Source organism: Manis pentadactyla, chromosome 4, assembly GCF_030020395.1.
Source record: "Manis pentadactyla isolate mManPen7 chromosome 4, mManPen7.hap1, whole genome shotgun sequence".
Classification (NCBI taxonomy): Eukaryota; Metazoa; Chordata; class Mammalia; order Pholidota; family Manidae; genus Manis; species Manis pentadactyla.
Window position 1 is genome coordinate 133,412,705 of NC_080022.1, and position 243,793 is coordinate 133,656,497.

Below are 243,793 nucleotides of genomic sequence, written 5' to 3' on the forward strand. Positions count from 1 at the left end.
ACTGGGGAGGATGGGTGGGTAGGGAGGGATAAGGGGGGGAGGAGTATGGGGGTATTAAGATTAACATGCATGGGAGGGTAGGAGAAAAGGGAGGGCTGTACAACACAGAGAAGGCAAGTAGTGATTCTACAACATTTTGCTATGCTGATGGACAGTGACTGTAAAGGCGTTTATAGGGGGGACCTGGTATAGGGGAGAGCCTAGTAAACATAATATTCATCATGTAAGTGTAGATTAGTGATACCAAAAACAAAACAAAACAAAACAAAACAAAAAAAGGGCAGTTCCCATGTGGTAACCTCCAATGAGTTCTACACAAGGGTATAAAGGGCATATAAAAGTGTAGGCAAAGGGTCTGTTTGCATTTATACAGAAGATCAAAGCCTAATTGGGCTACCCCGAAAATGAACTAAGATACGATATGAAAGAGAACTTCCAACATCAGCACTCTCTGGAAGACTCATGCCAGAAGATGATCATCAAAAAACCCCAACAAAGATCCACGCACTGCTACAGCTGTAGATGCACTCATCCCACCAGTTCCTGGACTTGCCATGGGAATGAAGAAGGAGATATCTAAGCTGGCCTGTGCATACAGTAAAACAACAAATTTGACTGGATCTATACTGTTGGAACTCAATCAAGAATTAGGAGAAGTGCAAATTATAGCGCTCCAAAATCTTACAACTACAGACTATTTACTGTTAAAAGAACATAAGGGATGTGAACATTCCCCAGGAATGGGTTGTTTTAATTTGTCTGATTTCTCTCAGACTGTTCAAGTTCAGTTGGACAATATCCACCATGTCATAGATAAGTTTTCACAAATGCCTAAGGTGCCTTAATGGTTTTCTTGGTTTCACTGGAGATGGCTGGTAATTACAGATATGCTTTGGTTATGTAACTATACTCCTATTATGTTAAGGTGTGTGCACAATTTAAGTAGTAGCTTAAAACCTATACATGCTGAAGTTACTCTACAAGAAGATATGTCAAAGAAATAATCAATCTTCCCATGTTTTCTGATGCCTGCTACTTCTATAGCTTCTCTTCTTCTTTCCTAATTACAACCCTTAAATAGAATTCGTGCCTCATATCAAATTTACCGAGTATCATAATTCTTCCAAGTGGTAAAGATACCTCAAGACAAATGCTGGGCATAGAAGCTACAGGGCATAAATATGCAAAGAAATAAAAAGCTAACCATTTCAAACAATAAGGCTTCTCTCTCACTTACCAACTTTACATTTCCCTGTATGGCTCCGGAAGATGACTGGTTAGCCAGAGACGGGTAAGATTCCTCAAGGGAGGAACAACCTAAGACAGGCACAGTCGCATGGGGGTCATCAGGTGAGAAATTTGGGATCAACAGAGGTGAGGCTTAGAACCTCACCCCCCCTGTTCTGAGAGAAATCTTCTGCATACGTGGATGTTTTATTGCCCTTGTCTAGCTTGGATTAACACATAGTCTACAGGCACACACCTGATCATCTACATGTGCTCTCTTACAACACTAAACTATGTTTTCTACCTTTATCTTGTATCTACCTACCACTTCAGCATTTTATTAAAAATAATAATAATAAAGAGAGAAATGTGGTATCCACATATAAATCAAGTATAAAAGCCAAATGAGTATTCATATTTGAACTGATTGTTTATAGTTCATAATGCATGAGCAAAACCGAAAGTTTCTGTGATGACTGCCCTTGTACTGTTCACCATGTAAGAACTTATTCACTATGTAAGAATTTGTTCTCCATGTAAGAACTTGTTTGTTATGTCTCAGAAGATTGGAGACTGACAAAAATTAGGCTTGGGGTGGATTAATGATTGTGCATTGAGCATTGACTCCCCTATACAGAATTTTATTGTAGTTAACAACCATTTGATCAATAAATATGAGAGATGCCCTCAAAAAAAAAAAAAAAAAAAAAAAAAGGACAGACTTCCAATGGTAAAATAAATAAGTAACCGGGATGTAATGTATAGCAGAAGGAATATAGTCAAGATATTGTAACAGCTTGGTAGGGTGATAGCTGGAACCTAGAATTATGTATATAAATGTTTTATCACTGTGTTGTACACTTGAAACTAATGTAATGTAATACTGTGCATCAACTACCCTTCAATAAAAAATAATTATCTAAAAAAAAAAAAAAATTGCAATGGCACACTAGCCAACATCAGTCAGAATAGCTAAAACCGAAAAGATAATTCCAGATTTTAGCAAGAGTGTAGAGCTTCTGGGTTGTGAGTGACCAAGAAATTTCACTCCTACATATGTGTGTAAGAAATGAGTGCAGCTGTCCACCACGTACAAATTTTTATTAAAATGTATACATAATATCCACATCCTAGAAATGATCAAAATGTCCAACAATAGGAAAAGTGATAATATTTAGTATAATTAGCATGAACTACTGCACAGCAATAAAAAAAGAACAAACTCTCCAAACATACAACAACATGAATGAATGTCACAGGTTTTAGATCAAGCCAAAGAACCCAGTAGTTCCCATCTTTTGGCTGGACCCTATGGATATAAGTACATACTGTATGATCCCATTCATAGATTTTCAAGAACAGACCAAAGTAATCTATGGTGATAGAAGTCAGAACAAAAGTTACCTCTGGGGTGAAGATATTGACTAGGAAAAGGTAGGAAGGAATCTTCTGAGGTGTTGATGGTCTCCTATAGTTTAATCAGTATGGCAGCTATACACTTGTATACATATGTAAATATTCATTGAATTTTTCACTGTATGTAAGGCAGACTTCAATAAGAGAGAAAAGTATTGAACTGCCCTTTCAAAGCCATTTTCCTATTATATTATCTTTTTTCTTTTCAAATTGTAAGCAAATTTTTGTTTTATAGATATCACATCTTGATCTATTAGCAATATTAAATGTTTCAGATTTCTTATTTATTGATTCTGTCCATTGATTTTATTTATGGTATCTTTTATCATACTGAGTTTAAAATTTTTATATAGACAAATGTGTCTACGTTTTAAGGCTTCTGGGTCTATCACTATGGTTAGCAAGTTCTCAAGGTCTCATATTGTACATGCAGTTTCCTGGACATTTTGTATGGCTTTTATTCATTTTTTATACATATATTTAAATCTTTTATCTATGTGGAATTTATTTGTCCACACAGTATGTTCTGCGGTCTGAACTGTGTCCTTTCCAAATTCATATGCTGAAGCCCCAATACCCGATATGATTATATTTGAAAACAGGGCCTATATGGAAGTAGTTAAGGTTATATAAGATCATAAGAGTGGGGCCCTGACTCCATAGGATTGGTGCCCTTATAAGAAGTGACACAAGAGACATGATCACTCTCTCTCCACCATGCGGGGTTACAGTGAGAAAGTGGTCATCTATAAGCCAGAAAGAGAATCCCCAGCAGAAACCAAACCTTCCCAGAACCTTGGTCTTAAACTTTTTTGGACTCCAGAACTTTAGAAAACAAATTTCTGTCATTTAAGCCTCCTAGGACATGGTGTTTTGTTATGGTGGCCCAGGGAAACTAAGATAGTCTGTTATGGTCATCCATTATTTTCTTCCCAGGTACATAACCAATCCCATTTAAATAACCTTTCTTTATTCCACTGATTGAACTCAAATATTTTGGGATTGATGTCTGGATTCTTTATTCTATTACCTTGATAAGTTTGCCATCTCTACAAATTTCAATACTGTATGAAAGAATAAATGCCCAGAAAAAGCCATAAAAAGAAGAGGAAGAAAAGGGAGGAGGAGGAGGCAACTAAATATTGGACTGTACTATAAGGTTCCTGACATCAAATTAATGTAGTATTGCCAGTGGGGATAAACTGAGAAGTATATTTTCATGTATCGCTGGTGGAAATGTGAAGGCTGTAGTGTTTGTGTAAAATAATATCCAACATCAACTAAATTTAATAATACATATCCTTCAACCCAGCCATTTCAATTCAGGGCATGAACCTACAGACATAAAATCATAAGTACATAGAACATGAAACGAGGGCATTTGTTTACTTCAGTATTGTTCTAAGTACAATGTACTGGAAATAAAAGTAAATATCCATCAGTAGAGAAATGGCTGAGTAAACTGTGGTGCATTCACACCATGGAATACTATGTAGTCCATTATAGAAATAAGTTAAAGCTGTCTGAGGACTTGAAAAGATTTCAAAAATGCATCATTGAATAAGAACAGCAAGAAAATGTAGCATTCAGCTACCCAACTAAATGACGACCTTTCTTAACTTTCCATTTTCCTGCCTGGCCACGTGACTAAGTTCTATCTGGTGAACATGTAAGAGGTCAGTTGGCAACTACATCTTGAAAGTAAGAGGATATGTCTGTCTTTTATCTCCTTTTCCTCCACCCTACTTCCTGAAACATGGATGTGAGGGCTGAAATTCAATCAACCATCCTAAATTGAGGATTAGCCCCAAGCATTGTGTCCTAAGACTGGCAGTCACAAAGCTGATGTAATGACCAGCAGCAGGGGTCCCAGACATGGCTGCACATTAGAATCACCTGGCAGCATTAAACTCCCCATGCCCCAAATAATTAAATTAGAACCTCTGTGGGCATCTGTATTTTTTAAAGCCAGGGTTACACTGCATGGCCACGTTTTAAGTTCTCTTCAATGCTTCCCAACAATGTCCAGTACATGACGAGAGTCACTACACCCGTCCGTGCCCACCCAGTGGGATTTCTAATTCAGTAGGTTCAGGTTGGAGGTTAGGAATCTGTTCTGGTTTTGGTTTTGTGTTCACCAAACGCTCCAGATGAGGCCTATCTACAGACAGGCTTGGGAAACACGTTTAGGTCTGTGCATCGAAGTCACTGCATCTAAGTTATAGTGAGAATCAGAATCACCGGGAGAGCTTGTTTGAGGTTTTTTTTTAAACAGCCTTATTGAGGTATATTTTACATATTATAAACATTCACCCACTTCAAGCATACAATTCAATGATTTTTAGTAACTTTACTGAATGGCAGCATGAAACAGTTTTAGAATATTTTCATCCCCTTAGTAAGCATCCTCATGCCTATTGACAATTAATTCCCATTCCCACCCCAGCCCCACTTAACCACAAATCTACTTTCTGTCTATAAATTTGCCTTTTCTGGACATTGCATATAAATGGAATCACACAACATGTGGTGTCTTGAGTTTGGCTTCTCTCACTTAGAGCCATGGTTTTGCACTTCATCCATGACACAGCATTTGCCAGGAGTTTATTTCTTTCTTTTCTTTTCTGCTCAGTTTCCGGGAGATTCTTATTCTACCGGGTTTGTGTTTTTAATATGCTCTCAGGTGGTGCTGAGACCCCCATCTGAGTAGCTATGGTCCAGAAAACACTAAGCTATGACTGCCTCCATTAACACCCATGTCTAGTGAACTATTCCCCAGCAAGTGACAGAATATCATTATGAAGGTGCTCTGGGCACCTGGGTTCATCCTGAGGGCACTGTCACCAGAAATTGCCTTCTATGTCTACTTTGTCATCTACTGACATCCACTGCATCACCACACACAGGTCCCTGCCAAAAGCTCAGAAGCAATTGAGAAAAACAAAGAAAAGTCAGGTCACTGATGGGCACTACATTTGCCCAATGACTGGGAAGAAAATGTTTAACTTCACTAATAATTCAATGGGCAAAACTTCAGATCATATTAACCTATTAAATTGTGGATGACATGTTTAAATATCAGGTACTCAATACTGATGAGGGCATAATAAAATAAGTGGTGCCATTTATGGCTGGTAGAAGAGTGGTAAAACCATTTTGGAGGGTAACAAAGCAATCCGTCTACATAAGATCTTTAAAGGTTCATGCTCCTTTCTTGTCTTAATTTTATTTTTCTAACTTAATCCTCATAAAACAAATAGAAACACACACCCATCTACAATGCTGTTTGAGACCATGTTATTCTTCATGTTGAAATGCTAATTTCATGCTCATCATAGGAGGAAGGGGCTAACACATATTTTAATGCATTCAGCATGGTACAGAGGCCAACAGCAGGAAATGCTGGTCTAACTTAGATGAGTTCAAATCCCAGCTGTGCCAATTTCTGGCCACATGACCGTGCGTATACCACTTAAATGTTCTCCCTCAGTTTCCTCAGGGGTACAATGGATAGAATATTACCTTCCTCAAAACATGATGGGTAATTTTATATTGTCAACTTGATTGGGCCACAGGGTGCACCAACATTTGGTCCAACATCATTCTAGGTCTTTCTGTGAGGGTGCTTTTGGGTGAGGTTAGACTCCCTAATGTGCACCTCATCCAATCAACAGAAGGCATGACTAGAACAAAAAAGGTTGACGCTGTTACTTACAGATGAGAGAATTCCTCTTACCTGACTGCCTGGGTATTAGGTTTTTCCTGCCCTCAGATTAAACCAAAATACTGGATCTCCTAAGTCTCCAGCTTGCTGACTGTATCTCTGGGGACTTGTCAGCCTCTGTAATTGTGTGAGCCAGTTCCTTATAATAAATCACTTTCTTTCTGTCTCCTGGGAGATAGATACACACATAGATAGACAGGAAGGTAAGGTAGGGGGAAGTGGGTAGGTAAGTAAGTAGGCAAATAGATCCATCCCCTATGGAGTCTGTTTCTCTGGAGAACTCTAATTAATACAAAATGACAATATGCCCAATAACTGGGAAGAATGGATTAAAAAGAAATTTTAAAATTATTTTAAAAATCAAAAATAAAATTACCGTATGATCCTGCAACCCCACAACTGGGTAGACAGCAAAAAAATTGAAAGCAGGCGCAGATACCTGCATATCCATGTCTATGGTGGCATCATGAACCACAGCCAAAAGGCAGAAGCAACTGAAGTGCCCATTGATGGGTGAACTGATAAACAAAATGTTATATGTACATAAATGGAATTTTATTCAGTCTTCAAAAGGAAGGAAATTCTGACACATGCTACAGCATGGATGAACCTTGAGTACATTCTGCTAAGGGAAATAGGCCTGTTACAAAAGGGCAGATACTGAATGATTCCCCCTCTATGAGGCACCTAGAAGGAGTCAAATTCATAGAGACAGAAAGTAGAAGGGTGGGTGCCAGGGCCACAGGGAGAGGAAAACAGAGAGTCAGTGTTCAATAAGTACAGAGCCTTATTCTGGAGAGATGAGATGTCTGGAGGATTGTGGCAAGGACATTGTGAATGTCCTTCACGTCACTGAACTGCATGCTTACAGATGTTTACAACGGTAAATAGTATGTTATGCAGATTCCACGTAATAAAAAAATGGGGCGAGTACCTACTTCAGAGTACCTGTGAGAAAGAAATCCATTAATATATGTAAAACACCACCAATAAGCATGCTTTGGTATTTGTTTTGCAAATAAAGATTCCACGTATTTTCAAAGTATATTAACATGTAAAAGGACTCATGAGAGAAGGTAAAATGACAATGCAGAATACAAAGCCATGCATTACCAGTATAATTCCAATTTTGCTTGAAATGTTTTTAAGATCTATTATATCTATGCATAGAAAAGAAGGAATGTGATCAAGAGCAATAAAAAGTTAGCCTGGTTCGTTCTGGGGGATGATATTACACATGATGTTTGTCTGGGTGTTTTCTGATTTCCCCAATTTTGACAAAGGATGTGTATTACTTTTTATAAGCTTCACCCTTAATTGGTGACTTGAGGTGTTTAAGGTGAGCTTAGCTGTAGCCAGTACCCTGTTTGCACTTCCTGCTTAACTTGAAGGGGCCTTTTCTGTTCCAGGAGGAGGCCCATCGGCACGCAATCTCTGTGCATTGTTTATTTGTGCCAGAAACTTCATCTGTGTTTCCAAGACAGGTCAAGGGTCCCCCTAGTAAGGACATTCCTTAGAGTGCTTTTTCATATCATACATTCAGTCGAGCCCTGGAGGCTGGAAGTTCAAGGAAATAGGTGTCAGGCAAGAAAATTGGCTCCTCTCAGATCAGGACACACTCAGCACTCCTGTGCAGGAACAATCAGTTTCAGCAGCGTCAGGGAACCCCCCTCCCCCACATCCTGGGCATTCAGGGCTCAGTTAGACATCTCTGAGACTAGACTCATCTCTGGGCGCTTTGCTATCAGTCACACCCTCTCTTACCTTCAGTGTAATTAAAGGGTTTCAGAAGAAAAAAAAAACACCCGAGAATGTCACCCCAGGTCTTTCAAAATTCTACCTCGTCTCACTAGCCTGCTCCAGGTATCCTCTATCTATACCATATCAGGTCACAGCTTTCCCCAGCCCTCGCGATGAACGTTCACATCATGCCTGTGCCCTTATCTCTGCCTAGACATATTCTTCCTGGCCTTCTGCCCTTGTTAAAATACCCCACTTTTCAAGGCCCAAGGGTTTGGTTTGTCATCCTTGTGCAGACTTCCCCGGTTCTCTGCAGAGTGGAGCCCCCATCCTCTGAGTCACCAGGGCAGTTGGCAGCTACCTACTTGATAATCTCATGATGTATCTCCCTAGACAACTAGAATGTGAGCTTCCCAAGGGCAAGGAGGGTACTAACTCAGCTCTGCAGCAGGGGCTCAATTAATATGGACCAGATATTAAAATATTTTGTTCAGTTTCACCTTGGCGGTGATATCCCTAATGGAATCCATGACCTCAGATGTTAAATGCAGAAACGAGACCATTCTTGTCCACATTGCAAGGCTGGCCAGAGAATGTGAAGATCCAATCGGCTATTTTGGTGCCTGGAGAGGGTGAGGGACTGGGGGAGACAACAAAATCTCTTATTCAGAAAGTTTCAAAATCATCCTAAGGGATTGATAATAATCATGAACTTGCCTGACTCTAAATAAGCAAGTTGGACCCAAAACATTGCCCTGATCACAGCTCTGCTTTTATTGCCAGAAATGGAACTTTTCAGCTGCATTCACCTGAATAATTGAATGGCTCGTTGCATGGGAGAGGAACAATTGAGTATTCAACTGTTGGGAGAGGAACAATTGAGTGCACGCCATTGTTTGGGAGAGGGCTGATTGAATGGTTCACTGCCTGAGAGGATCAATTGCACATGAAACTATTTGAAAGAGAAATAATTAGGCATTCCATTGTTTAAGAGAGGAACAATTTAATACCTTGGGAAAAGAACATGTAAGGACAGACTTTCACTATTTTAGGACCCTGTTCTACCCAAAAGTTAGTTTCTAAGTCATTTATTTATTTGGAACAGAGACATGATATTTATAATGATTTGTAAATTTGTAGGTTTCCAGAGTAGTCCCTTCACCCAATCAGCATCTATCAACTTTCCATTATATTTGAAGTAGAGTACTGGCTTCGATTTCATTTATACCATACCACCACTTTGGATACTGCATCGATAAGAAAATGCATGTCCTAATCCAGCTCTGTGTGCCAAGAGGTTGCATTTCTTGCCTTCACTGCAAACACGTGACCTCTTCCTCCACTGTCCCTGTCACCTGCAGTCCTTCCCAGGTAGACAGGATGAACACTCCAGCCAGGTCACTGTAACTCTCAATCCCTCTGCTTAAACTGAAATCAGCTCTGTGTCTTTGCATAAGAGAAAATAATTCTCTAGGCCAGTCACTCCCAGAGTGTCCTGAATGGAGCACTGACTCAAATATGCGGCAGCCAAAGGCTGGTGTTAAGTCTCAGGTTTTCCAATGGCTTTATATATCTAGTTTTCCAAGTGACAGTGAATGGTACCATCAGCTAAGCCATGGGGACAAGATTTCAAAGCATTCAACTCTCTTAAACTGGTTGCTCCCATACAGGTACTGAGATAAATCTCTGACAGTGACAATACCCTTTAGGTAGGATTTTAAACAAGTCCTTTCTTCTTTCCTCCTCTCCATTTTTATATTTATATCAGAGTTTTGCAAAACTGGCTGCCATAGTTACCTTCCCAGAAACCATACCCTTGGGTAGTCCTCTCCAGTGCCAACGAGGGCTTGGCCATATAACTTGGCTGGTTGATCAGCAGGACAACATCAAATGCAATGCAAGCAGACAACTTATGTATTGGAGCTTGCTGTTTTCTTAAAACTTTACTATCATGCGAGGAAGCCTGGTCTGGTTTGTCGGATGATGAACGAAACATGACCAAATCACCCCCATTGCCCCACCTGACAGTCTGCCAACTTCCAAGTGTATGAGTGAGGTCACAGACTACTCACTCAGCCACCAGTCTGCCAGTTGATGAGAGGCTCAAGGGCAAGCCCAGCAGAGATCAGCCAGGCTGGCTCAAACCGGAACTGGCTGATCCTTAGAATCAGAAGCTGATCAAATGGTTGTTTTAAGTCAGTAAATTTTACAGTGGAGTATTACACCACAAAAGGTAGTACAAAAATGGATAACTAAAACCTGGGTGCTGCTGTATCTAAAATCTAATACATGTGGCATTGGCTTTGGGACCAACACATGGAGCTTAGAGAAGAAGAAAGGAAAATGTTAATGAGGAGTAGGGCAATGGCGAGCAAGCTGTTAGTGGAGTCTGGAAAATTAGTGAGGAAACTGCAATAGAAGTATGAAAAAATGTTGACCTTGGATAGATAGTGGTGGAACAATTAGCGACTCTGTCATTTGTGTAACATGATAGCAAATGCACTTCAACTTTTGGATCTTGGCAAAATTATTTCCAGGCATAATGTTAGAATCAGCTGGCTTATTTAGTTGCCTGGGATAAGATACAGGAAAACAGAGGGTAGTTAAAAGAAAAATTCTTCAGATTACAAGCAGAATTTAGAAGGCCTAGCAGGGTCATGATTTGCTGGATTACCACATAAACCTATTTCTCAGTCTTAGTCTCTTGAGCCACCAGAAGATTCTCAAAGTAAGTAATTGTCTCAAGGTAAAGATAAACAAAGGAAATGGTTCTAAGAAACTTTGTAAAGACCTCTGAAAGATTTAATGAACTGCGAGTCAGACATTCACAGCTAGAGAAATGGCTTTTAAGGATCTTAAAACAATTGTCCCAGAGTAGAGACAGGCTTTTATTAAATAGAGTGAATTTACAATTTGATACATAGACAACCCACAAAATGTTAAGGGGCTTGTATCAGTAAAAGGACCATTAGCTTTAACTGATGATGCTCAAATTGCAAAAAGATCTCTAGACATCCAACTTTAAGTAGACATTAAACAAATGGAAAAACCTAATAAGCTACCAACACAGGTCATTTCTTATGGAAAAAGAAGTATGTCTCAAAAGGTAGGGTTGAAAGCCAAAATAATGGTCCCTGGAAAAACAACATACGTGGTGTTCCTCTCAAGGAGTTAAACTGGGTCCTGACCAAGGAGCATTTCCTGTCTTCACAGGAGGTGGATAGGGCAACATCTACCTGGAGGAAATTCAGATTGCTCTGGATCATGATTGTTATGTTCCTCCCATTATTTTCACTTTTATGGTTGTACTTCCCTGTATTGCTATGGTATTTTAGAGGTGTAGGGGTCAGATATCTCTTTTCTAATTCAGGGTCTCTAGATCAAGAGGACCCACATTCAAAGAACCATACTCAAAGAAGTCTCATGTTTATCTGGACCTGATATAGATCGGGAGATTCTATATTTTAATCCTGAAAGAAGTGGAAGATATTTTAGAGGATCCAGAGATGGGACTAGCATATTTTGCATGTGGGTGGAATGTAAGCAATCTTGTAGAGGTCAGACTAGTACACTGGAAAGTAGTCACAAATCCTTAAAAGGCTTGCACGGTGGGATTTTCCCTCTCTGGTTTCTCTTAAAACCTGCCATCATTTGAATAAGACTGGGCTAGTGTGCCATGTGAAAATTCCTGAGCTAGCCTGCTGGATGAAGATGGATATGTGGAGCAGTTGCTACTGCTATTCCTAGCCAGCAAACCACCAAATAACTGAGTGAAACCAACTGGAGCCAGCTAACTTCCAGCTAACCTGTTAGTACCAAACAACCATCCAAATGAATAACCATACATGAGCAAGTTCTGCTGGGATTCACTGAGTCCAGCCAATTCACAAGATGCCACACACCAGAAATGTGAGCAAAAGATGACACACCCTAAATACTCATGATTAATTATTAACCACACTGTCAGAATGGTACCATAATAACTACTGGAATAAATTATACATATTTGAATTTGGAAACCTTAAGACTAGTTAGTTACATACTCCATTCATACTATATACTTACCACTCCCACTCCTCCATTCAAAATAATGTTTGCTCAAATATTTATACACAATGGATAAAAGTCTCCCTTCTCCCCTAAATGGACTGTGAAGAACTTTAAGAGGGATAGCGTTTAATACCATAGACTTTGGTGTCAGACTACCTGGGTTCAACTCCCAACTTCACAACTACTTTGAGTCAGTCACATAACCTCACTGTACTCAGTTTCCTTAGTCCTAAAATAGGGATAATAATGGCACTCACTCCAGAGATGTGGGAGAATTACATGAATCAACATGGGTTTTCTGCTTACAACAGTGCCTGACATATACTAATACCAAATGACATATGTTTCCATTATCTGAGGTCCAAGATGAGTCTTAAGCAATGCTGGATATTCCTCACTTCCTGGTGCTTTGAGTGGTAAATCTATAAATAAGCAATCATTTATCAAATATGGGGGGGAATTCCAGGGCATGAATTAGCCTATGAGGCAATGAAGCAGATGTAATATATTCATTATATTACCAGTCTAAAGTATTTGGGCAACACTTCTGAGGATCTGGTAGTGTTCCTCAGCCATTACTTCAAATAGCCCACCACCTGCACAGCTAAGTTCTAAGTTTAAACACTGGCAGATGATTTGTGCACATTGGCTTTTTGCTTTATTATTAGAATCTACCTTTCTGTGCAAAGAAAACAAGGGAACATCTGTTGCACCACCTCAATGGCTGGCCAAGGCTCAGAAGAGCAGCTCCCAGATTCCCACATCCCACTGTCTTGATAGAATCTGCCTTGTTCTGTGGGCTCTGCTTTTCATGAGACATTTATACCTTTGATGCATAATATCTTTGAAGGCAGAACTACAACACTGATGCATGAGACAAAACCTGAGAATAAGTCCTCTATAAGCCAGCACCAGTGGAATTTCCCTAAAGGAGGAGGAGGAAATGATGAACTAATAATTCCCAATGAGAGGAAGTGGTCTCGAGGAAAGGAGTCTCCCTCATCTCTTCACACATGAGGTTTGTCAGCCTCGAGTCTCTCGCTGTCCCACTGAACAAGTCGGGCATGGTTCATTAGCATCAACAAACACCTACATTGATTTCACCTTTCCCTCTTGCATCCTAGGTATTTGCACACTATGGTCTTGACTCTGCATCAGCATTTCCAGGAAGTCAGCTAAAAGTTCTACAACCGAGTGTCAACCCAGACCTATCAGGTCAGTGCTGCTCAGGTGGGTGGGGCCTGGGAAGCACCACTCTGCAATCCCCCAAAGGCACTTTGTGTGCACCAGTGTGGAGGTCAGGTGCTGACCTGCACTGTAATAACAGCAAGCACCATTAAGAGAGTTAAAAAGGGAGGTATCAGATATCCATTCTTAGCAGGTTCCTCCAGTGATTCAGGAGAGAGAAAGAAAAAGAAAGAGAGAGAAAGGATGAAGGAGGAGGAAGGAGAGAAGAGAATAAATGTACAAAACATTTCCTACATCAAGACCTGACACACATATAACCATAAATTCACATGCCTAAGTGAAACAGAAATTTCAGGGAACAATGTTTACTGAAACTTCCTGACACAATTGAAATGTCTTCTATCCTTTTTATTATGTCTTTTAAGAATGATGGTCATATTTTGCTACCCACTGGTGGGCTGCAAAAGGCATTGGTATAAAGGAACTGAGGGCGGGGGTGGCAGTGGAAATGAACGTAGACAAGAATTTTTGAAACTTGGGCATTTCCTCTTTGCAATGACAGCCAGTGACCTTTATAGATCAGAAAGAAGACATAATGAGACCCCTTTCCTCCTCCCGTCCCAGCAATGACCATCCTGTCCTTTTCATGAAATGGAAGTCATAAATCCCCTAAGATAACTACAAATCATGGGGAAAGTGATAGAGAACAAGAATGGTAGTTAGGCAGGAACCAAGCACACTGACCTGGGAGAAGAGTGTAGAATAAAATGATTTTTTTTTTTTTTTGTGGAGTCTCTTAGCTTTATGCCAAATAAAGTTGTTTCTCATATAGGAAAAACTGGGATTAGGTTAATATGAATCTGCAAAGAGTCAGGAGGAATTAAGATGTGCAACCATAAGCAAAACACCTAACTTTCCACAACATTCTTTTGTTTATTCAGCATACATTTATTGAGTCCCTAGTAGAACTGGGGAAGGAGCAGTGAACAAAAGAGACAAAATTCCCTGTCTTCACGGAGCTCACATTCCAGTAGAAGAGAGCAGGAAAACTGTATTGTTAGATGGAGTGATAGATTGCCAAGAATTGCCAACAACCATGAGAAGCTAGGAAGAGGCAAGGAAGAGTCCTCCCCTAGAGCCTGTGGCTAGAGAACAGCCCTTCTGATAATTGCCTTTCAGATTTCTAGGCTGCAGAACTGTAAAAGGACAAATTTCTGTCATTGAAGGCCACCCAGTTTGTTAGACTTTGTTAAAACAGCCCTAGGAAATGAATACGAAGACATTTGGGGATATTTCTGAACGCAGTGAGAGAGTGTCCCATGTGGATCCCTGGAGTGAAGAGCAGGGAACAGCCAGTGCAAAGTGTCTGGGGATGGGAGTGTACCTGGGATGCTCAGGGATGAGCAATGAGACCAGTGTGGCTGGAACAGAGTGAGCAAGGCACATGGCAGAAGATGAGTTCAGAGAATCAATGGGGGCCAGGCCACACAGCACCTTGTTGTTTTATAAAACATTTGGCTTTTACTTTGAGTGAAAAGGAAAGCCACTGCAGAGTTTCAAAAGAAGAGTTATTCTGACCTCCATTTAATAGGCTCTCTGTATCTTCTGCAGAGAATAAGGTAAAGTAGAGTCAGGGTAGAAAGAGTGAAACAGTTAGAAAGCTATGCAATCAATCCAGAAGGGAGATAATGGTGACTTGGATCAGAATGTAGCAGGGCTGGTTGTGGGAAGGGTTTAGGTCCTGAATATATTTTAAGGTATTGCCAACAGGATTTATAGTCAACTGACCCCAATGTCTGTCCTCAACCATCACGAGCATGCTTTCTATCTCCATAAAGTTTGCATCTAATTCCATTTAATATAAATGGAATCATATATAGCATGAGCTCTTTCATGTCTGGTGTCTTTTGCTCAGCATAAGGTTTTTGAAATTCATCCATGTTGGTGCATGTGTCAGTAGCTATATTATTGCTTAGTAGCACCACTGTATGGATATAGGATAATTTATATATCTAGTCATCAGTTGATGAACAGTTGGGTTGTTTCTGGTGTTGAGCTATTATGAAAAAGCTTCCAGGGAAATTCATTTATAAGTCTTTGAGTGGGCATATGTTTTCATTTCTCTTGGAAAAATGTCTAGGAATGCTTATGGCTGGGTGAGGTATGTAAATGTATCCTTAATTTTTTTAAGGAACCACCAAATGATTTTCCAAAATGATTGTACCATTTTATAGTCTCACCATCAGTGTATGGTTTCCAGTTGATTCACATCCCTGCCAACACATGGTATGGTCAATGTCTCTGACTTCATGCATTCTGCTAGGTATGTGGTAGTGTGTCATTATGATTTTAATTTTCCCATTCCTCATCACTAATATTGTTGAATGTCTTTTCATGTGACTATTGTCCATTCAATCATCTTCCTTTGATAAGTATGTGTTTTATTTATAATTTTATAAGCAAAAATCTATGGTTTTATTTAGGTATAAATATATAATAAATGGCACATGCTAACGTGTGTAATTTGATAACATTTAACATATCTATACTTGTGAAATCATCTGTGACCTTCCTTCAAAAAGTGTTGGGATTTTTCCAGCAAGCATTTAAGTTGCTGGATGGTCACTCATCCTTTTGAGGTTTGTTTTGAAACTTTGCTATGTTGCTTTTACAGTAGCTTTTCATCTGGGCTAATTTATCCTTATTATAAAGGAAGACTCATCTGGGGTCTCTTCCGAATGCCCAGTGTTCAACAAGACTCCCCACTCAAAGCTGTTCAGAACTCTAATGTCTTCTGCTCTGTGTGGGATCTGGGAATTATTGAATTTACAGCTCCTGAGTATTCTTCACCCAATGTTGCAGTTGCAACCTGTGCCTTTGTGTAAGGTATCAGGGCTTTAGTATTCATCAACAGACTCAAGAAAACCTGTGTGTTCAGATGTCTAGGGCTTTCTTCCTCCATCTTAAATTCATTCCTGAGTTCTTGAATATTTTTCTGTACCTCTATGAGCATGTTTATGATTTTTATTTTGAACTCTCCTTCAGGAAGATTGGTGAGTTGTTTCATTTGGCCCTTTCTCTGGAGTTTATGAGATTTTGGTTTCAACCAGGCTCCTTTGATGTTTCATAATTCTATGTGGTGCCCTCTAGTGCCCAGAAGCTCTAGTCTCTGGAGCTGCTCAGCCCCTAGAGTGAGGTTGGGTGTCATAGAGGAGTGGCGTTGGTGCCTTGGCAGGAGGAAAGATCTGTTTCCTGATTCCCGTCTGCAGTGTCTGTGTCCAGTATCAGAGCCAGTGGGCCAAACACACAGGTGTAAGCCTCTGTGATTTGTGTCTCTAGCTCTTGTAGGCAGGGCCTCCCTCTGCTAGCCTGATGCCAGTGCACTGACTGCCGGGTTGCAAGCCAGTGCCTGCAGGCCAGGAGGAAGGCGCAGCAGGCTGCCTGTCACAGTGGGGGGGTCTTGGAACTGAGTAGCCAGCCTGGGGGATGGAGCACCTGAAGCTCCTCAGAGTTCCCAGCCTGCTGGGCAGAACACTCCCAGACAACCTTGTTCACCTATCCCTTCTCCCACACAGCAAGCTCCATGCAAACCCTGTCCTTTCAGCAACACTCTCACTGCTAGAAAGCCTCTCAGACCGCCTGCCTTTCCTTTGTCCCAGTCCAGCCAGATGTGGACCCTCCTCCTTCACAAATGGCCAGAATCTGTCTCTCAATCACTCCACCTGTCCCAGCTCCCCAACCCCACCAACCTCCAGAGCACCACACAATGTAGGTTTGTTCTCCAAAGCAGACCTCCAGGGATGGGTGTTCAGCAGTTTTAGGCTTTCACTCCCTCCCTGCTCTGTTTCTCTTCCTCCCGCCAGTAAGCTGGGGTGGGGGAAGGGCTTGGGTCCTGCCGGATCAAGGCTTTGGTACATTACCCTGTTTCGTGAGGTCTGCTCTGTTCATGAGGTCTGCATGCAGTCTGGTGCAGCCTTCCCTCCTGTTGCTGTTCCAGGGTTAGTTGTATTAATTATATTTTCGTTCTGTATGTGGTTTTGGGAGCAGTTCTCTGTCTCACCTCTCATGCCGCCATCTTGAATCTCCACTCTTTGAGACTTTAAGCATGAGAAACCACTTTGATAAAACAATTAGAAAACCTTTGCAATCTTTTAACATTAACAGCAGACTAACAGTTTAAGAAAACTGTCCTTTTAACAAACAGAAAAAAGAATTCTAGTTTTGTTTGTGTACTGGATATCAAGACTCATGTGCTTTAATTTCACAATGCATGACTATATTAAATTCTTCTACAAACTGTCTACAACTTTCTTTTTACATTCAGAGTTCTCTCTTAAAATAAACAGCTGTACTTTAGAATAAATTTATCTTTCACTCTCAATAAAATACATTTCTCTTTATTATACCTTCTCTTATCAAAACACACATTCTTTAGCATTCATTAATGTTTTCTTTATTATTTTAAATGGTTTTAAGTAGAACTTAAAACCATTAGGTACCTTGATTATCAGTGAACACTGAGAAGTAGACTGTTGTAAACTGTTACACCAGCATTCTTTTGATAAATTTATGAACACATTTTATAATTTCTGGAAATGTGTCTTGCAGCTGTGGATAAAATTAAAGTTCCTGTGGCCACTGGCCCTGGTTGGCTAGCTCACTACACATGTGTGTGCAATATGTTGCTACTGACTCTACATAAAGAGGGCTCCTCCCAGTGCTCTGGGTGACACGGTGGCAGGGCTGCAAGGCTGCAGGAGAGCAGAGCAGAGGCTGGAGTGGTGGCAGTGCCAAGTATAGAGGCCCAGAGGACAGCTGTGCAGGCAGAGAGACCTAGAAGATGGCTGTGTGGGACAACTGTGCAGGCAGAGAGGCCCAGAGGATGGCTATGCAGACAGAGTGGCCCAGAGGCAGAGACTGGCTTGCTGCATACAGACTTGCTCTGAGTGAATGGGATTCTAGTGACTGACCTGCCACCTGGAAATAAAGTTGGGTATAACCCTTTCACCCCAAAGAGCATTCTGCTGTCAATTTTCTTTGGTCACATTGAATCTATAGTGAACCTGCCCGAGGCTGAAACCCATTGGCAAGACAATTGGCATAGTCAGCAGGATTCATTGTTGACCAAGGGAAAAGACAGGCTGCCCTTATGGGAGGGGTGCTTCAGCAGGCTGCCCCTGAGAATGGGGAGACAGTGGATTGCCCCCAGTGGGTATGTGGTCTGAGGTGGCTTGCCTCCTAGAGGGCTGGGCCCCACCCCAGGACTGGAGGCAAGTGGAGGTGACACCTGAGGCAGTAGGGGTGGCCCTTGGTATAATAAGCAGATCCTTTGAGAAGCAGAGTGCCCGGGAGGCAGCAGGGACTGTGGGTTGGCTGCTTCTCACAGTCTTAAAAAGGTCTACAGAGGACACCCAAGAAATGGCATGAGAACGCAAGCTGCAAACTTCTGTGGATTCCTGAGGAAGGAGATGGCCTTGATGCAGGAGGCAGCATGAGAGCACTGGCAGCAAGGTGCCATTGGAGACAAGATGGCAGCATTGCCAGGTGTTCTGAAGGAGGAAGAGGCCATCAAGGAAAAACACAAACTCCTGAGGGAAGCACAGGCAGAGGTGGCACGAGACTGTCAGCTGTGAAGCATTGAGCTGAAGGTAAGAGAGATTGTGAAGATTGAGCTGGCATTGTTGCGAGGCACTATAGCAGAGGAGGCATGTGGGGGAGGGGAGAGAAAGGTGCCATCAGCCCCAGAAATGGAGGAGCTGGGGAAGGATGAAGGGGTGGTGCTGGAGGCACTGGCCCCTCCTGTATTGAAAGCATGCCCAGTGGTTGTAAAGAAAATAAAGACCCAGCAGCTGAAAGTTCCCCAAGGAGAGGAGCAGCCCCCTCCCCAGGTCATGGAGCACTCTGTGGTCCACCCCTATACTCAGGCTGAGCTAGTGGCTGTGGGACTTAGGGGTGGATGGAATTGTTCTGTCAGGATCAGAGATGGGAAAGTTGTCTTCCCTGACAGTGCAGCCCACCTTGAGGCAGCAATTACAAAATGCAAGGTGACATGTACAGTAGCTGAAGCAATGAGAACCCGGAAAGAAATAAGACCTGTTACTCACAGGAGGAATTTGAGGGGCCTCGTGAGGGTTACGAGGACCCAAATGTGGGTTGATTTGATATAGGCAGGAGTAGATGGAAGGAAATTAGACGGGAAGCCAAATAGGATCTTACTAGAGCTATGGCAACAACTGAAACCAGAGCAGCAGTTCCAGCCATTAAGACAAAAGAGGCAGAGGTCAGAGACAGAGCCACAAGTCTGGCCTGTGTGTCTGCAAGGCTTTTTGCTGGAGAGGCTGGAGAACAATGTTTGAGCTTCCTTGCACAGGGACCACTGCAGAGGACTAGGGGCACATAGATCGAGAGGAGAGAATCCTGGAGGGGTGGAGTGTGGGTAAAATGAGAGTTCCTGTCGCCAGGATTCTCACCTGGCCGTGGTTGACTAGCCAACTGCACACCTGTGGGCAATACATGGCTGTTGACTCTATATAAAGAGCTCTGCCCAGTGCTCTGGGCGCGACATTGTGGCAAGGCTGCAAGGCTGCAGGAGAGGAGAGCAGAAGCTGAAGTGGTGGCAGTGCCAAGTACAGAGGCCCAGAGGATGGCTGTGCAGGACAACTGTGCAGAGAGACCCAGCAGATGGGTGTACGGGAGACTGTGCCGAGAGGCCCAGAAGACGGCTGTGTGGACAGAGGGGCCCAGAGGATTTTGCAGAGGGGCCCAGAGGCAGAGACTGACTTGCTGCATGCAGACTCGCTCTGAGTGAATGGGATTCTAGTGACTGACCTGCCACCTGGAAATAAAGTTGTGTATAACCCTTTCACCCCAAGAATGTTTTGCTGTCAATTGCTTTGGTCATGTTGTTGAATCCATAGCGAACTTGCCTGAGGCTGAAACCCACTGGCAAGACAATCAGTTTTCTTTAAAAACATGGCTCTTCAAAACAATGTTAAGAGAATATAAGAAGACAAGTTCCAGACTTGGAGAATACATTCCGAAGACATATGTGATAAATGATTTGTATCTAGAATATATAAAGAACTCTTAAAACTCTTAAAGAATTTATAAGAAATAAATTCAAGGATTTCATAGGCTGCAGGATTACACCACCAGCTGAACTGGCAATTTTACCAGGTCTCTTGCATTCAAGTTAAAGAATTGCTTCATAAGGAGTGGTACCTGACCATTGGAATTGGAATATCTGGGATGATTCAAAAGACTTGGATTCTATGAATTCCTGGATTCCTCTAAAATTATCCCCATTGTGCTTCTTTTCTGATTAAATGGTAGCCTCACTGTGGGAAAGTACTGATCATTCCCCTTGTATTGTTGCCCCCCTAGTGACCAGAGTCAGAAATCAACACAGCCCTTAGAATGAAATGAGAGGGTCAAGGTGCAATGAGAGGTACCTAGAAGTATTAGAAATTCTTTAAAATGGGGAATTTTTTGGGGTGTGGGGAGGGATGAATATTGTGAGTAGTCAGCCAAGACAGATGAAATGTAATTTGAGATATGGCTCAGTTAATTGATATGGACACATTTACAAATGAATCTAGCTTGAAAATCATCCTGTGTGGTTCTAAGAGCTTGCTGATGTGGCTAACACAACCCAGATCTAACTGTGGTCATAAAGTAAAGAAGTAATCCACATGTTAGGAGACAGGAAGAGTGAAGCTCTTTTGTATGTGTTCTGCCCACACAGCAAGTCCCCCAGCAGAGCCCAGACCTTTCCACTTTGCCATGAGTGCCAGGGATAGTATGACTTGAAAAACATGTTGGCTATGGTTGGGCTCTCCAGTCCTCAAATCAACAGGCAGGCAAACCAGGTCTTAATTACTTCAAATACCTGAAAATTCTCCAGCTATGGAAAACTGGAAACGATTTGCATTGAGGAATGTTAACCTTTTACCCAATCCCTGAGTCAGTCACCAGACTTCCTTAAATATTAGGATGGTCGGGTCCCACCGTGGAAAATCTCTGCTATCAGGTCACACTGCCCCATGAGCCTCTCTCACAGCCATTCCCCAGAGAAACTGCAGCTGCGTGCCTGGGCTGCCACTAGTCCCCAGGAGATCTGACCGCTGCTGGCCTTTGTCAGTCTGCACGGGGCACATGGTGACTCCATGATAAATGGAGTTCTGACCCTAGTTCTCATCTTGGCAGGCCCAGTGGAAACAGAGCCCTATCTGAGGATATTTAAACATTCAGTGTTTAATGGACTATTTGGCCTCAGCGTGTAGCAGAATACCCCTTGGTTCTCCCTGAGATCAGTGTGACCCTGTTTGCTTACCTCATAGTACTTAAGTCCGCCTGACCTCACCTTAGGTTTACTGGCTCTTTGTCTCTTCCAACTAGAACGTAAGTTGCTTGAAAACAAGGAGCTACATCGATCTTATACACTGTTACACTCCCAGAGCCTGAAGCAGTGTTTGTTATGTAACAGACCCTCCAACGTTTATAGGGTAAATTATGGTAGGATTAGTCATACATCACTGGAATAGTCCTTCCCAATAGTAATCAGAGCAAAGCTGCATCCCTGGAACAATCACAAATTAGACAACAAAGATTAAAATCTCCAAATGCTAACGCCTGTCATATTACCCAGCTCCCCATTCTGAATGGTGCAAAAGTTTAAAGGGACTTGGAGAATAATTGTATTTATCAAAGACTTAATCAGCCATGGGCCCAATTACAAGGGTTTTTCTAGATGTGGTCTCCTTTCTGGTATAAGTAAAAATGGCTCCTGACATTTTTAAGCTATTAATTTGGCAAGTGCATCTTTCTCCATTTTGATGAACAGAATACCAGAAACAATGTGGTTTCAACTGACAGGGTTAGTAGTAGAAATTCAGAGGGGCAGCCTTGCTATTTCTAGTGATTCAGAACATGAACCCCAGAGGTTTCTAGGTTCAAATCCTGGCTCTGCTCCTTACCAGCTGTGTGACCTTGGGCAAATTACTTAACCTCTCTGTGCCTTAGTTTCCTCATCTGGGAAGAAGAGATAGAGATACCTACCTCAGGGGATTATTATGATAAATGAGTTAATATTGTGAAGTGCTTAGAAGAGTTTCTTGCACTATAGCAAGTACATATTACATGCTACAGAAATGTTAGCTGTAACTATTACATGTTTTATCTTGGCAGCTCCAAGATGTAATCAAGTCAGCAGGTGCTTGATTAACTCACCATCCCGCAGCACATCATACTGATGCCAGTTCACTACAGGTAATGTCCTGCTGATCTGATCCGGAAAGCAGGATGTAGTTAGCGTATACCTTTCCGTTTCCTCCCAGACCTGTATGTACATAACTCCTGTAGATGGTCTCCTCTCCTCTGTCTTTCCATCTTTCTCCTCTGACCCAGTGGGCCCTTGGAGCTCCTTTGACCTCCCAGCCCCAGATTCTGGATTTGCAAACCCCTCCTTCTACTGGTGAAAGAGAGCAGGAGTGGTTGATCAAGGAAAGGGGCTGCAGAGCCGGGAGACAGCCTAGGAGTCGGGGTGGGCCATTACCATCAGACACGTGACCGTGTCTAAGCAGCAGGGATAGGCCCAGGCACTGGGCTTCCAGAAGAAGAATGGGAGGCCCTTTCTGCCATACTGAGCTAGTTCAATCACTGGCTAAGCTCATATCTGGCTCAGTGGCTCTCCACCTTCCTCCAACTTCAATTAACAGATTTCCAAGGACATTTTTGTGATTGGGAAAAAGCATCCAAGTATTTCTACCATGCTTCCTCCTTAAGCATCACTTGACCACTTGACTACGTGACCACATGCCCACAGCTTACTCGGATGCATTTGCACGGCCAAAATCAAAATCATGCCCCAGTCCAGACAGAAACCTGACCAGTCCTTTCCCAGGCTCTATTCTCATAGCCTTCCCTACCCGCTCCCTCTAGACAGAAGGCAACCTCAGGGATGGGCATGTCAAGGGGCCTCAGGCATGGCTTTGGAAGACCCAGTGATGGCAGATATCCACCAGTGTCCATGTGTAATGGCCTCTTTCTAAACCTCCAGGTTGGGAGCCCAGGGCAAATGCTCCAATTTGTGGTGCATTATGGTAAACACTGCTAACACCTGGGACCCACTCATGATATCCAAGGGTGTTCCAAAGATTGACGACTTACAGAGAAGAAGCCTGGGTGTGCACGTCTGAGTCACAGCCCAATCCCTCAGAGGACAAAGGAAGCGAGGCTGAGCTTAGGAAGAGGCTGGGAGCTAAATATGGCCAATGAACATCAGCACAGGAGAGAGAATGAGGTAAGAAGGAAGCCTAGATGCCCATAACCCAAGAAGGAATAGACAAGCTTGTCTTCCATATCTCCTGAGATTACATCAACTAAGGCGTGAAGAGAATCTGGACTTCCTTTGAAACGCACACACTCAGGACTACCAGCACACAGATTGCCCTCTGCGGGGCAGGGGGCAGGGTCCGCCTTCTTTTTCCTTCTATTGCCTCAGTTCTTTCTATCTTGGAACTGTTGCTCAAAAGTAAATCGTCTTTCTCACAGGGCAAAAAAAGGACTTCATTTTTCCTTCTTAAGAAAAGTCACGGAGACATACCAGTGAGTCATGCAGTATGTATGAGGGAAAGAATTTTGGAGTGAGGTGACTTGAACAAACGGTTCTCATCAGAAAGGAAGGATTTCCAGAGCATGGCCTGTTTAAACACAGACCCACCAGTAACCTCAACTGTCGAGCTGCAGGCCGAGGGTCAGGCATGGCTGCCTCCCAGTAAGAGGTGACAGGGTATCTGTTAGAACAGCTACTGAAGCCAGTGCAATCTAGGAAACGGGACAGTCCACCAGCAGTCCACTGAGACAGGCTCAGACTCCCAGGTCCTCGAAAGCACAGGCCCTCTGCAGAGAGACTGGAGAAGCCCTCTCCTTCTTTAGAAACAGCAAGTCATCTTAATTAAGAGCACCTTAAACATTTGCATAAACAACTCAAGGGACTCCTTTCCAATATCAACAACAATGAGCCAAATTTACAGGCAGCAGCAAAGCAAGATCATTTGTCCCATGTGAGCAATTCAGTCACTTGCTTGTTTCACTGGCAGGCTTTTATTAAAATCGTACATAGATCTCATATTTACATGTTTTTAAAAAAGACCCTCCTTTGACCCTAGTATCAAAATAGTTCTTCTTTAAATACCTCAAAAATCTTTAATACAATTATTCTGTTATATATTAAATATTCTCCTAAAATCTCAATTGTTTCTCCCCATTTCCCCCCAAGAATCCTGACTTATTGTCACTCCCACATTTTGGGGATCTTTAATGCTTTATTCCAGAGAAGCATTAAAAGGAAAAGATTTTTCTGTTAAGTCCACTACTAAAAAAAAAAAAAAATTTTTTTTAAGGAGAAACCAATGACAACACTTGATTTGATATTGAAGATTCTTATTAATTAGGCTTCTCTATAGTTATGTCCTAAGGTTTGCCCACATCCAAATCGCCCTTTAGTACTGGTACTTAGGGCCTGGAATTAGTTAAAGGCAACATCAGTTCTTGCCTTAAAGTGGTAACATTGCTCCAACAGCACCCTCTTGTGGCCTAGACGTATAAGAGCATCCAACAATACAGGAAGGTAATTTGGATACAAGATATTAGAAATCTAGATGCAGAGATTAAAATGTTCACTTTCAGGGGTCACGGGACAACTGGCTTCCAGAAATCCCGCTCTCAACACAGGTACCCAGAGTGCTGTCAGCGCGGTCGTGAGAATGTCAGTTTCACACAATACTGGAAATACACTCTCAAAAGCTAGACTCCGGTAATGATTTCTTTCGACCTAAGGAGAGAGTGTGGTATTTCACCTTTTGCAAGGTGCCAAAAGAAGCCTGCTCCCCCAGAACACTCCTGGGTGATGTACCAAGGGCACTGGCCCTCAAGGGATGGCTGGCCTTGCGAGGGAGGTGCAGAGAGCTGGGGGCTGACCGGACACCCCCATCCAGGTGGTGGGCTGGGGTCCGCGTCAGGCTCTCCTGAATCCTGAGGCCTGCAGCTGGGCTCACCCTGCCACTCACCAGGGAGGCTGGGGGCATCTGGGGAGCCACCACCCTGTCATTCTTCTTCTCCTTCTTCCAAAACACAGACCTCAGAAGGGTGAGGGTCCCCTGCGGGGATCTGTCTGCCCTGGCGTCCCTTCCCTCTGAGTTGGCCCTGATCTTGTCCAAGGAATCTTGGTGATTGTCTGTGTGGTTTCCAGAGGCCGCAATGCTCAGGGCCTCCTTGGGGGACAGCGCTGTACCACTGCCTCCTGCCTGGTCACTGCCCGTACAGTTCGTGGTCCTCAGGCCTTCCAGCCGGGCGCGTATCTCATTCTCCACTGAGGGCATCACAACGAGGGGCAAGTCGAACTGTTTGGGAATCCGGATATCCTGACTTGTGTTTTGTTTGAGTTTCTTTGCTGTGCTTAGACCATCAGGGACTCCAGGGACTGCACAGTGCTTGGGGTAGCCCGAGTGGTAGGGCCCTCCAGCCAGTACCATATCGCCGTCCCACGCACTATCTTCACCCCCAGCAGAGGGGGCGGCGTTTGACTGTGGCACTGATGCCATTATGTCCTTGCCAGCAGCGCCTGTCAACAGTGGTACGATGGACTGGCTTGTGGATCGAGGTCTCCGTCTGGACTCCAAATACTCCACCAACTCAACAGATGCACCAAGTGGTTTCTCCCTGGGCCCAAAAGACCACCGGAGAGGCATGGTCTTAAAGGGCCCATGCTTGGCTTGAGAAGGGGTGGGCGCCTTCATGCTGATGCTTCGGCCTCGTATACCCCGTACCAAAGGCCTGGACTCCAACACTCCTGGAAAAGACACCAAGAGCATCAGTGCCCAAATAACCATCCAGCTGCAACAGTAATAGCAGTGTCAGCCATCTAACAAGCACTGACTGAGCACCTTGGATGTGGTGGGCACTGTGCTAGGCACTGGAGATATGGCAGAGAGCAAGACACATATGGTTCCTGCCCTGGGAAGCATCAGTGTTTTCACCCAGCATGCCATGGAATTGATTGATGTATTTGAAGCCACAGTGCGAGCCAGTGTCCAAAAAGGTAGCTACGTGCCCAGGCAGTGCAGCCCTGAGAAAGCCCAGTCTCTGAGGCATTTAGCTCCCAGATATAAGATTATTTTTATTTGCCTTTAAATATTCCCATGAAACAGAATGCTCTGCCAAAGTTTCTGCTTTTCCAGGTCAGATTAGATGCTTGTACTTTTTTTCAAATTCAAGAATCTCAGATACCTTAACGTGAGCTAAAAAAGAAACAAACTATGTGCTTAATTTTATCAGAGCTGCCACATGTCTTCATTGTATGTTTGCAACACCTGTATTACAGTTGAAAAGAGATTTTTTATATAAACTGTTAAGTGAGAAAGAGAGTCTAGAAAATCACAGTGTAAGGCAACTTGCAAAAATATATACACATATATGTGTGCATATGTGTGTGCAGGTGGATGATGTATGCATATGAAAACAAACAGGTGGCAAAATAAATCCTAAAACAACAAGGCATAGAGGAGGCCATGGGGGTGCTGCGTACAACTGATTTTCTTCCTAATTCTTCCTAAATCTCAACATTTCTGAGGGGAACATACATATAACTAAGGTTGCATATTTTTTCTTAAACAGCCAGTTACAAAAACAATTCCATTTGCAAGAGCATCAAAAATAATAAAACATTTAGGTATTAACTGAGGAGGTGAAAGATTTGTACAATGAAAAATATAACATATTCCTGAAAGAAATTAAAAGACATAAATAAATGGAAACAAATCCCATGTTCTTCATGGATTGGAAGACTTAATGTTGTTAAATATCAAGATGGCCCAAAGCATTCAACAGAGTCAGTGCCATCCCTATGTAATATTTTTTGTAGAACCAAAAACCCATCCTAAAATGCATGTGGAATCTCAAGGGACCCTGAATAAGCCAGTCACAAAAAGTCAAATACTGTACGACTCCACTCATACGAGATAGAGTAGTCAAAATATAAAGACAAATCGTAATGGTGGTTTCCAGGGGCTGGGTGGAGGGGAGAAGGTGGAGTTATTGTTTAATGGGTATAGAGGTTCAGTTTTACAAGATGGAAAGAGTTACGGGGATGGATGGTGGTGAAGGCAACACAACAATGTAAAATGTACTTAATATCACTGAACTGTACGCTTTAAAATGGTTAAGACGGTAAACTTTGTTGCGTGCATTTTAACACAATAAAAATAAGTTAAAAGGAAAAGGAACACTCAGTTACCAGTTACTGAACCACCAAGACGCCTTGATTGACAGGATGCCTGCACCCTGAGGTCAGCTGAAGCACACGACCGCGTGGGACAAGGGCAGCAGTCCCTGTGTTTACTGAGAGACCCAGGGCCATCTGCCAGCCCCTCCCCTCACCTGTCCAGTCTCATCAGCGAGTGTGAGCAAGGGCTGCGGCCGCAAAGGCCCCTGTAAGTGGAGGCTCAGCCAGCTTGGACGGGCGCTTTGGAGGGGGCCAGGGATTCTCAGGGCCATAGGCGCAGGGCCTCAGGGCTCAGGGCAGCTGAGGGATGAGGCCCGGAGTCACGGGGCATGTTGGCTGGGGGGTGGGCGGGCACAGCACAGGCCAGCCAGGCTCCCCAGGAGAAGCGGCCGGAAGGCGAAGGGGAACAGCACCCACGGCTATGGGAGCAGTTGGTCGGAACCTGAGAGGCTCCTTGAGATTTTACCTTCATGTTTTCACATGCAATTTTGGGTATCTTTTCCTTTAAAGCATTTCTTTAGATGAGCCAGGAACAGACACAATTTCACCCAAAATGCTTCACAATTTAGGTTTCAGCTGCCCTTGCTGCTCCACCATTAAATTCCCATGCCTCGGAGGAAAAAACGCTCTGGGGGCTGGGATGTGTACACAGGTTTTATCCTCTCCCACAGCCCTGGGCAGGGCAGAGGGAGCAGCTTTGTGTTAGGACAAAGCTGTGACTTTTATTTGGCCTTTCAAAATGACAGAAGCAGCCTGTAGCTTCGGCAGGTGGTGAGAGCTTGGCAGTGGCCCTGTAGGGGCCCTCCCCGGTGGGAGGGCCGGGCCACCTCTGCCGCTCCACACCCGGAACCACAGGCACTGACGCGGCTCGGGTCTCCTCTTGCTCAGGAGTCCAGGGAAAGGATCCACTACTATCTTTGGTTTCTCTCATTCTACATGCTGGGCTCCAACAGGACCTGAGGGTGAGCGTGAGAGCCTTCGGTAAATGGAGAGAGAGGTGACATAGGGGCAGGAGGCAATGGCAGGACCCAGGCTGATGCACTGCTTACCGTCCAGCCAGTGTCTCATGTGCCTCCCCTGGGGAGGCCTTCTGGGAGGCCGGGAGCTCGAGGCAGAGGCGGAGCCGGAACACTGGTTCCTTCCCGTGGAATCTGCCCTTGCTCACGCCCAATCTGGCCTGAGAACAGAAAGGCCTGGAGCCTTAAGTGACATCAAGTACATGAATAGTTAGGTTCTTCCTGAAGGTCAGGTAAGCCCAGAACACACACAAGGAGCTTCCCAGGCGCTCCTCACACAGGTGGTGGCTATACAGCAGTGGGCATGCCCACAGCAGCTCTGCAGCTGCCAGATGCTGCCCTGAGAAATGCCACCTCTGTGATTTTTAATTCTCGGCTGATGAAATCAGGCATCAATGTGACCGTACAATGTGTGCCGGGAGCTGGGGGGGCCTCTCCTCACTGTCCTCAGCCACCTGCCACAGGACAAGCCTCTTCCTGGCCCAGCACTTCTGGTCTCTCTGAGGGCTTCCACTGTGCCTCATATATCCACCCACTTATGTGTTCGATAAATAGCTAAGGAGCACCTACTGTGTGCCAAGGACTTTCAGTGCTGGGGATACAGCTGTAGAAACATACAAAGCGCCTGTCCCTTATGGGGTTTGAGATGTAGTGCTAAGAGCTATGCTGAAGAATGAGGCAGGAGAAGGGGGAAAGAGGCGGTGGGTGGTGAGTGAGAAGCGGGGAGAGACCTGAGTGAAGGGAAGGAAGACACCCAGGGGAGATCTGGGGGAAGAGCCCCCAAGCAGAGGAAGCAGCAAGTGCAAAGGCCCTGAGGCACTGGTGAGATTTGAGGGCTAGGGCAGAAGCAAAGAGACTTCCATGGCTGTAACCAAGAGAGAAAAGGGTCCCCCGTTACAGTCTTCATCTTCTGAACCCCAATCTGTATTTGGAGACATCCTGGGGCAAGCCTAACCCCCAAACTTCTCCTGCTCCCTGAGAAAGTAAGAAGCTACACAGGTGACCAAGACTTGGTCATCTCTGAGACCGAGCCAGCAGCACGAGGCTGGTGAGGGTAAAGGCCATCTCGGGGGCCTAGGCCACCACTGCTTCCATCACTCTGAGAATCACCTCTGTTCAAGAGGGTGTGGAGGGGAGCCCCAGGGGGCAGAAACAGAAAAATAACAACATTCAGCATTCAGAGAATAAGAACAAACAGAACCATCCAAAGAGGCCCCTAATGAAATAGAGCTACCGGAAGAAACAGAAATCTCTCAAGGAGATTGAGGTCTGAACAGGGGACTGACAAATGCGGCTTTCAAGTTTTAAAATTCACTGAACAAACTGAAGCCTTGCAGGGCTGCCGCTGAGACTCGAGTGAGTGGCCTGAAAGCGGTGTGGACGCAGTATCTCACACCCAGAGCCCAACGACAGGGAGGCAGCAATCCCAGGGAAAGGCCCGGGGACTCGGACAACCATCCAGGAGACGCAGCGGGCAAATAATAGGCACTTGAAAAGTAGGAGAGGCAATAATTAAACAAAGGAGCAAACAGAAAGAACACTTCCCTACAGCAATGTTCTTCTACAGCCTGCAGCGAAGGAGGGCCTCTCCAAGCTCTAGGTAAGGCTGATGAAGAAAAACAAGACCTAGGCATATTCTGGTAGAATTTCTTAACTCCAAGGTCAAAGACACTCTTACCAACTTCCAGCCAGGAAGAACAAATGACTCTCACATGAAAACAATGGGTTTCTCACCTGCAGCCCTGGGCCTGGCAGACCGTGGGAACACACCCGCAGACGCCCGAGAGCACCTGAGGACTGCAGTCCAGGAGTCCTCCACCCAGACACGCCGCCATCCACTTCCCAGGGAAAGGAAATACCTGTGGCTACACAGGGTTAGAGGACACACCACGCTCACTTGGGAAGAACTCTGACCAGAATCAGAACTGCGACCTCAAGATAAAGGGTGACAGACAGCAGTGTTTGGTGGATCCCCACCCACATGGGGACACGTGGTCTTAGAATGTGTAACACAAAGCTAAGTTTGTGTGTCAGGGACAGGAAAGGTACTGCAGGAGGAATTCTAATTACACTACTGGAACAGAGTATCACCCCATCTCAGCAAAATGTAAGAGTTGGGGATTGAGGTGGGCTCGTTCCTAAAACAGACCAGAGGGAGCCTATGGAAGCAGCTCAGAGGCCTTGTGGGGGGAATGACATGGAAGCATTCTGCAGGTGTGATCTTATAAACGGGAAGGAGAGAAGGCAGCTATGAAACAGGGTGACTCGCAGGGACCAGCTGGCTTCTCATATCCATGTAAAAGGACAATGTATTTGGTTATAAATACTGGGAAGGATTCGGTAACAACAGATGGAAAACGAAAGCAGAGCTTCCACATGAACAAGGGGGAAAGGAAACAAATGGCAACATGATCAAATCAGTCTATATAAGGAAAAAGAGTGATAGAAAATGTTGAAATGACATGAAATCACGTTTCATTGCTCTTACATTAATATGAATGGACTGAACCCTCCCACGATCAGATAGGCTCTGAATTTTTGATAGATAGGTTCAGAATTTTGAACTGGAGATAAAAAATGTTAGCAGGATAAAAGCAACATTATACTGAGAAAAGACACAACTTATAACAACTTACAAAGAAGATATAACAGTCATCCACTTCCACCCAGAAACAAGACATACTAACACCTACATACAACATACAGTAAAAATTATTAAAGCTCCTGGAGTACTTAATAAAAAAAAACTGGGCTATACAGGAAGGTTTCAATATACCTTCTTCTACCCAGGCAGTCCTAAATAAGGTCAGTTTAAAGGCATGACCTGCATAACGGCAATCAACTCACTTAATTTGATAGTTATAAAGCTCGCATCCCTCAAATAAACATAATATACATTATTTTATGTACACACAGAGCACTGACAAAATAATAATTATCTACTTACTTGATCACATAAAGGGAATAACTTTTGAAAATGTAAGAATGAGAATAAGTTAGCATAAGAGTAGCCATCTTAAGGGCCTAGAAGCAGTTTTCTGAAGTTGTGACTTAAAAGAAAAAAAACTGGAACTGGGTAAGGCCTTGGAAAACAAGTTAATCATGAACACCGGGATGGGGGCAGCTGTGGCCTTCAGTCAGCTAACCTTGGTCAGTTAATCCTACATACCAAGCTTATCGTGCAGAACCTCCCTAAATTGAGGAGTGGTCTTACCTTGCTCTCGCTTAACCCCAGGATGTATGTCTTGCAAAGATAATGTGCAGCTGTGGAAAATTACTAAGAGTTAAGTGTTTTGAAAATGCTATATAAACCCTTGGTTTTGAGTGCTCGAGGTCCTTGTTGAAACCCGCTGTGTAGGGCAGACACTTGGACCCCAGCTAGCTGGAATAACAATAAACCTCTTGCTTGTTGCATCGATCTGCCGTGGCCTTCGTCTCCTCACTGGGGGGGAAGCGCAGACCGGAATAAGGCCGTTGGGTCTTACAAAAACTACATTCTTGGATCATAAGCCACAAAATTAGAAACAAAGGCTGTAAGGGTAAACAAAAAAAATCTTAAACACTAAAGCTCCCAGATATCCTTCAGAGCAAAGAGGAAATCAAAACAAATAAATACTATCTGGAAAGCACTGAAAATGTAAAAAACAAAACCTTTGAGGCCCCCAAAAAAAGCCACAGAGGACATTTATCATCAGGAGCATACAAACTGACTCAAATTGACTGAAAAGCTGAAGTCCTGGGGCCCCTTACTGACAGGGGGGCCTCTGGGAAGGACCCTAGCCATTTTTCACATGGTCACATTTTTATAAAAATTGCACAAGTAAGGTGTTTATATCCTTTTTCTTGCAGAGTCTCTCTCAACACCTGTCCTCAAGTATGTAAGCTGCAGTTCTGACAAAACTCGTATCCAAGGTTTTGGTTTAAAATGCCTTCACAATTCTGATGCCCTGTAACTAGAGCTGCTGGAATGATGATGTTCCCAAGCTATCAGGGTTCCTCTACAGAGGACTCCCGGCACTTGGGAGGGACAGTTCTGTACTGAACAGCACCATCCCTGGGCACCACAGCACACTGAGCATCCCTGCCCCCTGGGGACTACATGCCAGTAGTCCCCTCTGCTCACTGTGACAGCAGAAAAATTTCTCCCGCATACCCATGGGGAGAGGAGGTAACAGTAACCATGACTAAGAACCTATCTGCTGGATTTAGGTCTTGCTCAGGCTTAGTACTACAAGAAAATAAGGTTGGATTTCCAGCCACCTAAGAACTTCTCAAACAAGTTTCTAAATCCATCAGTATTTCATTCAAACCCCAGGTCTGAACACTCCCTCTGGAAGTAGGGCTCTTGCAGTGTCCAAATGGAAGAAACTCGAATTTACATCTTAGAGGCACAGCGCCAGGACGCCACAGCCAGGGGAGCCAGTGGATTTGCTCCTCAGCCACTTTCCAGGCGTGAGCTCGGGACCGGTCACTCCTGGGGCTTGGCTTTCTCCTTTGTGAAAGGGCTATAATTTCACCTCTGGATCATGATGACTAGAGAAGAAAAATGCCTGCAAGCATCTGGAGGGCAGTTCTGCTGCTTTCTCCCACCCCAGCCCAGTCTGTCTCTCTGGGAGTTTTCTGGAGTTGCATCTGACTCCTGTCTGAGTGCCACGTTGAAAACCTGGGTCAGCTTTTGAAGGTGCCTCATTTGGAGTCTGAAACACTATTTTCCTTGGGAGACCTGAGAAATGGCTCGGGGTCCTAGGCCACTGGACAGAGCTGGGATGAATTTATGAGCTCGTCTGAGGCTAGTGCTGATGGGGATGGACAAACTCAGGGAAGAACTTTTCTTTGCTAGATGCCACCCTATATGTACGGTCATGAAAACGTGAGGGGCAAAGAAAAGCTGAGATGGGTTAAGTCAGAACATAATGCATAAAATAGTATGCCCACATAGAAACAGATGCTAAAGAAATAAAACAAATGCAAACGGCATGTAGAGCTGCACCTTCTCTGTCACTGACAGCCTCTCTGCCCTTGCTCAATCTCTAGATGCTGGAGACTCCAGGGTTTGGTCCCAGGTCTTCACTCATTTCCATCTTCATGGTTTCCTTAGGAGAGCTTAGCCAGCCCTGTGGCTTAAAATTCCATCCATGCACTGATGACTCTCAAGTATCTATTTCCACTCCTTAGCTATCAGCTGGATTTGGATGTCTTACAGGAGTCTCAACATTACCATGTCCAATTGTTTTTATTTCCAAAACCAACCCTGCTTCCTACTCACCCTTCCCACTCATGACCTGCACTGCTAACCACCTAGTTATTTAGATGCTAAGCAGAGTTCCCCCTGACTAATCTGCCCCTCACACCCCATACGAGCGAATCCCGTCAGCTCTATCCTCAGATACATGCAGTCTGACTATCTCTCACCTAACACGCTGGTCCACGCCACGACTCTCTCACCTGGATAACCACAAAGAGCCTCCTTCCAACTGGCCCTCTGCTTCCACTCTGGCCCCCTATCCCCAGGATGTATTCATATAGCAGAAAGTAGACTTCATAAAAATATAAATCAGATGAAGTATTCCCCTACTCAAAACTGCACTTGGGATGAAATGAAACTTTGTACTCTGGGCCCAAAGGTCCCTCATGGCTGGGTCCCAGCTGCCCTCCTGTCACCCTCCTCCTCCTTCACTCTGCTCCCCCTTGCCTCTCACGTGCATGCCATGCCCACTCACCCTCAGAGCTTTCTGCCTGACAGCTCCTCGGCCCAGAATGCAGTCCCAGGCTTCACAGCTCCCTCTCTTGCTCACTAAGTCTCTGCTCCGAAGTCACCCCTTCCCCACCTGCCCCATCTCCCGGGGCCTCCACGTCCTTCCCCTCCCACCCCCAGCCTAGGTATCTTCTTCCTCTGATGATATACTTCTTGGCACTTACCCCTGCCTAACATCATGGCATTATACTCATTGGCTTGTTTAAGTGTTGTCTTCCCCGTCAGATGGCACCCAGGGAGCAGAGAAAGATTGGAGGGTGATGGATGGGTTGGGGGAGGTAGGTGAGGGCTAGGTCACGGCAGACCCAGTCTTTGAATAAATCTCTCCTAAGGACTGACACTTTACACTCAAGGTCATATACAGTGCCAGCACATTCATAACAATGAGGAACGAAGGTCATTACAGAAATGAAAATAAAATCAATAAATTTAACCCACATGATGAAACATACCCTTTTCCTGCCTGGAGAGGCTGTTTGTGAAGACAGGGGTGTCAGGCACCTGGGGCCAGGAGGGGCCGGGGGCAGAGCTCCAGGACAACAGGCTTCCCCGCATGCTGCTGTTATTGCTCCCGAGCCGGAGCAGCCAGTGGTCAGATAAGGAGGAGCTGGTGGAACCTGGGGAGGAAGCACAGAGGGAAGGCTGGACCCCACTCCAGCCCTCGGGACCCAGAGGAGCCTCTCATGGCCAGATGCCCAGCCCTGCGCCCTGGGCCAGAGCAGGATTAGATCATATCAACTTGGTAATGACCAGGAGAAACCTGCAATTCATAACCACAGGACCAAGTGGAAAAAATCAAGGCAAGGAATTTGGGCACAGAAAAGGGGGTGTGTTGGTGAGCACTGAATGAGCTGTCACCAGTTTTCTAAATATGGTTATGTTTCTCATTCTTCTTTCTACATCTCTCTTCTGTAAATGGAAAGCAGATTAAGGTTGATTTAGGCCTCCTAAATCATCTTAGTTTTATCTGGGCATTTTACAATAACTGTTGAGAAGAAACTCTTGAGTAATAAAAAAAAAAAAAGTTTTGTCATCCCAGAAATATGGATGGCTAGTTTGTGGAGTGAAATCAGTAATGTAAAAAGGTTCACTTTGACCCTCTGTTCTCCTCAAATCAACTTTGAGGTTGTCTAAAAAAGGTATTGCTGGGGTGTGGTTAAGTAGCCATACTTCCTATTAAAGCCCCATGTCCCTTATAACTGCCCCTCTCTTCTAATAGGACGGATGCAGGTTTATATTCCACAAGCTTAATTAAAACCTGCCTTGATATGAGTGAGCTGGAAATACAAAACCCCGATCAGCCAAGAGTCACACACATCAGATACAAAACATTATATGTATTATTCTCTTCCCCTCTCTTGGATTTCCATATGTCCATCCCACTTCCTTACAAATGGGATCCTAGCCTGTAGTGCCCAAAGCTCTGAGCAGCAGCCAGAGCTTCCTCTTGCAGATCCTTGCCGACCTCTCCTGGACCTCGATGTCTGATGGAGCATCTTCCCAGTTCCTAAAGTGAATCCCAGTCCCCTTGCCCTACAGGGAGCACCTACCTCTCATGGAGCTGCTGGCTGACCAGGCAGGGATGCTGTTCCTCTTCTGATAGAACAGGATGTAAGCCCCTCGGGTATTGACCTCATCTTCTAGAAGTGGCTCTACTGTGCTATCATCGAAACTGTACCACTGGCCATTCAGAGAGTTCCGGCAGTAGGCTGCAAAGGTCCAAATCCCAAACCCCATTACTGGAGCCCCAAAATGCAGGACACATTTCCCATTGGCATAGTTAAAAAATGGGCCTGTTTGTAACAGAATGAGAAAAATTGGTCCATTTGGGGCCGGAAATGAATTTTATGGAACTAGAAAAGATTAATCAGTTACACTTCCAGCTGATGATTGATAAAGTGTGCCGCTACTTTAAGTTGAATCCTTCTGCTCCGCCCCTGCTCAGGCAAAACCTCCAGTACCAGGGAGTTTCAAGCTGTTTAGCCTGACAGTAATGGTAACACTCACCTGTTTCTTCTGAGAAGCTTCAAAATGCACATCTCGGATTGAGTATGCAGTGAAAGCGCACACTTGGAATTACGATATAGTTTTCTATTTATGAACTGAAGTCAAACATTTAAGAAGATGTTCATAAATAAGATTCCCACTACTTTGCAAGCAATTACAACAGAATACTCTTCTCCTTTCCCTCCATCTCAGTGAATGGTACCAAAACCCACCAGTCTGGAGTCAGCTAGCTTTTTCTGTAATGGGCCAGACACCAGATATTTTAGGCTTGGTAGGTCACATGTGGCCACATACAGTCTATGCCATCTACTCCTCTTTTCAAACATTTTTCAAAATGTAAAAACCATTTTTTAAGTCATGGGCTGTACAAAAACAGGGGCTGGACTGGATTTGGCCAATGGCCATGGTTTGCTAACCCCTGCAGTTTTCCAAGCCAGGCACCAGGCGCTCATCTCCGCCCCACACCTGCTCCAAAAGCCAGTCTTACTGATCCTACTTCCAAAATGTGTCTTGAGTGTCTTGGTTGTCATCGCCTGCATCCCAGCCGATACTGCCTCTCACTTGAAACCACAAACATCCTCTTAACTGGGATTCCGACTTCCATTCTTGCTCTCTTCTACCCCTTGCCTATAGGGCAGAGATACTACCTCACTTTGTAAACTAGACTATGTCTTTACTCCTCTGCCCACGACCATTGAATGACTTCCCATCGCCCTTTGGAAAACATGTAAACTCTTGTGTATGGCCTCCAGTGTCTTCTTCTCAGCCCCACCTTGTTACTCACCCTCGCATGACTACATTTCAGCCACAACAGGCTGTCATGGGTTCTTAATCACACCAAGCTCTGCCCCAGGGTCTTTGCACATGCTAGTGACTCCGCCCATAATGCCTTCCTCCCATTATTCACATAACTAGTTCCACCTCATCCTTCAGCTCTTGACAGAAAGGTGATGTCCTCAGAGAAGCCTTACCTCTGTCACAGACACAATTAGTAAATCACGTTTTCGTGATACCAGGTGGTGAAAGGCTAGCACGACAAGCACTGTGTTACTGTGTCTGAAATTAGATTCAAGTCCCATAGGGCAGGACCCATATCTGTCTTGTTCATCTCTGAAGCCCCAGCACCTAGCACAGGGTCTGGCATGGAGCAGGTACTTATATTTGCTCAATGAGTGATGATCCTCGATTTCTATACAGTCCAGTGCTATCCAAATTGCAGCTACGTCAGAACACTGGAAACATGCACTTTTCAAAACCTGAAATATTTTAAAGCAATCTTTAAATGAAATGATTCACGTTATTCTAGAATAGAACAGACCAAGGTATATGATGATGGACAACTGAACATGCCACCCAGCCGATGTTTCTGTCCTTCCATTTATTTACTTCTCTCAAGTTCCTCTAAGGGATAAAAATTAAATGTATTCAGTGAAATAATTTTTAAAAATCTGTTAAGAGTCCTTGTGTTGAATCACAGACAAGGGTAAACATCACTCCCTCGGTTCTCACAGTTATCCTACTTTTCATATGGTTGAATATACTCAGACTGTAACTAACTGCATATTCCAACCACCAACCTAACTCAACTCTGGCTTGGACCCCGAGCCCCCCACCCTCTGGCAGGTGCCTGGGGTGAGGGGTCAGCCCATGCCAAGTGCCCGAGTGAGGTGGCATTCCAGGAGTGCCTCTTCCCGGGACATCTTCTGGCCCAGGCCACAGCCACAAACATGGCCCTGGCAGCCCTGAGCCAGAAGGCAAGGCTCACCTGTGTAATGCCCACCTTGCAGACTACCGTGGTGGTTGCAGACCGCGTACAAGTCGTACAGGAAGTCCAGCGGGTAGCTGGTGGGCACACAGGCTGGCTGCTTCCAGGAAGGCCAGGGGCCTGGCCCAGGCCTGGGGCCAGCGCTTCTCTGGGCCACGTGGGGAGCCATGTTGAGGCCAGAGAGTGGAAACGTCACCAGCGTGGAGAGCTTGTTTCTCTTCTCGCCCACTTGACAGAACCTCTTGAGGTGGATGATGAGGATGTCCGGCAGCGTCCACAGGCTCAGCTGCACCATGCCCTGCTGGAGGGCTTTGCAGTGCGGGCACTTCCAGGCGTCGCCCTGGGCCAGCTGGCAAGGAAGCCACCAGGACTGTGAGGCCCCCAGGGCCCACAGCTGACCACCGAAAGGTGACCAGCCCCCTTCCCGGCCCAGGAGTGGACCCCCGGGGAGGCACCTGCTCCTCTTTGGTGTAGGACCGAAAACATTCGTCCAGGGTACAGCTGTGCTGCTGATGAGCCTGCTGCTGCCTCCACACACTGTCTGCATCTGGCACCCGCTCCTCCTGCAGGCTCCCGAACAGGCTGCAGAAGACCAATGGCGTTAGCGCTTCTCACCTCCAACAGAGGCTTCACCGGAGCCAGGGAGGCGAGGGTGCTCCACCTGGTGCCTCGTGCACACCCTGCCTCAGTGCTCGCTCAGTGCTCCTGGGATTCTCAGGCTCCCCCACCAGCTCCAAGAGGGACCACATACTTGGCTTATGGGTCTTTGTTTCCTCGTCTTAGTGCAGGGCCCAGCACCTAGTAGATTAATAAATCCTTGCTGGACTGAACAGTGCCCTTTTTCAAGGTAGGGCAGATGCACTCGGTGTTACACAAGCAGCCAAGTTACTGTTTAAGAGTGTGGACTTGAGCCAGAAGACCTGGGTTCAAATCCCAGCTCTGCCATGCATTGGCTGTGTGACAGCATGTGACATTGTCTAACCTCTTTGGCCTCGGTTTCTACATCTGACATCTGAAAATGTGGATTACAGTAGTACCTACCACATAGGGTGTGAGAAAGATGAGATAAATTGCACTATGTATAACGTGCTCAGAGCAGTGACTGGCACGGGCTGGGTAGGTAAGCATCACATACCATTTACTACTGTCACTGTTCCCAGTGCTGGTGACATCCACCACTATCATTCTTACTATTACTATCGCTGTTTATATAACAGACAGTTATCATTGGGTTTTGTACAGGCATGGGCCACATGGCATGCAGGAGGGGTGCATACTGCCTTATGGTCACATGGGGGGAAACTGGGCCCAGGAAGATTCATTTGCCCGGCTGGCCCCGTCTTTCCCCAGCAGAGACAAATTCTGTTGACCTCACCGCTCCTTGGCACAGCTATCCCACTCCACGGCCAGTTTGATGTGTGGGGGGCCTCCTGGCCTCCTGAGATGCAAAGCCCTGGGGAGAGAACAAGGAGCCATCAGAAAGCAGCAAGCCGCCTCCCCACATCTCTCAGGGTGCAGCGGCTGCCTCAGCCCCAGGCCTGATGCTCTAGACGTGCCCAAAACCCGGTGTAAAGCAAGGGAGGTATCTGGAGAGTCGCTCTCCGCTGAAGGCTTCATCCTCAGATACCCAGAAATTCTCAGTGTGAGTCAACCCACGGCTCTTTGCAGCGGCTTGGGCCCAGCCCATTTCCAAAAAGGTTGGTTGACCTTCATACAGAAGAGACAAGTTAGGAAGAGAGTGGAGAATGTGAGGTCTTGTCCTGAAGTCAGACAGACAAGTGATGGGAAAGGCAACACTTAACAGCATTCAGAATGTATCGTGGGAAAAAACTGGGCCTGTCATGAGTCCCTGTCTTCTAGATGATTCAAAAACAGGTTTTGAGCTCAAACCAAATCCTGTGGGTGAGCAGTGACAGGTCTGGGGTGGGGTCGTGGTGTCATCCTGACGAGCAAGCGCCAGGAGGGGGCAGGGAGCCAGGTGGGTCTGGGAGAAGCCCTCCCCGCTAGGCGAGCCCTGCTGATTCAGGGCAAACAGTGCCGGTCCGTCCTCACCCTTCTGTAGACTGGGGGTAACTAAGCTACGGGCATCTGTCTGTCTTCCTCCTCGCCATCTTCACTCCCTCAGAGGAGGAGAAGCACCTTATCAGGCGGTGGGACTGTGGGTAGGGATCGGCTCAGTCCCTCCCGGTTACTCCTTCCTCTGACTCAAATGGGAGCAGGCTGGCATTCTTCCTCATCCGTGTCCCTGCAGGTGGAATGCTGGCAGACTGACACATATTCAATTCTGAGAGAAGACATACTGGGGAGCCTGTCTGAATCCCTACATCTCTTTCTTTAGGACGCCCAAATTCGCCATCCCCACAATGCAGAAGGCCCACAGCTGGGGAGCTGGGGAACTTCATTCCGAGGAACATATTGGATTCATATCTAAGCCACATCCTTTTATCACCCTTACCAATAAACCTAACATGTTGATCTCTTTCTGCCTCATTCCTCATTCTACTTTTCAACTGGAGTCTAAACATGGGAGTGGAAAAGGAGAATCGGTATCTTCAGGCTCTGTTACACAAAACCGCTTAGGGCACAAAGAGGGGAGAAGTGTGTGTATAACTGAAGTTCACTTCTTATATGGGAACAAACATGCAAGAGACACCGTGATCTTCTCTCCTGATCACAGCCCTGGCTCAAACAGGAAAGAGGCCATTATTTGATATTTATGGCAGGATGTGATCCTAAGCAACATACGGACATAATCTCTACCCTGAGGGAGCTCAGAGTCTGATAATAGGAGAGACATGCAGAGAGGCTACTGCAGTGTGCCCAGGGTGTTTATGGGGACTTGGAGGAACTGCACCCAGCTGCTTCAGAGACCAGACTTTCTGCACAGGAAGAGTGGGAGTTGGCCAGGTGAAGGGCGAGTAGGAAGGGGAAAGGGCTGTACAGGCGGAGGTTCAGCAGGAGCAAAGTGTAGGGTGTGTGCTGGACCGACAAGCAGAGGTTCAGTGGGCCGGCCACACGGTGAGAGGGCAGGGCTGTGACCACTCTGCAAGGTGTGGACTTTACCCTGTGGGCCACCCAAGGGTTTTAAACAGACAGGTATGGAAGCAGATGGATGAGAGAGCCACTGGCCTAGCGGCAGTTACAGCAGAGCGGAGGCTCTCGGGGTGTCCGGCTGAGGTGATAAGGGCCTGGACTTATGCAATGGTGGTAAATGTGGAGAGGAGGGAACAGGTCTGAGGAACCACCAGGATTTGGAACAAGAGGACTTGATGATGGACTGAATGTAAGGAGAAAGCAGGAAGCAGGAATGAAGGGTGATTCCCGGTCACTAGCTTGGGATCCTGAGTAGATAATGGTTGTCACCATCTAAACACAGGAGGCAGAAGAGGAAAGTTTTAAGCAAGAAGATTTGCATTGACAAACATTTAGCTTGCATGTCTATGAGACATGTAGGAAGGTCTGCATCTCAGAGAAAAATCTGGACTGGATCTAAATCCGAGAGACCTGGACCTAAAGGTGGTAGACAGAACCGAGGTCATCCAGGGATGGAACACTAGGGAAGCATGCCGCGGCGGAGTGCCGAAGCCCGACCACATGTGAGGGCCCCTGAGCAGGAGAACAACAAAGGAGCAAAGAAACTTCTAGGAGGTAAACACAGTGGGATAGAGCCATACAGTGGAGTACTGTTCAGACGTAAAAGGGAAGGAGATTCTGACACATGCTACAGCATGGTTGAACCTTGAAGATTCTCTGCTAAATGAAATAAGAAAGATACAAACTGCAAATACCATCCCATTCCACTCTTACGAGACGCCGAGAGTGTCATGTTCAGAAACAGAAAGTAGAGCAGTGTTGTCAGGGGCTGAGGGAAGGGGAAAGGGGAGTTAATGTTTAATGGGGACAGAGTGTTAGTTTGGGAAGATGAAAACATTCTGGAGATGGATGGTGGTGATGGTCGTACAACAATGTGTGTGGACTTAATGCCACCAAACTGTATACTTAAAAATGGTTAAGATGGTAAATTTTATGTTGTGCATATTTTTCCACAATTTTTAAAAAACAGAGACATTTCTAGAGCAAGGTGGTGCTAGGCTAGGGAGGCCCCGGGGCTGAATGTGGGCTCTGTGAAGGAGGCAAGGGATCAATGGTATCAGATTCTGGGGAGCGCTGTCCTCGTGAGGTGGGGGTGGAGGCAGGGGCCATTAACTGCTAGGGGACATGGGGAGGACAGAAGGTGTGACAGGGGACTGTGGTCACAGGCAGGACTATGTTCAGCATGATCAGCCTGCTGTGCAACCAGACTCTGTTCCTGTGCTTCTCAAACTAGCTATGATGAAAGGCCCATTGGCTGGTTTCTTTCTAAACCATTACAGATACTTTTATAAAGTACAATAAAAATATAACTCATGGGGGGATGACAAAATACATGTTCAATTTTCAAAAAAACTACGTGTTTTATAAAATTGTTATATATTCACTGTGTTTTTTTATTAAGGTATCATTGCTGCACAATCTTCTGAAGGTTTCACATGAGCAACATTGTGGTTACTACATTCACCCCTATTATCAAGTGCACCCCATACACCCCATTACAGTCACTGTCCATCAGCGTAGTAAGTTGCTGTAGAGTTATTACTTCTCCTCTCTTTGCTGCGCTGCCTTCCCCGTGACCTACTTTTGTTGTGTTGCGAATCACAGTGCCCCTGAATCCCCTTCATCCTCCCGACCCCTTACCTTGGGTAACTGCTGGTCCCTTCTCGGTGTCTGTGAGTCGGCTGCTGCTTGTTCCTTCAGGTTTGCTTTCTTTGTGTACTCTGGGGCACGCACTCTGAGTAGCATGGTTCTCTCTTCCAAGACAGAAGGCCGTGAGGGGCCCCTTTGTGCTCTAAGCAGGCCCTTCTCCGAACCTCCCCACCACCTTGTCTCCCTTTTCCTGTCAAGCCCAAGCAGGTCCTGGCCAACACTTTCTGCGTCCCTAATTCTGTAAAGCAGCAGCTCATCAGGGAGGGTGCAGGTGGGGCACAGGGTGTAGAACCTTCTGCCCTGCTTCCTACTCTGGTTCCTGGTCTCCTTGTCACAGGAGGGGTCCGTCTCTACCATGATTCTGACACCATTCCAATGTGTGCTTTTTCCCCACCATCAAGCTATTAACTCAGTCTGGCACTATCTCCAGGAAGACAGCATCAGATCCCATGGGCCTGCCCCTGCCTCCCCACTTTGAAGCCAGTCCTTAGGTCCAGGTTGTCTTCTGGGCTTTCGACCAACCAGCTATAGATCAAAGGTTCCAATAACCCTCCTTGGGTTTGATTAATTTGCTATAAGGGCTCACAGAACTCAGATGAACATTTTACTTACTAGATCGCCAGTTTATCATAAAAGGGCATAACTCAGGAACAGCTGGGTCTCTCAGATTTATTATCAAAGGACATAAGTCAGAAACAGCCGGATGGAAAAGACATAAATCAGGAACAGCCCCAGGGCATGTGTGGGAGATGGTGCAGCCCACCATGCCCACCACCCTCCCAGCACCTCCATGTGTTCACCAACCCGGAAGCTCTCCAAACCCTGAGCCAAAAGGCTTCTTATGGAGGCTTCATTCCCTAGGCATGATTGATTAAATCACTGGCCACAGGTGATCAGGCCCACTCTCCAGTCCCTCTCCCTTCCTCCAAGGTCTGAAAGTTCCAAACCAGGAACTACAAAGTTGGTCCCCCTGGGAACCAGCCCCCATCCTTAGGTACTTCCCCAAAGTCACCTCATTAACATAAACACAGGTGCATTTGAGACAGGCTTCTTACGAATAACAGGACAGCTTTAATTGCTGTTATCACTACGGAAATTCCAAGGGGTTTATGAGCTCTGTGCCAGAATACCAAATATGTATCCTTATCATAAACCACAATATCACACCTACATCATAGATTCAGTCAACTTTGGTTAACCAAGCCAAGAAATCAGAAATGTTTATTGAGAACTTTGTGTCTGTGGGAAAATGAGCAGAAGAGCCGGACAGGGAAACTGCCTCTCAGACGCTGAGCTGGTCCTGTGGATTGCTTCGCAAGACCAGGTGCAGTGGAAGGCCTTGCAGGTGGGCACCTGGAGAATCAGGAAGCCAGACCCACAGACACATGGCCACACTGGCTTTATCCCCTGGCCATAGCCCACCATCTAGAGTTTGGAGCCAGTGGTGGAGGGGTAGAAGGCTCCCCTACCCTACAGGGGACATACAGGCTGAATTCAGTAGCATGACTTAACTGAATGGGTTTTTCAGTCAGACCAATCTGGGTTCAAATTTGGGCTTGGCCATAACTAGCTGTGCAAGTGTGAGCGAGTTAACTTATTTCTGGGAACAGCGGTGTTCCCTCACCTCTGAGGTGGCCGCGTCTCCGTCCGCTCTAGACATAAGGATTGAAAGCACAGGAAGTGTACAAACCTGGCATAGTGGCTGCTGCCAGGGAGTCAGGAGACCAAGAGTAGCTGAGATTGCAACCAATTTGACTGACACATATGGACACTTATCTAGTCGAATGAGATCGCACTCATTCTCTTACCAAATCTGGAACATGCCCTTACCTGTCCACTGCCCAGTGACAGAGGGGCTGGCTGTCCTGTGGGGATAAGTAGCTGCAGGCCAGAGAAAGCCCCACAACCCGGATGGCGAACAGAGATCCTGGGTTCTGCCAAGACAGAGACGGAGGAGGTGGGTCATCAGGCCTGTTTAAATTAGACTCCTACAGGCAAATAAATTACTCAAAATTGTAATTCTTTTTGTCTAGTCTATTTTGAATATTCTCTTAATAATTAGTATTCAAAACCTAGAGCTATAAAGGCTTCATTTTTTAAGAAGAGACACACTGTACCTTCCAACATAGTGACCTAACACTGCTGAACTCATTAAATTTTCCAAAATGATGATCATGCTGTTTTTCAGTCACACACGTGTAACTGGAGCAGGTGCTGGCATAGTCAATGGAAAGATCAGTCAACTATGTTAATTATTAATAGGTAACTTAACTTATTTTAAGACGATTTATCATCATCACCAAATTGCCAAAAGAAGGCAATTATCTAAAAGCAAGTTAGTGTATATTTTACATACCAAATGCTTAATAAGTGTTTATACACTATAAAATAGGCCATATAAGAAATTCCACCTATGCTTTCATTCTAAGATGTATACTTTTTTTAATACTCTAACATTTTTGAAATTGAAGTGTTTTAAATAGCATTATTCACAATAGTCAAAAGGTAGACACAACCCGTGTCCATTAAAAGATGAATGGATAAACAAAATGTGGGCTATACACCCAAGGGAATGCTATTCAACCTTGAAAAGGAAGCAAATTCTGACACATGCTCCAATATGTATGGATCTTGAAAATATTTGGCTTAGTGAAAAAAAAAAACCAAGACACAGAGGACAAATATTGCATGAATCATCCACTTATGTGAGATACCTAGAGTAGGCACATCCACGGGGACAGAAAAGCCGGATGGAGGTTAACAGGAGCTAAGGGCTGGGGGATGGGGAGCTTGTTTAATGGGTATAGAGATTTTGTAGGGGTGATGAAGATTCGGGTACAGAAAATGGTGATGGTTAATGCAACACTGTTGAATACAGTTAATGTGCACTTGTGAATGATCAAAATAAATACGTATAATTTATCAAAGTTAAAAAAAATCCATGGAGAGGAGGGGCAGAAGATGGCGGCGTGAGTAGAGCAGCGGAAATCTCCTCCCAAAACAACATATATCTATGAAAATATAACAAAGACAACCCTTCCTAGAATAAAGACCAGAGGACACAGGACAATATCCAGACCACATCCGCACCTGAGAGAACCCAGCGCCTCGCGAAGGGGGTAAAATACAAGCCCCGGCCCCGCGGGAGCCGAGCGCCCCTCCCCCCCAGCTCCCGGCGGGAGAAGAGCAGGCAGAGCCGGAGGGAGACGGAGCCCAGGACTGCCGAACACCCAGCCCCAGTGATCCGGGCCAGAGTGAAGGGCACTCGATACTAGGAAAACAGGGCAGCAAGAACAGTGAGCGGGCACTGGAGGCTGGGCGACAGAGGACATAAGAAAAGCGCGCGACCATTTTTTTTTTGCTTTTTTGCTGTTTTGTTTGGGCGAGCGCTTTTTGGAAGTCTTAAAGGGATAGGGACCCCAATACTAGGGAAACAGGGCAGAAAGACCGGTGAGCAGAGGCCTGAGGCTGGCACCGGAGAATAAAGAAAAACGAACGACCACCTTTTTTTTTTTTTTTTTTTTTAATTAAAAACTTTTTTTTTTTTTTTAATTAAAAAATTTTTTTTTCTTTTTTTTTTTTGGTGGGCGTTGTTTTGTTTTGGCGGGTGCTTTTTGAAAGTCTTAAAGGGGCAGGGTGGGTCACTTAATCCAGAGGTAGGGAATCTGGGATCTCTGGGCACCCTAACCCCTGGGCTGCAGGGAGCAGGGAGGCCCCTTACGGAGATAAATAGCCTCCCAGCAGCTCCTGCTCCAACGCGACTCCACCATTTTGGAGTAGCTGCCCGAGCCAGGCCACGCCCACAGCAACAGCGGAGATAAACTCCATAGCAGCCGGGCAGGAAGCAGAAAACCTGTCTGCGCGCAGCTGCGCAGCACAAGCCACTAGAGGCCGCTGTTCTCCCAGGAGAGGAGGGCCACAAACCAACAAGAAGGGAAGTCCTTCCAGCCGTCACTCGTCCGAGTTCTGCAGACTATTCCTATCACCATGAAAAGGCAAAGCTACAGGCAGACAAAGATCACAGAGACAACACCAGAGAAGGAGACAGACCTAACCAGTCTCCCTGAAAAAGAATTCAAAATAAGAATCATAAACATGCTGACAGAGATGCAGAGAAATACGCAGGAGAAATGGGATGAAGTCCGGAGGGAGATCACAGATGCCAGAAAGGAGATCGCAGAAATGAAACAAACTCTGGAAGGGTTTATAAGCAGAATGGATAGAATGCAAGAGGCCATTGATGGAATTGAAATCAGAGAACAGGAACGCATAGAAGCTGACATAGAGAGAGACAAAAGGATCTCCAGGAATGAAACAATATTAAGAGAACTGTGTGACCAATCCAAAAGGAGCAATATCCGTATTATAGGGGTCCCAGAAGAAGAAGAGAGAGGAAAAGAGATGGAAAGTATCTTGGAAGAAATAATTGCTGAAAACTTCCCCACACTGGGGGAGGAAGTAATCGAACAGACCACGGAAATACACAGAACCCCCAACAGAAAGGATCCAAGAAGGGCAACACCAAGACACATAATAATTAAAATGGCAAAGATCAAGGACAAGGAAAGAGTGTTAAAGGCAGCTAGAGAGAAAAAGCTCACCTATAAAGGGAAACCCATCAGGCTAACGTCAGATTTCTCAACAGAAACCCTACAGGCCAGAAGAGAATGGCATGATATATTTAATACAATGAAACAGAAGGGCCTTGAACCAAGGATACTGTATCCAGCATGACTATCATTCAAATATGACGGTGGGATTAAACAATTCCCAGACAAACAAAAGCTGAGGGAATTTGCTTTCCACAAACCACCTCTACAGAACATCTTACAGGGACTGCTCTAGATGGGAGCACTCCTAGAAAGAGCACAGCACAAAACACCCAACATATGAAGAATCGAGGAGGAGGAACAAGAAGGGAGAGAAGAAAAGAATCTCCAGACAGTGTATATAACAGCTCAATAAGTGAGCTAAGTTAGGCAGTAAGATACTAAAGAGGCTAACCTTGAACCTTTGGTAACCACGAATTTAAAGCCTGCAATGGCAATAAGTACATATCTTTCAATAGTCACCCTAAATGTTAATGGGTTGAATGCACCAATCAAAAGACACAGAGTAACAGAATGGATAAAAAAGCAAGACCCATCTATATGCTGCTTACAAGAAACTCACCTCAAACCCAAAGACATGTACAGACTAAAAGTCAAGGGATGGAAAAACATATTTCAAGCAAACAACAGTGAGAAGAAAGCAGGGGTTGCAGTACTAATATCAGACAAAATAGACTTCAAAATAAAGAAAGTAACAAGAGATAAAGAAGGACACTACATAATGATAAAGGGCTCAGTCAAACAAGAGGATATAACCATTCTAAATATATATGCACCCAACACAGGAGCACCAGCATATGTGAAACAAATACTAACAGAACTAAAGGGGGATATAGACTGCAATGCATTCATTCTAGGAGACTTCAACACACCACTCACCCCAAAGGATAGATCCACTGGGCAGAAAATAAGTAAGGACACGGAAGCACTGAACAACACAGTAGAGCAGATGGACCTAATAGACATCTATAGAACTCTACATCCAAAAGCAGCGGGATATACATTCTTCTCAAGTGCACATGGAACATTCTCCAGAATAGACCACATTCTAGGCCACAAAAAGAGCCTCAGAAAATTCCAAAAGATTGAAATCCTACCAACCAACTTTTCAGACCACAAAGGCATAAAACTAGAAATAAACTGTACAAAGAAAGCAAAGAGGCTCACAAACACATGGAGGCTTAACAACACGTTCCTAAATAATCAATGGATCAATGACCAAATCAAAATGGAGATCCAGCAATATATGGAAACAAATGACAACAACAACACTAACCCCCAACTTCTGTGGGACACAGCAAAAGCAGTCTTAAGAGGAAAGTATATAGCAATCCAAGCATATTTAAAAAAGGAAGAGCAATCCCAAATGAATGGTCTAATGTCACAATTATCGAAATTGGAAAAAGAAGAACAGATGAGGCCTAAGGTCAGCAGAAGGAGGGACATAATAAAGATCAGAGAAGAAATAAATAAAATTGAGAAGAATAAAACAATAGCAAAAATCAATGAAACCAAGAGCTGGTTCTTTGAGAAAATAAACAAAATAGATAAGCCTCTAGCCAGACTTATTAAGAAGAAAAGAGAGTCAACACAAATCAACAGTATCAGAAACGAGAAAGGAAAAATCACGACGGACCCCACGGAAATGCAAAGAATTATTGGAGAATACTATGAAAACCTATATGCTAACAAGCTGGGAAACCTAGGAGAAATGGACAACTTCCTAGAAAAATACAACCTTCCAAGACTGACCCAAAAAGAAACAGAAAATCTAAACAGACCAATTACCAGCAACGAAATTGAAGCGGTAATCAAAAAACTACCAAAGAACAAAACCCCCGGGCCAGATGGATTTACCTCGGAATTTTATCAGACATACAGGGAAGACATAATACCCATTCTCCTTAAAGTTTTCCAAAAAATAGAGGAGGAGGGGATACTCCCAAACTCATTCTATGAAGCTAACATCACCCTAATACCAAAACCAGGCAAAGACCCCACCGAAAAAGAAAACTACAGACCAATATCCCTGATGAACGTAGATGCAAAAATACTCAACAAAATATTAGCAAACCAAATTCAAAAATACATCAAAAGGATCATACACCATGACCAAGTGGGATTCATCCCAGGGATGCAAGGATGGTACAACATTCGAAAGTCCATCAACATCATCCACCACATCAACAAAAAGAAAGACAAAAACCACATGATCATCTCCATAGATGCTGAAAAAGCATTTGACAAAGTTCAACATCCATTCATGTTAAAAACTCTCAGCAAAATGGGAATAGAGGGCAAGTACCTCAACATAATAAAGGCCATCTATGATAAACCCACAGCCAACATTATATTGAACAGTGAGAAGCTGAAAGCATTTCCTCTGAGATCAGGAACTAGACAGGGATGCCCACTCTCCCCACTGTTATTTAACATTGTACTAGAGGTCCTAGCCACGGCAATCAGACAAAACAAAGAAATACAAGGAATCCAGATTGGTAAAGAAGAAGTTAAACTGTCACTATTTGCAGATGACATGATACTGTACATAAAAAACCCTAAAGACTCCACCCCAAAACTACTAGAACTGATATCGGAATACAGCAAAGTTGCAGGATACAAAATCAACACACAGAAATCTGTGGCTTTCCTATATACTAACAATGAACCAACAGAAAGAGAAATCAGGAAAACAACTCCATTCACAATTGCATCCAAAAAAATAAAATACCTAGGAATAAACCTAACCAAAGAAGTGAAAGACTTATACTCTGAAAACTACAAGTCACTCTTAAGAGAAATTAAAGGGGACACTAACAGATGGAAACTCATCCCATGCTCGTGGCTAGGAAGAATTAATATCGTTAAAATGGCCATCCTGCCCAAAGCAATATACAGATTTGATGCAATCCCTATGAAACTACCAGCAACATTCTTCAATGAACTGGAACAAATAATTCAATAATTCATATGGAAACACCAAAGACCCCGAATAGCCAAAGCAATCCTGAGAAAGAAGAATAAAGTAGGGGGGTATCTCACTCCCCAACTTCAAGCTCTACTATAAAGCCATAGTAATCAAGACAATTTGGTACTGGCACAAGAGCAGAGCCACAGACCAATGGAACAGACTAGAGAATCCAGACATTAACCCAGACATATATGGTCAATTAATATTTGATAAAGGAGCCATGGACATACAATGGCGAAACGACAGTCTCTTCAACAGGTGGTGCTGGCAAAACTGGACAGCTACATGTAGGAGAATGAAACTGGACCATTGTATAACCCCATATACAAAAGTAAACTCAAAATGGATCAAAGACCTGAATGTAAGCCATGAAACCATTAAACTCTTGGAAGAAAACATAGGCGAAAACCTCTTAGACATAAACATGAGTGACCTCTTCTTGAACATATCTCCCCGGGCAAGGAAAACAACAGCAAAAATGAGTAAGTGGGACTATATTAAGCTGAAAAGCTTCTGTACAGCAAAAGACACCATCAATAGAACAAGAAGGATCCCTACAGTATGGGAGAATATATTTGAAAATGACACATCCGATAAAGGCTTGACGTCCAGAATATATAAGGAGCTCACACGCCTCAACAAACAAAAAACAAATAACCCAATTAAAAAATGGGCAGAGGAACTGAACAGACAGTTCTCCAAAAAAGAAATACAGATGGCCAACCGACACATGAAAAGATGCTCCACATCGCTAATTATCAGAGAAATGCAAATTAAAACTACAATGAGGTATCACCTCACACCAGTAAGGATGGCTGCCATCCAAAAGACAAACAACAACAAATGTTGGCGAGGCTGTGGAGAAAGGGGAACCCTCCTACACTGCTGGTGGGAATGTAAGTTAGTTCAACCATTGTGGAAGGCAGTATGGAGGTACATCAAAATGCTCAAAACAGACTTACCATTTGACCCAGGAAGTGCACTCCTAGGAATTTACCCTAAGAACGCAGCAATCAAGTTTGAGAAAGACAGATGCACCCCTATGTTTATTGCAGCACTATTTACAATAGCCAAGAATTGGAAGCAACCTAAATGTCCATCAATAGATGAATGGATAAAGAAGATGTGGTACATATACACAATGGAATACTACTCAGCCATAAGAAAAGGGCAAATCCAATCATTTGCAGCAACATGGATGGAGCTGGAGGGTATTATGCTCAGTGAAACAAGCCAAGCGGAGAAAGAGAAATACCAAATGATTTCACTTATCTGTGGAATATAAGAACAAAGGAAAAACTGAAGGAACAAAACAGCACCAGAATCACAGAACTCAAGAATGGACTAACAGGTACCAAAGGGAAAGGGACTGGGGAGGATGGGTGGGTAGGGAGGGATAAGGGGGGGAGAAGTAGGGGGGTATTAAGATTAACATGCATGGGGGGGTAGGAGAAAAGGGAGGGCTGTACAACACAGAGAAGGCAAGTAATGATTCTACAACATTTTGCTATGCTGATGGACAGTGACTGTGAAGGGGTTTATAGGGGAGACCTGGTATAGGGGAGAGCCTAGTAAACGTAATATTCGTCATGTAAGTGTAGATTAGTGATACCAAAAACAAAGCAAAAAAAAAAAAAAGGGCAGTTCCTGTGTGGTAACCTCCAACGAGTTCTACACAAGGGTATAAAGGGCATATAAAAGTGTGGGCAAGGGGTCTCTTTGTGTTTATACAGAGGATCAAGGCCTAATTGGGCTACCCCGAAAATGAACTAAGATACGATATGAAAAAGAACTTCCAACATCTGCACTCTCTGGAAGACTCATGCCAGAAGATGATCATCAAAAAACCCCAACAAAGATCCACGCACTGCTACAGCTGTAGATGCACTCATCCCACCAGCTCCTGGACTTGCCATGGGAATGAAGAAGGAGATATCTAAGCTGGCCTGTGCATACAGTAAAACAACAAATTTGACTGGATCTGTACTGTTGGAACTCAACCAAGAATTTGGAGAAGTGCAAATTGTAGCGCTCCAAAGTCTTACAACTACAGACTATTTACTGTTAAAAGAACATAAGGGATGTGAACATTCCCCAGGAATGGGTTGTTTTAATTTGTCTGATTTCTCTCAGACTGTTCAAGTTCAGTTGGACAATATCCACCATATCATAGATAAGTTTTCACAAATGCCTAAGGTGCCTAACTGGTTTTCTTGGTTTCACTGGAGATGGCTGGTAATTACAGATATGCTTTGGTTATGTAACTATACTCCTATTATGTTAATGTGTGTGCACAATTTAAGTAGTAGCTTAAAACCTATATATGCTGAAGTTACTCTACAAGAAGATATGTCAAAGAAATAATCAATCTTCCCAGGTTTTCTTCCGCCTGCTACTTCTATAGCTTTTCTTCTTCCTTCCTAATTACAACCCTTAAATAGAATTCGTGCCTCATATCAAATTTACCGAGTATCATAATTCTTTCAAGTGGTAAAGATACCTCAAGACAAATGCTGGGCATAGAAGCCACAGGGCATAAATCTGCAAAGAAGTAAAAAGCTAACCTTTTCAAACAATAAGGCTTCCCTCTCACTTACCAACTTCACATTTCCCTGTATGGCCCCGGAAGATGACTGGTTAGCCAGAGACGGGTAAGATTCCTCAAGGGAGGAACAACCTAAGACAGGCACAGTCGCAGGGGGGCCATCAGGTGAGAAATTGGGGATCAACAGAGGTGAGGCTTAGAACCTCACCCCCCCTGTTCTGAGAGAAATCTTCTGCATACGTGGATGTTTTATTGCCCTTGTCTAGCTTGGATTAACACATAGTCTACAGGCACACACCTGATCATCTACATTTGCTCTCTTAAAACACTAAACTATGTTTTCTACCTTTATCTTGTATCTACCTACCACTTCAGCATTTTATTAAAAATAATAATAATAAAGAGAGAAATGTGGTATCCACATATAAATCAAGTATAAAAACCAAATGAGTATTCATATTTGAACTGACTGTTTATAGTTCATAATGCATGAGCAAAACCAAAAGTTTCTGTGATGACTGCCCTTGTACTGTTCACTATGTAACTTATTCATTATGTAAGAATTTGTTCTCCATGTAAGAACTTGTTTGTTATGCCTCAGAAGATTGGAGACTGACAAAAATTAGGCTTGGGGTGGATTAATGATTGTTCATTGAGCATTGACTCCCCTATACAAAATTTTATTGTCGTTAACAACCATTTGATCAATAAATATGAGAGATGCCCTCACAAAAAAAAAAAAAAAGGACAGACTTCCAATGGTAAAATAAATAAGTAACCGGGATGTAATGTATAGCATAAGGAATATAGTCAAGATATTGTAACAGCTTGGTAGGGTGATAGCTGGAACCTAGAATTATGTATATGAATGTTCTACCACTGTGTTGTACACTTGAAACTAATGTAATGTAATACTGTGCGTCAACTACCCTTCAATAAAAAATAATTATTTAAAAAATAATAATAATAAATAAATAAATAAATAAATGCTGTAAAAAAAAAAAAATCCATGGCTTCTTCAAGTGAACGAAACACAGTTCTCAAAATTGCCACTGTTGACCTTAGCTATAACAGGAAGAAAAATAAGAATTTCTTCCAAACTCTGACAAAGATAAATGGCAGACATCTCTACTTAAAAGACACTGATGAAATACAGGTTGAAATTCACCATTCACTGATGAAATGCAGACAGGGGAGGGCTGGGAGCGTCATAATTCCAGGAAAGAGGGATTGTACATGGAAAAAAGCATGACTCCAACACACTCGGGCTGTGGGTGAGCTCCTGCGGGTGTCACAGCTCACGCATGCAGGGAGCAACGGGACATGAGGCCGGTGCGGTGAACTGGAACCCGGTTGCAAAGAGCCAAATGTGAAGTGCAGAGAGTGTATGTGCCAAACTGGACCATAACCACCCTCTGGTTGACCTGCAGCTTCAACAGTGACAAAATCAATGGCTAGAAGCAAGCTGACTTCAGGCTCTTTGATTCAGGGCTGGTCACAGAAGGGTGTGCTTCCTAAGGAAATTGTTACATCAATACGGACCTGAAACTCTCTCCTGGCACCCCTAATTGCTTGCTGTGTGATGGCAACATAATCAAGTCACCTCTCCCACAGGGGCAGCTTACTCTGCCTGTACACCAAGAAAATTTACAAAGTGACCATAAAAATGTCTTGGCAATGATAAATCTCTTTTTTCACAATTTACATGAATTCATTCTGACCAGAAAATCGGTTATTTCTGTGAGACATTTTCCTCTATTCTTGGCTAGGGAAATTCATTGAATATTCATGCAATATATGTTCACTATTTGTTAATCTCTTCAGCTCAGTGTTGAGAACTGCAAATGGATTCTTTTCAAATTTTTACCATATTGAAGAACAAAAAGGTACCCTACAATATGGGAGAATATATTTGTAAATGACAAATCCGATAAAGGCTTGATGTCCAAAATACATAAAGAGCTCACACATCTCCACAAACAAAAAACAAATAATCCAATTAAAAAATGGGCAGAGGAACTGAACAGACAGTTCTCCAAAAAAGAAATACAGATGGCCAACCGACACATGAAAAGATGCTCCACATCGCTAATTATCAGAGAAATGCAAATTAAAACCACAATGAGGTATCACCTCACACCAGTAAGGATGGCTACCATCCAAAAGACAAACAACAACAAATGTTGGCGAGATTGTGGAGAAAGGGGAACCCTCCTACAATGCTGGTGGGAATGTAAATTAGTTCAACCATTGTGGAAAGCAGTATGGAGGTTCCTCAAAATGCTCAAAATAGACTTAAATTTTGACCCAGATATTCCACTTCTGGGAATTTACCCTAAGAATGCAGCACTCAAGTTTGAAAAAGACAGATGCACCCCTATGTTTATCGCAGCACTATTTACAATAGCCAATAATTGGAAGCAACCTAAGTGTCCATCAGTAGATGAATGGATAAAGAAGAGGTGGTACATATACACAATGGAATATTACTCAGCCATAAGAAGAAAACAAATCCTACCATCTGCAACAACATGGATGGAGCTAGAGGGTATTATGCTCAGTGAAATAAGCCAAGCGGAGAAAGAGAAATACCAAATGATTTCACCCATCTGTGGAGTATAAGAACAAAGGAAAAACTGAAGGAACAAAACAGCAGCAGAATCACAGAACCTAAGAATGGACTAACAGGTACCAAAGGGAAAGGGACTGGGGAGGATGGGTGGGTAGGGAGGGATAAGGGGGGGAAGAAGAAAGGGGGTATTATGATTAGCATGCATAATGGGAGTGGGTGGGAGAAAGGGAAGGCTGTACAACACAGAGAAGACAAGTAGTGATTCTACAACATTTTGCTATGCTGATGGACAGTGACTGTAAAGGGGTTTGCAGGGGGGACCTGGTATAGGGGAGAGCCTAGTGAACGTAATATTCTTCATGTAATTGTAGATTAATGATAACAAAAAAAAAAAAAAGAAAGAAAGAAAAGGGGGATTACTCCCTGATAGGATAAAACTAACTGTAAATCAACGATTAATGCATGCTTTAAATATCCTTAATTTTGATCATTTAAAGGGTGTCAGATGTTCAGCTATGGAAATACATCTTTCTGATAATATTCCTTTCTCTTAAAAAAAAAAAAAAGCAGTTCCTGTGTGGTGATCTCCAATAAGTTCTTCACAATGGTATAAAGGGCATATCAAAGTGTGGGCAAAGGGTTTGTTTGTGTTTATACAGAGGACCAAAGCCTAATTTGGCTACCCAGAAAATGAATTAAGATACGATATGAAGAACTTCCAACATCAACATTCTCTGGAAGAGTCATTCCAGAAGATGATCATCAAAAAACTTAACAAAGATCCTGGTGCTGTTGCAGTTGTAGCTGCATTCATCCCACCGGTTCCTGGACTTGCCATTGGAATGAAGAAGGAGATATCTAAGCTGGCCTGTGCATACAGTAAAACAACAAATTTGGCTGGATCTATACTGTCAGAACTCAACCAAGAATTAGGAGAAGTGCAAGTTGCAGCACTCCAAAATCTTGCGACTATAGACTACCTACTGTTAAAAGGACATATGGGATGTGAACAGTTCCCAGGAATGTGTTGTTTTAATTTGTCTGATTTTTCTCAAACTATTCAAATTCACTTAGACAATATCCATCATATCATTGATAAGTTTTCACAAATGCCTAGGGTACCTAACTGGTTTTTTTGATTTCACTGGAGATGGTTGGTAATTGTAGGTCTGCTTTGGTTATGTAGCTGTATTCCTATTATGTTAATGTGTACATAATTTAATTAGTAGTTTAAAACCTATAATGCTTATGTTACTCTACAAGAAGATATGTCAAAGAAATAATCAATCTTCCCATGTTTTCTTCCGTCTGCTACTTCTATAGCTTTTCTTCTTCCTTCCTAATGACAACCCTTAAGTAGAATTCGTGCCTCATATCGAAATTACCGAGTATCATAATTCCTCCAAGTGCTAAAGATACCTCAAGACAAATGCTGGGCATAGAAGCCACAGGGCATAAATCTGCAAAGAAGTAAAAAGCTAACCTTTTCAAACAATAAGGCTTCTCTCTCACTTACCAACTTTACATTTCCCTGTATGGCCCCGGAAGATGACTGGTTAGCCAGAGACGGGTAAGATTCCTCAAGGGAGGAACAACCTAAGACAGGCACAGTCGCAGGGGGGTCATCAGGTGAGAAATTGGGGATCAACAGAGGTGAGGCTTAGAACCTCACCCCCCCTGTTTTGAGAGAAATCTTCTGCATCCGTGGATGTTTTGTTGCCCTTGTCTAGCTTGGATTAATACTTAGTTTATAGGCACACACGTGATCATCTACATGTGCTCTCTTACAACACTAAACTATGTTTTCTACCTTTATCTTGCATCTACCTACCACTTCAGCATTTTATTAATAATAATAATAATAATAATAATAAGGGAGAAATGTGGGATTCACATATAAATCAAGTATAAAAATCAAATGAATATTCAAAAAAAAATTTTTTTTACCATATTGAGCCATTATTTAATGCAGTACTAAGAGCATGATGGGTTAAATGGATGGGCGAGCCTGGGCACCTCACAGCCATTTAGAACCACTATTCCTACAGAAAATCAAGCCAGCCTAGACATTTACCAATGAATCTGTGGAAAAGCATCCACAGCTGAGTTGCAGGATGTCTGTATTAGAATTCTGCTGGCCTCACTGATTGCTTTGATCAATTTCTAAAATCAAAATGACTGTAGAGGTGCTGAGGCCCAAGTACACGTGTGACCCAGTGGAGAGCAAGGACAGTTGAGTACAATGGTCACATGAACGTAGTTTTATTCACTTTCAAGAATCAGGAGCACAGGTTTGGAGAAAAGCTAAAACTATTATAAAATATTCTGACCTATTTAGAGAGAACTTAGGGTTTCTAATTTGGGAGCTGTAGTAGATCTCCTGGGCAGCACACAGAGCAAAATCTTTTAGAGATAAAGTTTGGAAACGAAGGTAGAGAAGGCCTTTAACAAAGTGATACTTGGTATAAATCCTGAATCAAATGTATGGTTTTCCCTGAGCAGGAAGAAACATGAATTATCAAGAATCGCCTCTGAAGTAAGCTGGGTACATCCCCCGAATGAGAAGTTCTCACCAAGAATAGTTGGGGGGAAATAAATGCCAAGGCACCATCCCACAGAATTTCAACATCTTCTTGGCCAGGCAGCCACCAGAATATTTCTGAAACTCTATGGGCCAAAGGAATGGTTTTAGAATATGTAGTTTTCATTTGGAAACTACCAATCTGAGAATAAATAAATGAGCAAGACTAAAAAGGTATTTTCTTTTGAGTCTTTAATCTCAGTTTTTAAAACTGGACAAAATTATCTTTAGTATCTAGATTTTCATGTTTAGACATAAACATCGATTCTAATTTTCCGTGGAAGTTACATCTGAAGTCCCTTGAAATTTTTGATTCAAATATATAAATTTCAATTTATTGCAATAAGCTCTCCTCTGGGAAGAACTATGGTGAACTGTTAAGAACACAAAATTGAGAAGAATAATGTAAATCCCACTCTTTATTCCAATGGTGTTTGGGAAGATTTAACAAGGAGAAAGCTCTGCCTGTGAAACGTATTTTTTAACACCGCAGAGGGAGAGAGGACAGGCCATAAAATGGTTTCTTCCTTGCAGATAAATCAAAGTTGTTTTATACAACAATATAAACCCTCATTGACAGCAAGTTCTCATCTCCCCTGAGCCACTTCTACATTCCTCCCCTGTCCCTACCCCTCAACACACACACATACACACACACACGTACGCGTGCACACTGACCTGTACTGGGGCCTCACTCTTCATGAGATAGCGGACCTTGCTGAGAATGCACTGCTGGAGCTGAGCCCAGGAAATGGCTCTGTCTTCCTTTATTAGGAAAGGTGGCCCAAACCTGAAATATCCAAGGACATCAGGTTATTTCACCAAAGGGAAGAGCAACAAACCCCAACAGTCATGAGACCACGAGCCTCTTCATGGGCTTCTCTCCATCAGATGAGTTTGGCACAAAGCACAGCACAAAACTGCCCATCAGAGAACCTCACTGCAAATGGAGACACTGCACTGTAAAGAGATGGCTCCAAATGATCGGCCATCCGAGAAACATTCTTCCCTGGTGTTCTCCCCATCGTTGAGAGAAGGGTAAGAGAATATTGCAGGCAGAGATAAACCCAGAGGAAACCCCATGCAGCTGACACGCTGATGGTTTTATGTGTCAGGAATATTCTCATAACTGGGAATGCTTCCCATTTCCCAACCCAGGCAACACACAGCAGGGAGATTGTACAGCTGAGAACCCAGATGTGGCTGTGGCTGTCAGTTCCAGCTTGGACATGGGTACCACTGGACAGATCACTGACCACCCGTTGTTCCATGGCCACACCACACAAGGTTGTGGCAAGATTCAGCGTGACAAGAATGTGAAACTGTTGAGGAAACTGCTGAGGCACAAATCTGAGGTGGCGTGTCTAGGCGGGCAATGGCATTACATGCTGTCCACGGTTGTAATGGACAGATCAGTTTATTTACCTTACCTTCTATTGTTGGGCATTCAGGTTGCTTCCAATTCTTTATTTAAACAATGCCTGCATGTCGCAGGAACTACATACATTCTTGTATACACACCTACACCTCTGGGTGCATGTGAGTAACTGTTTCTTTGGGATAAAGTTCCAGAAGTGGAAATGAAAGACCAAAGCTATTTATTTCCAACCTGCTGCCAGAAAATCCCCACCAATTTACCAGTGAGGCATGTACCCCATTCCTTGACCCTTGCCCAGAATGAGTATTATCAATTTTTAAAGTTCTTTGCCAATCTAAAAGGTTAACAATAGCATCTTGCGACTGAATTTCTTCTACTGCTAATGAAGCTGAATAGTTTAAACTAGGCTTGAATTTTTTCTATGACCTAATGCTAACTTCTGTGCCTCATTTCACTAGAGATTTCTCTCACTAATTTGAGAGCCAGGTTTTTTTATATGATGCATAAACATCCTTCACTTGTCACCTGATATAACTATTTTTCCTCATTTGTGCTTTGCCTTTCAAATTTGCTTTTAGTTTAAAATTTTAAATGTATTTAAAACCTTATCTTTTTCCTTTACAGTTTCCTGCCTTAGGTGTTCAAACAGACCCCCTGACCCAAAGACAAAATATTCCTCTACATTATCTTCAAGTTATTTTTGGGCCTTTTACATAATCACCTCTTTAATCAAATCTGGGACTTACACATGTGAATTTATGGCAGGAGTAAAAAGATAGATTAAATAAAATAAAAAGAAACAAACCATTACCCAGCTTGACATACTGAACAATTTGCTCACTTTCTAGTAATGTGAAATATACTGTCTTTATCATATAATAAATACTTAAATATACTTTGGTCTAGTCTGTTTATTGATTTAAGTGACTATTCTTCTGCCTCTGTAACAGTATTTCAAAACTTAAAGCTTTATTCTGTTTTAATACAGCCATCCTTCCTTCCTCCTTTCCCCAGTATTTTCTCGCTATTCTTATGAGTTTATTACTCTAGACTCATTTTATAAACATTCTATCAACCCAAAATTTTTTATTGGTGTTATATCTTTTAAACATTTTAATTGGATTCTACAAGGAAACTACCTGCTTTTGTGTATTTGTTACGTAACCACTTCTCCAACTCTTTGATTAGTTCTAATCACTTTCCAGTTCTCCCTGGCCCTTAGAGCAGATGACAGTACCATGTGCCAATAGTGGTAATTACATCCCCTCTTCCCCTCTTTTGTGACAGCCAGTTTCCTTTTGCTCATCTTATTGCAACACTGCCTCGGACTTATGACACAGCACCAAATAGCAGAGAAAGCAATTAATAATTGTTTCTGAAATTAACAGAAAAGCCTCTGATGCTTAATTGTTAAGGGCAATGCTTGCCATCTGCTTGAGTCGGCTTTTTCCAATCCTCCTGATCAGAAACTGCCTACTCCTAGTTGATTAGCCTTGATAATGGATGTTTCATTTTATCAAATTAGAATTATTCTAGACAGAATTCCAAGTACATGTGTATAAATCCCGACATTATGTTAAAAGAAGATGACGTTCAACATACCTGCTGGCCTGTTGCCCTGACCCCACTAAGTTACAGAAGAGGATCAGCACCGCATTCTCACTACGGACGGGCAGGCATGACCGCTGACCACCACGGACTGCAAAGCGCGGGGACACTGCCAGGCCAGCTGGACATGCTGAAGACAGAGAATTGAGTTTGTATTCTTAAAGGAGCTGCTTTGCTGGGTCAGAACCCCAGCTTCTCCGGCCCCTCTTCTCTTTGAGCACTTCTCTGTTAACCACTGTTGGGAGACACTTAGCAATGTGTTAGGGGAAGAGATAGTAAGGTTTGTGGCACTTGTGCCATCTGGCATGGCATATGAAGATCACACACGTGGTGGTTTGCACCATTGTGTTCAGCCAGCAATTTTAAAACGTGGGCAGGGATTTTAACATGTTTGAAACCCAGTCTAAAAAGTACTCAAAAAATGAGTTTGGTTGCTTTTATGCCTTGATCAGGGAACCACAGAGGAACCATGGTCTCAGAAAATCAGCATAAGTAGCACACAGGGAAGGTAAGAATCTTTACCCTTGAGGAAGAAGAATTAGACTATCCTCAATTTCCAATCACTTCTGAAAATTTGGCTTTTAAAGCACAGATGTATCACCTGTGATTGAATGTGAAATGAGGGCTTGTCTCGCTGAGTTACATTCAGGGCCAGTCAATGTCGCGTCCCATGCCCAGAGGCTCCCTGTTGACTCAGGGCAACTGCAGACACCTAGTTCCCACAGCCGGCCACCTAGGCTGACTGACAGTCCAGGCTGGGACACAGGACTCATCTGGGCTATCTGGTGACACTGGCCAGAGCCCTCTATAGATATGCGCCTTCTTGACTGGCTTAATTGGGCCACAATGTACACTCACCTGCAATGAAAGACTGTCAGGAACTGGCCATCTTGGCCATCCCTAAGTTTAGGAAAAGCAAGCACTGGGAAGTGGGACTGTTAACAGAAACCATTGAACTTCTTTGGCCACCTACTGCTCCAATTTGTAAAAATTTTACTTCAAGCATAGACCTTGAACACCAGAGTCCTGAAGACAAAGGTTACCCAAGCACCTGTTCTGAATAGTGATTCTCAAAGTGTGACGCCAGGACCAGCATCACCTGGGAACCTGTTAGACATACAAATCCTCAGGCCCCACCCCAGACCTACTAATCAGAAATGCTGGGCCCAGAAATCTGCTTTCACAAGCTTTCCAGGTAACTCTGATACTCATTAAGGTTTTGAGAACCTCTGCTGCATTAGTTGAATAATTTCTAGTAATCAACCATCTGTACACCAAATATCTGAGAAAATAAGCCTGATGGGTCCAAGTATTAAAACTAAATGTCTTATGAGCAACCAGTGAGAACCCTCTCAAGCCTGTAACTCATTATAACAAAATGAGATTATGAAAAGCACCATAGTACCTGAGAGCATCTCCTGGCCACATGGTGGAGGGGCTTGGAAGGCGTGCACATTATCGCCCTCTGCAATAGTATTAAGATCTTCTTCATCAGAGAAAGACCGCTGGAGTCCACTGGGATACAGTTCAACCAAGATCATCTGGAATGAGGAGGATCATTTTCCCTCTTTATTTCTCAAAGGGAACTTAATAAGTAAGAAATATAAAAGTGTCTGGTAGTCTTAAATCTCTCTTTTACCCTCTTGACCTATCTAAGTGAGAAATACTACTTATCTTTAGTAACAAAACACAGTAGTTATAACTAGACTGACCACAGAGATCTCAACTGCAATAACAGAAGGCCAGCCTGCTGAGGGATGGGGTGGGGAGGGAAACTGAGAAGCTAAAGTTTTATACCAGCTAAACTATCATGTAAGAGGCTGAGGCTGAAATAAAGCCCTCTCCAGATTAAAAGTGAGAGTGTTTACTACTAATAGATCTCCACTGAAAAAACTTCTAAATAGTGTTATATCAACTCTTTTCACATTATGTCACATGTGGAACATATTTTTATGGAACACTGAGGCAAGCAGAGGAAGCTGGTCTTGTACTGGAGGAGAGGGGTGACTGCCTTTAGGGTCCTGGCTGCCCCAGACCCAACTCTGTCACCTCATGGGCTGAAGGCATCAACATCTCAGCATATATAACTCATTCAAGGCACACTAGATGGACCTCCTCTTTTATAAAAGACACATCTCAGGGTTAAAAAGCAAACAAACTGAATCCAGAAAGAAAACCTGAATTGTAAGAAGATACAATGAACCAAAGAAAATGATAAACATTGGTAATTGGAGACATATATTGACTATATAAATCTATAAGAATAACAACTATTGCTACTACTACAACTGGGGAGACAGAGGAAGAAGAATAAAAAGACTGGACAACCATATCCACCTATAGTAACATCAAATCAAAAAGGTATATGGGAAGTGGATGCATACCAAGATCCTTGAGTTGTTTGGGAAGATTAACTAAGATTTATTGGCATTTTAATAACCCCTAAAAACATAGAGCTATCTATGTCCCAAACCAGAAGAGACAGAATAAAGAAAAATGGTTCAATCCAAAAGAAACAGTAAAGGAGAGAAAAAAGAAGCAAAGGAAAAGCAGAGTAAATAGGAAATACAAAATAAGATGACATAAATAAATCCAAATATATCCATGATCACAGATAATAAATGTGGGACAAACCTACAAGTTAAAGTACCAAAATAGATTTTCAGATCCAATCAAAATGCTTACCTTACCTGCACTTAAGAATCCCAAGTGATCCCTGTCCCTGAACAAACTTACATCACACCTCTCGAATTCCTGGCAGTGAACTACCTCCCTCACACTTCCCCCTTTTGATCTTTCATGCCTGCTATGTCTTCCCAAGACTCTCACCACTTTCCTATTTTCTCTAGATCTTTCTCAATTGAGTTCCACTGAGGGAACTTCTAAATAATAAAATAGCCAAAAAAAAATGTTGTCATATCATGTCATAGAGTACTTTGAGGTTACAAAGTGAGATACACTTTTTTCCCCACCTGAGATTTTCATAAAAATTGTGATAGAGGTCAGAGGGATTGATTGGGTGGGCGCAGGAAGGGGCCCCCAGGGTGATGGAAAGAGCCATAAGGTGGCTATGAATATGAAGTTTATAAAATGGTTCCCAGCACTTAGTGAGCACTACTAGGGTTAGCTACTGTTGGGATTATTATGATCATAATCATCACCATCTTCTTGGATGACAAGTAATCATGGTGGTTACGTGGATGGATGCACATGTAAAAATTCAGCAAACTATAACCTTAAGATATGTACACTTTATTGTATGGGTGTCATACCTTAATAAAAAGGTTAAAAATATATTTTTAATTTGCAAAAGTTCCATGTGGTCATCAGGGAAGTATAAAATTTCCATTTTACAATCAAGAAATAGAAGACCAAGGGAGGGAGAAGGGGAATAAGGGGCATTACGATAAGCACACATAACGTGGGAAAGGGGCATGGGGAAGGCAGAGAAGACAAGCAGTGACTCTGTAGCATCTTACTACGCTGACGGACAGTGACTGTAATGGAGTGTGTGGCAGGGACTTGATAATGGGGGGAATCTACTAACTACAATGCTGCCCATGTGACTTTATATTAATGATACCAAAATAAAAGAAAAAAAGAGAAAAAAGAAATAGAGGACCAATTACTTACTTTGTCCAAAGTCAGAAAACTAGAAAGGGACTGAATCACTAACCAAACCCTATTCTAAGCCCTTCCCATCACTCCACAAAGTTCACCACCATCACCTCTACCCCCCCTCTCACGGGGATCCCTGTTAGGAGTGCTGCCCTTAGAGTCACAGTGAATCCTATCTCTTAAAAATAAAAAAAGAGCATAGCTATACCACTCTCTGCCAAATCTCTTCACTCATGTTACACATTCTCAGTCACCCCAGTAGCTCCTCATATTTCAGGTAGTGTCCCTTCAGTATCCTGGTTTATATTCTCAGGAGTGAAAACATACAACAGTGGCTCAGGACCTTAAAGACAAACCGTCTGCTTTCAAATCCTGGCTTAGCCACTTAACAGCTGTGTGACCTTGTGCAAGTCACCTAACCTCTTAGTGCCTCTTCTTTGTTTACTGGTAAAATGAGGGCGATTGTAATATCTATTTCACAAAATGGTTATGGATTAAACCAGCTTTGAATATTAAGTTCATAAAATGGTGCCCAGCATTTAGGAAGCATTACTGAAAGAAATACTATGATCATAACAATCATCACCTCCTTTAAAGACAAAGTGGTGTCCTTTTCTGGTTATTCTGTGTAAATGCAGGGAGAAGTCAAGGCCCAGCCATCACAGACACCGGGAACTACTAATCAAACAGAAACTCATGAGTCACACTGGAGTCACCTGGGAACCAGAAATTAGCCTAAACAGCCTAGACAGCTGGCCCAGATAGCATTCTGTCATCCAGTGACCGGGCCCCAGTGCAATTCCACCACACCTCATCCACAGGGAAGCCGCCTTCTTCTGCAACCATCCTCCTCAGGGCTGCCACTGTGCTGAGGATCGGCACGGCCAGGCCAACCCGCAGGAACCGCTGGCTCTTAGACAGGAAGACCAACGTGATGCTCAAGAATCTGGAAAATAGGAAGTTATCCACACACTGACACTGGGTCAAGTTCAGCACTTATGCTAATCTCTGCTTCTGGGATGGGTCACTGTACTTTAGGTACACTGTCACCAGGTGGCGGTGGAAAGCAAATCTCCAAGGGTCTCATGTGAGAGAACTTTCCCAGCAAGTTAAAGATAAAAGGTATTCGATTAAGAATCACAATACAGATCTATGATGTCAAGGTTCTGTTTGTTAAATTGATCATCTTAAGCAAAAATATAATTTGAGATTCGAACTGGAGAAGTAAAAGCAGTCAAGCTTCTTCTTCCAGTATGATTCAACACATCAATGATGCACTCCTGTCCTTACAGGAATTCTCCCCTGGTGACAGGACACAGCCCTCCAGCCCCCAACCTCTCTGGAACACTTCCTTAGTTCTACTTCCTACCACCCCCACCAGCACACCAGCGCTCACTCCTCCACCTCCTGTCTCTCCTGTTCTACACTGCAGTGACTGTCCAATTCATACAGCTAGGTGATACAGCTGGATTTAAACCCTGGGCAGTCCAGCCCCAGAGCTAGTGGTCCTAACCACTGTGCTGTGCTGCATCAGGTCAGGAACCATAGCTCACACCGAGCAGCAGACATCATCTGATGGTGCCACTGATGATAGGGTAAGCACATGTTATAGTTGTGGCACAGGTGATCCACAGCATAGGAATTCAGAGCAGAGAAAGGGATTAAACTGCCGGGAAAGGCATTATGAAGACGTCCTATCTTCAACTGCATCCCAAAGATGGGAGATATCAAGAGGCAGAGAGCACGTGAAAGGGTATTTATGGAGGCAGTGAACACAAGGAAGCAATGCCACTGTCTCAGTGCCAGCGAAGGCACCCCACGTGGGAGTTCACCAACCTTCCATGACACCGACAGTGGCCAGTTGCCTTAACAGTCACTGCGAAGACCTGGGCTTTTGGGACACCTGCGCTTTGTATTTTACAAAGCCAAGTCCCACCACACCTCTGACCCAACCTGACCTCCTTTTCCTTTTTTCTCATCTCCCCTAACAATCTTTTTCCTTTTCCTTTGCTCTTTGAAGAAACCTTTTCCCTACACCTTCACAGAGAGGAAAAAGGACTTGGAAATGAGGCAGGGAAAAGCAGGTGGCGACAGATTATCTCAGGCTTGCCCCCAGTCTGGCCAAATGGTACTGACTGGCCCACGCCAGCTTGTGAGTGGGCCAAAGATGTAAGCCTGGCAATGTTGCTGATAAACAAAAGCATTGTTTGTAATTCCTTCTACAACTAAACGGACACAACGACCTTCCACTTTAATTGTCACATTGTCACATTCAATAACTGAACATCACCCAGCTATTAGGCTGGTTTCTAGAGAAATGCTGGCTGAGAAGCAAAGGACAGGAAACTGCAGACGCAAAGCCAGAAGGTTCCCAATAAGGAGTAAGGATGGAGTCAAGTTCCCTAGGCATGATGCTTACCTACCTTGTCTGGCGCAAGGGGATAGGCAGTGACACGCACAGGAACGGGTCGAAGGTGTTGCTCTGTTTCAGGCAGTGCGGACAGGTCAAGGAAGATCTGTGAGGGCCAAATATAGATTAAAGTTTAATCACACAAACAGTTTGATGATTCAAAAAGTTAGAGTTTTTCCAATTCTGTGCTCATTAATTCCACTCCTAGGTATATACCTCTACAATAAAATAAATCATAAATACATTTTTGGTCATATGAATAAATATTTCCCAGGTATATTTCATCTTCATCCACAGTTCCTGAAAACACTGCAGAGTCTTAAAGATGAATCGGGTGTACTGTCATGTTAATGAGAGACTTCTGGACCCCCACCAAGGTCAGGGGCTGGAGGCTGAATCAGCCAATAGCCAATGATTTAGTCAGTCATGACTATGCAATGAAGCCCTCACAAAACCCTTGAGAAGAGCTTGTGCTCTCTGCTCTGCTGGGTTGGATCGTGCTTCTTGGTTGGAGAGGGCTTCTATGCTTGGGGAGCCAGCACGCCTCCATGTGCCACAGAGCCAGGCCCCAAACTCCACGAGGATAGAAGCTCCTTTACTTGGGACCCTGCCCTATGTATCTCCTCATCTGGCTGTCAACCTGTATCATTTACAGCATCCTTTATTAAACTGGTAAACTTAAGTGTTTTCCTGAGTTCTGTGAGCCACTCTAGCAAATTAATCAAACCTGAGGGGGAGGTCGTGGAAACCTCTGATCTGTAGCCGGTAGGTCAGAAGCACAGGTAACTGCCTCGGGCTTTTGACAGGGTCTGGAGTAGGGGGTGGAGGGCAGTCCTGTAGGACGGAGCCCTCACCCTGGGGAATCTAGTGCTGTCTCCAGGCGAGTAGCATCAGGATGGAGTTGAGTTCTCTGACACCCTGCTGGTGTTGGAGAATCACTTGGTGTTGTGCGTGTGGGAAGACCCCCTCTCCAACAAACAGGTTGGAATCAGGGCCAGGATACTGAAAGGAGTTAAGCTCACGTCATCACAACCCCTAAGAATTGCAAACAGGTAACCAGAGAAGTAACTACACAAATGTGTATAGCAGCATATTCACAATAGTTAGATGGTGGAAGCAACCCAGGTGCCCATCAAGGCATAAATGGGTAAACAGATGTGCTATACACACCCAGAGTATTATTCAGCCATAAAGGGGAATGAAGTGTTGACGTTCCATAGCATGGATGAACCTCAAAAATGTGCTAAGTGAAAGAAGCCAAACACTTAAAGGCCACATATTTGTATTCCATTTATACAAAATATCCAAAACAGGTAAAGCCAGAGAGACGAGAAAGCAAACTGGTGGTGCCAGGTCCCGGAAGGAGGGAGGAACGGGGACTGGCTGCTTACTGGGTCCCAGGCTTTCTTTTGGGGTGATGAGAATGTTTAGGAACTAGAAAGAGGCAGTGGTTGCCAACACTGTGAAAGTACATGCCACTGATGTGTGCTTCAAAATCTTTAATTTTACACTATATGCCATCACCTCACTTTTTTTAAAATAGGAAAAAAAAAGTAATCCCATGTAGTTTAGTGCACTGAGTATGGGAAGGGAAGCTATAACCCCTCCAAACAGAAACACAGCTTGCTGACTTTTAGGCTGGAGGGGTCTCAGGACCACCTGTTACCCTGGTTCTCAGCCTCACTGTGCTGAGAATCACACAGTAAATTCGTTGAAAGTGTCCAGGCCCTCCTCCCAAAGGTTTTGTTTCAGGCAGAACAGGGAAAGGTGCAGGCATCGGAATTTCAAAAGCTCCCCACTAGTTTGACAAGTGTCTCTATACCAGGGAGAACCGCTGGTATAGTCACCCTCCTTATTGTACCAACGAAGAAACAGAGTTCAGGAACTAGCAGCAAATAGCTAACATTGAAACAGCATTTACTAAATAACTGGGCAGTGTGCCTATATTAACCCATTTACTAGCCATAACCACCAGTATTATCCTCATTTCACAGAGCAGCCGACTGAAGCACAGAGAGGTCAAGTAATTTGCCCAACAACACACAGCTCTTAAGTGGTGGAGGTAGGCTCAGGTTCCAGAGCCCACTGTTATCATCATTCCTGCAGCGTCTTTGGTATAAGCAGGTGAGGCATCAATTGTTTCAGAGCAGATGCACCTATAGTTTTACCAATTTCTTTAAACTCTTTGAAATTGAATACTCCCTTAGTCCCAAATATTTTGTTTCAGGCAGAGCAGGGAAAGGTTCAGGCATTGGAATTTCAAAAGCTTCCCACTAGTTTGATGCTAGTGTTCAGCCAGCAGGGGGAACCGCTGGTATAATCTACCCTCCTTATTGTACCAATGAAGAAACAGAATTCAGGAACTAGCATGAAATAGCTAACAGTGAAACAGCATTTCAATGAGACAGCACGCAACTGAAAGCCAAGTGCAACTTTTGTATTCCACATGGGTTCCCTCATAGTATAATGTACCATATTCTTCCAAAATATAAGGGATTTCTGGACACTACATTCCTATCCTAAAATCTACACTAACTTCCTTGGGACTATGGGACAATACCTGGCTGGCAGCCCATGCTTTAGGGTAAGAAAACCAGAGCTGGTATCACAACCAGGTTTCCTGAGTTTCTATGGAAAGCGCCAGGCCTGCTTGGTTGGTTTTCCATTGAGCAGACAAAACAGGAAAAACCAAGGACAAGCAAGAAACCCTGAGATTTTCAGGGTGCTGGCCAAGGTGACCCTAAGTGATCTGGTCACAGCAATTTGGCTCTCCTGGGTACGAGTTTTCAGAACGCCAACCATGACTTTAAAAAACAGACCCAAGTATTCAATGTTCAATCACACTCACCGCCTCTGGGACATTTCCCTTTGGGAAACCCATGGAAATGTTTGGGTAAAAATGGTGTGTCGGCCATTGGACTCCAGCCAGTGGGGGACCTGACATGTATGGGGTCTCCTCTGCCCCCACTTCCCTTCCAGCCTTCTCGCATCTCCACCCCCACCTCACTAAGTATTAGACCAACCGGAGGTGTTTTGTCACTGAGGAATTTCCAAATCCCGGTTTTCCATTAAGCAAACAAATGAAAAGGAGTATTTCTCTTGGACTTAATCATTTTTTTTTAAGCCTGCTAGCCCTAGGCGAGGCCGCATTTTTCTTGTCGAGATGCACCTTTTAGACTGGTTCAGGGACACGGCTCTAACAGTGAGGCACAGACCTCTGCCAGGGAGCAAGAGATAGGTAGTTTGGAAAAAAACAGAAAGGTCTAATTTTATATTTAAAGACTAAAGAAAATACAATTTTCATCATAAACTGCAGAAAGGATGTGAAATATACCTGTTTTTTAAATATGAGAAATAAGGACAGAGTGAGTGGGACCAGTAAGGTCAGAAAGAGAAAAAGGCAGCTATACTTGTACTCTGGGTGTTACCAGGCTTCAGCGATACCCCGAACATGCCTGAGGAGCGCCCGTCCTCACCAGCCCCTCCGAGTACACACAGGCCTGTCCTCATATCCCTCATGTGCCCATGGGGGAAAAGGGCAGAAAATCATCCCCTTGACCTTCAGTGTTCACTCGCTTTCTCCCTAAGGTGTTCATTCTCATCAAACCGCCCTTTACAAAGCCAACCTGGCCACTGCTACCAAAGCTCAGAACTGCTTTGGTTTCCACTGTACAAAGGCCCAGAAACGAGCCCCAGGTTTTGACGATGCATGTTTCACCACTCAGACCTTTTGCTGCTGCCGCATACACATCTTGCACCTCAAACCTGGCCAACTCCACCTGCTCCCTGAGTGGTGGAACTGATGTCTTTGCAACATATAAGGCAGGTGTCACCTCCCCAAGATCTGTTCTGAAAAAGCCTTCAAAAACATACTCTGTCTAGAAGGGAATGCTGCTTGGAGCAGGGATCAGATTAGACTTTCTGTGAATAAAAGCTACGAATGGCATGAAGAAATGAACGACTATATGTGCATACACAATACACACACACACACACACACATGCACACAATCCCTCCTCTAGCCAAAACTCTTAACATAGGCAAAAATCCTTGGTCAGTAAACTTACAGATGTTTTCAGGTTGTAGTCATAACCATATGGAAAAACTATTTTTCCTCTGGTATACCCACCACCCTGATACTATTCCTCCTTCTCTCCTCCAGCCAAAGTCAAAATCCCAGCCGCCTAAAAAGCGGGGGGAAGGGCGATGGAGGAGGGAGAAGCGCGGTGAACAGGAACCTCTGAATTAACTATAATAACACCTCCAGCTTTTAATTTCATGAGGAAGGCTGCCACCGGGTGACTGCATGCCAGGCAAGCCCACCCCGGTGGAGAGAAGTCCGGAGAGGGTCAGAGCAGTAGGAGGCACTACTCAGGGGGCACCTTGGAGCAGTGCCCACCGCCCACTGCAGACGCCCTGCTCACACCTCAAAAGCCCCCACCTAGACGGATGTCCCTAAGTACACTCTTTCTTTGCTAAAGTCTATCAGACATAAAGCAGTATTTAGCTGCCACCAGTCCTTTTTTTCAGCATGAACACCTCCCTTCTCACACATTATCCTACAGTAATCTCCCCAAAGAACCCTCGCAGTCCTTAATATCGAATCAGCTCCAATGTCACCTCTTCGGGAATCTTCCCAGCTTACCCATACCCACCAGGCACCTTGTAATGCTGCGATTTATAATAAGAAATACAGCTGACCCTTGAACAACACGGGTTTAAATTGCACAGGTACACTTATATGCGGATTTCTCTGAGGAAAAAATTTTTGAAGGTTTGCAGCAATTCAAAAAAATTTTTCTCTAGCTTACTTAATTGTAAGAAAATGGTATATAATATGTGTGACATGCTGAATTATGAGTTAATCGACTATGGTATTGTTAAGCCTTCTGGTCAATAACAGACTATTCATTGTTAAGTTTTAAATAGTCATATGTGGATTTTTTTTCATTTTTTCATTGATAGACAGTATTACATTGGTTTCAAGTATACAATACAGTGGTTCAACAGTTACACATTACTAAATCCTCACCCCAACTGGTGCAGATACTATCTGTCAACACAGAAGACGTTACAGAATCATTGGCTGCATTCTCCATGCTGTACTACCATCCCTATGACCAACTTATGACTGAGATTTTTTTTTTTTTTTATTGAAGGGTAGTTGACACACAGTATTACATTACATAAGTTTCAGGTGTACAACACAGTGATTCAACATTTATATACATGATAATTCTAGGTACCAGCTATCACCATACCAAGTTGTTACAATATTTTGACTATATTCCTTATGCTATACATTACATCCCGGTTACTTATTTATTTTGCAATTGGAAGTGTGTATTTTTTTTTTTTTGTGAGGGCATCTCTCATATTTATTGATCAAATGGTTGTTAACAACAATAAAATTCTGTATAGAGGAGTCAATGCTCAATGCACAATCATTAATCCACCCCAAGCCTAATTTTCGTCAGTCTCCAATCTTCTGAAGCATAATGAACAAGTTCTTACATGGAGAACAAATTCTTACATAATGAATAAGTTACATGGTGAACAGTACAAGGGCAGTCATCACAGAAACTTTTGGTTTTGCTCATGCATTATGAACTATAAACAGTCAGTTCAAATATGAATACTCATTTGGTTTTTATACTTGATTTATATGTGGATACCACATTTCTCTCTTTATTATTATTATTTTTAATAAAATGCTGAAGTGGTAGGTAGATACAAGATAAAGGTAGAAAACATAGTTTAGTGTTGTAAGAGAGCAAATGTAGATGATCAGGTGTGTGCCTGTAGACTATGTGTTAATCCAAGCTAGACATGGGCAATAAAACATCCATGTATGCAGATGACTGAGATTTTTATGCCCCTTTACCCCCCTCACCTTCCCCCACTCACCTACTCAACCCCCCTCCCTGACGGTAACCACAAGTCACTGCTCTGTTTAAGCCTACTGCTAGTTTTGTTCATTTTGTTTTGTTTTTAAATTCTACAACTAAATGAAGTCATGTGGTATTTGTTTTTCTCCACCGGGCTTATTTCACTTAGCATAATACCCTCTAGGTCCATCCATGTTGTTCCAAATGCCAAGATTTCTTTCTTTTTTATGGCTGAGTAATATTCTACTATGTAAACATAACCACATCTTCTTTATCCACTCATCTGTTGCTGGACACGTAGGTTGCTTCCATATCTTGGCTATTATAAATCATGTGGCAATAAACATAAGGGTGCTTATGTTTTGAAACACAGATTTTGTTTTCCTCAGATAAATTCCTAGGAGTGGAATTACTGGGTCAAATGGTATTTCTATTTTTAGTTTTTTGAGGAACTTCTATACTGCTTTCCACAGTGGCTGCCCCAATTCACATTCCCACCAACAGTGCAGGAGAGTTCCCCTTTCTCCACATCCTCACCAACACTTTTTATTTCTTGTTTTTTGGTTAGCAGCCAGTCTCACTGGTATGAGGTGATATCTTATTGTAGTTTTGATTTGAATTTCCCTGACAATTAATGATGTGGAGCATCTTTTCATGTGCCTGTTGGCCATCTGTATTTCTTCTTTGGAAAAATGTTCAGGTCCTCTGCCCATTTTTTAATTGGGTTATTTGGGGATTTTTGATGTTGATTCATTTGAGTTTATATATTTTGGATATTAACCCCTTTTTGGATAAATCATTTAGGAATACATTCTCCCATACTGTAGAATGACTTTTTGTTCTGTTGATGGTGTCCTTTGCATACAGAGCTTTTTAGTTTGTTTTATTTCCACTTATTCATTTTTTTACTTTGTTTTACTTACCCAGGAAGATGTCCAAAAAAAATTGCTCATGGTTATGTTCAATAGATTTTTGCCTATGTTTTCTTCTAAGCGTTTTATGGTTTCATGTCTTATATTTATGTCTTTAGTCCATTTCAAGTTTACTTTTGTGTATGGGGTTAGACGGTAATCCAATTTCATTCTCTTGCACACAGCTGATTTTCCAACACAACTTATTGAAAAGACTGTCCTTTCCTCATTGTATATTCATGGCCTCTTAATCTTATTTTAATTGACCCTATATCTGGGCTATCTATTCTGTTCCACTGATCTATGGGTCTGTTTTTATGCCAGTACCACACTGTTTTGATTACTGTAGCTTTGTAGTATAGCTTGAAGTCAGGGAGCATAATACCCCCAGCTTGGATCTTTCTCAAGATTGCTTTAGCTATTCAGGATCTTTTGTGGTTCCATATGAATTTTAGGATTATTTCCTCTAAAAAATGTCACTGGTATTTTGAAAGGGATTGCACTGAATCTGTAAATACATACATGGATTTTTGACTTCATGGGGTAGGTGGGGTCAGTGCCCCTAACCCCGCATTGCTCAAGGGTCAACTGTATATATCTGAGATCCTATAACCCTTGGAATTTCCTAAGTGATGAAAGTCATAAAGGTGAAAGGAGCATCTTTTGTTATTCATAACAAACCCCTTACAACCACACCTGAGGTATGTTAATGAGGTGCATTTTGGAGAGCCCCTAAAAAACACAGGATGGAGCCTGGAAGGCAGGGGACCCAACAATATGATTGGAGGATCGGGACTTGCAGTCCTCTGCCACCAACCGGACCTCCTCAAGGGAGGGGGACCAGAGTTGAGCTAATCACTAATAGCCAATGATTTAATCAATTATGCCCAGGATTGAGGCCTCCATAAAAACCCTAACACAAGGGGTTTGGAGAACTTCCCTGCTGGTGACCATGTGGAGACATGGGAGGGTGGTACACCCAGAGAGGCCGTGGAAGCTCTGAGCCCCCTTCTCACACATCCTGCTGTGCATCTCTTCCACCTGGCAGTTCCTGAGTTGTATCCTTTTATAATAAACCAGTAATGTGGTGAGTAAACTGAGCCACTCTAGCAAATTATCAAACCTGATGATTCGATCAGAGGGTCATTGGAACCTGATCTGTAGCCACTTGGTCAGGAGCACAGGTGACAGCCTGGGGCTGTGAGTAGTGTCCAGTGAGGAGGTGGGGCGGTCTTACGGGACTGAGCTCTTCAGCTGTGGGATCTGACGTGCTCTCCAGGTAAACATGTCAGAATGGAGTTGAACTGTAGGACACTCAGTTGGTGTCTACAAGGAACTGCAGAACTGCTTGGCATGGGGAACACCCTCACCACACACACCTGGTGTCAGAAGTACTGTAAGTACTGTAGCAGTAAAGAGCACTGCAAAGGAAAAGAGGTTTTCCTTTCACCCCATACATGCCCTTCAAAGCACCCTCAATTTGTCCTTCAAAGCACTTGCCAACTATATGACTATATACAACCCAGGAGTCTCCCTACAGTCTCGTCCTCCCCTAAGTCCATCCATGCCACACCCTTAAACTCATTCGCAAGTCCTGCTGACTACATCCAAAAGATGTTCCTCTCACTTCTGTCCATCTCTACCCCTACCTCCAGAGCCCCAGCTGCCACCATCACCCAGCCACAGGGAGGCTGCACGACATGGGCTGCGGCTCTGTGCGTCACCCAAAATAACCAGCATGACCTCTTAAATCAATAACTAGACCACAACCTGCTTTAAATTTTGCAGTTGTTTCCTGTGCCCTTTAGACTAAAACCCACTCTTGGGCCAGATACCTGCACTACCGGATCTCCGTCCGCCTCTTCACCTCAGCCTCACCTCCCTCCCTACACCACTCGGCAGCAGCTACCCTGGCCCTTTGCCCCTTGAACTTGCCAAGATATTCCCATCCCTTTGCCTTTGCAGTTTCCTCGACCTGGGATACCCTGTCCCCAAACAGTTGAATAGCTGAGAACTGAGAGACAGCTTAGTTCTCAGCTCGAATGTCCCTTCTGCCAAGAAGCCTCCCCTGACCATCTTATCCAATGCTGGCTGCCTCCTCCCGCACCTCCCAAGTTGTGCCTTTTCATTCCACCGGCCACTACCACAGCGGTTTGCTGACGTGTGTATTATGTAACACCCCCCCAGCAGAAGATGAGCTCCATGAGAACAGGGGCTGGGCCCAACTCCTGGCACCTAGGAGAGAACCTGGCATGTCATAGGCATGATTAAATATCTAGAGAAAAAATGGGCATATCTGGTTAGATTTTCTCTCTTGTGGGCAAGGTATTAGGCTCCTTGCTGTAGCCAGTGGATCATGCACGTTATCAGACACTCAAATACTTGAAAGAAGGAAAGAAAGAGAGTACATGGGGACAGAGGGGAAGAGGGTAGAGAGACGAGAGAGCAGAGAAGTAAGTGAATGTGTTGTGCAAGGACCCCAGTGGGTGGTACCTGGTGGCGATTATTCACAACCCTTCCCCACGGTCTAACACACCCTTGCCTTGTCCTCCCCTTTCCTTTCTGTATTTTCTTTTCTCTCCTTCTCCTGTCTCATTTTTCTTTCAAGCAGCCTCTGCTTTGAGCAGAGAAAAGATGGAAGCCCTACAAGTAGCTTTCATGGCCAGAAAAGGTCAGTAGTCATGAAATCCAGGTCTCCCCTACACGTACCACATCTCTCAGGAAATAAGTGGGCCTCCCTTCATGTATAACAATGAGGCTTGGCTCGCTTAGAAGAGAGTTTATTTTCCCAATGTGCTAAGTAACCAAGCGCAGGAACATGTGCCCAGGGGTCATTCTGGCTGTCACACTTGGTCCTCCTTCCCAGTGGGGCACAGAGTAAGTGAACTGCTCAAGTGCTGTGGATTTTCCGCTCCATAAGAACAGCGCTGGCCTTCTTCCAAAGCATTTCAGAGACTATCTGGTCTCCTAAATAAACAATCGCCTCAAAGAGAGCCATCATTTCCAAGTCTTTTTTAAGGATGTGTTTTTTTTAAGGATCCTTTTTAAGGATGAGTACTTGCTGATTAATGGACACAAGGCAATGTAATTTATTTTCAAGTGTTTTCTTGAAAGTCTGTGCTCATAAAATTCACAAGAAGTTGGAAAGACTGTTAAATCACTGAAACTTTATATCTTACACAATTTTGTTTGTACAAAAATGCAAGTTAAATATAAACAAAGCAATGATAATTTTATGCAAATCTGTTTTATGTGATCTTCAGTTATGTATAAAAGTTTCTTGGTTTGGTTATTTGTGAAAATACCAATACCAGATTGAATTACTATCTATTGGCAAAGGATCCAAAGAGCTTACTTCAGCATTAATCTTATACACAGTTAAGTGCATTTCCTATTTTGAGATCACCTAAACACTGGAAAAAAGAAAAAATGAAAGGGCAGGATATCCATAAACGAACAAATCATTTGGCTGTCATGTATCATAAAACACAACCCCCACACACCTGTACAATAAACATTATGTATTACACACACACATGGGTGTACATGTGTGCATGCATGTAAACACATACGCAAGCATGTACCCACAGCCAGTCATAAAACAAAGCTTAATGACAGGCTACTTCCAGTTCAATACTCAGCTTTGCATTTTTTCTTACTTCATCAAATGAATAATTTTTGTCACCTTCCCATTCTGTGGGAAGATCCCAGAATGGAAAAGATCTGGACCATAGTCCTCTAGGTCTCCTTTCCCTTCTTCAAGTGTAACAGAATTCTCTGCTGGTGTCCTATGTGAAGATAATCGGCCTTTTTTTGGACCTTTTGTTGAGATCAGCAACTAGGTCCTTAAAGACATTAATCCCAAGGCCACTGGTTACAACATAACTACATTTGAAGGAACAATTCAAGAGATCTCTTGTGAGCATCTGAAGCACGCCACCACCAGAACCAAAGGCAGTATTTTCAAGACTCCATTTGTTTGGCTTCATGCCTTCTACAATCTCTTGTAAGGTATTAATATCTACTCCATCTCCTTGAATAATTTTAAGAGAAGCAGACAGCAACTTGTAGCTCTTTGAGTGCTCAGTAACAGGGAACTTCTTACCTAAAATATCCAAAACCTTTAATACAGTGCCAAGAGGATTTCCAGAATTGGGTCTGATTATCGGTGGTGCCGCTGTACTTCCTGATAATATTAAATGTCTTAGATCTTCACCCCATATTTTCTCACAGGCATTAAAAATGTCATAGCTATCGCTGACCACAGATGCAGGCACTGATGAAAACTGTGTTACTACATGTTCAAAAGCGTCTTTTTCACTGTCTTTCCCCCAAACTGTTACGGTACTGTGCTCTGCCGCTGCAACAGAATAAACTGCAATAGGATCTTTTGTTCCATAGTATTTTTTAATTAAGGCAATTCCCACTACCGTGTCTGTGCTTTTGAAGTTTACCAAGTGAGCAGGCCCTCCTATGCCACCAGTCTCTTGAGAAGAGACTCCTCTGTAGCCAAAGTCATTGTATTCCAATAGCCAAAGTAACTTGTATTCCAGACCATCTAAGTTACCAGAGGTTTCTAACGAATATTTGGCCAATATTTTTTTCTGCTCTGTAGAATTTGTAGCCACTCTGATTGAATACCAGGACTGAACAAGAACAGTCCCAATCCAATCTGTAAGCCAGTAGCACTCTGGATCTGTGTTTTCCACTGTGAAGAGAACATTTCCTTGGGCAATGACAGAGCCTTCTCATATCCAACTATTTTTACTGGCAATCACTGAATATCATATAAATCCTAAGTCAGGTCACTTTCTGGGCAATTTTAAGTCTTCTCCTCCTTTTCAAATACAAAGAATACAAATCCCCAAAATGCATGGAAGTAAATGGCCATTAAGTAAGTGAATGCCAGAAGACTGAATAACTGTTATTTTATTTGATATAAATAAGAGAAAAAAAACAACAGGAGACTTAGGAAAGACACAGCAGAGCAAAGGAAAAGTGAGAGTACATGAAACACTCAGAGAAAAGCGTGCCTTTGAAAATGATCTAATGCAACATCCAGAAGAAAAATATAGAAAGTGTTTTGGTGTCCATAATGAAGAATGAGAGGGCAGAGTTTCTGAGCAACTAAAGTAACAACAGAAAAGTCACAGGAAAAGAACAAGGCAAGATGGAACAGCAAAGGAAGAGGAATTCCAAAGAAAGCAGAAGCAGGCCTCGTGCTTCACAGATCTATTAAAGGTCTAACCCTGGTTTGCCCTCGCTATGCGTCCTCTGGAAAAGACCAATCTGAGATTGTAACTCACCTCCTGGGGTTCTTGTAAGTATTAAAAAAAAAATGTAGGGGTGAGCATGTCACCTAACTGATGCTCTGTAACCAGTGGCTCCCTAAATCCTGATTATTGTGCTCATTTCCACCTCTAAGCAGGGTTCATTCTTGTTGAGTATGTTCTAACCCATTCAATCCTACTCATCCTTCAGAGTCCGTCAAAAGGCACACCTCCTCCAAGAAGCTCAGGGACGTTTCTCCCCTTTCTGATTGCTCACTGCAATTAGTACTCTCAATAAAACATTATTACTTGACAATAAGTCTACCTTCTTTGAATCTCTCAAATGCTGATATATAAAAGCCCAAAGGGAACTTTTCTGAAGTCAGAGTGTGTAATTATATATTTTTTTATATCTTCCATAATGCTGGGAAATCTTGAGCTCGAGATAACATGTAAAACTGGACTCTCTGGCTATAAAGAACAAACAGGAAGGGTCTGGCCAACTTTTCAGTGATTGTCTGCTGATAGATCCCAGCCTCCACATTTATATTCTGTAGAACCACCCTTGCATTGAACCTCCTTGCAAGCCCAGAAGCCAGCAAGAAAGTTAAAAGAAATACTAAAGGTCAGAGATGACAGAAGTGACTGGTTGACTGGGACCTGTAATGGGAAAGAGAGGGTGTCTGTGGTTTTTGCTGTTTTGTGATCTCAGGGTAACTGTGGCAATGGTAGGCTAGTTGCCAGCATACAAATTTGGTGAATCTTCGGGAGATACCTTCTAAACACAGTCCATTCTTACCTATATTCTTACCTATATTGGGCTTGAAAGTGGCTTTGCACAAAACTCTGACCTAGAGAAAGCTGAGCCGATGGCGACGGGAGGTTTTCAGAGGTTTTACTGGCTTCAGGCTGAATCTGCAAAGAAATGAGGAAAGGAAGCACAATTAGATAAATTTCCTATCACTCCAGCACGTCCAGGCCAGTGAGCCTCTGGCCTACTCCTGGGCCCACATCGCCCCTCACTGGGCCTGGGTTCGGCAGAAACTGGACCTTCAGTGTTGCCTTTACCATAATTCACTGCTCCTCCACTCACTTGACCTCCTTAAGAGAGAATGTGTTGAAAGAGCTGAAGCATGAACCTTGGGGAATGCGCACACACACTCACCCAGCCTAAACTACCGCCTCTGGACTCATTATCCCATCCTTCATCTCCATCCTGCTGGGGCTCGTGTTTCTGGACACCTCCTGTACATGTCATGTGGGCGTGCTACCATCACTTCAAAGACGTTACACCAAATCTTCCCATCTTCCCCATCCACATCTTCCCGTGAGCCAGTCTTCACATGAGGGCTGTTTTTCCCAGACAAACCAGGCTTTGCCCCTTAGCGCACTGCACACACCTCCTTCACTTCACTTATGGGTCCTACTGACCCTTCTTCATGTTCTCTTCTGCATCGGTTCCCTTTGCTGCGTGGCAAACTACCCCAGACTAGTGGCTTAAAACAACAGAAGACTGTTCTCTCTCGCATCTTGATCAGCGCCCCAGGCCAAATCAGTGCCCCAGGCCAAAATCAAGGTGTCAGCAAGGCCAAGCTCCTTCCTGACAGTCTTGAGAATATACTCCATGCCTCTTCCAGTTTCTGGCGGCTGTGGGAATTCTGCGGCTTGTGGCCACACTGCTCCAGTCTTCAAGGCCAGCATCTTCAAAGAGCCGGGAAAAGGAATGCGTGTGAAGTGTTTGGGGCGAAGTATACCAATATTTGCAATGTAATTTAAAGTGCATCATTTTTTAAAAAGGTGATGAAAAAAATAGATGGAGTGATGAGTAGATAGAGGGATGGAGAGATGGATAAATGTGGTAAAGCAATTTTATTAAAATGTAAACCATAGAATCTAGGTTCACTGTATGATTAATTCAACTTTTCCATATGCTTGCAATTTTCCGTGATAAAACAGTGGGATAAACAAGAGGGACAAATACTCAGAAAGGTAGCTCTTACTCATCCTTCTATTTGATGAAGCACAATTTGACCAGAGTACAGGATGTGCAGAGGGAAGTAGAAAACAGGGCTGGAGAGCAAGTCCAGTGCCATGCTGGGTGCAGCCCTCAGTGTCCTAAGGATGACCACCTGGGTCAGGACACAGCCTAGTACCAGGGCTAAGAATAACACCCTGGAATCAGATGGTCAGGGTTCAAATCCCTGCACTGCCGCTTATCTGAGGGAGTTATTCAGCCTCTGATTCAGCTAAATAAATTACTTTATCTCTTTGTTTAATGTTTCCCAACTGTAATAAAAGGATCATAAATGAAAGTATTTATCTGATAGGGATTTTTCAAAATTTCAACAGTGAATATACACGAAACACTTGGAAGAGTGGCCGGCACACAGTGAGCACTACATAAATGTTTGTTCTGGTTACACAGTGGGGAGTATCTGATGTATGGGACCTAGGCGGTAGCTACATGCACAGAGGGATGCTTTAGCTTGATAGCCAGGCACAGGATGAAGGAGGTAAGTCTGGAATGAGCACACAGGGTAGGAGGCTTGAAGGTCAGGCCAAAACAAGGTAGACTAGACCAGGAGCCATGAAAATGAAAAGGAGGGATTGGCCCAAGACGTAACCGTGTATGCAGCTCATAACAGCACCTGCTGGGGAGCAGGGGCAGAGTGAGGGAGGAGAGAAACAGGGCCAACGCCAGGCTTCCAATCTGGTGCCTGGAGAACGTTCCATTAGCAGAAGAGGAAATTATCAAAAGGAGAAGTGGGTCAGGAAAGGGCCTGTGGAGTTGGAGGCAATCAACACCCAGAGACATCTCACAGCAAACAGACAAGGGCTCAGCGGAGAAAGGACTCGTCCCCCTTGGACACAGGGGAAGGCTGGCATTTGTGGCTGCCCAGGATTCACTCCTCCTCTTTGGCAGCAGCACCCCTTTCGAACACTGAATTCAGCCCATGGGGAGGCGGGCAAGGCTCTTTAACAGGGGTCCTACCCTCCCTTACCAAGAGTCAGGCCCAAGACCCCTGATGGACTGGTGAGACATGCCTGCCCTGCACTTGAATCCTGAACAAAGCGACCACAAGGCCAAGACATGGATTCTAGCAGCAGTGTCCAGGCCAGAGAGCAGAGCAGTTCCTGCCACTGCCAACCACAGCCTGGAGCTGATTCTCAACCGTTCCAGGCCTGGTGCTTCAGCCTTCCCTTGGACCCTGTGTGCCGGCCTTAGCCTTTTGATAAACTCCCTTCTTCTCCGAGTCAGCGGAAGTTGACTGCTGTTACTTGCAACCCGAGACTTCACAATGACTGCAGGCTGCTAGGACATCACGGTGATGATGCAGCACGCTGGGAGTGGCAGGGGAAGGGGTCCCCAGGTTTGGGGAATGGAAAGAAAATCCAGAACGAGGCTGCAGTGAGAGGCAGCAGAGGGTCATTCCCAAAGCATGGACTGTGAGGTCAGACCAGGCTGGCTCTGCTCTGCTGGCCAAGTGACCCTGAATCTCTCTGAGCTTCATTCCACATCGAAAAGGAAAAGCAGGGCATCTACCTCATGGAGCCATCATTAAAATAAAAAATGGTGATGTGTATGTCCTACCTGGCACACAGTAGGTGCTTAATGTTAGCATCCTGGTCCTCTCCCCAACCTCATCCCTTTCTTAATTCTGCCCAAGTAGCACTCTCTGTAAGATAAACTGGTAACAAGATCATTTGTGTGATGGTGTCTATAGGGCAGTAAAAATACGCCCTTTTGGCCAGATGAAAACATTACAACAACTGAGAAGAAAGTGGTTCTTCCCGTTTCAAATAAATCTAGCTATATGGCTTTCACACATTTGAAACAGAAATAACCTCAAAGAGAAAAATCACCCAGAGTTACACAGAGGGATAGTCCCCTTCCCTTCTTGGAGGGGGAAAATGAAGTTTTCTACCAAATAATCCCAATGATTCTGCTCTTTACCTTCAAGTGTTCACAGCCGGGTCTCCACAGGCAGCCCAGTTGCCTGAGAGCAAATGTCAGAAGGGGCTTTGACCCCAGAGAGAGTAAAAGATCTTTTTTGGCTTCAATCAGGTCAAAAATTAAGAGCCAGGCAAACTCCTCACTCTGGCCCACAGCCACCCCCGTTCTTGCCTGGCTCGTGGCCACTGTGGCTCCCTGGCAGTTCCCAGGCCCACTAAAGGAACAGGAAGCAGCTGGCGTGGCCAGGGACAATGAGCGAGGGGCAGAGAGGGGCCTGAAATGAGGCTGAGGGGTTGGCAGGCCCAGTCAGGTAGGGCCCAGTCAACCACGTAGCAGCCCGGATTTTGTTCTAGGTACAACAGGAAGCCACCGGAGAAATTTCAGCAGGAGAGTGACATGATGTTACTCCCTTTCTGAAGAGGTCACTCTGGCTGCAGTGGGAACATACATATAGTAAAGGGGCACAGTGGAAATTGGAAGACCAATTATGGGTGCTTTTATATGGGTCTTGAAGTTGTGAGAGAATTACTAGCAAGCCCTCTTGGCTTAAACAGACACAGTGCCATCTTAAAGGAAGCTTGGGGTGGAGGGGGGATGTACCATAGTTGGGAGCAAAGGCTACAGAGCAGTGGCTCTCAACCGAGGATGCTTCTGACCCCCTTGGGGTGCTTGGCAATGGCTGGAGACACTCTGCTTATCAGTCACAGCTGCAGGGGCCACTGGCATTCAGTGGACAGGGGGATGCTGCAAATGTTCTAATGCACAAGACAAAGAACTCTCCATCCCCAAACTTCGAAAGTGCTGAGGCTGACACCCTGTTCTACAGCCATAGTTCCCAGCTTTGGATCCTGGCTGTCCCACTGCTTTCCTGTGTGACTCAGAGCAAGTTACTTACACTCTCTGAGGCCCTCCCCACCCTTATGGCTGATGCCTTTCCTGCCACCAAGGGACAGAAGAAGAAGACTGAAAAGCAGTTTAGAAGGCTGTCTATCCCTCTCACTCTCCAGATGGGAAGAGCTGCCTGGCACAGCCAGGGAGGGTGGGGGGGGAACCAGGACAAGATGCCTGCCCTGTGCAGCCAGCAGAAGACAGTCACGACAGGAAAGGGACCCACACACTGCTGTGGAAACAGACAGACTCAGGTTCAATTCTTCCTCCGAGTAGAAGTTGAGTAACATAGGACAACTCACTTAACTTAAATGTTCATGAACTATAAAATATGAGCTGTCCTTGCAAATATAAAGGCATGATAACTCCTTAATTTATTAGCCCCATTCGAGAGTTTATGCGTCACTAGTGAAATTAAGTTATGAAAAGCATCCAGTTATGACACATAACATTCAATGAAGAGTATCTTTACAAAAAAAATACATTATTATGACTTCAAAATGTGTTCACTTGAAGATCATGGAATATACAGTGTGGTGGACATGCTTATCTGCTCAGCATTCCTTTCTTTGAAGAAGCAATGAGGCCCAAATCTATAAAACCCTCTTTGGTCGTATGATTTGGGTGGAGTTCCCCACTCTACACACATGCAACCCAGCTGTGCTCAATCGGAATATTCCATTCTGCTGGCCACCTGCCCGGCAAGGGACAGGGGAACTGCACTGGGACATTCACTGTGGACTTTGTCGGGAACCCCAAGCTCTGGAGACTGTCTGAGCACTGCAGGGACCCCTCCTGCCACCATGTGGGCAGAGGCAGCCTGAGAACGAAGCCAGAGACGAGAGCTAGAGAGCTGAAGACTTGGTGACATCATCTAGGCCCTTGGTACGGCCGAAACTAATGCGGGATCAGCCCTTGGATTTACAAGTTATAAAAGCCAAGAAATGTCCTTTCCTTTGTTGGATCAAGTTATATTTCTGTCACTTGCAACTAAAAGGGTCTGAATAAGATAAACAGAAAATCGCTATACATACCAGAAAAATCCCCCATTATCCCACAACGCAGAGAAACCACTGTAACCTTTGAAGGTATGGTCCTCCCAGGTTCTGTTGTGCTGTTGTTTTTCTTTGTTTCATTTGTGTGTTTTTGGGGTGCCTGGGGTGGTTTTTTTTTAAATAAAGAAAATAGGCTTTAAAGCCAGACCCTCTTGGGCTTGAATCCTGACTTGGTCCCTTTAGCTCTGTTGCTTTGAGAAGGTTACCCAACCTCTCTGATTCTTGGATTACCCATATATAACCTGGGAATAATAACCCTAGCAGCACTCTGTAAATGACAATAGATACTCATACTGTATGTAACAGCCCACACGGTGATCTAAGGAGTGCAGAGTCTGTATAATCATTACTTCCCTTGTTCCCTGCACCTCACCTCCTGCTGTGTTGGGTGTGAGGACCGCTTGTGTGGCTGCCATACTCTGAGCTTTTAATCACATTATATTATTTAAAATAGGTCTGTGCTCATTTGACACACATACGGTTATGTTCTTCTTTTCTTAAAATTACAACTTGTCACCTTAAGAGACAAAGAAATAAAGACAATAGCAGGCTATGTGGTCAAGTTTTAAAAAAAACTTCCTGAGACATTCATTTAAAAAAAAAATAAAAATTGCATATATTTAAGGTATGCAACATGGTAATTTGATATACATACAGAGTGAGGTGATTCCTGCAATCAAACGAGTATGTCATCTCCTCTCATAGTTACCTTTTCGTGCGTGTGGCGAGAGTGCCTCAAATCTACTCTCTTAGCAGATCCCCAGTACTCGGTACAGCACTATTAACCGTAGTGATCAGGCTGCATGTTACATCCCACCCACGTGCAGCTGCCATTCATTCGTCGTTACTCTAGAGTCACGGGCTCTAAGCTAATAATGAACGGACGGAAAGTGACAGCTGAAGGACTTCCACACTTTCAAAGCATTTTTTAGTTGATTCACAACAGGGGTGGGAAAAACTGTGTCCAGATTTAAAACAAACAAAAGAAAAGCCTGGTAAAGCTGTTCTTGGAGCTGCACCTGGATTAATTTTGAGACACATCAGATTATTTATGAAAGCTTGTGAAACACACCTAAATTACAGCAGGGTATTCATGGATATTGTTTCAAGAACTTTGCTCGCTTGTGGTATAATAACCTCACTCACTCGTACTTTCTTAAGTGAGAGATTAAAGGATAGCAGTAGAGCAGGACCCAGGACTGATCTTTATTTGGCAAAGCCCATAAAGAATATACATCACTGATAAATCAATTAACTGTGGCTACTCCAAATGATGGTGGTGTTTTCTTACTCCCAAACGTTTTCGGTTTCACCAAAATCTGGGAATACTAAGTGCACACACGTAAAGGTCACCCATCACCTGTGTCCTGAGAGAAAATACTGGAGATTTTGTAGGATATGTACCGGAGAACACAATGGTAGCATTAAAATGGTAACATCAGAAAATGATGGAATGGTACTCAATGGCCTCAGAGGACCATTCTAATGCACAGAATATAGACAATTAGGTGATTTTCGAACTTGAAGCCAAAAAGAAACCCTATTCACTCTATTACTGGGAATAGAGAGGGAGAGAAATACCGCCATGCTGTGTGTACAACAGAGCTAAGAAAAAGGAGTATGGAACAGCGCTGGGCATGCAGCAGCCAGGACACACGGGAATCTGAGAATCTGAATTTCAAGATTCAGTTTTGAGTAGCTGAGTATACATTCAAGTGAAAACAAGAAAATCAAATACAATGTGCTGCCTGCAGAGGGACTGACCTTCTCGGGCGCTGGCCCTCGGCAGGAGCTCTCCAGGTCCTCGTGCACGCGATCCAGCAACCAGAGCAGGAACTCCAGGGCATCATGCTGGGAATGGCCTTGGAACTGAGAGCCATACCTGGAAACAGCATTCTGAAAGGGAGGAAATAATGCCAGAGGGTCAGTGTGACCCTTCCAACAACCAAATAAGGGCCTGTAAGCACCAAGTCTACCAGTGGTCACCATTCAGCCCCAACCTGGAATGACTGCATAGAGCAGCATGCAATGAGAAATTTCCTGCTGAAGCCAGCTCTTTTTGGGTAGCGTCCCCAAATGCTATATGGGCCTTCTGTATAGGACAGGGCACCTTCCCCCACCCCAAGAAAGACTGTTAATGTATGTACTGCTTTTGAAAACCCACACGGTTGTCTCTGTTGAATGTGGGGATGCTGTTGACCTCTGCCCTCCCAACAGCTCTTGTCCCTTGATTGATCACTGGGGGGTGAGCTTCCCAGGCTTGCCTCCACCAGTCTCTGTCTATGCTGTCTCTCTCTGTCTGCCCCACAGGGGTGCAGCCCCTTGCCCGAGTCTCTCCCTCAGTGGTTTCATTCACCCTCTCATAGTGAAGTGGACATTCTTAAATACCAAGCATGTACCCCCCTTCCTGCCTCTTCCCAATATGCATGAAATCAAAGAAGTACAAACTTCTCTTTCTGTGATTGATCACAAGATGGTTGAGCTGGTCCTTCATTCCTACTAAGTGCCTACCAGGTTGCCGGATACTATTCTAGGGATGAGGACACAACAAACAAGACGGACAAGAATCCCTGCTCTCACGGCACTTACATGCTCTCCGCCTATTAAACTGTGGAACAGTTTTGTCATTTTCTCTGTAAATGCTTATTCCCATTTTTTAAAGTTTATTTCAAAGGGTAATATAGGTACATACTTATGAAAAATTCAAAATATAAAGAAGGATGACAATGAAGAGTCTGCCTTCTACCCAGCCCTCCCTGCCTGGATGCCCCTCCCCAGGGGGAGGCTTACTAGTTGCTCAAGCAACTGTCCCATGCACCTGAGCTTCTGGGAGTAAGCGAACATGATCTGCACACAGTACGTGACAGTGGCTTGTCCCATCCTTACACTGAAGAGCCAGTCTTCAAGCCTCGTTCCACACAGATGTGTTCTCTGCTCACGCCCACAGGGAACAGTGTAAGCCAGGCTATGGCCCCCAGACAATCCTCAGCACCACCAATCAAATCAAATAGCTTCGGCTGTTTTTCTTTCTTTTAACCTTCTCTTGGGATTTAAAGGAAACTTTCAGATGAGATGAAACAAAAGTCAAGATTTAATTAACTGAAATACTAGCTCTGAGTCTATTCCAATTACACTAGCATGGGTTCACTAGGGAATCTAGTTTGGATTTTCCTTCCAAGCTTCTCTGCACTTTGATGTGCAGAGTAGGGTCTTGTGTTTTTTCTTGGCCAGATTTAGCAAATAAAAACACAAGATGCCCAGTGAAATTTGAAGTTCAGATAGACAATGAATGTTTTTAGTAAAGATATGTCCCGTGCAATATTTGGGATATCATTATTCTAAGAAGTTGCTCATTGTTGATCTGAACTTCAAATTTAACTGAACATTGTCTATTTTACCAGCAACCCAACTCCTAGTCCTCCTCAAACCTATATCCTTAGTACCAACATTCTTTCCTTGGGGAGCAGCCAGCCCCTCCAACTTAAAATCTCTAAAATCAGCGCTTGCTTCCTCCTAACATCAGTCCTCTTTTACATTTTCTCTCCACCCACATCAGTCAGCTGTCAAGCCATCTGGATTTGGGTTCCCGATTTGTCTCTGCCTTGCCCCCTTCAGTAAAGCCCCTTCCCACCATGGAGTATAACAACTGTTCACCCAGATGACAATACACACCTTCAAAGGTGCCCAGCCCCAAGACTGTCCCCTTGTCAATGCACTGTCTGCATGGTAAAGCAGACCCATTTCCCTCCAGCCCAGCTGGATAATGGCATGCCCTCCTCCAAACCCTGACTCCTGCCACCTAACAATCCAGGCTTCCTCTCTGCTCCGGCCCCATCCGTGTCACTCACCACTCTCTGTGTTTCAAAGACCCAGGCCATCAAACCACTCAGGTGCTCCACATGTATGTTCTCACATGTAGAGTCCACACCTTTACTTTTTCTTTCTTTCATGAAAAATCCAACCCCCTCCTGCCAATCAGGCTGATCCTTGAAGACTGCCACTCTCTTCATCTGAGCCTGACTATAAAGAAAGAATTTGACAACTTCAAAAAGATAGACAAGATAGGGCATTAAAAATATCCTTTTACATAAACATAGTAATTCTACTTTGGGGGCTTTAGCCTAAGGAAATGAAAAATACAAGCAAAGATCTCTCTATGTATCAAAGTTACCTGAGGGACACTTATGGCACACTCAGATGGCCTTAAAAGTTATGCCTGAGGAAATGAGGGGAAAAAAAAAAATGATCCTGTCATTTTTTTAAAAGTGTGTAAAACTATATATTTGATATTTTAAAAATACATTTATAGACAGGAAGATAAAAGACTGAAAATATAGGGCAAAATATTAACCAATAGTTGTCATAGAAGGATAGGACCATAGATGATTTTTTTTCATTTTCATTTGTACATTGCAAAAATCTTTTTTTATTTAAATATAGTTGACATACAATGTTATGTTAGTTTCAGATGTACAACAAATTGATTCAACAGTCATACACATTATGAAATGATCACAATAATAAATGTACTTACCATCTGTCACCATACAAAGTTTTTATAGTATTATTGGCTATATTTCCCTATGCTGTGTTTTTCAACCCCGTGGCTTATTTATTTTGTAATTGGAAGTTTGCACACTTCAATTCCTTTCACCTACATTGCCCTTGCCCCAACCACACCATGGCAACCACCAATTTGTTCTGTATTTATGGGTCTATTTCTGTTTTGCTTGTTCATTTCTTTTATTTTCTTAAGATTCCACATTTAAGTAAAATCACATGGTATTTCTCTTTCTGTGACTTGTTTCTCTTGGACCTCTGGGTCCATCCAACTTGTCATGAATGGCAAGACTGCATTCTTTTTTATGGCTGAGTAATATTCCACTGCATATATGTACCACCTTTTCTTTATCCATTCATCTATTGAAGTATACTGCCAATTTTTTTACAGTGAATATTGTTCTTTATTAACTTTTTCCAATTATAACAGTACCTGATGTTTTAGCATTTAAAAAAAAATAACTTTACGTACTGATACCTGCAAAAGACATACCCACAGAAAGTCTACTAGAATGTTACAATTGCCTTAAAGCTAAATCTCACTTGGGAGGGATGAATGGAAATATATTTGGTATTTCTACCCTGCCACAAGGCACAGTTCTATCCAAGTGTGTGTTTTTTTTCCTCCTTGACAACACTGATAATTTTTAAAATATTTCATACTAAAACTATTCCTGGTTATTTCATATTTCTGGTTGTTTCTGTGAATGAAATCAAATTTTTATATATTCCAGGTGGTTATTGCTTTTGACTTTCTATCTTGTATCTGACCTCATCAGTGACACCAAGAATTTTAAAATAAGAATTTCTGGAACCATTTAGTAATTTTCTTTCCTTTCAGTATTTTTTATTTCACTTCCATTTCATGTCTTCCTGTTTTGTCCAGAATTTCTAAAACCTAAGAGTGATGAAGAAGGCATCCTTATTTTTAAAAAGCAATGCCTCTAAATCTATCACTTGAGCATTCTGTATGCCTAAAATTGTAGGGCTAAAACCGATCCTTATTTACATAAGCTAAGATAAATTCCAGATGGTTGAAATCCTTAATATAACCACAGGAAAACTATAAATGCATGACAGAATATTATTAAAAGGTATAATATAAATAAACCTAAAACTTCCAGTATCTGTGTAGGGAGAAGAAAAAGAAACCTTGGTGAAAATATCTGCAGCAAATATGACAAGGGTGGAGGAATGTATAGAAGTAAGTAAAGAGAACACCAAGACCAAAGCAGAATGAACAGACAATTCCAAGAGCAATCTTAGACCCAGGGAGGAGACATGGAAAAATCCTATACCTCACTCCTAATCAAAGAAATAAAAATGATGTTTTCTTTCTGTTCAATAACTTTAAAAAAGGATACCAAACACCCAGGAAAATATACATTACTGGTGTGTCTGAAACTTGATGTAATTATTTGGAAAGGAATTTGTCAAGGCAGGTGCTAAAAATAATCAAGCCAAATAAAGTTGATTTTAAAAGTAAAAAATGGTAAACATTTTAAATTAGGATGTTATTAGGTACACACACATCAAAACTCATCAAATTCTACACTTCAAATCAGTGCATTTTTATTTAGCTATGAGAAAAAAGGAAATTCTGCCACTTGCAACAACATGGATAGCCCTTGAGGTCATGATGCTAAGTGAGAGAAGTCAGAGTAAGACAAATACTATAGAATATCTACTATATGTGGAATCTAAGAAAACCAAAATCGAAAAGCAGAGAGTAAAATTGTGGTTTTCAGGGGCTGAAGGGTTGGGGAAAGGAGATGTTTAAGGGTCCAAATGTGCAACTAATAAGTAACTAGACATGGAGACCTAACATAATATAGTGATTACAGACAACAAAACTGTATTATAAACATTAAACTTGCTCAGAGACTAGGTTTTAATGGTTCCCAACACCAGAAGAAAGGATAATTATGTGAGACAATAACATGTTAGCTAATGCTAACTATGGCAATCATATTACAATAAAAATGCATCCAGTGAATACTGTTGTACAGCTTGAACTTACACAGTGTTGTATGTCAGATATAACTCATTTTCACTGTACATAATTTATACCTCAATAAAGTTGGTTTAAAAAGCAAAAAACATAAAAAATAATAAAAGGGTCATATCTTTGCTTTCACCATGCAATTTCACTTCAAGGCATTAAAAATTATATTTTACAGAATACTTAATGCTAAGAAAAAGTCTTATGATAATATTTAAGTAAAAAAAGCAGGATAGAAAACCAGAATTTCCAATTGTTTGTACATGCTTTGAAACACATCAGTATGTTTATGATGGTTATCTCTAGAAGGTGGAGTTCCAGATCAATTTTTTACATTTTAGCACTTTCCAATTTTGTATACTATATGCATATTTAGTTACATCATTAGAAAAGCAAAGTATTATAGACAATCCCACAGACAGGACTTCTTAAAATGTATTCATTCACTTGCTGTTAAAACAGACAGTGAACCTACCACATTTGGGAGACTGGGTGGCACCAGGCTCAGGAAGGGGAGACACCACAAACCCACTCCATTTGCCTGGTTGGGATCAGGGGTAACTCACTCCAGCATGGAGATCCCTTCTCAGTTTCCTGTCTTTCTCTGTCTGAAGCCAGTAATCCCTCCTGAAGACCAAACTCCTTAAGAAAACCTTATGTGGCATGTCCCCAGTCAATTCTTCAGCCCCTCCCACAGCCACATGGGCTTCCATTAATTCATTTCATCAGTCATTTATTCTGCACCACCAGCAGGGGGCCCCCTCAGCCCCACCTCCTCACCCTCCCGCTTAGTTGACCCTTCATCCTCCAGAACTCAACTCCATGGTCACCTCTTCTGGGACACCTTGGGTGAGGGGGCACCTGCCCCAATCAATCACACCTTCCTACCAGCCTTGCTAGAGCGCCCTGACTTCTTATTCCCTTGCGCTTGTCACCAGCTCTTATCCCGTGCCTGTGTGATTCTCTCATTAATGTCCATCCATCCCTCCGGCTGGACTATAAACTCAAGACAGTGGCCCCAGGTTCCAGTTTTGTATTTCTCGTGTATTGCATGCTCCCAGGACAGTGTCTGGACACTCAAGAAGTATGTGTTGGATGAATGAATGTTTCCTCATCTGTAAAATAAGAAGAGCCCACCTAGATTTCAATCAGCAGGGTTTAAAAGCCCAGATTCTGGAATCCTCCACTCCCTCCAAGGCTGGCTACCCCAAAAGTCCAGGAAACCCCAGATAATATCACCCTTGTTAACATATTCACAACTAGATCATCCTTCAATTCCCCAAGGCTCGCAGGCCCTAGAGACTTAAGAGCAGGAGTGAGGTAGGAAATCTTGGTGAGTCACCAAAGGTGATTACTGATTGGGAAGATTTTTTAAAACTACTGTTGCCTCTCCTAACGATGCAGTAATCAGATGAGCATGTACCTGGCATGGGAAGAAGCACACAGAGGTGACCTCTCTCCCTGCTCTGGGTCTCTGCAGGTGAGCAGGTATAATGGGAAAAACAAATACCTCTTAAGGACCAGGCCCATTCTAAGTGCTGTACCTGTAAGTCATTTAATCCTCACCTCAACCTTATAATAAGGTAGGTACCACTATGGTCCCATTTTATAGATGAGGAAAGTTGGGCACAGAGAGATTTGAGAACTTGCTCAAGGTCACAAATCTCCAGAGACCTTGCAGTTAACCACTGTGCTATGCACCAGAGCTCCATCCTCCACCCCTCCCCATTCCACCTGAGGTTTCACTTTCCAGGGTTTAGGTCTGGAAGCAGATGATTCTCCTTCCAACAAATTGTCAGGTCAGTGGTAGCCTAAGGCTAAGTCAGAATGCTTTCATGATCCACCTCACCTGACCTCACCAAGTAGGCATTTCATTATATCACATCCGTAAAAGAAGGGTGCGTACAGTACAATAAGATACTTTGAGATAGACCTTCTTCACATAACTCTTTTTATAGTATATTGTTATAGTTGTACTATTATTAGTTATTGTTATTAATCTCTGACCATGCCTAGTTTATAAATCAAACTTTACCATAGGTACATGTAGGTATAGGAAAAAAGGGTGTGAATACGGTTTGGTATTATCTTCGGTTTCAGGCATCCACTGGGGGTCTTGGAACGTATGCCCCTTGGATAAGCAGGGACTAGTGTACTGCCTTTCACATTTAAAAAGCAAATGTTGCCAAAAAGAGATACTAATGACACCCATTTGAGCCACTGAGTCTTGCTGAACAGTGTTTCCCTAGTGGAAACAGGAGGAAAATAGAGGTTGTCACCCTTGTGGGTCACGTGGCAAGGACTGGCTTCTCAGGCAGAAACTAGAGAGTGGTGGTGGTTATGGAATGAACACTGACAGGTTCCCCCTTGCCCAAGAACATCACTCACTAGTCTGCAGGGAGCTTCAGCTCTCTGTCCAGAGCTGTGGTCTTCTTAGCAGGAAGCCAGCCCAGCGCATCAATTATCAGGAACTCTTTAACTGGGACCCCAAACACACTGATTTAATCCTGGATGAAGTGATACACATAACGTCCAAATCTTCATGACCCTGCAGCAAGCCAGTAAGTGGTCAGCGACCCTGGGGACTGTGGCGGCACCACCAGGCCAAAGCATCGCAGGGGATTTCATGCACACTAAACAAAAAGATTGCCATCTCCGATGGAGCTCACCCACTGCCTCTCCTGGGCAATCAGCACAGTACCTGGGCAACCGGTCCTTTTTCCACTGGGCTTAAAATAAAATCTAAACTCCTTACCATTGCTTCCAAGCCATTGTGCAATCTGACCAACCACCTCCACGCCCCACTCTACCCTCCTGAGCTCCGGCCACGCTAGTTTTCTTTCCGTGCTTTCTGTTCACAGCTACTGCAGGCCTATGGCCTTCGTACTCGCTGTTCCCTTTACCTGGATTATTCCTAGATCTCAACCTGGCTGCGACCTTCTCATCGTTCGGATCTCAATGCAAGCATCACCTCCTTTCTCCCAGGACTTGGCCTTCAAAGTCAGACTTCCCACACCGCATCCCTCCAAACTGCAAAGAAATTATGCCTGGCGTTAGAACTCTGCCTGCCGCAGAGTCCATTCAACAAAATGTTTGCTGAATGCAAAAATGCTGAAGCCACTCAAATCTACTCACCCCCCTCAAAATACCTGGGAAAGAGTCATAAGGAAATCATGGACTAGCGACTGCACAAGTCAACTCAAGACAAAGGCAGTAACCCGAGGATGAACTGGCAAATGCCACCTAAAGGAGGCCCCAAGAAAACCCCTTTCCTGATGGAGCACTCTTTCCGAGAAGCGAAACCAGAAGGACCGGAACAAGACCGCCGCCTAGCGGCGAGGGCGGCCGTCTGCAGCGAGCCGCCTACCTTGAACTCCGCGGAAAGTTGGGGCGTGTATTCGCGGGTCCAGAGCGCGCGCACCAGCGCCGCCAGCTGCTCGGTGACCTCGGCGCGGCCCGGCGCCGCCCGGTAGCGGCCCAGCGCCAGGAACTCCGCCAGGAGGTCGGTGTTGCTGAGACACTGCACCACGGCGTTCATGAAACAGGTGTTGCCGTGGTTCTTTAAGCCCTGTGCGCCAGGAGGCCGCTCGCCATCGCCGGCGGGGGGCTGGGGCTGGTGTCCAGGCGGGCTCTCCTCCCCGGGGCTCCCGGGCGCTGCTAAAGCCGGGCCCGAGACGCAGTCAAAGCCCCCCTCACCGTCGCCGTCGCAGCGGCCCGGCTGGGGCTGGGGCTGCGGCCCGGGCGGCGAGTCCCCGGGGCGGGAGCGGCTGCCCAGCGCCAGCAGGAAGCGGCTGAACAGGCGACGCAGGGAGCGGCGGGGCCGGGGCGCGGGCGGCCCCTCGGCTGTCGCAGGGGCCCCCAGGCCGGGGTCCATGGCTTCTGCCGCCGCGCTTCCCTTAGGCGGACGGGCCGAGCCGCTCGCAGACACCGACAGCCTCAGAACCGCGCCCGGGCGCCAGCTACCTGCCGGCCAGGTGTGCCAGGACCGGGCGGAGGCGGGGCCACGGGCGGGGTCGCTCCGCCCCGCGCGGGAATCGGGCCGCAGGACCCGCCCCAGGGCAGCGCCCCTCGCCCGCCGGGGACCCAGCCGCACCGACTGGGGTGCGGGCGCTGGGAACCGCCGGATTCACGTTCCCCACCCTTTCTGACCTCCGTAAGCCCAACGACCTGAATTTAACCTCTGCTCCTATTCTCCTCCCAGCCTTCAAGCTGTGGAAACAATAGATGAAAGCGCCTAGTAAATGGCAAAGCCCTGGCTATTTCTAAGTTTCTTGTAATTACCGAGTTCGAAGTGACTGTGAAGACAAAGGACAGGAAGACTCTCCAAAGGGCAGCCTCCGACGTGGTGAGAGGCGCGCGCTGGGAGCAGGGGAGGGGTGGGGAGCGATTTTGCGCCGCGTTGGGTCCTCCGCAGGCTCAGGTGTGGGCGGACAGGTGGCGCCACCTCCTTCCAAGCCCTTCTTGCCTAGTAGGGGAGGCAGCCTGTGCCCGGACCCAGCATCCTGAGTGTAGACCTGGGAGCCGTGTGTCGCCCTGTGAAGAAACACCCGGGATGGCTGCGATTTGCTTGGTTAACCGACAGGCGAGGTTAAAGTCGTTTTCTCAAAACTTGCAAGTGAGACCGGTCATCCTCGCTTTCACTGGCGGGAAGGCGGGCTCAGAGAGGTAAACGCACCGTGTCCGAGGCCACAGTCCCGACAGCAGAGAAACCGGAACTCGACCCAGGTCAGTGGACTATCAGCCTTAGAGGCTAGCACTTTCCAACCTCAGTCCTTGCTTACCAGGAAGGTTCCCGGCTCTCAGGCATGCCCCCTGCGAGGTCTCTCAGGTCTCTCATCACTACTTAAAGCACAATCTTTGCGGAACTGCTGCCCAATCAGAATTGGCTTGGCCCGGCCCCGCCCCTGATTCCCTGGGTTAACTCTGGGGGCCTCCACTCTATCCCTTTCAAGCTGTCAGGTTTATTGTGAATCTGGTAAAGTCTTGCAAAACGAATTAATCATCAATTTCTAGCAAAAAAAAAGATCAGCGGGCTGCATTATTACATCAATGTTCTGAAATGTTACTTATTACTTGATAAATAAGTGATCATCATTTTAAATACCTGCCTTGATATGTCAAATAGGGCAGCAGCAGGTTACCTAATGCAAACAAGAAGCATGAGTTAAAGGCTACAGATGCTTAGAACGAAAGACTGCCCTGTGAATTGGAGACTTTAAGTGTTTCTAGAAAAAGCCAAAATTTTCCCTCTCTGGAAAAGGATACCTGTTTGAATGCACAAGGTCCTTTCATGACCTTCTGATGGTAAGCACTGGAAATTTTATGGCGGACTTCAGAAAAGCATCTGTGAAATTTCATCTTTGATAATCATGCCAAGCTCCCCAACAGCACACCTTTTCTTTGAGAAAACACTAATTCATGTTTAACTCTCTGCTGTGTCAGGAATTCTGCTGATGCTTTAATACATTATTCAAACCCAAGTCTTGCCCCATGCAGCTTGATCAGTGAAATGCTAGAAAGAAGGTAAGCTCACCATTCTTATTTTAAGAGAGTGACAGCAATGATATCTGTGGACAAATACTGAGAAAGGGCTGTGGGATTTGCAGTCATAGAAGAGAGATGTAACAGGAAACCAACAACTGGGGATTTATTCATAATAAACTTTTAATTACAATCTGGACAAATTATCCTTGAACACATTTGAATTTTAATATACAATTCAAGAGTGCAATGCATTCCATAAAGGAGAAACTCACAGATAAAATATTTTCACTAAAGAACAAAAACAGAGGTAAGAAATCAAAGAGCATTCTTGGTTATCGAAATTCAGCCTTCAACAGAACTGTGGGCAGCACCCGGCACCCAGGATGTGCCTGCAGCTTATGAGGCAAAGGGGCACTTCCATCTCAGAATGGCTCCGTCGGCACTTACACTAACAATGTACTGGTTTCCTGGACTTATCCGGATGCGGGTAATGTTACCGCTGTGTCCCACCCCGACGTGAGTCACTTCAGCTTCATTATAATCCCAAACTTTGACCAGATGGTCATTTCCACCTGAAAAAGTCAAACAGTTCTGTGGCACTGCAGCAATAGAATAAATAGCCCTGACCTCAAATCACTGGATTATTTTCAGTACATTCCCTGTGTGCCTGCTTAAAGGAAGAAAAACCTGTCTTTATAATAACTCTTTTCCTCGATTATAAAATTCTAGGTCTATTATATACAAAACTGGGGGGAAAAAATACAGAGAGGTGACATCACCCTTGATCCCACCACACAGAAGTAACCACCAGTAACATCTCGGTTTAGTTCCTTCCAGTCTAAGTATACAGGTATACATCTGTAGATGTGACTGGGATCGCATCGTGTCCGGTTTTGTATCGTGCTTTAGGTAAATGTGACTGTGAGCCTTGAATTCATTTGGAGCATTTATTTGTTAACAGCCTGAAGAATCAAAGAGGCCGGCAGGAAATAATATTGGTGGTATTGCTACAGGCATGTTGTGTGGAAAGTGCCCCCTGGAAATGACTTACAGGCCTAGCATTTAAGGCTTCAGTAGGAAATAACAAAGCAAGGCACGCTGGACAGCCCAAACCGTTTAAAGCCCCACTTCTGTCATTACACCCACAACAAAAAAACAAGCAATGTAGGGCTTGGCTTTTATTTGTCCTCCTGAGGCTCATGGGAAAACATTCCCTCTCACTGAAATGGGATTTCTGCATTCTGCTTTGGCGGCCACACCTAGGGCAGCGTTTCAGGCCTGAATCTGACCTCGTTGCCCTTCGGATCCCTTTGTGGTCTGGTCCCTTCCAGCTGCCTCCTGCCTGGCAGGTTCCTAGTGCCCGTTTAATTCAGCTGGGTTTGACTCTGTCCCTATGCCGGGGACTAACCTGTGACAAAGTGCACTCCTTCCAGTGTGATATCCATGCCATTGATTGACCCAGACAAGGAACCTTCCAGCTCTCTGATCACTGACCCATCAAATACTTCCCAGTAGGCAACCTGGAATTCAGGAAAGAAGTATTCAGCAGGCATCAGCTCAGTGGAATCATCCACACCCAGGCTAACAAAAGATGGTTCTTCTTTAAATAGAAGGTAGCAAAAATATACTCTGGGGTGATATATCTGCTGAAATTATAAACAGATTAAAGGAGGGGGTGGAGAAACCATTTTAATATTTTTAGTATTGGGTTTTAAATTTGCATCTACTTACAGAGATGCTGATGGGCTGCTAAAACCAGATTGTGACAGAAAGTGCCTTTGCTTAGACTAAGCAGATTGAATCTGAGGCAGGCGGTAAAAGGAGGAAGAAAACCACCACAGAATCCAGTTTCCTGTGTGTGTTCCTAGGAGAGGGAGGCCTCAGGCCTGCAGGAAGGGGAAGCGGTTCCTTCCTTCAGCTTGGGGAACGAGCCTGCAGAGAGTTCTGGAGTCCAAGCCTTCCAAAGTCCCCTTCCCACTGCGGCTGGTCCCCCCACCTCTTCCTCAGCCCACCCTTATTCCCACCTTTCTCTTCAGCCTCAAAGCAATAAAATATTCCACAGGGTGGATTTAAAGGCAAACTGATAGTAAGGTCCCCTCCTGGGGGAGGGAAGGAGGTTAGGGGTGGGGGGGAGACAGGCTCAAGGGAGGAAGATTTTGCTCTGAATATATTGCTTTTATACTTTTTGAACTTTGAACTCTATAAATGTACAACCTATTCAAAAATAAAATTGCTTTCCAAACAAAGAGCTCTTGAGCAGGAATCATAAGTGTGAACTCACATCTCACCCCCTTGTTTGTGAAATGCGATGTTTGTTTGACGCTGATGGAAACTTTCTATGGTCCACTAATTATGTCAGGAATCAGTATTCAGAATCTAGCTAAAAATGTGTATTTTTTTTTTGGCTTTATAATTTTGACTGGCACTTGATTACTTCAAGAAAATGTTCTATTTTCATAGTAAAAGCATAAAAGAGTATAAAAGCTCACCAAAATCCTTGTTTCTCAGGAACCATATCTACGTTAGTAGCTGGTGCTTGACCACCTGCTTTCTTGGCAAAAAGATCAAAGTGACCCTCTTCTGGGCAGCCTTATGGCACCTCAGGCTTTCCCAGGTATCCTCCAGCTGGGCTGGTCTTCCCTGAGGTCTAAGTATGGCTCGGTCCTCCTGTCACTCAGGCCTCAGCTCAAATTGACCTCCTTAGGGAGGCCATCGCTGACCATCGTCACTAAAGCAGTTTCCTTCCACCCAGACAGTACAACCTAGTCTATTTTCTTTTTAGCCCTTTCAGCAACTTTATCATTCTGTTCATTTCTTACTCATAGTCCATTTATGTATTCATCTACATGTGTACTGAACAACCCGTTCCCTCCCACCCAAAATAACTCCCCACAGGATGTAAGCTCCGTGACAGCAGGGACAGTGTCCTGTCCCCAACCCTCAGAATAGGTTGACAGATTTATGACGTATGGTTTGAGTATTCTGGTGAAAATGCCAATAAGAAGGAAGCAGGCTGTTTCAAGTCTCATAAACTGAAACCTAGAATATGGCAGAAGCTTTTTGAACCATAGAGCAAAGCATTTATAGAGGTGCTGTGATGAACTCCCTAATATCCATTCCACGCCAGTTGGAAGAGGAAGCCTATTTAGACCACAGGGGCGCCATGGGGTTGGCGGGTGGGCAGGCTTTTAATCCTGTTTGGGCCAGTGAGACACAAACTGAGAAGGCCAACCTGCAGAGACTAGAAGGGAAGCCAATCTCCGTGCCCTCCCACAACATTCCATCTGGGTCAGCAAATCCTGGCTTGGAGCAGGATTTCTTGCGTTTTTATGACAGTGTCTTTGAGCAGTAGTTCTCAATCACATGGAAAGTTCAGGCAGAAAAAAGCCCCACTCCTAAATTCTAATTCTGTAGGGGGTGGCAGGTGGAGAGGCACATTTAGTATTTTTCCTACTATATTTTTATACTTTTCACTTATCAAACTTTTCTGTAACTAGTGAAAAGATAAATATGCACCTTCTTCAATGATCTCAAAGTCATCTCAAATCCAAATCAGGGGAGTCCAAATCCATCAATTAGACCAAGATCTGGCTCATCTGTACAGCTGGATGACACCCTGGCATCCTCGTGCCCCTCCATGTGACTCTCTCCTGAAGCCTTTTGTTTGTCCCAAGAGGAAATATTTCCCCCAAGAGAGGGACCAATCTTTACCCAAAGACATGGACTCCCCAACTAAAGAAACTGTTGATATACTGATGAAGTAGAGCAATGAGAAATGAGGAGCTCTACTGTCATTCGATTTGAATTTAGTAAAAGTGACAGCTGGCTTGGGCACAGCAATTCTGTTCCAGCCTCAGAAATTTCCTAATAATAAAAACTGATATTTATTGAGCACCTACTCTGTTCCAGGCCCCCTGCTATTAGCAGTACGTGAGCATGGCTGTAATCATCATGGCAATTCTATGAGGTTGACAGTATCATCATTTCCATTTTACAGACGAGGAAGCAAAGGCACTGAAAGGTTATGTAGCATTTCCAAAGCCACATGGCGGATCTACGGCAAAGCCTCCCTCTCTGAACTGGAATGGCTTGTTTCTGGAGCCTGCACTCTCGGCCACCGCACTTCGCTTTTCCACTGTACCAGAAAGATCTTGACTCTTGCTGACAGTACTTACCTTTCTGTCTGTCCCACTGGTGATGATCTGAAACTCTTCAGGGTGGTAACAAACACACTGGAATAAGGTGTTGGCCAGGATCATCTGATTCCTCCTAAAACGCCTGAAAAATAAACTCAAGAGCTGTGAAACTCAGCTTTCTCTTTCCTAGAAGACATTTACTATTCAAACTAGATTTGGTAGAAGCTTGGATTTGGGTTGATTTATCTATCCCAAATAGATTTCCTGTTAACTCTGTCCACTCCACTTCTGTGTCCTCGCAATGCACCTTACCAGGGGCAGTCAGAGCATGCTGGGTGGGGTCCTTTTTTAAAGATAAAGCACAGAACTCCATGGGAAGCCTCAAGTTCCTGTGAGAAGGAAGTAGCGAGGCTGACCTCGGGTCAATCTGCCGTCTCCATACCAGGTACTTTATTCCGGAGGCCGCCATTTTGAAGTGAATGCCTTTACAAGCTGAGCATCAAAGGGTGGGGAAGGGCTTTTTAAAGGTGGATGTTATTGGGCTTTACCTCTAGGGATTTGGTTTAGGAGGCTGGGGGAGGCCCATACATTTACATGGTAATCAGTACCACGTGATTCCACGTGCACAATAGTTTGAGAAACATTGCTTTAGCTATTGTACTGAGAAATATGTAAATCAAGCTTCTCCTTCCATAGGAGATAGGTGACCATCTCAGGCCAGGCTCTGCTGGCTGCAAAAAGGCACCTTCTGCAGTTCCTTCTCCTTAGGGAAGTTTTTGCACAGGGTATCTGAGCTGAGCATTTTTAAAAGATTTTGGTACAAATTAACCAAATATGTCTGCTACATAAAAGGGAGGCTTTAAAGATTTGAGGTGGTCACAAGCATCCACAGAAATAAGTTCAGACATGCCCTTCTTGTTATGCATTTTCCCAATGGGAAGTTCAGGAGTAATGTGAACATGACCCGTAAGTGCAGCCCTTGGACCAGCTCCGGGAACATCACTTGGAAGCTTGTTACAAATGCAGAATCTCAGGCACCACTCTAGACCTACTGAATCAAAATCTACATTTTAACAAGCTCCCCAGGTGATTACTGTGCACATCAAGGTTAGAGACACAGGGAAGTAGAAGACAGAGGTTTGCTTAGTTTGGGTTTTTTTTTAAATGTATTAAATAAAAAGTATTCTGTCTTTGCCTTTAGTTCCATTCTCCTCTCTTCAATCAAGACCATCTCATATTTTTATGCAATATCTGTATCTATAACTATATATCCCTATCTCTTTTCTCCCAGCTCCGTACTTATCCAAGTCTCTAATGCAGTTATCACGGTGGGGAGGCATCTTAGGAATGGTAGAGCGGTGCTAGGCAGGGAGAGGGGTTGGAGGAATAGGGTCTAATTCTAAGTAAAAACAAGCAACAAACATGCTTATAGAAAATAAAATAAAATAAAACACTGTCATTGAAAATCCTTTGAGTTACTCCAAAACTAAAGTTCACATTTTGGTCCAGTGACCTTGGAGTCAGCCCCTCTATGGGGATAGCGGTGCGCTTACAGCATGAGAGCTCCCCGAGAATGAAGGAAGGGCAAATTCACACCCCTCACCCCCACTCCTACCCTGTCCCCCATGGCAAGCTCATTCTGGGCTTGACTGGACTGGGCAGAATGCCAAGAGGAACTGCCTACATTATTTAAGTTATTTTCCTTCTCCCTTTTTGGGGGGATTCTCAGAGTTGCATTAGTATAAGTTCAATCATGCTTCACTGTGTGTATCTGTAAAGCTACTTTCCATCCATCCAGAAATTTCTAATGTCCTGCTCTTCCTGGAAACGACACCCTTTCTGCCAGCATCTGTAAACCCTGCGCAGTCATGCAGATGAATAGCTTCCGGTGAGCACCCCTTTACTGTCGCCTTAAATAAGATTCCCACCTTGTGTGTGAACCTTCTGTCAAGTTCAATAATGCATTTTGTGTCACTTTGCCCTCGCCATCATAGGTAACCTACACAAGGTCCCAAATGATGCAGGTCCCATCCGTGCTGGCGGTGACACACTGCTCGTTGTCCTTCTTCACCCGAATGCAGGACACAGACGACTTGTGCTCCTTCAGAGCCTCCTCCAGCTTCTGGGTCTGGCAGCCTATCTGCCACACCCTCACCTGAGAACCACACATCCAGGCTCAGTACAGACGGGCACTTTTGAAGGGATAAAAAGATTACAAGAGCTTTTTAACCCCCGCTGTGCTGGACTTGTTTTCTTTAGCTCCCTGTTCTCATCACAGTTGAGCGGGGTAGGAATGCTAAGTTGTGGGGCAGGAGCATTCATCCGTGGAGCCAGGAAAATGCTACCACTGGTCCTGCCCCTGCTTCTACTTTGAGGGCTGAGAAATCTATCAGATACCCGCTACTAAAACCCATACTGCCAGGGCTGCTGCTAAACCAAGGGAAGTAATGTGTCTACTCATTTCTGCTGAGCGTTGCTCTCAAATTTCTGGTGCCATCAGGAAATCTCTTGGGTACCCATAGCCATATTTAACTTGCACATCAGCTGCTTAATTTTAATCATTTAGAATCATCAGTTCTCAACCTTGTCACAATCAATAACCACTTTCTATAATGTGTATTTTCCAACACCCCTCTACTATTCTGAAAGGAAACCCATAGGTAATACAACTACTCCCACACAAAATTCCACAACAACCCATACAATGCCCTAGTTGGCAATAAAAAGGATACGTAAAAGGGAAGTTATTTATCTATGTCTTATAATAAACACTGTCACAACTATAACAGAAAACATAATAATTTAGTCAGATGCATATACTATCTTATAGCGAATATGTTGGACTTATGAAAAATAAGAGGAGGAATGGCTTTTTGTGAAATGAAATTATTTCATGTAAAAGAACCGTAGTCGAGGTGAACACTAGAATAAAAACTAGTGTTAGGATAAGTAATAACAGACTAACGTATTTATGCCTGGTAACAGCAAAATAAGCTTCAATGAAGGAAGGAAAACATTCTAAGATACTTTCTTAGTAAAGAAGATGAGGAAACATGAGGTTATCTCAAATGAGCTGGGCCAGATTCATTTCTATAGTGTCCAAATGATTCCCTGTTTCTGACCTGGGATGGGATAATGACTATTGCCAAAGAAAACATATCTCCCATCTTAAATGCCCACTGCATTTGGAAGCATACATTCACTCTTTAGCAAGAGTGATATTCTAATTTTCTTACTACTATGCTGTGGGCACCAGCCAGACAGCCCAAGACTGGAACTTTAGATGTGCTGGGTGTTAGCCCTTTAGAAGTGGGATTGCAGGGAGGTGTGGGCATGCATGGAGGGAAGAGGACAAGGTGGTGGGACCGGGGTCTTCAAACTCTGGCAATGGCCATGTGCTAGTGAAAATGAAGGTAGTTGAGTATTTCAGCAACTACTGCATTTATACCAGTGCACACCTGCTGCAAATCTAGTCTCTAGCACTTACAAAGACCTTCTAGACTATGTCTTTTGGAAAGACAAGTCTGTAATAGCTGCATGGAGAATGGGAAGAGGAGCTGACATTGTTCTGTGAAAAGATAGCTGTGCGGGGCCAAGGGCAGTGAATTGGTAACGTGTGATTTCCTCAGCAGCTCTCATTAGCCTGGGCTCAGGCACCTAGAACGCCAGTGGTCTGGTTCAAACCCAGGTGAGGCATCAGCAAGGCAGATGTCCCAGAAGACTGGAAGAGCAAGCAAGGGCACGGCCGAAGGGATAAGGGAAGGGAGTAAAGCAGAGACGGTGGTGGTAGGTGGAGAGCAGGCAGATGGTCTGAGGCTGAGGATGTCTATGGAGCACCTGGAATGTGCCTAGTCCAGATGACCATGGGCTCTGAAGGTAAAATGGGCATCAGATTTTGAAGAATTAATATAAGATAAAGAGTGTAAAATATCTCATTAATAAGAGTGTTGTTATCTTCACTTTACACACAGGAAATGGAGCAGAGAGAGACCACACAGCAGGTAAATGGCAGAAGCAAAATTTGGGACCAGGCAGCATGACTCTGGATCCCAAACACTCAGCCACACATCAGATTGGCCCAAAGTCTTCTGAAGGCTACATCAAGATGCTGTATCTTTCTTTCCCTGGTAAGTTATTCCCGTGATAGCATGCAGAAAAGAAAATACCCTATGTTGAGAAAGGGAAGGCTTTTAAATAGCAAAAAAGCTGGGGAGGAGGGCAGGAGAAACCCTGAGATGACTGTGTGAGTGAAAGATGTTTTAGAAGCCTTGAAATGATTAAAGAAAAGGTCAAGTGTAATAATTTTAAATGAATAATGAAAATGTCTGCGTAGATTGAAGAATTTATTCTAAAAATAGCATCTTCTTTAAAAGATAAGATAAAGACAATTTATGTAACTGTGGTCTTTGAAGGCAAAGAGCAAATAGTCTAAAACTCTGGCAGAATGCCAACCTTGATTCCACGGAGAACGCTTTTATGTTTGTATCTGAAATGTCCTTTCTGTGAACAGATACATTTATATGCATATTTATATTATCAGAACTTCAGTTTATCATGTATTTTAGGGTTTCATCCAAATCTGAATTTGGTCCTGCTTGACTCCTAGTACAGGTTAAAAAAATCAAATAAGTGGCCTCCTATAAGGCCGTTACTCTAAGTCAAGGGCTATTTGGAAAACATTCTGCATTTAAGAACAGTACCTCCCCTTCCCCACCGCCGCTGATGACCCTTTTACAGTCGCTGGTGGTGGCGATGGCCGTCACTCCAATCCTGTGGGCATTGTTAATGACATATATCAACCGGCCTGTCTCTGGGGCGAAAGCTCGGATTTTCCCGTCGTCCCATCCTGGCATGAAGGAGAAACAAAAGGCGAAGTTCAGTGTATTCATGCTCTTTCCATAGGCTGTTACATCATAAATGAGATTCAGGATTGGGAGGCAGTCATGCTGATGGAGGAAAGAGGCTGGTCTCCCAATTGCCAGGAAATCACACCCCCTTTCCTCTGACTCCTCGAACTGGTCACACCTAACTGAGCGAAACGAGTTGCCTTAGTTGAACCTGCCTCTAGGTGCACCCCAGTCCAGGAGAGAGAAGTTGGGGTGGGGAGGAAGGAGTGAGGCCAGCTCACCTTTCTCACAGGCTGCAAAACTTGTGAATTCAACTAGCTAGTTGATATTGCACCTGGGACATAGAATTTAACACCTTCAAATAAATGGTGGCTTCCCATCCCTCCCCCTCCCCTTGAACCTGATGCTCCTTCCCCCACTCCCACCATCTTCCCCATCTCAATGAAATGATGGTGCCATCCATCCAGTTGTTCAACCCAAGAACTTCAGATTCATCCTTGAATCTTCTCTATTCCATTGTCCAACCCAAGCCAATACCCCGTGCATCAGCAAGTCCCGTCAACTCTACAGTTGAAAGACCCTGACTCCGACCACTTCCCAACCCTTCCCCTGGGACCACCCTTGTCCATGCCACCAGCATCTCTCTCCTGGATTATCATAACAGCTTCCCTGGCCCTAGACTCTTGCTCCCCTCAACCAATTATCTACGCAGGGACCAGGGTGAACTTCTTAAAATCATGCTACCTCCTTGATCAAACTTTCAGAAGCCTTTCCCATCTACAGTGAAAATCCAACACCTTATCCTCCACAGATATTAGTCTCTCTCTACCCACCTCAACTTCCTCTGTACCACTCTCCTCCAGTTCTGACCCCAGCTTTACCACTAAGCTGCAGATACACTACTGGTCCTCTTTCTTTTCTTCAAATCTGCTAATCAGTTTTCCCACCTCAGGGCCTTTGTAGTTACTGTTCCCTCTGCCTGGAATGCCCATTCCCAACACCTTAGGTGACTCGCTCCTTCTCTGTGCTTTAGTGTCACCTCTTGACCTTAGCATTTTAAAATAAGGTGCTCAAGGTAGATCCTATTCCAGCAAAGACTTGAGGAAATGAGGGGGTGAGGGAGGGAGTTATGAGGCTAACTGGGGAAAGAACATTCCAAGCAGACAAAATACCTAGAGCAAAGGCCCTATGCACAATGTGTTTGAGGAACAGCAGAAGAAAAGGAAATATGACTAGAGAGGGGTGAGTGGTAGGAGGCAAAGTCTGAGGTGAGAAGGTGGAGGTGGGAAGGAGAGAAGGTCATGTAGGCAACTGTGGAAATTTAGAAATGAGTCCCCAAAATGGTTTGATCAGACTTATGTTTTAAAAAGAGATCCCTGGCTTCTGTGTTGATAACAGACTGGAGAGAAGGGTGGTAGACAAGGGTAGAAGCAGGGAGAACTGGTGCAAAGCTACAAAAATAGTCTAGGAGAGAGATGGTCGTGGCTGACACAGGTTGGAGATGATGAGAAGCGACAGAATCTTGGGTATGCTCTGAGGGGAGAGCCACTGGGGCAAATGGATATGGGGTATAAAAGAAAAGGAGGTGAAGACTCCAAGATTCTGACCTGCAGGTTTATTAGCTCTAAGTATAATATAAGCCAAGAGCTCCTGGGGCCACTATGTGGAGACGACATGCCCAAGGGTGTAGCCAACACAGAGGAAACAAAGCCAATAAAAATGGGGATGAAATGGGTTCCTGGTATCACCATTTAATAGCTGTACTGAAAGATCCACTTGACTTTGCATGGATGTGAACAAGTGAGTTTACTTTTTGAGCCCTGAGGAAATCTGCATGTGGATTGAACATAATGATGTTTAAAGTTAAAATATTTTGGCATAAAATAAATTCCCTTTGAGGCATAACATAGATTAAGTCAGGTTTTTTAATCTCTTGAACAACAAAAGGGGTTCTAACACAAGTGCCCTGTACTAAGGCCTCCAGTCCATTTTGTAATTGAATTAGTAAATTTCCCTACTAGAGTGGAAGCTACATGTTATATGCAACAATGTGGGAGAAGGGAAATTGTGACTTGGTAATTCCTAGCTCAGAAAGTCTCCCAGCTGGAAGGGAACTCCAAAGTGGGGCTAGATGGGAAGTAAGGAGGAGGTGGACAGTGGAAGGCCATTCCAGGTTATCCACGTGTAGAGACTAGCGTACGGGGAGAATGACAAGATCCAAAGCCACAAGCCAGAGCCCAAACCCAAACTTTGGTATGTCAACGTTACCCGAAATGATGCTCTTGCCGTCTCTCATGAAATCAATGCCGTGGCAGGTCATGTTGGGTACAGTGATCCTCAGAAGCTCCCTGTTGGACAGCGTGTGCCACACCCTGATGTCTTTCTTGGCACAGGTGGCAAACAGCTCAGCAGTGCCACTGTGAAGAAGCAAGCCACTGGGAGAATAAGAGATGCAGCCATAAAATACAGTGTTTCTTAGATGCATATTTGACACATTTGAGTTCCATAAGGATGTAGGGAAGGAAGCCTTTTAGACATAAATTATCTTGAGGCTTAATGGCCTTATAGATTTCTTGTATAAAATGGCATTTGATGCCCATGAATCACGTATGGACCATCTTTTGTAGTCCTTTCCCTTTGGGAACAGTTGGAACAAAGTTGCTCAAAAAGGAAATGTCAATTTGAAAGTCTTTCAATGCCTTGGTGGATTGGAGGATAGTAACATTTTTGAGGTAAAATACACTTTGTGGAATATTTACATTAAAAGAGCCTAAACAAAACTTTTCCTAAAGTAGATAACTTAAAATTTCAAAGTCGAAAATGAATTCATGTTTGCAGATAATCCAAAATATGACTTTGCTTAGTTATGAGAAAATATGAGATTGTGGACAAAAAAAAGAGAATCCCAGAATAATTAGTCTATCAGGTTTTTTTTTTAAAGGACAACTTCTGAATAGAATGAAAAATCCCAATATGTAAAAAAATTACAGATTATTCCAATTTGCACTTCCCTTTGAGGGAAAAAGGGTTAATACTGGAATACAAGAAATACTATCTGCTTTGTAAGTATACATTTCCAGTTATAGTTTATGTGAAGACAGAATTAACTAGCGTTCTATCGCTTATGTAGTGGTTACACAGGTATATAAAATTGTCAGAAGCATTGAACTGAACACCTAAGAATATATTATTGTATGTTACTTATACTTCAATTTTTTTAAATGTTAAGGAGTCATAATTAATCCAATAGTTAAGGGATCCAGCATAAAGAAAAAATGGACAAGTTTTTAAATTTATCTCAATTTTTAACCCATATGGAGGACTGCATGATGAACAATCATGTAACTCAGCTTTTGTCATCTGAACATTCTGTCGCATTTGTTCAGTTTTGATCCCTAACGACAAGCCCTCATAAGCCTCTCCCAGACTCCATTCATCTTTCTGGTGCTCTAGCAGTAATCATATCCTGACTTTGGTGTATAACAAATTTGTTATTTTTCTTATATTTCAATTCTGTGGGCCTAAAAAGTAAACTGCATTGCAAGAAAAAAAAAAGAGTGTATGTTTATTCACTATCTCTTATTTTAAAATCTACTCACATTGGAAAATAAGTAGATAATAGGGAACTAAGTGGATCTTTTTTATATATGTATCTTTGGGGCTCAGGGATAAAATTATAATTCTGGTTACTTAGAAAGAGTAAATGCTGGGACAGACAACAGATGAGATGGGGTTCCTTGCCAGAAAGTCCTGATTAACAGAGGTCAAATCAAACCATAGAAGATAGTAATTTAAAAGGAGAGATGTTTTATATCAGATATTGCCTTCAGTGAATGAGCTCCTTCTTTGAGAAAAGTAAGGTCTTAAAGCCATGTATGGATTCATCATAAAAGTCAAATGTCATGGAATGAATGTACCTAATGAACTTTTCAAACTCTCCCTAACCTAATGGTTAGTCCAAATCCTCAGGAATTTAGTCCAAAAAATGAGCCATCTGAGTAGAACACTGTCCTTAGTTTAGAATCTGAAAAGCTAAGTTCCAGAAAAAAATAGATTGGATCATGATGGTACACTAGGCCCACATGTTTCCTCCCTCCCACCTAAAATCCCATGAAATGAAGATCTAGAGGTAAGGGTAGAGATAAATTATGTAGCATATATATATATATATATATATATATATATATATATATATATATATACACACACACACACATACACACACACATACACACACACATACACACACACATACACACACACATACACACATTATATATATATACATATACATTTTTCCCTTAATAATACAGGAAAGCAAGAAAGATTATCATAATATAGGCCAGAAACATTGAGAATAAACAGAAATCAGCCAGATTAAAATATATGGGGAAACAGAACTGGAGAAAAACACAGCACAAAAGGACAAGAAAGAGGGTACTTTTTACAATGTAGGAGCAGTTAAGTGGTCATATTACCTTTCCACAGATGACAAGTACAATAACTGGGTAAAATTACCGGAACCAAAAATCCTAAAGACATTGAAAACATTTAAAAGAAGAAATCAAGAAGAGTTTGCCCTTGTAAAAGTGCAACCGGAAAGGGTTAACAATTATTACTGTGCTTTCTACCCTGAAGGTGCCCAGAACTCCCATAGCTATGGTGTCTGTAGAAAAAGGTGGCAGGAAAACCATAGCCTTACCAGCTAAACAGGCCAGAAATTAGACTTAAGGGCTGGAAATCAGCTGGAATTTTAAGGGCAAATCCTGGCAGCATGACAACAACAGGAGTAGAACCTAAATTCAGATTCCAAACACTGCCCAGATTCCTGTCTGCTGAATTTCTTCCAGGAGGAAGAAAAACCAGGCAGAGACCAGAAATGACTCTAATTTTCTTTTATTCCATTAATTTTATGTATTTATTTTTAGGATTCTGTTTTTGCAAGTAGACCCACATGCGATCAATCTCAGTCTTTCTTGCCGTTTTAACTTAATACATTCATCAACTGTGCTCAGCTTGGCACAGTGGCAGGAAGCTGAAGCTTATAGGCTTAAAGTGTCAGAAGCCAGAGCCTAAGGTTGTAACAACACCTGGAATTAGGGAGAAATCCCTAGAAGCAAGGAAACCAGGGAGAGGATGAGCTTCATCTCTACATAAATCCTTGGGTGACTAATTACGCAAGCCCACAGGAAAACCCAAAACCAGTGTAAAATAGTAGCAATGGAAAGCCATGAAAACATGAGCTTCTGTATACTATGAGGAAGACAAGCTGGCAGTTTGTGTTCAGGCCAAAAATCCTCAGAGAATACCATGGAATTCAAAGTTACTATAACATAGTATTTATAATACTGAGTTTTCAACAAAAAATAATTGAGCATGCAAAGAAATAGGAAAGTATGGTTCAGGAAAAAGGCAATCAAAAGACACTAACTCTAAGTAGACTGAGGTATTGGATTGCCGAAGACTTCAAAGCAACTATCAAAAATATATTCAAAGTATTAAAGGAAACTGATATTAATGAATGGAAGAACTAGAAACTAAAAATGTATATATATGTGATATATATATAAGTTCTATAGGTGAAAAGGACAGTAACTGAAATAAAAAATTTACTAGATGGGCTCAACAGACTGGAGATAGCAAAAGAATCTGTGAACTTAAAGGTAGATTTCATAGAAATTACATGATGAAAAAAACAGAAAAACACTGAAGAGAAATGAACAGCCTAGAAATCTGTGGGACAGTATCAAATTTCCAACATGTGTAACTTGAATCTCAAGACAGGAGAGAGAAAATGTGAAAAATCTTGAAGAAATAATACCTGAAAACTTTCCAATTTGGTGAAAACATCAGTTTACAGATTAAAAGCTCCTAACAAACCCTAAGCAGGATAAACACAAAAAAAACTACCTCAAGACTTATCATACTCAACCCAATGAAAACAAAACAAAACAAAGAAAAAATCTTGAAAATAGATGTGGTAATGAGAAAAACCACATGGTACAAAGAGGAGAATGATAAGAATATACATCATGAGTGCTTATTAGAAACTATGGAAGCCAAAGGCATTGTAATGATGTATTCAAATTAATGAATAAAAGGTATCAGTGAAGAATTCCATAACCAGTAAAACAATTATTCTTCAAAAGTGAAAGCTTTCAAAAGGTATTTACAGATAGACAAAAACTGGGAGAATTTTTCATTAGAGACAATGCTAAATAAAGTTCTTTAGGCTGAAAGGAAAATGATACCAGGTGGCAACTTAGATATTTAAGAAAGAATGAAGAGCATCAGAAATGCTCAAGTATGTGGGTAAGCACAAAAGGCATATCTTTTTATTTCCTTTTCTTCTCTTAAATTCTTGAGAAGTTTATTACTGTTAAATCAAAAATTATAATATTGCATTGATAGACTTATAATATAAATCAGTATACATGGAAACAGTAGCACTATAGATCACAGTGGTGTTAAAGGAAATATATTGTTGCAAAGTTCCTATATTGTATCTTACTTCAACTAGTTTCAACATTAACTCTAAGCAGACTGTGAAAGGTTAAAGATATATGTTGTCATCCTTAGAGCAACCATTAAAAAAATTTATGCAAAGATGTATAGCTAGAAAGACAAGATAGCAATTAAGTCAGTAGAACACTTTAAATGGAATGCTAAAATAATTTTTCTGATTAAAACAAAAGTGGCAGGAAAGAAGTAATAAAAGAACAAAGAACAGATGAGACAAAAGTTGGCAAATAACAAAATGGAAGATTTAATACAACCATATCAAAAATTACATTAAATATAAATGGACTAAACATTTCAAATAAAAAGTAGAGATTATTAGACTGGATAGAAAAAGTAAGACTAATTATGTGATATTTCAAGGGATGTACTTGAAATATAATGATCCAAATATTAAAACTATATATTGAAAATGAAAAGATATTTTTAAAGTAATATAATTCAAAGAGTAAGAAAGCTAGAATGAATATATTACTAGCATACAAGAGAAATTTCAAATCAGAGAGAATTACTAGAGACAAAGAGGAATACTTAACAGAGATAAAAAATGTCAATACCATCTGGAAGATATAAAAACCACCATATATGTATACATATCTATGTACCTACACCTAATAACAGAGCTTTATGAATGTAGGTAGCAAAAACTGACAGAAATAAAGGGAGAAATCTACATTCATTACTTGAGACTTAAACACATTTCTCTCAGCAACTAATAAAACAAGTAAACAAAAAATCACTAAGTATAGGAACATCTGTATGACATTAGCAACATTAAAACCTTCCATAGAGAAAAAGAAATTACCTCCAAAGTACATCTGAATTATTCCATTTACATAAAGTTCTAAAGCAGGTAAAATTAATCCATAGGGCTAGAAGTCTGGATAATGATTATCTTTAAGAAAGAGGATGAGGGTAGTGATTGGGAGGGGTGTTTTTGGGTGATGGAAATATTCTATTGCTTGACCAGGGTGATAGTCATATAAGTGTGATAGTTCATTGAGGTGGTTTCCTTGTGATTTATGTACTTTTGGCATGTACACTATATTTCAGTACAAAGTTCATTAAAATTCTAACTTAGCCAAATTATCACTCAAGTCTGAGAGGAAAACAAAGATACATTCAAGTAAGTTAAGGACTACATTTCCTATACAGAGATTCTGAAAGAATTACCAAACAAATGAAAAAAAAAAAAAGAAGAGGGAGATGTGTGAGAAAAAAAAACAGTGAGAAAAGCAAAACACAAAAGTCATAGTAATTAATTGTAAAAAAACAATAATAATATAATCTGGATCTATAATGTTAGCATGGGAGATGATGAGAGAAAGTAAAGAGGGAAGTGAAATATACTGAGACTCTTGCTTCTTTGGAAAATCTGATACAAATGTTGGTTAACTGTAGTCTTTGCCAGAAAAATGTTTAAGTATGATATTAAAATTCAGGGGCAATCACCAAACGAATAAAAATAAAGTGAAAAGATTCCAAACCATGGGCATTAGAGAAAGGAAAGACTGGATCAAAAAAAAAAGATGATCACTGCATTAAAAGATAAGAAAAGGAAAAATGAAAAAAAGAAACATATTAAATAGGAAACATCTATAAGCTTATTAGATAGTAATAAGTATGAATGGGTTAGATTCTATTAAAAGACCAAGACTTATCTAAAACTAAGCAATGCTAATAGGTTGAAAATAGCATGAAAAAAGATGTTCAGTTTCTTTTGCTACGGTGGATGTTCTGTAATAAATATTAGCTTTATATGCAATTGGTAAATAGGCAAATGATAGCAGAATATTGCAGAAGTTGCATCTGTTCATACATATTTTTTCCAATATATGAATGCTTTGGTACACAATGTAATAGCAGTTGAAAACAAAGTACATTAACACAGCTAAATTAGAAGTAAAGGAAGGATACAGTTTTGTACATCATTCTCATTTACTCCATGTTTTTCCTCTTAGCCCAGGGGTCTCCACAACTCAGTAGTATAGAAGGAGGAGAATACAAGGGGGGAAGGAGTAGTGACTGTTCGTAGGTTTCATTTAGGGTAATAAGATGCCCTAAAATTAGACTGTGCTGATTAGATTACACAACTCTGTAAATATGCCAAGAAACAGTGGATTGTATACTCTAAATGGGTGAACTTTATGGTATCTAGATTATATTACAATAAAGCTGTTTTCAAAAAAGAAAAGGAAAGAAAAAGAAGAGTTACAAAACCTGAATAGCTCAATGACTATTTAAGAATTGAAAAGATAGTTAAAAGTCTACTCATAACAGGCACCAGGATCGAATAATTTTACAGATTGATTCCACCAAGCTCCTTAGAAAAAGAGGAAAAAAATAAGACAGAAAGGAAATGACCGATCAATTTTCAAAAAAGATTCACCACCAGCCATTTTCACTATTAGAAATATTTACAAGAATCTAATCATGACTCAGGGAACCAAAAATACATTTCATGATCTTAAAGATGGAGTTTTCAAAGGAGTCTTCCTACCTATAGAACAATGATTTTGAGTTTTATAATGAGTTTCAGTATCAGAGAGTGGCAAACCATGACTGAAGCTCTTTTTGATATCAAAACTGCTGGTGGTTGTGTGTTTCAGTTGTTTGCTGTGGGACTGACTAAGAAATACAGCAACTAGATCCAGAAGACCTCTTTTACCCACTACCATTAAGAATCCCATACCTGAAAGACCCAAGAGACATAAATAAAGGGTTTGAAATAAGTTTGAAAAAAGGTGCCAGTAAGCTTTTTCCAGACAGCAGTGGGACAACAGAAATGTTTTGCCATCTATTTAAATTTTCCGTGATGGATTTGTTAGAAAACCCAACATTCCAAAGAAGCCCAAATTTGAATTGTGAAAACTAATGTATCTGCATGGTGAAGGCAATGGAAATAATCTTTGTTAATAAAAATTAAATAACAATGATAATCAAATATAAGTGTTACATATTATGATGATATTAAATAACAAACATTAAAATAATTGACCCTAATAGAAAATTTAAGGAGAAAAACCATAATTATCCTAATAGATATTGAAAATACATTAATAAAATGAAGTTTTCTTGCACACTGCATCAGATGTTCATTTTTTATTGTTTTTAGGGGCAAAAATATTTTCCTCTTCTACTTACAATGGAAAGACAATGTCCCAGACAGGTTCAAAGTGACAAGTTGCAATGAGAGTCTCTCTGAAATCTGTGAAGTTGACACAATAAATCTGTGATTCTTCTGTTCCTATGAAAAACTGGTGTCCTTCCCCTCGAAGAGTGATAGAAGTGATGGCACCTTGTAACTGGATTTTCCTTTGAAGAAAAGCAAAGAGGTGAAGTAGACTCATTAAGTCGATGAATATTTATTAGCCATCTAAAGTATGATGGAGGACATAAATCAGGCATGTGACCTGGGACATCCTTCAAGGAGGTGACACAATTGGAAAGGCAGGAGTTTATACACAATTTTGGGTACACATGGTCAGTAGAGGGAGAGGCCAGCAGTTTACACTGCTTCATCTGTGAGATATAGTATGAAATAGGTTATGCAGCACAGGTGGGATTTGCATAGAAAAAACATTCATGGACACGAATGACCATGCAATTAAATACTTGATTAATTCCATTTCTGGGAAATAATACAGAACTTGGGGGGAAAACCTTTATTTTAAAGGATGTTATTATAATTGTATATTAAAAGACTAAAAAGTTGGAAACAACCTAAACATACAGTTTGTAATGAAACAGTTAAATGTTCTTTAAAACCATGATTAAGGGATTATGGGTAAATGCATATTTTACCACAATAACAAAAAAAGGTTATGTAGTGATATAGAAAATGTTTATGATGTTTACATCAAGTAAAAAAAGTAGAATATAAAGTTTTATATACAAAATAAGTACAATTATTTTCACATTTATATGAATAACACAGTTAAGAAGAAACAACAAAGTGCTAATAGTGGCTAGACTCATTGAAGTTTTCAAAGATTATTTTATCTTCCACATTCCAGATCCCTCTGCTCACCAAATGTTTAATGAATATGAACTTTTTAAAATAAGAATGTATAAATGAATGTGACCCTAGAGACCCATCCTTGCTCTGCAACTAAGTTAGTTCGACAATAAGAATTCAGTGGGGATTCTAGTTCAAGGAGCCAGCAATGGAAATGCAGTATTTCACAAAGACTAATTTGTTGGTGGGACACAGAACAGTTAATGAAGAAAGGATGGACCCCCAAGTCATATCCCAGCTTCCTCACTAACTAGAGCTCTGTGACTCTAGAAAAGCTGCCAAAAATCTCTGGACCTCAGTTTATTCAACTACAGAATAATTCCTCCTCTACAGAGTCGTAGTGAAGATTGGAGATAATGGAGGTAATGTACATGTGGCCATAGAGGGCTGTCAGGAAATACTGGCTATTGGCATCTGGGCTCTCTAGAAGACAAGATAAAGCCCAGGACTCTAGGGGTAAAGTCAGGGATCTGGTGGTCTGTTTTCTCTTTCTACTTCCCTTTCTCTTCTCCATGACCTCATGTGAGCTGCATCCTCAATCTATTAAAACCCAAAGAGGCAGAAATCTCTCCATCCAATTTGAGCCTATGCTGTCACAGAAGGTTAGTTTGGAACATATATTAGAAATCTTGTAATAACTGCTTTGAATCTAATTATCTTCATTCCAGGGGGAATTTTTGTGTATTAGAAACAAGGAATTAAAAAATTAGGGGGTTAGTTTTTTTATTTTTGGGGGGTAGTGGTTAATTTTTTATACTTACCTCACCTATTCACAGACTACCTAACATTGTTCTTAAGTTGCCTCTCTCTCCTATTCCCTTCATACAAACAAAAAACTGGTCCAAATATATTCTCAGTAAGGCCTATCCTGAGCTCTGAATTTAAAATTGCAGCCTGTCCCCTGCCCCCCACTTCAAACCTGGACCTGTCTCCCTACATCCTGCTCCACTTGTCTCCACTGTACTCGTCACCCTTTAATACTATGCACTACTTGTTTATTTGATTTATTCTACTGTCTTTTCCCTCTTGCTCGAATGTAAGCTCCATGAGGGCAGGGGTTTTTTTCTTCATTTTTGTTTGCTTTAGCCATTGGCATACCCCACACATTCCCAGAAGATCCCCCCATACCTAGTGAGTGCTCCATACAGATCTGAAGGAAAACAGCCCATACACTACATCCGCTTTTTTCTGCAAGGTATCCACAGGTCCCGGGCCTCCTTCGAGCTGGCAGAGGTCACATGGAGCATATCTAGGGGAATCTGACTTTGTTGAAGCTAAGTTCAACTTTTGCCTCTGCACCTCTGTGAAATATATTTCCTGACCTCGCTATCCAACAAGATCACTCCCTTCTCTGATCTTCTCTACAACATCCATGATATATTTTACTTTATCTGGATCATGAGATTTGTGTTTCTATATTATCCTGTATTATAGTGACTTTTTCATGTGACTTTTATCTCCAAACCAGACCAGGTTCTGGGAGGGCAAAGACCATATCTTATTTTACGTTTTAATAGCATTAGTACATTTGGATGGAGGTACTCAATAAATACTTGTTAATGACAATGTATAAAGCTTTATTTCATTTTATTTGAATTAGATAAGCCAGGAAAAGTACATAGCATAGTAGCTCGTACATAGAAATAGCTGGGATTGTTGGTTGTTTGTATTAAAACTTGTATTCCAATGTATTGGCTACTAGCATAGTGCCGGCTATCTACCTATGTAATAGGTACCCATTACAGAATAAATTTCATTGAATAAAAAAATTTTGAAAGTCTGAAATTTCAGGTTATTTGTTGGATACATTTATAACAGCATATTTTCTCTGTCACTGCTCAATGTATTAGCTAAATAATAATTTACATACTTATTAGAAGGGCAGTGTCTGCCTGGGCAATAGTGAGCTACTTTGGCTGGATTCAGCATAAGCCATTGTCTTCTCATCGGTAAAGAAACCACCATCTGTTGTAATTCCAACTACTAATTTTAACAGTAAGAGGAATTCTTTAACCAAATACCACTTTGCCAGTATAGCTTAGTTGCTGACTTTAAGCAAACCTCCCTCTGCTGAGTCTCTCCCCATCCCACCACCTGTGAAGCCTGGAACTTACTTGATGGGTTTGTAGGTGGGACTTTTACAGAAGACCAGCAGTCCGGCTCCAGAACCCACTAACAAACCCCCCATCTTCAGGCACTTGATAGCTGACACTCCCTGTGGGGAGAAACAGCATTGAGAAAAAGCACAGAGGGTTTCCTCCTTAGGAATCAATGCAAACTTGACACAATGGGCCTGGCGGGGACATGTAATGAAGCCACACATTGCTTGGGTGAAGCTCCTGGTGGTACTGCCTGGGGTGCACCGTGGGGCCGGCCAAAAGGGCTCGGTACCAACTGGAAGTAGCCCTCCTGGGCCTGCAGGGAGCAAACAGGCTTCCCAAACTTCCTCCCTTTGGAACCACCTGTGTGCTTTGAATGTATTAAGAATTAGCACTTTGTACCCACTCAAAGTTAGAGCAAAAGGCATAAGTAAGCACAGCCACACCATTAGTTCCTTAGCTGCCACTGTTTGCACCAGAACTTAATTCTTCTGGAGCAAAGAGACTGTATTCGACATCCAAAGAAAGCATGACACACTCCATATTGCTGGTGACTCTATTTCCTGAACTGAAGCATGCAGTACATAATCTCACCATAACAGGAAATGTTCAAATTCAAAGTCATCTTCAAAGTTTGCAGATGTACGATGGCCTTTTTATAGCACCTACTCTGGAGCTCTAATTTTAAACTGTGCATGACCAACATTTTCTTTTAAAACTTTCAATAATAATATAGCTAATGACTTTATAGGTTTGTGTCTTAATGACACTTGATATTATGAAACAAGTATTACATCCTTTCGAGATACATTAAATTGTATTTTACCTGTTCTGGTTCAAAGGGCATTTCATGATGTTTGAAAAGAGAAGCCAAGGCTCAAGAATATGAAGGTATGAATCAGAATTATGTGCTTCACCCAATTCTAAAAGTGCTGCAGCAAGACGAGGGGATGAATGCCTGGCCAGCGAGGAATCATCTCTGGACTGAATATTCTTATTAGCATTTGTTCGGAAGTTTGGGGAAGCAGGGATAAAGAGTTCAATGGAGCCTCAAAGTCACCTGTGTGTAATTCCCAAATACACCATTTTGGAACTATAGACGATATTGGTCAGAGTAGAAGTCCTGGAACCAGTCGGCCTGAGTTCACATCTCAGCTCTACTACTTGCTGGCCATGAAATCTCAAATGGTATGTGGTTCACTTTCTTCATCCGTAAAGCAGGTTTGAAATGGTACCTATCTCATCAGATTGTGGTGAGGATCGAATGAGATAATGGTGCTTCATTCCATGTCTGGACATTTATTGGCCATGTACTGTTTTTAATATTATTATTATTATTATTAGCATCATCATCATCTTCATTCTAGTGCTGTATGCCTAATAGGTCCATTGGACACCATTCCAATTATTTACCTCTCTAACCATAGAGCAAACATTAAAGTAGAGTTTCAAAATGGGTAACTGCCCAAAAGGACATGATATTCCAACCAAATGTCTTCAATGATGCCTCCTATCTATTCATCCATAAGAATTATTTTCTTTCCACGTGAAGAAAATGCATCTTGGAACCACTGCTTTGTAGAATTTACCATCAGACCGGAATGGTTAGGAATTAAATCATCCATAGTGCCACCAAGGATGGCATTTAAGTACCAAAGTTGGAGGAACACTGAGAGAGCTGGCTTCTTCTTTGGAAAGGCACTTAGATACCAAGTGCTGGGGAGGCAAAAAGAGCTGGATCAGTATTTTCCACGAAGTGTTTTACGGAGCCCTTTGGAGGTGCCTCAGGAGTGGGAAGTGGCTGGGCTCTAAGCCTTGCCCTCCTGTAAACTGATCTGTTTAATGTATTAGAATCTCTTTCCTAAAAATAATTTGAAAAACAGTGAACTAGTCCATACCTTGATGTCCTGTAGGATTATTTCTAAACTCTTCTCTACCTCTACTATAGTTTTCTCCCACTCTTAGGCATCTCCATAAATCTTGACTATTAAATGGTTGTGTGATTAAGAAAACTCTGATATCTTCCCAGGAACACGGTGCAATATTTCAGTTTCCTGGGAATATCTTCTAAGTAGGAAAGTATCTAAGCTTAGTTGGAACCATCTGTTCTATTACCGTACCTGAGAGAGGCAGGTGCAGACCCTAGCACAGCTTTCAGATTCAAAGTTTAGTAGAACCAACCCTTGTAATTCTCTGGAGGTACTAAAAATAGAAGCACTTATTCAGGAAACTCACCCTTTGATCATAGGCTTTTAATTTTGGTTTAAATGTCAGTCTTTTATTGAACTTTTAACTAGAATCATTAGGAATTCTGCAAATAGAAACAATTGAAAATGTTTAGGTCTTATTCATGATATAACAGTGGTTGAGGCTAAAACATAAGATATAGTTATTTCTAATCTAAGATTAGAAAAAAATTTATATATACATATATATACATATAGACAGTCTTGCAGATCAAAGATCACAGTCCTCATACATGTGGCAACAAGCCTGCCCAAATGCTGGACCCAATGTAGGTACAAATCTCAAAGCCACAGGCCTATGCTTTGCAGATGTGGGAAAAGGTGTAGTTCTGATTCCCTAACTGAGGACACCTTACGAATACCTCTGCCCTGAATATAACCAGAGACAAGGGCTTAGGGAACCAGTCAATGCCCCTGGTGGTTTTGGGCTTTGGATACACCATGAACTTTTTCTTGATGTAAGTCTGTGCTACCAACGGAGGCAAGAAATCACTAGATAACAACAAGCCAGAGCAGAATTTTATGTGATGTTGTCTACTCACCAGACTGAATTTGTCCTTCGCAGGCCCAGTGTCTACTAGCAGTTTAGTCCTTGGGTTCATTTTCAGAATATCTCCAGTTGTGGTGCCAATGTAGAAAAAACTGTCATCACTGGCCATCTGGGGATCAGAGAGAATAAAGCAACCTGAAGACTGGGTTTCCCCAGTGATGCCATGAGCCCCTGATCAGGGATGGGAAGAACTTTCTCTGAAACCCCATGAAGACCTACAAAGGTGCTCACAGCTACTTTCACTTCCTCAGACTCAAAGATTGGTAAGAAGAACTCTGAGGGAGCAGAATCAGGGTTAGACTCAGACCTGGAGGAAATATTAGACTCGTACTAGCCTGTGCATTTCACTGGACGCCTATTTGTGTCTCATGTGTATGCATACCCTGCCAGTTCGATTCCTGAGACACCTCCAAAGGGTTCCTCGGATGAAGGTGTGCTCTTCCAGAGAGATTACACATTCACTTTATCTCATTTTCCAAAGTCTATATTCATAAAATGATTATGCATTAAACAGAAGGAACAAGTCAATGGAAAATGGAGTTATATTTATGAATGTATGAGTCCACATTAAAAACACATGACTAATTCCTCTTTTCACAAGAGGCTGCATTTCAACAAAGAGTTTTATTTTAGACACTTCATTTCCAGTGGCAGAAATAACCTAAGTGGCATAGGGATGTGCTGTGGCCTCTGAGTACCCACTGGCTACACTGCTTCCCTCTAGGTGAGGCAGGTTCCCAGTGTCTAATGACAGTCCAGTTCCAGTAAAAGAAGACAGTCCCAGGGCTGTGTCTGGGCAGCTCCTTTCTAACTTCTGAAGGGAGTCCTGGAAGTAAGGCTCTCCCTCACCTGTGCCTCTCAATTAACATCCCACGTGTCCAGACCTCACCTCTCTACTCCCCCGCCCAAGGCACATGCACACGTGTATGTACACACATACACACACACGCCTTGGTCAGTTATGTTAGGACCTTGTACTAATATAGTTACTTACAATAACACTTAAAGTAATACTTACTGTAATACTCATGACAATTCTTTTCATCTGTCCTGTTTGGCACTCAGTTGGCCAGATTTTCCTATTTGGGAGATCCAGTTCCCATACTCGAATTGTTCCACTGCAGAAAAACTCACAATCAAATGAATATCCATTGAATAGCTGCTTCCTCTCTTCTCTGTTTTCTGTATTCTCTTGAAGAACAAGCTGAACAGAACTAGGTATTTTTGAGGGTTTGTGATGGCCTAGGGCTCTGCCTACAATCTTCCACTCAGTCCTCACAACCACTGGATGGGACAGATTTTATGGATCCCCAGTCTCCAAATGAGAAAACACAGAGCCCAAACACAGCACGGCAGGGATTCACACCTACCTTTCTCTCACTTTAAAGTGAATACTCTCTACTGTAATATGAACCAACATAAATATAAACAAATAAACAAATGAAAAACAAACCCCGGTTCATGAAGTATGTTGCTTTCAAGGTATTGAGTTGTGAGGACATTTTTAAAAGGGAAGCACTTCATTCAAGGAAGGATAAATGAGACTAAGCAACTAAGAGTCAAAATCAGCACCTAACACAAGACTTGGTATATAATTGGTACTTAATCATGGCATGTAGAGTTAATCTGAATTAATAATTGTATAAAAATGTCACAGTCAATATCACAAAGACTTCAGCTAATATCCTAAGGCAGAAAAGGCTAATTAAACAATGTATCAATTAAGTTGTTTTCCTTTTTTTTTTTAGCCTCCAGAGTTAGGCTCAAAGTAAGTGCTCAATAAGTATTTTGAATTCTTTATCTGAATGCACACATATATCTTATATACATACTTATTTTGAGTACTTTCCCAAAAAATTAGCTTTTCCATGTCCTTCCTGGCAGACGTCATTTGGCTGCTAAGATATTGGAGTTTGCAGGTTATCTCATGGGGGACACAAAATAATGGGATCCCTGAAATTGGGGCCATATGGTCAACCAGGGCATGTGGGCACCATACCAGAAATGTTATGTAATGGTGTTTACATTTTCTCAGTTATCAGTGTCACATGAAATTAAAGCAGATGCAGTATAGAAATTGTCCTAAAATGATTTTTTTAACTTAAATTCAAGTTTTGACGCCTGGAGAAATCTTGTCCATGGCATGGCTATCAGAATGAGCTGATGCCTGCTGCTAAAGCAGCCGCTGAGGAGTGGATAGACCCCCATAAAACAAAGGCCTGGTGAAACTGCTCCGCAGCTGAAGGGGGCTGAACCTTGAAAGAGCTTAAGAGTTTCCTGGTCACCAGTGGCCTCCCAACAGGGCAGGACATGGTCAGCTGCTTTAGGATCAGAGTACTGGCCTAATAGCATCTGCTCCCTAACTGGCTTTCCTGATAGCCAGGTAGTTTCATGGCCTCTGGAGAAATCCTTCCTCAATTAGCCACAGAACGAATGTATGCTGCATATCATAAGGTGGGGACAGGAAACAGTACAGATATAAAGTAGCACAAATTCTTCATTCTGGCTGGAAAAGTGGCCACCAATGCATGCCTTTCACAGACAGGACACACAGATGGGGTGAAAAGGCCAGTCCCACCAGCATATATCTCAACTCTACATGCACAGATTTTTTACTTTTGAACTGGTATATGATACAAAAGAGGATGATTTTGTACAGGCTTGGTTTTCCCTTCAAACTCCAAACAGGGCTCTGATTGGTGAATCTGTAAATTAATTTCTTCTGTTAGACAGATGCTGGCCTCTGTTCAGACCTTCAGCTTGGGCCCCATTAGCTGGTTAAAGCTGACTCTACTGGAAATTATCTCATAAGGCTAATAGTCAAACATCTGAAACTTCCTGTCACAGTTCATCTCTGACCTATCATTTCATGAGACCTAAATCAAGAACAGGTGGTAAGAAACATCATCCAGTAAGTGAATCTGTGCAGCTGTGCAAATTCCTTGATGAGCATGGATTGCACGCTATGTGTTATCAGTAATAAACAGATAAGAACCTGAAATGAATTTAGCAAATAAACAGAACCTTTTCAGCAGGAAGCATAGAATTTTCAAATAACCATATTTAAGAGACTTGCAGTTGAAAGGATCTGTAAAGACTACAAAATCATGAAAATTATAATGTAAGATATATACTTCTCTAGGACTAAAAACACGTGCCCCCAAATTGGAATGACCGTGGTTTCTGCACAAGCAAATATAGTGACTTGTGAGTTCTGAAAACCCTGACTGCAGACACATACTTGCCAGCAGTAACAAACATCTCGTCCCGGCACCTCGAGAAGATCACTGTTGTGGCGTTCCCCACATTGAGGCCCGCGGCAGCACTGCCGCAGATGGCTTCTCTCTTGGCTATGCTCCACACCACCACACTGCCGAAACGAGGCGGACAGAAAAGTCAGGGCAAGGAAGGCTTTCAAAATAAGAAGCAGCTCCTTTAGTGGTTCTATAAAGAAAAAACAGGTGACTTACAAAGAAATGAAAGAATTACATTGACACCCACCCCCCAGACATCTCCTCAACCACACTGGATATTAGACGATAAAAAGGGGTGAGACTTAAAAAGTTTTGAAGGAACTTTGGTCATGAGGCTAGAAACCAGTGAGCCCATCAATCAAGTCAGATATGAAAATAAAAGCATTTTCAGATATTTGAGGCATAAAATTTTACCACCTACTCATCTTGTGTAAAAATTACCTTGGGGAATACTCCAGAAAAAAATGAAATAAAGAGGATACATAAGACAGTGTTCTCAAATTTGAGTGTGTATCGGAATCACTTGGAGGGCATGTTGAACAGACAGCTAGGACCTGTTCCCAGAGCTTCTGACTCAGCAGCTCTGGGGTAGGGCCTGAGAATTTGCTTTTCTAAAAAGTCCCAAGTATGCTGCTGCTGCTGGTCTGGGAACCACACATTGAGAAGCACTGCTTTAGGTTCCACTTCCTTCTGTCTGGGTGCAGACATACACTAAGTCCTAAGGTGAATGGTGTTTGGATAATAACACCAAAAATGCTGGGGAGAGGGTGTTGTGTTAACATCTGAATAAAAATATTAAAGATAAAGAATGCAAATATTACAAACCTTGTTAATGTAAAAACATGCCACATTTATATTTCCCAAATTTTCTACATGTGGAATATAATACACAGGTGGTCTAAAATCAAGGTATAACCAAGATCAGTAGAAATGGGGGGCACAGTAGGTAGTGTAAGAGCCATAAATTCTTTTTCTTAGTAGGAAATTGATAGATACCATCTAAAGTGGAAAAAAGGGGGAGGCATATCACTTAAAAAGTTATGAAAACTAGGTGAACTGAAAAAAGGCTCTTAAAACCAAGCACTTTATACCTAAGAAAAATGAAAACATTCATCTGCACAAAATCTAGTACATGAATGTACTAGAGTTTCAGCTTCGGACAAGTTCACTGTGGATTCAGTGAGATCAGGAAATGACAATGGAACATTCTTGGGTTAAAAGGGTTTATCCAGCTTTATTCTCATGGTGGTAAGTCAAGCAGTAGAATCATGTCTGTATCCAGCAGTCTGCAGGTCTGTAATCCACTTCCGTCTCTGCCTCTGTCTGGAGCACTGGGCGGAGCTCTTTATATAGTGACTTAGTGGATAATAGCTCCTTGCCTACGGGTGTGGGAGCATTAGCCTAGCAGTAGGCCAATTACATCATCAAGTAGTTTAGGGCCAGGTGAGGATCCTGGACATAGGAACATCCACTTAGTCCACAGCAGCATCACTAAAAATAATCAACAAGTAGAAAAGACTCCAAAATCCAACAACTCATAGATAAAGAAAATGTGGTATATTCATACAGTAGAATATTATTTGACAATAAAAAAGTATGAACTACTGATAAATGCCACAATATGGATGAACTTTGAAAACATTACGCTAAATGAAAGAAGCCACAAAAGGCCACATATTGTGTGATTCCATTAAGGTGAAATGTCAAGAGCAGGCAAATCTACAGAGACATAAAGTAGATTAGGGTTGCCTGGGGCTGGGATGTGTAGTGATGGAACAGGAATGGGGAGTGACTGCTAATGGGCATGACAGTTCTTTCTGGGGTGTTGAATATGTTCTAAAATTGATTGTAGTGATGGTGGCACAACACATTTCCTTAGGGAAGGATTCTGGGGAAAAAAAGCCCAAAACCCCAGTCAACTAATCACTATACTAAAAACCACTTAACTGTACACCTTAAGGGTATTGCATGGTATGTGAAATATATCTCAATAAAGCTATAAAAAAGGATTCCAAGTACCTCCCAAGAGTAGAACGCTTCATAGCTCTTTATTAACCATGGAAAGGTAGGTATAGCTTTAATTTTTCAAAAACAAGTTTAAAATTTAAAGATAAATAAAAGGCACTGACATAGAGTTAGCTAAACAAATTGTAGCTCAGCCATGTGATGGAATACCTTGCAGCCATTGCAAAGAGTGAGATATATGTTTCTATGTATACATAATGTATAGACAATGTCCTTGGTATAAAGTTAATCAAAAAGCAGATTGTGTTACATTAGTAGTGTGATAACATTAAGCAAAAAACTTTCATACACAGATTACAATATATTTAAAAATATATGGGAAGATAGGCTTAAAGATGGCAGTGTAAGTGGTGAGACAGAAACCTCCTCCAAAACCACATATAATATGAAAATACACCAAACAACTAATCCTGAAAGAACAACAAAAAAGAAGGCTGTAGTGGACTGTCTACACCTGGGGAGCAGAGCAGACCTCACCAGAAAATGGTAAAGTACCAAAGCCCTGATCCGGTGGGACCCAAGCCCTTCCCCCACACCAGCTCACTGGTGGGAGGAAGATAAATGGAGTGGGGAGAGTCCTAGGACTGCTGAACACCCATCCATGGAGATCTGCTCTGGAGCACAAACCTACATCACATGGTGCTCTGGAGATTAGCGGGATTGGAAAACTAAGACAGGTGGAATACTTGGAGAGACTGTGATTCCAGCCACTTGTGGAGAACAGGCACCCAGAACCAGCCACTCTGGGACAAAAGAAAGGCGGGCAGTCTGAGAGACTTCCTAACAGTGAGAGGGCTGCAAAAGGGGCAAGGATTGCACAGAGCTTGCTGCTCAGGATACAGGAGAGGAGGACAAAATCATCCTGGCACACTCAGCCCAGGAGTTTGGGAACTTTCAGGAGCTTCAGGCGCTCCATGCCCATGGCTGGAAATTCAGCTATGAGGACTCCCACCATGATAGGCAGCCTGCTTGCTGCTCTTTCCTCCTGGCTGGCATCGGCTTACAAACCAGCTGCCCCTGCCATTGCACCAGGCCAGCCAGAGGGTGGCCCTGCCTATGGCAGCTACAAGTGCCTAGCATAGAGGCTCCTCCCTGCACACTCGGCCCACTGGCCCTGACAGTGGAGGCAGCACTACAGCGGGGGAGCAGGAAAGAGGTCTTTTCTCTGGCAGGCACCAGCACTGCTCGCCTGCAACCACCACCATCGCTCCAGGGGCTGGGCATCTCCAGAGAGTAGAGCTTCTGGGCACTAGAGGGTGCCACGTACCAATATGAAACGTCAAAGACCCTGGTACAAACCAAAATCCCACAAACACCAGAAACAGGGCCAAGTGAAACTGAACTCACCAATCTTCCTGAAAGAGACTTCAAAATAAAAATCATAAACATGCTCATGGAGCTATAGAAAAATATTAAAGAACTCAGTGAGGAATTCAAGAATGAGATAGAAATTTTGAAAAATATAGTATCCAAAGTGAAACATACAATGGAAGGATTTTAAAGCAGATTAGATGATGTAGAGGAGTCAGTAAATGAAACAGAAATTAGAAAACAGGTACACAAAGAAGCTGAGGCACAGAGATAAAAAAGGATCTCTAAGAATGAAAGAATATTGAGAGAACTGTGCGAACAATCCAAAAGGAACAATATTCACATTACAGGAGTACCAGAAGAGAAATAGAGAGAAAAAGGGATAGAAAGTGTCTTTGAGGAGGTAATTGCTGAAAACTTCCCAAATCTGGGGAAGGAGATAGTCTCTCAGGCCATAGCAGTGCACAGATATCCTAACACAAGGGACCCAAGGAAAACAACACCAAGACAAATAATAATTAAAATGGCAAAGATCAAGGATAAGGACAGAGGATTAAAAGCAGCCAGAGAGAGAAAAAAGATAACATACAAAGGAAAACCCATCAGGCTATCATCAGACTTCTCAAAAGAAACCTTACAGGCCAGAAGGGAGTGGCATAAAATATTGAATGCAGTGAAACAGAAGGGCGTTCAACCAAGAATACTCTACCAAGCAACATTATCATTTAAATGTGAAGGAGGGATTAAACAATTTCTACATAAGCAAAAGTTGAGAGAATTTCCTTCCCACAATCTGTCTCTACAGTGTATTTTGGAGAGACTGTTCTAGATGGAAAGTTCCTAAGGCTAAGTATCTGTCACCAGGGAAAATAAAACCACAGTAAGGAAAGTAGAACAATTAACTAATAAAAAAATGCAAAATTAAATCAACTACCCCCAAAGTCAGTCAAGGGATAGATGAAGGTACAGAATATGATACCTAATATATAAAGAATGGAGGAGGAAGAAAAAGTAGGAAATAAAAAAAGAATGTTTAGACTGTGCTTGTAATAGCATACTAAGTGAGTTAAGTTAGAATGTTAGATAGGAAGGAAGTTACCCTTGAACCTTTGGTAACCATGAATCGAAAACCTGCAATGGCAGTAAATACAAATCTATCAATAATCACCCTAAATGTAAATGGTCTGAATGAACCATCAAAAGATATAGAGTCACTGAATGGATAAAAAAACAAGACCCATTTATATGCTGCCTACAAGAGACTCACTTCAAACCCAAAGACATACACAGACTAAAAGTGAAGGGATGGAAAAAGATATTTAATGCAACTAATCTTGAGAAAAACGCAGGAGTTGCAGTACTTGTATCAGACAAAATAGACTTCAAAACAAAGAAAGTCACAAGAGACAAAGAAGGACATTATATAATGATAAAGGGGTCAGTCCAACAAGAGGATATAACCATTATAAATATGCACCTAACATAGGAGCACCTACATAGGTGAAACAAACACTAACAGAATTAAAGGGGGAAACAGAATGCAATGCATTCATTTTAGGAGACTTCAACACATCACTCACTCCAAAGGACAGATCAACCAGACAGAAAATAAGTAAGGACACAGAGGCACTGAACAACACATTAGAATAGATGGTTCTAATAGACATCTACAGAACACTCCACCCAAAAGCAGCAGGATACACATTCTTCTCAAGTGCACATGGAACATTTTCAAGAATAGATCATATACTAGGTCACAAAAAGAGCCTCAGTAAATTAAAAAAGATTGAAGGGGTATTACAATTAGCACACATAATGTAGGGGGGTGGCACAGGGAAGGCAGTATAACACAGAGAAGACAAGTAGTGATTCTATAGCATCTTACTATGCTGATGGACAGTGACTGTAATGGGGTATGTGGTGGAGACTTGATAATGGAGGGAATCTAGTAACCACAATGTTGCTCATGTAAGTGTATATTAATGATACCAAAATAATTTTAAAAATTTTTTAAAGATTGAAATTATACTAATCAGCTTTTTAGACCACAAAGGTATGAAACTAGAAATAAATTATGCAAAGAAAACAAAAAGCCCACAAACAAATTGAGACTTAACAACATGCTCCTAAACAATCAATGGATCAATGACCAAATAAAAACTCAAGCAATATATGGAGACAAATGACAATAATAATTAAACATTGCAAAAATCTGTGGGATGCAGTGAAGGCCATGCTTAGAGGGAAATATATTGTAATACAGGCCTACCTCAGGAAATTACAGACCAATATCCCTGATGAACATAGATGTAAAAATACTCAACAAAATATTAGCAAACCAAATTCAAAAATACATCAAAAAGATCATCCATCATGATCAAGTAGGATTTATTCCAGGGATGCAAGAATGGTACAATATTCGAAAATCCATCAACATCATCCACTACAACAGTGAAAATAAGGAGAAAAACCACATGATCATCTCCATAGATGATCCATTCGACAAAATTCAACATCCATTCATGATAAAAATTCTCAGCAAAATGGTCATGGGGAAGGCAGTATAGCAGAGAGAAGACATGTAGTGACTCTAATGGCATCTAACTATGCTGATGGACAGTGACTGCAAAGGGGTGCGTGAGGGGATTTCATAATATGGGTGAAAGTAGTAACTATAATGTTTTTCATGTGAAACCTTCATAAAAGTGTATATCAGTGATACCTTAATAAAAAAATATATAAATATATATACACATGCAAACTGTAGAATATCCACTGCATCCCTTCTGTTTCTCTCTCTCTGTGTAGAAGCCAGGTGGTTTGCATAGAATGTACTTGCCCACAGATTCAGGGTTGATTTCTAATTGTCCAAAACCAATCCGCAGAACCCCATCTTCCTGTCCATCGTGACTACTCAGGGATGACTATATTGCATTTTTCTAATACAGGAAAGTTTCAGAAAGGAAACTTTCTTTAGAATGTTTTTCTCAACATCCCCCAATTTTCTTTAAGCAGACTATGTTCCTTTAGCATTTACATAGGAATATATGCTGCATTGATTGTTCTCCCTAATAAAACACTTTTGAAAACTCCCCTCTACTCCTCCAGTTTCATTTGTATGTATTCTCTGCCTACTAAACATGACTATGAGTTCCTTGAGAGCAAAGGTCATGTCTTGGCAAGGCAAGGTAAAAGTGCTACCGCTGGATCACAGTGCCAGGGTTTGTCTCCCAGCTCTGCTACTTACCAGCTGGTGACATAAGTTCCTCACCTGTCATGGCCACCACAGCTCACGGAGTCAGGAAGCTTAAATGAGATAGTGCAGTTAAAGTGCTCAACACACACCCATCACATGGTAAGCGCTCCCCCAAAATTAGCTGTTGTCTTTGATGATGATGATGATGATGATGATGTCATCTTTTGTTTACAGCAAAGGTTCTAAAATTTAGCTGCATATTAGAATCACTGGGGAAGCTTTTAAACTCCTAAAGCCCAGGCCGATCAAATCAAACTCTCTGAAGGTGCAATCAGGTATCAGTCATTTCCTGGAGCTCCACAGTGGAGTGCACAGCCAGATTGCAAAACTGCTATTCTATGGTATTTTCTGCATTGGCTTTTCACACAACACCCACTCAAATATAGATGGGCCAAGAGGGAATGTTCGAGGTGAGGAGGGTACTTGATACATCTAGAAATATGCCTGGTCGAAAACACGTAAGTTTTGCTCATTACCTTCCGTCGTCTGGGCCTCCTAGTGATACCAAGTACAAATCATTGGGTGAAAAGGTCAGATCTTCAACTTTGCCCTTGTGAAGTGACAGCCGAGCAATCAGCTCCCTTTTCTTATAATCCCACAAAATGATATCTGCCTGGAGGCAAGAACACACGGTCAGATCATAAACAGGCTTTGAGGAGATCGCTACCTCTCTCAGTGAAAAGGAACCAGTAACATAACTTTTCTAGAAATTAGAACATGGCTTACAAATATGACAAGAACAAAACAGAAAGAGTTTTAAGAAGGGACCGGGCATTATCAGCCACAAGCTGCAGTATCGGGTGTACGAACACCAGATTCCTTCATTCTCAGCCTGAGAAAGAAATCAGATCAAGGAGAAGCCGAGCAGAAGAGGAGGAGGAAGAGTCAAAACAGGAGGCAGCACAGAGCCAGCCGGAAGCAGGTGGCTTTTCTAGGGAGGCACCTCTAAATCCCTTCACTAAGAGCTATTTTCAATGTTTTCACCTTGAAGCCCATGAATGTGACTTGTCCAGAGGCAATGTACATCCCACTCTTGGAGATGGTAACACAGGAGATGTTGTTGCCATGTCCATGCAGGAAATTCTGTTCTTGAGTATTTATTGCCTGAATGAGGACTGTGCAGCCCAGAGGGTAAACCAGATGTTCTTGGTCAGGATGGCATTTCAGACCAGTGGGCACATGTCCTAAAAGAGAGAAATTAAAATAATAATACTTGGGTGCAGAAGTGGCTGGTAAATTTTACAAAAACTGAGTACAGAAGAGAAAACTTTTGAAAAAAATACTTAATTCAACTAAAATAAGTGCTTAAGTTTGGGGTTAACAGGTAATTTTAGTCTCCCGACAGGAAGTTTAGTCTTGTAGGTCACTTCACAAACTTTAATGGGCATAAACCCCCCAGTGTATCCAGTTAAAATGTAGATTCTGATTTTAGGTCTGCAACAGGACTGTGATTCTGCATTTCTGACACACTTCCAAGTGATGCTGACAGTGGAGTGGGAGGGCAAGGCCCTAGGGCCAATTCTTGTAATCCTAAGAAACACAGGAGGCTTGATCCCAAGCGTCCTGACGAGGTGAGTGCATGGCATCAGGAGAACGTGAATTTACTATCTCAGGCAAAAGTTTGGTTAAGATAAAAACTTGGTTTCAGTTCTCAGTCACCACCTGGCACTCTGAAGAAACTCAGGACCTCTTCCAGTGGGGTCTTCCAGGACCCCATCCTTCAGCTGTTTGCCAAGAATCATCGCCAGAATTACAAACCTTTGTAATGTGTAATTATTTTGTAATAATTTGTAATAAAATAAAGTAATATTTTAATATGCAATAGACATAAGTTCCCCCTTATCACTCATCTTAGGTCAGAAATCTTTTGGTTATTCCTATTTATTTTACAATATAAACGTTAAAGTCAGTTTGTTTGGTTAAAAATCATTTTTAGTGGAATAGTATTAAATGTATAGACTAATTTCAGGTAAAATAATTTTTATATACTACATTATATCTCCTTTCTAAACCAGGGTATGTTTCTCCATGAAGTTTTCTTTTATGTTTCCCAGTAACATTTTCAATTTTTCTTCATAAAGAGCTCCTACATGTATTATTATATTTATTCCTGGGTATTTTTAAATCCCTTTTATTGCTATTTCCTATTCCATCACATCAAAAGAGTCATAAATGTGTATTAATATAGTCTCCTGGTCTTTTAATGAATTCATCTTCTGTATTTAACTCCCTCTGGAATTTATTTTGGTGCATAATGTGATTCTAGTAGCTAAACATTTCTTTTTTTGCTCAAAAGGCCAATGTATTTAGTGAATAAATGATTTCTTTCATTTTAATTGTGATCATTCCCTTTTTATATACTAAGTTCTCATAATACTAAGGTTTGTGTTTGGGTGGAGGTGATCTTTTCCTACTTAAAAAAATATATGTATATATATATATATTTTTAATTGCAGTCTCCTTATAAACAATCACATGGCTATCCATATGGAAAAAGTAAAGTTAGATCCCTATTTCACACCATCCACAAACAATATACTCCAGGTAGACCAAGGATATCAATGAGAAAAACAAGACATGATGTATACACATGTTGTAGTAAGTAATTACTTCCTAAACATGACATGAAAGAGCAAATCCTAACAGAAAGGGTAATATATTCAAGCACTTATGTTAAAAATTAAAGACTTCTAATGACAAAAGAGAAAATGAAAAGAAAAATCCAAAACCAAAGATACTGGCAATATAACAGACAAAGGATTATATTCAGGGTACACAAAGCAGTATTGCAAAGAAATATGAAACACACAAACTGCCCAACAGAAAAATGAGCAAAGGATACGAACAGGCAATTTATGATGGAGGAAATTCAAAAGCTAATAAACATAAGAAAGATATGCAAGTTCACAAGTATGCAAATTATATCCAAAATGAGACAACCCTTCAACTCCATCATAGTGACTAAATTTAAAAAGGCTGGCAACACCCAGCACTGGTGGTGATGTGAAGTAAATGGAACATACTCTGATTCATGGGAGTGTAAATTGGTAAAATTGCTCTGGAAAACAACGTGTTCATATTGAGTATGGTTGAATATTCACATACACTAGGATCCAGCCATTCCACTCTTTGGTATATAACCTAGGGAAATACTTGTAATTGCACTCGTGGGCCTCTACTCAGGTGTGCACTGTGGCATTGTTTGTATTAGCAAAAAGTTAGAAATAAACTAAAAGGCATCAAGAGGGAAATAGATAACTAATATTGGCATGTATACACAAGGGAATAGTGGGGTTAGCATGAATTAATCAACATGAATCTACATTGATACATTGCACAAATAATGTCAGGTGAAAAAAGCAGGTTTCAAAATGTGCACAATATGCTGCTATTTATGTAAGATAAAACATGCAAATTGTTTTACATATAATGTTTATATAGTATAGTATATATTATAAGTTGTTTATTTATAGTATAGTATATATAGTATGTTTATTACTTTGTTAATGTACACATTTTTTATATATAGTTATTGTTGCTGTTTTCAGTTTAGGGACTCTGCATAATAGGAAAATCATGGGCTTATTAAATCCAGTTAATTGATTAATGTGGCTATTCTTGTGTCATTACAAACTCTTAGGAACTACAGTTTTATAATGTTTTCATAGGCAACACAACTATATTTGGTTTGATTAAATAAAAAATTCCTGTCAAAAGACAATACCTAGAAGAATAAAGTACAGTTATATATTTATACTCTCAAGTTAAAATTCATAAACTATTACATAACTACAATGAGTGTTCTAGTGTCACAATGATAAAAGGGGCTTTGTTTTTGCTCCTCATTTGTTTTCACATGAAAAATAAACACGATTACCTTGTACTGATCCAGGAGGAGGACATTCCCCACCCAGGGCAAGTTCCCTATAAATCTGGTGAGACAGAATAAAGGCGATGGCAAGAAGCTGGGGCATCAGGAGGGGTTCATGCCACGTTCATTGGCTCGGGCACTGCTCCTTCCCGCTCTCCAGCACAGGCTTACTCCTCTCCTAGCTCCGGGGTTCCACGGCTTCCCTCTGCCAGCCGCCATTCTCTCCTAGTTCTCCCTCCAGACTTTCCTTTTTGGCTCTCTCCCATTCTCACGGCTCCTGTTCAGACCACTCTCTCCCCGCTCTCAGGGCCCTCTACTTCCCCGCCCCTAGCACTGGGAGGAGCTCTGTGAGTGGGCCTCTGAGGACTGGCAGATGCCTGACCAATTATGTACAAGGAACTGAGGAAATGAGAAAATGGGTGTTTCTTTTCCGCCTCTCCCCTAGGCCAATACTCCCAAGACTGACGAGCCTCTCTGTCCCCAGTAAGGGCCCCATAGATGTGTGAACAGACTCTTATATATATGTATATACAATAGGTGCTATTAAGGCCAGGGGAATCCTGGTCAGAAACTTCCATTTTCTCCACACCTGGTTTTAAGGCCTCTAAAATCAAATTTCAGGCCCTCTTTCCTATGTAATCCTGCTGGTTTCTGAAACCGAAGCCATTTTTGCCGTTCCCCAATCAGGCCCCACATTCTCCACCTTCTTCCTGTGTTCACACTATTCTTGCTACTCGGAATATTCTGCTCCTCAGTCTTTACCCACTGATTTCTACCCAGCTTTAAAGATTACTTGAATTGACCCTTCCTTGACCTCACTCAAGCCTAGAATAGAATCTTTCTCCCAAACTTTCATAACGTTTTCTTATTCTCTTTAATGAGCAGTATAGCATTTTTAAGTAAACATTTTTCACTGAAGACAAAAATACAGAAAACTTGTTAATTTTTTACCAACACACCAATTTAATGATAGCCCAGACCAAGAAGTAGATTACTACCACAACCCAGCCATTTCCCATGTGCCTTCTCCCAGTCTACATCTCCCAAAGGGTGATTGCTGTTTTGACTTCTATTCCCATAAATTAATTTTCCTCATTTTAGAACTTCATATGAATGGGATTATATGGTAGGTATTCTTTTGTGTCTGGATCTTTTCATTCAATGTTATGTCGGGGAGCTCCATTCATGCTGTTGCATGTAGCAGTAGGTCATTTTTTTTGTCATTGCTGCAGAGTACTCTATTGTATGAATATAACACAATTTATCTGTCCTTTCTACTTTTGATGGAAATTTTGGTTGTAGATTTTAGCTATGTGAAATAATGCTACTATAAGTATTTCCACATTGCTACACATTTCTGTTGCATATATTAAGCATTTGGAGGCTTATTAAAAGTCTTTAAGAGGTATTCAGACTTTATCCTAAAGGAGACAGTTAGAGTTAAGGTTTGGCTATGCAGATGTTCTTTGTATCATCTAAAAATAAATGCAAAACAATGGAAATTATGCTAAATTCTTAAGAACAAGGCATTGTTTAAATAAATGGTCACATATCTATGCAACAGAATATTATATTAAAGTATTATGTTCAAAATTATGGCATAGAGTATATGTACCACTAAAAAAGATTTATAAGGCATATTGTTAAGTGGAAAAAAGTCTGATTATGAGAGCATACATACAGCACTGGGAAAAAGTCTGATTGTAAGAGAATATATATACAGCATGAGTCCACTTATATTTTTAAAATATTTATATGGAATGTTGGGGAACAAAGATGGAGGTATAGGAAGGCGAGGCAAAAACCTCCTACAAAAATCACATAGAACACAAAAATAAAGCAAATACAACTAGGCCTGAAATCAAACTGAAGACTGAAGCACTGATCACCTACATCTGGGAAAGAAGAGAAGACCCTACAAAAAAGGATAATATGACAAAGCCATGATCCAGTGGGACCCAATATCTCCCCCAACCCCAGACCATAGGTGCGAGGAAGAGGAATGGAGCAGAGAGGGAGTAGATGCCCAGGACCCTGAACACCTGGCCCTGGAGATCAACTCCAGGAACATAAGCCCACACTGCACAGTGCCCTGGTGATTGGTGAGGCTGGACAACAGAGACAGGTGGAACACTCAGGGAGGCTGAGAACCCAGCCACCTGTGGAGAAAAGTCACTCTACAGGCCCCCCTGAGAAAGAAAGCAGAGCAGGAAGTTTGAAAGACTTCCCAGCAGTGAGAGGGGTGCCAGAGGGGCAAGGATTGCACAGTGCTCTCTGTTTAGGAGAAAGTCAGGTGAACAATACCTCCCCAGCTTGCCCTCCTCAGCCCAACAGGTTAGGAGCCATCAGGAGCTTCAGTTGCTCCATCCTCCTCTCTAGCAATTCAGCCCAGAGACTCCTTGAAGTGGCACATGGCCTGCTGGCTGGCAGTGAAATCACACTTTATTTCCAGATAGGCAGGGTGAGAACCCCCAGCCTTCTCAGCCTTATTTTGGGCCAGCTGGGAGATGTATGCAAGAGCCAGCCCTGGGAGCTCTTTCTTCCTGGCAGGCACTGGTCCTGTTCACCAGCCACCACCATCATAGCAGGCTGCCTGGAGGGAAGCTCAGCCCACAACAGCTCCAGCCCTGCAGCCCATTGGGCATGAGCAGCCCAGCTCCAGGAACAATTTCCTCCCCAAAGGCAGAGGTCCCACTCACTGCGTCCGCCTGGCCATTGCTGAAGGACAGAGTGAGGGCAGCTCTGCCCACAGCAGCTCCAGAGAGTATTCTCCCTGCTCCTGTGATCAGCTGATGGCCCACACAACCCACCTGAAATCAGAACACTATGAGCAAGGCAGACAGGTGCCATACTCACTGCATACCAACAGCTGGGGTTCCCACACAGAAAATTGAGCTTCTGAGTACTAGAAGCCTCCTACACAAATCTATTACCCCATTAGAAACACTAAAAAAAAAAAAAAAAATGAAGAGACAGAGGAATTTGGTCCAAACAAAAAATTCAAGAAAGACACCAGAAAGAGGGCTCAGTGAAACTGAAATCACCAATCTTCATGATAATGACTTCAAAATAAAAGTCATAAACAGATTTACAGAAAAGTATTCAAGATCTCAGGGAGGACTTCAACAAAGAGATAGACATCCTCAAAAAAAGCCAACCAAAGCTGAAGAATACAGTATCTCAAGTGAAACATACACTGGGGGGACTGAAAAGTAGATTAGATGAGGAGCAGGAGACTGTAAATGAAATAGAAATTAGAGAACAAGGAAACAAAGAAGCTGAGGAACGGAGAGAAACCGTATCTCTGGGAATGAAAGAATAATAAGAGAGCTGTGTGACCAATACAAATGGAACAACATTCACATTGTAAGGGTACTGGAAGAAGAAGAGAGAGACAATGGGAGAGAAACTGTATTTGAGGAAATAATTGTTGAAAACTTCCCCAATCAAAGGAAATAGACACTCAGGTCATGAAAGCACAAAGATCATGCAACAAAAGGAACCCTAGAAAGACAACACCAAGACATATCATAATTAAAATGGCAAAGATCAAGGACAAGGAGAGAGTACTGAAAGCAGTCAGAGAGAAAAAAGATCACTTAAAAAGGAAACCCCACCAGGCTATGAGCAGAAACTCTACAAGCCAGAAGGGAGTGGCATGATATATTTAATTTAATGAAACAGAAGGGCCTTCAACCAACAATACTCTACCAGGCAAAATTATCATTTAAATTTGAAGGAGGGATTAAACAATTTCCATATAAGCAAGCATTGATGGAATTCATCACCACCAAGCCATTTCTATAAGATCTCTAAAAGGGACTGCTCTAGATGGAAATGATCCTAAGGCTAAATAGTTGTCACCAGAGAAAATGAACCCACAGTAAAGGTAGCAGACCAATTTGTTACTAAGCAAATGCAAAATTAAATAAACTACTCACAAAGTTAGTCAAGGGATACACAAACAGTACAGAGTATGACACCTAATAAATAAAGAGTGGAGGAGGAAGAAGAAGAAGGGGAGAAAAAAAAACTTTCAATTGTGTTTAAAATAGACTAATAAAGTAATTTAAGAGACAGTACAATAGTAAGGAAGCTATTTTTGAACCTTTGGTAACCACAAATCTAAAGCTTGCAATGGCAATAAGTACATATCTATGGATAATCACCCTAAATGTAAATGGACTGAATGCACCAATCAAAAGACAGAGCTGCAGAATGGGTAAAAAACCAAGACCTGTCTATATGCTACTTACAAAAGACTCACTTCAGATCCAAAGACATACACAAACTAAAAGTGAAGGGGTGGAAAAAGATATTTCATGCAATAGGGAGAAAAAAGCAGGAGTAGCAGTATTTATATGAGACAAAATAGATTTCAAAACAAAGAAAGTAACAAGAGACAAAGAAGGACATTATTTAATGATAAAGGTGTCAGTCTAAAAAGAGGATATAACCATTATAAATATCTATGCAACCAATATAGGAGCACCTAAATATGTAAAACAAATATTAATGGGATTAAAGGGGGAAACAGAATGCAACACATTCATTTTAGGAGACTAACACACCAGTTACACCTCTAGACAGATCAACCAAACAGAAAACAGGTAAGGAGACAGAGCACTGAACAATACATTAGAAAAAGATGGACCTAACATACATCTACAGACTATTCCTCCCAAAAGCAGCAGGATATACATTCTCCTCAAGTGTACATGGAATGTTTTCAAGAGTACATCACATACTAGGCCACAAAAAGAGCCTCAGTAATTTCAAAAAGATTGAAATTGTGCCAACCAGCTTCTCAGACCACAAAGGTATAAAACTGGAAATAAATTATTCAAAGACAACAAAAAAAGCCTACAAACACATGGAGGCTTAACAACATGCTCTTAAATAATCAATGGATCAATAACCAAATTAAAACAGAGATCAATTAATATATGAAGAGAAATTAAAACAGTTTAACAGCCCAAAACCTGTGGGATACAGCAAAGGAAGTTTGAAGAGGAAAGTATATATCAATACAGGCTTTCCTCAAAAAAGAAGAACAATTCCAAATGAACAGTCTAAACTCACAATTAAACTAGAAAAAGAAGAACAAATGAGGTCCAAAGTCAGTAGAAGGAGGGATATAATAAAGATCAAAGGATAAATAAATAAAATTGGGAAGAATAAAAACAGAAAGAATCAACGAAAGCAGGAGCTGGTTCTTTGAGCAAATAAACAAAATAGATAAATCCCTGGCCAGACTTATCAAGAAAAAAAGAGAGTGTACACACATAAACAGAATCAGAAATGAAAAAGGAAAAATCACAATAGACACCATAGAAATATAAAGAATTATTACAGAATACTATGAAAAATTATATGCCAAAAAGTTGGACAATGTAGAAGAAATGAACAACTTTCTAGAAAAGTACAACCTTCCAAGACTGATCGAGGAAGAAACAGAAAATGAGAACAGACAATTACCAGCAATGAAATTGAATTGGTTATCAGAAAACTACCTAAGAACAAAATTCCTGGACCAGATGGCTTCACTGCTGAATTTTGTCAAACATTTTGAGAAGACCTTATACCCATCCTCCTTAAAGTATTCCAAAAAGTAGAAAAGGAGGAAATACTTCAAAACTCATTCTATGAGGTCAGCATCACTCTAATACCAAAATCAGACAAAGCCACCACAAAAAAAAGAAAATTATAGACCAATATACCTGTTGAACATAGATGCAAAAAATACTCAACAAAATATTATCAAAATGAAATTCAAAAATACATCAAAATATCATCCATCATGACCAAGTGGGATTTATTCCAGGGATGCAAGGATGGTACAATATTAAAAAATCAATCAACATAATATACCACACCAACAAAAAGAAGGACAAAAACCACATGATCATCTCAATAAACGCTGAAAAAGTATTTGACAAAATTCACCATCCATTCATGATAAAAATGCTCAACAAAATGGGTATAGAGGGTGTGTACCTGAGCATAATAAAGGCCACATATGACAAACAAAACAGCCAATATCATACTGAACAGCAAAAAGCTGAAAGGTTTTCCTCTAAGATAGGGAATAAGACAAAGATGCCCACTCTCACCACTGTCATTCAACATAGTACTGGAGGTCCTAGTCACAGCAATCAGACAACACAAAGAAATAAAAGGCATCCAAATTAGTAAGGAAGAAGTTAAACTGTCACTGCTTGCAGACTACTTGGTATTATACATAGAAAACCCTAAACACTCCACCAAAAAACTATTAGAATAACTGAATTCAGAAAAGTTGCAGGATACAAAATTAATACACAGACATCTGTTGCCTTCCTATATACTAACAACAAATTAGCAGAAAGAGAAATCATGCAAACAACTCCATTTATAATTGCATCAAAAAGAGTAAAATACCTAGGAATAAACCTAACCAAGGAGGTGAAAGACTTATACCATGAAACCTACAAGACACTCATGAGAGAAATTAGACACCAATAAGTGGAAATACATTCCGTCCTCATGGATAGGAAGAATTAATATTGTCAAATGGTCATCCTACCTAGCAATCTACAGATTCAATGCAATCCCTATCAAAATACCAACAGCATTCTTCAACAAACTAGAACAAATAGTTCTAAAATTCATATGGAACCACAAAAGACCCCGAATAGTGAAAGCAATCCTGAGAAGAAAGAATGAAGCTGGAGAGATTACCCTCCCTAACTTCAAGCTCTACTACAAAGCTACAGTAATCAAAACCATTTGTACTGGCAAGAGAACCGACCCATAGATCAATGGAACAGAATAGAGAGCCCAGATATAAACCCAAGCATATATGGCCAATTAACATATGATAAAGGAGCCATGGATATACAATGGGGAAATGACAGCCTCTTCAACAACTGGTGTTGGCAAAACTGGACAACTACATATAAGAGAATGAAACTGGATTACTGTGTAACTCCATACACAAAAGTAAACTCGAAATGGATCAAAGACCTGAATGTACGTCATGAAATCATAAAGCTCTTAGAAGAGAACATAGGCAAAAATCTATTGAATATAAACATTTTCCTGAACACATCTTCTCAGGCAAGGGAAACAAAATAAAAAATGAGGAAGTGGGACTACATTAAACTAAAAAGCTTCTGTACAGCAAAGGACACCATCAGCAGAACAAAAAGGCATCCTACAGAATGAGAGAATATATTCATAAATGACTTATCCAATAAGGGGTTAACATCCAAATTATATAAAGAATTCACATGCCTCAATATCCCAAAACCAAATAATCTGATTAAAAAATGGGCAGAGGATATGAACAGACACTTCTCCAAAGAAGAAATTTGGGTGGCCAACAGGTACATGAAAAGATGCTGCACATCGCTAATCAACAGGGAAATGCAAATTAAAAAGACAATGAGATATCACCTCACATCAGTTAGGACAGCCAACATCCAAAAGACAACAACAAATGCTGGCGAGGATGCGTAGAAGGTGGAACCCTTCCTACATTGTTCGTGGGAATGTAAATTCATTCAACCATTGTGGAAAGCAATATGGAGGTTCCTCAAAAAACTAAAAATAGAAACACCATTTGACCCAGGAATTCCATTCCTAGGAATTTATCTGAAGAAAACAAGATCCCTGATTCAAAAAGACATATGCACCCCTATATTTATGGCTGCACTATTTACAATGGCCAAGATATGGAAACGACCAAAGTTTGTATCAACAGATGAATAAAGAAGATGTGGTACATACACACAATGGAATATTTTTCAGCCATAAAAAGAAATCCTACCATTTGCAACAACATGGATGGATCTAGAGGGTATTATGCTTAGTGAAATAAGCCAGGCGGATAAACACAAGTACCCAATGAACTTCACTCATTTGTGGAGTATAAAAACAAAGCAAAACTGAAGTAACAAATATAGCAGCAGACTCACAGACTCTGAGAAGGAACTAGCAATTACCATAGGAAAGGTGTTGGGGAGGGATTAATGGGCAATATAATTGGTAATCACAATATGGGTAGGTCTTGGGAAGGCAGTACAGCACAGAGAAGTAATAACTCTATAGCATCTTAGTACACTGATAGACAGTGACTGCAATGGGGGGGGATTTGATAATATGGGTGAATGTTGAAACCACAATGTTGTTCATGTGAAACCTTTGTAAGACTGTATCTCAATGATACTTTAATAAGAAATATTTATATGTAAGTACATAGTTGAAACAATCACACCAAAAGTTTAACAGTGATATATTTGGGAAATGTAACAATGGCTGATTTTTCTTTTGGTTTTACTGTATTTTTCCAATTTTCTATACTCCCCTTCTTATGTTTGTAGTTACCCCTGTATTCTCAGTGCATAGTTAAGTATTGAGCATGTACATATAACTGTATATTTGACTATATGAAAGAATATCAATTGTCGCAAAACCAACAAAGTATAAACAGTTCAATTAATTTGGAACATTTTAAAAGATCAAGATCATTAGTAATTGCCATGGAAGACATCACGATACAGTATACCATATATTTACTCTAGGAGCTCTACAAAACAGCACGAGTGCAGTTGCAGAGCTGTTTGAGGTTCCACCCTGGTAACCAGTGTGCCCCCTTTGCACTCACTATCAGTCACTCACTTCCTTGACCAATGGTCTGGTAAACAGCTCTACAGATGGCTAATATCTCAGTTGTACTAAGTGCCCACTTTCTATTAGAGACTACTAAAGTAAACAGTCAAGAGCTAAGTCCCAGAATGTGCTTAAAGCCTTTTTAGTCATTGATTAATCGACATATACATTATTAAAATTCTATAGCTTTCAGGAATCACAATGAACTTTTTAAAAACTTTGCTCTTTCTAAAATACCGAAATGCTTGTTTTCATTCTTCTCAAAAAAAACCACAAAAAAACCAAACAGCCTTTTTCCCCCTTGATGTTCAAATGGGCAGCATACCAACCAGATTTGAGCAGACCAACCAGACCTCCTCTGACCAAAGCATCTTTCCCCTCCAGCTACCCCTGGCGTCCCCTTCGCCTCCTATCGTCGCCTGAAATCGACGGTTAGAATCCTTTCTTGGCGTTAGAGGACAAGATCTTCTGAAACGGTTGCTCAAATACATGTTCCCTCCTCCGCCCTTTCTCAGTAATACGTCAGCTGGTATTTTGGAAGTTAGTTGGTCCCAGCGGCAGATACAGACTCCATAACCTAGTGGTTTCGAAGGGGCGGGAAGGTTTGCGAGCTGCGTAGGAAATAGAGCTACGGGAGAGCTGAAACCTAGTAGGATAAGGGCCACAACCATCCGTATTCATTCTTCCAGCCCTGAGAGGAGGCATTTGGCTCCTTTTAGGTGCTGGCAAAAACCATCCCACTCCTTGAGGCTCGGAGCGAGGAGGTGACTCTGAGACTTTGTCCTGGAGAGGCTGTCTGCGCCCCCTGTGCTTGGCCCTAGCCCGTGCTCATGTCAGTGTCCCACAATGCCTTCCAGGTGGCACCCGGTGTCTCACTGCCCCTGATTGTGTCACAAGATCCCGGGGTTCTGTTCGAAGCCTCACCATTGAAGCCGATGACGGCCTCTAGCTCCAGATCGGCCACGTCTGCATCTGGCGAAATTCGTTTCTCCATCACCCGGAGACTCAGTTCACTTTCCTCAGCCTCCCGTGCAGCGTCTTTAGGTCGTTATGGTAACGGTTTTGCGCATGCGCGCCAGCTCCACGCCTGCGCTCCTGTGGAGTTCAGAGTTACGTTCACCAAAAACAGGGTTCTTTCCTTCCTTTCTCTCTGGAAATTTAACAGGCGCTAAATGCACAGAATAAATTCCCTCCTTCTGTATTTAAAGAGTCCGTCACCTTTTTGGTAACCATATAATCAAGCACCATTTAATGGCACTTAAGGGAAGGCTGCTGGAAAATAATATATAGCATACTTCTTTGGGTCTCCGTTTGAAGCCGAAGTTTTTTAAAGCTTTATTGAGGTATAATCTACACATCAAAATTCATTTAAGTGAGTTTTGGTAGATCTTTACAGTTGTGTATCGCTACAGTCCAGTTTTTTTTTTTCTCTTTTAAGCAGGATAAAACTTTAACTGCTAGAGTAACAAGTAAAATTTCGTAAATTTTAAGCATCTTGAGATGCTCCCACTTTCCCAGGAAAATGCTTAGGTTTTGTTCAACACGCGTTTTCTTTTCATTGTGCCGAGCTGTTCATATCTCTTAGTGGGAGCAGTCTGCTCCAACTTAATGTTCCATGGGGGTCCGGTTTCCTTTCTTTATCACAGTTTTGAGGCCTTAGTGTATATTTACTTTGCAAACTCCAGGTTCAGGTCGCTCACGGGCCTAATCGCGGAGTGTGAGCCGCGCGGGCCGCCGTAGTCAGCTGCTGCGAGCAGGAAGTGTCCGAGGAGCGGGCGGAGACTGCACGATGGCCTCGGACCCCTGGTGAGCCCCGGGTGAGGGCCGCCGCGCTCGGAGAGCGTTTTGGGGAGGCCAGGCTTCCTGGGACTGGGCGAACGCTAGGTTTTGGGGCTAGAGGACTTTCGGGATGAAGGGAAGAACGGCGAGGACCCTTTCCCTGCTGAGGGGGACCTTGCCGCATCCCGCCACCCTTGGGTCCTTGCAGGTGTGGCCTGGGAAGGACAGTGTGTTCCCGGGAAGCTGAGGCTAAGTGGCGAATCTCTGAACATTTCTCTAGCCCATATCGGCTGCATCTCGCCGCGGTGATTTCCCGCCCATCCTGCTTGTGGAGCTGGCTGGGGCAGGCTTCCCTGGACTCCTGTGAAAACAAGTAACCTTTTTGTGGAATGCCAGCCTATCTGGTGAACCCGTGATTTCACTGGTGGAGAAAACAAAGTTCAGAATTCATGGTCAAGCAAGCCCGTTAGTAACCAGTTGCCGCTAGGACCTAGATCTTGTTGACCCTTCAAAAAAGCTGTAGGACTTTGGCAGAGAAATTACGCATTTTTTAATAAGGCTTTTTATCGTTAACTGAGTCAGTATCATGAAGATTATTTCTAGGGCAGCAACTTATGCAGTAAAACAATAACTGCCAGAAGGGTCATTTATTCAAAAATTAAGTGCCAAGGAGTAATGATGAAATACACAAGTTCTGATCCCGGGGAACCTATTGTTATCCCATATCAGTCTTGAGATTTTTGTTTAATAATTGGAAACATATAACAGTTTTATAAAGTTCTTGTTGGAGTGTATGTCTTATGTTGGTGTTTGTAATATATAATTTATAATTTTTTAAGTTGCAGACAATATGTGTATGAGAATGGATTGCAAGGTCGAAGTTAGCACTGTCCTGGGATCTAGGTTAACCTAGGTCAATGGCTTAATTGGTTTAACACGAATTTTTTCCTACATAATTTTAACAATCTATAACATGGATAGAAAATTTAGAAAATACTGAATATTTGGAGAGGGAAGAAAAACCCATCTTTAATGCTATCATTTGGAATAATTACCACTACTGGTTTTTAATGAATTTATTGCTTTATATAATATGTCTGTATATATGCATGTATATGCTTTACAAAACAGTAAACCTTCCAAATCATTTCCTGACAACATGATTTTTTATGGTGCATAATAGTGCATCATACAAATGGCCGTCATTTATTAAAATTATTCCCCTCTTTATACCTCTTGTAATATTAGGGTATTTTTGTTTGTTTTTTAACTGTTGCAAAGACTGCCCCTTTGTTTCATACCTTATTTCTTTGGCTCACTTCCTAGAAGTGGAATTTGGGGTCCAAGCTTATGAACATTTTTAAGGCCCTTGCGAAGTTGCCCTTCACCTCCTGGAAGCGAACTCCCTCCCTTTAGACAGGAGGTAGGAAAGAAAGCTCAGAGGTAAGGGAGAGGTACCAGGCTATTCATTTAGACTGGTGGAAGCTACCACTGGACCCCAAGCCTCGTCCAAAGTTAATGCTGAAAAAGCATTTATAATTTTTCCTGTTAACTCTCAAGTAGTTTGACTCACTGTTTTTCTTTTTGACTGTTGAAAGTGAAACAGTGTGCACATCTGCTACGCTAGCATCTACAAACTTGCCTAGTCAGTTGGTGGTCAGGAAGGTAAAAAAAAGAGTATGGACTGAGACTTTGGGAAACCTATAAAAAACACACTGGACTACAGCTTTGCCTTCATTCTATTGAAAATCATAAGTCAATGATGCTTGTTAGTGTTCTGATGTTTAGAAATGTAATGTAGCTGTTACTGTTTTAATAGCTTATCAAAGTAAGTGGTCAGCTCACTTTTTATAGAAATAGCAAGTGCTTACTGTCTGATTCTTTGCTAAAGTTAATTAGCTTTACTGCTAGGACAACTTGTTGATGGACAATTTCTGGAAAAATTTAATAAGTTAAACCTTAACAGTTTTCTATTCCAGTTGGGCTTTTTGGGGGGGAAGGTCTATTTATTTTAGAAAGTATATATCATGGAATGTAAAAAAATACCAAGTGGAATAGTATAGTAGGCCCTTTTATACTCATCACCCAATTTCCATAATGATCAATATTCTGCCATTCTTGTTTCCACTCTGCCTTCTACATCTTTTTAAGTGTATTTTTAAGGTAAATCTTACATATACATATATGTCAATTTAATGTACAGCCAGTGTTTTTGTGATCAAACAGAGACCCAGTTCATAGTCTGGACGCTTATTTTCTGCTCCCCTTTCTAGTTTCTGGGTTTCTGTCATGTCATCACCATCCAGGTCTTACAGGCCTGAAAACTCTAATAATCCACTCTTTCTTCACTCCTCACATCAGATTATTCACTGATTTTGTTTGTTTTTTTCTTTTAAATGTTCCTAATGTCTCTTTTACGCTGTTTTTTTTCTGCTATAGTCCCATCCTTTTTGCCTTCTGACTTGCAGATAGTAAATACTGGTGACTAGTTATGGAATTGAACAGCTGTACAAGTCTTCTACTAGTTTCCTGCCACTCTACTCTCATTCCCAACTATTTAGGTAAATGGAATTCACGTTAATTTTCCTGAACTAGTACTTTAGGCGCTTGTGTGCTTGATACTATGATGAGGTTGCCCATTACCACTAGGCTAGTGGTTGTCAGACTTTGCTACAGACTGAAATCACCTGGGGAGCTCACACAACTCACGTCCAAGGCAAACCCCATACCAGTTTAGTCAAGAGTGCTTGGGGGTGGGAGCCAAGAATTGTTTTATGTTTTATTTTGTTTTTTAAAGATTCTCCACTGATTCCAATGTATAGCATAGTTTCAGAACCACTGTTCTTTAGGGCTAAAGTGAGAACATGAGGATCAGGTAAGACATCTGGGATTTTGGCCTTCAGTACTTCATATAAACTCTCCAAGGCCTCACTTTGTATACAAAAGTATCCCATACAGCTCTAAAATTCTCTTTTAAAAGCCTAACGTTATTCTCGTGTTGAAGGCTCTGCCGAACCAGCTTCCGTTCATCCCTATTGTCTTTTACCTTATGCTTCTGCTCTGGGCACCAGTCAGATGTGCAAGGCACCTTCCTTTCAGCTTTGCTGGCTCCCTGTGCCTCTGCGGAGTATAGAATTTGCTCCTCCTTCCTGTGGGAATGAGAGGTCTGCTTTAACCTCGTGGTTCAGCCCAAGATGTAACTAACCCCTGGATGCAGCCTTGTCAGGTCTGAGTGCCTCAGCCAATGGTAATTTCCCTCACGTCCAAACTCCGAAAGTATTCACCATTTATACTCCACACTTGGCAGGAAGTGTATTGTACCTTATTGATTTGCATAGGTATGGTCTGGAGCCACAGAGCCAGACTTGAGCATCTCCTTTCATAGATGACAGTATGGAAGGAAGAGAGGGGAAATGTGGCAAAGCTGGTACCAGGATCCAGTTTTCCTTGTCAGCTTACCTCCTGTTCATTTAATTATGTATTGTATACCTGCTCTTGTTTTATATATGTGTGTGATACAGACATACATACACACACAAATATATACATACATGCGAATGATGTTATTTTTGAGTGTAGTGGTGAGTTGTTGAAGATCCTACCTCACAGGATCCTTGTGAAGTTCAAAATGTAAAGCTCTTAGTGTAGAACTTGGCCCAGATCAGGTACTCAGTTGTCAGCCATTGCTATAATGACTATAGTGAGATTCCTAAAGGAAGCAGTTGAGGATTGTTTTTCCTTCATTCAAAAAATACATTTGCTAAGTTTCCTCAATGTACACATGATATGTGGAAATAAGAAGATTTTTTTTTATTCATTTGATTTTTATACTTGATTTATATGTGAATCCCACATTTCTCCCTTATTATTATTATTTTTTAAATAAAATGCTGAAGTGGTAGGTAGATGCAAGATAAAGGTAGAAAACATAATTTAGTGCTGTAAGAGGGCAAATGTAGATGATCAGGTCTGTGCCTATAGACTAAGTATTAATCCAAGCTAGACAAGGGCAACAAAACATCCACGGAAGCAGAAGATTTCTCTCAAAACGGGAGGTGAGGTTCTAAGCCTCACCTCTGTTGATCCCCAATTTCTCACCTGATGGTCCCCCTGCAACTGTGCCTGTCTTAGGTTGTTCCTCCCTTGAGGAATCTTACCCGTGTCTGGCTAACCAGTCATCTTCCAGGGCCATACAGGGAAATGTAAAGTTGGTAAGTGAGAGAGAAGCAATATTCTTTGAAAAGGTTAGCTTTTTACTTCTTTGCAGATTTATGCCCTGTGGCTCTTCTATGTCCAGCATTTGTCTTGAGGTATCTTTACCACTTGGAAGAATTATGATACTCGGTAATTTTTTATATGAGGCACGAATTCAACTAAAGGGTTGTAATTAGGAAGGAAGAAGAAAAGCTATAGAAGTAGCAGATGGAAGAAAACATGGGGAGACTGATTATTTCTTTGACATATCTTCTTGTAGAGTAACATAAGCATGTATAGGTTTTAACAAACTACTAACTAAATTGCGTACATACATAAACATAATGGGAATACAGCTATATAACAAAAGGAGACCTACAATTACCAGCCATATCCAGTGAAGCCAAGAAAACCAGTTAGGTACCCTAGGCATTTGTGAAAACTTATCAATGATATGATGGGTATTGTCTAACTGAATTTGAATAGTCTGAGAAAAATCAGACAAAACAACACATTCCTGGGAACTGTTCACATCCCATATGTTCTTTTAACAGTAGATAGTCTATAGTCACAAGATTTTGGAGCGCTGCAACTTGCACTTCTCCTAATTCTTGGTTGAGTTCCGACAATATAGATCCAGTCAAATTTGTTGTTTTACTGTATGCACAGGCCAGCTTAGATACCTCCTTCTTCATTCCAATGGCAAGTCCAGGAACCGGTGGGATGAATGCAGCTACAACTGCAACAGTGCCAGGATCTTTGTTGAAGTTTTTTGACAATCATCTTCTGGAATGACTCTTCCAGAGGATGTTGATGTTGGAAGTTCTTCTTCATATCGTATCTTAATTCGTTTTCTGGGTAGCCAAATTAGGCTTTGATCCTCTGTATAAACACAAACAAACCCTTTGCACACACTTTGATATGACCTTTATACCACTGTGAAGAACCTATTGGAGGTCACCACACAGGAACTGCTTTTTTTTTAAGAGAAAGGAATATTATCAGAAAAATGTACTTCCATAGCTGATCATCTGACACCCTTTAAATGATCAAAATTAAGGATATGTAAAGCATGCATTAATCGTTGATTGGCAGTTAGTTTTATCCTATCAGGGAGTAATCCCCCTTTTCTTTCTCTTTTTTTTTTTCGTCATCATTAATTTACATTACATGAAGAATATTATGTTTCCTAGACTCTCCCCTACACCAAGTCCCCCTCACATACCGCATTTCAGTCACTGTCCATCAACATAGCAAAATGTTGTAGAATCTTCTCTGTGTTGCACAGCCCTCCCCTTTCTCCCACCCCCCACATTATGCATGCTAATCATAAAACTCCCTTTCTTCTTCCCCCCCTTATCCCTCCCTACCCACCCATCCTCCCCAGTCCCTTTCCCTTTGGTACCTGTTAGTCCATTCTTGGGTTCTGTGATTCTGCTGCTGTTTTGTTCCTTCAGTTTTTCCTTTGTTCTTATACTCCACAGATGAGTGAAATCATTTGGTATTTGTCTTTCTCTGCTTGGCTTATTTCACTGACCATAATACCCTCTAGCTCCATCCATATTGTTGCAAATGGTAGAATTTGTTTTCTTCTTATGGCTGAATAATATTCCATTGTGTATATGTAGCACATCTTCTTTATCCATTCATCTACTGATGGACACTTAGGTTGCTTCCAATTATTGGCTATTGTAAATAGTGCTGCGATAAACATAGGGGTGCATCTGTCATTTTCAAACTGGACTCCTGCATTCTTAGGGTAAATTCCTAGGAGTGGAGTTCCTGGGTCAAATGGTAAGTCTATTTTGAGCATTTTCAGGAACGTCCATACTGCTTTCCACAATGGTTGAACTAATTTACATTCACACCAGCAGTGTAGGAGGGTTCCCCTTTCTCCACAACCTCACCAACATTTGTTGTTGTTTGTCTTTTGGATGGTAGCCATCCTTACTGCTGTGAGGTGATAGGTCATTGTGGTTTTAATTTGCATTTCTCTGATGATTAGCGATGTGGAGCATCTTTTCATGTGTCTGTTGGCCGTCTGAATTTCTTTTTTGGAGAACTGTCTGTTCAGTTCCTCTGCCCATTTTTTAATTGGATTATTTGTTTTTTGTGTGTTGAGGTGGGTGAGCTCTTTATATATTTTGGATGTCAAGCCTTTATCGAATCTGTCATTTACGAATATATTCTCCCATACTGTAGGATACCTTTTTGTTCTATTGATGGTATCCTTTGCTGTACAGAAGCTTTTCAGCTTGATATAGTCCCTTTTGTTCATTTTTATGTTTGTTTCCCTTGCCCGGGGAGATATGTTCAAGAAGAGGTCACTCATGTTTATGTCTAAGAGATTTTTGCCTATGTTTTTTTCTAAGAGTTTTATGGTTTCATGACTTACATTCAGGTCTTTGATCCATTTTGAATTTACTTTTGTGTATGGGGTTAGACAATGGTCCAGTTTCATTCTCTTACATGTAGCTGTCCAGTTTTGCCACCACAATCTGTTGAAGAGACTGTCATTTCCCCATTGTATGTCCATGGCTCCTTTATCAAATATTAATTGACCATTTATGTTTGGGTTAATGTCTGGAGTCTCTAATCTGTTCCACAGGTCTGTGGCTCTGTTCTTATGGCAGTACCAAATTGTCTTGATTACTATGGCTTTGTAGTAGAGCTTGAAGTTGGGGAGTGGGATCCCCCCCACTTTATTCTTCTTTCTCAGGATTGCTTAGGCTATTTGGGGTCTTTGGTATTTCCATATGAATTTTTGAACTATTTGTTCCAGTTTGTTGAAGAATGTTGCTGGTAATTTGATAGGGATTGCATCAAATCTGTATATTGCTTTGGGCAGGATGGCCATTTTGACAATATTAATTCTTCCTAGCCATGAGCATGGGATGAGTTTCCATTTGTTAGTGTCCCCTTTAATTTCTCTTAAGAGTGTCTTGTAGTTTTCAGGGTATAGGTCTTTCACTTCTTTGGTTAGGTTTCCTCCTAGGTACTTTATTCTTTTTGATGCAATTGTGAATGGAGTTGTTTTCCTGATTTCTCTTTCTATTGGTTCATTGTTAGTGTATAGGAAAGCCACAGATTTCTGTGTGTTAATTTTGTATCCTGCAACTTTGCTGTATTCCAATATCAGTTCTAGTAGTTTTGGAGTGGAGTCTTTAGGGTTTTTTATGTACAATATCATGTCATCTGCAAATAGTGACAGTTTAACTTCTTCTTTACCAATCTGGATTCCTTGTATTTCTTTGTTTTGTCTAATTGCCATGGCTAGGACCTCCAGTACTATGTTAAATAACAGTGGGGAGAGTGGGCATCCCTGTATTCTTCCCGATCTCAGAGGAAAAGCTTTCAGCTTCTCACTGTTCAGTATGATGTTGGCTGTGGGTTTATCATATATGGCCTTTATTATGTTGAGGTACTTGCCCTCTATACCCATTTTGCTGGGAGTTTTTATCATGTATGGATGTTGAATTTTGTCAAATGCTTTTTCAGCGTCTATGGAGATGATCAGGTGTTTTTAGTCCTTTTTGTTGATGTGGTGGATGATGTTGATGGATTTTCAAATGTTGTGCCATCCTTGCATCCCTGGGATGAATCCCACTTGGTCATGGTGTATGATCCTCTTGATATATTTTTGGATTCAGTTTGCTAATATTTTATTGAGTATTTTTGCATCTACATTCATCAGGGATATTGGTCTGTAATTTTCTTTTTTGGTGATGTCTTTGCCTGGTTTTCGTATTAGGGTGGTGTTGGCTTCATAGCATGAGTTTGGGAGTATTTCCTCCTCTTCTATTTTTTGGAAAACTTTAAGGAGAATGGGTATTATGTCTTCTCTGTATGTCTGATAAAATTCCAAGGTAAATCTGTCTGGTCTGGGGGTTTTGTTCTTGGGTAGTTTTTTGGTTACCATTTCAATTTCTTTGCTCGTAATTGGTTTGTTTAATTTTTGTGTTTCTTCCTTGGTCAGTCTTGGAAGGTTGTATTTTTCTAGGAAGTTGTCCATTTCTGCTAGGTTTTCCACCTTGTTAGCATATAGGTTTTCATAGTTGTCTTTAATAATTCTTTGTATTTCTGTGGAGTCTGTCGTGATTTTTCCATTCTCATTTCTGATTCTGTTGACGTGTGTTGATTCTCTTTTTCTCTTAATAAGTTTGGCTAGAGGGTTATCTATTTTGTTTATTTTCTCAAAGAACCAGCTCTTGGTTTCATTGATTTTTTTCTATTGTTTTATTCTTCTCAATTTTATTTCGTCTCTGATCTTTATTATGTCCCTCCTTCTGCTGATTTTAGGCCTCATTTGTTCTTCTTTTTCCAATTCCGATAATTGTGATGTTAAACTATTCATTTGGGATTGTTCTTCCTTCTTTATGTGTGCCTGTATTGCTATATACTTTCCTCTTAAGACTGCTTTCCCTGCGTCCCACAGAAGTTGGGGCTTTGTGTTGTTGTTGTCATTTGTTTCCATATATTCCTTGATCTCTATTTTAATTTGTTTGTTGATCCATTGATTATTTAGGATCATGTTGTTAAGCCTCCATGTGTTTGTGAGCCTTTTTGTTTTCTTTGTAGAGTTTATTTCTAGTTTTATACCTTTGTGGTCTGAAAAGTTGGTTGGTAGAATTTCAATCTTTTGGAATTTACTGAGGCTCTTTTTGTGACCTAGTATGTGGTCTATACTGGAGAATGTTCCATGTGCACTTGAGAAGAATGTGTATCCTGTTGCTTTTGGATGTAAAGTTCTATAGATGTCTATTAGGTCCATCTGTTCTAGTTTGTTGTTCAGTGCCTCCGTGTCCTTACTTATTTTCTGTCCAGTGGATCTATCCTTTGGGGTGAGTGGCATGTTGAAGTCTCCTAAAAATGAATGCATTGCATTCTATTCCCCCCTTTACTTCTGTTAGTATTTGTTTCACATATGCTGGTGCTCCTGTGTTGGGTGCATATATATTTAGAATGGTTATATCCTCTTGTTGGACTGAGCCCTTTATCATTATGTAATGCCCTTCTTTATCTCTTGTTACTTTCTTTGTTTTGAAGTCTATTTTGTCTCATACTATTACTGCAACCCCTGCTTTCTTCTCTCTGTTGTTTGCCTGAAATATGTTTTTCCATCCCTTGACTTTTAGTCTGTGCATGTCTTTGGGTTTGAGGTGAGTTTCTTGTAAGCAGTATATAGATGGGTCTTGCTTTTTTATCCATTCTATTACTCTGTGTCTTTTGATTGGTGCATTCAGTCCATTTAAATTTAGGGTGACTATTGAAAGATATGTACTTATTGCCATTGCAGGCTTTAGATTCGTGGTTACCAAAGGTTCAAGGGTAGCTTCTTTAGTATCTTACTGCCTAACTTAGCTTACTTATTGAGCTGTTACATACACTGTCTGGAGATTTTTTTCTTCTCTCCCTTCTTATTCCTCCTCCTCCATTCTATATATGTTGGTTGTTTTATTCTGTGCTCTTTTGTGTTTCCTTTAACTGCTTTTAGTGGGTAATTGATTTTATTTTTTGCCTTTAGTTAGTATTTGGTTGGTCTGCTTTCTTTGCTGTGATTTTATTTTCTCTGGAGACACCTGTTTACTCTTAGGAGTGCTCCCATGTAGAATAGTCCCTCTAGAATACCCTGTAGAGGTGGTTTGTGGGAGGAAAATTCCCTCAACTTTTGCTTGTCTGGGAATTGTTTAATCCCTCCTGCATATTAAATGATAATTGTGCTGGATACAGTATCCTTGGTTCAAGGCCCTTCTGTTTCATTGCATTAAATATATCATGCCATTCTCTTCTGGCCTGTAGGGTTTCTGTTGAGAATTCTGATGATAGCCTCATGGGGTTTCCTTTATAGGTGACCTTTTTCTCTCTAGCTGCCTTTAAAACTCTGTCCTTGTCCTTGATCTTTGCCATTTTAATTATTATGTGTCTTGGTGTAGTCCTCCTTGGGTCCTTTCTGTTGGGAGTTCTGTGTATTTCCGTGGTCTGTTCGATTATTTCCTCCCCCAGTTTGGGGAAGTTTTCAGCAATTATTTCTTCAAAGACACTTTCTATCCCTTCTTCTCTCTCTTCTTCTTCTGCTAGCCCTATAATATGGATATTATTCCTTTTGGATTGGTCACACAGTTCTCTTAATATTGTTTCATTCCTGGAGATCCTTTTATCTCTCTCTATTTCAGCTTCTATGCGTTCCTGTTCTCTGGTTTCTATTCCATCAATGGCCTCTTGCATCTTATCCATTCTGCTTATAAATCCTTCCAGAGTTTGTTTCACTTCTGTAATCTCCTTCCGGACGTCTGTTATCACCCTTTGGACGTCTGTAATCTCCCTCCAGACTTCATCCCTTAGCTCTTGTATATTTCTCTGCATCTCTGTCAGCATGTTTATTTTTATTTTGAATTCTTTGTCGGGAAGACTGGTTAGGTCTGTCTCCTTCTCAGGTGTTGTTTCTGTAATCTTTGTCTGCCTCAAATTTTGCCTTTTTATGGCAATAGAGATAGTTTGCAGAGCTGACATGAGTGACAGCTGGAAGAACTTCCCTTCTTGTTGGTTTGTGGCCCTCCTCTCCTGGGAGAACAGCGGCCTCTAGTGGCTTGTGTTGGGCAGCTGTGCACAGACGGGGCTTCTGATTCTTGCCCGGCTGCTATGGAGTTTATCTCCGCTGTTGCTGTGGGCGTGGCCTGCCTTGGGCCGCTAGTCCAATATGGTGGAGTCTCGTTGGAGGGGGAATGGCCGGGAGGCTGTTTATCTCCATGAGGGGCCTCTGAGCTGCCCTGCTATCCAGGGTTTTAGGGTGTCCATGGTTCCCTGCTGCTGGACTAAGTGTCCCAGGATGCTTCCGTCCAGCTGTGGGGTCCCTGTCCCTTTAAGTGCTTCCAAAAAGCACTCGCTTTTCTTTGTCCCCAGGGCGCCGGCTGCAGGAACCCCTCACAGGTCTTACTGACCTGTTTCCCTAGTATCCAGGATCCCACGCATGCACTGTGTCTGCGCTCTGTTGCGGATGGGTAGGGCTGGGTGGTTAGCAGTCCTGGGCTCTCTCTCCCTCCCCGCTCCGACTCCTCTCCTCCCGCCCGGAGCTGGGGTGTGCGGTGCTAGGGTCCCACCGGGCTGCAGCTTGTATCTTACCCCCTTCGCGAGGCGCTGGGTTTGCACAGGTGTGGATGTGGTCTGGATGTTGTCCTGTGTCTTCTGGTCTCTCTTTTAGGAAGAGTTGTCTTTGTTGTATTTTCAAAAATATATTTGGTTTTGGGAGATTTCCGCTGCTCTACTCCCGCTGTCATCTTGGCTCCGCCTCTCACTTTATTTTTTAATGTCAAAAATTCAGAGCCTATCTGATCGTGGGAGGGTTCAGTCCATTCATATTAATATAAGAGCAATAAAGCGTGATTTCATGTCATTTTAACATTTTCTGTTACTCTTTCTTTTACCTTATGTGGACTGATTTGATCATGTTGCCATTTGTTTCCTTTCCCCCTTGTTCATGTGGAAGCTTTGCTTTCATTTTCCATCTGTTGTTACCGAACCCTTCCCAGTATTTATAACCAAATGCATTTTCCTATTACATGGGCATGAGAAGCCAGCTGGTCCCTGCGAGTCACCCTGTTTCATAGCTGCCTTCTCTCCTTCCCATTTATAAGATCACACCTGCAGAATGCTTCCATGTCATTCCCCCCACAAGGCCTCTGAGCTGCTTCCATAGGCTCCCTCTGGTCTGTTTTAGGAACGAGCCCACCTCAATCCCCAACTCTTACATTTTTCTGAGATGGGGTGATACTCTGTTCCAGTAGTGTAATTAGAATTCCTCCTGCAGTACCTTTCCCGTCCCTGACACACAAACTTAGCTTTGTGTTACACATTCTAAGACCACGTGTCCCTATGTGGGTGGGGATCCACCAAACACTGCTGTCTGTCACCCTTTATCTTGAGGTCGCAGTTCTGATTCTGGTCAGAGTTCTTCCCAAGTGAGCGTGGTGTGTCCTCTAACCCTGTGTAGCCACAGGTATTTCCTTTCCCTGGGAAGTGGATGGCGGCGTGTCTGGGTGGAGGACTCCTGGACTGCAGTCCTCAGGTGCTCTCGGGCGTCTGCGGGTGTGTTCCCACGGTCTGCCAGGCCCAGGGCTGCAGGTGAGAAACCCATTGTTTTCATGTGAGAGTCATTTTTTCTTCCTGGCTGGAAGCTTGTAAGAGTGTCTTTGACCTTGGAGTTAAGAAATTCTACCAGAATATGCCTAGGTCTTGTTTTTCTTCAACAACCTTACCTAGAGCTTGGAGAGGCCCTCCTTCGCTGCAGGCTGTAGAAGAACATTGCTGTAGGGAAGTGTTCTTTCTGTTTGCTCCTTTGTTTAATTATTGCCTCTCCTACTTTTCAAGTGCCTATTATTTGCCCACTGGGTCTCCTGGATCCTTGTCGGAGTCCCCAGGCCTTTCCCTGGGATTGCTGCCTCCCTGTCGTTGGGCTCTGGGTGTGAGATACTGCGTCCACACCGCTTTCAGGCCACTCACTCGAGTCTCAGTGGCAGCCCTGCAAGGCTTCAGTTCATTTAATGAATTTTAAAACTTGAAAGCCACATTTGTCAGTCCCCTGTTCAGACTTCAATCTCCTTGAGAGATTTCTGTTTCTTCCGGCAGCTCTATTTCATTAGGGGCCTCTTTGGATGGTTCTGTTTGTTCTCATTCTCTGAATGCTGAATGTTGTTATTTTTCTGTTTCTGCCCCCTGGGGCTCCCCTCCACACCCTCTTGAACAGAGGTGATTCTCAGAGTGATGGAAGCAGCAGTGGCCTAGGCCCGAGACAGCCTTTCTCACCAGCCTCGTGCTGCTGGCTCGGTCTCAGAGATGACCAAGTCTTACTCACCTGTGTAGCTTCTTATTTTCTCAGGGAGCAGGAGAAGTTTGGGGGTTAGGCTTGCCCCAGGATGTCTCCAATACAGATTGGGGTTCAGAAGATGAAGACTGTAACAGGGGACCCTTTTCTCTCTTGGTTACAGCCATGGAAGTCTCTTTGCTTCTGCCCTAGCCCTCAAATCTCACCAGTGCCTCAGGGCCTTTGCACTTGCTGCTTCCTCTGCTTGGGGGCTCTTCCCCCAGATCTCCCCTGGGTGTCCTCCTTCCCTTCACTCAGGTCTCTCCCCGATTCTCACTCACTGCCCACCGCCTCTTTCCCCCTACCCCTGCTTCATTCTTCAGCATAGCTCTTAGCACTATGTCTCAAACCCCATAAGGGACAGGCGCTTTGTATGTTTCCACAGCTGTATCCCCAGCACTGAAAGTCCTTGGGACACAGTAGGTGCTCCTTAGCTATTTATCGAACACAGAAGTGGGTGGATGTATGAGGCACAATGGAAGCCCTCAGAGAGACCAGAACTGCTGGACCAGGAAGAGATTCGTACTGTGGCAGGTGGCTGAGGACAGTGAGGAGAGGCCCCCACAGCTCCCGGCACACATTGTACGGTCACACTGATGCCTGATTTCATCAGCCAAGAAAAATCACAGAGGTGGCATTTCTCAGGGCAGCATCTGCCAGTTGCAGAGCCGCTGTGGGCATGGGGCCATGCCCACTGCTGTATAGCCGCCACCTGTGTGAGGAGTGCCTGGGAAGCTCCTTGTGTGTGTTCTGGGCTTACCTGACCTTCAGGAAGAACCTAACTATTCATGTACTTGATGTCACTTAAGGCTCCAGGCCTTCCTGTTCTCAGGCCAGACTGGGCGTGAGCAAGGGCAGATTCCATGGGAAGGAACCGGGGTTCCGGCTCCGCCTCTGCCTCCACCTCCCAGCCTCCCAGAAGGCCTCCCCAGGGGAGGCACATGAGACACTGGCTGGACGGTAAGCAGTGCATCAGCCTGGGTCCTGCCATTGTCTCCTGCCCCTATGTCACCTCTCTCTCCATTTACCGAAGGCTCTCACGCTCTCCCTCAGGTCCTGTTGGAGCCCAGCATGTAGAATGAGAGAAACCAAAGATAGTAGTGGATCCTTTCCCTGGACTCCTGAGCAAGAGGAGACCCGAGCCGCATCAGCGCCTGTGGTCCCAGCGTGTGCAGCGGCAGAGGTGGCCCGGCCCTCCCACCGGGGAGGGCCCCTACAGGGCCACTGCCAAGCTCTCACCACCTGCCGCGGCTACAGGCTGCCTTCTGTCATTTTGAAAGGCCAAATAAAAGTCACAACTTTGTCCTAACACAAAGCTGCTCCCTCTGCCCTGCCCAGGGCTGTGGGAGAGGATAAAATGTGTGTACATATCCCAGCCCCCAGAGCATTTTTTCCTCTGAGGCATGGGAATTTAATGGTAGAGCAGCTGAAACCGAAATTGTGAAGTATTTTGGGTGAAATTGTGTCTGTTCCTGGCTCATCTAAAGAAATGCTTTAAAGGAAAAGATACCCAAAATTGCATGTGAAAACATGAAGGTAAAATCTCAAGGAGCCTCTCAGGTTCCGACCAACTGCCCATAGCCGTGGGTGCTGTTCCCCTTCGCCTTCCGGCCGCTTCTCCTGGGGAGCCTGGCTGGCCTGTGCTGTGCCCGCCCACCCCCCAGCCAACATGCCCCGTGACTCCGGGCCTCATCCCTCAGCTGCCCTGAGCCCTGAGGCCCTGCGCCTATGGCCCTGAGAATCCCTGGCCCCCTCCAAAGGGCCCGTCCAAGCTGGCTGAGCCTCCACTTACAGGGGCCTTTGTGGCCGCAGCCCTTGCTCACACTCGCTGATGAGACTGGACAGGTGAGGGGAGGGGCTGGCAGATGGCCCTGGGTCTCTCAGTAAACACAGGGACTGCTGCCCTTGTCCCACGCGGTCGTGTGCTTCAGCTGACCTCAGGGTGCAGGCATCCTGTCAATCAAGGCGTCTTGGTGGTTCAGTAGCTGGTAACTGAGTGTTCCTTTTCCTTTTAACTTATTTTTATTGTGTTAAAATGCACGCAACAAAGTTTACCATCTTAACCATTTTAAAGCGTACAGTTCAGTGGTATTAAGTACATTTTACATTGTTGTGTTGCCTTCACCACCATCCATCCCCGTAACTCTTTCCATCTTGTAAAACTGAACCTCTATACCCATTAAACAATAACTCCACCTTCTCCCCTCCGCCCAGCCCCTGGAAACCACCATTACGATTTGTCTTTATATTTTGACTACTCTATCTCGTATGAGTGGAGTCGTACAGTATTTGACTTTTTGTGACTGGCTTATTCAGGGTCCCTTGAGATTCCACGTGAATTTTAGGATGGGTTTTTGGTTCTACAAAAAATATTACATAGGGATGGCACTGACTCTGTTGAATGCTTTGGGCCATCTTGATATTTAACAACATTAAGTCTTCCAATCCATGAAGAACATGGGATGTGTTTCCATTTATTTATGTCTTTTAATTTCTTTCAGGAATATGTTATATTTTTCATTGTACAAGCCTTTCACCTCCTCAGTTAAGTTAATACCTAAATGTTTTATTATTTTTGATGCTCTTGCAAATGGAATTGTTTTTGTAACTGGCTGTTTAAGGAAAAAATATACAACCTTAGTTATATGTAAGTTCCCCTCAGAAATGTTGAGATTTAGAAAGAATTAGGAAGAAAATCAGTTGTACGCAGCACCTCCATGGCCTCCTCTATGCCATGTTGTTTTAAGATTTATTTTGCCACCTATTTGTTTTCATATGCATACATCATCCACCTGCACACACATATGCACACATATATGTGTATATATTTTTGCAAGTTGCCTTACACTGTGATTTTCTAGACTCTCTTTCTCACTTAACAGTTTATATAAAAAATCTCTTTCCAACTGTAATACAGGTGTTGCAAACATACAATAAAGATATGTGGCAGCTCTGATAAAATTAAGCACATAGTTCGTTTCTTTTTTAACGCATGGTAAGGTATCTGAGATTCTTAAATTTGAAAAAAAGTACAAGCATCTAATCTGACCTGGAAGAGCAGAAACTTTGGCAGAGCATTCTGTTTCATGGGAATATTTAAAGGCAAATAAAAATAATCTTATATCTGGGAGCTAAATGCCTCAGAGACTGGGCTTTCTCAGGGCTGCACTGCCTGGGCACGTAGCTACCTTTTTGGACACTGGCTCGCACTGTGGCTTCAAATACATCAATCAATTCCATGGCACGGTGGGGAAAACACTAATGCTTCCCTGGGCAGGAACCGTATGTGTCTTGCTCTCTGCCATATCTCCAGTGCCTAGCACAGTGCCCACCACATCCGAGGTGCTCAGTCAGTGATTGTTAGATGGCTGACGCTGCTATTACTGTTGCAGCTGGATGGTTATTTGGGCACTGATGCTCTTGGTGTCTTTTCCAGGAGTGCTGGAGTCCAGGCCCTTGGTACGGGGTATACGAGGCCGAAGCGTCAGCATGAAGGCGCCCACCCCTTCTCAAGCCAAGCATGGGCCCTTTAAGACCATGCCTCTCCGGTGGTCTTTTGGGCCCAGGGAGAAACCACTTGGTGCATCTGTTGAGTTGGTGGAGTATTTGGAGTCCAGATGGAGACCTCGATCCACAAGCCAGTCCATCGTACCACTGTTGACGGGCGCTGCTGGCAAGGACAGGATGGTGCCACAGTCAAACACCGCCCCCTCTGCTGGGGGTGAAGATAGTGCGTGGGACGGCGATATGGTACTGGCTGGAGGGCCCTGCACCTCGGGCTACCCCAAGCACTGTGCAGTCCCTGGAGTCCCTGATGGTCTAAGCACAGCAAAGAAACTCAAACAAAACACAAGTCAGGATATCCGGATTCCCAACAGTTCGACTTGCCCCTCGTTGTGATGCCCTCAGTGGAGAATGAGAAACGCACCTGGCTGGAAGGCCTGAGGACCACGAACTGTACGGGCAGTGGCCAGGCAGGAGGCAGTGGTACAGCGCTGTCCCCCAAAGAGGCCCTGAGCATTGCGGCCTCTAGAAACCACACAGACAATCACCAAGATTCCTTGGGCAAGATCAGGGCCAACGCAGAGGGAAGGGACGCCGGGGCAGACAGATCCCCACAGAGGACCCTCACCCTTCTGAGGTCTGTGTTTTGGAAGAAGGAGAAGAAGAATGACAGGGCGGTGGGTCCCCAGATGCCCCCAGCCTCCCTGGTGAGTGGCAGGCTGAGCCCAGCTGCAGGCCTCAGGATTCAGGAGAGCCTGACGCGGACCCCAGCCCACCACCTGGATGGGGGTGTCCGGTCAGCCCCCAGCTCTCTGCACCTCCCTCGCAAGGCCAGCCATCCCTTGAGGGCCAGTGCCCTTGGTACATCACCCAGGAGTGTTCGGGGGAGCAGGCTTCTTTTGGCACCTTGCAAAAGGTGAAATACCACACTCTCTCCTTAGGTCGAAAGAAATCATTACCAGAGTCTAGCTTTTGAGAGTGTATTTCCAGTATTGTGTGAAACTGACATTCTCACGACCGCGCTGACAGCACTCTGGGTACCTGTGTTGAGAGCGGGATTTCTGGAAGCCAGTTGTCCCGTGACCCCTGAAAGTGAACATTTTAATCTCTGCATCTAGATTTCTAATATCTTGTATCCAAATTACCTTCCTGTATTGTTGGATGCTCTTATACGTCTAGGCCACAAGAGGGTGCTGTTGGAGCAATGTTACCACTTTAAGGCAAGAACTGATGTTGCCTTTAACTAATTCCAGGCCCTAAGTACCAGTACTAAAGGGCGATTTGGATGTGGGCAAACCTTAGGACATAACTATAGAGAAGCCTAATTAATAAGAATCTTCAATATCAAATCAAGTGTTGTCATTGGTTTCTCCTTAAAAAAAATTTTTTTTTTTTATTAGTAGTGGACTTAACAGAAAAATCTTTTCCTTTTAATGCTTCTCTGGAATAAAGCATTAAAGATCCCCAAAATGTGGGAGTGACAATAAGTCAGGATTCTTGGGGGGAAATGGGGAGAAACAATTGAGATTTTAGGAGAATATTTAATATATAACAGAATAATTGTATTAAAGATTTTTGAGGTATTTAAAGAAGAACTATTTTGATACTAGGGTCAAAGGAGGGTCTTTTTTAAAAACATGTAAATATGAGATCTATGTACGATTTTAATAAAAGCCTGCCAGTGAAACAAGCAAGTGACTGAATTGCTCACATGGGACAAATGATCTTGCTTTGCTGCTGCCTGTAAATTTGGCTCATTGTTGTTGATATTGGAAAGGAGTCCCTTGAGTTGTTTATGCAAATGTTTAAGGTGCTCTTAATTAAGATGACTTCCTGTTTCTAAAGAAGGAGGCTTCTCCGGTCTCTCTGCAGAGGGCCTGTGCTTTCGAGGACCTGGGAGTCTGAGCCTGTCTCAGTGGACTGTTGGTGGACTGTCCCGTTTCCTAGATTGCACTGGCTTCAGTAGCTGTTCTAACAGATACCCTGTCTCCTCTTACTGGGAGGCAGCCATGCCTGACCCTTGGCCTGCAGCTCGACAGTTGAGGTTACTGGCGAGTCTGTGTTTAAACAGGCCATGCTCTGGAAATCCTTCCTTTCTGATGAGAACCGTTTGTTCAAGTCACCTCGCTCCAAAATTCTTTCCCTCATACATACTGCATGACTCACTGGTATGTCTCCATGACTTTTCTTAAGAAGGAAAAATGAAGTCCTTTTTTTGACCCTGTGAGAAAGACGATTTACTTTTGAGCAACGGTTCCAAGATAGAAAGAACTGAGGCAATAGAAGGAAAAAGAAGGCGGACCCTGCCCCCTGCCCCGCAGAGAGCAATCTGTGTGCTGGTAGTCCTGAGTGTGTGCGTTTCAAAGGAAGTCCATGTTCTCTTCATGCCTTAGTTGGTGTAATCTCAGGAGATATGGAAGACAATCTTGTCTATTCCTTCTTGGGTTATGGGCATCTAGGCTTCCTTCTTACCTCATTCTCTCTCCTGTGCTGATGTTCATTGGCCATATTTAGCTCCCAGCCTCTTTCTAAGCTCAGCCTCGCTTCCTTTGTCCTCTGAGGGATTGGGCTGTGACTCAGACGTGCACACCCAGGCTTCTTCTCTGTAAGTCGTCAATCTTTGGAACACCCTTGGATATCATGAGTGGGTCCCAGGTGTTAGCAGTGTTTACCATAATGCACCACAAATTGGAGCATTTGCCCTGGGCTCCCAACCTGGATGTTTGGAAAGAGGCCATTACACATGGACACTGGTGGATTTCTGCCATCACTGGGTCTTCCACAGCCATGCCTGAGGCCCCTTGGCATGCCCATCCCTGAGGTTGCTTTCTGTCTAGAGGGAGCGGGTAGGGAAGGCTATGAGAATAGAGCCTGGGAAAGGACTGGTCAGGTTTCTGTCTGGACTGGGGCATGATTTTGATTTTGGCCGTACAAATGCATCCGAGTAAGCTGTGGGCATGTGGTCACATAGTCAAGTGGTCAAGTGATGCTTAAGGAGGAAGCATGGTAGAAATACTTGGATGCTTTTTCCCAATCACAAAAATGTCCTTGGAAATCTGTTAATTGAAGTTGGAGGAAGGTGGAGAGCCACTGAGCCAGATGTGAGCTTAGCCAGTGATTGAACTAGCTCAGTATGGCAGAAAGGGCCTCCCATTCCTCCTCTGGAAGCCCATTGCCTGGGCCTATCCCTGCTGCTTAGACACGGTCACGTGTCTGATGGTAATGGCCCACCCCGACTCCTAGGATGTCTCCCGGCTCTGCAGCCCCTTTCCTTGATCAATCACCCCTGCTCTCTTTCACCAGTAGAAGGAGGGGTTTGCAAATCCAGAATCTGGGGCTGGGAGGTCAAAGGAGCTCCAAGGGCCCACAGGGTCAGAGGAGAAAGATGGAAAGACAGAGGAGAGGAGACCATCTACAGGAGTTATGTACTTACAGGTCTGGGAGGAAACGGAAAGGTATACGCTAACTACATCCTGCTTTCCGGATCAGATCAGCAGGACATTACCTGTAGTGAACTGGCATCAGTATGATGTGCTGCGGGATGGTGAGTTAATCAAGCACCTGCTGACTTGATTACATCTTGGAGCTGCCAAGATAAAACATGTAATAGTTACAGCTAACATTTCTGTAGCATGTAATATGTACTTGCTATAGTGCAAGATACTCTTCTAAACATTTCACAATATTAACTCATTTATCTCATAATAATCCCCTGAAGTAGGTATCTTTATCTCTGCTTTCCAGATGAGGAAACTAAGGCACAGAGAGGTTTAGTAATTTGCCCAAAGTCACACAGCTGGTAAGGAGCAGAGCCAGGATTTGAACCTAGAAACCTCTGGGGTTCATGTTCTGAATCACTAGAAATAGCAAGGCTGCCCCTCTGAATTTCTACTACTAACCCTGTCAGTTGAAACCACATTGTTTCTGGTATTCTGTTCATCAAAATGGAGAAAGATGCACTTGCCAAATTAATAGCTTAAAAATGTCAGGAGCCATTTTTACTTATACCAGAAAGGAGACCACATCTAGAAAAACCCTTGTAATTGGGCTCATGGCTGATTAAGTCTTTGATAAATACAATTATTCTCCAAGTCCCTTTAAACTTTTGCACCATTCAGAATGGGGAGCTGGGTGATATGACAGGCGTTAGCATTTGGAGATTTTAATCTTTGTTGTCTAATTTGTGATTGTTCCAGGGATGCAGCTTTGCTCTGATTACTTATTGGGAAGGACTATTCCAGTGATGTATGACTAATCCTACCATAATTTACCCTATAAACGTTGGAGGGTCTGTTACATAACAAACACTGCTTCAGGCTCTGGGAGTGTAGCAGTGTATAAGATCGATGTAGCTCCTTGTTTTCAAGCAACTTACATTCTAGTTGGAAGAGAGAGAGCCAGTAAACCTAACTAAAGTGAGGTCAGGCGGACTTAAGTACTATGAGGTAAGCAAACAGGGTCACATTGATCCCAGGGAGAACCAAGGGGTATTCTGCTACATGCTGAGGCCAAATAGTCCATTAAACACTGAATGTTTAAATATCCTCAGATAGGGCTCTGTTTCCACTGGGCCTGCCAAGATGAGAACTAGGGTCAGAACTCCATTTATCATGGAGTCACCATGTGCCCCGTGCAGACTGACAAAGGCCAGCAGCGGTCAGATCTCCTGGGGACTAGTGGCAGCCCAGGCACGCAGCTGCAGTTTCTCTGGGGAATGGCTGGGAGAGAGGCTCATGGGGCAGTGTGACCTGATAGCAGAGTTTTTCCACGGTGGGACCCGACCATCCTAATATTTAAGGAAGTCTGGTGACTGACTCAGGGAATTGGGTAAAAGGTTAACATTCCTCATTGGAAATCGTTTCCAGTTTTCCATAGCTGGAGAATTTTCAGGTATTTGAAGTAATTAAGACCTGGTTTGCCTGCCTGTTGATTTGAGGACTGGAGAGCCTAACCATAGCCAAGATGTTTTTCAAGTCATACTATCCCTGGCACTCATGGCAAAGTGGAAAGGTCTGGGCTCTGCTGGGGGACTTGCTGTGTGGGCAGAACACATACAAAAGAGCTTCACTCTTCCTGTCTCCTAACATGTGGATTACTTCTTTACTTTATGACCACAGTTAGATCTGGGTTGTGTTAGCCACATCAGCAAGCTCTTAGAACCACACAGGATGATTTTCAAGCTAGATTCATTTGTAAATGTGTCCATATCAATTAACTGAGCCATATCTCAAATTACATTTCATCTGTCTTGGCTGACTACTCACAATATATATCCCTCCCTGCACCCCAAAAAATTCCCCATTTTAAAGAATTTCTAATACTTCTAGGTACCTCTCATTGCACCTTGACCCTCTCATTTCATTCTAAGGGCTGTGTTGATTTCTGACTCTGGTCACTAGGGGAGCAACACTACAAGGGGAATGATCAGTACTTTCCTAAAATGAGGCTACTTTAATCAGAAAAGCAGCACAATGGGGATAATTTTAGAGGAATCCAGGAATTCAGTAGAATCCAAGTCTTTTGAATCATCCCAGATATCCCAATTCCAATGGTCAGGTACCACTCCTTATGAAGCAATTCCTTAACTTGAATGCAAGAGACCTGGTAATACTGCCAGTTCAGCTGGCGGTGTAATCCTGCAGCCTTTGAAATCCATGAATTTATTTCTTATAAATTCTTTAAGAGTTTTAAGAGTTCTTTATATATTCTAGATACAAATCATTTATCATATGTCTTTGGAATGTATTCTCCAAGCCTGGAACTTGTCTTTTTATATTCTCTTAACATTGTTTTGAAGAGCAATGTTTTTAAAGGAAACTGATTGTCTTGGCAATGGGTTTCAGCCTCAGACAAGTTTGCTATGGATTCAACGTGACCAAAGAAATTGACAGCAAAACGTTCTGGGGTTAAAGGGTTATACCCAACTTTATTTCCAGGTGGCAGGTCAGTCACTAGAATCCCATTCACTCAGAGCAAGTCTGCATGCAGCAAGCCGGTCTCTGCCTCTGGGCCCCTCTGTCTGCACAGCTGTCTTCTGGGCCCCTCTGCACAGTCATCCAGCACAGCTATCCTCTGGGCCCTTTTGTCCTCACAGCCATCCTGCACAGCTGTCTTCTGGGCTTCTCTGCGCAGTCGTCCTGTACAGTCATCCTCTGGGCCTCTGTCCTTGGCACTGCCACCACTCCAGCCTCTGCTCTGCTCTCCTGCAGCCTTGCAGCCCTGCCACCATGTTGCGCCCAGAGCACTGGGCAGAGCCCTTTATATAGAGTCAACAGCCATGTATTGCCCACAGGTGTGCAGTGAGCTAGTCAGCCAGGGATAGATGAGAATCCAGGCCACAGGAACTCTCATTTTATCCACACTCCACCCCTCCAGGATTCTCTCATCAATCAATCTATGTGCCCTCAGTCCTCTGCAATGGTCCCTCTGCAAGGACGCTCAAACATTGTTCCCCAGCTCGCCAGCAAAAAGTCTTGCAGACACACAGGCCAGACTTGTGGCTCTGTCTCTGACCTCTGCCTCTATGGTTTTAATGGCTGGAACTGCTGCTCTGGTTTCAGTTGTTGCCATAGCTCTAGTAAGATCCTATTTGGCTTCCCATCTAATTTCCTTCCATCTACGCCTGCCCATATCAAATCAACCCACATCTGGGTCCTTATAACCCTGACAGGGCCCCTCAAATTCATCCTGTAGGGAGCCAACATGGCAGCGTGAGTAGGACAGTGGGAATCTCCTCCCAAAAACATATATACTTTTGAAAATACAACAAACACAACTAGCCCTAAAAGAGAGACCAGAAGACGCAGGACAGTGGCCAGACTGCAGCTACACCAGCGAGAACCCAGCGACTGGTGAAAGGGGTAAGATACAAGCCCCGGCCCGGCGGGAGCCGAGCGCCCCTCCCCCCAGCTCCCGGCGGGAGAAGAATAGGCAGAGCGGGAGGGAGACGGAGCCCAGGACTGCCGAACACCCAGCCCCAGCCATCCGGGCCAGAGCGCAGACACAGTATATGCCCAGGGGGCCCTGGATACTGGGAGAACAGGGAGTAAGACCTCTGAGCGGGTGCTGAAGCTGATGCCCCTGTGACAAAGAAAAGCGGGGGCTTTTTGAAAGTCTTAAAGGGACAGGGACTTAACAGCTTGACGGAAAAAACCCAGGTCACAGTACAGCAGCTGGAAATTACAGGGAAAACCGGGTGCACTAACCCCCTGGGCAACAGCTCTGAGACCCCTCACGGAGGCAAACAGTCAAGCAGCCCCCCCATCCATCACCCCACCGGGCGCTGCGAAAGCAGAGAAGCAGCCTGAGACAAATTCCGCCCACAGAAAGGGAAATTTCTCCCTCCCGGCCAGGCAAGACACAAAGACCCACTCTACACGCAATTACCCAACACAAGCCACTAGGGGTCGCAGTTGCCCCAGTAAAGAAAGGCCAGTAGTAAGTGAAAATTTTGGCCCTCCCAGCTGACAGTCAATAGCACCTGTCAACATGAAAAGGCAAAAAAATATGATCCAGACAAGACTAACCCAGACAGCTTCGGCATCTGCTACATCTTCCCGTGAGAAGGAATCTGGGGAGATAGATTTAGCCAGTCTACCTGAAAAAGAATTCAAAACAAAAGTCATAACCATGCTGATGGACTTGCAGAGAAATATGCAAGAACTAAGGAAGGAGAATTCAGAAATAAAACAAGCTCTGGAAGGACTTCAAAACAGAATGGACGAGATGCAAGAGACCATTAATGGACTAGAAAACAGAGAACAGAAACGCAGAGAAGCTGATGCAGAGAGAGATAAAAGGATCTCCAGGAATGAAAGAATTTTAAGAGAGCTGAGTGATCAATATAAAAGAAATAATATAAGAATCATAGGCATTCCAGAAGAAGTAGAGAGAGAAAAGGGGATAGAAAATGTCTTTGAAGAAATAATTGCTGAAAATTTCCCCAAACTAGGGGAAGAAATGGCCTCTCAGACCACAGAGGTACACAGAACTCCCATGACAAGGGATCCAAGGAGGGCAACACCAAGACACATAATAATTAAAATGGCAAAGATCAAAGACAAGGACAAAGTATTACAAGCAGCCAGAGAGAAAAAAAAGGTTACCTACAAAGGAAAACCCATCAGGCTATCATCAGACTTCTCAACAGAAACCCTACAGGCCAGAAGAGAATGGCATGATATACTTAATGCAATGAAACAGAAGGGCCTCGAACCAAGACTACTGTATCCAGCACGAATATCATTTAAATATGAAGGAGGGATTAAACAATTCCCAGACAAGCAAAAGTTGAGGGAATTTGCCTCCCACAAACCACCTCTACAGGGCATCCTACAGGGACTGCTCTAGAGGGGAGCACTCCTAAAAAGAGCACACAACAAAACACCCAACATATGAAGAAGGGAGGAGGAGGAATAAGAAGGGAGAGAAATAAAGAATCATCAGATTGTGTTTATAATAGCTCAACAAGCGAGTTAAGTTAGACAGTAAGACAGTAAAGAAGCTAACCCTAAACCTTTGGTAACCACAAACTTAAAGCCTGCAATGGCAATAAATTCATACCTTTCAATAATCACCCTAAATGTAAATGGACTGAATGCACCAATCAAAAGACACAGAGTAATAGAATGGATAAAAAAGCAAGATCCATCCATATGCTGCTTACAAGAGACTCACCTCAAACCCAAAGACGCGCACAGACTTAAAGTCAAGGGATGGAAAAAGATATTTCAAGCAAACAACAGAGAGAAGAAAGCAGGTGTTGCAATTCTGGTATCAGACAAAACAGACTTCAAAATAAAGAGAGTAACAAAAGACAAAGAAGGACATTACATAATGATAAAGGGCTCAGTCCATCAAGAGGATATAACCATTATAAATATATATGCACCCAATACAGGAGCACCAACATACCTGAAACAAATATTAACAGAACTAAAGGAGGAAATAGAATGCAATGCATTCATTCTAGGAGACTTCAACACACCACTCACTCCAAAGGACAGATCCACCAGACAGAAAATAAGTAAGGACACAGAGGCACTGAACAACACACTAGAACAGATGGACCTAATAGACATCTACAGAACTCTACATCCAAAAGCAACAGGATACACGTTCTTCTCAAGTGCACATGGAACATTCTCCAGAATAGACCACATACTAGGACACAAAAAGAGCCTCAGTAAATTCCAAAAGATTGAAATCCTACCAACCAACTTTTCAGACCACAAAGGCATTAAACTAGAAATAAACTGTTCAAAGAAAGCAAAAAGGCTCACAAACACATGGAGGCTAAACAACACGCTCCTAAATAATCAATGGATCAATGACCAAATCAAAATGGAGATCCAGCAATATATGGAAACAAATGACAACAACAACACTAAGCCCCAACTTCTGTGGGACGCAGCAAAAGCAGTCTTAAGAGGAAAGTATATAGCACTCCAAGCATATTTAAAAAAGGAAGAGCAATCCCAAATGAACGGTCTAATGTCACAAATATCAAAATTGGAAAAAGAAGAACAAATGAGGCCTAAGGTCAGCAGAAGGAGGGACATAATAAAGATCAGAGAAGAAATAAATAAAATTGAGAAGAATAAAACAATAGCAAAAATCAATGAAACCAAGAGCTGGTTCTTCGAGAAAATAAACAAAATAGATAAGCCTCTAGCCAGACTTATTAAGAGGAAAAGAGAGTCAACACAAATCAACAGTATCAGAAATGAGAAAGGAAAAATCACAACAGATCCCGCAGAAATACAAAGAATTATTAGAGACTACTATGAAAACCTATATGCTAACAAGCTGGGAAACCTAGGAGAAATGGACAACTTCCTAGAAAAATACAACCTTCCAAGACTGACCCAAAAAGAAACAGAAAATCTAAACAGACCAATTACCAGCAACGAAATTGAAGCGGTAATCAAAAAACTACCAAAGAACAAAACCCCCGGGCCAGATGGATTTACCTCGGAATTTTATCAGACATACAGGGAAGACATAATACCCATTCTCCTTAAAGTTTTCCAAGAAATAGAAGAGGAGGGGATACTCCCAAACTCATTCTATGAAGCTAACATCACCCTAATACCAAAACCAGGCAAAGACAAAACCAAAAAAGAAAACTATAGACCAATATCCCTGATGAACGTAGACGCAAAAATACTCAACAAAATTTTAGCAAACCGAATTCAAAAATACATCAAAACCATCGTACACCATGACCAAGTGGGATTCATCCCAGGGATGCAAGGATGGCACAACATACGAAAGACCATCAATATCATCCACCACATCAACAAAAAGAAAGACAAAAACCACATGATCATCTCCATAGATGCTGAAAAAGCATTTGACAAAGTTCAACATCCATTCATGATAAAAACTCTCAGCAAAATGGGAATAGAGGGCAAGTACCTCAACATAATAAAGGCCATCTATGAAAAACCCACAGCCAACATTATATTGAATAGCGAGAAGCTGAAAGCATTTCCGCTGAGATCGGGAACTAGACAGGGATGCCCACTCTCCCCACTGTTATTTAACATAGTACTGGAGGTCCTAGCCACGGCAATCAGACAAAACAAAAAAATACAAGGAATCCAGATTGGCAAAGAAGAAGTCAAACTGTCACTATTTGCAGATGACATGATACTGTACATAAAAAACCCTAAAGACTCCACCCCAGAACTACTAGAACTGATATCGGAATACAGCAAAGTTGCAGGATACAAAATCAACACACAGAAATCTGTGGCTTTCCTATATACCAACAATGAACCAACAGAAAGAGAAATCAGGAAAACAACTCCATTCACAATTGCATCAAAAAAAATAAAATACCTAGGAATAAACCTAACCAAAGAAGTGAAAGACTTATATTCTGAAAATTACAAGTCACTCTTAAAAGAAATTAAAGGGGACACTAACAGATGGAAACTCATCCCATGCTCGTGGCTAGGAAGAATTAATATCGTTAAAATGGCCATCCTGCCCAAAGCAATATACAGATTTGATGCAATCCCTATGAAACTACCAGCAACATTCTTCAATGAACTGGAACAAATAATTCAAAAATTCATATGGAAACACCAAAGACTCCGAATAGCCAAAGCAATCCTGAGAAAGAAGAATAAAGTAGGGGGGATCTCACTCCCCAACTTCAAGCTCTATTATAAAGCCATAGTAATCAAGACAATTCGGTACTGGCACAAGAACAGAGCCACAGACCAATGGAACAGACTAGAGAATCCAGACATTAACCCAGACATATATGGTCAATTAATATTTGATAAAGGAGCCATGGACATACAATGGCGAAATGACAGTCTCTTCAACAGATGGTGCTGGCAAAACTGGACAGCTACATGTAGGAGAATGAAACTGGACCATCGTCTAACCCCATATACAAAAGTAAACTCAAAATGGATCAAAGACCTGAATGTAAGTCATGAAACCATTAAACTCTTGGAAGAAAACATAGGCACAAACCTCTTAGACATAAACATGAGTGACCTCTTCTTGAACATATCTCCCCGGGCAAGGAAAACAACAGCAAAAATGAACAAGTGGGACTATATTAAGCTGAGAAGCTTCTGTACAGCAAAAGACACCATCAATAGAACAAAAAGAAACCCTACAGTATGGGAGAATATCTTTGAAAATGACACATCCGATAAAGGCTTGACATCCAGAATATATAAAGAGCTCACACGCCACAACAAACAAAAAACAAATAACCCAATTAAAAAATGGGCAAAGGAACTGAACAGACGGTTCTCCAAAAAAGAAATACAGATGGCCAACAGACACATGAAAAGATGCTCCACATCGCTAATTATCAGAGAAATGCAAATTAAAACTACAATGAGGTATCACCTCACACCAGTAAGGATGGCTGCCATCCAAAAGACAAACAACAACAAATGTTGGCGAGGCTGTGGAGAAAGGGGAACCCTCCTACACTGCTGGTGGGAATGTAAACTTGTTCAACCATTGTGGAAAGCAGTATGGAGGTACATCAAAATGCTCAAAACAGACTTACCATTTGACCCAGGAATTCCACTCCTAGGAATTTACCCTAAGAATGCAGCAATCAAGTATGAGAAAGATCAGTGCACCCCTATGTTTATCGCAGCACTATTTACAATAGCCAAGAATTGGAAGCAACCTAAATGTCCATCGATAGATGAATGGATAAAGAAGATGTGGTACATATACACAATGGAATACTACTCAGCCATAAGAAAAGGGCAAATCCAACCATTTGCAGCAACATGGATGGAGCTGGAGGGTATTTTGCTCAGTGAAACAAGCCAAGCAGAGAAAGAGAAATACCAAATGATTTCACTCATCTGTGGAATATAAGAACAAAGGAAAAACTGAAGGAACAAAACAGCAGCAGAATCACAGAACTCAAGAATGGACTAACAGGTACCAAAGGGAAAGGGACTGGGGAGGATGGGTGGGTAGGGAGGGATAAGGGGGGGAGAAGTAGGGGGATATTAAGATTAGCATCCATAGCGGGGTGGGAGAAAGGGGAGGGCTGTACAACACAGAGAAGACAAGTAGTGATTCTACAACAGGTTGCTACGCTGATGGACAGTGACTGTGAAGGAGTATATAGGGGGGACCTGGTATAGGGGAGAGCCTAGTAAACAAAGTATTCGTCATGTAAGTGTAGATTAATGATTTAAAAAAAAAATGCAGTTCCTATGTGGTGACCTCTAATGAGTTCTACACAATGATATAAAGGACATATAAAAGTGTAGGCAAAGGGTCTGTTTGTGTTTATACAGAGGATCAAAGCCTAATTTGGCTACCCCGAAAATGAACTAAGAAACGATATGAAAGAGAACTTCCAACATCAGCACTCTCGGGAAGACTCATGCCAGAAGATGATCATCAAAAAACCCCAACAAAGATCCACGCACTGCTACAGCTGTAGATGCACTCATCCCACCAGCTCCTGGACTTGCCATGGGAATGAAGGAGATATCTAAGCTGGCCTGTGCATACAGTAAAACAACAAATTTGACTGGATCTATACTGTTGGAACTCAACCAAGAATTAGGAGAAGTGCAAATTGTAGCGCTCCAAAATCTTACAACTACAGACTATTTACTGTTAAAAGAACATATGGGATGTGAACAATGCCCAGGAATGGGTTGTTTTAATTTGTCTGATTTTTCTCAAACTACTCAAATTCAGTTAGATAATAACCAAGATATCATTGATAAGTTTTCACAAATGCCTAGGGTGCCTAACTGGTTTTCTTGGTTTCACTGGAGATGGCTGGTAATTACAGGTATGCTTTGGTTATGTAACTATACTCCTATTATGTTAATGTGTGTGCGCAATTTAAGTAGTAGCTTAAAATCTATACATGCTGAAGTTACTCTACAAGAAGATATGTCAAAGAAATAATCAATCTTCCCAGGTTTTCTCCCGCCTGCTACTTCTATAGCTTTTCTTCTTTCTTCCTAATTACAACGAATTCTTAAATAGAATTCGTGCCTCATATCAAATTTACCGAGTATCATAACTCCTCCAAGTGGTAAAGATACCTCAAGACAAATGCTGGGCATAGAAGCCACAGGGCATAAATATGCAAAGAAATAAAAAGCTAACCATTTCAAACAATAAGGCTTCCCTCTCACTTACCAACTTCACATTTCCCTGTATGGCCCCGGAAGATGACTGGTTAGCCAGAGACGGGTAAGATTCCTCAAGGGAGGAACAACCTAAGACAGGCACAGTCGCAGGGGGGTCATCAGGTGAGAAATTGGGGATCAACAGAGGTGAGGCTTAGAACCTCATCCCCCCTGTTCTGAGAGAAATCTTCTGCATATGTGGATGTTTTATTGCCCTTGTCTAGCTTGGATTAACACATAGTCTACAGGCACACACCTGATCATCTACATTTGCTCTCTTACAACACTAAACTATGTTTTCTACCTTTATGTTGTATCTACCTACCACTTCAGCATCTTATTAAAAATAATAAAGAGAGAAATGTGGTATCCACATATAAATCAAGTATAAAAATCAAATGGGTATTCATATTTGAACTGACTGTTTATAGTTCATAATGCATGAGCAAAACCAAAAGTTTCTGTGATGACTGCCCTTGTACTGTTCACCATGTAACTTATTCACTATGTAAGAATTTGTTCTCCATGTAAGAACTTGTTCGTTATGCTTCAGAAGATTGGAGACTGACGAAAATTAGGCTTGGGGTGGATTAATGATTGTGCATTGAGCATTGACTCCCCTATACAGAATTTTATTGTTGTTAACAACCATTTGATCAATAAATATGAGAGATGCCCTAACAACAACAACCAAGAAAAAGTACACACTTCCAATTGTAAAATAAATAAGCAACCGGGATGTAATGTATAGCATAAGGAATATAGTCAAAATATTGTAACAACTTGGTATGGTGATAGCTGGTACTTAGAATTATCATGTATATAAATGTTGAATCATTGTGTTGTACACCTGAAACTAATGTAATGTAATACTGTGTGTCAACTACCCTTCAATAAAAAATAATTATCTAAAAAAATTAAAAAATTAAAAAATTAAAAAAAAATTAAAAAAAAAAAAATTCATCCTGTAACAGGTCTTATTTCTTTCCAGATTCTCATTGCTTCAGCTACTGTACATGTTACCTCGCATTTTGTAATCACTGCCTCAATGCAGGCTGCACTGTCAGGAAAGACAGCTTTCCCATCTCTGATCCTGACAGAACAATTCCATCCACCCCTAAGTCCCACAGCCACGGGCTCAGCCTGAGTATAGGGGCGGACCACAGAGTGCTCCATGACCTGGGGAGGGGGCTGCTCCTCTCCTTGGGGAACTTTCAGCTGCTGGGTCTTTATTTTCTTTACAACCACTGGGCATGCTTTCAATACAGGAGGGACCAGCACCACCCCTTCATCCTTCCCCAGCTCTTCCATTTCTGGGCTGATGGCACCTTTCTCTCCACCCCACCCCCAGCTCTGAGTGCCTCCTCTGCTATAGTGCCTCGCAACAATGCCAGCTCAGTGTTCAGAAGCTCTCTTACCTACAGCTCAATGCTTCACAGCTGATGTTCTCATACCACCTCTGCCTGCGCTTCCCTCAGGAGTTTGTGTTTTTCCTTGATGGCCTCTTCCTCCTTCAGAACACCTGGCAGCACTGCCATCTCGTCTCCAATGGCACCTTGCTGCCGGCACTCTCGTGCTGCCTCCTCCTGCATCAAGGCCATCTCCTTCCTCAGGGAATCCACAGAAGTTTGCAGCTCGCGTTCTCATGCCATTTCTTGGGTGTCCTCTGTAGACCTTTTTAAGACTGTGAGAAGCAGCCAACCCACAGTCCCTGCTGCCTCCCGGGCACTCTGCTTCTCAAAGGATCTGCTTACTATACCAAGGGCCACCCCTACTGCCTCAGGTGTCACCTCCACTTGCCTCCAGTCCTGGGGTGGGGCCTAGCCCTCTAGGAGGCAAGCCACCTCAGACCACATACCCACTGGGGGCAATCCACTGTCTCCCCATTCTCAGGGGCAGCCCGCTGAAGCACCCCTCCCATAAGGGCAGCCTGTCTTTTCCCTTGGTCAACAATGAATCCTGCTGACTACACCAATTGTCTTGCCAATGGGTTTCAGCCTCGGGCAGGTTCACTATAGATTCAATGTGACCAAAGAAAATTGACAGCAGAATGCTCTTTGGGGTGAAAGGGTTATACCCAACTTTATTTCCAGGTGGCAGGTCAGTCACTAGAATCCCATTCACTCAGAGCAAGTCTGTATGCAGCAAGCCAGTCTCTGCCTCTGGGCTGCTCTGTCTGCACAGCCGTCCTCTCGGCGTCTCTGCCTGCACAGTCATCCCACACAGCCATCCTCTAGGTCTCTCTGCCTGCACAGCTGTCCTCTGGGCCTCTGTACTTGGTACTGCCACCACTCTAGCATCTGCTCTGCTCTGCTGCAGCCTTGCAGCCATGCCACCATGTTGCCGAGAGCACTGGGAGGAGCCCTCTTTATGTAGAGTCAGTAGCAACATATTGCACACACGTGTGTAGTGAGCTAGCCAACCAGGGCCAGGTGAGAATCCTGGCCACAGGAACTTTAATTTTATCCACAGCTGTAAGACACATTTCCAGAAATTATAAAATGTGTTCATAAATTTATCAAAAGAATGCTGATGTAAGTTCACAATAGTCTACTTCTCAGTGTTCACTGATAATCAAGGTACCTAATGGTTTTAAGTTCTACTTAAAACCATTTAAAATAATAAAGAAAACATTACTGCATGCTAAAGAATGTGTGTTTTGATAAGAGAAGGTATAATAAAGAGAAATGTATTTTATTGAGAGTGAAAGAAGATAAATTTATTCTAAAGTACAGCTGTTTATTTTGAGAGAACTCTGAATGTAAAAAGAAAGTTGTAGACAGTTTGTAGAAGAATTTAATATAGTTATGCATTGTTAAATTAAAGCACATGAGTCTTGATATCCAGTACACAAACAAAACTAGAATTTTTTTTCTGTTTGTTAAAAGGACAAAGCTTTCTTAAACTGTTAGTCTGCTGTTAATGTTAAAAGATTGCAAAGGTTTTCTAATTGTTCTATCAAAGTGGTTTCTCATGCTTAAAGTCTCAAAGAGTGGAGATTCAAGGTGGCGGCATGAGAGGTGAGACAGAGAACTGTTCCCAAAACCACATATAGTACGAAAATATAATTAATACAACTAACCCTGGAACAGCAACAGGAGGGAAGGCTGCACCAGACTGCATGCAGACCTCATGAACAGAGCAGACCTCACGAAACAGGGTAACGTACCAAAGCCTTGATCTGGCAGGACCCAAGCCCTTTCCCCACCCCAGCTTACTGGCGGGAGGAAGAGAAACAGAGCAGGGAGGGGTGGAAGCCTATGACTGCTGAACACCCATCCCTGGAGGTCTGCTTTGGACCACAGACCTACATTGTGTGGTGCTCTGGAGGTTGGTGGGGTTGGGGAGCTGGGACAGGCGGAGTGCTTGAGACACAGACTCCGGCCATTTGTGAAGGAAGGGGATCCACATCTGGCTGGACTGGGACAAAGGAAAGGTAGGCGGTCTGAGAGGCTTCCTAGGAGTGAGAGGGTTGCTGAAAGGACAGGGTTTGCACGGAGCTTGCAGTGTGGGAGAAGGGATAGGTGAACAAGTTTGTCTGGGTGTGTTCTGCCCAGCAGGCTGGGAACTCTGAGGAGCTTCAGGTGCTTCATCCCCCGGGCTGGCTACTCAGTTCCAAGGCCCCCCCACTGTGACAGGCAGCCTGCTGCACCTTCCTCCTGGCCTGCAGGCACTGGCTTGCAACCCGGCAGTCAGTGCACTGGCATCAGGCTAGCAGAGGGAGGCCCTGCCTACAAGAGCTAGAGACACAAAGCACAGAGGCTTACACCTGTGTGCTCTGTGCTCGGCCCACTGGCTCTTTTACTGGACGCAGGCACTGCAGCTACGAATCAGGAAACAGCTCTGTCCTCCTGCCAAGGCACTAGCACCGCTCCTCTATGACGCCCAACCTCACTCTAGGGGCTCAGCAGCTTCAGAGACTAGAGCTTATGGGCACTAGAGGGCACCACATAGAATTATGAAACATCAAAGGAGCCTGGTTCAGACCAAAATCTCACAGACTCCAGAGAAAGGGCCAAATGAAACTGAACTCACCAGTCTTCCTGAAAGAGAGTTCAAAATAAAAATCATAAGCATGCTCATAGAGGTACAGAGAAATATTCAAGAACTCAGGAATGAATTTAAGATGAAGGTTCAATCATTAAGAAATTCCATATCTGAAATGAAACATGCAATGGAGGGATTTAAGAGCAGATTGGATGTAGTAGAAGAGATGGTAAATGGAACAGAAATTAGAGAAGAGGAATACAAAGCTGAGGGACAGAGAAACAAAGGATTTCTAAGAATGAAAGAATATTGAGAGAATTGTGTGACCAATCCAAATGGAGTAATTAATATTCACATTATAGGGGTACCAGAAGAAGAAGAGAGAGAAAAAGAGATAGAAAGTGTCTTTGAGGAGGTAATTGGTGAAAACTTCCCCAATATGGGGAAGAAGACAGTCTCTCAAGCCATGGAGGTGCACAGATCTCCCAACACAAGGGACTCAAGGAAGACAACATCAAGACACATATAATTAAAATGGCAAAGATCAAGGATAAAGGCAGACTTTTCTTAAATTATTTTTTTATTTTTTGGTATAATTAATTTACCGTTACATGAAGAACATTATGTTTACTAGACTCCCCCCATCACCAAGTCTCCCCTACGAACATCATTACAGTCACTGTCCATCAGTGTAGTAAGATGCTATAGAATCACTACTTGTCTTCTCTGCGTTGCACAGCCCTCCCCATGTCCCCCCTGACATTATACATGCTATACATGCTATTCATAATGCCCCCTTTCTTCCCCCTTCTTGTCCCTCCCTTCCCACCCATCCTCCCCAGTCCCTTTCTTTTGGTAACTGTTAGTCCATTCTTGGGTTCTGTGTTTCTGCTGTTGTTTTGTTCCTTCAGTTTTTGCTTTGTTCTTATACTCCACAGATGAGTGAAATCATTTGGTATTTGTCTTTCTCTACCTGGCTTATTTCACGGAGCATAATACCCTCTAGCTCCATCCATGTTGTTGCAAATGGTAGGATTTGTTTTCTTCTTATGGCTGAATAATATTCCATTGTGTATATGTACCACATCTTCTTTATCCATTCATCTACTGATGGACACTTACGTTGCTTCCATTTCTTGGCTATTGTAAATAGTGCTGTGATAAACATAGGGGTGCATCTGTCTTTTTCAAACTGGGCTGCTGCATTCTTAGGGTAAATTTCTAGAAGTGGAATTCCTGGATCAAATGGTATTTTCTATTTTGAGCTTTTTGAGGAACCTCCATACTGCTTTCCACAGTGGTTGAACTAGTTTACATTCTCACCAGCAGTGTAGGAGGGTTTCCTTTTCTCCACAACCTTGCCAACATTTGTTATTGTTTGTCTTTTGGATGGTGGCAATCCTTACTGGTGTGAGGTGATATCTCATTGTGGTTTTAATTTGCATTTCTCTGATGACTAGCGATGTGGAGCATTTTTTCAGGTGTTTGTTGACCATCTGAATTTCTTCTTTGGAGAACTGTCTGTTCAGCTCCTCTGCCCATTTTTTAATTGGCTTATTTGCTTTTTGTTTGTTGAGGTGTGTGAGCTCTTTATATATTTTGGATGACAACCCTTTATTGGATCTGTCAGTTATGAGTATATTCTCCCATACTGTAGGATGCCTTTTTGTATGATGGTGTCCTTTGCTGTACAGAAGCTTTTCAGCTTGATATAGTCCCACTTGTTCATTTTTGCTTTTGTTTCCCTTGCCTGGGGAGATATGTTCATGAAAAAGTTGCTCATGTTTATGTACAAAAGATTTTTGCCTATGTTTTTTTCCAAGAGTTTTATGGTTTCATGACTTACATTCAGGTCTTTGATCCATTTCGAGTTTCCTTTTGTGTTTGGGGTTAGACAATGATCCAGTTTCATTCTCTTACATGTAGCTGTCCAATTTTGCCAACACCAACTGTTGAAGAGGCTGTCATTTCTCCATTGTATGTCCATGGCTCCTTTATCATATATTAATTGACCATATATGTTTGATTTAATGTCTGGAGTCTCTCTTCTGTTCCACTGGTCTGTGGGTCTGTTCTTGTGCCAGCACCAAACTGTCTTGATTACTGGGGCTTTGTAGTAGAGCTTGAAGTTGGAGAGCGAGATCCCCTCCACTTTATTCTTCCTTCTCAGGACTGCTTTGGCTATTTGGGGTATTTGGTGGTTCCATATGAATTTTTGAACTATTTGCTCCAGTTCTTTGAAGAATGCTGTTGGTAATTTGATAGGGATTGCATTGAATATGTATATTGCTTTAGGCAGGATGGCCATTTTGATTATATTAATTCTTCCTAGCCAAGAGCATGGAAGGCAGACTTTTAAAAGCAGCTAGAGAGAGAACAAATCACATACAAAGAAAAATCCTTCAGGCTATCATCAGATTTCCCAACAGAAACCTTACAGGCCAGAAGGGAGTGGCATGATGTATTTAATACAGTGAAGCAGAAGGGCCTCAAACCAAAAATACTCTACGCGGCAGGGTTATCACTTAAATTTGAAACAGGGATCAAACAATTTTCAGATAAGCAAAAGCTGAGAGAATGTACCTCCAACAAACTACCTCTACAGTGTATTTTGGAGGGACTGCTATAGATGGAAGTGTTCCTAAGGCTAAATAGCTGTCACCAGGGGAAATAAAACCACAGCAAAGTAGAATAGTTAATTACTAAGCAGATGCAAATCAAATCAACTACACCCAAAATCAGTCAAGGGATAGACAAAGAGTACAGAATATGACACATAACATACAAAGAATGGAGGAGGAAGAAAATGGAGGGAACAAAAAAGAACCTTTAGATTGTGTTTGTAACAGCATATGAAGTAAGTTAAATTAGAATGTTAGATAGTAAGGGAATTACCCTTGAACCGTTGGTACCACAAATCTAAACCCTGCAATGGCAATAAGTACATACCTATCAATAATCACCCTAAACGTAAATGGTCTGAATGCACCAATCAAAAGACATAGAGTCACTGAATGGATAAAAAAAGAAGATCCGTCTATATGCTGCCTAAAAGAGACTCACTTTAAATCCAAAGACATACACAGATTGAAAGTAAAGGGATGGGAAAAGATATTTCATGCAACTAATAGGGAGAAAAAAGCAGAAGTTGCAGCACTTGTATCAGACAAAATAGACTTCAAAACAAAGAAAGTCACAAGAGACAAAGATGGACATTATATAATGATAAAGGGGTCATTCCAACAAGAGGATATAACTATTATAAATATCTATGCACCCAACACAGGAGCACCTACATATGTGAAACAAATACTAACAGAATTAAAGGGGAAAATAAAATGCAATGCATTCATTTTAGGAGACTTCAACACACCACTCAGTCCAAAGGACAGATCAACCAGACGGAAAATAAGCAAAGAGACAGAGGCACTGAACAATGTACTAGAACAGATGGACCTAACAGACATCTACAGAACACTCCATCCAAAAGCAACAGGATACACATTCTTCTCAAGTGCACGTGGAATACTTTCAAGAATAGATCATATACTAGGCCACAAAGAGAGTCTCAGTAAATTCAAAAAGATTGAAATTGTACCCACCAGCTTCTCAGATCACAAAGGTATGAAACTAGAAATAAATTACACAAAGAAAATGAAAAAGCCCACAAACATGTGGAGGCTTAATAACATGCTCCTAAATAGTCAATGGATCAATGACCAAATAAAAACAGAGATCAAGCAATATATGGAGACAAATGACAACAATAGTTCAACAGCACAAAATCTGTACGATGCAGCAAAGGCCGTGCTAAGAGGGAAGTATATTACAATACAGGCCTACCTCAGGAAAGGAGAACTATCCCAAATGAACACTCTATACTCACAATTAACAAAACTAGAAAAAGAAGAACAAATGAGGCCCAAAGTCAGTAGGAGGGACATAATAAAGATTAGAGCATAAATACATAAACTCGAGAAGAATAAAACAATAGAAAGAATCAATGAAAGCAGGAGCTGGTTCTTTGAGAAAATAAACAAAATAGGTAAACCCCAAGCCAGACTTACAAGAAAAAAATAGAGTCTACACACATAAACAGAATCAAAAATGAGAAAGGAAAAATCACTACAGACACCACAGAAATACAAAGAATTATGAGAGAATACTATGAAAAATTATATGGTAACAAACTGGATAACCTAGAAGAAGTGGATAGCATTCTAGAAAAATACAACCTTCCAAGGCTGACCCAGAAAGAAACAAAAAATCTGAATAGACCAACTACCAGCAATGAAATCAACTGGTAATCAAAAAACTACCTAAGAACAAAATCTCTCGACCAGATGGTTTCACTGCTGAATTTTATCAAACATTTAGTGAAGACCTAATACCCATCCTCCTTAAAGTTTTCCAAAAAGTAGAAGAGAAGGGAATACTCCCAAACTCATTCTCCAAGACCAACATCACTCTCATACCAAAAACAGGCAAAGACACCACAAATAAAAAAATTACAGACCAATATCCCTGATGAACATAGATGCAAAAATGCTCAACAAAATATTAGCAAACTGAATTCAAAAATACATCAAAAGGATCATCCATCATGATCAAGTGGGATTCATCCCAGGAATGCAAGGATGGTACAACATTTGAAAATCCATCAATATCATCCACCGCATCAACAAAAAGAAAGACTAAAACCACATAATCATTTCCATAGATGCTGAAAAAACATTTGACAAAATGCAACATCCATTCATGATAAAAACTCTCAACAAAATGGGTACAGAGGGCATGTACCTCAACATAATAAAGGCTATATATGACAAACCCACAGCCAACATTATACATAACAGCAAGAAGCTGAAAGCTTTTCACCTAAGATTGGGAACAAGACAAGGATGCCCACTCTCCTTGCTTTTATTCAACATAATACTGGATGTCCTAGAAATGGCAATCAGACAACACAAATAAATAAAAGGCATCCAAATTTGTAAGGAAGAAGTCAAATTGTCATCAGATGACATGATATGGTACATAAAAAACCCTAAAGACTCCACTCCAAAACCACTAGATCTAATATCTGAATTCAGCAAAGTTGCAGGATACAAAATTAATACACAGAAATCTGTTGCTTTCCTATACACTAACGATGAACTATCAGAAAGAGAAATCAGGAAAACAATTCCATTCACAATTGCATCAGAAAGAATAAAATACCTAGGAATAAACCAAACCAAGGAAGTGAGAGACCTATATTCTCAAAACTACAAGACACTCGAGAGAAATTAAAGAAAATAACAATAAATGGAAACACATCCCATGCTCATGGATAAGATGAATTAATATTGTTAAAATGGCCATCCTGCCTAAAGCAATATAGATATCCAATGCAATCCCTATCAAAATACCAACAGCATTCTTCAAGGAATTAGAGAAAATAGTTCTAAAATTCATATGGAACCACCAAAGACCCCAAATAGCCAAAGCAATCCTGAGAAGGAAGAATAAAGTGGGAGGAATTGTGCTCCCTGACTTCAAGCTCTACTAAAAAGCCACAGTAATCAAGACAATTTGGTACTGGCACAAGAACAGACCCATAAATGGGTGGAACAGAATAGAGAGCCCAGATATAAACCCAAGCATATATGGTGAATTAATATATGATAAAGGAGCCATGGATAGACAGTGGGGGAAATGACAACCTCTTCAACAGCTGGTGTTGGCAAAACTGGACAGCTACATATAAGTGAATGAAACTGGATTACTGTCTAACTCCACACACAAAACTAAACTCGAAATGGATCAAAGACCTGAATGTAAGTCATGAAACCATAAAACTCTTAGGAGAAAATATAGGCAAAACTCTCTTGAATATAAACATGAACACCTTCTTTATGAACATATCTCCACGGGCAAGGGAAACAAAAGGAAAAATGAACAAGCGGGAATATATCAAACTACAAAGCTTCTGTACAGCAAAGGACACCATCAGTAGAACAAAAAGGCATCCCACAGTATGGGAGAATATATTCATAAATGACATATCCAATAAGGATTGACATCCAAATTATATGAAGAGCTCATGCACCTCAAAAAACAAAAAGCAAATAAGCCAATTAAAAAATGGGCAGAGGATCTGAACAGATACTTCCCCAAAGAAGAAATTCAGATGGCCAACAGGCACATGAAAAGATGCTCCACATCACTAATCATCAGAGAAATGCAAATTAAACCACAATTAGATTTCACCTCACACCATATAGGATGGCCAGCATCCAAAAGACAAACAACAAGTGTTGGTGAGGATGTGGAGAAAGGGGAACCCTCCTACACTGCTGGTGGAAATGTAAATTAGTTCAACCATTGTGGAAAGCAGTATGGAGGTTCCTCCAAAAACTCAAAATAGAAATACCATTTGACCCAGGAATTCCACTCCTAGGAATTTACCCTAAGAATACAGGAGCCCAGTTTGAAAAAGATATATGCACTCCCATGTTTAGCTCAGCACTGTTTACAATAGCCAAGAAATGGAAGCAACCTAAGTGTCCATCAGTAGATGAATGGATAAAGAAGATGTGGTACATATACACAATGGAATATTATTCATCCATAAGAAAAAAAAAATCCTACCATTTGCAACTACATGGATGGAGCTAGAGGGCATTATGCTCAGTGAAATAAGCCAGGCAGAGAAAAACAAGTATCAAATGATTTCACTCATCTGTAGATTATAAGAACAAAGCAAAAACTGAAGGAACAAAACAGCAGCAGACTCACAGAATCCATTTGGCGATGTCCGGGGATATTTTTGGTCAACACAACTTGGGGATGTGGAAACGGTGCTGTTGGCTTCTAGTAGGTGGAGGCCCAGGGTGGTGCTAATGATCCCACAATGCACAGCACAGCCTCCACCCCCGCAGCCAAGAAGTTTCTGGTCCCAATGTCCAGTACCAAGTTGAGAAACCCTGATGTTTGCTCTTCTTAGTTTCTTTCTTAATCTACTATTTTTTTAAGCCATGGGTTAGAATTAGCATTTTTATTTCCAAAAGCCCTATTTTTAAACTGGTAGGATAGTTATACTTCTTTAAAGGTTTGTGAACTATTTTAAAGAAAAGGAGCTTATTCTTAATAGGCATAAAATCACCTGTAAACAGTACCATAAATTTGCTTCCCATCTGTCATCTGTAGGTTTTGTGTAATTGTGACCCACATATTATTTTCTACTGTAAGCCCAAGGAACTGGTGAAATCTAAGGGCTAACAAGAATGGTTTGCCACTCTCTTCTCTGGCAGGATAAGTTTTTCAGCACAGAGCGTGAGTTGGGATAGAAGAGGACACTGTAGGTCAGTGGGTCTCAAACTTCACCAGCATCACCTGGAGGGCTTGTTACATACACTACGGGTCCCTGGGCCTCACCCCAGCTTCTGATGCAGTAGGTCTGAGGGTGTGGCCCAAGGATTTGTATTTCTAACAAAGTCTCAGGTGGTGCTGCTGTTCTGGGGTGTCTCTTTGAGAACTACTTCCAGAAATTTAATTTCCTTGAAAAGCTCCCAGAGAAATAGCCATTCCAATGTCAGGTCTAAAGGCCAAGCTACTCAAGGGGTTCCTGGGGTCCCCTGAGTCCAGCGTGCCATGATCCCAAGAGAGGACAGGAGCTAGACAGTGTTGCTCATCCTCAGAGAATAGGAGACACACACGCGTGAGCCTTTTGTGTGTGTGTGAGTGTGTGTGCACGTGTATGTGTACACATGTCTGCTTGTCTGGGGATAGTGAATATGACACTTGAAGCAAATATCCATCTTTTGTGGTCCAGTTTTACTCTATTAATGATCAAATTTAGTGTCTCAGGGCAATAGACAGACAGGTTGCAGCTCTGAGACAAGGCCTGGACCAGGAACTCATGTCAGCTGAAGCACACTCATGAAAATAATTCTCGAGGCTCTGGTTTCATTAAAAAAAAATCTCTCCTCCCAAAAGCACTGTATGTGCATTTTAGTAATCGTTAAATATAGATAAGCAAAAATAAGAGAAAAAAGTCCTACCACCCCAAAACTGCTATTAATGCCAAAGTTCTACCTTTCCCTATATAGACATCCAAAGTAAGATCATCTCCTACATGTTTTGTGCCCTGCTTTTTATGGTTAATGATCTCTACCTTCCCATGTCAATGCCTCCCAGCTCCTCTGATACTCAATCTATAGACTTTATCACTGGGCCCCTGATGCTCTTTACAGAAAATTTCTACAAACCAAGATCCCATCCAAGTCCATATTTTGTAGGTAGCTGTTAGGGTCTTTAAGACCCAGTCCCTTTTTCTCACAACACTGACTCCCTGATGGGACTAGGCCAGTTAAACACAACGTGCCCCAAATTCTGGATGGTGTTTTAGAGTGTCGCTTGACTTGTTCCTTTATCCCTTGTATTGTTTGTTTCTGAAAAGCAAGTGTTTGCCGTCATTGGGTTCAGCATTCCTGACTAGTACCCTTCAGTGCGGTGTCGGGCACTCTGTGTTGTGTGTGGCGTAAGATACATAAAGTCTGTTTGACCTGCCTAAGCGTAGCTTCACTGACCACTCAACGAAGGAGATGGCTGCCTGATGACTCCATTTGATCCCGAGCCCTAGGAAGCAAGCTCTGTGGATTATTTTGATGATACGAATTTCTAGTTACCCATGAAGCATTCACCTAAAAAAAATCTGTTTATAAATGAAGTTATAATTGTTATGAAATAAACTTCATACATTAAAAATATACCATTTGAACATATATCCAGTCGGGTATTTCTCAGCCATAAAAGAGAATGAGATCTTGTCATTTGTGACAACATGATGGAGCTAAAGGGTATCATGCTAAGTGAATATTTCAAACAGAAAGACAAACACCATATGATTTCACGTGTACGTGGAATCTAAAAAACAAACGAACAAACAGAACAGAAATAGACTCAAAGTCACCAAGAACAGACTGGTGATTGCCATAGGGAGGGAGGTTGGGGGTTGGGTAAAATAGGTGAAGGGGAAAAATGTTAGAATATTTTATATCCTGATCTAGGCTATGATTACATGAGTGCATACACATGTCAAAATTCATCAAGCTGTGCATTTATGCATTTCATAGTATATCTCAATATGAAAAATGTAAAAAATAAATACATAGAAGGGAGGAAAATAATAAGTTTATAGGTAAAAACACAAAAAATTCTTTAGAAGTATCTTTTGATGTTTTGACACATCTGTCTATCTCCATGAAACTATCACCACCATCATGATAATGTGTTATCATCTCCCAGACTTTCCTTATGTCTCCGTGTAAGTTCTTCCTCCCCACTCCCTGCACTCCCGCTGCTCCTCTCCACCTGCTTTCTGTCACTAGGTCACTATAGATCAGATTGCATTTTCTAGAATTTCATATAAATGGAATCACACAGTGTGTACTTCTGATCTGGCTTCTTTCATTCAGCACAATTTTTTGAGATTCACCCATGCTGTTGCAAGTATCAATAATAGTTCATTCCTTTGTGTTCCTGGGTGGCATGCCCTGGATGTGCATACCACAATTTGTTTATCAATTCATCGTCATTTGGGTTGTGTCCACTTTTGGGCTCTTACAAAAAAAGTTGCTATGCACATTTGTGTACAAGTCTTTGTGTGGACATATGCTCTCATTTCTCTTGGATATATGTACATAGGAGTGGAATGACGAGGTCATAATGGCAGATGTATGTTTTAACTTTAAGAAACCGCCAAACTGCTTTCCAGAGCATGTGTAGCATTTTTCTTTCCCCCCAGCGGTGACTGAGAGTCCCAGTTGCTGTGTGTCCTCCCTGACTTTAGTGTGGTCATCTGTGGGACTTTAGCTACTCTGATAGGCAGGGCGGTGTCTCCCTTTGGTTTCATTTAATTTCCCTATTGCCTAGTGATGTTAAAAATCTTTTCATGTGCTTACTTAACATCCTTGTATCTTCTTCGGTTAAAGTGTTTGTTCAAATCTTTTACCCGTTTTGAATTAGTTTGTTTGTATTAATATTGGGTTTTGAGAGTTCTTTATACATTTTGCATGAAATTCTTCCCACATGTGTGATTCGCAAGTATTTTCTGCCCATTTGTGGCTTGTCTTTTCATTCTGTTAATGGTGAGGCTGTGGGTCACATAGTAAGCTGCCTCTTTGAGCTTCATCCATAAAGTAGTTTAAATTCTCCTCACTCTAACTGGGGTTATTGAGAAGTGAAATATTTATTCAAACTGGTTATTTATCATGGTGGAGACTCGAAGATGCGTTATTACATTCTGTCTCCCCCAAAGCTCTCTTAAAATATTTCACTGATTGGATTCAAGCTGGTATTCTAAGTAAATAGGTACATTTGTTGAATCCATTTTCTTTAGAACTTTAGTATGCCTGCAACAGTTCACTTCAAATGACATCTTGTGATTATTCTCAGACAGCCCCAAAGAAGAAGGGAAACAAAACTCCTGTTCTAACACAACCTGCTCAGATTCTGCTCGAGGACCCTTGTACAGGCTAAGACGGCAGCAGATATTTCTGACCAGTGAGTTGATTTGGTGCTGCAGAAATTTGGGTGGGTGGATCAGGGGAGTTTATCCAGCAAATACTGGGACCCAAGAATCACAGATCGAAATGGCTGCAAAATCTGAAGGGACTTTGGAATGCATCTTGTCCAGTCCAACCTACTTCACAGCTATGAAAAGGCCATAGTTATTTACCTTGGCCATACTTTCCCCAGTGACAGATGAAATGTGATTCGGTTGAGAGATGACTATTATAGGTCTGTGGAGGACTAGGAGAATGGTATTGAGGGTCAGTCATTCTGGGACAGAACAGGAAAAGGAAGAAAATATTGAAAGCTTTAAGGAGAATTTATTATTCAGTCATGGTCTCAGTAGTGGCATCCAGTAAGGACAGATAAATCCTAGGCTCAAGCCATTTTGCTTTCCATTTCTGGCTCACTTTATCCACAGCTTGATGCAGGCGCAGATCAGTTTTCCGATACTTTTTTCCTGTAACAGTGATGAGTTGAAATAATATCAAAGGCAAGTGTATTTAGTCTTAGTTTTAGGTTACAATTTCAATTAAATAAACAGAACTTTGTATAGACAAAAGTACCTTGGCATATTCTGGGCAAGTCAAACCACATTTGGACCCAGCCTTAGCTCCTGCAGCCTTATTTTAAGAAGAATATTAGCAAATAGCATACCCAGAAGGTGGGCTGAAGGTGGTGAGGGGGCTGGAAGCTGTGTTGCATGTGGAAGAGAATCAGGAATAGGGTGGTGTTCAAATATTGAAGGGATACAATGAAGAGGGGTTCCATTTCTTCTGAATTGCCTCTGATGATTAGACTAGAAGCAGGGGAAGAAATGAGCTGGAAGAGAGATCCTGGCTCTTGAAAGGACATCTTTCTGTTAGTTTTCACTCTTCAGAGTTGAACCATCTGCCTCACCAAGGGGTGGCCCGGGACGTCAAATGGGGTTCCTTGCATCTGTAAGAACACAGGGCTCGCAGACCTCGAAAAGCTCTTACCCACGCTAAAATTCATATATGTACCTTCTTTTTTTCTCCTTTTCCTCTTTCTGTCTTACTGGTACATTACTGTGTATCAGAGCACAGAGAGCACACAAGACTATACATCACACAAGTCTCAGTTTCTCTGTAAGTCATCAATATTGTTATATATCATCACTGAAATACTACTAAGTAAACATTACCATTAGTGTACTATGAGTATACCCCTTTACTAAAGGGGTAAAGTGAAACAAAGCTCTGTGGCTTACGGACAGTTCTCCAGCAAACAGAGCCAATAGGATTTGTATGTGTGCATATATATGTATGTGTATGTATGTATGTATGTGTACATATTTATACAGGGAGATTTAAGAAATTGGCTCACATAGTTGGGGAGGCTCAGCAGCTGACAGGCTGGAGACTCAGGAAAGAGTTGCAGATCAAGTTCAAAAGCATCTGCCGTTAAGCCAGGAAGAGCTGGTATTGCAGATGAGGTTCTGAAGACCATCTGCTGGTTCAGGAGAGGTCGGCCTTTTGTTCTATTTAGGCCTTCAACTGATTGGACAAGGCTCACCCACATTGTGGAGGACAATCTGCTTCACTCAGATTCTACTGATTTAAATGCAACTCTCACTCAAAAACAGCCACAGAAACACCCAGAATAACTTTTGACAGAATAGATGGGCACCCAGTGGCCCAGCCAAGTTGCCACATATGATCAGCCACTAACCCCACCTACTGCCCTCTGTGTGTATTCCTGGAGCCCTTTTTGCAAGAGCCCTCCTTTAATCTTAGGGTAGCTTCACTTGTACTTAATAATCATCAATGTTTAATTCCTGTATCAGTACCAGGAAGCAAGAATATCATTTTCCCACGTGAAGTATCTAAAATAGTTATATTCATAGGATCAAAGAGTGAAATGGTGATTACCAGAGGCTGGGGGAGGGAGAAACAGGGAGTTGTTAACCAACAGGCCTGAAGCGAGATGAATTAGCCCTAGAGATCTGAAGAACACTGTTCTATGCCTGAGAATTCTGTATAATACACTTACAAATTTGTTAGGCTGGGCTTCTGGCGACCATGTCATCCTCAGCATTTGCTTTTTAAATTATGGTTTATGCATGTGCTTATATGTACCATATATATGTTAATTTTGTAAATAGCTGGAGTTCAGGGGAGAAATTTGAGCCCCCAGTCATTTATTAATATTTGAAAAGTTTGAATCAGTTTTAATATTAGTGCAAAAAATGTACCCTATACTTTCCAAGATCCCTAAAATCATTAACTGTTTTGTATAAGAAAACTGAACTCAGAGAAACACCCACCAATAATGAGCATGGCAGTTTGACATGAGTTTTGCTTTGAGAATGTATGAAAGGCTGGAATGAGGAAGATGCTCCAGAGCAGAAGTTCTCAAGGTTTGTTACACCTTAGAATCAACTGGGAGATTTTAGAAACAGCCGTGCCCGGGCCCCTGTTCACATCAGTTCAATCCAGGGAAGGGGCTGATCCTCATTTGCTGCAGGATGAAGATCGCAGCTCTTCCGCTGTCAACCTGGGAGCCACTAGTCACATGCGGCTATTTAAATTCAAGTTAATTCAAATCAAACAAAATTCCAAACTCAGTTTCTCAGTTGCACAGGCCACATTTCAGGTGCTCGACTGCTACATGTGGCTAGTGGCTGCCATACTGGACAATGCAGATTATAGAATATTTCCGCCATCACAGGAACTTCTGTTTGGCAGCCACTGCCCGGAAGGGTTGCCAAGTCCTGCTTCTGCTGCTGGAGGCTGATGCAGGCAGGTCTCCCTGGTATAAAGTGGAGGTGGTTTTCTGAGTGGTTCCTGAGCAGGTAGATGGCATGGTGTGTGCGCGTAAGGGCTGCACCCAACAGGGTTCCTGTTGTTCTGCTCAGTTGTTACTCTGTGGATGGGAGAACCTTCTGGAAATGTGTCCTGAGACTGTCGAGTGGGAGACACCTGGGCTCCAGGCCATCCTCACTGGGATGGTGGGCATGTCCCCCAGGGAGAGGACAGGTTAGGGGGTGGCTTGTGTGGGGTCGCCAGGGGAGAGGAGGGAAGATCCAGCACCTGCCAGGAAAGACTTTATTCCCATCGGGGTGACCCCTGTGACCTCCTGCAGTTAACTCTCCTCTGGGACACTGAGTTTCTCCTTCACCCCACAGGCCACCATGGCGAAAAAAAACTCTGGGAAGAACAGCAAACAAAATTAATTTTTTTTTCCTTAGGGAGCTTACATTATGATCGGAAACACGCTGTAATTGAAATCACTTGTGAATAAGTGAGTAAAAGGAAACAGCGTGCTGAGATAAAGTGACGGGTGGGGGACATCTAATTTTAGACAGTGTGGCCTCTCTGAAGAGCAGACTTCTAAGCTCCTGTCAGAGGATAAGAAGGCACTAGCCATGAAGAAACTTACAGGCAGAGGAAACAGAACATACAAAGGCCCTGGGCTGTGACAGGAAACAATCTGACATGTTCTAACATGAGGGGAAGAGTGAGGAGGGGAAGGAGACAATGTGAAAGGAGGCAGCCGACATGGAGTACTTCAGGGCCTTGAAGATCAAGGTGAGGGGTTTGGATTTTATGCTGAGTGCAACAAGACACCACTGAAGAACTACACTCAGAAGAGTGAGATGATCAGATTTGCATTTTAGGGAAAATCACTCTTGGCTCATGAAGAATGAAATTAAGAAGAGGACAAGACTGCATACAGAGAGCAATACAGGTGTGACTGCACAAGTCCATGCAGTAGCTAGGCCTCGGGAGGCAGCAGTGGTGAAAAAGAAGCATAGATGGGTGAGAAGAATATTTGGAAATTAAGCCAGCAGTATTTGCTAGTCAATTAAATGTGGAAGTTGAGGAAGCAGGAGGAATCAGAAATGACTCCTCAGTTTTGAAGGCTAGAGAACTGACAGATGAGTAAACGGGCTCAAAGAGACAAGGGACTTGTCTAAGGTGACACTATTAGCAAGTAGCAAAATCAAGATTTTGCCACCAAACACCAGGTTCTTGGCCGTCTATTTCCAATCTTGCTACCTGCCCAAAAAACATATAGAGGGGAGCAAGGGCCACTAAAATTCATATGTACATTGTTTTTGTTTTTTTTTTGAGAGGGCATCTCTCATATTTATTGATCAAATGGTTGTTAACAACAATAAAATTCTGTATAGGGGACTCAATGCACAATCATTAATCAACCCCAAGCCTAATTCTCAACAGTCTCCAATCTTCTGAAGCATAACTTATATGTTCATTGTTTTTAAAAGAAGGGTTAATGAGAGGGAACTTTTGCTTAATAATAATTAAAACTGGTAGTTTTTTGAAGTATAGCTGATATATAATATATTGGTTTCAGGGGTATGACAGTGAGTCAACAATCATATACATTATGAAATGCTTACCACAGTAAGTGCAGTTACCAACTGTCACCATACAAACTTACTCCAATATGACTGACTATATTGCCTATGCTGTACTTTTCATCCCTGTGACTTATTTCATAATTAGCAGTTTGTACCTTTTTATCCCCTTCACCTATTTTGCTCCCCACCCCCCAAGTAACCTCAGATAAAACTATGGGATAGATGTAAGAATTTCCCGGTAACATTGGTGGTGCTAGATCTGTCCTTGATGTATTTTGGAGCACTCCTGCCTTTGAGAGGCAGTCCCCAGAGGAGGAGAGACCTCATATAAGCTGACAGCCCAGGAGCCAGGCGGCCCCAGAGGGGCCCAGGCACACACCAAGTCAAGGCCATCTTGCAAAGCAGCTGCAAGCACACAGCCTTGCTCAAGTCCAGCCAGTCACCAACTGAAACCAGATGCAGCTCAGGAACCCCAGGCCTCAGCAGGCCACTGGCAGCCCCCACACCCCCTGCAGTTCAACCTTAGTTACCCCAGACGAGGGTGCTCTTTAGGACCTCAGCCAAGGGTCAAAAATTCTTTGGATAATCTTCTTTGAATTGTTGTTCAATATGAGCAACTACTACATGCCAGGCATGGGGACAGAGCAGTGAACAAAGCAGCCAGGTCCCTGCGCACATGACTCTTCCAGGGTACTCAGTTTTCACTAGACCTGGCCACTGAGACCTTCAGGGGATCAAGGAGATGGGCTGACCATTCAAAAGTGCCAGCCAGGGCAGGGCTAAGCAGAACAGTCATGCTCATGATTTTTCAGGTTTCTAGAAACCAAGGGCACCCCCACACTCAAAAGCTTAAAGGAGGGCACTTTGGCTTAGCACCAGAAAAATCAATCACTTTGTCAGTTGGCGAGAGTGATGTATGCAAGCTCCATAAGGACAGGACCTAGAACAGGACCTGGCACACAACAGGGCAGACTCTATTTTGTTCATCAATTAACCCCTGTGATCATTAATCTGGGTAAGTGATCAGTGGATGTAGAATGAGTGGGATGAAGGAAAGAAGGAAGGAGGGGAGCCAGGGAAGGAGGAAGGTGGGTGGGAAAGGGAGAAAGATCAATTAAATTACATAACTATATACAGTAGCCCTAGGCTGGGCTGTTCTGGGTAAGAGATCAGATGACCAGAGTGAGCTGGGGAAGGAAGCCTGGCTTTGGAGTCACAAGGACCTAAGTTTAAATCCTGGCCCAGCTGTCTGCTCAATGTGTGATGCTAACATGTCACTCAACTCTGAACCTAGGTTTGCTCAGCTATAAAATGAGGATCATAGGAGGATGGGTGGGAAGGGAGGGATAAGGGGGAAAAAAGGGGGCATTACTACTAGCAGACATAAAGTAGGGGGGGCATGGGGAGGGCTGTACAGCACAGAGAGACAAGTAGTGATTCTATAGCATCTTACTATGCTGATGGACAGTGACTGTAATAGGGTATGTGGGGGGGACTTGATGTTGGGGGGAGTCCAGTAAACATAATGTTGTTCATGTAATTGTAGATTAATGATACAAAAATTTTTTTTAAATGAGGATCATAGTGTCTCCCCCTTTCTTGACTTCAAACAGGCATGAATGAATGAATGACTGAATGAACTCCATCCCACCTTCAGCTCTTCTCCTGCCTGGCTGGGTGACACAGGCATGCCAGATCACCACCCAGACCTCCACCTCCCTGCCCTAAGTGGGGAAAGCTCTGTGGCCTGTCACACTGGGCTGGTACTGAGACCCAGGGCTTGAGATCTCAAGCCTCGGTACAAAGGCAGCCCCGGCCACTGGGGCTGACACGCCAGTGCACATGCCTCCATGCAGCTGGGTGAGGGTGTGTGCTGCATTTTGAGGGGGCTCCCAGCTGCTAAAGACTGAGGCAGTCAGAACAGCAGGGCCTCTGGCTCCCAAAGGGAGAGGGTGGGGACAATAGGAGGAGGAATGGGAGGAGGGGCTGCGAGCGAGGGCAGCAGGATTCATGCTGATTAAAGCTGGACTCAGGAGCCAAGTACCAGCTCACTTTTCTGGTTCAAACTTACACATCCTCCCACTTCATACAGCCTACATCCCAGGGCCCACACAGCGCTCCAGCCACTCCAAGACAATGGGAGGCCAAGAAGGTAGCAGAGCAAGCGGTGCTTGTTCCCCAAAGGCAGGCTGATCCTAAACATGGGGATAGAAGGACAGAGGGCAGGGGACCAAGAAACTCACCCCGCCAGGGCCACAGCAAAAATCCCTTACCAGACCTGCCTGCATCTTCAGTTCAAAAACTGCCTCCAGCAAGAGCTTATCCAGGGAGCCCGAGGCGTGGGGCTGGGCCCTGCAGTGCCGGCTCTGCAGCACCCACCTCTCTCTGCCAGGACTGATCCCAGCCAGCCAGCGCCTGCCACTTCCTTTAACAACTTCCAACAGGGAAACTGCTGAAGAAAATAATGGCTCCCTGCCAGCAGGCTCTGAAATCATTTCCCCGCAGCTGCAGCCATAACATGAAGCTGCGATTCTCAGGGTTTAACCTGGGGAAGGTGGGGGCAGGGTGGTGGTGGAAATAGTCACAGCGTGTGACTCTCAGTGTCCAGGGAGGCGGAAGGGGCCCTGCCTCCAAACCCACTCCCCTGCTTACTCCCTAATCCCTGAGGGCTCCAGGCCTGGCCTCATACCCACACCAGCCAGGAGCACAGTCTCACCTCTCCCCCATCCCCATGAAGAATCAAGCCTTCTCACTGGTAGTTTTATTTTCCTTAAAACAATTCTAATGTTCTCTCTCTCTCTCTCTCTCATACACACACACTTCAATGCTCTCCCAGATAAAACTCCAACCCCCACGCCCCACACCTGGAGATTTCCATGGGCCAACCCAGTTTCCTCCCAGAAAGGCCCTTCTCAAATGCTCCCTGTGAGGACCAACACCACCAGCTCTCTCAGACCTCAGGGTCTTTGCAGGCACTGTTCCCTCCTTCTCGTGTGCTCTTCCCCTTCCTGCCTGCTAGCTCCTGGCTCTCAGGGAAGCCCTCCCTGGTGTTGGTCCTCCCCTGTCCTCCCAGGGTGAGTGACTGCTTGCTCCCACAGACCCCAAGTGGGCTTCTGTCAGGGCACCCGGAGCCAGCTCTCAACCTGTATATCTGACCACCGCCTGTGAGCCCCTGGGGCCGGGGCGAGTGTCTTCAGCATCCCTTGCTCTCCCCCCAGAGCAGGTGCCAGACCTGCCCTGCCCGATACAGCAATAGCCATGTGTCCGTTTAAATTAAAATTCATTCCAATAAAATAAAATTTAAATTTCAGTTTCTCAGTTGCACTATGTGTATTTTGAGTGCTCCACATGTGGCGGGTAGCTACCACACTGGAAGGGCAGTGTAGAATATTTCTATAGTCACAGAAAGTCCTACTGGACAGTGTCACTTTAGATGAAGGTCAGACGAGTGGGTGAACACATCTGAAGGCATTGCACAAGCTGCGTGTCCCCAGCATCCGTGGAGGGGAAATCCGAGGTCACACATGCCGGGTGCACCCACAGCAGGCTCTGCGGCTGCAGGGGGCTGAGATCTGACTGCGGCAGGATGGGAAGGAAGAGTGCAGTCTCTCCATCCTCACTAGACACCACAAAATGTGCCTCCTGCTCTGTGGCCACATCCATATCTGTCTCCTTTCTTCATGCAACAGAAAGGCATTAATTTCTAGAATCTTTATAACCACAAACTGGTGACCACAATCTAAGGCTAAAAGCTGAAATGATATTTAGATAGCCCTAAAGGGATAGACCCCAGGACAGAAATACTGAAAAGAAAGGAGAGTACACACACAAAAATGGCTACACAGGGAAAAACCAGGACCCCACTCACAAATCCATGAAGGGTCAAGATGAGTAGAGAACTCAAAGAGGCCAAAGGGACAAGTCCCAGCACACAAAGACCATCCCCAGAAGCCTCCAGAGCAGCTCTGGGGCAAATCTTCTTCAGGTACAGACTGTACCAGTGCGGGGGCCCTCAGCACTGACTACTTAACAAAAGGAAATTGCCAGACTTCACAGATTTGGATCCCTTCCCCCCAAACCAACCAGCCAATCAAATAAGCACAGATAGAGACTCTGCTTTATAGCTTGGCATCTCTAGCCTCCTCCTCACTGTGACTTTCATTCATTCCTCATTCTACCCGGCAAATAATTGCCAAGGGATCCCAGAGGCCAGGCACCATGCTGCCAGGCACATGGCCTCTTCTAGGCATGAGTTCTCAGGCTTGTTCAGGCGCTGAGCCATTGGCACCGTCAAAATCCCTTCTATGTGTGCCCCCCTGTGCACAGTGGGCACCCCTCAAACACAGTCCTTCCTGAGACAGCCTGGAGAAATACTATTTTGTGAAAAGAATGATGATTTGTATGAATTAACACAGAGATGAGATCAAGACTAAAAACCTGCAAGATGATACATATAGTATAATCCCATTTTGGCAACTATTTAAAAAAAAGATAAAGGAAACAAATTTGTATGTAAACAAAAAAACCATGTATCACCCTGGATTGGATCCTAGAACGACAGAAAGATGACATTAATGGAAAAACTGGTGAAATCCAAATAGTCTGGAGTTTTGCTGATAGTAACATACCAACCATGTTTTCTTAGTTTTGACATATGTACCATGGTAATGTCCCATGTTAACCATGGGGGAAAAGGGGGTAAGAAAATAAACAATGGTTGAGATGACATTCAGAAGCCAAAGGATTCTATTTCTGAGGTCAGCTTTGGAGAGGCCTGGGTACCTGCTCCATAGGGGTGTTGGGACAACTGGATGCAACAGGGCATGCTGAGCACTGAGCACCCCACACCAGCCATGTGCTAAACATTTTAGCTTTGAGGCAAAGTGAGCACGGGGCTCTGAGGGGGCCATGGAGCCCACTACAGTCATGGTGCAGCCCAGTGACTAGATGGGGGCTGGCTTGGCTTCTGGAAGCACAACCCCTCAATGAATGACAGGGTGCTTCCATGGTCAGAAAGGGGGTGCCAAGGAGGCCCAGGGACTCCTCGTGGTGCTGGCCTGTGGAGCCTCTCTGGAGAAGGCCCTCTCCCCTGGGGGCATCAACTCCCCCAGCGCTCTTTCTACAGGCTGACTCGGGGGCAGCTGGGCATGGCTGGGAACACAGACTTGGGGACTATGGTCTCAGCTCTGCAGGACTTGACAAGCCAGGCTAAGGAGTAACCTGTGTCATTACCCATTCAGGACAAAATACTTGATTCCGGGGGACCCATGTCACGATGAGATTCACCCTTCCTCCCTCTCAAACAAGCAATGGTCACAAGCAGGGGTTTTGTGGCAAACAACCCAGAGAAGGTATGTCTCTGTCTCACAAAGCCTGTATTCTAGCAGGAGAGTAGGCAGATCATACACAATAAATAAGCTAGATAAACTCCAGAAAGTGGTCAGCATCATTGTGAAAATCAGCCAAGGTGCACTAATAGAGAATAAAGGGTAGGAGCTATCTTTAGATCCAATCATTAGGGAAGACTGCTTGGAGGAGATGTTGATGGACCTGACACTACAATGACATTCCCTGAGCCAAGGAAACACATTTCAGGGAGGGGAAAAGCAAGTGCAAAGATCAGAGCAGAGAGTGCAAAGGGGAGTGTGAGTGAAATGAGGGCAGAGGAAGCAGGCAGAGGCCAAAACGTGTGAGGCATCTCATGTTTATGCAGAAAGAAACAGGAAGCACTGAAAAAAGACATGATCCGATTTATGTTTCCCAGTGGGCACTCCAGCTGCTGCATGGAAAATGTCATGAGGGGGGAAATGACAAAGTAGGGAGTTCAGGGGCTGCTGCAAGAGTCTGGGGCAAGAGAGGCTGGTGGCCTGGACCACGGTGCTAGAGATGGGCATGGACACAGGTGGCCAGGTCTGCACTGTGGCTTGGGGCAGAGCCCACAGGGCTCGTGAAGGGATTGCACAAGAGTGAGCGCAGCGGAGGACTCAGGGGTGGCCTCTTGGGTTTGTGGCCTGAGCAACTGGATGGATAATGCCACCATTTTCTGAGATGGGAAGAAAAATATGTCTGTGAGTATGGGAGGGAAGGACAAGAGCTCTGCCTAAAACTGGTGTATGAGCCACCTCATGACCTCCAAGTGACTGGAGGTTCACTGGGAGGCTGGAGACCTTCCTGCTGTCTCACCATGACCCCTCCCTTCCCACAGAGTGCTCTGTCCGCACTCTGCCCCAGGCCCACCCCACCCCTCCCACGGCTGCCAGGTAGCACCCTGGTTCTCAAACCAATCTGGCTTTTGGGCTCTCCCACCTGCCTGAGCCCTGCACACAAATGAGCTTGCCCCTCATTTACCACCCAGATGTGGCGTATCACTCATGCCTTTGTGATCAAACACCAGCTGACTCAGTATTCCACCTACACCTCTCTGCCCAGCTGGAAGACCCAGTGCCAGCTGCCACCACAGGGTGCTCTGGGGTCCAAAAAGCCTCCGGCAGCCAGCTTCCACAGGACAGGCTCCTGCCCTGCGCAGACCTGGCTCCCCTCTCAACGACACACATGGGCGGAGCTGGGCCTCCTGCCCGCTTCAGACCTCCAGAGATCCGAGGGAAATCCCTCGAGGAGCTAAGCCCTCTGCCAACAATGTCTGAGGCCTGAGGAAGAAAGTCAGGAGGCACAATCTGGGGTCCCAGCAGACCTGGGTCTGAACCTCAAGTCTGTCCCCATAAAGCGCTGGACTCTCATCGCGTCCCTTGGCCCCTCTGAACCCAACGGTCCTCATCTATTAAGTCGGGATGACAGCGACAAGATGCTGGGCAGGTCACCGTCCTTGTGGAGCCCTGGTGTCCTCGATTGTAAGTGACAAGCCCGAGGAGAAGCTGCCTTCCATCTCTCAGGTCTTAGGGAGGAGAGAGGTAAAGGCTGGGGTTGGCCTGGGGGGCTGGAGGGAACACCCAAATCTTCATAGTCTCCAAGTCCATGATTTTAAATCTGTCACCATGGATTGACCACTACATGTTCAAATCTGCCTCCGGCATGGCAGAACACCCTGGCAGGCGGTCGGTGGGGAGATGTAGCTCACTGTACATATTACGTATCTGTGTGCCCACAGCTGTTAATAATGCTCAAAGAACCTCCATGTCACACAGCAGTCTCTCTCAGCCTTCACTTTGGCCACCTCCTTCCCGCCAGCTTCTGAGAAGGCAATGCACACCAGCAACATAAGGGCTGCAAGGGCCGGAGCATGTAAGGTGCTGAGAGCTCCCCCGGGGACCCCCCTCCCACTGCCCCCATCCCCGCCCCTCATGACAGGAACCTTTTATGTCCATGGACTTGCTGTCCAGCAGTCTCTCCTAAGAAAAATTCCTAAATATTCAAGTAGCTTCATAAATAATATTAACCATGATGCTATGTATAATAGCCGACTGGAATTAATCTCTGCCTGGGAAACTACACCACATATACTCAATCAAACACTGTGTAGCCACTTAAAAAAGAAAAAAAAGGCTTTACTAATAGTGCAAATATAGGGAAAATATGATGGTGAGCACAGCAAATGAAAACATATTAAACTGTTTACTCAGGGTTGTATAAACCAGTGTTGCCCATAAGAAATAAAATGCAAGCCATATACTTAAAATTTAATTTTGGAGTAGCCACATTTTTAAAAGTAAGTGTATATCAAATTAATTTAAATAACATTTTATTTCATTGAATATATCCAAAGTAGTGTTATCTCAACATACGCTAAACATAAAAGTGATTTTTATTTTACTTTGGTTTTTTTTTTGTACCAAGTCTTCAGAATTCAGCACATCTTTGAATTTATATCTTTGAAACTATAGCATATCTCAGTATGTACTTCCCACATTCCAAGTACCTAACAGTCAGCCATATCGACTAGTAACTACCTTACTAGATGGCATAGGTCTAACCTATTAGAAATTTTAAAGAAGACTTAAGTATTAGGTAAAAACAAAGACTCAAAGGAAATATCAAAATCTTAATGATCACAGATTTTTCTCTGAGTGGTGGGAATATGTATGTGATTTTTTTCCTCCTCTTCTTTCCAAAAATCTCTCTCTCTATATATATATATATATATAGGTAGATAGATATAGATAGATAAATATATAGTGAATTCACGTTACTTCCAAAACAATTGCAAGAGTCCCTCTTTTTAATATTAGAATAGAAGGGATTTAAGAGATGTGACTAGGTGAACCACACCTGCCCCACACTGATTTATGCCCCACAAGGGCAGTCCTGTAGCCCAACACCCGTACAGGGTGCACGCTCTGTGATGCTAGTTAGTTGGTAGGTAGGCTGGATGGGTGGAAAGAGGGGAAAAAAGGAGGGAAAAGTATATAATATCATAGCAGTTACAAGAGAAAACTAAACTCAGACCCTTGTTCCCAAATCCCAAAGCTATCACTAGCTGTATGACTTTAAACAAGTTATTTCACCACTCTGTGCTTCTATTTTCTCAAGCATAAAGAGGCAATAATAATGTTGGCTGATGTCTTCAGGATGAGCCAGTGAACAACTATTGTGTCCAGGCTGCCTGGCTCATAAGGCAGTGGGACCAGGACACACTAAAGCCACCTTGGCCCTGGGTCCCTCCTGTGGCCATTGCCCCGCATCACCCTTCAGTCATCCACAGTGGAGCTGGGGTCTCTGTGTGGTCCCTTCCCTTGATCCCCCAACCTGGGCCCTCACAGCCCGTGTACCTGCACCACCTCCGGCCTCACGTTGAAGGTGTACAGCCAGTCGGTGAAGCGAGGGTAGCTGTTCAGCTCTGCAGTCCTCTCTCCAGGAGCCACGCTCAGCTTGTACTGCCGCTGCTTGCAAATATACCGGACCAGCTTCGCCTGTGGGAAGCCCAGGAAAGACTGTTCATTTGGGCCACATGCACATGGTAGCCGCAAGCACACTGGATACAGGGGAGCTCTGGTAAATGTGAGCAATCTGATAAGGACAGAAGCCTGCCAGATTCCCCTTTGCTTCCAACAGCAGTGAGGCAGGAAATGGGAAGGAGGAGGAGAGGAGAAGGGGCTGGGAAAGCCAGCGGGACACCTGGAGAACCACACACACCCACTACCTCACCCTCGGGTCATGATCTTCAGAGGCTAATGGGCAAGAACAGAGAATGGGGTTACAACGTAAGAAGGGTTTTCTGCTGGGATCAGGCTAGGGGGTGTCAGTAAATGATGACATGGGAGACTAGGGGTTTGGGGAAGATGAGTAATCTTCCACTTAGGATGTTTCCAGGCTAGAATCAGACTCCCTGGGCCCTGTGACCTTGGACATACCTTCCCTATTTCCTTGGACAAATTACTTAATCTCCCCTGCCCCAGAAAAGCCTGTTTCTTCCTTCAGAGAATGGGGAGAATAATAGAACCTCCCCCTTGGTGATGCTGAGGAGAAATGAAGCACTCAGTGTGTGCCAGGCACACAGTGGGCGCCCAGAGTACCACCCATGCCTCTCGGCCTGTGTAGCATGACTGGCAAGGGGCCAGGACTTGGGTCCACCAATAGGCTTTCAGGACCCACACCCTGAAATGCATGCACATTTCAGACATGTGAGTCTGTGCATTTTCCAGGGGAAGGGTGTCCACGGCTTTCAAAAGACTTTCAAAAGCCTATGATTTCAAATAAAGTAAGTTTAAGTAAGGAAAGCCTGGCTTAGGTCAGCTCAGTGTTCTCTTTGACAAACACTGGGCTCAGGCCAGGTGTCCTGCACAATACCGAGGAATACGGGGGCAAGGTGTGAAGGGAGGGCACAGCCTGGGGCTCAGTAAAGAGAAGGGGGAGCTGACCCAAACAAATGGAAACGAGCACAGATCCTGAAGAGGACCAGGGAGCTGCCTGGCCTTGTTGCCACGCAATGACCCAGGGACCCTGTGAGAGCCGCCAGAACGTTGGTGAGACTCCTGTGGCCTCTTGCTGGTGAGCTTGCCCAGAAGGCGAGCACCACTTCCCAAGTCTCGCACAGGAAACCGGACATTTGGAGTCATTTCTCTGCTACTTGGCTTGAGTTTTTGTGGTTGGTAATTTGTTCCTTTACCTTTCAACTGTAAATATCTCAGTATATTTCTCTAAAAGATGAAGACTCTTTTTGTTAGCACAGTCACAATACTAAAAAATAATAATTCATAATTTATATTTTCAACTATCTAGATAGGCTGCCAATTTCCAAACAGGAGCTCTTGACCATTTTTGGATCATGGACCCCCCTCCTGCAGTTGGGGAGGTCCATAATCCCTTTCTAAAAATAATGTTTTTTTTTTTTTTTTTTTTAATAATTATTTTTTATTGAAGGGTAGTTGACACACAGTATTACATTACATGAGTTTCAAGTGTACAACACACTGGTAGAACATTTATATACATAATTCTAGGTTCCAGCTATCACCCTACCAGGCTGTTACAATATCTTGACTATATTCCTTATGCTATACCTTACATCCCGGTTACTAATTTATTTTACCATTGGAAGTCTGTCCTTTTTTTTTTTTTTTTTTTTTTTTTGTGAGGGCATCTCTCATATTTATTGATCAAATGGTTGTTAACGACAATAAAATTCTGTATAGGGGAGTCAATGCTCAATGCACAATCATTATTCCACCCCAAGCCTAATTTTTGTCAGTCTCCAATCTTCTGAGGCATAACAAACAAGTTTTTACATGTAGAACAAATTCTTACATAATGAATAAGTTACATAGTGAACAGTACAAGGGCAGTCATCACAGAAACTTTCGGTTTTGCTCATGCATTATGAACTATAAACAGTCAGTTCAAATATGAATACTCATTTGGTTTTTATACTTGATTTATATGTGGATACCATATTTCTCTCTTTATTATTATTATTTTTAATAAAATGCTGAAGTGGTAGGTAGATACAAGATAAAGGTAGAAAACATAGTTTAGTGTTGTAAGAGAGCACATGTAGATGATCAGGTGTGTGCCTGTAGACTATGTGTTAATCGAAGCTAGACCAGGGCAATAAAACATCCACGTATGCAGAAGATTTCTCTCAGAACGGGGGGGTGAGGTTCTAAGCCTCACCTCTGTTGATCCCCAATTTCTCACCTGATGGCCCCCCTGCGACTGTGCCTGTCTTAGGTTGTTCCTCCCTTGAGGAATCTTACCCGTCTCTGGCTAACCAGTCATCTTCCGGGGCCATACAGGGAAATGTGAAGTTGGTAAGTGAGAGAGAAGCCTTATTGTTTGAAAAAGTTAGCTTTTTACTTCTTTGCATATTTATGCCCTGTGGCTTCTATGCCCAGCATTTGTCTTGAGGTATCTTTACCACTTGGAAGAATTATGATACTCGGTAAATTTGATATGAGGCACGAATTCTATTTAAGGGTTGTAATTAGGAAGGAAGAAGAAAAGCTATAGAAGTAGCAGGCGGAAGAAAACATGGGAAGATTGATTATTTCTTTGATATATCTTCTTGTAGAGTAACTTCAGCATGTATAGGTTTTAAGCTACTACTTAAATTGCACACACACATTAACATAATAGGAGTATAGTTACATAACCAAAGCATATCTGTAATTACCAGCCATCTGCAGTGAAACCAAGAAAACCAGTTAGGCACCTTAGGCATTTGTGAAAACTTATCTATGATATGGTGGATATTGTCCAAATGAACTTGAACAGTCTGAGAGAAATCAGACAAATTAAAACAACCCATTCCTGGGGACTGTTCACATGCCATATGTTCTTTTAACAATAAATAGTTTGTAGTTGTAAGACTTTGGAGCGCTACAATTTGCACTTCTCCAAATTCTTGGTTGAGTTCCAACAGTATAGATCCAGTCCAATTTTGTTGTTTTACTGTATGCACAGGCCAGCTTAGATATCTCCTTCCTCATTCCCATGGCAGGTCCAGGAACTGGTGGGATGAGTGCATCTACAGCTGTAGCAGTGCGTGGATCTTTGTTGGGGTTTTTTGATGATCATCTTCTGGCATGAGTCTTCCAGAGGGTGCAGATGTTGGAAGTTCTTTTTCATATCGTATCTTAGTTCATTTTCGGGGTAGCCCAATTAGGCTTTGATCCTCTGTATAAACACAAACAGACCCTTTGCCTACACTTTTATATGCCCTTTATACCCTTGTGTAGAACTCGTTGGAGGTTACCACACAGGAACTGCCCTTTTTTTTTTTTTTTTTTTTTGCTATCACTAATCTACACTTACATGACGAATATTATGTTTACTAGGCTCTCCCCTATACCAGGTCTCCCCTATAAACCCCTTTACAGTCACTGTCCATCAGCATAGCAAAATGTTGTAGAATCACTACTTGCCTTCTCTGTGTTGTACAGCCCTCCCTTTTCTCCTACCCCCCCATGCATGTTAATCTTAATACCCCCCTACTTCTCCCCCCCTTATCCCTCCCTACCCACCCATCCTCCCCAGTCCCTTTCCCTTTGGTACCTGTTAGTCCATTCTTGAGTTCTGTGATTCTGCTGCTGTTTTGTTCCTTCAGTTTTTCCTTTGTTCTTATATTCCACAGATGAGTGAAATCATTTGGTATTTCTCTTTCTCCGCTTGGCTTGTTTCACTGAGCATAATACCCTCCAGCTCCATCCATGTTGCTGCAAATGATTGGATTTGCCCTTTTCTTATAGCTGAGTAGTATTCCATTGTGTATATGTACCACATCTTCTTTATCCATTCATCTATTGATGGACATTTAGGTTGCTTCCAATTCTTGGCTATTGTAAATAGTGCTGCAATAAACATAGGGGTGCATCTGTCTTTCTCAAACTTGATTGCTGCATTCTTAGGGTAAATTCCTAGGAGTGGAATTCCTGGGTCAAATGGTAAGTCTGTTTTGAGCATTTTGATGTACCTCCATACTGCTTTCCACAATGGTTGAACTAACTTACATTCCCACCAGCAGTGTAGGAGGGTTCCCCTTTCTCCACAGCCTCGCCAACATTTGTTGTTGTTTGTCTTTTGGATGGCAGCCATCCTTACTGGTGTGAGGTGATACCTCATTGTAGTTTTAATTTGCATTTCTCTGATAATTAGCGATGTGGAGCATCTTTTCATGTGTCTGTTGGCCATCTGTATTTCTTTTTTGGAGAACTGTCTGTTCAGTTCCTCTGCCCATTTTTTAATTGGGTTATTTGTTTTTTGTTTGTTGAGGCGTGAGAGCTCCTTATATATTCTGGACGTCAAGCCTTTATCGGATGTGTCATTTTCAAATATATTCTCCCATACTGTAGGGATCCTTCTTGTTCTATTGATGGTGTCTTTTGCTGTACAGAAGCTTTTCAGCTTAATATAGTCCCACTTACTCATTTTTGCTGTTGTTTTCCTTGCCCGGGGAGATATGTTCAAGAAGAGGTCACTCATGTTTATGTCTAAGAGGTTTTCGCCTATGTTTTCTTCCAAGAGTTTAATGGTTTCATGGCTTACATTCAGGTCTTTGATCCATTTTGAGTTTACTTTTGTATATGGGGTTAGACAATGGTCCAGTTTCATTCTCCTACATGTAGCTGTCCAGTTTTGCCAGCACCACCTGTTGAAGAGACTGTCATTTCGCCATTGTATGTCCATGGCTCCTTTATCAAATATTAATTGACCATATATGTCTGGGTTAATGTCTGGATTCTCTAGTCTGTTCCATTGGTCTGTGGCTCTGCTCTTGTGCCAGTACCAAATTGTCTTGATTACTATGGCTTTATAGTAGAGCTTGAAGTTGGGGAGTGAGATCCCCCCTACTTTATTCTTCTTTCTCAGGATTGCTTTGGCTATTCGGGGTCTTTGGTGTTTCCATATGAATTTTTGAATTATTTGTTCCAGTTCATTGAAGAATGTTGCTGGTAGTTTCATAGGGATTGCATCAAATCTGTATATTGCTTTGGGCAGGATGGCCATTTTAACGATATTAATTCTTCCTAGCCACGAGCATGGGATGAGTTTCCATCTGTTAGTGTCCCCTTTAATTTCTCTTAAGAGTGACTTGTAGTTTTCAGAGTATAAGTCTTTCACTTCTTTGGTTAGGTTTATTCCTAGGTATTTTATTTTTTTTGATGCAATTGTGAATGGAGTTGTTTTCCTGATTTCTCTCTCTGTTGGTTCATTGTTAGTATATAGGAAAGCCACAGATTTCTGTGTGTTGATTTTGTATCCTGCAACTTTGCTGTATTCCGATATCAGTTCTAGTAGTTTTGGGGTGGAGTCTTTAGGATTTTTTATGTACAGTATCATGTCATCTGCAAATAGTGACAGTTTAACTTCTTCTTTACCAATCTGGATTCCTTGTATTTCTTTATTTTGTCTGATTGCCGTGGCTAGGACCTCCAGTACTATGTTAAATAACAGTGGAGAGAGTGGGCATCCCTGTCTAGTTCCCGATCTCAGAGGAAATGCTTTCAGCTTCTCGCTGTTCAATATAATGTTGGCTGTGGGTTTATCATAGATGGCCTTTATTATGTTGAGGTACTTGCCCTCTATTCCCATTTTGCTGAGAGTTTTTAACATGAATGGATGTTGAACTTTGTCAAATGCTTTTTCAGCATCTATGGAGATGATCATGTGGTTTTTGTCTTTCTTTTTGTTGATGTGGTAGATGATGTTGATGGACTTTCGAATGTTGTACCATCCTTGCATCCCTGGAATGAATCCCACTTGGTCATGGTGTATGATCCTTTTGATGTATTTTTGAATTCGGTTTGCTAATATTTTGTTGAGTATTTTTGCATCTACGTTCATCAGGGATATTGGTCTGTAGTTTTCTTTTTTGGTGGGGTCTTTGCCTGGTTTTGGTATTAGGGTGATGTTAGCTTCATAGAATGAGTTTGGGAGTATCCCCTCCTCCTCTATTTTTTGGAAAACTTTAAGGAGAATGGGTATTATGTCTTCCCTGTATGTCTGATAAAATTCCGAGGTAAATCCATCTGGCCCGGGGGTTTTGTTCTTTGGTAGTTTTTTGATTACCTCTTCAATTTCGTTGCTGGTAATTGGTCTGTTTAGATTTTCTGTTTCTTCCTGGGTCAATCTTGGAAGGTTATATTTTTCTAGGAAGTTGTCCATTTCTCCTAGGTTTCCCAGCTTGTTAGCATATAGGTTTTCATAGTATTCTCCAATAATTCTTTGCATTTCCGTGGGGTCCGTCGTGATTTTTCCTTTCTCGTTTCTGATACTGTTGATTTGTGTTGACTCTCTTTTCTTCTTAATAAGTCTGGCTAGAGGCTTATCTATTTTGTTTATTTTCTCGAAGAACCAGCTCTTGGTTTCATTGATTTTTGCTATTGTTTTATTCTTCTCAATTTTATTTATTTCTTCTCTGATCTTTATTATGTCCCTCCTTCTGCTGACCTTAGGCCTCATCTGTTCTTCTTTTTCCAATTTCGATAATTGTGACATTAGACCATTCATTTGGGATTGTTCTTCCTTTTTTAAATATGCTTGGATTGCTATATACTTTCCTCTTAAGACTGCTTTTGCTGTGTCCCACAGAAGTTGGGGCTTAGTGTTGTTGTTGTCATTTGTTTCCATTTATTGCTGGATCTCCATTTTGATTTGGTCATTGATCCATTCATTATTTAGGAGCGTGTTGTTAAGCCTCCATGTGTTCGTGAGCCTCTTTGCTTTCTTTGTACAGTTTATTTCTAGTTTTATGCCTTTGTGGTCTGAAAAGTTGGTTGGTAGGATTTCAATCTTTTGGAATTTTCTGAGGCTCTTTTTGTGGCCTAGTATGTGGTCTATTCTGGAGAATGTTCCATGTGCACTTGAGAAGAATGTATATCCCGCTGCTTTTGGATGTAGAGTTCTATAGATGTCTATTAGGTCCATCTGCTCTACTGTGTTGTTCAGTGCTTCCGTGTCCTTACTTATTTTCTGCCCAGTGGATCTATCCTTTGGGGTGAGTGGTGTGTTGAAGTCTCCTAGAATGAATGCATTGCAGTCTATATCCCCCTTTAGTTCTGTTAGTATTTGTTTCACATATGCTGGTGCTCCTGTGTTGGGTGCATATATATTTAGGATGGTTATATCCTCTTGTTTGACTGAGCCCTTTATCATTATGTAGTGTCCTTCTTTATCTCTTGTTACTTTCTTTGTTTTGAAGTCTATTTTGTCTGATATTAGTACTGCAACCCCTGCTTTCTTCTCACTGTTGTTTGCTTGAAATATGTTTTTCCATCCCTTGACTTTTAGTCTGTACATGTCTTTGGGTTTGAGGTGAGTTTCTTGTAAGCAGCATATGGATGGGTCTTGCTTTTTTATCCATTCTGTTACTCTGTGTCTTTTGATTGGTGCATTCAACCCATTAACATTTAGGGTGACTATTGAAAGATATGTACTTATTGCCATTGCAGGCTTTAAATTCGTGGTTACCAAAGGTTCAAGGTTAGCCTCTTTAGTATCTTACTGCCTAACTTAGCTCGCTTATTGAGCTGTTATATACACTGTCTGGAGATTCTTTTCTTCTCTCCCTTCTTGTTCCTCCTCCTCGATTCTTCATATGTTGGGTGTTTTGTGCTGTGCTCTTTCTAGGAGTGCTCCCATCTAGAGCAGTCCCTGTAAGATGTTCTGTAGAGGTGGTTTGTGGAAAGCAAATTCCCTCAGCTTTTGTTTGTCTGGGAATTGTTTAATCCCACCGTCATATTTGAATGATAGTCGTGCTGGATACAGTATCCTTGGTTCAAGGCCCTTCTGTTTCATTGTATTAAATATATCATGCCATTCTCTTCTGGCCTGTAGGGTTTCTGTTGAGAAATCTGACGTTAGCCTGATGGGTTTCCCTTTATAGGTGACCTTTTTCTCTCTAGCTGCCTTTAACACTCTTTCCTTGTCCTTGATCTTTGCCATTTTAATTATTATGTGTCTTGGTGTTGCCCTTCTTGGATCCTTTCTGTTGGGGGTTCTGTGTATTTCCGTGGTCTGTTTGATTACTTCCTCCCCCAGTGTGGGGAAGTTTTCAGCAATTATTTCTTCTAAGATACTTTCCATCTCTTTGCCTCTCTCTTCTTCTTCTGGGACCCCTATAATACGGATATTGCTCCTTTTAGATTGGTCACACAGTTCTCTTAATATTGTTTCATTCCTGGAGATCCTTTTGTCTCTCTCTATGTCAGCTTCTATGCGTTCCTGTTCTCTGATTTCAATTCCATCAATGGCCTCTTGCATTCTATCCATTCTGCTTATAAACCCTTCCAGAGTTTGTTTCATTTCTGCGATCTCCTTTCTGGCATCTGTGATCTCTTTCTGGACTTCATCCCATTTTTCTTGCGTATTTCTCTGCATCTCTGTCAGCATGTTTATGATTCTTATTTTGAATTCTTTGTCAGGAAGACTGGTTAGGTCTGTCTCCTTCTCTGGTGTTGTCTCTGTGATCTTTGTCTGCCTGTAGCTTTGCCTTTTCATGGTGATAGGAATAGTCTGCAGAACTGGGACGAGTGACGGCTGGAAGGACTTCCTTTCTTGTTGGTTTGTGGCCCTCCTCTCCTGGGAGAACAGCGGCCTCTAGTGGCTTGTGCTGCGCAGCTGCGCGCAGACAGGGTTTCTGCTTTCTGCCCGGCTGCTATGGAGTTAATCTCCGCTGTTGCTGTGGGCGTGGCCTGGCTCGGGCAGCTACTCCAAAATGGTGGAGTCGCGTTGGAGCAGGAGCTGCTGGGAGGCTATTTATCTCCGTAAGGGGCCTCCCTGCTCCCTGCAGCCCAGGGGTTAGGGTGCCCAGAGATCCCGGATTCCCTACCTCTGGATTAAGTGGCCCGCCCTGCCCCTTTAAGACTTCCAAAAAGCACCCGCCAAAACAAAACAACGACCACAAAAAAAAACAAGAAAAAAAATTTTTTTAATTAAAAAAAAAAAAAATTTTTAATTAAAAAAAAAAAAAAAAAAAAAGGTGGTCGTTCGTTTTTCTTTATTCTCCGGTGCCAGCCTCAGGCCTCTGCTCACCGGTCTTTCTGCCCTGTTTCCCTAATATTGGGGTCCCTGTCCCTTTAAGACTTCCAAAAAGCGCTCGCCAAAACAAAGCAGCAAAAAAGCAAAAAAAAAAAAAATGGTCGCGCGCTTTTCTTATGTCCTCTGTCGCCCAGCCTCCAGTGCCTGCTCACTGTTCTTGCTGCCCTGTTTTCCCAGTATCGAGGGCCCTGCACTCTGGCCCGGATGGCTGGGGTGGGTGTTCGGCAGCCCTGGGCTCCGTCTCCCTCCCGCTCTGCCTGCTCTTCTCCCGCCGGGAGCTGGGGGGAGGGGCGCTCGGCTCCCGCGGGGCCGGGGCTTGTATCTTACCCCCTTCGCGAGGCGCTGGGTTCTCTCAGGTGCGGATGTGGTCTGGATATTGTCCTGTGTCCTCTGGTCTTTATTCTAGGAAGGGTTGTCTTTGTTATATTTTCATAGATATATGTTGTTTTGGGAGGAGATTTCCGCTGCTCTACTCACGCCGCCATCTTCCGCCCCCGAGTATCTCTAAAAATAATGTTTTAAAATGCATTTAACAAAATGCTTAGGATTACAATTAAATTTAAATCAATTATATTTAAATATAATTATCAAAATATTACTAAAACTGTGATCAAATACTAAAAGCTTCTTCAAGTAAGCTTTAATAACTAACCGTGGGTCTCATAACTATAACTCTGAAGTTGTGATAAGTATAAAGTGCTTTTTTATAGATCGCCAGAACTGTAACATGATATGAAAACAGCTGAGATTTCTACTAGTGACTGAGTCACACATATTTGCTAAGATGACTGTGCCTTGTTGACTACATCCAAATTGGAAAACATACTAGACTTCAGTTAAGGTTAATGAAAATTAAGGTACACTTATTTTCCCAATTCAAGGACCCCCAGAATACAGACCCCAGGTAAAGAATCCTTGTGGCTAGAGGGATGTAAGGCATGAAATGAGACCCATGATCACAACAAAACCATTGCTTCCCTATGAGCCTTTCTGAAATTTTCCCCAGAAACTTTGTCCCAGGCTCAAAATCTGCTAGATGCAGGGGCACTGGCCCTTTCCTGTGGCCCTGGGCTCTGTGAAGTCCTGCTATCTTCAGAGGGCTTCGTGGCAAGTAGGGTCAGTCGTTAGAGAGGGAATGCTCAGTTGGAATAAAAGTAATTCCCCTCAATTGTACGTTTTTGAGGTTTAGTGAAACCTAGGCAGAGGCAAACCCATGGCATCCCTGCACCGCATGCCCCTCGGAATACCCAGGGCAGACATTGCTAATCAAACATTCTCTGCTGAGGCTTTACCCCTCTGAGCAGACATTGCTAATGGAACACTCTGCTGAGGCTGGCAACTCCATGTTGCTACACATGCAGCATATCTGCTGTCCCACTACGGAACCTAACTCGTTCCTGGGGACACCTTCGGAGCATGGAGCTAACAAATGTGAAGACATGAGTGCCGCTTTTACCCTACAGAGCTAAGCAGAGGCACTCATGTCCTATGCCGGCCGATCCATCCCTCCCAATGCGACCAGAGGGCAATTCCAAACTCAGGGCCCCAACCTTCTTTCCCAGAGCCATCTCCACCCCATTCCACCCATGGCCCACTCTGCCCTCCAGCACGCGCACACTCACCTAGGAGCTATTTCTCAAATGCTTCCAGTACTTTCTGACCTCTTGGGCCTCTACTCAAATTGTCTGCTCTGATCAGAAATCCCTCCCTCCTCCAGCCACAGTATCCTTGACCTGGAAAGACTTCCCAGGCCTAATTAGAATTCCCCATCTGCCCTTCAGAGTGTGCTATCTACGCCTCTATGGCAGCCCCTATCACAGTGGGCCTCCTTGAACAGAATCTCCGTTCAAATCTAGGTTCTGCCATTTAACAGTTATGTGACTTTGGGGAAGTTTGCTAATATTTTCTGAGTCTTGGTTCTCCCGTCTGTAATAGGAATGATGCTATCTGGCTCGTGGTCTGTTGAGAGGACTGAACTACACAGTATGGAAACCCCCCAAAGGCTAGGTTAGTCCTTCTGTCACTATGTATCAGGCATTATTTATCAGACTGCCCACCTCACTCATGTCTGTGCCCACACGCCTATGACTGCACTTGGCTCATTAGCACGTGCTCAAGGAAACACATGGGCCTCATCCCAACATTAAAACTTTTCTCACAACCAGGCCTTCCCTCCACTCCAAACTGCTTTCAGACTGCAGCTTCAAAGAGCAGACCAAAGACAGGACAATAAATCAAGGAACTGTGCAAAGTCAAGACCATTCATTTCCACATGAACTAAAGAGGTCGGGGCAGCTGGCAAACAGCAGCATTAGTGAACCGCCCATCTCCCGCATGAGGGCCAGACCTCTGGGAGACCATAACAACGTCCCTTCTCTGGAGGACTTTCTCTAGCTCACCCCCTCCAACATGTCCAGCCCTTTCCAGCCTCCACGCCCTCAGCCCTCTGCCAAGAAGGCTCTTCCCAGCGACCCCTCAGCCTCCATAACTCAGCTTAGAAAGCTTCAGGAAGCTTCCCCCAAGCCTGCTCCTCAGCCCCCTGCCCTTCCCCTCCTGCAGAACACCCATCGTGGTTCTGGTTTTTCCTTGTCTGCTTCCAGCTTTAGGCTGCAATCTCTGTGAAGCCAGGTCTGTGTCTGGTCACCACTAGATGCCTAGGAACCAGGAGCAGCAGGTACATAGTCTGCTACTGTAAAACCTTAATTGAATGAGTGAACAAATGAACAAGATACATTTTAGCCCCGATGGCACATATTTACCAAAATGACAGTGGAAAACAAATGCCAATTAGGCAAATGATAACTCAAGAGCCCTAGGATCTCAAAAACTAGGGAAAGGTCCCCAGAAGAGGAGTGAATAGGTTCTTTTTTTAAAGGCTGTCAGAGACCCCCGCTAGGCAGCACAGAGCCGGCCCGTGGGTAGGACTGTGCAGAACTTGAAGTGATTGCTCACTTGCCCTGGTAACGAGCCATAAGCGTGGCAGCTGAGCCGGGACAGGCAAAGAGGCAGACAGGCCAGCACGCTGTGACCCAGTTGCCAGAAGGTCTGGTGTCCTATCTCCCGGAGCTCTTAAAGAAGAAATGATACCTGCAGATTCAGATTCTGCTGAAGGAGCAGAACTGTCCTCACTCACGCAGGATGGAGGTGGCAGGTGCGCAGCAGCCCCCATCCAAGCAAACTTCTTACTTTCCTGAGAGTCAGTCAGTCACAGATGCACCCAAGGGCTACTTTCCCAGACAAACCACAGTGGGACCTGCCAGCCCAGCCCCAGGGGACGACAACGGGGCCTTTCATGAGTAGTATCATTTTTTTCTTAACCACAAAACCACAAGGTATAAATTTTCCAGAATAGAAAAACACCTGGGGGTTCAGTTTTTCACCTGGCCCAACAGCAGGAAGGAAAGAATCGTTAGTATTTTGGCTGCAGGGGAGGACCCCAGGGTGAAACTAAGTCTCAGCACCCACCCCAGTATTCTTCTGCTCCATGAATATGTGCCCCACCCCAACCCTCATGCTCTGCCTGCTTTATAGAAAACACCCAGTCAGCCCCCAGAGAGGTGGTTATCACAGACATACGGTACACAGCAGGTGCTCCCTAAGCGTCCTCAGCTGGAAGATCTAGGCTTTGGCCCCAGCTTTGACATTTAAGATCAAGGATCTTGGTGAAATTCCCCTTAGTTCAGCTTTAAGCTCACCATAAAAAGGATATCATTTTATGGAAGTTGGGGCCACTATATGCAAAACTGCTTGAAAGAGGGGGTAATGTACAGGTCCTGCCATGTCACTGTTGGTTACCACAACCATATCCAGGAGGCAGCACGGCTCTGTGGGGAAGTCTGCCCCTCAAGACAGCGGACCTGGCCTCAAAGCCCCTCGTCAACACACTCCCTCCGTGGGTGAAAGCAGATTTAACCTTTGGCCTCAGTTTCCCCACCTGTAAAATGGGGTTGATCTACCTCAAAGGGCTGTTGTGAAGATTTACATGAGGACATATGGATGTAAACTTTTCAGCAAAATGCTTGCAACAAGGGGAAACAACATGTCCAGTGGTGGCTGTAGTGGGGGGTGTCCTTGCCCAGCTGTCTTCAGGTTCTGTGACAATCTCCTTGGGCAACAGGGAAGATGTGGGTAAGATCAGGTCCATTTCAGAGCTGGGCTACAGAGGACCCCCAAAGCTGGTGTAGGCCTTCAGGAAAGTGCTGGTGGAACTCACAGTCAGGGACGTCTATTTTAAAGGCAAGAGGGCCTAGGCCCAGCTCACAGGTGGACTCTGGGGAACCTGAGTCCTCCATTTCCTCAGAGTGCTCACGCCCCCACCGTCAGCACCTGAGGACACGGCTGGAGTGTGCCTGCACCCCTAACCTGGCACCCCGATCAACCTCGTGTAACCTGCCACCTTAGCTGCTCCAGTGGGACTGACATAGGCCTCCCAGGCTGCTCTGGGCATCACATCTATGGAGGCCCGTCAGACATCCCTGAAGAACAGACACCCGTCAGAGCTCCTGAAGTACATGCCGTTGAAAGAGAGAAACTTCCACAGGGACAGGAAGCAGCTCCCAGAACTGCAAAGGGCACAGGACCCCAAGAAGCCTGCACCTCTGCTCTGCCGAAAGCTCCTCAGCGCCGGGGACCGCAGCCTCCCGGGGAAGGCCCTTTCCATTGGGCCCAAACCTGCCTCCTGGAAGCTGGCACCCGTGGATCCCAGATTCACCGATGAGTGAATCATTGTCACAGGCAACTGGCAGGCCAGGCTTATCTGGGACACTGGCTTCTTGGAGGCTATAGAAACCTTGGAGGATATAGACATGCCTTGGAGGCAGCCACAGTGGTACTGCAGCTGGAGCTGCCCTGCCTCTGGGAGAGGGAGAGGGGGAGGGGGAAGAGGAGAGGGAGAGAGGGGGGAGGGGGAGAGGGAGAGGGAAAGGGGGAGGGGGAAGAGGAGAGGGAGGGGTAGGGGAGCGGAGAGGGGGAGGAGGGAGGGGAGAGGGAAAGGAGGAGGGGGAAGGGGAGCGGGAGAGGGGGAGGAGGGAGGGGAGAGGGAAAGGAGGAGGGGGAAGGGGAGCGGGAGAGGGGGGAGGGGGAAGGGAGCAGGAGAGGGGAGGGGAGTGGGAAAGGGGGAGGGGGACGGGGAGAGGGAGGGGCAGACATGCAGTCTGAAACAGTTGCCCTGGCAGAAACTTGCGGTTCCACAGAGCTGCCTCCAGCCATTTGCTGGACAGGCCAGGTGGTGCAGTGGTGATGGCTGGGCAAACATCCCACCCAGAACCTGCTCCAACGGGTCGGGGTCTGCGCCGACCACTTGTTACCTGCTGCACCACCGCCAGCAGGAGCCAGGGCTTCATAGCCAGGCCTTCCTGCTCAGCCTGTAAGCCCAACCTTTATGAGGAAGAACATAAAGGCTTTTGGCTGGTGCCACTTGGATTACTCCTTACCAGGCTTTTGCACCTTTGTAAATACATCTTTCTGGAAAACTGACTTTGCCAACAAAGTCAGCTGCACCCTAAAACTGCAGTGTCTGTCGGGAAAATCCCCTTCTGTGGAAGGCCCCCAGATCCAAGCTGTGGAAGTGGCCATATGTCAAGACACTTGTCACCCTAAGTCTGACTGGACGTTGGCACTGCAGGACCCTGAGCAGAAGGCTGCCCCTGTCCCTATCCCAGGTGTTTACATCTCAAGCAGGGCAGGCAGTTCCGTCTATGGGGCAGATGTCACAGATGTTGAATTATAAAGACAGTTAATCTCAGGTACAGGTAGAGATGGACACCAGATTCCCATGTACAGCAGTAGACTCTCAATTATGGATATCATGTCAATACTCAGTTATCAACCCTAGCAGTAATAATGATTTCCATGACATAGTACCTTATCATCTTCTCTCCCTGGATTCTCAATGAAAATCCAGGAGAAAGGAATTGCAGTAGATCCCTGACAGCACAAGAGTGATGTCCCAACCTTCCCACAACCCCAAAGCTAGCCAGGTCCCTAAGCATATCATTCTTTCCACAAAACACAGTTGTGTACAACTGAAAATGTCACAATTCCTTCCAGACTCTTGATGGGAAGTACTGTGCACTCAACAGCAAGTGGAGAAAAACAGAGCTGTGTTGAGATACCAGTTCTGGGCAGCCTGCTTGGCTCACTCACTGGCTAAGGGACACCCACCCACCCTACAGCCATGTGCAATTCTGAGTCAGGCCCAAGCACAATGACAAGTACAGTTCATTGCTCAGAGTCACTCACAAATAGTCAAATCCCATGGGCTAAGTCATGACACTTAAAGTGTATTTATTTTCCCATTTTACAGGTGAGAAAACTGAGGCACCAAGAACCTTGTAACTTTCTCAGATCTTGAAAGGACTCAGACCGTAACCCAGCACCCCTTTTTTATGTACCATACCACCCCCAAATAATGACTCCTGCTATCCACCCCCCCACAAAGCCTATCTAAGCTATCCTGACCGACACAAGCAGGGTGGCAGCGAGCAGGGTTTACCTCTCTTGCAGCTTGAGGCTGAAAATCCAGCAGTGCCCAGACTGTTCCAGGCAGCGAATGCTCTGAATAAAAGCCACAGGCTGCCCCACACTCTCCAAATGTGTCCAGTCACACAATGGGCCACTGCCGCTGGTCCTGATTTGCTGTACCCTGTCCTCTGGGCTCCCAGGGAAGCTGCCAGATGTGCGCACTTGTGCAGAGACCATCTCCCCGCCAAGCCTCCCACCAGCAACCCTGCCCTGACGTCAAACTCGTCAAACTCGGAGTCGGGGAACTTCAAACACAAACAAACAAGTCTGCCCAACCACAAGTGGAGCTGTTCCCAAGGAGGCCAGGGGTGAGTGGCCAGGGCTGGGAACTCAGGGCTTCCCACCTCCCCTGGGGCTGCGGGCTTAGGGCTATGACAACAGGTGGCAGAAGGGATGTTCAAACCCAGGCTGAGACAGCATGGGCTCAGTCTTTGGCCTCGCAGATGGGGCCAGCACAGCAGTGCCCACAGGAGATCCTGCCCAGAAGCACTGACAAGTTAGTTAACTTCCTCTGTGCAATTAGCACCCCCATCAGATAACATCTCACATTCTAATTGTGCTGGGAAAGGAGAGGCTCATGTGACTTAGAAGCACTTACAAAGCTTCCTGGGAAAGACAGAGCTTGAGCTGGGCCAGAATGGATGGCCAAGAACCCGAGTTTTCTCAGCAACACCTGCTACCCTATCTCAGGCTCCATTGAGGCCATGAGACTCAACAGGAAAGATTTTCAAGAGGAAGGCATTTCCCTGACCTAAATATCCTAAGACAGCTCCCACCTGAGAAACCCAGGGTGAATCAAACAAAGATGCTCTTCTGGAAGCAATCTTTACCTTGAAAAACTGGTGAATGAACTGTCTCGTGGCTGCCCTTCTAGTGGTGCTTCATGCCTCAATTCCATTACAAGCCCCCAACACTCCGTGTGTATTTTAGAACCAGCAGTTCTTGGGGGCTGTGAGGATAAAGTGGACTAGGCACAGGGACGTGGCCATAAGCAACCCAGCATGTAAGCTTGAGCTCACACAGTGTGGGCAACAGATGTGTCCCCATGATGCCGGGGTTCTTGTTTGTGGAGCCAAAGAATGAGCTTCACAAACAGTCAAGGTAGGAGAGCAAGGTACAGGCTTTTATTTGGAGATACAGTGAAAGGACAGAGCTCCCGGCTCACGCCAGGAGGGGACAAGAGAGTCCGTCGTTGGTGCATTGTCTAGGGGGTTTTATAGGCAGTTGAGGATTTTTTGAGAACATGAAAATACTTAGGGGTGGGGACTTGTTAAGTGGTCCTTGAATATTAAAAATTAACTTAACTGTAAGGAATTTCCTGCCTTGATTTCTCTCTGGGACACCAGAGCCTTGGTCTGGGAGCATATCAAAAGGCTGCCTGCCCAGCCCCCAAGGTGGGCTGAGATATTGTCTACTTGCTAAAGAATCTTGCCTCTTAAATTGGGGATCAACAGAGGTGAGGCTTAGAACCTCACCCCCCCTGTTTTGAGAGAAATCTTCTGCATCCATGGATGTTTTGTTGCCCTCGTCTAGCTTGGATTAATACTTAGTCTATAGGCACAGACCTGATCATCTACATTTGCTCTCTTATAGCACTAAATTATGTTTTCTACCTTTATCTTGCATCTACCTACCACTTCAGCATTTTATTTAAAAAAAATAATAAGGGAGAAATGTGGGATTCACATAGAAATCAAGTATAAAAATCAAACGAATAATCATATCTGACCTTATTGTTTATAGTTCATGATGCGTGATCAAAACCGAAGGTTTCTGTGATGGCTGCCCTTGTACTGTTCACCATGTAAGAACTTATTCACTATGTAAGAACTTGTTCACCATGTAAGAACTTGTTCATTATGCTTCAGAAGATTGGAGACTGTTGAGAATTAGGCTTGGGGTTGATTAATTATTGTGCATTGAGTCCCCTATACAGAATTTTATTGTTGTTAACAACCATTTGATCAATAAATATGAGAGATACCCTCTCAAAAAAAAAAAAAAGAAAAAAAAATTTGGTTAAAAACAAAACAAAACAAAAATCCCTATCCTCTGGAGCTCTCATTCTAGTGAAGGCAAACAGCAACTAACAAGCAAGCAAAAGTAGGAAAGGTGTGGGGAAATGAAGCCGGAGAGATGACAGACAGCAGGCAGGGTTGGCGTTTCCAGGCGGTGGTCCGAGAAAGCCTCATTCACTCGGGCTCCATGGGCACCTGGGGCAGAAGCTCTGAGGTGGGAACACCGGCCATGCCTGGTGCCTTCAAGGACCAGAAAGGAGGCCAATGGGGTGGGGGCAGAGTGGGAAGGGGGAGGAGAGAAACCACGGCCTTGGCTTTGGCTTTTACACCAAGTGGAATGGTAGTCACTGCAGAGCTCTTAGCAGAGGGCTGCCAGGAGCTGACTTACATTTTTAAAGGAACCCTTTATCACTAAATCTTCCCTTGAACTTCACCAAGATCCTGTTCATGTCAGGCCTACCACACACAGGCACACACACATGCCAAGGAAGGCTAAGAGGCTCCCATGCCCTGGATTCCTCCCCCCGACATCCCCACCCCCACCACCAGCATGGCGGGCATCCTGCAGAGAATGTCCTCCCGCCCAAGGCTGCCAGCAGCCCCATCACCCTAACGGCAGCAGATGCCCCAGCCGTCGTCCTGGTGGGTGTGGTGCAGCTGCCCCTCTACTAGTCAGTGATCCTTGAGTGGGGTTCTCACACACTGTGCTTGCAGGGCCCTGGGAACGACCCTCCTTCCAACAGTTTGGAACTGTGCTTACTCTCTCCTGCACTTGCAGCTCACATCCCACTTCCTTCTTACAACCAGAACCCGCTGCCCTGGGAAGCCAGCAGGAGAAACCCCCAGCACAGGGCTGGGGTGACCACCTTCGAAGGGAAGCCGGAACCACAATCCAAGTGTCCGTCCTTTGCATTCTGAGGCAAGAGGGGGGCAGGAGTCTGAGCTGGGAGAGCAGGGTGAGGGCCAGGGAGGCTCAGCGCAGCCCGTCTCTGTCACCTGCACAGAGAGATGCCTTCCTTACCTCACTGCACCTGCCTTAGAAGAAACTAGAGAAAGAGCAAAGGCAAGAGCTGAGAGGAGAGGCTGGCTCAGCTCCTGCGCTGCAGCTGGACCCCTGCTGTCCATTCATCCTCCCCACTCTGATCCAGGCTGTGGGAGCGCATGCAGGCCTGAGGGTGGCTCATGCTCTCCAGGAGGAGGGAGGAACACCTGCTGAGTGCTTGGACGTGCCGTGTCTCATGGGTAATGACCCTCTCGTCATCCCAGTAATGACCCCATAAAGCAGCTGTGATGGCTCTCATCTCCCACATTAGGAAATGGGCTCCCCACAGGCATGGACCTATCCGGGCCTGTCCAGGGTCATAGTGACAGAGCTAAGATGCAGACCTGATTCTGCCCAAGACTTTCCCATCTGCACAGACATCCAGCCTTGCTGAGGAGCCAAGCCCCCCACACTTGTCTACCAACACGGCTCCATGCCGGGGGGTGGACAAAGGGCAGGGAGGCTGGAGGCATTCATCTGTACTCTGCAGCCACAGACAGGGTAAGAACCCACACCCGGGAGCTGGGGAGTCTCCCTTGACGTCCAGCCCTACTTGACCTTGTGCACGTCCGTAACAATAGTAAATGACAACTTGCATTTATCTATCAAGTGATTACTGTGTGCAAAGCTCTGTTCTACATACTCTACCTGCTTACTCATTTAATCCTCACAGCGTCCCTAACTGTACTATAGTTGTCCCCAATGTACAGATGGGGACACTGATACCCTGAGAATTAAAGTAACTTCACCCAGGTTAGAAACAGTAATGGCACAGGCATGATTCAAAGCCTGGATGCCTGACCCCAAAGGCCATTTTTCCAACTCCTGCCCTGGATGGTCTTTTACAATGATTCACATTGTTTCTCTAGGAATGTCATGAGGTTAATTTAACACTGATTACAATGCACCCTCATTTAATTACTCAGCATTTACTATGTGCCAAGCACTGGACTAGGCCCTGAAACTTCTGGATAAAGAAGTCACACACTGTCTTTGTCCTTTAAAAGACAGGAAATCCTTCCTTTAAAACAAAAGGGCTCTCATCATCCTTCTTAGAGAAGAGACGTCTGTCCTGGAAGCATTTGTGTGGTGAATGGAGGGGGCTGCAAGCGGAGAGGCAGTGGCACTGGGGAGGGGCGGGCGGGGAGGGGGAGAGGGAGAGGGAGGTAGAGAGGGTCCAGTGGTTGCACTCTTCTCTGGGCAGACAGATTTTGGCACCTCTCCACAGTTATGCCATGACACCGAAAATGCAAAGGTGTAGCCCCACCTCTGAATCTCACCTCTATCCCCATTGCTGCAACACTAGGAGGCTCAGTTACCTCTCTGGGCCTCAGTTCCCTCCTCTGCAACGGAGGTGAGAACTGCATGACCCTCCCAGGGGGGCCTGAACCGGTGGGGTACGGTATTCTAGGGGCTATCCCGGAGCCCAGACAGAGAGAGTTCAATAAATCTTTGCTCTAGTCATAAATGTCCTCCTCATCCAAAACCAAACACCTCAAGGACTTTTCTCAGAATGTGGGCTGCAAGAACCATAAGGGGTCACCCAGCACTTCCACAAGAGTGTCTCTGAGCCAACCACCAGCTTCCTGGGGCAGTGTCACTGGCAGTATTTACCCTGTGGGCGTTTGGCACCCAGAAGACAGAGCCCACAGCAGCCATTCTTTCTCTGGGACAGCCCCTCACACAGGGGGCCTCACAGTCAGAAGGATGGGGTGCTCCCCTGGAAGGCCAGATGGAAACTCGCTGATTAGGTGCTCCAGCACTGCTCTAGGTAGGCAGTCAAGACTTGGGGAGCCCTCTCTGTGCTAGATAAGCTCTGCTACCACAGGACTGCTTACTAGAAATACCATGCTATCCTCAGAAGGGATGGGACCTCTGGAAATCTCTCTGCTTCTCCACCTGATCCAGGACTGGCTCAACAGAGGCCTGAACACCCTGGGGGAGAAGCTGCAGGACCAAGTCTCACTTTTATTCCAGAAGATTTGAGTTTTGCACCACACCACACTGCTAGCCTTCAATCCTGGAGCACTGGGAGGGAAGGGGCCTCCAAGAGTGACCTCAAGGGAGAGGGGTCTCTGGTCGGGTCCACCACCTATCTGAGCACCAGCTCAGTGCCTCAAGAATGGCAGGCACTCACATATTCACTACTTTAATGAATGGAAGAGAGACCATAGTAAAGATAAATTTTCCCCAAAACAGTTCCCCACACACACAACTAATTTCTCTTCCACTTTTTCCATCTGCAGACATGGTTTTACATATTTATGTAAACTATAAATGCTGCATACACAGAATTTTGCATTCTGTATATTTTCACTTAATGTAATATCATAATACAGTCATGTTTATACCCAGTCTTCCTAGTGAACAGCTGTGTGCATAACAGCCCACTGTGTGCTATACCACAGAATGTTTAACCATCCCCTCACTGCTGGACATCTGTTTTTTTTAATCTACATTACAGATACTGCAAATAAATTTTGCAAACAAATGCAAATAAATTTTCATACATTTTGTCTTTCTTTTCTACTGAATGATTGTCATAGGTTAAGCTCCCTTAAAAGGATAGACTGAGTCACAGGGTATCTATAGTCCCCACATTATAGATGAGGAGAGGAGGACCAGGAGCATGCAGGCATGATCCACTCTCATGGGTACTCAATAAACGCCTGTGGGATGAAGCAAAGCGGCCGCAGTTTGCCCCAGCAAGTGCGCTGCCACCCACCCACACGGTCAGAAACAGGAATTGCTCCCAAGTGAACTTTCAGCAAGTCAGCAATAAGGCTTTTGGTAGCAGGTCAGTGAGGATACCAGCTCCAAACTACATTTTTTAATAAGAAATGAGGGCTGAGTTTCAAAATCCCTGTAGGATTCTACGGGATGAAGGCAGGGCCCACTGAAGAGCCCACGGCCCCAGTACCCTCTAACAACCTGTTCTCATCACTCTCTCCAGGCTCAGGGTCACATGTGTGCAGGTGGCACCTGAGAGCTGGGCTCCTCAAGTATCTCACCCAGGCCCCCGGCCCCCCAGCCTCCTAAGGGTTTTTACCAGCCCAGGCTCCCTTCCTTGGGCCCCCGCTTCCCAGGTACATGCCCGTGGCCTCCCTCTCCACCCTCCCAGGCCTTTACTCCTCTACATAGCCCCTTCTCTGCAAAGCTGTCCTGACCCCTCATTTAAAATTATCCACTCCTCTCCTGGGTGCTCTTCCTTGCTTTCATTGTTTTTCCATAGCAATTCATCCCTCAACAAATAACACATTTCACTTATTCACTTATTTATTGTCTGAACATCTCCCAACACCAAAACCAAAAAGCCGATATTTTTGTCCATTTTGTTCACTGTTATTTCCCCAAGTTTAAAATAATGGCCAGCTCACAGTGGGTGCCCAACCCATTAATTAAATACTTGTTGAAAAAACAAATAGTGATATAATATAAAGAGATTCTTACTCCATGCCAGGCATTGTGCCTAGCAGGGTTCATCCCACTTACTGGGAACAGCAATCCTAATATAATCCCTGTTTTACAGATGATGGATTTTACTGTTGCTCAGACAGGTTAGGCAACTTGTCCAAAGACACACAACTAACCAGGAAAGGAGTACGGTCCGAGCCCAAGTTATCGAGTGCCAGAATCTGTGCTTGTTCCTACTACAGGGTGCTGCTCACCATCCTGGCCTTTCATCCAAATACAGGAGCAGTCTCTGCAAATGTGGCAGAACTTTACAGGACAAGGCCAAGAACCCACCTGGTGATCAAAATGGGGAAGAAGAGGCAGGAACGGCATGCCTAGGTGGTGGACACTGGGAGTCCGCTCCTGCCCCACTTCCCCAGGGGAACAGCAAGTCTGCCTTGCAGAACACAGGTCCAGCCTAGTTTGGTAGCCCTGAGTGACAGGGGCCAGTTTGCTGTTTGACAAGTGAGACTGGGGCTATGAAAACAAATCCTGCCAGACCAGGAAACTGCTTAAACAAAATACGACCAGAAAGCAAGTTTAGTTTAAGCTGTTAGATGCCTGAGACAAGGTCTGGTCATTTGAGGCCACCTAAGTCTTTTTGTAAGAATAGTCTGGCTTAGGGGCCAAGGTGAGGGAGGGCGCAAAATGAACTGGGGCAAATGGACCAGTTTCCATTAGTCACATGGCAAATCATAGCGCAGATGGCTGTCTGCACACAGGTATCAGTGAGTAAACGATGTCTTTGGCTTTTGGTTCCTTTTTTAACTACTTCCTGAAACTTTCAAAAAAGACTGTCCCAGCGCTTTGTCTCTAAGGCTCACCTCTCCTCATAAACCATCAGGCCAACCACACAGAAAAAGTTTCCTGTCCCCTGAAAAGAGAAGTTTCCACTCGCTGATGGATTCTTCCTTGCTCTGTCTGTCCCTTGGCCAGGGTGAATCAGGGCCACCGAGGGGACATTCCCCATGGCCTGGTCACCTTCATTCTCCTAAGATACACCACCAACATTTAAAATACAACTGTGCCTGCAAGTTGTCCCCACCAGGCCCAAGAGCTACCGACTATGTTTCCTTCCTAGCCAGAGCTCTTCGAAACAGAAGCCAAGTTCTTTGAGAAGGAACCAGATGAGAGCCTTTGCACTGAAGCCCCTCCTCCAACCCAAACACAAGGATGCTTTCTCCCCATCTTCCTTCCCAAACAGGAGCCACCCCACCCCTTGCTCTGCTTCCTTTCTTCTGCAAATGGTCACCTGCTAATCCGACTCCAATACTCTGGTCATCTCACCCTGTTTACAACTTTGAAGTAACCCCATGCAAATGGGGTGAGAAAGGGGAGCTTTTCAAACCCTTTTCCACCTGGCATTATTTCTTCCAAAATACCGAACATTCCCAAAGCCTTTTCTGACAAGACCTCTGCTCTGGACAAGACCCAGGGTCAAGCAGATTTCTGAAGAGTACAATGAAATAATCACAAATGTGAATTCAGATAATTCTTGATTTGAACACCAGCTCCAACTACTGTGTGCCTTTGCTCCTTATTTCCTCACCCACAAAGGGGATGATAAAGTTATCACTCCTGAGGAGTTCACTGAGAGAACACCTATAAAAAGCCTGATTTGTTAAAATTGGGCAAGTCTATCTCAGGTTAGCTATAACTGAGGGAGGAGGATGTGGGGAGCCCAAGTTATTAGATTCTTAGGATCTGGCCTTTTCTTCCCATTTGGCAATGAGCTCACATACCAAAAACCCAGGGGGCTGGTTAACTCTGTCCAAAGCTGGCCCCCAATTCATGGTATCAGAGCACCCTATAGCTTATGAGTCATCTAGTCCCCTTCAAACAAAATGACAGCCAACACCTTCCACCAGCCCGTTTCCCGGCACTGCCAGCCCGTTTCCTGGCACTGCCGCAGGCTCACAGCTCACTATGTGAATGCATTCTAGGCTCTCCCAAAGTCGAGTATCTTCATGCGTCTACTCAGGCCTCACAACCCCTCTCTGTGCTCACCCTGAGGGGAGAAAATATTGAAAAGCACAGTGTCCCCGAGTCTGTGTTTCCAAAAAGACTCACAAATGAGAGTCCCTAGTCAAGGAAGGCTGAGGTGGGGCAGAGCAGCTCGGTAAGAAGGGGGTTTCCCATCTCAATTCTCAGCTTGTTTCCCATAAGTGGTGCCTTGACACTCATACCTGGTACTGGTACCAGCAGCCGTACATCCTAGCTGGCAACCTCAGCTCTCAGGGCCCCTTCCCTGGCAGAGGCCTAGGGTCCCCCTGCCCGGTAGGCTGAGACTGCCAGGCCTTAGAGCAGGGAACTGAGTTTCAGATAACACGGTGAAGGCCAACAGCACAGAACACAGCTTGGTTCAAATCAAGAAACACTTCCCGAGTCCCTGCACACCTCAGGATGTAGAGATGAGTCAGCGGGGCAGCAAGACGGGCCTTCATTCACACCTCACCAGTACCTTCTGCTGATTTGCTCATCTACAGACTCCCCCACATAAGCTGACTTATCCCAGAATCATGCCCGGCACAAAAGTAGGGGAGCAACAGCTATTTGTTGAATTAGTGCATTAATTTCTTACCCAAGGATTTAGGGAAATTTAGAAATTTAGGGAAACAAGCCCCTGCCTAACTCCCTGACCTCAAGGCCAACCCCAGTCCTCACCACCACTCCCCACTAACCTCCAGACATGCTGACCTCCTTACCAGTCCTTAGACACCAAGCTCATGGCTGCCTCAGGGCTCTTATACATGCTGGTCACTCTACCTGGAATGCTCTTCACCCAGGTTTCCACAAGGCTGCTGCCTTCTCACCGGTCAAGACTCAGATGAAACATCCCCTTCTCTCAGAAGGAAGCCTTTCCTGGCCACCCAATCTAAAGTAGCAACCTTCTCCCCACCCCCATCATTCCGACCCATTTCTAGTTTTCTTTTTCTCAGGCTACTTTTCTCTGTCTGTTGGCTTGTTTTTTATCTTTTTCTTTCCATTAAAGGTACCGCTCTGTCTTTTTCACTGCCCTTTTCCTAGTACCTGAAATAGTGCCTGGCACACAGGAGATGCTCAATAAATAGTCATTGAATAAATGGACAGAAGAGAGAAATAAGTAGCAAATTCAAGATGGGGAATGATTTGAACACTTTAAATAGCTTACAATTTTATCTGTCAATTATAATTGTTCAAAAAAAAGAAAGATGGAGAATAATTTAATAAGTTCCCCTGCCTCCCCCAAAAAAAGGTCGGGGGGAGAAGAAGAAAGGCACAGAGGCCAAAGAAGATTGCAAAGAAATATGGGATATTCACCTGGGTGTACATTTTTTTAAATGGCTATCATTCAAAAAACATAAAATGGAGAATAGTTTAGCAACTCCCATCACAAAAAATAGCCCTGCTCTTTGACCCAGGAGTTCCATTCCTGGGAATTATCCCAAGGAAATGAACTCAGAATAGGGACAAAAATAAAGAGGTCCCTATACAAAGATGATTCCAGTCACACTGTCTATAACAGCAGAAATCTGGAAACAACCCGAATGTCCAATAACAGGGGAAATGCTTTGGCAAATTACAACATATCCATGGCATGGAATGTCATGCAGCAATTAAAATTACCAAAAAGGAAGATAATAGGGAAACACAGGAAAGCTTTTGAGAATAATGCTGGGAAGGGTTTAAAAAACACTGAATACCTTCCAAGTACCAGACACTGTCCAATACATCTTCTGTATCTCAGCAGCTCCTCACCAGAATCTAAAATAAACCTATTCTTTAATAAAAATAAAGACAAACCTATTCTTATCCCCTTTTTCATTAACAAGAAAACAGGTTCAGAATTTGCCCCCAGTCCCAAAGCTGGCAAAGAATAGAGCCCGGATGTGAACATGGCCTTCTCCCAGCAGAGCCCCTGCATACCCGGAGTCCTCACTGTGCCCCTCAATGTCCTACTTAGTGCTTGAGACCATCCTTCCCTGCAACGACACCACAATTATGTTCAGGAGGCCAGAACTCAGGGATGTGAAGCAGCTAGTCAACAGTGACACAGCACCTGAGAAACACTTGGAAGAACACAGCAAAAAGCAAAGCAAACCAAAAACAAGAAAGCAAACAGCGTCTGTTGAGGATAAAAGACCACGGTGAGAAGAAATGAGAGGGCTCAGCAAGACCAGGCCATGGGAAGGACTGCGCAGAGCCGTGAGGGAGGAACCATGAGAAGCAAGGCGGCCCCTCAGCGGGTGCTGGACCCCGTTTCCCAACCGGGACACCGAGATAAGGGTTTGCTGGACACCTGCCTATTCTCGGCTCTTCTCCCAGGGCCCACATGCAGTGGCACTCAACAAATGTCATTTGAAATACACACGTGTCCTGATGCGTGGACAGAGCAAGAGAAAAGGTAGAGGAAGAGATCCTAGAGCCAGGGAGAAGAGTGGACTGGAAGCAGGGACCATCATGAGGCACCTCTGCAGGGTCTGGTGGACCGCCTCCTGTTAAAGCCACTCATGTCAGTCTCGGGCAGGGCTGTGGGAATAAGGAAGGAGATGTGCCATTCTTGACTCCAACGATGGAGAGCAGGTTTCAGATGCAGCAGGAGATTGGCTTAGAGAGTGGGGTGGCCTCCCCGCTCTCTAAAGGCTGCCACACGCCAGACAAGCTTCGGGGGAAACTGCAGAGGTCATTTTAAGGAAAAGGTATAGAGATTCCTCCCAGCCTGCTGGGGTAGGTACAGCTCTCTGCCTGGAGGCAGAGGGGTGGACTAGAAGACCTCCGGGGTCACTCTGTTTCCTTAAGGCTGACCACGTGGTGCCACCATTGTCAAGACCAGGTTACTTGGTGTGTAAATGCCATAGGTGACTGAGGACTGGCCAGAGCTGGTTATTGCTGAAACTGCGGGATTGCTACATGGGGGTTCATCATACCATTTTCTCTATTTTTGAATATGTTTGAACATTTCCATGACAGAGTTTTTAAAAATGTGAACTCAGATGTAGACATTTCACATAAAAATCATCAGGACCTGACCAGGCTTTGGGGCTGCCCTCCCGATCCCAGACAAAGGCCATCAAAGCCTTAAGTAATTATCCTTTGCTAACAGATTTTCCAGCTGGAAGGGAAAGGCATTTGCAAATGCAAGTCAGGCAGTACAGGCAGGTAATTAAGACTGTTTGGGTTTCAGTCACAGCTTGGTCTCTCCTCGGTTGTGTATCTCTGGACAAGTCACTTAACTTCTCTGTGCCTCAGTTCCTTCACCTGTAAAATGGGAATAACAACAGGACCTTCCTGACAAAGTTGTTGTGAGGAGTAAAATGCCACATAAAACTCTTAACAAGGGGGGTAGGCGTGGAGTAAGCTCTAAGTAAAAGTAAATGTCAGATATTATGAAATATCCATTTTGTAACATACACAGGTATTCATTTTGGAAACCACTCAACATTCAGTCAGTTACCTGGAGAAAGTGAGAAGGGGTGAAACTAGTACTGTGTTTCTGAGACCTCAGGCAGCGGTGTGGGAGCCACCGGTCCATCATACCTACAGTGGCCCCAGCCAGCCCAGGCCTCATTGGCCAAGGGGCTAGAGAGAGCTCCTCTTTTCAAAAAGCCAGACCAGAAACAGGAAGCTGCTTCCTTTCCTTTCCATTCTGAGCCAGCGTTTCCTTTTTTGTTTTAAAAAGCATTCCTTGTCTGCAGCCCAGCCCTTCCCCTGCCCTCAGCAGCCTGACGCTCAAACACACCCACAGCCATCTGCATTTCTCTGGGACCGTTCCTGCCCACCAGCAGGGTCAGGAGGTTCCTACTAGACCCTGAGTGAGCATGCCCTTGGCACCAGCCTAACTAGCACTCAGGGCCAAGAGGAGGCAAGACACAAGGACTCCAGGCGCACAAACCTCTCCAGGCATGTTCACCTCGTCTTGCTGGAAGGATTAAGTGAAATCTATCTTTAAATGCTAGTGTGGTGCCCAGAACACACACTATCTCCCTTAGCAAAAGGTAACCTCGCATGGCTTGCTTAGTCTATGGTGTCACTAGCTTGATCTTAACTGGAACTTCATGTGTGACCTCAGTATCATAAAAACATAAAACATAAAACATAAAACAGCAGTAGCTAAAACTAAGCCTACAATTTGTCTCTTTCCCTGTTCATGGCTTAAGGCAGTATTTCTTCAACTGTGTTCAATGGAATAAACTGTGTTCCCTGGACAAACAAGTTTGGGAACCCTTGTTGCAGGACTTCTCAAAGCCTTTAAATCATTAATCTTCATCATCAGGAATGTCCAGGAGGGAGATGGCTGATGGGGCACATTCCCAATGATCTGAAGCCCTCTTCCAACACGAGCACCTGGCAGAATATAGTATGGGAAAGGCTGTCTTAAGCCCTTTCGGGAGTCCCAGGCAGGGGTGAGGGGATCCTCAAGAGAGTACCCAATGACTGAGAATGCTAAGGTCACTTGATAAATATGACTTGTAATTTTTTTTCCAGCTAGCAAAACTGCACCATGAGCAAAGCTGGTCCTGCTTATCCATATCAAAACCAAATCCAAAATAATTGGCTAAATTGGGACTGAAAACCTCCAGGTGCCATGTCAAAGAATGCCTACCATTCTAAAAGCAGCTTATCTCATTAGATTTGCAGAAAGCAAAATCTTAATGATCAATAGGCTGCAGATTCAAGTGTATAGTTGGTGTTCCATGTGAAAAGTTTCCTCAGCATAGCTGGTCTCTTCTATACACTGCATTATGCTTTCTTTGCCTTTTTTTAAATTTTAAACACAAGTCTTAATTAACTCTTGCAATTATTCTGAGGGTGGAAAATGAAAGAGGGAGGGGGACAAATGGCAAGCAAACAGGACGACTTCAGCTCCATTATTTTGAAAAGCAATCTACTCAGTTAAAACACACTGCCGCCCACCAAGGCCAGGATAACAGAGAAATACAGATGTAAATAAACATATAGGTTTTATATGTGGTGGCAGTTGAATTGAGAATTTTCTTCAATGCAGACGAAAAACACTCATGCCTGGGAATAAATGACAAAGCATTTTTTGATCCCAACATCTGTCCCCAGAATATATCCTTGCATCTCCACCCGGGGTCTGGAATGGGGGAGAAAGGCCATGGTGAACACAAAGATACTGGATTAAAAGGTGGTATCTTCTAGAAGTGATCATAAACCATTTATAACATTATCTTCACTTTAAAACCAACAACAATGTATGGAGATATAGAATGCAGAATCTGCACAAATTTAAGACAGACACTAGGTCCTATAGGAATAAAGGTTTACACACCCAAGTCCCAGGGGATCTTTCAGTGGAAGGATGTACACAGTCAGGTTCAAAGACTCAGACAGTCTATTGAGGCTGGGCCAGTGCATTGAGTATGCTGGCTTTCAAAAAAGGCCCCTCAAACACAACACCCCAGACTGCTCCCCAGGAATCTCTCCAGTCCCCAAGGTCCCCAAGACATTGAGATGGGGCTGAGAATTCAAATCCATTTGCTTCCTCTGCAGGGAACTCCTTGAGGCCAAGGCCCCCACCATCATAGGAAGGTGATCGGCAGGCTGCTGCTTGCTGTCAGCCAAGGTGGTGTGATGTCTCACTCTAGGGCAGGAGCCCCCAGGTCTGACTCCCAGCTGAGTACCCCTGTCCCTTCTCCATCCTTTAAGTCATTCTCTAATGAGGGTTCCTGGCAAGTCACTTCCCCATTTGGACCTTCAGCTTCCTCACCTGCAAGATGAGAGGGGTGGGCCAGATGAAACCCCAAAAATCTTCTGATGCCCTCTTACCTTACAAATCTAGGACTCTACCAAATCAGCCCCAGAGCCAAGGCACTTAAATAGCTCTCTGATTATTATTTTCAGTTGGTGAAGAAAATAACTCTACTGTTCAGTGAGGAGCCTTTCATGAACTTTGCCGCAGGTGAAGTGAAGACCTAAACTGTATGGCTATGCACTGCCTATGGGCTAGGCAGTCCCTCTTCTAGTGGTTGGCCCAGGAGACCCCCACTTTGCACCAGGCAACCACAAAACTAGAACCCATAATCCTTAAGACAGAACTCAGAACCTCTGCCACAAGCAACCATAAAACTAGAACCCATAATTCATGACACCTAACCGAGAACATAGGGAACATGACCTGCCTCCAGGTTATACTCTTTGCCTTCAAGGTGGATACAGATGCAATGGCAAAGGGGTAAATGCACAAAGGCTGCCATTTTATGAATCCTGGCATTATTGCTGGGGATGGGGCAATATATTATGTCCTGAAGATTTTAAAGAATAGGATTGATATTACACGTGTTCCTACCCAGCAAATTCCACTTCTAGGAAGAGACTCATTGCAGTATGGTTTATGACAGCAGGACTTGAAACAGCCTGAATGGCCAACATGGGAGGACTGGCTGGGTGAACTGACGGTATGACCACACAGCACAGCCACTAACAATGATGATGCATATCTACATGTACAGACGTAGACAGAAGACTTGTAAGGCAATGTAGACAGTATGCTCCACAAAGAAATATGTGTACATTTGCATGCACATGCAGAGGATAAAAACACTACAGGAATATACAGCAAAATGTTAATGAGGATTAACACCGAGAGGTGGCATCGTGGGTGATTTTTCAATTTTGTTCATCTGTCTCCTTTTTATAGTGAACATAGGTCATTATGAGTATTTTTTAAATACTTTTATAAAAGTAGAAAGTTAATGAATATATTTATCAGAAGAGTTATTCAGAAAGAATAAGGCAAGTATCCATTAAAAAAATTATGAGTAAGTTGATCTCTAGGTGGATTCTCGTTTCTCAGAATGGCACCAACACAGAGCTGGTTGCACCATAGGTTGCTGGCAGAGACCTGTCTTTGAGGATGTGCTGGGCTGCATTTGAGGGAAGCAGCCCCAGGCCTGAGCTCAGAGGCTGCACAGCCTGGGGTGGCCACCAGTAGGCTCAGTCATCTGGAACTGAGCACCCACATACCCCTGGACTAGCCCTTTTTGTTTACTGGCCACTACCTGGGGCTCAGCAGCCATGACCCTGACTGGAAACCCCCCACCACAGTTGCTAGAGGCAGTTGCAAAGTTCAGAACTTAGGCTCTGAACCCAGTCAAGACAGGTTCAAGCATCTACTAACTTAGCCTTTTAATCCCTCTGAGCCACAATATCCTTACCTGCAAAGTGGGCATAAAACCTCAGGAGGTCCTTGTGAGCATTAAATGGGTCAACATATGCCCAGGGCCTAGCAGAGTATTCTGCACAGAACAGGTGGCCAAGAATGTTATTCATCTATGTCCGCCCTCACTATGCTCAAACGTCATCCCCACAACCTCCAAGGCACCTACACAGCTTTCCCTTTGAACTGAATGTAAAAAAAGACTCCAATCAGCCAATTCTGAAAGGACGTCTTTTCTAGAAAGCCCAGCTTACAGAGAACTGGTGGCAGGCTTTGCTATGTCCCTCCCACTGCAGAAGCTGCCACCAAGGACCAGGGCCTTTGCAGTCCCTCTCCAGACCACAGCCAACAGGCAGTCCAGAATACTTGTGGTGGGGAATGCAGCTTTCCTGGATTTTGAGCCAACCCACAGGGGACAGACGCCATTCCCATCCTTGCCCCCAGGCAGCAGTCCAGCAGCCCCCTGGCATTTACACTAACCCGGGCTGCAGGTGTGTTAAGGCCTCCCTGCAACAATGCCCAGCCTGCCCCAGCCTCAGGAATCTGCAGGTCCCCTTCCAGGCTGCCTCCAGGGAGCACTGGTGGTGAGTTTCACCAGGGAAAAAGTTGCCTAGGTGAAAGCAGACACTAAAGGGGACAGTGACCCATCTCTGCAGCCCTTTATGGTGGCTGGGAGGTGAAACCCTCCGGCAGGAGGTTAAACTATGGTGGGGCAGCAGAAGAGAGAAATGCCACGCTCTGAGGCCATGGCTGGGTGGGGAAAGGGAAACCAAGTTTCACTCTCAGTTCTGCCAGAGACGTATGACTCGGGACAAGTCACCACCAAGACGCTGGGAATATTTCTCATAAAACTAAGAGGTTAGAGTGGCCAACCCTTCGGTCATATTCCCAATTCCTAAGCACTCAGCAGACCATGTTCCTGGAGTCACTCCTGTTCACCCACCTGGCTCCCCATTAGACAGAAAGTGTCCGCAAAGACCAGGAGCATATCCTACCTACCTCTGAGTCCCTGCCAGTGTGGCTGCAGCTAGAAGCTCAGCAGGCAAGCCAGTTATAACTGAAGACTTACCGAGTGAAGATATATCCACGCAAGCCCCAAACACCTGGTCTGCGAGGACATGTGGCACCCCCTCCCTTCCCAGCACTTCCACTATCCAGATAGGGGGCCGGGAGAGGGGACCCCAAGGAGACCTCGTGTCCTCCACACAGCAGACCTCTGACCTGCCGCAGCTAAGCCGGGTGAAGGGCAAGCCCCCCTGATCTTCCATAGCAGCAGGCCCTCCCCCTGTTGCCTCCTGGCTCCAGAACAACTCCTCAGGGAAGTGGCCAGAGTACAGAGACTGTGCCGGCCACAGCTCTGGAGTGGACCGTCCCATCAAGGCCTGTGTACTAGGTCCTCTGGGGACCCCTTGCTCAAGGTCAGTTTGCTTAGAAGGGATTTCTCTCTCTAAGAGCAGAGGGTAGGAAGACTTGGTGTGGCATGGCCTATTCTGGAAAGTACTTGTAGGCTGGCAGGAAAGTTACAATATCCACTAAACATGAGCCTTCATGAGGCACCACTGTCTACCCAGCACCCAGCACAGACTCAGCCTACAGATGATGAAGAAATAAATAAATGAACTGGCATGGAGCTCCAGGCCCAGCTGTGAGGCCAACCAGGGGTCCCTGTGTGAGCACATCTGGGGAATGAGAACATTCTATCTTGCCTCAGTGGAGTTCAGACCCGTAGGAGGGTCTGATGGAGACAGGGCACCACATTTTGCTAGGATGAAACAGACTCACAATTTCTGGTTACAGATTTAGTTAGACTCTGGGTTCAGATTTTGTTTCTGTCCCTTCCCATGCAGAGAAAAAAATGTATGTGATGAAGGCTGGTTAATTTCTAGAAAAATCTTAGGAGACTGAGAAGGGTCCAGCACAGGCTGGCAGCTAGGAGGCAAACATTAAACCTTGGCTCCTCCCACTCTTTTGTACCCAAACTGGACCACTGTACAGAGAACAGTCACCACAGGGCAGACAGACACGCACACCATCACAACCTGCCATCCCGGGCACCAGCAGCTGGGCCCAGGTCAGGGACTTCCAGGGGCATCTCATGTGCTGACTCTCCCACTAACTGCTGATTCAAGGAGGGCCAGAGTGGGCTGGGGTTCCCAAGATTCTGGGAGACGTTTGGTGCAGTTACACAAGCCTGTCCTCTGCTCGTACCCTTCTTCAAAAGCCAGGAATCCAATGTTGTAAGCACGGTCTCTCAGGGCCCTGGCTTGGTATGTGAGAGGAGCCTGCAGAATAGGACGGAAAGTCAGAATGGACATCATCACTGCCCTGTCTGACCTCACCACATGCTGCTGGGATTGTCTGCTGGCCTGAGTCACCCACCTCTAGGAGATAACAGCCAGCTATATGAAGGTACCATCCCCTAAAGGTGGCCTGTGGCATGAATGCCACTGGAGCCTCACTAAGGAAAAGTTTATAAGCAAATCTTTTAGTACAGTAGTAAGACACGGACTTACAGACTCCACAGCAACATTGCAGGGCTATACAGTCTCATCCCCATTTTACAGATTTGGAAGCTTGAGAATCAAAAGTCATGAGACTTGCCCTAAGTCATGCAGACAGACTGCAGACCCAAATTTAAAGTTGTGGGCTTTCCATCTGTCACACTGTCATCAGGATTCTTTGAGTAATAAATACACCTCCCCCAAAAGTTATCAGTTTGGTCAATCTGGATTTTAGCACCATTCTTAAAAAGAGACATGTATAACAAAAATTTGATTCAAACCAACTGAGGCCCTTCAACAAACCCACAGAATTTGCAGCTGCAAGAGCCTGTAATGATCACTCCAATCTTCCTGTTCAGGTTAGGAGGCTGAGGCCTACAGGATGAAGTGATTCATCTACACTAGCTAGTGGCAGCCCCAGGGAACCAGCTCCAGAGGTTTAAAATCTCATCCCCAAACACAACCCAGACCCTGCCTTTCCAGGGAGTGGGGTGGACCCAAATCCACATCACACTTCAGAGGCAGGGAGCAGGGTACTGGCTCCTGTTTACACTGCAAATCCCCTTTGGACCTTCAGTTGAGTTTCCAGCTGCCAGAGACAAACAGCCAATAAACACTCAGAAGGGAGGCCACTGAATAAACCCAAGTCAAAGACCTAAACAGCTAGATGCTCTGTGGTGTCATGATATCATACCTTGGTCAGAATAAGTTACTTTGGAAGTCAGGACACCTAGAGGGTAAAGCCATTTCCAGCAAACGAAAAACAAACGGTTCTCCTATATCCATCGTGCAAACCAGGAGCACTTCAGAGTCACATGGGGACAATCCGAGCACAGAGAATGTTTTCTCATCCTGATAACAGAGCAGCCTAACCAGACACATGCTGGACGACAAACCCTCCTCCCGGAACTAAGCCACAGAGGCCCCCTATTGTGTCGGTTTAAAAACTGAACTTTGCTGGGCAAACACTCTCGGCTGTGTTCAAGAAACCAAGGTCTCTCACCACTTAGAAAACAGCAGCATGCATGCAGAAGGGACAGCTGTGGGGGGTTTTGTTAGTTGGTTTGCTTTTTATGCAAAGTCTGGTCAGAACTGCTATAGCAACTGTAACAAAAATAATAATAGCCAGCACTGATTGAATGCTTCCAACGTCCCTGAGTTTGCAGCTTTTAAGAAAAGAAAACTGAAGGAGAGAAGTCACCCCCAAAACATTTTGGATCAGAGATTCAGGCTTGTGGTGTGCACGGAAGAGGGAGGATTGGGTCTCATAATTACTACAAATCACTGGCTGGCCCTATGACAGCTGGCAGAGGCAATTAGCAATTTGGGGGGACAGGGGAATGAGAAATTAAGGTTCTAATGAAACGAAACATCCCCAGATCTGCAGAAGGCCAGATGTGACAATGCAAGGTGGAAAGACACCCCCTTCCTCAAGACTGAGCAGCTATCCCCTGGTCCCTGGAATTTCACAGCCTTCCCCAGTCTCTGGACAAAAGCAAATTGGGAAGACACTAGTTACCCTCCATTGTGTTTGGGGAGTGGGAGACGCCCCCTTCTGAGAATACAACAACCGTTTTGCTGGTTGCTCCAGATCCTTTTAATACTGCACTTTCCGGCTATAATTTGAGAGAAGAGGGCCTGTGGCATATCTTGCTTCACACTAGAGGCTGTCTCCACCAGAACCCCTTAAATGGTGTCATCTTCCCACCAAAGGCTTTGGTTCCCCAGAACAATCCTTCCTAAATCAAATCCAATGTTTGGGGAGGAATGGGGGGAATCGGTGGGAAATTACACTTTCAGCAGTGAACTGCTGAAAAAATGCAGTTTCAGCAAATGCTTTTTGAAAACCGGCAGACAACCTGGAGGAGAGGAAAGGAAGGGACAAGACGGAGCCTGCGGACTGAGGGCAAGGCAGCGGGCGGTGGGCCCGTGCTCACCCTTCAGGGGAACCTGCCCCCACCCCCGCCACGGCACCCGGCCCACGGTTGCTCGGCTCAGTCACACAGGGAAAAGTCCAGCGCGCGACTCGGTGGGAGAATGAGTCCTGCGGCCCCGCAAACTGGAGATGGGGTGGAGGCGGAGGTGGGGAGGCAGGCGACGTCCGCGCGAGCCCACCCAGCCCACGGGCTCCTCGATGCTCCATCTCGTTCCCACTCCACCCCTCCCCGCAAATCCCGCCCAAGGTGAGAGGCTGGTCCTGGGTCCTCAAGCTGCCGCAGCAGCCAGAAGAGAGAAGAGGAAGCCTCAAAGGGAGCGACCCCGGCTCAAGGATGCATCTGGGAAACAGTGACTGAGGTAGCGTGGAAGATGCTGGGGGCTGCTTCCCGGCCGCCGACCTCTGTGTCCTAGCGCCCAGCTCGGGTTCCGACCCCCTGGCGCCGCGGCCCCCTTACCTCCAGGGTCCGGATCTCCTGCTGGGTGGACACGGCACACTTGGTGCGCAGCCTGCGCAGGCTGCCAATGGAGATGTCAATGAGCTTCTGGAGCTGCCCGCACTGCTGCAGCGCCCGGCTGGCCGCGGCACCGGCGCCCCTATCCGCGGCCGCCGCGCCGCCGCCGCCGCGGCGGCCCTCCTTCTTCTCCCCCATCGCCGCCGCGCGCAGCGCCGCTCTGTCCATGCCTCGGCAACGGGGCCGCGGGGTGGCTGAGACAGGGAGCCCGAGGGCGCCTCAGAAGGGAATCCGCGAGCGGGCAGGGCCGGGCGACGAGCGCCCCTCGGTGCTATGGGAGCAGGGGCGCGAGGAAAGCCGGCCGCCGAGCCCGCAGCTCTCTCCCGCCCAGCCGCGGCGGCAAAGCGAAAGCCGCGGCGACCCGACGGCTGCGGCTCCCGGAGCCTTTAAGCGGCGGCGGGGGCCGGGCCACGGCAGCTGGGCATGCTGGGACTTGTAGTCCTCACAGAGCACCTACCGCTCTGCCCGCGCCCTCGCGGCTCTGCCCGCGCCTAGTGGTCCCGGCCTTCCTCTTGGTAGCTGGCTGGGCGGGAGCGCCCCGCCTCCGCGCCGCCAGAGTGGCTGCTCCGTGCCGGCTGCTACCCCGGGCGCCCAGAGTCTGGGGAGCCTCTTCTCCTGGCCCCTCCTCCCAGCTTTCCTCCTCCGGCCTGGGGCTCACCGATCCCCGGCTGGGGTGGGGCAAGGGGCGGTCAGTGGACACCTGACCGGAGGAGGGGTGCATCTTGCAACTATTCAATTCAGCCACAGCCCAACCCTGAAAGATGGGGACGGTGGAGGTTCTAGAATTTCTGTGTGGATTTAGGGGCCGCCATCTAGTGGGAAGGGGCCTAAAGTACTTGCCCTGAGCTGTTTCACGAAGCACTGGACTCTAGATTGCCTACGTCAAAGGGAAGGCTCAGGCTTGGAGAAAGACCTCAGGGCTTACTTCTGAATCCTATATTCCCACCTAATAAGTGCCCCATCCTCCACTATCCCAGTCCAGCAGGCCAGCCCGGATGCTCTGGCAGCACGCTGATTTGTCATGCTCTAGGGAGCGCTGGGAGCAGACAGCCTGGGTTCAATTCATACTCTACCACTGCCTAGCTGTGTGACTTTGGGCAAAGTTAGCTCACCTCTGAGTGCCTTGAGGTTCGTCATCAGTAAAAATGGGGTGATAATAGTACCTATCTCATAGGGTTCATACGAAGAATGAGTTAATGTACATACAGAGCACCTAGACTGATTACTGGCACACGTAGTCTCTGGAAAAATGTTAACAGTATCCAGCCTCAGATCTACGTAGTGTCACCCCAGACCCTGCAGAGGGCATGGGTACAATACTGCTACTAGACTGGTAGTTGTCTGGGCCTTTCTGTGCCTCCAAACTCAGCATTCAAACCCCAACCCATCCCCTCCCTTCCCCTCTCACCTCCTATGTGTTCACATGTGCTCCGTTACCCAGCTAAACTGAAAAGCCAAGACTCTGATCACAGGTCCCACACATCCACACCTCCAATGTCTGTCAACCAGAAGAAACACCTCTCCTCTGACTTTTCTCTTAAGCTCCTTGGCTGCAGAAGTGGCTGGCTAATTTGCCTTTTATTCTCTTCACAGAGCCAAATACAGTGGCTGGCACACAGGGGGGGCTCCCTAAAGTTGTGCAACCCATTTCACGAGTTTTTAGGCAGTTCTTGGCTGAGTTTCTCCTATCTTTCTGGCCAGCTCAGGCCTAGGCACTTTAGCAGTCTCTGTCTCTCTCAAAATACACTTTTGTTGTTGTTTGGAAAATGAGAATTGAACAGGAGGTATGGTCCAAACATTATTATCTTGCCTGAATGCCACATACAGGGTGGCAGTACTGGGTGGCAGTTTATATTACACCTTCCTTTAATGTCATTTGAAATTTCACAATATACTGAATATCCGGTCTAAAAAGCAAACCTATGATAACTTTAAAATGTGTTTTTGCAAACTAAGCTCTCATCTAGAGATTTTTCTGAAACCCTGGGGGCTTCCTCTCCAACTCCTGACCCTTCCCACTATGAATCACAGATCAAGTCCTCAGTTTATAAGAGGATGCCCCACACTGTGTGGGTGAAGCCCCAACCCTGACTTGCCTTAACCCCACCCCACCCCGATGCAGCAGGGTAATTAATGCTCTGAAAGACAAACTGTAACAGTGGTTCTCAGACTTGAGTGTATATCAAAATCTTCTGGAGGGCTTGCTGATACACAGAGTGATGGACCTCAGCATTTCTGCTCAGTAGGCTGAAGATGGGGCTGGAGAATTTCATCTCTAACAAGTTTTCAGGTGTTGCTGATGTTGCTGATCCTCATTTGCAAGATAGAGGTTATGTGTTGTGAGGATGCACAAAGATAATCATGCAGAGTGATGGTCCCGAATAAGGATTCACCATATCTTTATTTATTTGATAAATCCTCTGTGCAGGCAGTGCTCCAAATGTCTTAGTTCACTAATGTTACTTATTTTCCTCCCCACCTTCCAGAATGAATCTCTTCTAATGAGATGAGGTCATCTATTATGTGTTGTTCTTAGGTTCAATTTTATCTCCAGGTTCTTGAGATGTTTTCTGTGGCATTCTCAGGACAGAAAACTTGCTCCTTCCTTCCTCCCTCCCTCCGCTCTGCCTCGGGCACCTCTATTAGTGTCCACACAGCTTGAACCCTGCTGCAGGCATCTCAACACCACTGCAGCCATGCAAGCATGTACACGTACAGAGCCAACACACATGGAGAAGGTACCTACCACGTGCCAGGCTCTGGGATAGGCCAAGTGAAGGAAACCAAGTCCTTATTCATGTGTGTGAAAGTCGAGACAGGAAATTAACATGTCAGCAAATATATCACCAAAATAAATTCAAAGACGAAGAGCAAGAGTGGTGAGTGAGGAAAAAGCAGAGTGACGGCAAGTCCCAGGGTATGAGGGGCTTCATTGGACAAAGGGGTCAGGGAAATACTCTGGCCAAGCATTGAACCAAGGTCTAGATAAAGAAAAGGAGCAAGTCATGTGGTACCCCCAGGAAGAGGCGTTCTAGGCAATGGGAACACCATATGCAAAGGCCCTGAGGCAGGAGCAACTTGGCACACTACAGGAATAGAATGAAGGCCAGTGTGGCTACCGCATGATGAGAAAGAAAACCGGTTAGTGATGACATGGGATTGCTGGGCAGGGTCCAGATAAAGTAGGACATGGGCAGGAAGTTTGGATTTTTCTCTTAAGTCTCTGTTATTCCTAATGTGGTCCAAGATTACTGCATTGCCTGGGAGCTTGTTAGAAATGCAGTCTCAAGCCCCAACCCAGATCAACTGAATCACAGCCTGGATTTTAACAAGATCCCCATATGACACAAATGTATGGTAAAGTTTTAGAAGCATAGCCAAGTACATGGAAAGAAAGCCACAGTTCTTGCAACTTAAGTGTTTTTAAAGACCCCTCTGGCCACCACATGGGAAATGGATGGTAGGCAGGGGCAGGATCTGGGCCACCCAGGCCGTGTAGCCCCTGCTCCTCTCAAGGCACTGCTGGGCACTGTGGGAGGAGCCTCCCCTGCAGTCAGGTGTGGCCAAACCCTTGGGTGCCACCTCCCCTCTACCCCAATTCCCTCCTCCCTCAGAACCTAAGGCAGTGCAATGGTGTTTTGGTTTCCTGCATTTCACCTTCAGTTAAATTGTCCAGGAAATAGTGGAGTCACTTTGGAGAAATGAACTCCATTATCATTCATACAACTGTGCTCATTCGTTCATTCATTCAGCAATGAGCTAAGCCCCTGCTAAGTGTTCAGCACTGGGCTAGGCTCTGGGAATAGAGCAGTAAACAGTGCGTCACTTTATAGTTT

General features: G+C 43.6%; 4 protein-coding genes and 1 long non-coding RNA gene across 11 annotated transcripts; 2 read left to right on the top strand and 3 right to left on the bottom strand.

The window, feature by feature from the left end:
• Positions 1-24,429: 24,429 nt before the first annotated feature.
• LOC118916537 (ubiquitin carboxyl-terminal hydrolase 43-like) lies at positions 24,430-96,145 on the bottom strand. Of its 5 annotated transcripts, none has more exons than XM_057500875.1 (16): positions 96,016-96,030; positions 89,021-89,192; positions 86,937-87,068; positions 80,086-80,189; positions 67,219-67,311; positions 65,606-65,741; positions 62,583-62,718; positions 61,172-61,307; positions 58,870-58,981; positions 44,743-44,846; positions 39,545-39,622; positions 38,625-38,751; positions 38,170-38,518; positions 35,948-36,106; positions 34,850-35,014; positions 24,430-26,195 (listed from the first exon to the last, which is right to left on the bottom strand). In XM_057500875.1, the coding sequence occupies exons 2-16, from the start codon at positions 89,180-89,182 to the stop codon at positions 25,144-25,146; spliced, it is 3,045 nt and encodes a 1,014-aa protein (XP_057356858.1). In that variant the 5' UTR covers positions 89,183-89,192; positions 96,016-96,030; the 3' UTR covers positions 24,430-25,143. The 5 variants fall into 5 exon arrangements, with proteins under 5 accessions (XP_057356858.1, XP_057356857.1, XP_057356859.1 ...); XM_057500874.1 differs by lacking the exon at positions 96,016-96,030 and adding an exon at positions 95,102-95,227; XM_057500876.1 differs by lacking the exon at positions 89,021-89,192 and having other exon boundaries at positions 96,016-96,145.
• On the top strand, positions 96,005-115,972 carry LOC130683446 (uncharacterized). 2 transcript variants are annotated; one of them, XR_008997167.1, is made up of 3 exons: positions 96,005-96,459; positions 105,326-105,481; positions 115,836-115,972. It is a non-coding gene; the product is annotated as an uncharacterized LOC130683446 (long non-coding RNA). The 2 variants fall into 2 exon arrangements; XR_008997168.1 differs by lacking the exon at positions 115,836-115,972 and adding an exon at positions 110,840-110,882.
• Positions 97,615-145,046, bottom strand: LOC130683444 (cilia- and flagella-associated protein 52). Its single transcript, XM_057500878.1, has 14 exons — positions 144,927-145,046; positions 132,464-132,663; positions 131,956-132,092; positions 124,875-125,003; positions 122,652-122,751; positions 121,626-121,742; positions 118,853-118,953; positions 115,865-116,035; positions 108,470-108,618; positions 106,055-106,200; positions 103,358-103,509; positions 101,394-101,496; positions 98,627-98,738; positions 97,615-97,790 (listed from the first exon to the last, which is right to left on the bottom strand). The coding sequence occupies exons 1-14, from the start codon at positions 144,994-144,996 to the stop codon at positions 97,615-97,617; spliced, it is 1,863 nt and encodes a 620-aa protein (XP_057356861.1). The 5' UTR covers positions 144,997-145,046.
• Positions 145,047-145,773: 727 nt separating this feature from the next.
• On the top strand, positions 145,774-164,026 carry LOC118933458 (ubiquitin carboxyl-terminal hydrolase 43). Its single transcript, XM_057500885.1, has 2 exons — positions 145,774-145,808; positions 162,269-164,026. The coding sequence occupies exon 2, from the start codon at positions 162,322-162,324 to the stop codon at positions 162,730-162,732; it is 411 nt and encodes a 136-aa protein (XP_057356868.1). The 5' UTR covers positions 145,774-145,808; positions 162,269-162,321; the 3' UTR covers positions 162,733-164,026.
• On the bottom strand, positions 162,731-240,411 carry LOC130683445 (kinase suppressor of Ras 1-like). 2 transcript variants are annotated; one of them, XM_057500884.1, is made up of 4 exons: positions 239,901-240,411; positions 203,607-203,747; positions 165,842-165,922; positions 162,731-162,861 (listed from the first exon to the last, which is right to left on the bottom strand). In XM_057500884.1, the coding sequence occupies exons 1-3, from the start codon at positions 240,123-240,125 to the stop codon at positions 165,890-165,892; spliced, it is 399 nt and encodes a 132-aa protein (XP_057356867.1). In that variant the 5' UTR covers positions 240,126-240,411; the 3' UTR covers positions 162,731-162,861; positions 165,842-165,889. The 2 variants fall into 2 exon arrangements, with proteins under 2 accessions (XP_057356867.1, XP_057356866.1); XM_057500883.1 differs by lacking the exons at positions 162,731-162,861; positions 165,842-165,922 and adding an exon at positions 190,842-190,995 and having other exon boundaries at positions 239,901-240,410.
• Between the last annotated feature and the right edge of the window lie 3,382 nt (positions 240,412-243,793).

Bases quoted from the DNA above. Each gene is read 5' to 3' on its own strand.
- LOC118933458 (XM_057500885.1), top strand. From the start codon at position 162,322: ATGAAGGCGCCCACCCCTTCTCAAGCCAAGCATGGGCCCTTTAAGACC.
- LOC130683445 (XM_057500883.1), bottom strand. From the start codon at position 240,125: ATGGACAGAGCGGCGCTGCGCGCGGCGGCGATGGGGGAGAAGAAGGAG. The intron at 203,748-239,900 runs GTAAGGGGGCCG...GGCTTCCCACAG, and splicing joins AGGAGATCCGGACCCTGGAG to GCGAAGCTGGTCCGGTATAT. The intron at 190,996-203,606 runs GTACACGGGCTG...TCACTGTTACAG, and splicing joins TGAGGCCGGAGGTGGTGCAG to GAAAAAAGTATCGGAAAACT.
- LOC118916537 (XM_057500872.1), bottom strand. From the start codon at position 95,608: ATGGACCCCGGCCTGGGGGCCCCTGCGACAGCCGAGGGGCCGCCCGCG. The intron at 38,519-38,624 runs GTGCCTCCCCGG...CTTCCTTGCCAG, and splicing joins CCTACACCAAAGAGGAGCAG to CTGGCCCAGGGCGACGCCTG. The intron at 26,196-34,849 runs GTATGTTTCATC...TGTCTTTTCCAG, and splicing joins CCTCTCCAGGCAGGAAAAGG to GAGTGTTGGAGTCCAGGCCT.
- LOC130683444 (XM_057500878.1), bottom strand. From the start codon at position 144,996: ATGGAGAAACGAATTTCGCCAGATGCAGACGTGGCCGATCTGGAGCTA. The intron at 118,954-121,625 runs GTGAGTAGACAA...TTCTCCCCACAG, and splicing joins CGAAGGACAAATTCAGTCTG to GGAGTGTCAGCTATCAAGTG. The intron at 108,619-115,864 runs GTAAGTAGAAGA...GCTTCTTCACAG, and splicing joins TGGGACATTGTCTTTCCATT to TGGCACTGCTGAGCTGTTTG.